Source organism: Equus caballus, chromosome 8 (assembly GCF_041296265.1).
Source record: "Equus caballus isolate H_3958 breed thoroughbred chromosome 8, TB-T2T, whole genome shotgun sequence".
In the NCBI taxonomy this organism is placed as follows: domain Eukaryota; kingdom Metazoa; phylum Chordata; class Mammalia; order Perissodactyla; family Equidae; genus Equus; species Equus caballus.
In genome coordinates, this window is record NC_091691.1 from 73,342,983 (window position 1) to 73,631,340 (window position 288,358).

Sequence of the window (288,358 nt, forward strand, 5' to 3'; positions counted from 1 at the left end):
TGAGGATGGGGAGGGGCAGATGAGGGACCAGGACTTCCACCAGAGAAGGGAAGACTTAGGCTTCCAGCATAGCCATGATGGTATCCTGGAAGGGCCATCACAGGGAGGGGACATGCATGCTCCAAAGAGCAGTGGTGGTCACGTGGGTGGTGGAAGACATGGGTTCTGTGCAGGAAGGATGTGCTGATCTATAGTTTATTCATAGATGGGATAGGCTCCCTGGAGAATGGTCTGCCCATTGTGGGCTGAGGGGATTCCTGCCCAACGCATGAGTTGGGCTACCCCAAAGAGCAAAGAGCCCTGGACTTGAAGTCAGCAAAGCTGGATTTCTCCCACCTTCTGCCTATGTGACTCTAGACCGTCATTCTCTCATCCATAACAGTATCTGCCCTGCTTGTCCCCACTGAGTGTTTTAAGGGTCATGTGACATGATATATGTGAAAGAACTGTGTAAACTGCAAAACCCTTTGGAAATATAAGGCTTGCTATATTATTTCCTCTAAACATCCCTTTTGCGAACTGCACGCAGGGCACTCGCTGCTAAGCCTGCCTTCTCCCTGTGGGGAGGCACCACTCCTGCCTGATCCTCCCAGGCCCAGCACAGACCCCCACCCACACACCCTGTTCCTTACTCTCTCAAAGCAGCACACACATATGCAACAACACAGGCAGTGGCTCACCAACCCTGTGTGAACTGGAGGCAGAGCCCAGCTTCCAGCCCTTAGCTCAACCATACTTCAGAGGCTCACAGTGTAGGAGGTGAGGAAACTGAGTCCAGAGGCACTTGCACAGAGCAGGCAGGCAGCTTAAAGCCCACCACTCTTGGTCTCTCAGCCCCCTGTCTGGGCACTAGCATCTTGGGAAGCCCACTTAGATTAACCTGGATTCTGGAGGAATCTCACCCACCAACCCAACACATTAGCTTCTGTGGGGGATCAAAATTTGCAACCCCAAAACATGTCTCTTTGGCTTGATTATTTTTAAGAATGAAACACCCAAAAAGAAACTTTGACCTTCCCCTTAAATGCCTAAACAAATTTAAGATAGAAGGCCTGTTTCAGGAAGGAACTAATACTATAGATAACTATAGTATAATATGAACTAGGTGTGTTAGACAGGGAGGAACCTAGCAAGGCCCATTTGATCAAAGTCCTCTCCACGTCTCATTGTGATTGCAAGGCAATGGCATACATTTGTTTACCAAACATTTGCTTTTCTGTCTCCATGTGAATTGCCTTCCTCCTCTCTGAAGTCCCAAACCACTACCCACAACATCCTCCTTTGTCTTTAGCTGAAGATGGTGTTTAAGGTGGTGGCTTCAGCCATTTTGGTGAGTTACTCAGTTTTCCTGGGTTTCTCCCATGTATACATGTTATTAAATTTGTTGGATTTTCTCCTGTTATTCTGTCTCACGTCAATTTAATTCTTAGACTAGCCAGAAGAACCTAGAGGGTAGAGGAATATTTCTTCCTCCCCTAAGGTTGGCGATAAGGATGGTATAAAATTTAACTGGCTGGACACTGCTTGCTCTGGGACTACTGCAGCTGAGAGATCCTGGACCTCTGAAAAGAGCTGGCAGGAGGTAAGAGTTCTTACCACGTCAGTCTCCCGGATCTCTGCCTGCAGGGTCCAGCGGAAGTGAGAGTGGTGAGTTTTTTTCCCTTTCTAAATTTAGATTAGCAGGAGAAAATATTTGTGAAGCTAGTTTCTTGGACTCAGAAACTCTGGGAAATTTGGTTTGAGTACTCTTTGGTTTATGGATCCTTCTCCTAGAGATGGTTACTGTTCTTCCTTGTCTCTGCATTTTGTGTCATTTGTCATAAAAAGGAAAAATCATAGGACAGGATGTAGGCATAGGTCCTATAAGCCTGTTGCCCAAGCCAGCCTAACAGTCTAGGGCTGGGTTAATCTGAAGATGATATAAAAGCTATTCCTAAGGAACATCTTGGAAGCCAAAAAGACCAGAAAATTGGTGGGCACAGGTCGAGCATTTAGAGCCATTAGGGCGCTTGAAAGAAGACTCCTGTGATAGGATAAGTTGGTCACAGAAGAGGGTAGATGACACAGGTCACCTGCCAACCTTGGAAATTTCCTTGCAACAAGGTACTCTGTAAAACAACACACAATCCCCAACCCTACGGCCCATCCTTCTTAGGTATTAGTTTGGCTCCAAGACACCCAAGGCTTAGCTAAAGCTGTTAATGTGCATGTAAGATGAGACTTTTTCCTTTGTCTTGTTCTGTGTCTTGAGAGCGTAGCTTTATGACCTCTCTGGTCTCCACCAAATGGAGGATGCACATACCCAAGTGCATCTTGGCAGCCAGTCAAATAGACTGAGGTTCTGAGATGGAATCTCTTTGTCCAGCTGTGTCAGCTCTCAGGGGAGTTTATCATAAAGGGTCCCAGACCACAAGGGGCCTTTGTCATCTCAACCTTCATTGCTTGTTAGTGTTGGAAAAATCCCATTCCAATAGCACCTGCCCAGTGTCACAGATTGGTGGGTTTGTGGCTGGAGGCATCCCACATTCCTATGGGGGATTGGAGATACCATTTTCACTACACCATCCTTACTGCCTGTGCAAAAAAGACCTTTGCTTTCTTAGACTATTTTGGGGAATGAACTTTCTGGATCTTGTGAGGGCTGCTTCTTTTGTACTCTCTTTTGAGGATGGCTCTTACGTCTGTGGTTAAGTCATAAAAGGTTTATTGGTTTGAATCACTATTAAGATCCTACTCATCAATGGCCAGACAATGGATCCTTTCAACTGGAAAAACTTCTAAAATGGAAAAATTTTTAGAGAGCTCTCATCATAAACAGCTATGTTATTGGTACCTATGGAGAGATGAAATTAGAAGAAATACAAAGAAATAACAACTAGCCTTAAGAACTTAATCTTATTTGGGGTCTTCCTCTCATGGTCTTAGAAATGCTAATAAAATCATTAAGTTAATTAACAAGTGAATAAAAAGAAACTAAGGGGAAGGTCAAGGGACTCTTCTCAACTAGGTGGAAATTTTTAAAAGGATTATTAGGAAATTAGGTAAAGATAACAAATATTGAAAGCAAAAACAAAGAGGAATCAGAAAGGGAAGATACAGGACTCATCCCATCAGGAGGGAAATCTTTAGCTGATTGTTTTTAAAAATGTGGTGAGTAAGACTGAACATTGATGGGGTTAAAACAAAGGTTTTAATACAGTGCTACTTAAGATTTGGCAAGCCACAGGGATCCCCTACTACCCTGCCTCCCCCTCCCCCCCCCCCCCCCCACCATTACAGGGCCCCAGAGAAGTCTGCTCTATTTACCCTCTGCCAGAAGGCAGAGATCACAATGAGAAACCTGACCAAACATTTCTTGGGGCAACAGTGAGACCAGTCAAACAAGTTAAAGATTGTCAAAAGGGCCAGGGTCCTGGGCTCCATCTCTTGCTGGGGACTCAAAGCCTTTTGCACAGGAATGGATGAAAGGACTGGGAGATGGAGAGGAAATTTTAGGGACTTCCTGATGCAGGAACCCCATGAACTATGGTACCAAAATTCATTGGTGGTACCCTGACTCAGGTACAATGAAACTGAGAAAATGCAAAGTGCAAGGGTTGATAGGATTATAAAGGTTGGAATGTTTGAGCTAATATTATATGAAGAGGTTATGTTCTGCCAACTTTGCCCGAGTGTTTTACGGGAATGGATGTTATGTCTGGCCAGGAATGCTTCCTAGTATTATACCTAGTATTGTAAGACCAAGACTTGGTGATGAAGTCCTATTAGAAGCTATGGTTGGAGGTATAAGAGTTGATGGAATTAAGATGAAGTTCTGTAGGAGAATTGTTGTATTTAAATGTGGTTTATGTAATGTGATTGCATCCCTTTTTGCCTGATTGTATTATGGGTTGTATTATGAGGGTGGACATTATGTCTCACTGGGGAATGTTTCCCTTGTCTGAGAAACAGAGAGCATATAAATCTGCCCTTCAGGCATCGTTAATTAAACATGCTAAAAGGAGTCGGTAGAGTTGCCTGAGCACACACAATGTGAGATGAAACCTGGAGGCTGATCTGTGGAGCTAATAGAAGAGCTAATGGGGGCTGGCCCCATGGCTGAGTGGTTAAGGTCGTGCGCTCTGCTGCAGGCGGCCCAGTGTTTCGTTGGTTCGAGTCCTGGGCGCGGACATGGCACAGCTCATCAAACCACGCTGAGGCAGCGTCACACATGCCACAACTAGAAGGACCCACAATGAAGAATATACAACTATGTACCGGGGGGCTTTGGGGAGAAAAAGGAAAAAAATAAAATCTTTAAAAAAAAAAAAAGAAAGAAAGAAAAGGTAATGGAAGTCCCTCCCCAGGGTAAATTAGTCTAGGGTTGAATTGTGCACTCAGAAAGAGGGTTTTTGTTAAAGACTTTCTGGAGAATTTTTAAAGATGTGGTACATTTTCCCTGAAGTTTTAGAACATAAAAATCTTTTGATTTACGTCTTAGTTAAAAATCTCCCCGATATAAAGAAGCAAATTAAAGAGAATGTAGTTGGATGAGCAGGTCAGCCTTTTGACATCACACAGGTGACAAGCAAAGTGTTTGAGAAATTAAAAGCAACTATCTTTGTCTTGCAAATCTCTTCAGAATCATAAATGTAAACACAGTCCACAATCACCTGAGACTGGTTCTGGTTAGCTCAATTGATACAACCTAAAAAAAAGAGGAAATATTTGGAAATTTGGAAAATAAAAAAATTGTGAAATGTCCTCTTCACAAATATTAATTAAAAGATTTAGCAGATGAACTTAATTCTTTCCAACTGCTAAAATAAAATTTGGATCCTTCTATTCCTTTGCAAACTAGTGAGTTTTTTATTGTACCTGATTCATAGCAAAAACTTAATGGAAGCCATAGGGTCTCTGTGTCTGTGTGTTTATGTATGTATATGTATATATACATATATACACACACACACACATATATACAACATATATATATATATATGTTGTAAATATGAGATATTTTTCTACCTCCAGATGGTATGGCCAAAATTAAGAACTCCATTTAATTGGATTAAAGTAAGCATTTGTATAAATTATTTCTAAATGTAATAGGAACTAACCCAATGTTTTTCAAGTTAATATGATATAAAATAATCATTGGTAAATAAAAGCTTATTTAAATTTGTTGGTTTGATTGAAATAGGCATGCCCCCAGAGGTATCAGCATTGGATATGATGCAGACATACAGCCTTTATTCTACTTGAGTTTATTAGTCAAATAAGCTCATGTTATCTCTGCTATAAATTTGTCAGCAAAGATAACTTAGAATGGTAGCTGGTTTTGTCTAATGTCTCATAAAGTTTTAGTAGGTAATCTAAACATAATTGTTGGTAGCAAATGTTTTAGATAGATGTAAGTGAGATAAGAGTTTATAGGTAAAGTTTTAGCAGCAATTATATTTTATGGCATGTGTACTTAAAATGGCTTCCAAAATTTCTTTGGTAACTTGAAACTTTGAAGTTTTACTAGGTTAAATTAAATAATGGAAAACTCAGTGAATATCTAGATCATTTTCAATTAGGATAAAATACTGAAACATTAATTGCTAAACAAGTCTGAGTTTACCTACTTTTGTCTTGTTATTACAAAGAAACTAAAGATGTTCAGGTCTATTAGTAAACATGTCTAGTGCTTTATTGAAAGATTATACTATGAAGTAGCATATGTTTCCAGAAATTATGAAAATATTTGTAAATTTGTCAAGCCACAGAATCTAATGTAAAAGACTTCATAATTGCTCACTTCTTAGTTTTCACTAAAAATTAAGGTTTCTAAGGGTTAAGATTATAATTAATATATGTGATTAAAGCTACTAAAAATTAATAAGGGAAATATCTTTGGATACCAGAAAAGTAAAATGTATGTTTTCAGTAAAGAAAGCATAAGGAATGGAGATATTTTTGATGGTTTGTTTTGTTAAGAAAATAAATTTGTCCTAAAGTAAAACTGGATATGGGAAAGAGAAAAGTAATTTTTGTCCTAAGGAGAAGCTAAGAAGGAGAAAAGGCATGGGGCAAATTCTGAATGTAAAAAAGAAAGTCATAAAAAGTTTCTGGAAGAGAAACTCTTAGAAGAGTTTTGTGCACACTCAAGTTGGCTAAGATTGAAATGAGTTTAATTAGGTAAATGACCTTTAATATCAAAAGTAAAGTAGTGCAAAATAAGAATTTGATTTTCTCTCTCTTAAAAGGTTAATTTTCTTGGACTTTTAGTGTGCTTTTGATAAAGAGATTATAAAAGGTTTTTCTTTATTTTTGAGTAAGTCTACCTAAAAGGCAGAAATTCTGTTTTGTCAAAATAATTTCCTATGTTCAGAAAGTTGAGGTCTCTCTATTAAGAGAGCTAAAGTTTTTTTTAAGATTGGCACCTGAGCTAACATCTGTTGCCAATCTTCTTTCCTTCTTCTTCTTCTCCCCAAAGCCCCCCAATACATAGTCATACATTCTAGCTGTAGGTCCTTCTGGTTCTGCTATGTGGGATGCTGCCTCTGCATGGCTTGATGAGTGGTGCTAGGTCCATGCCAGGATCCAAACTGGCAAAACCCCGGGCTGCCAAAGTAGAGCACATGAATTTAACCACTTGGCCATGGGGCCAGCCCCTGAAGTTTCTTTTAAAACTGTTTCTCTCTCTGTGTTTGCCTTTAACACCTTCTGATGTCACATGGTTAAATTGATAACTAAGCATTGTCTCACAGTGACCTATGATCTTATTTGACCAAGTGTTTTCAAACCTTTTGATATCTTTAAGAAGCTTCCCCAAAATTCAAATCCTGAATGAAGTCTTTTATTTTTCTAACCTGAAATAACTTTTAGAATTTCCAGTGGGTCCCTGGGCCTTCTCAAAGAATTTGTTCTCTCTTCCTATAAAGAGGGGCATATTAAACTAACTAGGTTTGTTTGGTATATTAAAATGCATGGGAAGCATTGTCAAATAAGTGATGCTAAACCTCCCTTATGGATATCCTTGTATGCATATGTTATTAATATAAATGTTCTAGAAATTGTATGAAATTTTTTCTGATGTCCTGGTATAGTGTTATCAGCCTAATTACTATCTTAAAATGTGCGTTACAGAAATAACCAAATTTCCTTACCAATTGCACTGTCACCATGTCTTTAACCTCACCATTTTAAGTCTTTTGTCACATACAGACAGTTATGATTTTACTCTGATGCTTTTGCAGATATGTTTCCTCTTCAGAGAGATTCATTGAAAGAACTCTGATGCTTACTCTAGAATACAGGTTTCTGATAAACTTTCAGATCATAAAAGTGAACTGGTAAGAAATCACAGAACTCTAATGGAGAAACTGATGGCTTCATAAAACTGCTAACAAAAGATAAAAGATTGCGAATTGATTACATGGGACTGAATGAACTGATGAGGATGATTATAATTTTATGACTTTTTGTTTGAAATATTGCTGATTTTTTTAATGTATTGTTTTTCCAGATTTAAGGAAAGATTTTTCTCTTAAGCTAACTATGACTTATAGCAGTTTGGTAAATTATAACTTTATAAGCAGAACTAAAACATTTATCTTTTTTCTCTACTTGATCCCTCCAGAATTTGGAAACTCTTGATGAGTGAGTATTTTTATTTTCATGGCTATATAGTTATTTGCATAAGTTTAATAAGAATCTCTTCTCCTTATAACAGGACACAATTAGAAACATTAGTTATATTACCCAGGCTTTGGCTGGAATGTCATATTTGAGAGAGACATACATAGACTCAGATATGACTAGACAGCTATAAGGAACAAAGGCTGACTTTATGGAACAAATAAAGCCCCTTGGAAATATTGGCCTGGTACCTTGTTTACAGAGTTCCCAGCAATCTTACCAGGTGAATAAAAAAGGCCACTTCCTGGCATATGCAAGAACCTCAGGATATTTGTGGTAACTTGAGAAGGAAGGAATCCACCCAAATCTATAGGTATTGCAGACAGAGTCTGATAACAAGTCCTTGGCTTGGTTTTCCTGGCCTCGGAGAGGCCTTTAAAAGTTCAGTCTGAGGGGTCAGCCTGGTGGCATAGCGGTTAAGTTCACACACTCTGCTTTGGCAGCCAGGGTTTGCAGGTTCAGATGCCAGGCACAGACCTACACACTGCTCATCAAGCCATGCTGTGGTGGCATCTCACATGCAAAATAGAGGAAGATTGGCCCAGATGTTAGCTCAGGGACAATCTTCATCAAGCAAAAAAACAGCAAAAAGAGGAAGATTGGCAACAGATGTTAGCTCAGGCCCAATCTTCCTTACCAAAAAAAAAATGTTCAATCTGAGATTCTTTATGAAAATTTCCAGCAAAGCAGATTTTTAAAAGCCTGTATGGGAACAGCCCAGTAGTGTTATGGCTAACTTCACTCACTCCACTTCGGTGGTCTGGGGTTTGCAGGTCTGGATCCTGGGTATGAACCTATGCACCACTCATCAAGGCTTGCTGTGGCAGTGTCCCACATACAAAATAGAGGAATATTGGCACAGATGTTAGCTCAGAGCCAATCTTCCTCACCAAAAAGAAAAAAGAAAAAAAGCTTATATGATCAATCACTGTTCTTGTTGTACTTATGTAAATAAGGCCAAGTTTATTGAAACTAGACTTATTTTGCATACCAATTAGTTTTAATTTGGCTCTGTTTGGTAAAAATGACGGGGATTATAAGGAGAAAAATTATGTATCAATAGAAACTATAATACATACTTGCAGATAGTAGATTCCAGTTCTGTTAATTGTCTTTGAGGTTTTTGTTTTCTACCTGTAAACTGGACTGGATGCTGAATTCTTCTAGTTTCCTCAAATATTTGGCTATACATCTCCAAATTAAAGTTTTCCATTTTTTCCATCCTTTTCAACTGGAATCATTGAGGCCTAAACCACTCTTTTTCCTGAAGCCCTGCAAACTGAAGCTTAACAACCTGATATAAACTTATGAGAGACTGCCACCAACAGCCTATGTTTAGACAATTTGCATGCCTGTTGCTGTATAAGCTACTCAGAAAGATACCTGAACATCCAACAACATCATCAGAGACATTTCAAACATTGCAAAAGATGCTTTGACCCTGACATCTAGAGACCTTCTTGACAGGCTCTCCCCTGAGCTCAGAAATTAGTTTATAATAAGTTCCAACCACTAACCTTGTTTTTCTTTTTGTTTCCATAGAAATGCTTCTTGTTAAATACGTGATTGCTTGCTTACACAACATAGGCCTAACTTTGAGAACCCACCTGCATCACTGCCTCCTAAAGGGAATTGAACTGGACTGACCTATGTCAGGACTAAGGGACTGGTTCAATGAGATGGAACAATCTACCAGCAGCTTCTGGATTGTGAAACTTCTTGAAGTTTCAAAGGAAGGAATGCGGGGGATCAGAATTTGCCACCCCAAAACGTGTCTCTTTGACTTGATTATTTTTAAGAATGAAAGACTCAGAAAGAAACTTTGACTTTCCGCCTAACCGCCTAAATAAATTTAAGATAGAAGGCCTGTTTCAGGAAAGAGCTAATACCACAGATAATTATAGTATAATATAAACCAGGTGTGGTATACAGGGAGGCACCCATTTGATCAAAGTCCTCTCCGTGTCTCATTGTGATTGCAAGGCAATGGCATACATTTGTTTACCAAACATTTGCTTTTCTGTCTCCATGTGAATTGCCTTCCTCCCCTTTGAAGTCCCAAACCACTACTTGCAACATCCTCCTTTGTCTTTAGCTGAAAATGGTGTTTAAGGCGGTGGCTTCAGCCATTTTGGTGAGTTACTCAGTTTTCCTGGGTTTCTCCCATGAATACATGTTATTAAACTTCTTGGAGATTTTTCTCCTGTTATTCTGTCTCACATCAATTTAATTCTTAGACCAGCCAGAGGAACCTAGAGGGTAGAGGAATAGTTCTTCCTTCCTCCCTTACACTTCAAAACATACCATCCTTCGGTTTCAGTTTTCCCTCTGTAAATGGGAGCATTGGTCTACTTGGATGTCCCCCAGGGTTCCATGCCCTTAGTGTACTAGAGTGCTGGCTGTGGAGTCCGGCAGTCCTGGGTTTGAATGCTGGCTTTGCTGCTTCATCCCAGCTGTGCAACCCCTGTGCCTCCGTTTATTATATGTAACCGCAGGATAACTATGCTTACCTCTAGGATCATTGGTGAGAACTAAAAGAGATACTACCGTGAACTTGCCCAACACAGATGTGCACAGTAAGTGCTTTGATTTATCATCACCATGGGGGCGGCGGGGTGGGACGGGGAAGGTTGGGACTCTATTGTAACCACAGGATCCCAGGGCTTTCCTGCAGCAGGGCGGGTTTTGATGGGGAAGAGGACTGGGTCACTGGGTCAGTACGTGAAGCAGAACCGTCTGAGTGAGGCTCATAGTCCCAGGGAAGTGGAGGGAGGGTCCAGGCATCTGGCAAGTCATGGGAGTCAAGGTCCCGGGAGACGACTCTCAAGTCACGGGGTGGGTTTCCAGGCCCTCAGGAGGGGGGTGCTTCCTGAGTCCTAGGGTTTCCAGGCCCTCCAGGGGGACCCTCCGGAGTCCCGGGGGTGGGGGCCCGCGGCTCGGGCTCGGCGCGGGCAGGGCTGACGCGTCCCCGCCCTGCCGCCCGCCCGCAGGTGCCCCGACGCAGCGCTGGTCCATGCAGGTGCCGGCCGAGGTGAGCGCGGCGCTGGGCGAGGCGGCCGTGCTGCCCTGCACCTTCACGCACCCGCACCGCCACTACGACGGGCCGCTCACGGCCATCTGGCGCGCGCGCGAGCCCTACGCGGGCCCGCAGGTGTTCCGGTGCGCGGCGGCGCGGGGCAGCGAGCTCTGCCAGACGGCGCTGAGCCCGCAGGGCCGCTTCCGGCTGCTGGGCAACCCGCGCCGCAACGACCTCTCGCTGCGCATCGAGCGCCTCGCCCTGGCCGACGACGGCCGCTACTTCTGCCGCGTGGAGTTCGCCGGCGACATCCACGACCGCTACGAGAGCCGCCACGGCATCCGGCTCCGCGTGACCGGTGAGCGGGGCGCGGCTGCCGGAGCGCCCTCTGCCGGCTGGGGCGGCCGAGGCGGGCGCAGCTCCTTTCCTCGCTCCCTACCCTCCAGCTCCTCTCGCTACGGGCCACCTGGGAACTTGTTAAACATGCAGAATAGTGGCCTCAGGAAGGGCAGGGTGGGGCCCGGGAACGAGCATTGTAATGGAGCTCCTATAGAGCGAATATCCCCCAATAGTTCGCAGACTAGGAGGAGAGAAAAACGCGTGAACAATAATCCTCATTACGGCACGCGCTGCATTGGAGTGTGTGCTGGGTGCATGAAGGGCACCCGCAGCTCCCTGGGGGGTGCACGGGGAGCCCCACCAAGCGCCCAGCACTTTGCTAGACCCTGAACTATTAAGATGTGGGAACCCAGGGCCCGGTCCCTAGCACAGTGATGCTCAACCCTGCGCACTGGAATTACGTAGGGAGAGTCTAAACATCCAGGACCCCCTGCTGGGGGGTACCCAGGAGTTCTGGGTTCGAGTCTGGCTCTACCAAGAACTTCGCATGTGCTCTTGCGCTGGCTGGGCCGCCTCTCTGAGTGCATTTCCGTTTCTTCCCAGGGTGGGTGCCTCCCTGCCACAGTCCCATGGATTCAGTGAATCAGTCTCAACTCTAGATCTTGGTGAGGTGGTCTGATTGTGGGAGGTGCCCTTGAAATCACACCAGCAGCCTGCCCCCAACCCTGTCCTACCACAGTAATAACGACCGGTTAGTGAGTAATTACTATGGGCCAAGACCTAGTCCAAGCACCCGACACGTATTAATTTGCCAAATCTTCTCAACAGCCCCAAAAGGTAAGTGATCCCCATTTTACACATGGAGAAATTGAGGCATACAACGGCGGAATAGCTTACCCAAGGCCACACGTGTATTGGGACCCAGGCAGCCTGGCGCCCGAGTGCCCACTCCCTCCTCTCTGCGCCCCTCGCCTGTCTTGGCGACCAAAGGGGACTGGGAAGGGTTCGCCCCTGCCGGCTGCGCGCGCGCTCTGACCGCAGTTGGCTTTCTCTCTGTCTCGCCGCTCGGCCGCCGCTCGCAGCCGCCCCACGGATCGTCAACATCTCGGTGCTGCCCGGCCCGGCGCACGCCTTCCGCGCGCTCTGCACCGCCGAAGGGGAGCCGCCGCCCGCGCTCGCCTGGTCCGGCCCGGCCCTGGGCAACGGTTCGGTCAAGGTGCCGGGCCCGGGTCAGGATCACAGCCACCAGGTGACCGCCGAGCTGCCCGCGCTGGACCACGACGGCCGCTACACGTGCACAGCCACCAACAGCCTGGGCCGCGCCGAGGCCAGCGTCTACTTGTTCCGTTTCCGCGGCGCCTCCGGGGCCTCGGCGATCGCCCTCCCGCTCGGCGTGCTCGGCCTCAAGGCGCTGCTGCTGCTCGGCCTGCTGGCCGCCCGCGCCACCGCCCGCCGCTGCCTAGGTGGGTGCGCCCCAGGCTAGGGTGGGTGCTCGGGGCGAGGCAGGGCCTCTCCTCTTAGGGTAAGACCCTCTGGCTGACCACCTGGCATGGCACAACCGAAACATCATTTTTGCGCCTGTGATCGTCTCGCTTTCCTCTCCCTGCCGCACGCCCAGGAGGTGGGAACCAGCGAGAGCCCATTTTACACAAAGGAAGCTGAGGCCAGAGAGATTAGAGAACTAGCCCCTAGCCTGGAGTCACAGAGATAGAGGTCCAACAGTACAGCTCTGGAGCCCGCCCCTTTACCAGCATCCCATAAAGTACTCCTCCCTGTGGGCCCTGACCATTGGACTTTCCCAAATAGCACCATTCCATTATGTTACAACAAGCATCTTCAGGACCTGCTATGTGCTGTGTAGATGCTAGGAATACAGAGAGGAGTGAGACCTGGCTCCCTGCCCTTGAATGGGATGCTGAGGAGTAAGCACATTGCGATGTGGGGCGAGAAGTGCTGTCCTGGAACCCAGCATTGCAGAAGCCCAGAGTATGTAGGCCACAATCTGGTAGGGTGTCTGCTCAGGGGTGAGGGGAGAAGGCTTTACGCAAGTAAGGTGAGAGCTACACCAAAAGCAGTAAGTAGGCATGAGCTAGGAAGACAAGGAGCTGGTGGGATTCCTGGCAGAGGGAATGGCCTGTGCAGAAGTGTGGAAGTGTGAACTAGCAGAAGTCTTCGGAGAGCTGCAGTTGGCCCCACACTACTCTCCCAGAGCTGCATGGGAAATGGGCTCTGTGCCCCAGAGAGGAGGCTTCCCAGGGCCGCTCAGACCACCCCGGTCAGTAGCACCAGCCTCAAACTCTCCTGGGGTGAAATGTGTCCAAAATGTGTCACAGGTGTCCTGGCTGCCGTCTTTGCTGTGGCCACGCTGGCTCTCCTGCTGGTTCTTTAGTCACTAAGCATTCTGTGCTTCAGTTTCCTCAAAAAGGCGGGGTTTTCCGTTGGATGACTCCTCACCCCACTCTTCTCCTTGCAGACTCCTGGTCATCTTTCAGGTCACTTCAGGTCACTGCTAGCTTGCTGCTTGTTGCATGTTCCCTTCAGGCCACTTTCCACAGTGGGGTGGGGTGGACAACAGGGCTTGTAGCCCAGAGGCTGCCATAGGGATTCAGCCCCCTCTCTCTCTCTCTGTCCCTCACACAGAGCACCCAGTCACCCAGGACACGCCACCACGGTAAGTGAGCTACCCCACCGCCACCCACCCCACCCCACCCTAGTCCCCACTGGCCAACAGGTGCAGGCTTCTCCAGGCTGGTGTCATGAGGAGGGAAAACAGGCAAAGGACCAGCACTGGGGTGCCAGCCTTGACCAGGGTCTAGGCCCTCTCAGCAGCCTTCCAAAGCCCCCCACCTTCAGCCCACCAAGCCCAGGCCAGACCAGGCCACGCTGACCGGCCCCTTTGCCCCCACCCCACCCACTCCCAGCATTTACTGCGGGCCTCACACTGGCATCTCTCCCAGACCTGCCTGGTGTCCAGTGCCAAAGAGTCATCTGTCTGTCTTATCTCCACAACTATATGTGATTCCTCGAGGCTGTGTTTCCTTGTGTAGTGCTCAGCATTCCAGAACAGGCAGACCCACAAAAAAGCCACCTCAGGGCACTCATTGTCCCAGACACTCTGCTGAAGCCTTTCCCAACAAAATGTCAGAAAAGGTTCTGAGTGCTTGGCGGGGTGGGGGGGGTGGGGGGTGGCCAGGGACCCGGCTAAGAGGTGTTGGCCCTCCTGTCCATGCTCCCCTCCTCTGGGTGTCTGCCCAAATGAAGGCCCACGTTGAAGAAGAAAGGCTCCAATGCAGAGTCCCGGGGTGGTCTGACCGGGATGCTGGGTGGGGGTGGGGGAACACAGTTTTTCAGGGCCCACTGGACATGCCGGGGCAGTCCTATAACTCCGCTCCAACCTGTGCCCCGAGGGCTGGAAAAGCCACGTTGGCAGCCCAGACCCCTCTCTCCAGCTGCCTGCTCAACTGTCCCCCATCTTCTCGAAATCGTGTGCAATGTCCCTTTTCTTTGCTGATTTACGACCACACGAAGGTGCCTAAATCAGAAAGCTGACTGGGGTTCAAATATTTACTGAGTACCTACTGTGTACCAGGCACTGTTTGGGATGCTAAAGATGAAGTAAATATCCCCACTCTCAGAGAACTCACACTTTAACGTGCAGAATTTTAATAAACACGTAAACAAGGTCGTCCTGGACTCTAAAGTAAGAACTATGAAAGACGTGGACAAAGCGATGAAGTACAGCCCCGGGGGGGGTGGGGTAGGCGGCCACGGGGCTGTGGCTACTTTAGATCAGGACGTCCTCTCGGAGGACACGACATTGAGGACAGCTGAGGCCAGAGCCCCAAGGAGCAAGCAGGGATGACGGGGGCAATCCAGGAGGAAAGGACAAGTCGAAAGGCTCAGGAGACACCCAGGAAGGAGGCAGGAGGGCAGGCAGTCTGTGGGGTTTATTCTGAGTGCAATGGGAAGTCACTGAATCGTTGTAAGCAGACAAATGGCCCCATCTGAACAAGAATGGGGCCAGACTTGTGAGGGGCTGCTGACCACAGCTGAGGCTGGCCTGGCTGCTCTGATGAAGGCAGCAGTGGTGGAGGCAGGGAGATGGGGGCAGACAGAAGGCAGGCTGGCCAGAGGACCAAGTGGGCAGCATGAGCAAGGGAAGGAGCCAGGATGCCCATTTGGAGCTGGAACCCCGGGTGTCACTAAGATGAAGACAAGGAGAGATGAGGGGGTGGCGGTGAGGATCAGGTGAGCACTATGGACATTTAGGTTTGAGATGCCTGTTAAGACGTCCCAGAAGTCAGGAAAGCAGTTGGAGCTCGGGAGGCCAGGCCTGGGGATACGGGTCTGGAGATCAGGAACACAGAGGTGGTTTTTGGAGCTACAGACGAGATCCCTTCAAGACGATAGAGACTCTGTGGTCTGAGATGCTGTCACCCGCAGTCGCCCCCTCCCTGTTCCACAAGTTTTGCGGCTGCTCTGCCTCCAACCTTCAGTTAGTCTTGAGGCCCCGTTGGATGTAGGCCCCCAGTGCCCATCTCATCTCTCCTTCCTGCCCGTTGCTGGGCTGTGGTTTGGGTAGTCGGGGACCACTCTCCTGTACTGGGTGGTAAGCCAACTTTCTCCTGTCCACAGGCTCCAGGCTCACGAGTCCAATTATGAAAACTTGAACCAGAGGAGCCCCCAGGGGCCACGGGCAGCTGTGTGTTCACCATGAGGAGGCCCTCAGCCATCGGCATCCACTTCTGCACCATAAGGAGCGAAGCCCAACGTGAGGCTTGGCTGGGACGGCCCTTTCTGACTCCCAGGCACCTTGGCAGCCCCCAGCCAAGTGGCCCCCCAAGGGGCTAAGGCCTCCACTCACAGAGGCTCAGTGGTCTCCTACATGGACATCTCTTTCAGAACTCCCGTGATATTTATGTCACTGGGGCCTGCATTTTGAAAGAATGTGTGTGTGCGCGCGCACGCGCAGTGTGAGCTTCAGAGCGAAACTTGCAGAAAAGCTCCTCTCACCCTTTCTTATCTAGAACACCATAGTAAAGCAGGCAGGACACTGGTCATGGGATTGCAGGGCCCAGGCTCCATCCTGGCTCTGTCACTGACTTGCCGTGTGGACCGGGGAACTTTCTTCCCCTCTCTTGGTCTCAGTTCACCCACTGTTGAACATGGACAATAATATTTTTCCCTCCTGGCTGGTAGGACTGTCGAGACCTGAGGAAATAGTGGACATGAAGGGTTGAGGGGTATAAAGCTGTCTATGGATGTGAAGGGCATTACAAGCTCCTCCTTGCGAGCAACCTTGGGACATGCAAAATTCTTGGACAAGTGTGCACCCATACCTGCATCTCTGAGAACAAGGGTTCCAGAGAGCGAGGCTGGGGCTGCGGCTTTGGCGGCTGGGGCTGTGCAAACCTGTGGTCCAAGGACCATCAAATTGGCAGCGAAGAGAAGGCTGGTGTCCTGCCCCCCAGGGCCTCCTCTGTGATTGCAACATCTTTGCCCACCTCTTACCCCATCAGCTGCTCTGCACTGCTCTGAGGTGGAACCCCTGGGAAAAGGAAATGAGAGACACAGCATCTCAAAGCTTCTGGAATCCACTTTCCTCAAGGGCTGAAAGCTGGGAGGCCTGGGGGGAAGTGTGGGCTGCAGGGTCCCGGTGGATACAGCAGCTACGGCTCTGACTCTATGACCTGCATCCTCCCAGGACGTGCAGGGTCCAAACACACCTGGAGTGTCACCGCGTGGCCCGAATCCCGGTGGGCTGACTGTGCGGGATGCTGCCTTCCATAATCACACTTCAGTGTGCATCTGTTAATCATTTTAGTTCCTGCAGTCCTTGGGGTCAGGGAGAGGGGGAGGAGGTGTGCTTGGGACCTGGGCCAGGTGGCAAGAAGAAAGGGCCACAGGGACTGGGGACTGAAGAGGCCACGAAGACAAACTTTCTTTCCTTCAGAACTTTTCCAAACATTGGAGTGGTAACCTAGAGTGAGCACAGAGTCCTCTCTGATGCTTTCTTGGGGAGTTGGCCTGAAGGTTAGGGGATCTTCACAAGTTAATAAGTGGGGCAGTGGGTTATAAGCTTCCCCTCCTCTCCAGAGCATTCACCAGGGCAAGTGGGTGATGGCTCATGGTTAACTTGGGATCCATCCAGGAGCCTGTCTGAGCTGTGAAAAGGTCTGAGGAGCTGGCATTTGTACCTCCGTGTATGGGGATACTTTGGGAAACCTCCACACAGAGTCCTGTATCACCAGGGAAGAAGTGAAGGACGGGGGGTGGCATGTCTGGGAACGTCTGCCTAGTCTTTGAGACCAGTTTTGCAGCCAAGAAAAACAGTGATAGGAATTATCTCGTATGTATCTGTTTTGAGCTACGAATTGGGCCAGGTTTGGGGGATACAGAAATGAATAAGGCATGTGTATCCATCCGCCGGTGCTAGGGTGTGCTGCAGTAACAAACCAACCCCAAAATCACAGTGGCTAAAAACAATTAGGGTTTACTCTCACCAAAGCTACATGCCCATTACAGATTGCTAGGGAGTTTTTTGTTCATTGCACTTACTCAGGGACCCAGGCTCCCAGGGATCCACCAGCTCTAATGTAGAGCGTTGCTGGACAGGAGATAAAAAGGAAGCGCTAGAGGGTCTCCCACTTGTGATCATTGTTCATTGGCCAGAACTAGCCACATGCCCCACTCACCCTCAAGGGGCTGGGCAGTGCAACCCTACATTGTACCTGGAAGGAGGAAAGCCAGAAGCATTTGGGATCAGCCTTGATCACTCCACAGTAAGACTCTCCAGGAGTTCTCATGCTAGTGAGTGACAGAGACCAGTTAGTGGAAAATCACATAAGGGCAACAGTATGCTGGAGGTGCCATGGGAGCACATGAAAAGGGGTGACTGACTCAGTCTTGAGAAGGCTTCCTGGAGGAAGGAACATGGAGATGGTACATGTTGGCCATGCAAATGGGGGAGAATGGAGATTAGGAGGAAGAAAAAAGGTCACTCGAAGCAGAAGGGACTGTCTGAACAAAGGTCAGGAGGTGGGACACAGCATGATATTTAAACAGGTGCAAGTTGCTGGAGCATGGGCCTAGAGGCAGCGTGTGGCCAGAGCTGAGGCTGCAGCAGTAGGAGGCTCCTACGTGGCGGAGAGTGCTGCCCCCAGGAGGGCAGAGAGTAGCGGAAGGGAGTCAGGTGCCCAAGGGGCCAAGCACGGCACTGGCTCCCTGTACTCTTAGCATGGCTACTTTCACCCATCTGACCGCTGCACCTGCTCCAGACCATGATGCTCTGGGGCTGGGGTTTTCACCTTGGGACCCTGGGCTCCCAGAGCAGCATTTCCTCAGTGGGTTCCAAGGGTCACCTGCATCAGGAACACCTGGAGAGCTTGCTCAAGTCCCCATTCTGAGCACCACCTGGACCACCTGAATCACTGGCTCTGAGGGTGGGGGCTGGAATTTTAAACAAATTCTCCAAGTGATTTTGCCCCAAACTTTGTATTATGATCATTTTCAAACACGCACACACACAAAGCTGAAACAGTAAGATGATCCCCCAGAGACCCACTATCTACATTCAACAGTTGCTAACATTTTGCCATATTTGCTTAATGCGTGTGTGTGTGTATTTGGCTGAACCATTTGAGAGTAAACTGCACATGTCACAGTACTTCATCTCTAATCACCTCAGCTGTACCTCCTGAGAACTAGAGAATTCTCCTCCACAACCTCAATACCATTATCACATTTGAGAAAACTAACAATAATGCAATAATATCTTATAGCCCACGTTCATATTTCCCCAATTGTCCTCAAAATGTCTTTTTTAGCTTGTTGTTTCTAACCAGGGCCCAGTTGATGCCAGGTGATTCTTAAGCTAAAGTTTAAGACTCCCTCTGGGTGCCCCCAACATGTGAGCGTGCTAGCTAACCACCCGTGGTCCCTCCTGTGGTATCCGCACTTTAAAGTAGGGCTTCCTGGGAACCCAAGCAGTGGCATGCCTCAAAGGAATTCGCCTCTGACGGATGGCTTCAGCCATAGGGATGGCTGTGGGGAGCACGCTGAGGAGGGACAGCAGAGGGTCCCTCTCACCTCCCTCTAACAATTTGCTCACAGTGCACAGGCAGCCTCCTGCTTGGTCTCCAGATAAAACTCTAGGGGCAGAGAGGGAGAGTGGTGAGAGGACTGCACCTGACCATCACCAGACCCTGTACGCTGGCCTCCGAGCCTGGCACTCTCACTGAGAGGTCTCAGAGGAGCAGAGCTGCGTGTCCTCCCCAGTCTGACCCTCTCGGAGCACTCAGACTCTGTCGGTAGCAAGCAAGGACCAGAGCCATGGGCAACAGGCTCTGTCAGCACAGCGTCCTTGGGCCACGGAGTCATGGAAAGAAGTGACCCAAGGAGGCTTAGTGTTTCCAAGACAGGACTTCTCAGTGTGGCGCAGGCCGCAGAGCTAGAGCCCTCCCTTCCTCGCACAGCGCTCTGTGAACGTGAGCTCAATTGTTCCAAGAAGGGCTTCTAACAACCGCAGGGTGCCCTCACTCTCAGCCGCCCGCAGACTGCTCCTGGAGATGGGCAGCAGGCAGAAGAGGCGACGGTTGCCCAGGTGCCCACCCAGACCCACCAAGAGCCACACACTTTCCTTGCCCTCAAGGAGCTAGTAATCTAAATTTTAAATCAGGATGCAGCTACGTGAGAAGACACCGTCCAAGAGACCATCTACAATGAAGGTAGGCCCTGCCTTGGGATGGAAATGGCACTCAGTGGGACTGAGTTTTCACCCACGTCCCCCTCACCAGACTGGACGAGAGAGCCGGGGTCAGGGTGAGCGCTCAGGCCCCACCAGTCGCAGAGCCTTCAGGCCAGAGGGACCTTGGAGACCAAGAGTTAGGGGTCCTGGGCTTTGTCCCACCTCCAGCCCTGGCTACTTAGGTCCAGCCCCATCCCCTCCACAATAACAGCCCCTCAAGTCTCTGGGGCCCCTTGTGATCCTCAGAGCTCCTTCACCTCCATGATCTCAGGTAGTTCTCACCAAAAAAACAGATTATCCTTGTTTCAAAATGAGGGAAAACTCCAAGGGAGGCAAGTGAGCTGGCCAGCGTCACACACTTAGTGACAAGACAGCTCTGGTCCCAGCTCCTTCCACACCCACAGGTTGCTTCTCCTTGTCAGGTTTTCTCTCACACGTCTTTCCTCCTCTCCTGGGTTCCTTCCTTCTCATCATATTATATGAACTAAAGGGAAAAAAACATGATCCACCAATACAAGGATATAAAATTACTTGAGGTGGTTGAGACTCTGGATTTTCCAGGGTTTGGGCCCCCAGACCTTAGTCTTCCAGTATGTCCCCAAGTCCTGTGTGCCAGTGACCTCAAAGGGTCCCCAGGGCTGAAGATTGCACAGGAGAGCCCCTGTGGAGACACTCACCTCCATGCCTCCACCAGAGGCTGCTGTGACCTTGGGTGGGGGCGGAGGAAGATGGGGTGGAGAGCAGAGAAGGGGGAAGGGAAGATAAGGAAGGTAGAGGGAAGGACCTTAAGGAAGATTAAGGAGGATGTGGCAGGGAGCAGGTCAACCAGGGAAGGCTGAGAGATTCCAAGGTAAATCTGCTCTAAGCCACAAATCTAGGCTATATTAAGATATGGTGTCCAGGCAAGAGGCCATATTGGTCACTCTGACCAATAGACCAGGAATGCCAGTCTGTTTCCTAAGAGGGTTTAGGCCGCAACGGAAGACTGAGGGAAGAGGGCCATCTTCAGAAGAGGAGCGTTTTTGGAGGAAGATGGCTCCAAAAGGATGGCTCCTTCATCCTTAGATGAAGACCTTTTCCAATTCTCAGAGTTGCCCCATGGTGATATGGACCACTTCCAGCTGCATTTCTTTGGGCCTGTCCCAGGAAAAGCCCACTGGTCTAGAGACGGGTAACTGATTGCTACACTAGAAGGAGGTGGGACAACTTGCCTCTAAGCCACTTTCCAATCCATAACCCTGTGGTTCTATCGGGAAAGGGAAGCCAAACCCTGACAAGCGTACTAGGGTTGGGGAGACACACCACACACACAGGGCCCTGTCCAGGAGAAATCCCAAACTGATGTTAATCCCAAATCAAATCTGCAGACCCTCCCACCATACTTTGGCCCATTCAAGATGTGTCTTACAACTGTTAATGAAAATGAGCGCTAAGGAAGACTCCCTGGCATTGCAAGGCTGAAGTGATTTCAGAGGACGTGACCAAGCTCAGGTTACACTGCCCTCTCCTGGCAGCTCGGCCCTCCCAGAGTCACCCACACCCCCACCCAGGAACTGGGGTGGTGGGAACCTTTGTGCAGCTTCATGTCCTTCCTGCTATCAAGGTCACAACCTCATTACAGACCCTCAGGGCTCTCCTGAGCTCTCTGGGATCACCAGGTGGCCTCTTGTCTATGCCAATTCTTAAACCCTCAAGTTTTAAATTCTCTTTGAAAATAGAGGCCTCGTCCATTATGGTGAAATGCCACAGAATATAGATTCTACCCGTTACAACCTTTCTAATTTCACACTTTTCTTAGTATGATTTCTGGATGAAAAGACCTGCCAACCAACTTGCCAAAAACGAGACACATCCACCGCATGGAAATTAAAGTTGAATCTAGTTTATTTGTAGAGTTTTACTTAACCAATTCTCATTTCTTCCTGTTTCTCATCATTATATAAAAATTCACCCTTCGTACAAGCATGTAGAATGCTCAACAATGAAGAAGTAGTGAATATTGCACATTTAACGAACAAAATAATTTGTGGGATTTTTTTTTTGTGTGTGTGTGTGTGTTTTTGAGGAAGACTAGCCCTGAGCTAACATCTGCCGCCAATCCTCCTCTTTTTGCTGAGGAAGACCGGCCCTGAGCTAACATCCATGCCCATCATCCTCTACTTTACATGTAGGACGGCTGCCACAGCATAGCTTGCCAAGCGGTGGCATGTCCGCACCCGGGATCCGAACCAGCGAACCCTGGGCCGAGAAGTGGAACGTGCGAACTTAACCACTGCGCCACCAGGCTGGCCCTAAGTTGTGATTTTTAAAAAGGCCACTTCCCACATGTGGGAAGGAAAAAGAGTTGAACACACTTAAGAAGTATCTGTTCCCATATAAATGATTTTTAAGCCATCGAAAGAAAAATAAATTCTAACCCTCAGTGCTCAATGAGAGATATTACATCTGTACATTAAAAAATAAAAGAATCAACACCATTCCTTGGTGATTTCGTTATCCAAAAGTAGGGTGAGTAGTTTATTTTTTTCAAGTTACTGTTATCAGAAATCAGAACCTATCCAGACTGAAGGAAACTTCGACGATGCTTCTACAGGACACACGATGCCTCTAGAACGTGTGAGGACCAACACCGACCAGAACAAGGTCGGGATTAGCACCTGGCTGTAAGCCAAGAACATGACCCAGCACGACCCAGATGAAAACGGATCATCACAGCAGGACACTCTTTTTTTTTTAAAAGCAACATGCTTATTTCTAACATCAGACACTCCATTTGGCTTAGTAAGACAAAGTTAACTGAGCAAAAACATTTCAGCTACTACCTCAAAATAAGCTGTAAAGTTTGGCTCAAAGCCAAGAGTGGACAGTTTTGGAGGATCAGTGCAAAGGGCCTTATGGTTGGCCTAGCGTGCAGGTGGGTGATGAGACTAGTCGTTAGCAGCAACTGAGTTTGAACTCGCCACTAGCGGAATGTGCCAACCACAGGGCACAGCTGGGAAGAGCCGATGCCACCCGAGTGTCCAGGGGAATGAACTTTGCTGCCCGGCCCACACTAGTGTGACCAACCCCCGGAGGTGGGGCCGGGCTGAGAGAACAAAACATAAGGAGGCACACTCTCTTGGCGCCTGCAGGCAAGTGCCACCTTAAATTTGTGCCCTTGGTGCCTCGTTTGTCTCACTTGAGTCCTGGTCCTGCTAATCCTGGGCACGGCCCTTTTAGAGTAACATGGGCTAATTTGGGCACTTTTCCCAAAGTGCAGCCCTGTTAGACATCGTGGGGAAAGAGGACTAACTAAAGGCACTGGGCATGTAGCCTGAAGACTAACAGGTGGGCTGGCAGGCAGAGTCAGAGAAGTGACGAGGTCTGAAAATGTCCACAGGTCTGTCGTGGTGGGTAGGAGAGCGGCCCCAGCCTGGCCTGCTCCAGCAGAACCGTGACCGATGTCACCAGGAGGCCAGTTTCAGCTCACCATAGAGAGCTACAAACAGCTCACCAGTGGCCACCTGGGCTGCCTACGAGGAGCAGGAGTACTAACCACAGGAAAGGGTGGAGGACAGGCTGGCGGGTGAGGGCTGGGGATCCCTGCTGAGTGACAGGTGGGACCAGATGAGCTTCAGTGCCCCTGTGAACTTCAAAAGTCATGATTCTACAACATTTACTTCCTGCTCCAGAAAAAATCATTAAGATTAAAAATCCAACAGAAAACTGTGCATCACCTTCATTGAAAAGGAAGAAAGGGTATGAACGCTCTAACTTGTACAACGTGGAGACACCGATTTTGGTGACTGATTGGGAGGAATGAGGTTGGCGCTGGGTTAATGTGAAGTTAGGCTGCTTTGGAGGTTTTTGTCTTCTGGCCTAAGCTTCCCTCACCTCAGAGAACCGAGAGATGCAGACAGCCCCTGGGAAGGCAGACATGACAGAGCCAGCAAATTGATCACGAAACTCTGAAAAGACTCGTGCCTCAGGGCTGAGGTCCTCTGCATGCCCAGGAGCTCTAGGAACACACAGGGGTGGGTCCCAGCCCCTCTGTCAGGATGAGCAGGCACAGCAGGACCTCCCTCCCTTAGTGTCTGTGCCTTCCAGCCCCTGCCGGCGTCCTCCTGTTGCAGCGTTAGGTGGTGGAGCCAGGAGATCGGGGGAACAAGTGTGCCTGTCTGACCCGTCCTCTGAATACAGGAAGCTGTTAGACATCCCTGTCTGAACTGGAAGCCACTGATGGCCACGTGTGGCGAGAGTCTGTGGTACATGCGCATTCACTCGTTCACCTTCAACACTGCTCGGCACAGAGGGGGCCTTGGTCTTGCTTGATCCAGGTATCTACATGCAGCACCCATAACTGGCTTTGAAACTGTGGCCCTCTGCTGTTTGGTGGCCAAGTATTTTCACAGCAAAGGCTCATTATTCTGGAAAGCCAATGGGCAGGCTGCTGCTGCCCAGGTCTATTATTTCCCAGGAGGCTACAGCAGCACTGCCACCTTCCGAACGATCTGTCTTTCAAGGACTTTCTTAGCCCAGAGCCTCTCAAAGGAAGCTATGCGGTGAGTACGCCTTCCCCTGTTAAGCATGAAGGGGTCAGAGGGGAAGCACTTTTACTGATCATCTCTGTTACAGGGTCAGATTAGATGACATCAGGCATAAAAATCTGCATCAATTTTAACAACTGCAATAGTTTACAAGATAGTGTGATATCCCTAAAAATCAAATTCTTACCAACTACAACCAAAAATTGATTTTATTTTATGATTTTTACAGACCAAATACATTATAAATATTATAAACCTTCAAAAATTAATAGATTAATCATGATTTTCTTTAAAATGTACATATTGTCACTCAAATATTTCACATTCTAGGATATCAGTTATTACATCCTCCTCAAAACAGCACAGAAAATACTTCCTGTCGTAAAATCTCTGTTGCCAAATTACCCATTAAACTGTCCACAGCTTCGAAAATTTCATATACACAGCATGGGGAAGATGACTGATTCTGAAAATGGAGAGAAGCAAAAACAAGAGAAGCTCTGAGATGCAGTCCTTTGCAGTGACACTTCGTGCCCTGCAAAACTTGGAGGCTGAACAGGGAGGCTCTTTATCAGGGCACGTCTGTGAGGCCGAACTGTTCTGTCCAACTCAAGGCGTTTGAAATGAAGGACAGCTCCTATACACCTCCATACGCTGGGGGAGGTACTCCAAGAGGATATTTGAAAAGAGATTATGAGTCCGGTAACCTACATCCCTGTCCCCCTGCTCAAAGCTTAGGTAAGCATCCTTAGGCTATAGATAACCCATAAAGAAAAGACACATGATACAAGCGGGACAGACAAAACCAATTTTGAGCCAAGAGAATTATGAATATGATGTCAGAAGTCAAACTGTTAATTCGTAGGGGAAAGATTGGAGAGGAAGATGGCAACAGGACAAGGGAACCTTACAGACAGGCTTCAGTAATGGATGAACTGGTAACAACAGAAGGCACATGGCTACTGAAAAAAAGCCAAATTTCAGTTAAGTCTCCTGACCTGACCCAGTTTCCATGGACGAGTGTTTCAGCAGGTTCGCTAGCTTCATGTTTAAATATGGAGTGAAGAAAACAAGCATGGAACAGAGAATCAAGTTCTCAGTCTCAGTCTCTGTCTCTCGACAGTAGGGCCTCCAGATACCAAACTTGGTGTCTATCAAGAGTTGCAAACTTAGACATCTACAAGGGCCAAGTCATTGATGTGAGTGAAGGAATGCGCTGGGGTAGGACCAAAGGGAATGTATGTCTATAGTGAACTGGAGAGAGTAAGCCCTGTCTACACTGTCCACCCATGTGGCTCAAACAAAACGCCTGTGCACAGTATGCTCATCACAGACCACCAGCGTGCCGCTCCCAATCTACAGAGATGGCTCCTTCTCCAGGAGGACACACAGCGGGACGGAAATGGGCTTGTCACCATCTCTGCTGTCCACGATAATCAGGATCCAGGGGTCACATTTTAGACAACGACTCACTTTAATTCAGCATTCTTATCTCCCTTCTAAGAGAAATAATTCTTTTAAGCTGGTGTATTTCCCCACATTTGAGGAGCGTGGAAATTTTCAAAGCTTGTTTTACTTTGAAGAAACACAAATAGGGTTCAAAGGTGAGTGTTCTAAATGATCCCCAAAGAAGTTAGATCTGGCACAGGAAGCTTGACATCTAAACAAAACAGGAGAAGGCAGAAGTGCAGACATATAAAAGACCCCCATCCTGGGGTCCTGTGAGATGACTGGGATATCTGGCAACTGGGAGTGGTTCTGTACCCAAGTGGAACTTAGTAGTAAGTTTCCCTTGTTGGATAAACATAAAAACTAAAAAGTCCCCAGGAAGTTTTAGAACCTAAGAAAATACAAACACACACACACACGTGCACATGCACAACAGAATTATCTACTGCCTCCCAATTTGCATCTCAGTCAACTAACTCATTGGCCAAAGTGAGCTCTGCAGTGAGACTGAGCAAAGTTACTTGTGCAACAGCAAAGTCAAATGTAAACATAAATAGCAACGGGGTTTGTCGAGAGCCGCAGTGTTACTATCGTATGTTGTCCAAATAATGCACTTCCGGATAGAGACAGTTAACAAGAAGAGCCAGGAAGCTTTTCCCGTCTTGGAAGCAATGGCCAGGATGCTTTATAAATTGTGCAGCTTGCGATATCTGATCCTGGTATTCACCATACTGTTTACTCGATGTCAAGGATTCAAGAGCACTCAGAGCCTAAAAGACATGGAAGACAAGAGGGTTAACCACACAGGTGTGTAGCACATCTACTGTTACCAGCTGGTACCACCATGAACCTCCAGGGAAGCCTATGGAACTGGACTTTGAAGGCCCAAAGGCAGGCACTGGTTAACCACGAGCAGAAGGGGCCAGCAACCCAAGCTTCTGGCACTTTTGCTGCCTTCCACATCCAGCCTTCCCTCTTCCTGGCCTGTACTGTTTCCCAACCTTTCCCCACAGAGAGCCACCACTGCGGCCAGGCTGGTCTTACCGCCTTGTCCTCCTCCCCGCAATGCCAACAGTGGCCCCTCCCCACCAGGTCATCTGCTGCCTCTCTTCCTGGAGCCCCAACCGGAAATCACAGGCACCTGTTTAATTTGCTATTGGGTTTGTTCTTAGGTCACAAAATAATGTCGTATTAAACTGTCTAACTGGATGAAATGCAAAAGAAACCAGCGGCTAAGCGCTGCTGCGGGTAAGCATTAAGGTCGCCCTCTCAGCCAGCAAGAATAAAGCATACAGAAACGATGATGTTCCCATGACTCGCTTCAGGAATAAATAAAGATAAACATTCTCTAATTTCATAACTTTAACTTTTCCTTCCTTTATAGTGGGAGAAGAGCAGGGAAAAACACTGTATTTGGAGAAAACAAAAAACCAGAACAATGTTCTTGGGGGTGGCCAGTTCTGTTTTCCAACTGTGCAACCTCAACCCCCACTCCCCTCCAGGATTCCGAATGTGAACCATGAAGTCCCTCACTCTTTCCCCTCTCATTCATGGGGGCCACTGTCCTAGAGAATACAGAATATGGAATTTGCTTGGTTCAGTAAACAAGGAGGGAGAAGATTTTTCTGAGGTTGGTAAATGAACTGGCAGCTCAGAAATAAATCACCAGGGAGCTGAACACAGAATTCTTAGGGTTGAAAACAAACAGCTGAAGGGATTTTGGTACCAAGCTGACCGCTGTGTGAAGAGTTCAATCTAAGAGCAGGACTCAATGGGGACAGGCACTTCCAGTAACCACAGTGTCCGTATCTCTCTCTCTCCTTTCTTTTCTTAAATTTAGCCCCCAAAATGGTCTACTTTGACAGTTTGCCTAAGAGTAATCATTTTATAAAAAGGTGACTTGTTTCAAGTCTGAAAATCCTGATGACAAGTACACATGGGTACGTGCAGGGAGTCACCACTTTAAGTCTAAAGGAACACAGGCAAGGAGAGGCGAGGTCTGGGAGGCCGGGTGGCCACAGCTAAAGGAAAACCCATGCTCCAGAACTGGTGGACACGGGAGAGCAGAGGACTTTCCAAATGCACCCTCAAATGCATCGCACTGACTTCACGACCAGCCTCAGGAGAGTCTCCTGCCCACCTGTGGCGGTTCACATATGGCTCATACACGAGCTTAGGGATGCCAATAGTCATCTAGTCAGTTCGTGACAGGTACTGGGTACTGCAGAAACCCAGATGCCTGTGAAGACCTGCTGTTTGTATCGCTTGATCTTTGCTCTTAGTAACAAGATATCACACTGCACATGGCTGGCTTAGATGTCACAAAGCTGCAAAAGAAGAAGAGCTAAGGGTCCAGGCAATTACCACTGAGACAGGACCACACAGTGGCAAGAGCGTGAAGCCCAGCCCCAGCACTCATTAGCTGTGTGACTGGGGCCACATGACTTAGCTACTTTCTGTCTCCATTTCTTCATCCACAAAACCAGGATAATAAAAGTTCCTGTGTTCTGAGGTTCTTATGAGGATTAAATGAAACCTTAACTGACTAACACCAAGTGAGTTAAAACTTAGAACAGAACCTGGCATGTAGTAAGTGCTCAAGAATGCTGGCCCTCATTTTATATTACACAACTTTGTACCTGGCCAGGCTGTTCATAAGTGAAAATAGTTACAGGAATGGGACCACTGCCATGTGGCCTTCCACGTTTTTAAAACAAACTACAATTTCTCACAGCTACCATTTTGTCTGTGTTAGGTTATTCCAACAGCCAACAGTGGTCAACCTCCAGACTCACAAAACAGGAGCCACTTCTTTGGTTGCAGGTTAAAGCTCAGCTAATCTCCAACAGTGTGAACTGTGGCCACAGCTGCTGTGTCAGTCCCCGGGCCCCAGCAAGCGGCAGGCCAGTGGGTAGTCACGTTCATCAGAACCAAATTCAATCCTAGACTGGCTGGCCCCTCGCCTTGCTTCTTCTACAATGGCAGTAACAGTGCTTTAGGCAAACGCCTACAACAAAAATTGGTTTAAAATCTGAGGCAGGCATGTGCGGTAACCATTTTCCAGTAAGTGGAGCCCCCTGAAGGGCATGCTATGCTACTGCAGGTCATCATCTATCATGTGTGAAGACTACAGCTGCCACCGCTCACCTCCTGGAGAAGGCCAAGTAGAAAATTTCTCTTAACTGTAAGTGTTCTTACTGACCTGCTGAGCTTTCAGGGTCAGATGTAATTCAGAGCCAGGCTTCAAACGGATCTGATCCTCAGTAGGAACTTGAACTGAAAGGAAGGCGGCCATGCCTCGGGCAACCACTCGGAACCTTAGGTGCAGGGAGAGGTCAGAAGAAATAAAGGACTAGTAAAGCAAGGAGTTTAAAATAAACACCACATTTTCTATTGAGAAACAAGATAAACACATTTCCAGACCTACCGTTACTGTTAGCCTCTTCAGGAAAATCTTAAATATGATCAAGAAGGAGCCTTAATCTTCCCTTTCATTATCACTGCCCAAACAATGTAAGTATAACTCAGACTCAAGAATGAAAGTGTGGCAAAGATGCAGATAATTGGAACTTGCAGACATTGCTGGTGGGAATGTAAGAAATGGTGCAGACCTTGCAGAAAACAGTTTGGCACTTCCTCAGTAAGTTAAACACAGAGTAACCATATGACCCAGCAATTCCACTCCTGGGTATATATCCAAAAGAGCTGAAAACAGGTGTTCTAATAAAAGCTTGTGACCGAATTTCCTAGCAACACTATTCACAATAGCAACAAAAGTGGAAACAACCCAAATGTCTATCAACTGAAATGGATAAACAAAATGTGGTATATCCATATGATAGAATATTATTCAGTCATGCATCAGACAATGCTCCACTGCTATTCATGGGGTTTTCACGGCCTATTTTTTTGGAAGTGGGTGGCCAGGTCCTTCTTCCTAGTCTGTCTTAGTCTGGAAGCTCCACTGAAATCTGTCCACCATGGGTGACCTTACTGGTATTTGAAATACCAGTGGCATGGCTTTTAGCACCACAGCAACATGCAGCCACCAGAGTATGACAACTGACAGATGGTGATGTGGTTCCCGGACCGGGAAATGAACCCAGGCTGTGGCAATGAATGCTGAACCTTAATCACTACACCCTCAGGGCTGGCTCCATAAAGCCAGAAAGTCAAGTAGTGGTTGCCAGAGACTTAGGGAAGCAGGGAATAGAGAGCGACTGCTTAATGGATTTCCTTTTGGGGTGAGGAACAGGTTCTGGAACTAGATAGTGGTGATGCTTGCCACAACATTGTGAGTGTATTAAATGCCACTGAAGTGTACATTTTAAAATGGTTTCCATGATAAATTTTATGTTATGTGTATTTTACACAGTTTAAGTGAATCAAAATCACATAGTCCTGCTAAATTCTACCGTAAACAAGAAACATGAAGTGAACTGCTTTGAACTGGGTGGTTCCCAAAGTCGCAACAACAGGATGGGCTATTCCACAAGAGTGCTGACACCAGAATGGTACCAGAGCTCTTTCCAACACTGATGAGGGCTTTAAAAGAAAACCACGATGCAAATAAATACTATGAGATAAAATAAGTGGCTAGTGGCACATTCTCATTACTTGTCTTTCTCATCAGTTAACTCTAATTCACCTTGACTTAACAGTTCCACTACACTGAGTCCCTCACGGGATCTGGACTGCCCTCATTCAGTGCTCTCAGCGAAGCAGCTGACTCGGGTTTTAACCTAACACTGCACACCACTGCCGGCTCAAAGCCAAAAAGAAATCAGTGTGGTCAGGTTATAAAGCCAAAGTACAACAAATAATACTACTAAAAAATTTCTTTGAACATAAAACTTGTTTTAAAATGGGAAAAAATAAACATGCTTTCTAAAATATAAAGATGCTGTCAGGCTCTGACCTTTTTTGCTTGATCTTTGGGGAGAACCTAGCTCCTAAATTGGAAACACTCCTAAAGTATCACGTCCCCTAGGTAGGTGGAGACGTCTGAGGTCTGTACAGAAGAGCACTGGCAGGTGCTCCCTTACCTGTTAGACAAGGGTGACTTCCGGCCCAGGCCAATGGCCCCGAGAATGCCGGAGCTGAGCCTCTCCTCGGCCAGCAGGTTCTGCCTGCTCTGAAGCATGAGCAGAATTCGCACGACGGATTCCGTCAAGACCGAGTCGCCCTGCTCCGTCTGGGTCAGGGATAGCTGCAGGGCCTGGTGCCACCACAGAAACAGCTTTGCTTCTTCGTGCACAGAGCTGGGGGGAGGCCCAGGAGGAAAATGAAGTCAGGAATGGGTTCTTTCCACTCCCACGTGACCAAAAGTCCGCATTTGAGTTTTCAGTATAAGGGACATTCAGTACTTTAAAAGCCTACGCTGTTGGTTAATAACGTTAATCAAGTAATGGGACTGTAACAGCTATGATTTCTTGAACACGTACTGCATGCCAGACACTGTATATGAGCATTATGTTCCTTCACTTAACCCACATAACAACCCAATGAGTCAACGCTGTTATCCCTACTTAGCTGATAAGGAAGCTAAAGGTGGTGCCTCAAAGTGCCTGTTTTAGGAAATAAAAAAACCCGCCCAGAAAATTCACCCAAACAAGAAAAAATTTTTCTAAAACTAGTGTCAATGTACCTTATAGCCTTGTTTGTTTCTTAGGTATCACTTGGTTCTGTGCACTTAAAGGAACGCTTACTTAAACCCTAAATCCCAAGTTAACCGTCTGACACAGCAGCCAGAGAGCCACCATACCTTGGATAGACCTGTTCCAACCACTTGCTTAAGGTGAGCAGCACTTTCATCTCATTCCTCAGAGTCTGTTCGCTATTCAAACACTGAAGCAAGTAGACATAAAGAGTCAAGTAACTGCCAAGGGACAGGCACTCCTGCAGAAATTCTTCTATGGTGAGCTCAGGAACTTGAAGGGACACCAGAATGGGGCCCCATCCTACATTCTGATTGAGAGAGCCTAAGAACACCAAGAGGAGACACAGGATTAAAAGCAAGAATCAAACTATTTAACTACTCTAATGAGCCTTTCACTTTAAGTTTCACGTCAAGAAAACATGGCTCACCTTAGCCCAGGGGCCACAAAGTGAACTGTGCCTCGAGGCTTAGACTGCAAAGCCCTCATGCGAAATGCCTGCGCCCTGGCTAGCCACTGTAGAGGGTTAAGAAATCAGAATTCAGGGCTGCAATTTTATAAGTCACCTTTCTCACTGTATTACGATCTTCAATCATATAATAGATTCTGCCTGTCCCAGTTACCTAAGAATTTTAACTTTACCTAGTGCCATTTTTAAGTATGTTATACTTATGCTTTTCCAAGGGAAATTATTATTCTTCTAGCCATAAGCATTTTTACTTATCAAAGCTTGGTTTGACTCATATGTCTACAGAAATTCTTGAAAATGTTTCATAAATTGAAAAAAGCAATTTTGATTTTAGTTACAAATAACAAACAAATTTGGAGCAAGAGTGTTATCCTAATGGTTCTCAATTCTTTAAGGGGAATGAGTGTGGGGTGACATGGTGACACGCACAGCACCTTCCATGGGGGGACTCGGGGACACAGACTGCTCATGGGTTGTCGAGAAAGGGCAGGAGGCAGGTTACAGGCACTTCTTGGCCTTCTCGCTCCAACCCCCTTCTTTCTCTCCTACTGTGTGCACAGAGTGGAGTATCTGGCATCAGAGTGGAGAAGCGCTGTTCTGGGCAAGTCTTACCCAGACTGGGCTGTTTCCAGAATCTGAGAGTTTAGAGGTAGGGAATAAGAAAAACAAGAGGAAAGGGGAAGGAGGCAAGGATACTTCTTCATAATAGTTTAAAAGATGTGACCAAAAGCAATACAAAGACTTCTATGAAATTCATTTTAACAAGTGATAAAATAGGGAAAATTAATATAGTGGGTCATTATTATATAGATTCTGGCTTATAGAATTTGTTTTGAGGACTATGCCTAGGCCTGTGGCTTGCCTATCATAAAAGGGTTGGTGTGACACTCTAAAACCAATGTAAAATGAATGAGAGGTGCCCTCCTTTGAAACATGATTGTACCAACAGACATGGGCCGTAGGTTCTCATGCTAACTGCAGATCTCTACAAAAAAGAAAACACAGATTCCAAAACATCAATAACATACACAGAGAAATTAGAGTGGTACAATTCCCCACTGGGAAGGCTCTGGAAAGGTGTCTCCTTCAGACATAGCTTTGATCTTCCCTGGAAGACACCGACCTAATGAGAGCCTGAGATGACCGTTCTCTTACCTTCTTTGAAGTAGGCAGTGATGCAGGCTTCCGTGGTCTCAGCCATGTGGCGGACGGAAGCCAGGCTCTGGCAGGCTGCTGTTAAAAGGGGCAGCACCACCAGCCCGTGCACTTTCTGCCCAATCCAGGTCCGGATACTGCCCCGGAGGAACTCTGCGGTTGGAATAGTCGCATTGTTCATCATCATTAGGACTTCCATAAAGAGGCTGCTGAGGGCCATGTGGCGGGTCTGGCTGTCCATGTCTGAAGGGGAACATAGACACACACCCGTGAAAGGCTGCTGGGAGGCAATACGAACGTGATCAAGGGAATGACAGTGCTTCAGTCGAGCTGCTCTCCAGACGGATTTTACAATTCTAGAGGCTGATTTCAAGGGAGCAGGAGAACTAGATGGTGTTTAGCTTTTAAGGATAGGATGTGGCACATAAGTACTTTGTAAGAGCAAAGGAGGAACTACTGCAAGATCCTTGGTTACAGAGTGTGGCTGAGGAATACTTTAAAAATAGACATATCAAGCTGGTGTGTGAGAGTAACTTTTCACCAGAATATGCTTAATTAGTCCTGATTTTCCAAACTTTGCTATTTGGAAAACCAAATACATAGATCTATCAGTCTTAGAAACAGTACCTCCACTCCTACCACAGCCAAAGTTGCTGATAATTCTAGAGTGATTTACAAGGAATAAAGGCTATTACTTAAAACTAAATAGAAAAGTAAGGAAAGGAAAAACCTTACTAAAGGCTCTTACCAGCAGCTCTTTCTTTGTTTTTTAAATAAGAAAAATGGACAGACTGGTAATATAAATGTGTCTTTCAAAGAAATTAAGAGGTAAGGGGCCAGCCCCATGGCACAACGGTTAAATCTGCACGGTCTGCTTCAGTGCCTGAGGTTCACCGGTTCGGATCCCGGGTGCGGACTACACACCGCATATCAAGCCATGCTGTGGCAGGCATCTCACATATAAAACAGAGGAAGATGGGGACGGATGTTAGCTCAGGGCCAACCTTCCTCAGCAAAAAAGAGGAGGACTGGCGGCAGATGTTAGCTCAGAGCTAATCTTCCTCAAAAATAAATAAATAAAAAACAAAAAAAATTAAGAGGCGAAAAGAGAATAAATAGAACAAAAAAAGAGCAAATTCATTTTATAAGAGAACTGCAAATGAGGAGGTTACTGAGGTAGATTCCTTCGTCACATCCAAAAATAGAAAATACATTTCACTGAGAAAGTATGGAAAAAACTAATCAGCAGGCATAACTCTTGCCAACTGTTTCCAGCTTCCCTTGAGTTGGGTACATTTTCTTTAATGGAACAGAATTGTGGCTTTTTCACCACGAGTCTTCACTATTTATGTAGGGAAGTCTTACTCATCACAACCATCAAACCAAATTCACCCACTTGCACAGTGTTGTATAAACCTTAACCTAACGTTACTTACTACAAGACCTACTAATTATCAAATAAGGACTTCAAAAAAAAGTTTGAGAAAGACAATAACAGTATATGTGTGTGAATATATATTTTTTCCTCATATTTCTATGGGTATAAATATTCTTGGTAATAAAGGCTTTATCTCTGAATTTCAGCTGCTTAGCAATTTTTATTTTAAAATTTCTATTTTAATTATGACTCATAGGAACAAAAAAGTGACTGCAGTCACCCTTCTAATAGATCCAAGCCTCTCCCCTCCCTATTCATCACCCACACAGCCAACAAATGTTTTCTTAAAAACCAGATCTGTTCCCATCACTCTTCTGATTAAGATCGTTCTAGAACACCCTTATCTCCTTTGCCTGGCCAGCTATTATTATCCAACCTTCATGGCCCAATCATATATGACCAACTCTAAAACAGTTTCTCCAGTATTGCTTGCTAACTTTTCTTTCTGTTTTTCCTTTAACATTCACTAGGTGTTGCTGACTTGCAAAGCCAATACTAAAACTCTAGGTGCATTATCTCATTCCATACTTACAATATCCATATGAAACAGGTACGATTATCATCTCCACATTACAGATGAGGTTATACAACTTGTTCAAGGTCATACAGCTAGCAAATGTGAAGCCAGGCAGTTTGGTTCAAGAATCTTTTTTTTAATTACCATATTATATGCCCTCTATGATAAATCTATGTCGCAGAAATGTTTGAGAAATTTCTACTGATTTCCTGTTCACCAATTCCAACCAACTCAAAAAGCCACATGAGCTTTCATTACTATACTTCCATAAATATTACGGTTGTCTATTTTCAAACAGTATTTAAATAAACACAAAAATGTTTGTGAATTCATCCATGTTGTTGCAGATTTTCACTGCTTTAGAGCATTCCATTATATGAATATACAACGATATATATTATCATCCCTTCTACTGAACATATGGGCTGTTTCTGTTTTGCACCCCCTCAGATGCACAGCTACAGACATTGTTCATGTTTCCCAGGGCACAGTGCATACATTTCTTTTGGTATATACCAAGGAGTAGAATTCTGGGTCACGGGATATGTAAACTAATAGACGACACCAAACTTTTAAAACTAGTTGTAGGAGTTTACTCTATGATCAGCACTAAATGAAAGTTACACTGATCCACATCCTTGCCAACACTTGGTATTGAAACCTTTTTAATTTTAGCCATTCTGATGGATGTGTCAGAGTATATCACTAAGGTTGTAATTTGCATTTCTCTGATTATTAACAAGGCTTAGCATGTTTTCATATGTATATTGGCCATTTAGATATTCTTTTTTGTAGAATGTCAAATCAAGGGTCTTGTTTGTTTTCTTCTACAGCGTTTTTTTCTTCCTTATGTTATCCAATGTGATAATTTCAGTCATTCATATTTAATGTAATTACTGATGTAATTGGGTCTAAATCTACTATCTTGAAATATGCTTTCTGTTTATTCCTCCTACTCTACATTCTTTTTTCTCTGTTTTATCTCTTTTGGATTATTTCTTATTATTCTACTTTTTCTCTTTTTTAGTTTGGAGGTTAAACACTCTTTTAATATTCTTATAGTGGCTGTCTTACAAATTACAGCATGCATTCCTGACTTTTCAGTCTGATGTTAGCTGGCTCGCAGACAATGCAAAGGCTGTGAAACATTCTCACCCCTGGTGCCCTCCCTACTGTTGCCACAACCCAGTAAGACCTTACTCCTACTGCTGTTTCATTTAGTCGTTTTCACTGTGAATCTAAACTCACAAAGATTCATTATGAATCTAAATTCATCAAGATTTCACTTAGATTTACCTACACATTTACCAGTGTCACTGTTTTTCATCCTTAGTCTCTTCCTATTTATCTTCTATTATTATTTCCTTCCTTCTACAGTCTTTGGTTGTATTTTGTTGTTCTTTTTATAACTTCTTAAGGTGGATTCTTACTTTATTAACTTTCTGTTTTATAAAATTTTAACATAAGCATTTAAGGCCATGAAATTAAGTCCCAATTTAGCTGCATCCCACAAGTTTAGATGCATTCTGTTTTTTATCCAGTTCTAAATATTTCAAATTTCTGTCATGATTGTTCCTTTGGTCGTCAGTTATTTAAAGGTTTGCTTCTTAATTTTCAATGCATAGTTCCCCCCTTCCTCCATTATATTTTGTTGCTGATTTCTAAGTTCTGTGGTTAGAATATGTGGTCTGTTTGATACCAGTCCTCTGGGATTAGTTGAGACTTACTTTAAGTCTAATAAGGGGTCACGTTTCTTGACTAATACAGTGAGACTAATACAGTACGCATTCTGCATTTGCAGGGCACATCATTCTCTACATCCCCATCACACCAGCTGTGCTATTCAGACTTCCTATAGCCTTACTGATTTTCTGTCTATTTGATCAAATACTGTGAGACAGACGTGTGTCAAAATCTCTCATTTTGAGTGAATTTGACATTTCTCTTCCTAGTTTTGTCAAGTTCCACTTAACACATTTGCTACTGTTATTAGGTACAAATAAGTTTAGAATTATTATATATTCCTAGTGAACTGAAGCTTTTATCAATTTTCAATGACTCTCTTTATCTCTACTAATGCTTCTTTCTTTTTTGTTCTTTTTTCTCATGCTACTTCAAGGCAGGAAAACACACTAGAGATCATGTGGCTCTGTAACTCTTTCTGCCTTATGGTCTTATCTGTCTAATGTTAATAATACATCTACGCCAGCTTTCTATTTAATATTTTCCTAAGGATTGCCTTACTGAATGCTATCTATACCCCACGCTTTAGACGTACTTCTTTTACAAGAGCGTAAAGCTGGATGTTGTTGATTATTAGTCCAGTCTGACAATTTTTGTGTTTTAACTGGAGTATCAGTCCTTTTACATTTACTGATATATTTAAAATTTACCATTTTATTTTGGTTGTTTTTCTCACCTTCTCCATGCTTCTTTTCTTGCCTTCTTTGGATTAAATACATTTTGGCCATTGCTTTTGCTTTTGATCTCCCTCTAATAATTTGGAAATTATACATTTTATTTCTATGCTTTTGGTGAATTTCTTAGAATTTTTAACATTCATATTTTATCAAAGTAGAAATTTAATAAATTTCTTGACCCTTCAAACACTACAACCTTAGAATGCCTTTAATTCAACCTCCTTCCTAACTTATATATACTGTGGTCACATAATTTAATTTTGGCTTTTGCTTTTTACACCCCTAAATGCACGACCATTGTAGTTTCATATAGCCAGTTTTTGTTTCTATTTACACCACCTTCCCTGCTTATTTTTCCTTCTTGTAATTCAAACCTTTTACCTGTGATCACCCTACTTCTACCTAAAGAACGTGCTTTAGTATTTCCTTTAGAGATGTCTACTAAATCAGACACTCTCAGCATTCAATGAAAATATCTTTATTTCACCCTCATCCTTAAAGAATTTTTGCCAGTTTACAATTCCAAGTTATAAGTCATGTCCTCACAGCAAACAGAAGTTGTCCCGCTGTCTTACCACTTCCTTTGTTGTTACTGAGAAGTTGGCTATCAGGGTAAACGTTGTTCCTTTGTAGGTAATGTCTTTCCTTCCTGTATATAAAGTTCTTTTCTTTGTCACCAGACAGCCTCACTCTCTCTTCAGCTATTGCCTCTCCCGTGTTCTATATCTCCTGCCCTTCTGCAACTTACCTATTAAACTTTAATTACAATTTTTATATTTTTCACTTCTAGAATATCTGATTCTCTCTCAAATCTGCATATTTCTATAATCCCTTGCTCCTCTCTTATTCCATCAAATATATTAAAAATATTTTTTTGTTTACTGTGCTAATTATTTCACTATCTGAAGTCTTTACATGTCTGACTGCTGACTGTTGTTCTCTGCTGACTTGACTGTGGTGCCCTGTTTCCCTGTGTTTGTTTGTGTTTTTTTGAGGAAGATTAGCCCTGAGCTAACATCTACCACCAATCCTCCTCATTTTGCTGAGGAAGACTGGCCCTGAGCTAACATCTGTGCTCATCTTCCTCTACTTTATATGTAGGACTCCTGTCACAGCATCGCTTGACAAGCGGTGTGTAGGTGTGCACCCAGGATCCAAACCGACAAACCCCGGGCTGCTGAAGCGGAACGTGCAAACCTAACCTCTGCACCACCAGGCCAGCCCCTTTCCCTGTGTGTTTTACGACTTTTTTTTTTTCTTTTTTACTGTGAATTCATATTCCTTGGAACTCTGAGGCCTCAGTTGAAGACGAGTTCCTCCAAAGGGGCTCTGTGGTTGCTTTCTGCCAGGCATCTGGTGGCACTGGCAACTGAAAATTACTTTAAACTCTCAGGTTGAAGGGCCAGCCCAGTGGCATAGTGGTTAAGTTCACACACTCCATTTCAGCAGCCCAGGGTTCATGGGTTCAGATCCCAGATGCGGACCTACACACTGCTCATCAGGCCACACTGTGGCAGTGTCCCACATACAAAATAGAGGAAGACTGGCATAGAGGTTACATCAGCGACAATCTTCCTCAAGCAAAAAGAGGAAGATAGGCAATAGATGTTAGCTCAGGGACAATCTTCCTCACCAAAAAAATTAATTAATTAAATGAAAAATAAACTCTCAGGTTGAGGGGTTTTTTTTTAGACAATTTAGGTAGTATGAATTCTTGCTTTAAACTCACATTTTCAAAAGAGGTATCTTTTCTCCCCATCACATAGACATTTGACCCAAGAGCAAGGTCAAACAGATACTGTCTTTGCTTTCCTCTCCCAGGGCCGGGTTTATTTCTAGCTTGCGTTACACTGAAGATGCCATCCTGTGGGGTTACACATGGGATCTCCTTTTAGGCTCCCACCTTAGGCAGGCCTGGGCTTTACTGCCTCCCCCTAACCTAAGAAGGTTCAGTAAAACCCTTCAAGGTGAAAGCCAGCCTCAATAGTCCATCTGCCTTCATGGGTTCCTCTTTCACTTAGTTCTGACCTCTGAGCTCTTCTGCCACCTTGTTGATAAAGTTTAATTTTTGGTTTCTTAGAAACATTTTATCCAGCATTCTTGTTTTCAGCAGGAGAGGCAGTCAGGATGTTCAGTCCACCAAACTGCTGGGAGCAGGAGCTCTCCACACAAAGTTTTCTACGAGCCTACACAAGGTGATTATGAAGAGACCTCCCAGTGAAAGCCAAACACCTAGGAATGCTGCTTCCTGGGTCTCCAGTGACGTCTAATCATCACAGCCAGTCACCTAACTTATCCCCCCGTCCAGTTACCCTCACACCAGCAAGTGACAGTGTCCACCCCTACTCAAGTTCTTAATGTCCATGCTTCCCCCAGTGCTGAGATGACACAGTGTCCCTAGGATCCAGTCACCTCTCTGACCACTGCTTCTCTAGAAACAGGAATGAGAGCGTCCTGACCATCCTCCTGGTCTCACAAGGCCTTACACAGCAGGGATTCATTTACTGAACGAACACGTGACTTCCCCGTGGTCACTTACCAGGCGGGTCAAAGACAATGATATCATCCAAGAGCTTAGACATTTCCTGTTCCAGGACTGCTAAGGTGATTTTTCCATTTTGTTCCAGGGAGCTGAGGAATTGAACCATCTGATGAGTGAAGGCTCGGCATTTTGGAACTGCATCCTGACAATAAAAAAAGGATCCTTCAAATGAATCCGTGCAAGCAGTGTTAACTGAGCATTCCCTGAGAGCATGGCTCCACATTGACCGCTCCAGTTGGGAGTGGAGAGGACAGAGGAGGAAGCCACACAAAGACAGGTGTGTCTAACTAAGGGCCTGTGTCTAGGGATATGCAAATCTGTGGTAACACAGACTAGAACCCACATACTCCCAAATGCCAGTACAACACTCTTCCTTCTTAACTATATTAATAAGAACATTAACTACAGATTAATTACTTGCCAGGAACTTTCCCCAAAACTTTTATGTTCTTTACCTAATTTAATCCCCACAATAACACTTTGAGGCCAACTCATCCTCATCATCATCATCATCATTTCCAACTCAGACGAGAAAACTGAGGTCAGAATGGCAGTAGCTGGGGAGATGAGTTTGTCAGATCGCAAACTCATCCTCATAATTTCCCTGCCACTCTGCTGCCAATGACATTGAGACGCTAAACCAACTGCCCCCTGCCAGCCCTCGATCCTGTTGCCCTCTTGTTAGTTAGCATGTGATACTACTAGTAAGAAATGGTTTACCAAAAGACATACATAAAACTAAAAGATTTGAGAGGCCAAAATATGAGTACACATGATATGCATCCTCCAACTTTTTCTACTGAGCTGTCACAGAGTTCGAGACTGTCCTCAGTAGCACTTATGCTACTACCAGTCCTGGAGTTACTCTCTGCCTTTTAAAGCTTCCACTCAACTTACAAGATGTTTCTGGCTGTCAGTAGGAATGCAAAGTCCTGCAGACACTTTCAGGAGCTTCACAACTAATTCAGCAGAAGGTTCCTTTGCCAGGATGATGGATGGCTGGTAATGGCTGCTGAAATAACCTAGCACACTCTGGTATGAGACAGTATCCACAAGATGCCATGAAAGTGAGCTTGTCTGTCCAAGGAGACTAAGTAGAGGTGAATCCTAAAAATGAAATACATATTCCTTTAGTTCCAGAGATCCCATTTCCCCAGAAATACATGTCTCTACCTAGTCTATGGAGTGACCATTAAGATGACCTATGATAAGCATAGAACAGTTAAGATGGCAAGGAAGTATCTACTCTACTAGGACTTGTGTACTAATGTACTAGCACTGAGTATTAGTGAAAGTAATAAGCAAAGTCTTGGCAAAAACACATTAACGTTAAGATTCCTAAGTATTCAGAACTCAATTTTCAAAGCAACTGTCTGATCTAGCAATTAATGAGATGTAAAATAAAATTTGATTTTTATATTCTAACTCAGTATGGTTTCCATAATCTAGGTTTGATTAAGAACTATCCAAGAAAATTGGGGGCCCAGGTGAAGGCACGTCTCATACGCCAAGCATATGTTCACACTGATAGAGGTATTAAGGAAACAACTGAAAAACTACAACTTCATGGAGCGTGAGGATTAGGGGGCCTTGCCAAGTCTCCACCCCAGGCTCTCCAAACTTACTGTTTGATCTACCAGTTGATCTTCCTTTGCCAATAAAATCATCATGAAAAGGAGGCAGACAATCATGCTCCGAGTCTCCGGGTGGGGACTGGGACTCCAGGCATCAGAGAGCACACTGACCCAGTTGACTTCACAGAGCACAGACCCCAAAAACAAGAAGCAGCTCTTGGGGCTTCCTCGTTCCACCTCAAAGGAAACAAATTAAAATGAGTGCTTTGCTTTAAGCTGTCTATATATCTTGAAAATGTATATAAAACCATGTTTACAAAATTATATTTTAAAAAACAATACTTCTTTCCCAAATTATAAAAATCACCCATAATCCTACCGCCTAGAGATTTAGACTTAACATTTCTAGTATCTTTCCTTCCATACTCAGTGTATGTGCACATTTTTCAGCTTGTTTGGAATTAATTATTTATTCCACTAATTCTTAACAGGAGGGGAACGACCTTCCCTAGTTCCCCCAGGGTGGCGAATCCCTGCCACGGTTAGTCACCAGTACTCAACTCTACTCCATTTATAAAATCACAAATGGAACTTGGTCATGATTCACGTCCTCCCATTACTACCATCATTATATCATGCTTACTACTTATTTCTTACCCTTGTGGAAAATGATTCTTCAACCTCCTTCATAATCTGTTCTCTATGCTCACTCTCAATCCTTTCAAAAAATATACCTTATTATGCTAACGAGACACAAAGAACTGAAAGGTTCCCAGCTTCTGGGCAGGTCAGGGTCATCTATCGTTAGACTAAAACTCCTAGAGACACAGAGAGTCGACAGCATCCCTTTAAAGACCATTCTACTATTGAATCGATAGATCGCTAAGGCTGCCCTCTCACTTAAATGCTCTCTCACTGCTCTTTAAACAGACCTTTGCTTCCATGTTCATAATGGTGATGAACTTCTACTTAGTGTCTGTCTCAGATACTAAACCCAGCTATAAAATCATTCTTAATCTTGTATTTCTGCAAGACACCTGTCTTCAGTTTTCCTTACATCTCAGCTACAGGGAAGTGGAGGACAAGAGCAGCACTGGGTGGGGTCTCCATTTGCACTGAAAGACCACAGTAAACTTTACTAATTGTCATAAATAACTGTGCAGTTGCAGTAATTAAAGTACTTAAAGTGTCTCAATAATAAATGTGGCATGAAGTTAAGAGTAAACACTAATGAACTGGTAACTATGAACAAATAAACTGAAATAATTGTAAAAAGCTAAGACAAGATCATGAAGGGATTTTTAAAATAGGAACTTAATAGGAACAAAAATGCCTGACTGGTATGTAAGTGACACAGCTGTGCCTGTTTTTTGCAACAATTGTTTCTATGGCAAAGACCCGCACACACTTACTGGCACTTAATCCAGGTCATTTCAGGTCTTTATGATGATGATGCATCATTGGTTGTTACAATGCACTTCTACCTCCTACAATGTAATTACTCCCTTGCATAACTGGTTAAAGAAAGTAACAGCTTGAGTACCAATTTACATTTTGCTTTAAAAGAATGTTTAACAATAAGCATTTCTAATGATACTGTCCTAGAAAAACTTGCATATACAGAAATACCAAGATTGAACATGATGGTCATTAAACATGAACTCACCTGGCAGTATTACTAAAGTCTAGGGGACAACTGCCACATTACAGATAAAATCTTTCTCTGGGTTTTAAAAATGATCCTGTAAATGTTTTCCAGCTATCTACTAACACAACGAAACGATTTCCATGGAATGCTGCTTTACACAAGCTCCATTTGGGCAATCCAGAATGCAGGCACAGTCCACTTTGGCACACACAGCAACTGTGCCTAAAAACCACAGTGAACAGGCTGCTCCTCAGAAGCCCAGCTGTGACATGGAGAGGGAAGGACTCACTTTGAAGAAGGCCTCCATGAGCTTCTGGTCAGGGTGCAGGTCCCTCCATGGGAGTTTCCGATAGGCACTATGAAAAGCGTACAGAATGAACTCTGGCATTTTGGGTGCTGTACATGCTTCAGAATAATGCATCAGGTGTAACCGAAGGGCTCCTTCATCACCTGGCAACAGCTTATCTAAAATCGAAAAAGAAAATACAGCCAAAGACCTTTTGGTTTATCTTAATAAAAACAGAGAAAGTGACATCAGCATCATGGCAGAATGAGCCATTCCCTTAGTCTCTCTCCAGTAAGCTACAACCAATCAGACATCCATTAACCAAGAGACAATTCCCTACAAAGCACAACAGGACTTCTGAGAGATCTATGCAGCCATACATCTGAAGGTGGAGGTACTGGATACCTGGGAAACAGTGGAAGGAGGTGAGCAGATCTCCACTACCTCCCCAGCAGCAGTAGTCTACGTCACGGATCCTCACAGCAGCCAGTGTGCAACTATGCAAAGTGGAAGATCAGGCAGGCCTGCACACGAATAGCTTCACTTATGGAGTTGCAGCCCAGCCTGCAGAAATGCTGCATACCGAGTGGCGGAGCTCAGACACTGTGTGAGCACCCCCACCAGGTGCAGCAGCCTGTGAGCGGAGAGTGGACCCACCTGTGCATGAAAGAAAAGTGCCCCTCCCCACGCCATAGTGTACCTACTGCACCAGTCCCCAGTCAAGGCATCAGATCTGCAGCAAAGCACCTACGTGAGCGTGTGTGACCACCTAAGCGTCTGTGGCCAGTGGGCAAACACAGACAAGCCCTATCAGCACAACTTCCAGCAGACGCAGTGGCTTCAGAAAACACAGCTCCTGCCACCACCCCCTGAGTGGTGGCAGGTGGAATCTACAACCTGATACTACCGCTATGCGCTGGCAAAGGATCACTTCATCAAACACCACAAAGAACTACATTAACACTCCAGAGCAGGATGACAATGACAAATCTCAAGAAACAAACCCTGAAGTCACAGAAATTTACAATCTAATGACAGAGAATTCAAAATAGGTGTCATAAAGAAACTCAAGGAGTTACAAGAAAACCTAGAAAGACAGATCCATGAACTCACAAATATAATTAATAAGCAAAAGGAATTCTTCAAAAAAGAGATTAAAACTCTAAAAGAAAACCAAACAGAAACTCTGGAGATGAAGAAGACAATGAATGAGATAAAAAACAATCTAGAAACCATAAAGAACAAACTTGACATTATAGAGGACAGAATTAATCATTTAGAGGACAGAGATAGAGAAATGCTTCAGGTGGAGGAGGAGAGAGAATTAAGATTTTTTAAAAAAATGAAGAAATTCTTCAAGAAATATCTGACTCAATTAGGAAATGCAACATTAGGATTACAGGTATTCCAGAGGCAGAAAGGAGAGCTTGTTCAAAGAAATAACAGCTGAGAACTTCCCAAACCCAGGGAAGAAACTGGACTTACAAGGATATGAATCCAATAGAACTCCTAATTACATCAATGCAAAAAGACCTTCCCTAAGGCACATAATAGTAAAACTGGCAAAAGTCAATAACAAACAAAATATACTAAGGGGAGCAAAGCAGAAGAGAATAATCTACCAAGGAACCCCTATCAGGCTTTCAGTGGATTTCTCAGCAGAAATCTTACAGACTAGAAGAAATTGGAATGATATATGCAAAATACTGAAAGCCAAACACTTCCAGCCAAGAATACTCTATCCAGCAAAACTATCCTTCACAAACAATAGAGAAATAAAAACTTTCCCAGATAAATGAAAGCTGAGGGAGTTCCCAGCCACTAGACTTGCCTTATAAGAAATGATCAAGGATGCCCTCATACGTGAAATAAAAAGGCAAAGGTTTACAAAGCCTTGAGCAAGAAAATAAATAGACAAAATCAGAAAACTGCAGCTCTCTATCAGAACAGGTTAGCAAACATTTAATTATAACATAAAAGATAAAGGGAAGGAAAGCATCAAAAATAACTATAAACACTTCATTTTAACCACAAACTCACAACACAAAACAGAATAATTTGTGACAACAGTAACTTAGACAGGGAAAAGGAAAGGGATGGAACCTGCTTAGACTAAGGTTGACAAGAGCCTATCAGAAAATGGACTATCTCATCTACAAGATCTTTTATACAAACCTCATGGTAACTACTAAACAAAAAATCAGAGCAGAGACACAAATCATAAATAAAGAGAAAACTAAGAAAAACATCACAGAAAACCACCAAACTGAAACAGCAATCAGAAATACATAGGATGAGAAACAGGGAATACAGAACAACCAGAAAACAAGAGATAAAATGGCAGTATTAAGTGCTCATATATCAATAATCACTGTAAATGTTAAGTGGATTGATTTCTCCGATCAAAAGACACAGAGTGGCTGGATGGATTACAAAACAAGACTAATAATATGCTGCCTCCAGGAAACACATCTCAGCTCTAAAGACAAACACAGGCTCAGAGTGAAGGGATGGAAGATGATACTCCAAACTAATGGCAAACAAAAGAAAGCAGGTGTTGCCATACTTATATCAGACAAAGCAAACTTCAAGATAAAAAAGGCAGGGAAGACAAAGAGAGGCAGTATATAATGATAAAAGGGACACTCCACCAAGACGACAAAGCACTTATGAATATACATGCACCTAACACAGGAGCACCAAAGTATATAAAGCAACTATTAACAAATCTAAAGTGAGAAATTAACAGCAACACAATAATAGTAGGTGATCTCAACACCACACTTACATCAATGGACAGATCATCCAGATAGAAAGTCAGCAAGGAAATAGTGGACTTAAATGAAACACTAGGTCAGATGGACTTAATAGATGTATAGAGAACATTCCATGCAAAAACAGCAGAATACACATTCTTCTCAAGTGCACATGGAACATTCTCAAAGATAGACCATATGATGGGAAACAAAGTTAGCCTCCATAAATTTAAGGTGACTGAAATCATATTAAGCATCTTTTCCAACCACAATGCTACGAAACTAGAAATCAACTAGAAGAAAAAAGCTGGGAAAGTGACAAATAGGTGGACACTAAATAACATGCAACTGAACAACCATTGGATCAATGAAGAAATCAAAAAATACCTGGAGACCAATGAAAATGAAAACACATCATACCAACTCTTATAGGATGCAGGAAAAGTGGTTCTAGGAGAGAAATTCATAGCAATATGGGCCTAAATCAACAGACAAGAAAAATCTCAACTAAGTAATCTTAAACTAAACCTAACAGAACTAGAAAGAGAAGAATAAACCAAACCCAAAGTCAGGAAGAGGTGGGAAATAATAAAAATTAGAGCAGAAATAAATGAAATAGCAACTAAAAAAACAGTAGAGGGGCTGGCTTGGTGGTGTAGTGGTTAAGTTTGCATGCTCTGATTCAGTGGCCCTGGGTTCGCAGGTTCAGATCCTGGATGCAGATGTACACACTGCTCATCAAGCCATACTATGGCAGCATCCCACACAGAAAAACCAGAAGGACTTAACTAAGATATAAAACTATGTACTGGGGCTTTGGGGAGGAAAAAAAAGAGGAAGACTGACCACAGATGTTAGCTCAGAGTCAATCTTCCTCACCAAAAAGCATACCTTTAAAACAAAAAAGAAAACAAAACAAACGGGAGAAAGGATCAATGAAACTAAGAGCTGGTTCTTTGTGAAGGTAAGTAAAATTGGCAAACTCTTAGCCAGACTCACTAAAAAAAAGCAAGAAGGAACAACAAATAAAATTAGAAATGAAAGAGGAGAAATTACAACAGATACCACAGAAATACAAAGGATTATAAAAGAATACTATAAAAAACTACATGCCAACAAATTGGATAAACTAGAAGAAATGGATAAATTCTTAGACTCAAACAACATCCCAAAACTGAATCAAGGAGAAATAGAGAAGCTGAAAAGGCCAACTACAAGTAAAGAGATTGAAACAGTAACCAAAAACCTCCCAAAAAACAAAAGTCCAGGACCAGATGGCTCCTCTGGAGAATTCCGTCAAACATTCAAAGAAGATTTAATACCTATCCTTCTCAAACTATTCCAAAAACTTGAAGACAGAACGTTTCCTAACTCATTTTATGAGGCCCACATCATCCTGATACCAAAAACAGACAAGGACAATACAAACAAGGAAAATACTGCTGATGAACATAGATGCAAAAATCTTCAATAAATATATGACTCCACTCATAGGTGGAAGTTAGTATATTGACAAGGAGATCTGATCGGTGGTTACCAGGGAGAAGGGGGGATGGGGGGAGGGCACAAAGGGGGAAGTGGTGTACCCACAACATGACTAACAAAAATGTACAACTGAAATCTCACAAGGTTGTAATCTATCATAACATTAATAAAAAAAAAAAAAGAAACAAAGCTAAACTGCAAAGCTGTTTAAGATTATTACCTGTGAAATACAAAGTAAAACGTTAAAATAGAATAAAAAAAAAATGAAAATAGTCTAAGGATGAAAAGCATTGAAAACAAATTAATATAAATTCAAACTTTGGAATTTGTTTGTCCTAGAGTTTTTAAGAAGACAAAGATGATCTTAGAGGGCAGAACAAGTCCTCCTAATTCCTATTCCTGCAAATGCACTAGAATAAGTTATTCACAGGGAATAATAAACATTTGGAAGCACAAAAAAAAAAAATCTTCAATAAAATATTGGCAACACAACACAGCAATACATTAAAAGGATCATACACCATCATCAAATGGGATTTATACCAGGGACACAGGGATGCTTCAACATCCACAAATCAATCAACGTGATACACTACATTAACAAAATGAAGAATAAAAAATCACACGATCATCTCAATCAATGCAGAGAAGCATCTGACAAGATCCAACATCTATTTATGATAAAACTCCCAATAAAATGCATACAGAAGGAAAGTACCTCAACATGATAAAGGACAAATATGACAAACCCACAGCTAACATCATACTCAATGGTGAAGAAATGAAAGCCATCCCTCTCCGAACAAGTACAAGACAAGGTGCCCACTCTCACCACTCTTATTCAACATAGTACTGGACGTTTTGACCAGAGTAATTTGGTAAGAAAAAGAAATAAAAGGTATCCAAACTGGAAAGGAAGAAGTGAAATTGTTTGCAGATGACATGATCCCACATATAAAGAATCCACCAGAAAACTATTAGAAATAATCAACAACTACAGCAAAGTGGCAGGGTACAAAATCAACTTACAAAAATCAGTTGCATTTCTATACACTAATAAAGAACTACCAGAAAGAGAACTCAAGAATACAATCCCATTTATAATCGCAACAAAAAGAATAAAATATCTAGGATTTAATTTAACCAAGAAGGTAAAAGCCCTATACAACGAAAACTATAAGACATTATTGAAAGACATCAATGATAACATAAAGAAATGGAAAGATATTCCACGCAATGAATTGGAAGAATAAACATAGTTGAAATGTTCCTATTACCTAAAGCAATCTACAGATTCAATGCAATCTCAATCAGAATCCCAATGACATTCTTCACAGAAATAAAGCAAAGAATCCTAAAATTCATGTGGGGCAACAAAAGACCTCAAATAGTCAAGGCAATCCTGTGAAAAAAGAACATTGGAAGCATCACAATCCCTGACTTCAAAATATACTACAAAGCTATAGTAATCAAAACAGCATGGTAAGGGCACAAAAACAGACACACAAATCAATGGAACAGAACTGAAAGACCAGAAATAAAACCACATCATGGACAGCTAATCTTCAACAAGGGAGCCAAGAACATACAATGGAGATAGGAAAGTCTCTTCAATAAATGGTGATGGGAAAACTGGACAGCCACATGCAAAAAAAATGAAAGTAGACCATTATCTTATGCTACATACAAAAATTAACTCAAAATGGATTAAAGACTTGAAGGCAAGATGTGAAACCATAAAACTCCTAGAAGAAAATATAGGTAGTACATTCTTTGACATTGGTCCTAGAAGCATCTTTTCAAATACCATGTCTACTTAGCAAGGGAAACAAAAGAAAAAATAAACAAATGGGACTACATCTGACTAAAGAGCCTCTGCAAGGCAAAGGAAATCAGGAACAAACAAAAAGACAACTCACCAACTGGGAGAAAATATTCACAAATCATATATCCAACAAAGGGTTAATCTCCAAAATATATAAAGGACTCATACAACTCAATAAAAAAAAAAATCCAGGGGCCAGCCCCGTGGCCGAATGGTTAAGTTTGCGTGCTCTGCTGCAGCGGCCCAGGGTTTCACTGGTTCAGATCCTGGGCGCAGACATGGCACCACTCATCAGGCCATGCTGAGGCGGCGTCCCACATGCCACAACTGGAAGGACCCACAACTAAAAAAGACAAAATATGCAACTACATACTGGGGGGATTTGGGGAGAAAAAGCAGAAAGAAAAAAAAAACCATCCAATCAAAAAATGGGCAGACAATATTAATATTTTTCCAAAGAAGATATTCAGATGGCCAACAGGCACATGAAAAGATGTTCAACATCACTAATTATTAGTGAAATGCAAATCAAAACTACACTGAGCTATCACCTTACACCTGTTATAATGGCTATAATAACCAAGACAAAAAATAACAAATGTTGGAGAGGTTGTGGAGAAAAGGGAAGCCTCATACACTGATGGGAGGAATGCAAACTGGTGCAGCCACTATGGAAAACAGTATGGAGATGCCTCAAAAACTTAAAAAAAGAAATACCATATGACCCAGCTATCCCACTCCTGGGTATTTATCCAAAGAACTTGAAATCAACAATTCAAAGAGATTTATGCACCCCTATGTTCACTGTAGCATTATTCACAATAGCCAAGATGTAGAAGCAACCCAAGTGCCCATGGACTGACGAATAGATAAAGAAGATGTGGCATATGTATACAATGGAATACTACTCAGCCATAAAAGACAAAATTGTTCATTTGCAACAACATGGATGGACTTTGAGGGTATTATGTTTAGCGAAATAAGCCAGACAGGGAAAGATAAACACCACATGATTTCACTCATATGTGGAAGATAAACAAACACATGGACAAAGAGAACAGATTAGTGGTTACCAGAGGGGAAAGGGGGTGGATATAAGGGATAAAGGGGCACATTTATACAGTGACTGACAAATAATAATGTACAACTGAAATTTTGCAATGTTATAAACTATCATGACCCTAATAAAATAATTTTTAAAAAGATATAAAACATAAAGAAGAAATTAGAGTCATAGAAGATAGAATGAGATTCAACATGGGGGATAGATAATATTTGCAATATTAAAATATTTGAAATAACAATGGCTGCATATTTTCTATAACTGATGATATTTGGAGCTACCTCAAAAACAAGCTAAGAAGTTACAAACTTTACTGTAAATATAATGACATTAGAGATCTTTCTTTGGTCACAGATGACTGCCTACCAATTAAAATAAAATGAAATCAAGTAGGAGAGCAGAGGCAAAAGATTAACTGATGACTTAGAGAAAAAGTGAAAACTAACCAGAGACATAATGTAACCTCTTCCTACCTTTAAAACCCTTGTGCAAAGAGTCAATGCAGTCAGCGAATAGCTGTACAATGCTTGAGGCCACCACAGCATCACTCTCCAGCCAGGGGTAATGTCGCTGGCTGCTTGAAAGAAAAGACACATACACTTAGAAAAGAAAGTCCCATGATTAACTTACTCTAGGCCCCAGAATCTAGGGATTGCCTAAGTTCTAGAAGACTCTGTATTATGGAGCCCTAAGACATAGTTAGACCCCTTTAAAGGCTATAAATTCCTGGAGGTGAATTGTAGTTATAATATCAACCATATAATTTTATGTACTTTCCTTCCTAACCTTTATTCCAATGCAATTAAGTTTTAGAAGTGTGTTATTAAAGTAACTATCAAATTAACATGTTTTTACATCCAATTTACACCCTTGAACCCATCCCTTGTGTATCTTGGTTACACTTCAAATGACTTAGAAATACACTATAAGGTAGCTTCAACAATTTTCTGTACCTAAAGCATGAAAAAAAAAACAAAAAAAGACAAAAAATTCATGTAACAAAAAGACGGCCCAGGGGGCTGGTCCTGTGGACAAGTGGTTAAGTTCGCACGCTCCGCTTCCGCAGCCGAGGGTTTCACAGGTTCGGATCCTGGACACGGACATGGCACCGCTCATCAGGCCATACTGAGGTGGTGTCCCACATGCCACAACTAGAAGGACGCGCAACTAAAATATGCAACTATGTACTGGGGGGATTTGGGGAGAAAAAGCAGGGAGAAGAAAGATTGGCAACAGTTGTTATCTCAGGTGCCAATCTTTATGGGAAAAAAAAAGAAAAAAAAGATGGCCCAAAATGAACAGACAGAAAATAACCAAAAGAAAAATTCTTTATGTGAAAATTGTAGTTTCTGAATCTGTTTCAGAAAGTTCAATATCCATTAATATAAAGTTCCATTAACTCTTCCTGGAAATAAACAGGCAGCCTGTGTCACGGTCAGCAGTCTCATAGTCACTACCAAATCCTGAAGCTTGCAGATTATTTAAGGATAGCCCTCTACCAAAAGCGAAGATCCAGAATCTTTTCTGTTTTCCTCAATGGGTTCTTGAGGCACCATGGGTTAATGCAAAGAGTTTTGACACGTGAGTCAAAAGCCATGACCTCTGGTCCCAGTTCTGGCCTTCAGTGGCTGTGGGACTTGAGCAAGACATTCAAGTTTGCTGAGTCCTGGGATCAGATTAATTAATAGTATGAAAACACCTTAAATACTATGGTATCTACCACTGTTGTAATATTTATAAAACTCCTGACAAGTTCACCCAGCTTTTGTTTGAATGCTTTCAGGGGAAAAAAGACTTATAATGCAACTCACTGCATTTGGACAGCTCTACACCTGTTTCAAATGTTTATGAAATGATGCTTTCATTTAATTGCAGAGTTCACGTTAAAAGCGTAATTACCATCCAGTAATTTGAAAGCCAATTTAGCTCCAAAAAATAACTAAAGTACTAGATAAAATCAAGTTAGTCTCATATTTTATAGTGTTACATTATCAAAACCTGATTCAGGAGAGCAACATCCGTTTTTCTGAAATTCAGTATCAAAACTTATTCAACTTCTTTACTGTGAAAAACTGAAAACGAGTGTCCATTTTTGCTTCAAAATTAATATCAAGATAATAGCCCTGATCAACTAAATAATTCTACAAACAGAAAATATTTTAAGTTTCTTTCGTAAAGAAGTATTTTCTAAATTTAAATATGGCCCTACAATAAAAATTAAATATGTGAACACATCACTGGTACCAAAACACGACCAGAACTTATAAATTGCAAAAGAATTTGAATATGTGAAAAACTATTTACCTTTCATTGTCCTCTAAAACCAGGATCCATGGTTTAAAGAGCTGAATGATTACTGAATGCAGCGATCTCAGCACTAAAACAAAGCAAAATTCTCATAGAGACAAGAAACAAGCTCATCCTTTGTCAATTCATGGATAATACTAAATAAAAAACCTATTTATTATCTATGTACTCATAAACCTATGCTGATATATAAACAACATGCTTAGTGTAACTAAGTATATTTGTGTTTTCATTTGCTGCAATGGAATTTCTTGAATTGAAGAACTTTTATTACAACACAATGTCATGGATAATTTTACACTGTACATTTTTTTAAAAGATGAATGCTTAAATATTCAGAACCCTTTCCTTAGCAAGATATATAATAGGAAGAAAGAGTTGGAGATTGAAACCTATTTCTTTGTCCCCTGCCCTGTGAAGGAGGGGCAGAGAAAAGCTGAAGCAAGCACCCACTGTGTAAGTAAATATATATCACACATATATGGCTTCACATATATGTCCTACATATTTCCTACTTCCTCCTCTTGACACTCAGATACACAGTTTTCACACAGATTTAAATCTCTTAAAGTGCTTATTCAAGTCTCTTCTAACGGAAGGTCAGAACACCTAGCTCCATGTTGCACAAAAGGCATAAAGGCATATTACCTGTCTTGCTGCTGGCAGATGGGTCTTGGGCCAAGCAGGCCATTTCTGAATCAAGCAGCCTTTTTACAAGATAGCCCAAGAATGTCTTCATATCAGCCATGTAAGGACTCCATTTTGAAAATAAACCAAAGCTTTTAAAGTCCAATGTGGATAACCGAAGTTTATAAAAAAAGTTTGAGAGCCACTGGATAGTCTCCATTACCTGGAAGAGAATGACCAGTCAAAACACGCTGACTGACGAGACTCAGCAGAGTACTGCAGCAGACTGTGGTGGAGGGCTCTGACTTAGTCACAGAGCTGCAGGGGTATCAGCATACGCAAAGTGAATTGGCAGATTCCAAATTTTTTCCAAAGGAGAGGAACCATTCTTTCAAATACATTCTCATGTGGACCCATATTGTATAAAACTGATGAAACTGAGAGCTCTGTGAGACACGCGTGAAAACCTGACCACAGGAGCCAGTGGCGTAAGGTTAAGATGAGGTGGGTTAAGCTGGGGAGGGAAGGTATACACAGGGAGTATACACAGAGCCTGGGCTGCTCTTGAACAGATGAGCAAGAATCAGACGCTGAGGCTGAAAGAAAGGTGATCCAGGAAAAGGGGGCCTGGGGGAAGCAAGTGAGTGACAAAGAAGAACATACAGCTCTTAAAGATGATGCACACAAAAGCAGCTTTTAAAATATACATTTTGAATGTGTTCCAATTGTTTATAAAATAAACAGCAAGGAAATGAGAAAGAAGTGCACAGACAAAAACTTCAGACACCAAAAGCTACACACCTGCTTGTCTGACAAGAGAACATCCGGAGAGCTTTGAAGCACGGTGCTCTCGGCAGAAGCTGGCCCCTGCTGGGAGGGTGGGGCACAGCAGCCCAGGGCTCTCAGAGTGGCTTTCCAACACTCAGGGCTCAGCAGCTGCTCAGCAGAGCCTTAAGGGTCAGGGACAGAGGACAGCAAGTCAGCATCTTTCACAGATTAATTTTTTCAACTTGAATCAAAGAACACGTATACTTTACAAAGGAATAAAAATTAAATAAAAATCCAAAACAAATTCATAAAGATCTGTGGTGAGCAGACCAAAGTGAAGAGAACGTATTAAAAGAACTGTCCACCTGGACACTTGACTTTCCTTGTTCCTGGTAACCCTGCTGGGACTGTGCGCAGCCCTCTGAGCTGGAATCTGGAAAGCGAATCCACCTACCCGAACCTGACTGGAGAATGGGAAAGGTGCTGTTTTCCTGGCTGGATGATGTGAGAGAAACAACAGTGACAGGACAAAGAGACTAGGTGCAGAACACAACTGCAGAGTCTAAGCTCTGGTCAGGAGTCTCATACCTTCCCCTAAAACTCCACTCCTACAACACACAAAACCTAGAGCAACACAGAGATAGCACGCAAAAGTAGAGACTACCAGCCAGCACCCTGCTACTTGCAAAGCTCACATCCCAGAGGACAGGAATAATACCTCCTCAGGTCCTTCCCACCCAGAGATGATGAGGATGAAATAGGGCAACAGAAGCTCGTAGGAGCAGATCCGAGGGGAAGGATGATGAGGCTAGCTGCAATATGTTGGGGGTGAGGTGTCTACGGGACAGTGAAGGGTCTGTGTCCAATGGCTACTGTGGTCTGGATCTTAGGGCAGAGGCCTGCCATCAAGCTACAGGTGTGGGAATCAAGAACACCTAGAAGACAGCAGTAAAGCCAGGGAAGACAATGGGCTCACCCAGGACAAAGGAAGAGAGCAGAGGAACAAAGGATACAACCCTGGACCACTGACATGGTGGCAGGGAGGGATGGGAAGCCAGGAGTCTGGAGGTCATGGAATCTGACAGAGGTCATACTATTATCCTTAAGCCTTTAACTGAATTATTCTTCCTGGGAAGTGTAAATTTCTGCTAAATGCAAGTCAATGGTTGCCTATATAAACAGTTTATAATCTCTTTAAAAAGTTTCACAGGAAAAAACCACAATACATACTTGATAAAATTTTGAAAATTCAGAACAAAAGTTAGCTATGCAAATAGGCATCAAAATTTGTAAAAGTACATTTCCCTATCACCACTCTCCACCCACCCTACAACTTGCCTCTGTGGGAAACAATTAAAGCCTGAAGTGCTTTGAAAATGAGACCACACTTTGCATTATTCTTCAGCTAGTCCAATAGATAAGATCATTAACTTATTCACTGAATGATTTCTATTAAGTAACACAAAGATTTGGCGTAAAGTAAAATTTAGTTTTCCACTACATCTATAAAAACTATGAAAAAAGTAAATACCATTTCATTTATCAAATTTCAATACAATTCCTGCCTAGTGAAATTCCAAAAATAAAAAAGCCTACAACCCTTATTCCTCCTCTATTCACCAACAGTTCAACTGCAGCGGAGGGACAAATGGTGGGAATGTGGAAAACGTAATGCTGCTCTTTCTCTGAGCAAATATAAATACAGTCTATCACTATACAGGGATAAAATTCATTTGCAAAAAACAAGAGCCAAAAAATTAGGATGAAGAAAACTCCAAATTTATCCACTATTTAGAGCTACAGAGAAACCAACTGGCATATTAAACATATTATAAAAGAGCAATTTCCTTCTCTTACTAAATCTGTAGTTGGCCGAGCAGGCAGGCCCACTTCCATCCCACCCTAGTTCAAGACAGCAGCAAAGTCAACATAAGGAGGTGGGTGCGCAACTGTGGACTTCAATCCCAAATACTAAATGCCGACCTGCCCAATTAGGGCCCATTCTAATATTTAGGACAATAACTGACCATTTTTACAGAGAGTAATCTTTTGGGAATTGTTCATGGAGCACATTAGGGTGGAAATTGGGGATTCTAAACTCCTGCATACTTGTATTATCTTTACATTTTTGGAAGAATGTAAATGTAGAATGGTAAATGTCACATTAAATATTCACTGCAATCTAATCAGTCACAATGAAAAGACACTTACTTTGCATCAGCAGCCTGAGAATGTCACTGTACTGGTCAGGGAACTGGTAGAGAAGAAGAAAAGTCCAGTGCTTACAGAAAAGATTAAATGGCATCAAAATATCTTCTTCTGGTTCAAGGCCCCAGGCAGTAAGTGCCAAATGAATGGACTCCAGAAGCCTGGTACGATCAGACAGAGGAGGTTTAGTGGCGTTTAACCATTGCTTAAGATCGAACTAAAAAGAAAAAGAAACAAGAAGCAGTTTTATTTACACGAGAATATTAATTGAAGTAGAGCAAATTATTTGCAAATTTAGTTTAAAAGTCAAAGATTACCTAGGATGTAGCTTTTTATAAAGATTGCAACTTCACTTTATACATAAGTACCATTTAAAGAATCCCAGCAGTTCGACAGTTGACAGTGCCATATGCCTCCATCTCTACTCCCCTCTCTGGAACTGCAGAGGCAGTTTTCTCAGCTCTGTGTGCCTTTTTGTAATTAAAAATCTTATTAAGTTTTCCCCACAAGGATCAGAACTTTGTCGTTCTTCTTAACTTGTCACAGTGCCACAAACGAGCAGCCACTGTACTGAACTGTCTCCATCTAACAGCCATGTTTCTGGACCTGCATCAGTTACTTATCTCAGTTAATAAAAATTCAGGGTGTTGATATCACCTTCCAGAATCCCAAACTATAAAACACACTCTTCTCCATTACAGGCTGAGATCAGTCTCTGGGCCCTAAAAAACGCCCAGGTTTTACGATTCATAGATGTCAGAGAAATACAATTGAAAGCAGAAAAGGCTCTGAAATTCTGAGTTAATATTCTACTCGGAATGAAGACAAAGGCAATTTGGTTAGAGCTGGCCTATTCTAAATATAAGAGATTTTGACATATTACAACTCATTTATCAAACACAATTTAGGCATAAATTCAGGATACATTCCAAAGAAGGGTGTACTAAATTACTACTATGAATATTTCAAAACTATACTAAAATTTTTAAAGACGGTTTGGGAGCTGGGTCCATTTTATACCATGTGGAATAAGACTGTCCCATACAACACTCCCCAAGAAAAAGCTGTGGGACCAGCTTGCTTGAAGACGATGCAAAACCTGAAAAGGGCCTGTCAGCCTACCCTTCCTGGACACACAAGTCCAGAGGGCCTTTCATTTCTATCGAGTAGGAAACAACAATAGTTGCCACATTTCAATGCTAACATCAGGACTGAATCACATCTCACCTTGGTTAGCAGCATGAAAACCACATCACTGTTGTCCTCACTTAGAAACTTCACCACCTTCTCATAAAGCTGTATGAACTCCGCAGGCGCAGCATTGGGAGTGAAGAAAGGAGACAAAAGAGAGCAGAGCCTTCTATTCTTCAGAATGGTCTGAAGGACTTTTTTGCATTCTGATTTAGTGCCACTGATAAACACCTTGAAAGAATTAAAAAGGGAAAACGTCACCAAATTCTCCCCTCTCTAACTTTTACTTAAGTAACCAAGTTTTAAGGGATAGTATATAAGCAAATAGAATTTTTTCTAAATGAAAACATGAAACTATCAAAAAAAATCTAAAATCAATACAGATAAACCTATCACTTCCAATGTAGGTGATATTAAAAATTCTGGATAATACGCTAATTTGATTTGGACAAGCCATATTAGACTTTTAAAAGATTAAAATATTGAGATAATTTGGATCTCAAAATTTGCAACGTAGCTACCATGATTACTAAGTATTCAAAGTGATTCTGCAATATGTCAAGAAAACAAAACTTGTGGCTTATAGATCTTATTGAGATGTGCTTTTAACACTTTAAAAAGCTAACTTTCACAATTAATATATAATCAAGATAACTTCACCTTGTTTTAACTTGGTTGTATAATATAAGTGAATATTTAAATAATCTCAGGGTCAGGAAGGCTTTAATACACTTGACCACAGGCAATAAAGGCCAAGACTGATAGATTTGAATACATAAATATTTTAACTCCTTTAAGGCAAAAAGTATTATAAAATTAAAGAAAAATGAGAAAGTAGAAAAATTAATGTATAACACACTCCAGATACCAGGTTAATAGTCTGAGGAGGTCTTTCAAAATAATCAAAAAACAGGAAACTCTCCAATAGAAAATGTGCAAAGGACAATAACCAGCAAATCACCAAAAATAATTAAATGGCCAATAAACATACAAAGAGACATGCAACTTAATGAGTCCTTAAAGAAATACAACTTAAAAATCATAACAAAGTGCTACTTCCCCTACTAGATTAGCAAGACTCAAACAGAATGATGGTCTCTAATGTTGGTTATGATATGGAGAATAATAAACTCGAACCCTGTTATGATAGTGTAAACAGCTACAAACTTCCCAAGAGAGCCATGTGACAACACAGATCTGGATAGCAACCAGACTTCTGGTGGTGAACATGAGGTAGGCTATACAGAAGTCTAAATATAAGGATGTACGCCCAAAACTTACATAATGTTATAAACCATATATATCAAATGTTGGTTAGTCCCTTTGTCATAGCAATCATACTATGCTAGGAAATTATCCTAGAAAAACCAGTCCAGTAAGTTCACAAAGATGTGTAAGAATATTTATCTCAGGCTTCTTGTAGCGAAACAAACTATCTAAATATCCATCCAGAGGGCACTGGTTCAATACAATGTATCTATACCATGGAACACTATATATTAAATACCGTGATATAGGTCTGTATTTATTAACATAAGAATAATGTCTAAAAGATGTGTTTGAACGAAAAAGCAGATTACAAAATAGCATGTGCCAATTTTCAAGTGTGTATTTATATCTCTATTTTTCTATCATCTGTAGGAATGATATATCATTTTTACATATACACACACATACACTAATACACATACACACACCAGACGAACTATAATGAAATGTTAGCTATGTAACCAGTATCTCCAGGAGGTTAGGATTATGAGAAATTTTTCTTCTTTATACTTTTATACTGCCTGCATTGCTTATAATAAGGACATATCAATTTCATAATCAGGAAAAAAGCTATTTTATAAATATCCAATAAATAAGTACTTATTCAACTGAATTTGAGTGAGATACATTAGTGCTTACATATATTCCAACAAATGGCTCTCCTTTCTTTTATGACACATTTCATAAATCTGCATGGATACACTGCCCTGCCCTTGTTAAATATCCATATATTTAACAGTAAGTCAAATAAATAAATAAATGGTGACCAAGAATAGCAACTGGGAGGCAGCAGCGGGGAGGTGGGACGAGTACTGAATGTTGAATAGAAGACCTGGGATCCAGTCTCACCTCCAGCACTCGCCAGCTATATTCTTTAGGCAAGTTATTAATCTTTTAGAGACTAGTTTTCTCATCTTTAAGAGGGGAATGATATCAATCACCAGAGTCACTGTGAGGATGAAATAAAATAATGAATCAGAAAGTATTTTACAAATGATAAGGAGCTTCAGTAATGTTATTAACACCACCAACAGCATATGATAGAATCAGATGCGAAAGAAACTCCCCAGAGACTTTCAAATATGAGCAATATGTCTTGTATGACACACAGAATTCTATACCAACAATTCTAATATCTTGAGAAGTAAACAATTCTAATATCTTGAGAAGTCAACAATTCAAAGGGGCTTATGACTTAGGTGAGACTCTGAACCTACAATTTAAGTTTGAAGTCAACCCTGACTATAGCTAATGAGGACCCTGGAGGGACCTATTACATGTGACTAAGGCTAAAAATACAAAACAACCTTACCTGTCCCAAGATCTCAATGCACGAAGTAAAGAACTGCCTTGTGGGAGGGTGACGCTGTGTCTCATCACTGACGTAATCCACAACAGTAAAGAAGAGACTAATGCCAACCTTCTGGACCCCAGGGGTAGGCTGCAACTTGTAGGCATTCACCAAGGCCCTGTGAGAAAACGTAGGTAAGACTATTGGTCTACAGTAAGAGAATCTCGACTCACAAGCATTTCTTTGATACTCTACATTTCTCAGGCAAGATTCTCAAAAGTCCTCCTGAGAGCCCCATACATATGTCACATTAGAAATATTTCATGGACTAAGTATCTTCTAACTTGCCCCAACAACTTATTTCAATACACAGAATGAATTTTATGCTCTCCTGAGGCGGGTGGATCAGCTGTCTTAGAAGGGCTAATTAACATTCTTAACTTTGTTAAAATTTCTCATATTTTGTATGTAATTTATAATTTATCATTTAATTCCATGTATTCCTTATATGACACATATTTTTAAAAACAGGAACCCTGATTTCTCTGAATTTTAAAATCCAGAACACTGACTTAGGTTGAGGAGACTTTTGTATAGAATAAGATCCTAGAATAAAGATATCGCTTCTAACTTCCCACACTTTTTTGAGTCCTTTCCTAGTAAAAAAACATCAACCTCTTGTTCACTGCATCTCCTCCTCCTTCCCAGGCCCCCTAATCCAATCCACCATCCCTATCTACTGGGGGATTAGCTGCGGTACTACAATGTGTGGTCACCCTAAAGTGAACGGCAGAGTCAACCTGCCCTCTCCTAAGTCACATCCCGGAGGCTTTGGGAAGAACTCAGAAGGTGGTGAGAAGAAGCCAGGAGCTTCAAGAGAAAAACCACAGTGGCCAAATGCAAGCTGGCAACTACACTTGACAGCCCTAACTCCCCTGAGTTAGCTCCACTGCAAACATTGCTCAACAATCTGCGCTAACAATGTTGACTTCTTGGGTAAATGTGACTTTGATATAAAACTTAGACACTAAATCTCGCCATGATTGAATTTCAACGCGCTGTATCATCTCGTAATTCAGGGGTCAGCAAACTTATTCGATAAAGGGCCAGACAGTAAATATTTTATGCTTTATGGATCATAAATTGTCACAACTACTCAATTCTGCCATTGTGGCATGAAACCCATACACATTAAATAAATAAATGGGCATGGCTGTGTTCCAATAAAACTTTATTTATAAAACAGGTAGCAGGCCGGATTTGTCCCAAAGGCCATAGTTTGCCAATCCCTGTACTAATTTAATTAGTGGGTATCTAGGGGATGCAGCAGCATATATGATTACCATCAGTAATAACAAAATAGTACTTTAAATTCTACTGCCCTCACAACTTACGTAATCAAGTTTTCTGCATGCACAGCAGCTTCCACAATATTAAGTGATGGTGGTTTGGCAGCTTCTGCTTGCAACTGCTTCACTTCTTTTCGCAAAACATGAAGCTGTTGGCTTACTGCTTCATTCTTATGCATACCTTCAAACTAACAAAAATTAAAGTGGTCAACAGACTTTTCTGCCTCCTCAACATGTCTCTAGAGCAGATATTTTACTACAAATACACTGGGCATATGATGCAGAGAATATTATTACAATTAATATTATAACTCAAAACTCTCAGTTGAACCTGAGAGGGATGGGAAAAAACTGTCAAAGAACTACTCAAGAATCTCAGGTTTTTCATGAAGAATCAGACTTGAATTAGCTTAGCTTATCGTTGGTTCCAAGTCTTTTGTAGGATATGTTCAACATCACTTCTGTTTTAACTCCCCAATGCTCACCAAAAACAGACTCAATGTCTTCCAGCACTGGAGCCTTTCGTGAAGCACATCAAGCCTCTGTTCTGTTGATCATCCTTCCCCAGAGCCTTAACCCCTCTCTGTTCCCCCAACCCAACAGCGCATATCATTCAACTCAAAACACTCGGGCTGCACATCTCACGTGTGCCAAGCATAGAAAGAGGATGATACAGACGCTGTTAAGAAAACATTTGCTGTTCTGAAAGGAAGAAAAGATATATACTTATAAAACATCAAAATAAGATAAAATATGGGAAGGGCCCATTTCAGTTGCATGCCTAGGAAAGAGCAATTGACTAATTCAGTGGTTCCTGAAAGCTGGTATTTGATAAATTTTTTTTTTTTTTTGGAGGAAGATTAGCCCTGAGCTAACATCTGCTGCCAATCCTCCTCTTTTTGCTGAGGAAGACTGGGCCTGAGCTAACATCTGTGCCCATCTTCCTCTACTGTATATGTGGGATGCCTACCACAGCATGGCTTGCCAAGCGGTGCCACATCCACACCCAGGATCTGAACTGGCGAACCCCGGACCACCAAAGCAGAACATGCGCACTTAACCACTGCACCACCTGGCTGGCTCCCGATAAAATTTTTAACGGTCTTCAGTAAAGATGTGAAAATAAGGAGAATTTATTGAGCTTTTAAAACACATTTATTTCAATTTAAAAGACAATCATTTCTTTACGATTATCTTTCCTATTTGACGGGGTTGTTAATATCCCTTCCTCTAATTGATGGTGAGCTATATGATAACTGCTTTGTTTGTGCATTTATTTATTTTTTGAGAAAGATTAGTCCTGAGCTAACACCCACTGCCAATCCTCCTCTTTTTTTTTTATTGAGGAAGATTGGCCCTGAGCTAACATCTGCACTCATCTTCCTTTATTTTTTTATATGTGGGATGCCTGCCACAGCATGACTTGACAAGCAGTGTGTAGGTCCGTGCCCGGGAGGCAAACTGGCCAACCCAGGCCACCAAGGTGAGTGCATAAACCCAACGACTACACAACCAGGCAGGTTGTGTACTTTTAATGTCCTTTTCTGGATGTGGATAGATGCAGAGGCTATCCCAGGCCTAGGTTGCAATACAAAGACAGAACCCATGTGGCAGCTGTGGCAGACAAGAGGACAGAGGGACAGCAAGGAGGAGCCCGGCCAGGCTGATAAACGGGTCAGGGCTGAAGAACACAGTGCAATCAGACGGGGGAGTAGGGTGCTCTGTCTTGGAGAGGCCTTTTAAGCAGGCTAGGGAATTTGATCTTATCTCACAGGCATGGCAGAGAACGCTAAGAGACCAGAACAGGTAGAAGGCAGGAATTTTAAATCCTACTTTCTCCCCAAACGGTCCTCCCTGGTCACACGGGTGAGCAGTGGGTCTACGTTTCCCTTTGGAGGCACCTGCCCAAACCCAGTCTTCAGTCACCACTGCCACGATTACAGGTATTCTTTGTTTGTAAACAATGTAAATACTTAACTCACAAACTTAATTAACTGAGACCCTCATGTCCGAGTCAGGGTTAGCATCATAAATGTCAGATCAAAGCTCCTGAAGGGCAACGGTCCTGCCCAGTTTGCTTTACACAGCACGGCACAGCTCTGACAGGACACCGAGCACCGACTTTCTATGATCGCGCCAATGCTAACTTTCTGCTATAAAACTCACCAATGTTGTGTTAAAAATCTTTACAAAACTTCTTGTTTTAAAGAAAAAAATAAGCTGTTAGCATGAATCAAAAGGCATGAAAGTGAACATCCAAAAGCATACAACGTTAACAATAAGTGCTTCTATTTTTACAACTGGAGAAATGAAAGATAAAAAATTAAATTACTTCCATTAAACCACATAATAAATCAATACAAGTATTAAGTTTCAAATCTTTCAAATAACAGATCAATGCTTAATAGCCGAAAATGTGGTCAGGAGTATGTGCAGTCAGCTTTTTTGCCCAATACGCACCAACTACAATTAGACTGGGTCTTTGAGAGCCACAGCCCTTGGCTGACTGGAGAGAAAGCAGCCAGCCAGACAGGAAAAGAGAATCTGAGGGGAGGAAGGAAGACGGAGAGAATGAAAGGACGTGGAAAGACAATGGATAAAACAGAGCAGCAGTTCAACTTGACTGGGAAATGCAGAGAAACAAGACTAAAACCACTTTGTAACACAAACTTTAACACTGCCACCCCATGTTGTAGAAACTACTAATGCTGAAGAATAAAAGGAAACCAACTAGTTTAGGAAGGTTTAGACATTATAACAAAAAAATCCCCAAAATATCATTATTTCCTAGTCTACTTATTTTTGTTCATTGTTCCCACCACTGTTGAAAGCCTTCTTTTCTTCCTAGAACAGAGGTGAGAGAGATGAATGACTACAGGCTCATAATTACAAGAAGTTGTAGACAAGAGAACAAAGCTGCACGGTGGAAGCCCCACCACTTGAGTCACTCTAAGCAGACAAAGAAATTTAGAAGCTGGACTAAGCATGTCCTTCAGTAAGTTTTTACAATAACGGGAGGCCCTCAGTGGGTCTTTTTCATCTTTCATTTCTAGGAATGAGCAAATTTTCACATGATAATAAATCAACCCTGGGTCCAGCAAACATGCCCCACAATATCAAAGCACAATAAAAGGAACCCTATTATAAATCACCCCATTTCCTCAGGGAATATCACCGAATTACAGACATTTCTGTTAAGAGAGGCGACCACAGAAGAAGCACGTCTCGCTTCCCATAAAATATATCTGGCTTTTGTATACCCAAACAAGCTACACAGAGTTCAAACATTTGCAGATGCCTGGAAATTTCCAGGGCTTTCCTTCACAGAAAAACTCTATTGAGCAGTAAAATATGTTCAAGATATAATTTGAAATCTTTATAAATAAGCCATTAAAAATTATATTTAAAATACACTTACATATTTTAGTTTCAAAATTTAAGATATATACTTAAAATATAATCATGTCCCATGAAGCTGATTTTAAAAAATGATCCAAGCCATGAATTCTCTAATCACTGAAAAAGAAGGCAATCCTATCCCACCAACTCAGAGAGAAAATGGTACACATGTTAATTTAAATGAGATTTGACTGTCATGATCAGCTTACTCAGAATCATACTGCTAGTCTTCAGAAACCGGAGCTGAAATAGCTACAGCAAATGGCCTGGCCATTCCCAATATGGAATTGGAAAGCACGAGTACTGAATTCAAACAGATGCAGGCTTGAATTCCAACTGAGTCACTTACGAGCTGTGTGACTTTGGCAAGTCTCTGGGCTTCTCTGAACCTGTTTCCTTATCCTCATTCTGTGAAGATTAAGTGAGATAATATAAGCAAAGCTCCTAGCACATTACCTAGCATATGAGAGTGCCCAAGCAAGCGATAAGAAGTATTCTGAACAGGGCTGGCAAAGACAGTAGTGTACTATAGTATGACTGATCTTACCACTTTCCAAGATCCAATGCCTGGGAGACATTTGTACAAGAGTAAAAGGTAAGTGGAGCAGTGTGTGGTGTTTAAGTTGAGACTTTGTATGGAAAGCATTAAGCTGAAGTATTAAATTGGCCAAAGGTAAGCACAATCAAAGAATGACTGCTAATTTCTAGTAGGAAAAAGTTCCAATTTCCATGACGTCTTCCACAGCCAAATAATATCTACAAAGTTCCTGAAGGTAGTTAAAATCAGGAAGTTTACTTGTGAAGAGTATAAACCTACCATTGTTCATTCCTTCAAATACATCCATTCTCTGCCACTGACTGTGTGAGGCACTCAGGACAGTAACATGAATAAGACAAGGTGCTGGCCCTCATGTAACTCAAAATCTACTAACAGCAACAGAACTAATTATAATACAAAACAAGTTGGAACACAACCTAATGAGTGGTGTACTGGTGGCTTTAACTGATTCATTCAGGGGTGCAGAAGGGCACCTATTATGCGCCAGGAGCCATGCTAGATGGTACAGGTATACAGATGAACAAGGAGAGGAACTCCCAAAGAGTTCACAGTCTGGTAGGAAAAACAGCAGGTGACTACAAAAGGATTTATGCACAAGCTGTGATGAGAGGAGGGAATATCTCAAGCAAACTAGAGCAGTTAAGAAAGACCTCAAGAAGATGGGCTGTTTGAATCAAGAATTGAAGGATGAGCAGGAGCTCAGAAATGGGTCAGTGAGAATAACAGCATATGCCTTAAGAACGAAGGTATGAATGTGCATATCGTGTTTGGAGAATGGAAAAGTCCAAGTGCCTCAAAAATAGAATGTGTGGAGAGTGAGAGAGAGGGTAAAGGGATGCAAGAAAAGATCAAGAACAGATTATGGAGGGTCCTAAGAGTCATATTCCTTTTAGATACTGGAGAGCCTATGTGGGTTTTTAGCTTGGAAATGTGATCAGATTTGTGTTTCAAAAGATGAATGGTGGAAAATGGACTGGACAGGGAGAAAGGCTTTGGACAGGAAGAAGCGATGTGGGTCTACCACTGGTCAACAGCAATGGAAACAGAGAAAGGAACAAACTTAAAGCCATTTCAGAGACAGAACCAATATGACTTGGAAAGCAACTAGATGGGAAGTGTTGGGGTGGGGTATGTGGAAAATACCACACTGATGTCTAGGTCTCCATCTTGGGAGCCCAGTTAAGTGGAATTATAGGAAAAACAGGTTTGGACGGTAAGGATGAGATTAGTTTGGGGCCTATGGAGTTTGAGGTATGTATGAGACCTTCACAAACTGTTAGGTAGGCAGGTGGAAATCTAGAACTCAAGAGAGAATTTTGGACTAGAGAAACAGAAGAGGAGTCATTAATGTATAGATTAACCTTTTGGGGGTCATGGACTACTGAGGATCCACTGAAGCTATAAACTCTCCAGAAATAAATCTTCCATACACTTTCAGGGGCTTCACTGACCCACTAAAGACCATTCACACACCCTAGATTAAGAACTCCAGCGCAAACAGCAGGCAAAAGCAGCTGATGTCACAACGAAGGAAGGGATCAGGAGTAGAACTGAGCACAACCACTGATCTAAGGGTTGAGTTGATGAAGAGTAATCCTGGAGGGACACTGAGAAGTGGTTAGAGATTCAGGGGAACTAGAAGAGACCTCATGACATTCAGCATCACCAGATGATAGAACGATGTTAAACAGGATCAAAACTACTGGATATAGCAATGAGGCAGTCACTGGACACATGTATATAGAGGGGCTACAGTTCCATGTATACAAATAACACACCCTGCCTTCTGCAGGATATACTCTTTCCCACTGACAGCTTCTTGACGAGCTGTCAACACTAAGAATTCACCTTCCCTACTCCTGACAAACACTTCTTCCCAAAACTAAAGCCATCCACAATCAGTCTTCCATCTGTGTAATGGACAGCTTTAGACTCAAGTACAATCTTGGGCCAAAAATCAGAGCAAACTTAACTGACTTGCATAGATAATACCCAAACTTCATGGCAGCTGGAGTTTCCACTTTCCTCTACCTTGCTCTTAGCTATTAATGAGTAGCCAAAGAATAATAATTTTATCTTCAATTCCTGGAAGTATCAATCAGCAAGTACTACCTAGGACAGCCTTAGTTAGCAACTACTATACAACTTTCCAAAGAAATCCTCTTTAAATCTCAGACTACAAAAGTTGCTTACTGTCTTCACAGTTTTAGTCCCCCTGGCACTTTCTGCACCATCAGGCAAAATAATGGCTTAAGTGGATACTATTACGGATACTAATACTTCTAGGAGCCATCAGTGGGGATTCCCAAGCTCCTGGATCTTCCCAAATGGAACTCACAGTCAGGGCACTGGGCAAACGAGTAAGGCCAGGAAAAAATTAAAACATGCTTTAAGAAAACTTGGATATTTCTAATGAGGTTATGGCCACAAAACAGCTATTTTTCAAATTCTTCAGGCTCCTTTAAAATCTTCTTTTCTTCTCTTGTCTGTCCTTTCTTCTTTTCTTTCTTCAAGCAATATTAGCATCTACCAATTTTTCTTTTGAGAAAAGAAAGCAAACATTTTTCTGTTATCTGTAAAAACAAAATCTAAGCCACATTCATTTTAATCCTTATCATAAAGCATCTTCTTTCCGATCTTCCTCCAATCAAAATTACTGTGAAGATATTTTAGAGAAAGCGTACCTTTTTATTGCAGAATTAACAAAGTAAGAGCTTATAAAAGAAATTTCAATTCAAGGGTTCAGACAAACCAAGATTATGAGTCCTTTTTCTGAAGAGGATAGGAGACAAGTCACAGGAAGGCTGAGAGCTAAAGCTCCCAGGTCTGCCTCCTGGGATTTTCCACCAGACCCTGAGAGTTAAGAGGCCAGGCAAAGAGACCTGCTCTTTAGCTGGGCCAGCACATACAAGTCTTCACAGAGCAAGCTATTAACCAGAGTTGGAAAAACATTTCTTTGTACTTAACTCACTAATCACTTACAAAAACACATTTTAGGAGAATTCCCTTCTCTATATAGAATTAACAGCCTAGCAAAGACATGTAATTCCAAAATATGGAAAAACACCTTATTTATAAAACACCTACTGTTAGTAAGATATCTCCTTTTTATTATAACCGAATACATTTTCAGCTTTTTTCCCACCAACTCAAACTCTGCCCACAGTTGGCAAACTTCTCTGCCAGCATTACTACCTTAGTAAGTTATCCTTCTTAAATACCTCTACCTTTGTCTTATTAAAGCATTAGGAATTGGGGGGGAAAATACACTGAAAATTAACTTTATAAAGCACCTGGCCAAAGATATTATCTCCATGTTTAGGAGCCTCACATTCCAGGTCAAATCTCTTACTTTTAAAGGAATACAACTATCTTGAAAAAACCAGAAATAAAATTTGAAGGTAATGAAAAATACAAGCAAAGAGTTATTTCAGACAAGACATTTTAGAGGTAACTGTCTCCTAAAGAGATTGCTGTGGAACGTATTACAACTGTTAACATGTGGATCAGCACAAAAAGGAGGGAAATTTTTTAGGCAATCAAGAGTCAGTAAAATAAATTCTCCCCAATTTCTAAAAGCTAACAAAAAAGCAGCAGTATTTTTGTACAAATATGGTCAGGCAGCAGGTAGCACCCATCTGCAAGCATTTCTTTCCCAGCTCAGGGAATCCTGAATTCACTTGCAGAAAGAGTGAGGTGCAGTGATTCAGAAGCATGAGTTCTGCAGCCAGCCTGCCTGGGCCCTTCCTGTTTGCTCCTCACTGGTTGTGTCACCTTGGGTACGCAACCTCTCCATGCCTCTATTTCCTCATCTGGAAAATAAAGGTAATAAAAATACCCACCTCATAGGGTGGTGGTGAGGATAAAATAAGTTCTGTAAAGCCTTCAGACAGTGCCTTGGCATACAGTAAGTGCTACGATTCAACCTAAGCCTATTTTTCCAGCTCAAAAAGGTGACTCTGAGAGGCAGTTGACTTTTTAATCACATTGTTGCACATCTCTCCTTTTGCCTGTCGGTAAGCTTCGCCCAAGTGACCTGCTTCCCACACATCCCTTGATGTTTGTCTTCGGTGCCTCCCCATTGTCCAAAACCTACAGTTGGAGCTCTCAAGTGATCATCCTTTCCAATGTGAATTCCAACCTTTCCAATGTGAATTCCCACTGCAACTCCAAAAAACAACTTGAAATAGATGATCTAGCCACTGACCCCCAAATGATGTCATGATGACTCCATTCCCACATTTCTTCTAACTGAATCCAAACTATCACCATCAAAGTCCTTTAAGCATCAGTTTAAGCCCCTCTCTCTAGGAATCTTCTCAATGATTCTGCTTTTCTTTCAATTTCCAGCTGTCTCGTAGGACTGACTCTCAGCACTTATGGAAATACGTGATTAGCTATGTGTGTGTCTTCACTCCCACAGAAACTATCAAATGTTTTATCATGTGCCATATTCTTCTTTCAATCTTTCTCAATGATATGCCAATATTAGGGACTCAATTAAAATTCTCGAAATTATGAAGAAATTTAAACAATCTTACCTGAACTGTTACAACTGCTGCTCCTTGGCACTTCTTACCACTACTGCCTCTACACTCCAAATGTAGTGTGGTCTGTTCTTCTCGATTAATATACTGCTTGGGCATTGTATCCAACAGCTCACTATCCAAGGCAACCTGCTGAGACTCCCGAAGAGCCGCAGTTCTGAAAAACATTATCAGGAGGTAAAAGAAAGTCTCGGGAAAGGTTTCATGATAAGTGATAAAGGCTTCTAGTTACGCCCGGCCTACACTGGAAAACAGCACGATACACGTATTCCACAGTAACAAAAGACCAAAGGTATGTGTGCCAAGACTTACCCAAATCCTCTCCCTAGCAGTCAGGCTAATAAGAAAGATAAGAAAGGAAGGAAGAGGGGGACAACTTTTTAGCCAGAAACAAAGTTCCATTTAGAATCTGTGTTATATCAATAATGTTTTTTAAATGCACTCTTAAATATACAAGAACAAATGAGAATTCCATCCTAATTTAATAACCATCCTAAAGAGGTACTTTACTTGTAAGTACCAGTGATTTCTTAGGTATTGGCAACTCAAACGGAAATGTCAAAGATGGAGAAAGCTAATTGTTTACATGGGTGTCAATACTGGTCTAATTGTATTTATTAGGTTAATGTGCAGGTGTGTGTGTGTGCTGGTGCATGTGTGCGTGTGCACACACACACAACACATACACAACAGATGCCTGGACCAAAAACAGCCAAGGAAAAAAGGCAAGTAAGAGATTGATTCCTATGGGCTTTGCAAAGATAAGACTATTTTACTTTATAAAACAGACAACTCCACATCTGCCCCTTCTCATAAGATGGCGAGCTAGAATCAAAACATTAAGCAGTTGATCATTCTGAATCTACTGTGAATTCAGAACACTAAATGACTTTCCCACACTTTCACCAAGTTCCTATGCCAATTTTTAAAAGAATATGTAGAGTTAAAGAGAAAAGCAGTGACAAAAGAAAGTAAATCTCATTTACACCCTTTTAACACCACCAATCCAGTATCAGAAGGACTCCTCAGGAGAAGCATAAGAAACATTTAGCTGGTATGCCGCCACTAAGAAATGCCACCACAGGAAACATGTAAAATTTATGGTCCATGAAAGCACCACATAATTTCAATGTGAAATTAAAAGACTTGTCACAACTTGGTTAACTAAGGTAACCGCCTGGGCCAGTCTGGTCAAATTACCCTCATGGTGACAATGCTGATGAAGCCCTTCTAGGTACGAAATCATCCAGGCTCTCAAAGCAGCAGCATAGAAGCATGATCCTGGAGGTCTTGTGGTCTTACCTGGCCTGCTGTTGCAATAGATTCAGGTCTGTGCGCACCAGCTGGATGGCATCCTTCTGACTCAGGAGTGAGGCTGACGAAATAACTGGCACAGGAGGCCTCAGTGGGTGCAGAACAAGGGCGGGTTGGGGAGTCTCATGCTTCTGCAAGTTACTTAAAACCCTTTCTTTAGCTGAAAGAAAATCAAGTCATAGGTACTGAGTAATGGCTACCACTAGTTCTTAATGTACTAAGTGGCTGCAAAGCCCTGGCCTGTTACCTTCATAAAGAATGCTGGAGATGTGCAGAAAAGTTACTTAAACCACCAGAGGCCTAAATGAATAAAATCATCATCTTTTGTTACTTGCGAGTTTTGAGGGAGCACCCACAGACCTAGTAATATTCTCCCAGGAGCATGTGGTATGATTAAATAGAATTTCCATTCTCAGGAAGTCTTAATGATAGTTAAAGAGCTAAAGCTCATGATCTTAAATTATTACCCTAGACATCCTTACCTGATATGCTAAGGTGTTCAAACTTGTAACGTAAAGGGGATCTAGTGAACAGCTCTAAGCAAGCTGGAGAAGGATGGTAGCTAACACCAGGCAATGGATTGGGGGAATGAGGCAAGCAGTCCAGTTACGAGTTTAATGCAATCAACCAGATAAACTTCACAGGAATAGGCAAAAAATGAATGGGCATTATGGAATATGGCCGAGTGAAAAACCTTAAATTAGGCCAAAGTTTGAACAGGAGGGCTGAGAACAGCAGAGTTAAAAATGAATGAAGACATGGGTACAGACTCCTATCGAACTTACATTTATGTAGTCACACAGCCCTTCATCCATTCATTCATTCATTCACTCCACAAATAATTTATCAAGTCCAAATAAGAAATCAGGTGCCATGCAAGAAAAATAAAGGTAAACCTGTATACCATCCAACTTTGCACTAGATTGCTGGTCAATCCAATTTAAATGTTTATGTTTCTACACCTACTGCAGAGCTGAACACACAGTAGATATCCAATTAATTTCTATCTTCCCTCCCTCTCTCTTCACTGCATTATACACATATCACACAGTGGGTAGGAATTGAAGGACATGAAGGAAAATGCTGCCACATACCCGATTCTTTTCAATTGTAAGATAACAGAGAATGGGAGAGGTCAGGGGAATTTCAGGTCAATAAATCAAGTTAACAAGTATTTAAGGGACTGTTATGAATTTCCAGTTTCATTCCAGAAGTAGCATCCAATTTTCTATTCGTGCTAAGAAAACTTAAGAAAATTTAATAGCTGTGACTTTACTTGGCATAAGAAGACTTGTATTGTTTGCACCCAAACAGATGGAATTTAACATTTCAAACAGATTAAGCACAGGATTATCCTGTATAGCTGGGGTTTTTTCCACTACAACCACTTTTTGTACAGAATGTAACAAAGTTGGATATTCTGCTCTGGGTAAGACCCTTGACTATGTTTAAGATACTTCAAGCAACATTTAGGCCATGACTCCAAAGGAAAACATGACTTTTTTGCAAACCCAATATAACTTATCATGAAAGAAAAATCAAAGATAATATTTTAAATACAAAGTAAAAGACAAAAGAATTTAAATTCAGAGTATATTTAACTGTAATCACCACTCTGGTCTACAACCGACAAAAACTGTGAAGCCAACAAAACAAACGTAATTCAAGAAAAAGAAGTCGGCACACAAGAGCGGAGTAACCTAGAGACACTGCTGACATTTGGCTACAAGCACAACCACAAGCCTGACCATCTGATGCAATCATCGTCTAACGCGCTAGCATCTGAGAAAAACCTGAAACTTATTATTCAAAAATCTAGGCCTTAATTTTATTTAGAAATGAAACCTGTACTGATCACCAGAAACAAGAGACAGGATAATAAGCAGTGAAAAGCAGGGTCTCTGGAGCCAGATGGCTCTGCCACTAGCAGCTTTGTGACTTGGGCCAGTTACCAAACCACATTACACCTCAAGTGCCCTATTTGCTCAAGGGGGACGACCCTCTTGGGGTTGTTGGGAGGATTGAGTTAATGCATCTGAAGAACTGGGGCAGTGCCTGGAACAAACTAAGGGCCTAGTAAATCACTAGCTTAACTCCAGAGAAAACAATCAGCCATTTAGGGCAGTGTTAAGGCTATGTGAAAGCACTACAAGTGGGAGGACATGAACAGAGGAGCATCCAACAGCTTCCAGATCTATAAACATATCTCCTCTTCTCATTTAATAAACCTTCAAGAATAGAAAATGAGAATTGACGGGGGCCGGCCCCATGGCCAAGTGGTTAAGTTTCCATGCTCTGCTACGGCGGCCCAGCATTTCAGGTTCGGCTCCTGGGCACGGACATGGCACCACTCATCAGGCAGGCCATGCTGAGGCAGTGTCCCACATACTACAACTAGAAGGACACACAACTAAAATATACAACTATATACTGGGGTGGGGGGGGGAGTTGGGGAGAAAAAGCAGAAAAAAACAAAAAAAGAAGATTGGCAACAATTGTTAGCTCAGCTGCCAATCTTTAAAAAATATTTAAAAAATTAAAAAAAAAGAAAGTGAGAATTGATATGATTGGGTTGAGAACAACTTTTATACCTTCCCCTACATACCTTTCTATATTATTTTTTTTTTCAATGAGCACATATCAATTATAAATCAGGGGAAAAACTATTGTTTCATAGAAAAGAGTGAGGAAAAAGATGTTGGAGGGAAAAATTTTAGAGCCTTAGATGAGACTGTCTAGCACCTTCATTTTACAGATGAGTGAACTAAAGCCAGAAAGGTTCTTATTTTTCTCTGATCACACAGCTAATTAGTTGGTTAGCGGCAGAGCTAGAACAAGAAGGCATTTTTGCCTTTCTCTGAATTACTTCAGTGCTCTACTACACTACATATTACAATATTTTGTTCAACAATTTATAATTTTACTCTGTCTTACATTTTAAAAATATATTCAGTAATTAAAATTAGTAAGTGACCCCAAATATTGTCTTCTATTATTTTTGGTTGTAAAGTATGACATCAGCTTTGCAGGTTAAATGAGCTTTTGTGGCCTCACATAGAAAACTGATAGTTTATAAAATCTTTCTCTAGAAAAATGCACTGTGAGAAACAATCAACTTAGAAACTTTGGGGATACAATCCATTTGTATGGTAAGAACTTCAGATACAGAAAAAAAGAGTTTATAAAAGAAAAAGACAGATAATTTTAAAACTGCAAATCCAAAATAATTAAATTTAAAATAGCACTTTTCAGACTGTAAGTCAACTGAAATGTCTTTTTAAAGCATCAGAGAAAATGAACCACGAACATACTTAGTCACTTTCCAGCCTCCTTTTCAGCTAGGTAGAGCTATGTGTCTCAGGCTGAGCCAAGAGATATAACTAGAAAGTCTGTGAGCAGCTTCCTGAAAGAGTCCGTAAAAGAAAGAGACCCCCCGGGGCCAGCCCAGTGGCACAGTGGTTAAGCGAGCACGTTCCGCTTCAGCAACCCAGGGTTCACCGGTTCAGATCCCAGGTGCGGACATGGCACCGCTTGGCAAGCCATGCTGTGGTAGGCGTCCCACATACAAAAAGTAGAGGAAGATGGGCATGGATGTGAACTCAGGGCCAGTCTTCCTCAGCAAAAAGAGGAGGACTGGCAGCACATGTTAGCTCAGCGCTAATCTTCCTCAAAAAAAAAGAAGGAGTCTCCCCTTCCTGCTGAACAGAATGTGAATGTGACAGCCCAAGCTTAGGCAGCCGTCTGGAACCATAGGTGGATGTCATATGTGAGAACAGTGGGGTAGCAAGAGAGGAAGAGCAGGTGTCCTTGAAGATTTGCAGGTCAGGAAGCTACGGCTCTGAACTGCCTGCCTCCAGACTTCTTTTACGTGAGAAAAAATAAATCTCTATCTTATTTAAGCCATTACTGTTTGGGGGTATTTTGTCACTCAATGCCTAACCTAACCCTAAGTAGTAGACACGTTAACAATGAACTCCTAAAAAGGCTATTCGCACTGAAGGGATACACTGTGTACACCTTAACGCTCAATGGTTCTGATTCAGTCACTCACTTACTCACTCACTCACTCATTCATTCACTCATTCATTCAATCAAAGGGCCTAATGCTCATAAGACTCACCCAACAAAGGATCGGTGAAGTCCAGCTGTACTGACAAATTGCAGGGTGTAGAGTGGGACTCAAGCTTGGCCTGCGTCCACAAACCAACAGTTTCCTGAAACTCATAATGTATGCGCTCCATGTTCAAATACTCCATCCACAGATCCTGGAATGGAACCACAGGAGTTTAACTTTCAAAGATAAATCATATATTCACATATTAAACTATATATTTAACTATAAAGTGAACCAATGAGTTTCAACACGAGGTGGTCCACTGCAAGTTCTCCAGCATTCTGATGAATGGCATGTAAAATAAGGACTCTAACAATCTTAGCAGGAATCTCAAAACTTTTTTCATTGTGTACCACAATCAGAAAAAGAATTCTAAGAGCACCCTGAATGTATATTTATAAATTATATACATAAACTACTGAACTAATAAATTATAAGACACAAATAAAAAAATAAATTTTAAAGAGATAAAAAAATATATTGAAAATAACTGAATTGGATTAGATAAAGCCCTAGGTCCCAATACCAATTTATAGGAGACAGAAAAAGATATTAAACTACACCACAAAGATACAGTCAGCAAAATCCAGACTGTGGGGAAACTCGGACAAACTACCCAGTTTCTTCAACAAATACATTGGAATGGAAAAAAAAAAGGGATAAGGGGAGGACCTATAGATTAAAGAGATTTATAAAAGCTATCAACCAATCACAAAATGCAGATTCTGATTCCAACAAATTGTAAAAATAAATAGACAAAACTTTTATGACATTTATGAGACAACTGAAAATTTGAACACTGCCTAGACATTTGATATTAAGAAACTACTGTTAATATTTTCCAGATGCAAATGTTTTTGCATTACGTTCTTTTTTTTAATCCTCATCTTTTAAAATATGTATCAAATGCTCTCTAGGATTAGCTCAAATATGGTAGAGGGAGTGGACAGGCTATAGATGAAACTAGACACATGGTACAGGGGGCAAGTGGAGAAAGGCATGTCCCTTATACTATTCTATTTGTCATGACTGAATTTTTTCATTATAAAAAAAAAATAGATAAAATGACAAAAATAGAAGTTCTAGTATTCTCTTCCCACTCTCCAGTGAGTTATCTTGCATATTCTAAACTATTCACTCAGGTGATCACTACATGTTAGAATGGTGGACTGACTTTTTTTTTTTTTTTTGGTGAGGAAGACTGTCCCTGAGCTAACATTTGTGGCCAATATTCCTCTTTTTGTTTGAGGAAGATTGTCCCTGAGCTAACATCTGTGCCAATCGTCCTCCACGTTGTAAGTGGGACGCCACCACAGCACGGCTTGAAAAGCAGTATGTAGGTCTGCACCTGGGATCCAAACTTACGAGCCCCGGGCCACCACAGCAGAGCACACAAACCTAACTGTACGCCACCAGGCCGGCCCCAGAATGGTGGACTGCCTTTAATGAAAACAAATGTCAACTATCAACGAACACTAAAAACTACTTCAAATAGTAATGGCATGTGATCAGTTACGGACTATGCTTTTGTAAACCATCATTTTCTTTTTTTTCTAATTTTAAGTATTCTAAAGGATTCCTTTTAAACCAAAAAATGTCTCTGGCTTCTCAATTAGCACACTGTCATGAAGTCCTAAATCATTATTTCCAAACCAACCATGGCACAAAGCATTCCAGACTCAGAGGAGGAACTCCGAGGGCCTCCTGATTGCAAGCCTGAATCCTGGATGCACCAAACTGTTCAAGGTGCTGGACCAGACCCTCCTACTGTGCATACACAGCTCCTTTAAATCGAACCATGCTGTCACTTTCTCTGCCTCTGTGCTAAGTAACTGTTGACAGAGGCTAACAATTAAAGAATCCTGAGAAGTAACAATGGGTAAGCAAAGATATCTCAGAAATACAAAAAGACAGAACAACTCTGAACTTGAATTACAAATCAAAAATAAGAACTGTAAAATCAAATGGCAAGCAAAGACTTTAAAAAAAGAAAGCAATTAATTCTGAATATGCTGGTGAACCAAAATAAATATCAGAGAGCCCAGAAAGCTACGATTAATTTTTAAAAACATTGACCAAGTACCTACAATTTGCATGTAGCAAATTTAGGTAAGGCCTCAGGGTGTGGAGTATGAAGAAGAGATGAGTATGGAACTGCACTCAAAGGATTTCAGGACACCGTGATCACTTACTTATCTTTCCTATTTCTCTGGTCCTATATCCTCAGCCTGATTTCTCTGTGCCTTAAATATTATTTCTCAGGGTTCCATCTTCAGTTCTCTTCTTAATCTAAATACTCTTTGCCACTACACTCACATTTCCTACACTGCCCCGTTCCTGAATTCTAGACTTGTATACCCCTCCCCACCAACTCCTTGATAAGAGTTCTCCTTGAAGTCCCTCAGGTACTTCCTCTCCAGTATTCCCTATCTCTAGCTGCCCAAGCTATGAATTTGGGAGTCCTTATGTAGCTAATCAACCCTATCACTGTCTCAATCCTACTGTGTATCCAATCTAAAAATACTACTGACTCTACTAATTATTCTTTGAAGTATTTTTTTTTTTTTAAAGATTTTATTTTTTTCCTTTTTCTCCCCAAAGCCCCCCGGTACATAGTTGTATATTCTTCGTTGTGGGTCCTTCTAGTTGTGGCATGTGGGACGCCGCCTCAGCGTGGTTTGATGAGCAGCGCCATGTCCGCGCCCAGGATTCGAACCAACGAAACACTGGGCCGCCTGCAGCGGAGGGCGCAAACTTAACCACTCGGCCACGGGGCCAGCCCCTCTTCGATGTATTTTTAATTCATCCATTTATTTAATGACTCCCACTATATTTCAATAGCTCTCCAAACAAAGACTTCAGAACAAAACCAAATTCTTGAGAAAGGCATATATGCCCCTTACAGATGTGACCCCTATTCACCTCTCTGGCTTCATCTGCTCTCTTCAGCAGCTATGCCCCAACCTGTACCTTTCTGAACACGCCACACTCTCCCACCTGCCACGTCTTTGCATGTTCTGGTCTTCCTGCTGGTAACATCCTTTCTGCCACTCCCTCATCACCATGCCTTCCTTTCAATCTGACAAACTCCCATTTGCCCTTCAAGGCTCAGTTCAAGATCCCACTCCAGCCCCAGGCTGAATCAGGTGCTAGTCCTCTACGTTCCCACAGTACCCTATGCATTCCACTCCCACAGACTTGATCACCAGACATAATAATTTTTTGTTTAGCCCCCATTTGACAGTAAGCTCCTTGAAAGCAGGGACTGTGTCAGGTCTCTTTTTGTATCTTTAGTATTAGGTACCTGACATCTTAAAGGCACTCAATAAATACTCATGGAAGGAAAGAAGAAAGAAGGAAAGACAGAAAACAGAAGAAGGTCAAAGACACCTACTGGAGATAAAATACTACATATAACGTGGAAGCGGGTAGGTTTACAGATCCAAATTAAAGTCTCTCAAGTCTTAGAGGTTCCCAAATCCCATCCCAGTGGTGGGGTCAATGCCCAGTAGAGTTCAGCTCTTAGAAAGAAGGACGTGGAATAGGAGAGTTATATCTACACACACACACATACATACACACACACACACACACACACACACACACACACACGATGGCTACAGAAGCTTAGAGAAAATTTAGAAGTTTTGGTCTAAAAAAAGGACCACAGACATCTTTGTTTGGGTGCCAGGGAGAGACGAGCTCAAAATACATAAAGACTAGAATTGAGTGTCTCCAGAAGGGCAACTGAAAGTATGACACCTACAAGTAAGTCATCTCTAAAGCCAAACAAAGGTGAGCTCCTTATCTCCTCCATGCAATTAACTTCCCATATAATATATGGATCTTAACAAATTCTTTCACTGTACTTTTTATGGGAGTAGAGATGATTGCTTAAAAGTGTTCAGCTGCTCGGTTGGCCTGGTAGTATAGTGGTTAAGTTTGCACACTCTGCTTCAGTGGCCCAGAGTTCACCGGTTCGGATCCCAGGCACAGACCTACACACTGCTTATCAAGCCACGCTGTGGCAGGCAACCCACATATAAAGTAGAGGACGATGGGCATGGATGTTCTCAGGGCCAATCTTCTTCAGCAAAACGAGGACGCTTGGTGGTGGATGTTAGCTCAGGGCTAATCTTCCTCAAAAAAAAAAAGTGTTCAGCTACTAACAATTTAAAATAAGAAAAAATACAGTCAGAGGAAGGCTACATTTATGAGGTTGTAGAAAGCCCTAGAATAAGCTACAAGCCTACAGATAAGGCCATAGTGGGGCTGGAGATTCAAATGGGAATATGCCTTCAACACAATCACTTATACACTGACAAAACCCACAAAAATATGACCATTCGAGTACCTCCATTTTCATATCAATAAGTGGTTTTACCATTAGATTATGAATGTGACCAACTCAAATTACAGTCAGATATGCTAAAAGAGATATCACCATGATTTCACCTGCTGATTCTGCATCACTTTTGCTAGCCTGTGAATATCGTAATGCTTTGGTAGAGAAGGGATATAGGTATCTCCTTTTTGAAAATTCTCATCTTCCAGCCATAATATGTATACATTGAAGAGCCTAAAAGAAAAAAGCATAATTATATAAAATATAAAAAGATGTGCAGGCAAATGAAGTTTCTTACATCTCTAGGAACACTGGCACCAGTAGATATAAATAAAGAAAACACATAATACAGAAAACGTTTCCAACAACCACCACACTCCCAAGAAGCTCACGGGCCAGCAGGAGAGAAAGGTCACAAAGCATTAAAATACGATGTAATCATTGCTAAAACAAAAGGTATGAAGAAAGGACTGTGAACTCTATTACTACAGTAGGATTAAACAAACAGAAAAAATAGCTGGAAAAGGTGATTTTAACACAGACCTAGGATCTGAATTTGGAGCTTTTCCTTCCTGGGCAAAGCAGTCACAGTGAGCCTTAGTGCTTGGAAAAGTTAAAATAACATCCAAATAAACACATTTTATGTCTTCCAGAGAAAACATTAAAAGCCATTTTAAATTTATGCATCAGAAGAACCTGCCAGCTTCAGGTTCAATGATGAACGACCTCCTGCCTCACAGAGGCACAAAGAGAACTCACAGCATGTGTGCACGCTGTTCCCATTAAGAAGGACTAGAACCAAGCCAGGCTAAAAAAAGAAAGAAAGAAAAAATCTCAATTTTCCAGTAAAAACTTTTTAAAAAGTTTAATGATGTTTCCTTTGTTTTTATTTTGTTTTTACAAGGAACATAGTCTATTTAGTTAATATCAGTGATATGTTAAGCAGCTGTTTACAGCACACAAATTACTAGGTCAGGGACCAGGAGGTGGCGTGGCTTGGCTTTGTCCAATACAGTGGAAAATATCTCCTTTACCTCTGGGGCAGTCTGTGCAGGGGACAGGGCTCTGAGGGTCTTAAAGGGAAGAGGCTGGTTCAGAGCTCTCTTCTAGCTTCTGATTTGGTTGGCCACTTTATCAACCCACCAAAGGAAGGAGAATTTTGGAGAGGCAGAAAAGAACATCAAATACTTTCTTGGCTGATCTAAAAGTTCAAAGATAAAGCCTTCCCACTGGTTAAGCCTAGTTAAAAATAAGTTTTCCTTCAAGCAAGCAAAATCAAGGGAGAAAACATTCTGGAGGCTGAGAGACAGCCCTAAGGGCTTTGAGGTCAAGCAAGCCTGAAGTCTCAGAGCTGGATCAAAACACTGGGCTTCCTCACCAAGACATTTTGTTTTCAAGGTTAATTTAATATATTAAGAGCCATTTTTATTATGTCATTTATAAAAATAATATCTGGTTTATATTAAGCTTATAAATGAAAGGTGAAGAACTGTGAAAGGGACCCAAACACTTCAGAATTCTTAACTTTTAGGGGGTGCCAATATGGTACCTGATTTTAGAAGTGGTTTTGGGAGATTACTAGATCCTGCCCCACCCCAGGAAGCCCCTCAAGGGTCTATGAACCCCACTTAAAGACCCCTGCCTTAGTCATTTATTTCCTTTACAGAACTATCCTGGCAGGCTTTATTAGTTGTTTACCTGCTTGGATCAACTGTTTTGCTTTGTTTCTATCACATAAAGAAGGAGAAGAGGACATCTGCCCTCTGGTTTAAGATCTTTCACTCAGACCCCAGGCACTTGGCAGAGGTACATCCAAATTGCTGATTCACTTCTCATGAGGAACATAAAAGAGAAACAAGATGCAAACCTCTAGTCAAAACTCCTTCCATATTCCATCTAACAGGGTTAAGAGAAAAACATCTGGCAGTCTGTAACACAAACAACCACTCCAGCACAGTACCTGTGCTGCAAACACCACCACAAACCATGCCTCACCTCACGAGCTCCGTGTGCAGTTCTGGGGAAGTCAGGTAACCAGGGGTGCCAGCCTGGCTCGCTGGCAGCCCTTCACTGCCCTCTGCTGGAATGCGAAGGGCCTTGCTTGCAGCGTGGTGGAAGTCGGCCACCTCAGTCAGGCGCCTCTTCATTTCTTTCAACAAATTGATATGAGCAGGGCTTTGAAAAAACCTTCTTCCAATACAACCATCTATGGGTAACCTTAAAAAATACAAGCACAGATCACAAGATTAACATAAGATGCTCTTTCCATGTGACACAAAATTGCAGTCAATTAACAAGTCAATTTACTATGGCTGTGCATATACCACATTAAATTAATGCATATTATTTCTACCTCTATGGTTATTATGAGGATCCAGCAAGAGGGTGTATATGAAAGCAGCTGCAAAGAATGAAACACTAGGCAAATTGAAGATATTATCACCACCCAGAGGTACAGAACAGATTAATGATAGTCTCTGTACTTGAAGAACTTGCAATGTGGTAGAAAATGGACGTGACAAAGAATCAACAGGTGTATGTTTCAAAGGAGTGAGTTAAGGGAGCGAGGGTGAGCTGGGAAGTGAGCTGGGCAGCAATGGCAGGAAACAGTGGACAGTTCCAGCTGGCCAGAGTCCCTTCACATCCAGTGGAAATGGTGGACACCCCCAGGCACAGCCCAAGGCCTGCCAGGCACAGCCTGGCCTTTGTCCACACCTACACTACCCATCACAAGTTCCCTCAAATGAGCCCCATGATGGTCACACAAACAGCTTCAGTTTGGGGCAGTTTCTCACCCTTTGCATCTCCAGAGGTTTTATATTGAACTTTGCCAGGTTCCAGGGTGTTCTCTTCACCGCATTGGGTATGGGGCATGGTACAGAGAGAGTTGCTCAAAGATAGCCTGAACTCCAAAAAGGTCTAGTCCAATAAATATGAAACAGGAAGGGAGGGAGACTCCTCGCCAGAGGTCAAAGAACGATTCTAACTCAGCTGCCACAGTGCGAGAACACAGAGCAGCAGAGCAGCGCCAAGGCAGGAACAGATTCAACAGAAACTTACTACGACACTGGGTACCATACCCATATTGTGGTCCTGGGCGGTGAAGATACAGGAGGAAGAACTTCTGCCAAATGAGCGGGAGAAGAGGGTGATCGGAAGGCGTGACGAGAGCCTGGTGGGCCCAACGATAAATCAGCAGCCTCTGGAGGGAAGGGACGATGGGGAGCTTCAGCTGGGCCTGGGCTTTCTACAAAAGAGGGGATTTCAGCAGCCGTGAAATGAACACAACTGCAAACAGTTTGCTCTAAGGGATCCAATGAAATGTTGAACATTTTGTTTTCAATTTGGTAAGAAAAAAGTCAGGTAAAACTTACTTCTCCAACCCATTAGCTAACACTTTAACCTCCTTGGTAGCAAGACATGTGGGACAGCTTTTTCCGCCAAAACATTTCACAGACCCCTAAACTGGAATGGGTCCTGAGAGTCACCTAGTCTAATCTCATTTCCATTCCTTGACAGGCCTTTACATTCTCGAGCATGAAAAACACTACAGCGCAAGGGAGCAAAATGACGTGAACACCAAAAGTAAATTTTACTGTCAAACTTGATCAATCTCTTGAAAATTTAGATTTTAAAAGGACTTTCAAGAATGACAAATTCCTTGACAGGCTATGAAATTTAAAAGCAAAGTCCATATCATGAGACCCTAAAATAAAAGGTCTTTAATTCTAAAATCTTATTCCAGTCATTCTTACACTTTAGTGAGCCTAAGGATTAGCTAGGGAGTTTTTAAAAATAAATTCCTGGTCCTACTTCAGACTCAGAAACTCAGAATCTCAGAAGTTGGGGTCCAAGAATCTGATTTTTAACAAGCTTTCCAGGGGATTCTGACACCCGTGAGACACACTGGAAATTGCTTTAAAACAACTGCAATCCCCTTCGCACAGGCAATGAACACAGCCTTCCCTGACTAGGTTGTGACTCCCAGTGTTAAATGAACCTTGAGAAGGAAGTATACACTTCAATTACACAGTTGTCAACACTGGTTTGGTTATGGTGCTTTTCAAACATTCACAACAAAAGAAAACACAGAAGTTCAAAAGCTATACGTGAGTCATCAGCATCAAAGTATAAACCACCTTCTCCCACTCAAATGCAGAACTGCTATTTGCACCTTCAGAGCTTGGTCAGGGGTGAACGCCGAGTTTATAACCAACTCCCCTTCAACGACTCTTCGGAGCTGAGAGTCTTCTTCAAAGATGGATTCCATGTTCAGGACTGTCCACGCAAACCAGACCTACAACGACACCAGGGAAAGGCGAGGGGAACGAGCAGCTCACTCAGACAGACAAAATACACCCTGATGGTCCACAAATGAACACCTTTCCTACCACAGATCTCACGCAACAAGTATTCACAATTTCTACAATTAACACATAGCTTCTATACCCATCTCTACTCTTGTCACAGATATAAATTTAGATAAAATAGATCATTGAAAAATGTTAAATTCCTTTGGAAAGGATACTTTAGTTAAAGAAGGATGTTCTTCACTCAACAGTATTTACTAGGCAGGTTCTGTATCCATGAGGGGCAGGAAAGAGGGCCAGGCATGAGCTCTGCCCGTAAGAGTTTTCCATCTACTAGAGGACACAAACTAATACATAAGTAACCAAAATGTGAAGGGAGGAGTGGTGAGAACTGAATGAGGAGTCAAGTGCTACCAGAAGCAGAGGAGGGAGGGCAGGATCAGAGAGAGTAAGTATATTAGAGAAGGTTCTACATAGAGATAGGAGGGGAAGGCATGCCTGGTAAGAGAATCAGCTAGGCAAAGGCAAAGATGTGTACAGGTAACAGCAAGGAGTTGGTTTCAGCTGGATCACAGGAGGTAAGACTGTGATAGATGGCTGAAGGATGTTACTACTAGTTTAAGTGACGAAACAAAAATATCATGTGACAGAGAAAGTCTGAGAGGCGGTATTAATGATGAAAATAATGCTGCTGCTGATGACAACAATAATAACAGCCAACACCTAGTGAGCATTGACTACATGCTAAGCACTGTTCTAATGCTTTACATGTTGGTGCAATCATTATTCCCACTTGACAGGTGAGGAGACTGAGGACAGAGAGGTAAACAAGCTGCCCAAGGCACAATGCTGGCAAATGGCAGAACCAAGATTGAACCCTGGCCCGCATGGCTCCAGCATCCACTCTTAATCACTCTGCCATGCTCCTGGGCAGGTTGTGCAGTCAGGCAGACGGAGTCTGATCATGAGCCATCTGATCCCGAGCCAGCCACTTAACTCCATGAAACCTCAGTTCATTCCTCTGTGAAACAGGAATAGCAATGCAGCAACCTCAGCAGAGGGCTATTGTGAGGATTAAATGAAAAAGTACTCTTATAGATAGTGAGTGCTAAATAAACATTAGTTATTTCAGGCTATTAGTAATGTATTAGTAAGGATGCTAACAATATTACAGTTCACAAGGATAACAAATGGTCCTCAGTGGGTTTCCTACCTGAGTGGGCGTGGCCAAACCCTCCACGAAGGAAGGAGTGATGTTGCCCGCCACGATCCAGCTCACCAAAGAAGAGAGCAGACTCCGGTCACAGTGGTAACCCAAAGCATTCTACACAGGAAAGATGTGGAGCAGAGAGAGGAGGAGGCTTTAAAAAAAACCTTATCAATGACCTTTTCAAGAATATCAGCAATTATCTCACCACTATGGAAGATTCTGCTGAGACCAGCAACGATAGTCCCAGGCAGTGCACTACAGCCAAATATAATGAGCAGCTCCTCTTGGGGAGCCCCTTCCTTGGGCTCTACGAGGATCTGTGCTAGCAGACCACGGTTATTGAGAGAAGACACTGTTAACGCAAAGTTTAAAAAAGGCAGTGGCCACAGTGTAGTCCTGAGGACTATGCATTTGGGGGAACCTTTTTAGAAGGCTATCTAGCCAATGACCATAAGATAAACTCTCTAACAGGCTTACCTTATGTTGCTGGTAGAGTAATTTCTGCACACAGTCTTCCTGCATCAGCTGAAAAGCTGTTTTACACAAGTGATCCATGAGGAAGAGGATGGGTTGTTCTCGGTACCAAAGATGTTGGCTGATAAGAGCCTGAACCCAGAACTCCAATATGGCAACGGGGCCCACTTCATTGGGCTGAGTGCTGACAGATATGTGGGCCTGTGGAGAAAGGGCTCAGGTGATGGGAAAGTTATAACCTGCCTCCCATTTTTAAAACGCCAATAAAATAATACCTCCCTCCACTACAAAATTCAAATCTATTGACTTTCTTGGCCAAAAGCAGTGTGACAAGCACTTTGAAATGACCAAACACACAGATGTGCTAGCACTAGGGGTGTCTGGGAAGATGAGCAAGCAGCTGACTAGGGCCCTGACCTGGATCATGCTGTTGAGAAGCTTCACGTTGTCCCCATGGCTGGCTCCCGTCAGGTGTTGTGCCACCTTGTGGGTGACCTGCTGTGTGACACCCTGAGGGACACCGCTGTCCAAGTGTAGGAACAGGAGGAGGTGTGACAGAAACCTGCCAAGCACACAGGACAACACAACTTTACCTTCCAATCAGAAGTCAACAGAATTTCCAGTGGCTAATTACTTATGAGGAAACAAAAATATTAAAGTAGTCACATTTTTAGACCAAAGCTCTATTTAGGGATTCTGATAAATCTTCAGGAATTTCAGAAGAATAACTTTTCTAATTAAGTGTGGGTTAGAAGAAATTCTATCTACCTGCAGAAGTGTAGTGAACAGATCTAGGGCACAAAAACACATGCAAGTTAAAGAGAATGAGAGGAAAAACACCCAAAAGCACCCTTTATCCCCGCCACACTCCCCACTCCCACTAGGAAAGCAGACATGTTTATAGAATCATTCCACAATCTCATACTGGGAGTCAACTTCACACAAGGTGGCATACGGGACACTAGGGGGATAAGACCACAATTAAGTCATGGGCGTTCCATGGGTACACTGGGCTCCCTGCTCTCTCAGGGCCTTTGCTTCTGCTGTGTTTTCTGCCTAAAACATTCCCCTACCCCTAACCTGGCAGACTCCTACTCAACTCACATCCCATCTGCAACGTCCCTTCCTCACAGAACACGTCCTGACCCCTCCCCACCACCTAAAATACGTCTAACCCATTAACCTCTCTCATAGCACCCTGCCGCTTCCTTCATGGTCCTTAAACCTGGTAACTACACTGAGAGTGGTATAACTTCCTGTGTGCCTGAGGGCAAAGCCTGGTTGGCTCTGCTCCCCACCATACACAGACGGTGGCAGCATACAGCAGGAATCAATAAGCAGTTGTTAGTGGTGGATGAAGGTGCTTCCTATTTCACAGGAGACACAACACAGGCCCAAACCAGGCCCAACTCCCACTCTGGTATAAAGGAAGATATGACAGGAAAAGTACCAATAAAGTGCTGTAAGAGTTCAAGGACAGAGCTAGTGCAGGCATTAGTGGGCTGTGTGGAGATACTGAGGAGGAAGAATTTGAAATAGAGCCTAGAAAGAGTCACCATTACTCAAACTTTAACAATTAGAGAAAAAGAATATAGAAACCATTCAATCTTATCTTTTAAAAACAACAAAATCTAAAGACAATTTATTAAAACTGTGCCAGACATTTGTACTCTATACATGGTACTTAATCCTTACACCCAGCCTGTGTGGGAGGGGGTATTATCCCATTATACAAATGAAAGAACAGAGGCTCTGAAAAGTTAAGGAACTCACCTGTATTCACACATTAGTAAAAAAAAAAGCTTCCCAGGCCCTGGCCCATTCCTACTAAAGTACAATCTCCAGGGGAGGAGCCTGGGAATCGGGATGCCGTCACTCATGCTCTTTCCAAGCCCAGCCCCCTCCAGAACTTCCTCTCACCCCCCTACAATACTGAAAAAGCCCTGCCTTCCCCAGTCCTCTCCACTGGCCCAACGCCTACATGCACTTGGAAGCTCAATTAGAAACCCAGCGCTTCCACAGTCATATTCTTGGGCCATTTGTAGCTTCTGTTTACCATGCATCCTCTCTCTCCCTTCTGGTCACTGCACACCCTTTCACTAAGGGAACTGTCCTTCCCTCAAGCCACAGTTTTGGGAGTGAAGGGCTCTCAATACAGAGTCCTTGTACACCCTCTTCTCAGGACTGGAAATCCCACTGGACATAGTGATAGGCTCAGGGAGAGCCTATGACTAAGTCAGACCAATCAGGAATCATTATAAGGAATAATGAGAAAGAAAAACATTTGCCTTTTCCATAGGAAACTAGGATGGTGCCTAGTTCTCTCTGTAACCATGCACTTTTATTCCCCTGGAAAAAGTAAACGTACAGAGAAGGTCTGAAAGAGAGAGGGGCAGGGTCAAGGGAACTGGGAGGGAGAAGAAACAGAGCGAAGGAGAAACACTAATCCAGGGTCTCTCCACTTTGGCACTACTGACACTTTGGGCTGGCTAATTCTTTATTGTGAGGGGCTCTCCGGTGCATTGTAGGATGTTTAGCACTGTCCCTGGCCTCTACCCACTAAACAGCAGTAGCAACCTCCCCCAACCCTCCCTCGAATCATCCCACTCCCCTCACCAGGATGTGACAACCAACATCATCTCTAGACATCACCAAATGCCCCCTGAAAAGGATCGAGTCACCCCTGTTGAGAACCACTTTAGAGTGACCTAACGTTCTCAGGAGCCTTCTTCCCAATCACATGAGCCAATACATTCCCTTCTTGGTGAAACTAGTGCATGCTGGGTTTTCATCACGCGCAGTTAATTCCCTCCCTCCCCAAGCAGCTACTTCTTTTACCATAAATTCTATAAATTTTTACCATACAATGCAAATGCAATCTATACACCATAGCATGGCCTTGCCAATATTTTGCTTCATAACTTTGTTGTTACCTCAAAAGTCCTATTTTCTCAAAATTATAAATGTCTCATGTGATGAGCACCTTCCTATCTATCTCACCTGTTTGTAACACTGCACTATGTACACTGCAGGCAATTAAAAGCAATGTGTTTTGCTACTGTTACAATGGCAAACCATTTGCTGCTCAATGTCAGAAGCACTATTCCCAGACTTTCGTGGAAACACACTGGTCTTCTAATACTACCAAGCTATAAGCAATCCAAAATTAAATGAGAAAGGGAAATATCTTTCATGATAATAAAACTAGAATCATTAGAATCATTGCTCAACAACCTGCATTCTAAACTGGGCAGCAAGTTTTCAGCCTCATAAAAAATACACTATTGCAATATCATTCCCTATTTTACTTGAGAAACCAGAAGATTTGCACTCGCTGGGCTGTTTTCTACTTACTGCTCATTCTTCAGAAGGTAATACTGGCAAGGGTAGAACAAGGGCAGAATCTTATCGAGGACATGCACCACTGTTCTCAAATGCCTCGACTGGACCAGAATTCCCAACAGTGGGATGCCTTCTGCACAGAACTTCTCGACGCTATGGGAAAAGAAAAAGGCAATGACCATACATGGTAGCTGCTTCATAAAATGATGTTCTTCCAGTGAGCTATCAGCCTATATGCTGCCAGGATTATCTCAGGTCTCCAACACATTTTTGCATATCCAAACTTCACACAGAAATACTAGAATCAGAACTCTGGAAGTACAAAGGAACTTAATAATTCATCTATATTTTCATTCTATAGATGAGAAAAGTATTGTGCCCAAATTCATATAATTTTCTAGCGTAGCGTCAAAGTGAGAATGCAGGTTTGCAAATTTCTAGACCAGAGTGCTTGCCACCACCCCATTTTGTTTCTCAAACGTTATTTCTTCTAACAGTCATGGGGCTCTCATCGTCTGCATATTCCCACAAGGTATTACAGCAAAGAGAAGACTCAAAAGTGAGCTCGATCACCAGTACAAATGGCAAATTCTTCTGAAACCAATGTGACATAAGAACTTACTTATTCTTTGACTCACTTCAGAGAATCTATCCTTAAGAAATAATCTCAAATATGTGAAAAAAAAAAAAACACAACAGATGATCCATGTAAAGATGCACTTTTCAGGGGCCAGCCCCGTGGCCGAGTGGTTAAGTTCATGCGCTCTGCTTTGGCGGCCCAGGGTTTCACCAGTTCGAATCCTGGGCGAGGACATGGCACCGCTCATCAAGCTATGCTGACGTGGCATCCCACATGCCACAACTGGAAGGACCCACAACTAAAAATACACAACTATGTACCGGGTGCTCTGGGGAGAAAAAGAAAAAAAATCTTTAAAAAAAAATGCACTTTGCAGAATTATTTATAATTGCAAACTCAGAGGCAAAAATGATTAATGTAAATTTTGGAAAATTCCATTCAATGGGAATATTATTGCATCATTTTAAAATGATGCATATGATAGCCAAGGACAACATGGAAAAATACTTCTGCTTTAATGATACTGGAAAAAAAGAAACCATAAAATTTTACACTTCTGATTACAACTACTAGTAAGAGTTATATACAGGAAAAAACATAGGGACGATGTCATGCCAAAATGCTCCTTGTGTTGGGGTGGCACAAGTAAGCGACTTTTTCTCCCATTTTGCTAATTCTACAGTTTGGTTATGTTACTTTAATTCCAGGGTAAAAAATCATTTCAAAAAATAAAAGTAATAGCGCAAAGATTATGCCATAGAGAAATGTTTACAATATTAGAGGTGAAAAACAAAGGAATTATAAAATTATACATACATTATAGCTCTACAAAAGATCAAAGGAAAAAATATACAGGAAAAAAAAGCAATGTTTCATTAGGGTGAGGAAGATCCTGGGTGATTTTTTGACTACTGCTCTCTGCACTGTCTGCGATGTTACATTCAGGTACAACTTATGCCCCTGCATACTCTGTCCCGCACCCCAAGCCCACTCATGAGATTGTTTTTAGTTAGTTCTAGTATAGAGACATCCCCGACGACCACAGTGGAGTTCAGTCCCTTAGAGAAACACTTACTCTCACCCTCACTCCCATTCAGGACTCAGCAATCAGCAGCAAATATTTATGTTTAAGGAAGCCCAAGAGCAGTATGAGAGAATAAGGAGCTACAGTCCCAGAATGAAAACAAGAAATCAGAGAAATCATGAAACAAGTTCTCAACACTACACTCAAAGAATCCACATGTCCAGACGCTGTTTTAAACATGTTAAATGTATTACAACCTAAGCCTCATAAAGTAAAATCCGATACAACTATTATTCCCATTTTAGAGATGAAGAACCTGTGGTAGGGGAAACTGAATGACACTAGAGCTACTGGAAACAATGTAACAAGTCCCTTCCAAAGGGCCCATATAACATCTCTCCTCTTCCTTGCAGGTCAGTTCTACCCTCTGCCACCTGGCTTTCAAATTTGTCCATAATCTGGCCCTACCGACCTACCTGATCACCTCCATTCACCAACACAAATCACGGGCTTCAGTCAGGAGTATTTCCTCATCTCTTCCCCTCCCCCCTCAGACACCTGGTGCTCCTTCCCACATTCAAGCAATGAAATACCTAAGTACAAGTTCTGGAGATTAGATGACAAGACAATGCCCCTACCTTCAAGAAACATGCAGTCCACAAGGAGAAGGAGTGATAAACTGTCACACTACAATACAGTAAGCACGCGGCTCAGAACACACAGGTGCTGTAGTCGGGCAGTGGACGGCCCTTGGCTGAATCTTCAACACTGTGGGCACTAATCGCACAGAGAAGGTGAGCGTCCTTAACCTAGGATGTCTTCTCTAATTAAGACTCCTCTCCAAAGCTCAGTGCCTCCATGAAGGGATCCAGCTCTAGTGATCTCTCCTTCCTTGAAATTCCTTCTGCTCATACTCTTGAATGGCTCTCAATCTAGGCTGTACATCAGAATAATGTGGAGAACCGGCCACCAGACCTATTAGATCAGGATTCTCACCACCTTCCCTGCACAGGTGTCTTTAGAATTACTCCAAAAGTGACTCTAAAAAGCAGCCAGGGTCGAGAACCACTGCTCTACTCATATCACCCAGCCCATGATGATATCTTTAGTACTGCTAATTGCTGTATGTCTACCATCTCCACTAAACTGTCAACAACCTGATGGCAGCTATCTAACAATTCCATCTCTCCAACTTGACAGCATAAGGCTGAACTCTAACAGCTGACAGGACAACTGGCATCCCACCGAAAATGTACTTAATGTGGAATAAGATGTTGAAATGAGGATGCTAAAAGGGTGTTTCAGTGAGTCTAAAATGCAAGAACCAGAAAGCATAGGTCAAAGAGGTTTTAGAAAAATGGATAGGCTAATAATACATTGTAGGAAAATGATCTTTAAAGAAAAGGATTTTTAACCAACTAAGAATTCATTCATTCATTCGTTTACTTAGTGCACCAGATACAGTCTTCAGCACTAGGGATAAAATGGTAACACAAGACAAACATGGTTCCTGAGTCCTAACTTCAGAAATTCCTGATAAGATTAAACAGACAACTACAATACAGTGTAATAAATGCTCCAGTGGAAGAAAGAGAGACAGCTATGGGCACATACCAGAGAGGCATGTGACCTGATCAGGCACTGCATTCCCCTGGTCAGATTTAGTCCTTAAGCTGAAAAGCCTGAATTAGGTGTCATCACTTTAAACAAAATTCAGTACAGGTGACCATTTATTTTTATCTGATCATTATTCTAAGGAAGAACATACATCTACTGCCGACATGAAAATTCTACTCTGGGTAACTCTCTTCACAATATAACAAGGTGATTTTCTGTTATAAATGTGTCTTATATGAATTTGGGCAGCATTTCCTCTTGATAAGCTATTCAAGGCTTATGATTTGGCCCTGATTACCTCCAGGTTGAGGGAGGCCTCAGACTTTGGGCTGTGAAAGATGAGCTTCTAGAATCACTGACTACAAGGATCAGCAACCCTAGAGGTTCAGCCCAAACACCATACCTGTGTCCTACGACCGTCATAGCTAAAGCCAGATAACAGCCAATGGGCATGCCCGCCTTAACAGCCTTCAAGAGAGGATGAAACGTGGGTGACTCTGTCATGTCAGGCACAGTGCTGGAGAATGGAACAGCTGGGCAATTCTGCTGTGTTCCATAATCATTTTTGTGCAGTTTTAACCTCAAGATCAAGTTCCAGGCCCATTGGTTAAATGAGGTCTCAGGTGTCTCTCCGTAACGAACAATACTGGCCAAATATGAAACCTAAAACAATTATTTATTTTAAACCACATTAGTCACATACAAATTAAATCAGTAAGCTCACCCACCCATTTCCTTTTGTGATCAACCACGCCCTCAAAAGAGAGGACCTGCTGCTTACTGGTACTCAGTGTTTGTAGGACTAAACTAAAGCAATTTCTCACTCATAACTGGCCACTGCTGCTTACTTGCTAGTCACTGTGCAAACACGAACTGAGTCAGCTCAAGCAAAAGACTAACAATGTAAAAGCTGGTACACGACAAATGGTGTGCTGGTAAATAAGTCTACCAGCCAGTTGGGGTGTGGAGGCTCACTTACAGCATCTGCCAATTTTGGTGGTGTAAAAACTCCCACCATGGTCAATATCAAGCTACCAACAGGTTAACAACCTGATATGGAGCCAGTACAAGCCTGCTCCAGCACACAACTGCAGCTCAACTCAAATTGCACAATTATTAAAATGGTCATATGCGGACCACTTCTTAAATAAAAATCTTTATCCAACCACAGAACTCAAGTTCAATATCCTAAATTGCCAGTAATGCTCTTAGGAAATCTAAGGGTAAATACTGAAACTTTATCCACCCCAGCCATTTATAATAAAGATTTATGTTCTCAATACAAAAGAGAAGGAAATACCTGCTTCATACTTTCAGAAAGAAGTCCAGCATACGGCTTCTGTGCAAGGTATTTCTGATATGCTTCAAGAATCATTAAAGCCACTTCAGCATGGACTGCTTGATCCAGATGCAGGGTACCCTTTTAAGAAGAAAAATAATCTCTAACATGCCATCTTGATTTTTTTTTACCTTTGAACTCAAAGACCAAGTAGAATAGTAAAAAAAAAAAAAACAAAAAGGATCGTGGATGCAGAAGCTAAATTTTCCAAAAATCACATCCCTTAACAATGAAGTTATAAAATGACAACAGGAAAAAAAAATTGAAATCTTAAAGAACCATTACACTGCATCTAGACAGGTCTGAACCTGAGTCATCCAGGACCCCAGCCACAAAAGGTATCTTTGAATGTAAAACCCCCACCCTAGTAGCTCTATAAATACTTTGAGTTATAAGTTTAAAGGCATTGCTACAAACTAGGAAGATGATTAATTACTATTAATTAAACAGGAAGATACTGAATAATTTAAGTGTACATTCCCTTTTCTTATTCTATCAGTGAAAATATATAAGATTCTCAACAATACAAGTAAAATATTCCTTCAGGAGCTTGAAGTTGCCTATCGAATTTCCCAGCAAATCTTCCTCTGGAACCCAAAGAAATACATTCCTTAACCCTCTCACAGAAGGTGACTTTCCTAACTCTAATAAAAGATCAAGGAGACTCTCAGAGAGAAGTCTTCATGCATCTCTCCGGGCGGAGGGGACTGGGAAGTTCTGTTCATAAGTCAGAGAATACGAAGGCGGAGAACAGCCCCCCACAGCGCTCACCCACCAGCGCTCGAGTAAGAGAAGACCCAGATGAACCCGTGGGGAGACACAGGTGGTAAGGGACACCCTGGGACAAAAGCTCCCTGGGTTCAGTTTTATCTTTACAACCAGGGGTCATGGTCATGCAAACCTCACAAGAGGGCTGTGAGGACGAAATGATTTGCTCAGAACAAAAGCTAGCAGAAAGCTGGAGGGGGCCAAGTATTCTCCCATTTTCCCTTTAAAATGTTTAAATATTTTGATCAAGGGGCTAACTAATAAGGCCTAGGGTACAGAGGCAAGAAAGGTTTACCAGTCAAAATCACAAACATGGCATCTTTGGAGACACATCATAGGCAGCAAACTCTTAATAATAAACTATTATTAATAAAAACTACCACCAAGTACTTCACGTGTGCCAAGAACTGTTCTACATGTTTTATATGTCCTAACTTGCTGAATCTTTGCAACAACCCTATGAAGTAAGCCTATTAATATCAATGCTTACAGATGAGCAACTGAGGCCCAGAGAGTTCAGGAAGCTTGCTCAGGGTGACCTAACCAGGAGGCGGCAAAGCTGGGATCAGAACCCAGGCAGGCCGGCTCCAAGCTCAGGCTCTTAAGCAATGCACAGTGTTTCAGAGTCAAATTTGGCAGTGACATGCAAGATAAAATGCAGGAGGAAGAGGAACCAGAGGCAGGAGAGGCAATCAGGAGGAAGTGCAGTCAACAGCCAGAGAGGAAACAACAGATACAAACAGCCTACGGACAAACGGAGGAATTTTCAATGTGTGACAAGTTATCTTCATTTAGAGGATGCTCACTGGCAAAACAGAATTAAAGAGAAGATCCTAACCTCCGACACAGGTAAAAGAATTTGCAAACTTTGCAAACAATACTCGGAAGCGTTAATGCTTTAAGGAAAGTTTCTTTAAAACTGATGGATGTAGTTTGTCTTTTCATTTGTTCACTGTTTCCTTGGACCTTGAGGGTATGATGTTAAGCGAAATAAGCCAGAGAAAGACAAATATTGCATGATTTCACTCATATGTGGAAGATAACAAATACATGGACAAAGAGAACAGATTAGTGGTTACCAGAGGGGAAAAGGGCTGGGGGATGGGCAAAAGGGGTAAGGGGCACATATGTATGGTGACAGACAAAAATTAGACTACTTGTGGTGTGCATGATGAAATCTATTCAGAAACTGATAAATAATAATGTACACCCAAAATTACACAATGTCATAAACGATTATGACCTCAATAAAATTACTGGGGAAAAAAAACAACTGATGTATGTAGAACCTCCAGTCTCTAGGGAATAGTTTTAACACATACCTGTTCACCAAATCCCCAATTTAGTCCTTCTAGAATCACACAGGCTAATTTATTCTTCACAGTTGTCAGGTTATAATTCAATAACCAATCCCGAATCACAGCTATCTCAGAAGCAGATGGTCGCCAAAGATATAAAGGCAGTTCTTTAAACAAGTATAAAGAAACCTTATTTAAAAGAAAATGATAATAATTAAAATCAAAACTTAAAAGACAATCCTAAATTACTACAATATTACATTATTAAACTGCTTGCAAACATTTTTCTCCAAAAGGAAGTAGGGTTTGTTAGATTTTTAGACAAAAATAGACACCATGGACAGCCAAATGAAATGAATATTAGAACTGAAGGTACAACAAAAGCACATTTTGCTATTCTTTGTAAAGCTCAATCTTTTCTTACATGTCAGTTGGTATACTTCCACTTAAGGAAACCACCATATCAAGACCCAACACCACACCAAGACCCAAATTTAAAGTCATGATGAATGAGGAGACAGTCATTTACTTTACAAATCATTACAAAAGGATTTACCACTTTAAACAGTTCTTTCTTCTATTTAAGAAGATATTTTTAAGATATTTTTCTTCTATTTAAGAAGATTTAATTAAGATATTTAAGAAATATCTATTAGTTTCCAAGCAATCAGGGGAGGAGGGACAAGGAGTGGATAGAGGTAAAGATGAAACAAGATCAACCAAGAGTTGGTTACTATTGAAACCGGATGGTGGATACCAAGGGATTCATTATTATATGTATTTGGAAGACTCTGTAATAAAGTTTTTTAAAATCCTGTTTACAAAAAGTCTATAGCATCACTTCTTAAATAACATCTATGTGTGCAAATTAAGATAAATTTGGGTTCACTTAATACAGTTTACTTTAAAGGAGACTGATCAGAAGACAATTTATTTTATAATGTCTAGAACAGTGGTGTCCAATGGAAATACAATGCACCACATATGTAATTTTAATTTTTTATAGTTGCATTTTTTAAGTCAAACTAAACAAGTAAAATTAATATTAATAATATATTTCATTTAATCCAATAAGTCCAAAATATTATCAACAGGTAATCACTACAAAAAATTATTGAGATGTTGCATTATTTTGTTCATACTAACTCTCTGAAACCCAGTGAGTACTGTACACTTACGGTGCATCTCAATTTGGACTAGCCACATTTCAAAGGCTCTACAGACAACACAGGTCTAGAATATACATACTAGCATTTTTCAGTTTCCTGCACTGCTCCAAATTGGAGGCAAAACAAAATATGAAAGAACAGTAGAAAGAAGAAATTTTAAAAAGAATTTTCCATTCTTTTGGGCGTGTGTGCATTTAGTTAAATTTTCATGAGGATTTGTTAATAAACTTCTTGAATATCCTGAATAAAATGGTAAAATAGTAATTTTAAAAATAGAAAAATCCTGGGGCTGGCCCCGTGGCCGAGTGGTTAAGTTCGCGCGCTCCGCTGCAGGCGGCCCAGTGTTTCGTTGGTTCGAATCCTGGGCGCGGACATGGCACTGCTCATCAAACCACGCTGAGGCAGCGTCCCACATGCCACAACTAGAAGGACCCACAACAAAGAATATACAACTATGTACCGGGGGGCTTTGGGGAGAAAAAGGAAAAAAATAAAATCTTTAAAAAAAAAAGAAAAATCCTACTTTACCCTGTATCAGAAAAAAAGAGCAAAATAATGGTACTAGAACAATAAGTATAGCAATGAGATCTATCCAGAAAAGCATCTATCCCAGCTACATAAATAATGGTCTAGCATACAACTGCCCACCAAGAATGAAAGTGGGGCTATCATGAAAGACCCCAGGGACATTAAAATGCTAACATGGGAATATTACCAACAACTCTATGCCAATAAATTCAATTCATTAGATGAAACGAAAAAAATCCCTTTAAAAACAAAATAAAAATACAAATCTGAACAGTCCTATATCTGTTTAACAAATTCAATTTGTTATCAAAAGCCTTCCCACAAAGAATACTCTAGGCTCAGATGATTTCACTGGTAAACTCTATCAAACATTCAAGGAAGAATTAATAGCAATCTTACAAAAACTCTTTCATAAAACAGAAGAGGAGGGAATGCTACCCAACTAATATTATGAGGCCAACATAACTCTAAAACCAAAACTTAACAAAGACATAACAAGAAAATAAAATTATAGATCAATATCCTTCATATATATATATGCAAAAATCCTCAACAAAAAATATTATCAAATTGAATCTATCATTACATACAAAGATGATCAATTGGTTTCTATTCCAGGAAACAATGATGGTTCAACACTGGAAAACCAGATAATTATAATTCACTACACTAACAGAAAAAAAGATAAAAATCATAAGATCATCTCAATGGATGCAAAAAAACTACTGAATACCCATTCAGAAAAAAAATCAGCAAACTGGAAATAGAAACTTCCTCAGCCTAATATAAAGCATCAATGAAAAACCTACAGCTAACATTATACTTAATGGTGAACTTCTGAACTCTTTCCACTACGATAAGGAACAAAGAAGTGTCTACTCTCTCTACTTCTATTCAATATTGTAATGAAGGACCCAGTCAATGCAATAAGGCAAGAAAAAGAAATGACTAGAAAGGAAGAATCCTAATAAGAATGCTCAACAAAACAGGACTTAAAAGAGTGTATTTTTAAATATATGTATGCTTTTACTGAAAGTCAAAAGAACAATAATTTTACCTGACAAGGATATTAGGAAGATACATGGATTTCACTAACAAAAGTAGAATGTGTCCTCTGAATGAGCCCATCTTTGAAATTATAAAATAGGCCAAGAGAAACATATGATATCAATTTGCAGGTTGTCATCCAAACATATCTCTTAAGTTCTACACTTTGGGATCTCCTAAAAGGCTCGGTCTTTATCAAGAACTATTCCTAACCCAGAGGAATCCCCACACATTTAAAGCACATAGGATGTGCCCTCTCAAGACAGGCCTCTAGAACAGGAAGTTATCTTCAGACACACCCCAAATGTATCAGTGAATGTTTTGGGCCCTAGGGCACAACTCATTTCAAGGCTCTGGGGCTAGGGTCTGACTCCAAACCAGCCCAAGGTCACAGTAAAAATATTCAAAGCATCTGAAGGCCACTATGGAAAACAGTATAGTGGTTCCACAAAACATTAAAAATAAAATTACCATACAATCCAGGAATTCCACTGCTGGGTACAGACCCAAAAGAACCGAAAGCAAAGTCTCAAAGAGATATTTGTACACTCACGTTCACAGCAGCACTATTCACAACAGCCAAAATCCAAGCAATCCAAGTGTCCATCAACGGATGAATGGATAAACAAAAGTAAATACATACAGTAGAATATTATTAAGGCTTAAAAAGGAAGGAAATTCTGACATATGCTACAATACGCAAGAACACTGAGGACATTATGTTCAGTGAAATAAGCCAGTCACAAAAGTATAATACTGTATGATTTCACTTATGTGAGGTAACTAGAGTTGTCCAACTCACAGAGACAGAAAGTAGAAGTTTGGCTGCCAGGGGCTGGAGGGTGCGCAATGGAGGGAATGAGGAATTATTGTTTAACAGGTACAGAGTTTCAGTTCTGTAAGACGAGAAGAGTTCTGTGGATGAATGACAGTGATGGTAGGTCTCAAAACAATCTGAATGTACTTAATGCCAATGAACTATATACTTAAAATTGGTTAAGATAGTATATTTTACATTGTGTATAATTTACCAAAATTACATTTTTTAATGTTAAAAAAGTACCATGTACTTTTCCAAGGAAAGCAGGATATACCATTTATTCATTTAGGAAAAAGTATGTCTCATAAACCAATCTTTCATTGGAATCTGCCCCCTTATGAATGTGACGAAGCAATGATAGTTACCAGTTATCTATCCTACAGGGATGATACAGTGACCATAAAACCTAAGGGCCCTTTACAAATATAGGCCCACAAAAAAATACTATCACTTTAAACATTCCTCTTGAAGTTATAACACGTGACTATCTGCCATCAGAAAAACTCACACACTGCAGCCTTATTATAGGTGATGAAGAAAATCTTCATTAAGTATACATTTTTTTAAATAGCACATCCATACAATGGAATACTATTTGGCCATAAAAAGGAATGAAGTAGTGATACATGGTACAACATGGATGAACCTTGAAAACATTACACTAAGTAAAAGAAGCCAGTCACAAAAGGCCAAATATTGTATGATTCCATTTATATTAAATGTCCAGAACAGTCAACTCTGTAGAGACAGAAAAGAGAGTATAGGTTGCTTAGGGCTGGAGGGCATGGAGGGACAGAGGGTGATAGCTAAAGGGTCTGTGGTTTCTTTTTGAGATGATATAAGTGTTCTAAAATTGACTGTGGGGATAGTTGTACATATCCATGAATATACTAAAAAGCATTGACTTGAACACTTTAAATAGATGAACCGTATGGTATGTGCATCATATCTCAATAAAGCTGTTTTTAAAATCTACATAAAGACTACAAAAGAGTGTGACAAACGACAAAAATAAATGTACGTGTCTTGCTCAACTTAAATCACTACTTTTAATTTTGCTTTTGGTTGATTTAAATAGGGCCTTCTTTCTTAATCAGAGTTGTTTCTTCCAAGCATAAAATATAAGAATTATGAAAGCCAAACAAAATTATGAAATAAAAACTGTCAATTAACTATAGGCTATAATTAAAGTAAATACCTATTATTGAAAGAGGTAGGAAAGTCAGTTTGAGGAGATTAAAGCGACACGGTCACAGCTTTGTTAAGCAGCAGCTAACCCCAAGGAGGCATGGAGAAGAGCACAGAGCCTGGGACACAATAAATGTTCTCTTCACCCTGTTGAGCCCGTGACTCCACTCCCAACAACCTTACTATTTTTCTCATTGCTCCATTAACTCCAGGATTTAGAAGGAAAAAAAAAGCAAAACAAATAAACAAAATCAGTGCTCTTACCATTCCAACCTGGTCAATGGTGTCTTGAACTCTATCCAGTAGGACAGAAATTATCTCAGGGTGAACAGCTGTGATGGCCCCTAAAAGCTCTCGACCAACCTTTGAAAAAGTCTCTCTGGTCGACAGGGTGACGTAAGATACCTAAAAGTGGGAGGAGGTAGAGATGGCACTTTCAATACTAATTAGCAGTCAAAACACATTTCCATAATTTATTTAGGATATTTTCAAGTTAAGTAGAAAGAATCTCACATTAAGCCTTGGTTCACACTATGTTCAAAAAGATGTCAGAACTTCAGAGAGCTAACTGCCCACCCTGAGGCTGGAAGGTGGGAGGAGAAGGAATGGAGGGAAAAGGCAACTATGTAACAACAACTTCAAGTGCTGGATTCAGGCAGTATATCCCAAAGTCTGTTAGTAGCAATAATATACAGTCGTGTGACACATAATGACATTTCGGTCAAGGATGGATCGCATATACAACGGTGGTCCCATACGATTAGTACCACATAGCCTAGGTATATAATAGGCTAGACCATCTAGATTTGCATAAGTACATTCTATGATGTCCATATAACAACGAAATAATTGCTAACAATGCACTTCTCAGAAGGTGTCCCTGCCATTAAGTGATATGTGACTGTAGTCCCTTTGGTGTAAAAACTTTTCTAAATTTGAAGAAATAACTGAAATGATGAAAGTCAGAATGTATTTCAGGAAAATATTTATTTTCTCCCACAAAATAAGATTCCCAACTATAAGAGCTTCTAAAATATCAATGTTTACAAACTCCTCTTGAACAATGTCTTCCAAAATCCACTGATGCCCATGGCTAACATTTTTCTTAAAAAAATACAGAGGAGGGGCTGGCCCTGTGGCCGAGTGGTTAAGTTCGCGCGCTCCGCTGCAGGCGGCCCAGTGTTTTGTCAGTTCGAATCCTGGGCGCGGAAATGGCACTGCTCATCAAACCACGCTGAGGCAGCGTCCCACATACCACAACTAGAAGGACCCACAACGAAGAATATACAGCTATGTACCGAGGGGCTTTGGGGAGAAAAAGGAAAAGATAAAATTTAAAAAAAAAAAAAAAAATACAGAGGAACAGCACAGAAAAATAACTGAATAAAATAGAATAGAAAAATGTGTGAGTGCATCCCAGTAAGATTAAGTATTGCTTTAATTTCACGTGTGTGTGCATGCACACACGCACGCACACACACATGCACACACACACACACACAGGATCAGAATGCAGTAAAGAATGCAATTTTTTTTTTCAGGGAGGAAGACTGGCCCTGAGCTAACATCCATTGCCAATCCTCCTCTTTTTGTTTGAGGAAGATTGTCACTGAGCTAACATCTGTGCCAATCATTCTCTATTTTGTACGTGGGACGCCATCAAGCATGGTTTGATGAGCCGTGTGTATGTCCACGCCTGGGACCTGAAGCAGTGAACCCTGGGCCACCGACATGGAGTGCGTGAACTTAACTACTACACCACCAGGCCAGCCCCCAGAATGCAATTTTTACTGTGAGTGCTGATTAAAACACTTGAAACATTATTCAAGAGCATAAATATTACTTTAGCAACAGATCTTGAGATGCCACTTAATGTTAAATGTATGTTAAATGTAAATGTATGTTAAAATATATATTCTCCCCTTAATATTTTCAGACCATGAAGATAGTCTGGAATCCTAGATCCACCTAGGCCTTAACCTCACACATGGTTACAAAGTACAAGTATAGGAACGGCTTAATAGAGTATGTGATCTTGGAAAAGCACTTTAGATGATACAGTTCTGTCATGCTCAAACTGGAGTACTGGGAGAAGGATGATAAACTCAGGGAATCTTCTTTGAACATAATTTTACTTGAGTTTACTTGAATAGTTTGGAGGAAACATTTCTATGAAGATAAACAGATAAATGACAGCCTAAATTGAAAATGTGCATAGTTTTTAAAATATACAAAAACTGCAAGAGAGTTTTGATAACCGCTTTAGGTCATATCCCTAGATGCTGAGGGGTCCAAAGTTCACTCTCCTTCACCATTAAGGTTGGCGCAGTGAAAAAAGCAAGGACCTCATTCTAGCTTGTCATTTTATAGACAAAGAAACTGAAGCCCAAAGTGGCAAAGGATCTCTTCTGATGTGAGATGGGCAATTCACAGCAGAGTTCAAACAAACCCAGGTCTTCCAGTTCGAGGTTCAGTATTCTTTCCAGCATCTCATTTAGACTGGCTTTGAAGCAAGGTTTGCACGGTACTGGCAAGGTCTGAGGAGGGGAGGGAGAGTTAGGGGACGGGATGTGGGAAACGAAGGACAGTATAAAAACCATGAATGTCAGGAGGCCGTGCCACATTGTCTATTCCTTACCAAAACTCATGCATCAAACGTCAAGACATATTAGGGGAAATGGAACGGGGATGATTCATATTTTCAAGATTCCTTATAGCAAAATGACATTCCTCTGATTCTCCATCTCCTTCCATGAGCGCAAACAGTATAATGTAGTCACATTTTTTTAAAAGCAATCCCAAAAGAATCAACGGATGGACAATCTAAAAGAAAATATTTTTTAGTTGATTTCTAAAATGTAATATTCTAACCTCATATATCTCCAGAAGAATAATTTTTATGAAGTCTTCATCCACATTGGTTCTTCTGGCTTGAGCCATCTGAGCAAATGTAGTCAGAAGGCAAATCTCTTCCGAGCTATTCATGGAAGAAAGACACTTCTCAAAGTTCACAAAATGTTCTGGGTCTGCAAGTTCACATCAAGAACGTTAAAATGGGGAAAAAATAAATATATATCACTTTAATTACTCTTCCAGAGATAAAGAAGATATACAATTAAAAGACATGTAGAAATATTTAAAGATATAAAAGGTCTTTCTTTGTTCCAGAATGGATTCCTACAGGCATCAGGAAGAAGGTTGGGCCAGATGAAATTCCAACTCTAAATATAATACAGACTCAGGTGACATGTAATATCTCCAAGCCTCACTTTCCTCATCTGTCTCAAAAGGTTTTGTTTTTTTTTTTTAAAGATTGGCACCTTAGCTAACATCTGTTGCCAATCTTTTTTCTTCTTCTTCTTCTTCTTCTTCTTCTTCTTCTTCGTCTTCTCCCCAAAGCCCCCCAGTACGTAGTTGTATGTTCTAGTTTTAGGTCCTTCTGGCTCTGCTATGTGGGATGCTGCATCAGCATGGCTTGACGAGCAGTGCTATGTCTGCACCCAGGATCTGAACCAGCAAAATCCTAGGCTGCCAAAGTGGAGCGTGCAAACTCAACCACTCGGCCATGGGGCCGGCCCCTCAAAAGGTTATTTAAGATTAAACGACATGTCATCAGTGAAGCGTTTTGTCAACTGCAAAGCACTACTACTTTTACTAGATGAGAAGTCGTCAAAGGTACACTTGAAGCTACTTGGTAATTGTCAGCCAAATGAATGACAATCTTCCAAATGAAAACTGCTAAGACTGCAAACTACTCAGCACAAACACAGCATTCCAAACAAAAGAGATCTGCATATAAATGAAATTCTGGCACAAGAAATTAGTGATAACCATGACTGAAATTCTGATAGAGGTATATAATATGTTTTGCCTATTTCTCAGAGGATGCTGTGTGAGCAATATTACATTTTGGCACGTGGGGGCAGGACTGACAAATAGCTTTGCCGTACATGACGGAAAACTAAACGTTGCAAAGGCAAAGTTACAGAAAGTGGATAACAAAGAGTCTCTTTAAAAACTATATTCCCCTGATGGAACTTCTCACAGTAAGAAGGCAACAAGCCAACACTTCTTTCCATGTGTTTACACATTTGAGAAATCAAAAGTAGTCCATCAAACTTCCTGTACTTTCAAAGTAGCTCCAGGGGGCATTTACCAACACAATTTTCATTTCCCATCCCCAAATTGGGTTTGTAATAGAAATTACTATCCAGAGTAATTCAAGAATAATGAAAATTAGAATTATCATTCTAAGAAGTCAAAACAAAGTAATCTCTCGAATTTCAAAATTATTACACGTGAGTAGAGAGTCAAAGATTCTCTCTTAGTCCTTCTAAAAGAAAAAAGAATAAAGCCGGGAAGAGAAGAGGGCACACAAGAGCGGAAACACGGATGAGCACAGCGTGGCGGGGCCGTACCTTGGAGCTGCCTCTTGCACTCGGCAGGCGGGAGGCTGGTGCAGAGCTTCTCCAGACTCCCGCTCTCCGCCTGGTGCATGAGGTAGAAGAGCTTCCAGAGCATCTGGACCGACAGCGTCCCGAAGGGCATTTCCGACATAAACAGCCAAATGCCAAGTCTGCATGTTTTAAAAAGAGCAGGAAGAATTTCATGTATCAGTCAACTTCACTACCCTGAGAAAGCAGACAAACCTTCAGCTATGACAGAAAAAAAATTCTGACGTCATACTACAGCAATTTTCCTAACATGCTTTAGTCATAAACGTGTCAACGATGGAAAACAATAAGAGCAAATACTCACAACGCACTTAGTCTGTGCCAGGCACTGTTCTAAATCGCCTGTCATATATATCATCTCATTCCATCCTCACTAAATCCAAGGCAAGTACTATTACTGATATTATCCCCACCTGATACATGAGGCTGCTAAGGCACAGAAAGGGTAGTAAGAGGCAGAGCTGGGTTTTGAACTGAAGATCCTTTTAAGACCGGGGTGACAGAGAGGTCACTTAGATGTGGATGTACATGTCTACACATGTGTACAGGTACATGTGTGCACACAGAGACATGTGCGGTGGGTGGGAAGGGAATCAAAACCCTCCAGCGATTCCTCCTCCATCACCGAATGAAGTTCAAACCCCTCAGCCCTGCATTCAAAGGCTTCCGCAATACGGCTCAGACCCGCATTTCCAATTAGGGCCCTCTCCACATTCAAAATATTAGACCATTCCTGGAGAAGCCTGGAGAGAACCCCCTCCCTCCAAGCTGCCATCCCTCCACTTGTGAAGCCCTCCCCAATGTCCTCCTCAGCACTATCACAAAATCCATCCCTACCTGACTTGGGCATGATGGTACCCTTTCCCTTTATCAGTGATTCTCACACTCTAATAGGCAGAAAAATCACCTGGAGACCTTATGAAAAACGCAGAGTCCCAAAGCCCACCCACAGAGATTCTGATTTTGTAGGTGACACCTGGGGTCCACAAACTTGCACTTTTTACCGTCACCCCAGATGATTCAGACTCAAGTGGTCCTTACACCACACAGTGAGAAACCCCTCAAGTTACTGTTATTTATGTACACAGACTCGCCACAGCAATATGAAAGCAGAAACCAGTTTTATTTATTTTTGTATAAACCATCATGTAACCTGGAGTCTTATATTTTAATTATCCAGTACCTAAACCAGTATCTTGAAAATAATCAACACTCAATAAATGCTTATTAAAATTTTGTTATATAAATTTTATCTCAAAAAAATCTAAAAAAAGCCAAGGTGGCACTCAAAACTGTTGCTGTATTTTGGGCAAAACTACAAAGTGAACAATTACAAATAAACAAGGCTTAAGAGAAAAAGGGAAATTAAGCAGTACACGCCTAACTCACGTCTATGGGCCACCAGGCCACTAGTGGCCCAGACCACCACCAACCTAGACTCTGAAAAACAACAGCCAGACTCCTAACTCCTGAGCAAGACTCTGGCTTCAGTGGGCAGAGCTACTGCACTGACTTCCTGCAGGGTTCTGTACAGGATCTGGTGCACCTCATGAGAATACCAAATTTATGGACACTATGGAGTGCGTAATAAGAGTAGTTGAAAGATAAATTTCTAAGCTCATGTTCTATTTATCTTAGACCCATGCCTTCTGAGTGCCTAAAAGTAGTTAAGACTTAGTCGAGTAGTCCTGATCTTTGTCTAAGTGAGCGGTTAGACTTCAAATGTAAGTGGTAGTTGTTCTTTTGCGGTTTCAGGACCTGAAGTCTTTTATGATTTAAAAAGCATTTCCACATATTACTACATTTCATCCTCGGAACATATCCAAGAGGTCGATGGAAAGGTAGTATCATTAACATCATCTCCATTTTATAAATGAAGAGAGTGAGACCACAAGTATTAAGCAACTTGCCCAAGGTAACAGACCAAGACTCAAACCCACTACACAACACACAATAAATAATGGGCTGTGGCCAAGGAGCCCATGGCAGACGGAATGTAGACCGCTCAGAAGGAGGCAAAGGTGAGGGAGAGCTGGCAGTTCATGAGCGCAGCTGGGTGGGGTTGGAGGCTGGCAAACGTCTGCTAGCAGAGAGCACAATGCTGTCGCAGCAGAACTCACTCCTACAGTTGGCCAGAAGCTTGGGAAAGACAGTACATGGTGCACTGCTGGGCACCTGCCTATGCCTCAAACGTATCATAGTGCTGTTAGCAGCAGCAAAGACAGAGTGATAAGAAGACAGTGTTTACACAGCCAAGACAGGGGACCAGGACCCATGACAGTCCTAGACCTTAAACCCTCAAAGTAAGACAACTTGAACAATAAAATCGGCAAATCAGTTGTATTGCGTACTGAGTGCCTACTCTGCCTCTCTGTAGGCACCAGAGATGGGTATGAAACAGAATTCCTCTCCTGCTTAAGGCTATCCTAAAAGTTCAGGGGTGGCAAAACTGAGATATCAGAATTGGATTATTTCAAGACTGAAAGAAACCTGAAAGAGAGATCATTTCAGTTAATACTACAGATAAGGAAACTAAAGCCCAAGAAATAGATGAAATAGACTAAGACATTGATATGAGATCTACTTTAGTCAATGACTTTTACACCAATCCTTCTCACTAGTCAGGGGGCCATTTCCCAACAACTATCATGCTTCTTACCGTTTGGCTTTCAGCACATGTAGGACAGCTCTCAAAAACAGCTCATCAAATTCAACCTGTAGTTTCTCCACGGAGTAGGGCTGCAGGGCCAATCCCAAGCCTTGATTGTGGCTCACGTACTGTGCCCAATGGTCACTCACATAACCAAGGGTCATCCTGAGCATGAGGAAAGACAATATAGCACCTTTCGTTAATGTACTCAATATGGGCACCTTTATATTACATTTGAAGCATCAATTTATTCAATACGTATTTACTGAACACCTACTATCTTCTACGTTCTGAAGGGAATTCAATGGGGAAAAACCCTACCCTCATGGAGCTTCTATTTAGTGGAGGGCAAAGAGACAATAAACAAAATAAAGTACAATATATAGTCTGTCACACAAAATATATAAGTGACATTGAGAAAAACAAGAGAAGGGAATAAAGTTTCTCTGGAGTTGGTGAGAGGAGAGGCCATTGTAAGGGGTTTGGCTGGAGTAGGAAAAGCCCACTGAGGAGGGTCATGTGAGCGAAGACCAGAAGTCGTCAGACCGGTATCTAAGAGAAGGGCATCCAGGTAGAAGAAACAGCCAGTGGGAAGGCTCCAAGGTGTTCAGTATGTTGGAGGAAAAGCAAGGCAGCCAGGGTGCTAAAGCAAGGTAAGTGAGGGGGAGATCAGCTGGAGAAGAAATCACAAGTGACAGGGAACCAGAACATGCAGGCCCTTAGGCCACTGTGCAGACTGTGGCTTCCACTCTGAATGTGACGGAGCAGTAGGGTCAGGAGCAGGAAGAGACATGAAGTGACTTGCTATTTACAGGAAACACTGGCTGATGTGAGAATAAGCTAGGGGGCAGGGAGCAAGAGCAAAAGCAGGAAGATAACTCAGGAGGCTACTGTGATAATTAGGGAGAAAGAACAAAGAATGAACTAGGATGGCAGCAGTGAAGGTGGCGAGAAGAAGCGGATTCTGGAAACGGCATGTTTCACTGATTCAAAAGAATGCACCTCTTTCACACTTTAATCTCTGCAATTGGAATATATGTTAAAATTGACAACGTGCCATAACATGGCAGCATTTTTTATTCTTTGTGGCACACAAAATACATCTTCAGAATAGGTGGTATCTTAGATTTGATGAAAGATGGTGTTTCAAAGGTAGAGATGACAGAATTGGCTGTTAGATTGGATGTGGGGTATAAGAGAGAAAAGTCAGGAATGACACAAGGTGTTCTGGCCCGAGCAACCAGAAGAATAAAGCTGCCACTTACTGACATTGGGAGGAGCAGTTTGGGAGGCAGGAAGAGTGAGTTCACTTTGGGAACATTAAATTGCAATGTTCATGAGTCATCCAAGTGGAGGTGCTGAGTTGGTAGCTTATGAGAGAGGTATGGGCTGGAAATATAACTCTGAGAATTGTAATGGTTATTTAGATGATATTTAAAGACATGAGAATGGGGGAGATGCAAAGAAGCAACTTCAGATAAAGTGAAGAGGTCCAGGCACTGAGCCCTGAGGCACTCCAACACTAAGAAGTTTGGGAGGTGAGAACGAAACAACCAAGGAGGCAGAAAATGAATAACCAGGGAAATAGAGGAGAAACCAGGCAAATGTGGTATCCTGGAAACCAAGTAAAGGAAAAATTTTTTGAGGAGAAAGTGATGAAGTATGAGAAAGGCTGCTATGTGAACTATGTGAAAGATGTAAAGCAGGATGAAGACTTAGAATTGGCCACTGAATTAGTAGCACAAAGTTCATTAGCAACTTTCATTCTTAAGAGCTGTCTGGATAGTGCTGGGGGGAAAATCTGATTGTGGAGAGCTCAAGTGCAAATGGAGAGAAAAAACCAGAACCAAAAGATGACCCAAGGAGAGTGAACTTGCGGAAAACTGTTCTACAAGCGGAAAGTATGAGAAGAATCTGTGATAGATACAAAGAGAAGTAAGCAGATGGAAAACAAAGAAAGAATAATCAGGGGCCAGCCCTGCGGCTGAGTGGTTAAGTTCACGCGCACCACTTTGGCGGCCCAGGACTTCACTGCTTCAGATCCTGGGCACGGACATGGCACTGCTCATCAGGCCATGCTGAGGCGGTGTCCCACATAGCACAACCAGAAGGACCTACAACTAGAATACACAACTATGTACTGGGGGGCTTTGGGGAGAAGAAGGAGAAAAAAAAGACTGGCAGCAGATGTTAGCTCAGGTGCTAATCTTTAAAAGAAAAGAACTATATTTACCAAGCAGAATCAGAAAATGAATGTCTGAACTTCTGATAATAGATAGGCTTTTAGCTTCTAAGAAATTACTCTCCAAGTTACCAGCCATCCCTCCTCTCATCATCTCATTTTCATTACCTTCTACCGAAGGCTTTCTCTAGACCTCAAAAGTAACCCCCAGACTTTCAGGGCATCCTGTAATCATTTACCTGGCTTTATAAAGCTGATGAATATACATCTAAAATAAGTTAATAAAAATCAATTCTGTTTTGGAAACAACAGTGAGGAGGAGGAGAAGTTTTGTAGTTTTTTGGAGGAAAGGGACGTTGGAAGAAATAACAACATATTTATATTCTGTAGGGAATGACCAGTAAAGACACAAAAATCGATGATGCAGAAAAGAGAATATAAAATTAATTCAACAAAAAGCAGCACAAATTCTCAAAATGTATTCATACCTGATAATAAAAACATAAACCCACTTCTCACTCAAATAAATGATAATGCTTTCTCAGCTCAAATACAGTAGCCACTGAAGTCTTCGCAGCTTTCTTTAAACGGTATTTAACAGAAATTAGAATAAGAATAAATAAGACAGAAAACAAGGAAACAATGATACAAAGAGCTATTGCCAATTTGCCATAACTAAGAGACAATTTCCAGGCAAACGCTATGAGAAAGAAGAAAAGAGAGAGCTAAGGAAGGGGAAAGAGCCTGGTTTTTCCTTGACCAAGTCCAGTTTCTCTGGCCAAGTTCAACCCAGCAGCTGCTCTGAGGATCCCGACTCCAAGAACAATTACCATCTAGCAAATGAGTTAAATTTGAGATAATTAGCCAAATACTCTGACTGGAAGCATTTACAGAATTCCCATCTGTTAGATGGTGAAAAACAAAATTTTTACTTTTACGATAAATAAGAACTGAAATATACACTAAAATGTCCATCATCCCAGTCATGCAGTATCTGTGTCCGACCAGGGTGAAAACAAGTAGAAATAGATGTACCAACAGCTGTATTACCTGATCATGTAACCAATTCGCTTCACAAACTGCCTATAGCGTGCTCTATTAAAGGTTTCTAACCCCACAGCCAGAAGTTCCACTAATGAGTTAGCAAAGGCAAAAATTTTCATCATCTCCTGAGGTCTTGTTGTTTCAGGTAAATAATCGCCTAGAAGTTAATCAGAAAAAAGGAAACAATTACAATTACAACAGGAAAACACTGAAGGATACAGGTGGCAATACCTCAATGAGGAACAAAGCCAAGGTGAAGAACTAACAATCCCCATGGCTCTGGCTCCTATGTCAACGTGAAACGGGAAACCTGAGACAGAGCACAAAATTAAAACAATTTATGAAAGCTGGGCAATGTCAAGCTAGTGAGCCTTTTTGCATTTAAGCACTCAGGAGGAAATTACAAGCACAAGAAAAAGGAAGGAAGCTTCATCAAGGTGTGATGCAATCATCTCTCTAGAATGCCAGGTACAGGGGAACCTGAATCAGCAGCCTGCACTAGTTGTCTTTTTTATTTTTCACTTGAGGAAAATTAGCCCTTAGCTAACATCTGTGCCAGTCTTTCTCTATTTTGTATGTGGGTCACTGCCACAGCATGGCTGACAAGTGGTGTAGGTCCGTACCTGGGATCCAAACCTGCAAACCCTGGCCACCAAAGCAGGGCACGCCAAAGTCAATCCCTATGCCATGGGGCGAGCCCCACAAGTCATAAGTCTTCATGCTGAGATCCCTGTGTTTGGGCTTGCCACCAACCATTTTACATAAGACAAAAGAAATTAGTCTAGGGGCCAGCCCTGTGGTGTAGTAGTTAAATTCACACGCTCCACTTCAGTGGTCCAGGGTTTGCAGGTCTGGATCCTGGGTGCAGACCTACACAATGTTCATTAAGCCATGCTGTGGCAGTGTCCCACATGCAAAAAGTAGAGGAAGATTGGTACAGACATTAGCTCAGTGACAATCTTCCTCAAGCAAAAAGAGGAAGATTGGCAAAGATGCTAGCTCAGGGCCAATCTTCCTCACCAAAAAAAGAAAAGAAAAGAAAAAGAAATTAGTCTACCTTTTGCTTTAAACCCAAGAAGATATTGAAAGAGTTCATGAAATGGAAACTGTGATAAAAGGACAACCAAGTCATCTTCATCAAGGAGAATCCAACTGGTCTCAGGGTCTTCATCCTAAGGGAAAAGATGCAAAATCATGTCAGCTGATTTGACCAGATCACACTATGGTCTACAGTTACAGGAAGTAAATTATCACAGGTCTCAGTGGTACATATGTGGTATTCTCATGAGTCTTCATGGACTTCTCTTCCAGGACAGAGATTTATAGCATCAGTTCCATAGATGGACTGTAAATCCCCTGAAAATACAAGCACAATTTTATGTGTATCTGGGTTATGTCCATTCTTCGGTGGCTGAAACTGTTATCATTAAATTTCCACCTCAAAAAAGCTTAAAAAAAAATGCCTATGGAGTGCGTATCCTACTATAAAGCTCAGTGGTTTGACAACAACAATTAAAGAACCACATACTAGAGTCCAAGTTATTTTAGCTACTAGTCTCTTGTCCCCAAGTCAAGGTCTACCGTAGCACTCAACTGACTTATCAAGAAGCAATTAGCAAATATACTTCAATAAAAAAGTAAATTAAAAATTTTAAGAAGCAATTAGCATTTGCTATGGATAACAGAAGTTGTGCTATCAATTAGTGCTGCTGAAAGCAGGATAAAAATAACAATGGTCATACACAGGGATTATAGAGGGGAAATCTTCGCATTTTTTGGTTTGATACAGAGCACTGAAGTCATCTTAGAAACCAAATTGATTTGTGTCCTAACATATGCTACATTCAGAAGGGAAGGCCTTCTAAAAACGTAAAACTACCCAGAGATCTTGAAGAATATATCACCTCAATTTCAACAAGGGATTAATGTAATTCATTCACGATTTCCTTAACACACTCATTTTTACCCTCTAACATTCCTAAATGGCTAACAAGAGCCTCAGAAACTCTACTTAGAGGAGTAGTTCTCAACTCTGGCTGTACATGGGAATCACCAGGGAGGGTTTTAAACATGTGGATGTCTGAGTGTGGGCCTGGGCAAGGTTTTTAAATTGCCCAGGTGGTTCTAACACACATCTAGAGTCAAGCAACCACTCACGTGGCTAATGGAGAGAGCCTTCCTCCTCGTGGCCTTTTCTGAGTCAACAGCACTCTCAATATTCTCATCCACTCCCCAAGTTCTTGAAATCACTCAACATTTAATGAGTGCTACCCAGGAGACAGGCACCACTGCAGAGTCCTTAATCATTACCTGTCTCCAGGATTAAATGCAGAAAACATACCAGAAAAAAGACCTCTCTCTCAGGAAAGATCACTCTTGGAAAAAAAAAAAAACAAAAAAAACCCTGCTCTACTACAATCTTTAAAAGCGCAAATAGCACCAGCTCCCAAGAAGCTCTCCCTAGTATGACTGTTCAGTCTCTAGCAAAGATGTCTGCGTGTCCCCATCACTGACCACCATCTCACCACCTCTTGCAAATCCAGGAAGAGTAAAGTAAGTGTGATGGGGCTCCCCATTCCTGAATGAGCATGTGGTTAAACACACAGACATGATCCCCACGGCTGACCCGGCTGTCATTCTGACAACTGTCCACGGCAAACTTTCAACTTCTTTTAAAGAGAAGGAGTTTTAGTAAATCCGGTCCCTGGCCATCCTGGACAAGAATATCAAATCCGAACTTGGACCATAAAAAAGCATTAGGACTGATAACTAGCCAGAGGAAAAATTCTTTACAAACACACTAACCATGTGTACAGCAGAAAGAAAAATCAACAAGTGTTATCTCGAGAAATTGGACTTTGATCATTAAATTCTCACCAAAGGCAGAGAACCATCTTCTACCTTTCAAATGAGAAGATCTGGATAAGGAGTTTGTATGAGCCAAGGGAGAACCCTGGAAAGCTCCCGCTCTTTATGACACAGACTCAGAGGAGAGCTCAAGCCCAGGACAGTTACTACATAAAAGAAAATCCTGAAATAAATTTTACACAATATGAAAATGTTCCCAGGTTCAAATTCTCCCAGCTGAACAGGAAGATATTCTGGGGAAGGGCAGCAGCACAGCACACTGGCCCAGAGCACAGGCTCCAGAGGCTCCTTCACTCCCCTGCACCTCAGATTCCTCAACTGTAAAATGGAGATCACATCAGTATTTGACTCATGGGGTTGTTGAGAGAATTAAATGAGATAATATGCGAAAAGTACTTAGAACAATACTTGGCACAAAAATATGAATCAAATAATGCAGACACGACAAGTTACCTCTTCTCCTCCCTCATCCACTAGTGTCCACGTCCCAGACGCAGGTCCCGAGGAGGACGGCTTCCGCTCACTGGGCTTCATGTGGCACAGGAACTCTGCTCGATTTCTAAAGGACAAGGGAAATCACTCCAATCACCTAACCAGAGGAAGCCGGCATGGGTGCATTCTGGATCATCTACTCACCCTGAGGAAGAGTCAGGCATCGATCCAATCTTCAAACGGTTTAAATTAGTAAACAAGAAACAAGAACTGGCTAAAATCCAAGGAGACTAAAACCTCACTCATTTTGCTGTAGACACCTCGACTATTCTGAATTAGTCATGTGAGTAACTGCAGAAAAGCAGTTACACTAGCACAGCTCTGCGCACAGCGGGACATCAACATGCACGCAGGGATTGCTGTAGCGCCTTCACTCCAACCAGGCTTACAAAGTGCTGCCAGGCAGACGACTTTAGGAAACATACTTCAGTGAATAAAAAAGGATAATCCACACGTAATGCAGAAGCTTGTTTAGGACAAAAAAGTACATCCAAATGCAAAAACATTAAGTCAAATCATATCTACCACGTGTAGGCGCAGCCCCTGTATCCAGGCAGTAAGAGAGAGGAATTGGGGAATTCTGCCAGCCAGGATTCACAAAGTGGTAGCTGGATCTGATGAGCAGGCGTAACCAGAGAAGTTTCCCCTCTTAGACCACAGGCCGGTTCTCAGGCCCCTTTTGCGTCCTCTCTGGCCTGACCCTGAAAATTCACCCATTCCTTCCTTTAACCAGGAACTTTCTTCCAGGACTTCCAGCTCTGTGGCTCTAGTGCTGCCCTTTCAGCTCCAATCCTGAAGCTGCAAATGTCCACTGGTATCTGTCACTTGTACATGTCCACTTGTATGCCTCAGTGACCTCAAACTCTCCTCCTTACAAAACAGCTCTCCTTTCTGTCTTTTCGGTCTGTTAGGGCTGCCAATACTCCAGTCACTCAGACTCAGGCATCTACAGAGTTACGTCCAAACCACTCCTTTCCCACACTTGCCTTACTTAGTCAGCACTTAATCCTTTCCTCGGAGGATGACCTTCAGGTTCCCCTCTCTCTCTTTCCCACCACCATTACCCCAATTCAGGCTTGGAGGCAGACAAGCTTTCCAGGACGGAGAGCAGGTGGTAGTAATACTGTTCAAGGTCACCTAGACACAGACTCTGCCTTCTCCCCCACTTAATGATGCACCCTCTTGACAATGAGTTGGGTTTCAGAGCCAGGAGAGCGAGATGTCTATAACCGTAATTCAATTAAGCAGAAGCATATCTTCTTCTGCCTCCAGTCCGTCCTAGTCTTCCTTAAAAACAACTTTACCCTTAGAAAAAGGAACCCTCATACACTGCTGGTGGGAATGCAAACTTGTGCAGCCACTATGGAAAACAGTATGGAGATTCCTCAAAAAATTAAAAATAGAACTACCATACGATCCAGCCATGCCACTACTGGGTATTTATCCAAAGAGCTTGAAGTCAGCAATCCCGAAAGTCCTATGCACCCCAATGTTTATTGCAGCACTGTTTACAACAGCCAAGACGTGGAAGCAACCTAAGTGTCCAGCAACAGACGAATGGATAAAGAAGTTGTGGTATATATATACAATGGAATACTACTCAGCTGCAAAACAGAACAAAATCATCCCATTTGCAACAACATGGATGGACCTTGAGGGAATTATGTTAAGTGAAATAAGCCAGTTAGAGAAGGTTAATCTCTGTATGACTCCACTCATATGAGGAATTTAAAAATGTGGACAAAGAGAACAGATTAGTGGCTACCAGGGGAAAGGTGGGGTGGGGGGTGGGCACAAAGGGTGAAGTGGTGCACCTACAACATGACTGACAAACATTAATGTACAATTGAAATTTCACAAGATTGTAACCTATCAATAACTCAATAAAAAAAAAAAGTAAAGAAAAAAAAAAAAAAAAAAAAACTTTACCCTTATTCAAAAACCTCAAGTGCTACAAAGGCCAGACCATATCAAATCTAGAGCCCTCTGTCTTAACGTCAAGGCCTTGTATAATTGAACTCACCTTGGTTATTCATCTTCATTACTATCTCCCACACACCCTTTCACTCCAGCCAAGTTGCTCTCCTACCTGTCCTCTACACAGCTATCCTTACTGTACTTTGGGCCACTGCTCACTCCACTCCCCCCCCCACCTACATGTCCCTCCCTACTCCTTCTCTCCTACAGAAATCCTATCCTTTCTTCAAATCCAGCTCATCCACTTGGAACCCTGACTACTGCACCCTACTCTCTTTAATCTCTTCATTTCTAGTGCATCAATCATAGTTCACAGTATAGCACTTAAATCTCTGGGGTTTTTTCCCTCTGCCACTAAATCTCTTCTTCTAAAGAACAGATGACCTTTTTCGTCTCCCCATGACCTCTCACAGTAACATATATGACAGGAGAGGCAAACCCACTAAAAAGGAGGACCCAAAAAACATTAGTGGTTTACACATAAGCAGTTAATAGGGTCACTCTGGGATAAAGGGTATCAAACCCAAAGAAAATGTGCAATGTTAAACTCTGGAATGCTCACACCTCCCTCAGCAGTTCTTCGGATGTGGGCAGTTTAGGAAGCCAATCCTTCTGTAGAAAGAAGCATTTCAGTTTATATTTCACAAAGCCATTCCACACTTACTTGACAGGAGACATTAGCAGGGCAAGGGACTGCATAAAATGAAAGACCCCCGAGGGGTTGTTCAACACTTTGATCTGAAATCAGAAAAGGAAAAGGCATACTGTAGAAAACCAACAACCCAAGTATCCATAATCTTAGTCTACCAGCATTCTGACAAAGAGAGCTGCTATGAAAACGAAGATGGAACTGGCACCTAATCCACAAGAATGAGAACACAGCTCATGGGTTACCTGCTTGACTCAGCCGTACTCAAAGAGCAGAAGTAGCTGAGCATGTTACATCAATTACCTGTAACAATACGGGACGAGGGACAATACCACTATTTTAACCCAAAGATTAAAAAAACTTTCTTCTACCTAAAAAGATTCAAACTTCTTCCCACCAAAAATACTAAAGAAAAGGTAAGGTAGAGAAGTTGAACTTGGCATACACTTGGCTTCTAGCCATCTGACTGGTTGCTATGAGTAACAAACAACCCAAAGGCAAGCAGCAGAGAAGAGAATCTATAACTTGGATGTTGATTATGAGGGTTGATCACAGACCCAGATCTCTGCCAGAATTAAAGAACTCTGAGATGCTGGTGGTTTCTGTTTTACCTGTACCAACTGTGGTGTGAGGTGGACGAATTTAGGAAGCTGTGTTGAGTATTACAGAAAAAAGTCCTAGCAAGCCTTCCTGCACAGAAATTTTATAGAATTAAATACTACTGAACCTACCAAGCCAGACTACAACTGAACTTCTGCAATTCTATCTTAATTTCATCAATTACGGGTGGCCCAAGAAGTTTCAGCTTAAAAACTCCTACAGTATATACTAGATATATTTTAAGAATTTTATTTTATTTTATTGTGAGGAGTTTGGCCTTGAGCTAACATCTGTTGCCAATCTTCCTCTTTTTTTTTTTCCTCTCCCCAAAGTCCCAGTACATAGTTGTATATGCTAATTGTAGGTCACTCTAGTTCCTCTATATGGGATGCCGCCACACCACAGCCTGATGAGCGGTGGGTAGGTCCGTGCCCAGGATCCAAACCGGTGAACTCTGGGCTGCCAAAGCAGAGCACGCGAATTTAACCACTCGGCCACAGGGCCAGCCCCAAGAATTTTCTTTTAAATATCAATATTTTCTAAGTAGTCTATTTTTTTTCCAAAAGCAATTTCTTCAGGAAAAGTGTTTAACAAAATCTCTCTCATCCCCCTCAAAATCAGAAGGCAATTAATCATACCTGGATGAAAGGAACAGCCCATTTACTAACGCCAGCTGGGCATCGGAGAATATGGTTTAGAAGGAAGAGGTGATCTCCGGGACAGCCAACTCTTTGTAACACTGATACCTGAATGGCAAAGGACATATGGTTTCACTATTTAAAAAGAAGAAAAATGTATCTAGGGGTCTAGTAAAGTCACTTAGCCAATGTTTAAATACATGAATCTTTCAAAAGAATAACCAGACATAAGATATACTATTGACAGGCTGAGTGTCCACCACAGCAGCACACAGAGGCCTATGAATCTATGAGTACTATGATAAAAATAGAATAAGTAGTTTCTCTGCAAAGCCTATTTTTATTATCTGACAAATCACAAATCACTAACATTCCAAGCCATATGTGAATAGATATAAGTCAAGTAGTTTAATCTAGTCTCGGTCTGTAACAGTTTCTCAAATCCAAATAAGTATGTTTGGAACCTCACCCCATAGTTAAGAACTCCAGTAGGAACCTAAAAAAGCACCCAAGTCAGCCCCAGTGAGAAACCACCAAGAAACAGAAAACTCTCCCTCTGTAACACATCCAACATCTTTCCTAAGTTTCCCAAGTCCTGATATCTTTCTTTTTCCCTAACATTCTTTTTAAAAGCACAACTAAATGGAACATTAAACATAAGATGATAAAAAGAAATGATATGGAAAATTTTCAGACCAGATACCTATATTCTGAATACACATCTAGTCTTAAATTTAGCATGCTTCCCACATTTCCATTTCTTCCTAAACTGAAGGCCTGACATTATTTAGCTTAAAGTTTATCAAAGAGAAAAATACTTTGCGCTTAATAGTGCACTAGGTAAGTGTAACTTATTTCCATGTGTCATGATCAAAGAAAATGTCACCAATTAACACATTAAATGAAATAGCTGATGAAGCTGTTAAAAAAACAAACTATAATGAAACAAGAGATAACTCTTAAATTAACAGGGAAATAAAAGAAAGACTACTGTGTCTATTTCTGTTCCCTTACCAATTTCTGTAGCCAGAGCAGAATGTCATCGTGGAACTGAGTATCTTCATTAACTCTCCTGGTGAACATGAACAAGACACTAACACACTCCTTCAGCTGACAAAGGTCAGAGGGAATGCTTTCAGTCTGTTTAGAAGCTACAAATTAAAGAGAGGATTAAATGAGTCCCACATAAATGGTGTTTTGGGGAGAATTTTTAGTGTCTCCACTTAAAACAAACAATCTCTTCAAACTTTAAGTTCAGATAAAAATCCAAGGAGAAAAGTTACATCAAAATATCTGAATTTCTACTATATGTAAACCAAAAAAGTATTTAATTTTGTGAAGTATTTCAAAGCAAGAGAAAATTAACCTCATGAAAATTTATTTTTTACTTAGAAATATGCAGATCTCTAGGCTAGCCCCAGCTCTTTGATTAGTTATGAAAACAATGAGCGGGGAAGGATTTTTGACTTTAAATGATGAAAATATCTCTCTCAGAAATAAAAATTGCATAGTTCCATTAGCATAATTAATACTTAACACATCATACAGTAAAGACTAATTTCTTAAAACCCCAAATAAGATGAAATATTCAGAACATTATAGATTCTCTGATGAAAATTAAGTAAAACAGCCCAACAAACTGGACAAGCAAAAATAAAGTACAAGAGACAGAGGATGAAAAAGAATTCTGAGTATTTTGTATCTGAGTACTTTGATTTACAATCAAAAACTGTATTTGGGGGCCAGCCCGGTGGCACAGTGGTTAAGTTTGCATGTTCTGCTTTGGCAGCCCGGGATTTGCCAGTTCGGATCCTGGGTGCAGACCTATGCACTGCTTGTCAAGCCATGCTGTGGCAGGCGTCCCACATATAAAGTAGAGGAAGATGGGCATGAATATTAGCTCAGGGCCAGTCTTCCTCAGCAAAAAGAGGAAGATTGGGCAGCAGATGATAGCTCAGGGCTAATCTTCCTCAAAAAAAAAAAAACACAACTGTATGTGGACTCAACTTGGTAACAAGCACATTAGGACAGTAATTAGGACAGTAAGGGACATTAATGATAAAAAGCAAGCTCTTTGGCTTCCTAGAGAAGCAGAGAATGAATGGCAGCCTTGGGAAACGGAGACTTGGCACAGCTCCCAAGAAATGTTATTAACGCAGATCTCAATCCTGTATTAGAGGAGGCAAGGTAACAGAGTAACACAAACAGTCCCTTATAATACCAATCAGTACACAGTCATTCGACTAGATTGTACCACTCATCCTTTGCTCATTTCAGAACAGAAGAGTGAGACTCTCATTACTTACATACCTTGACCTTGCTGATGAATTGCTAAAGATCTCAGAACAGCCGAACTATTGAGTAATGCATAGATGTAAGACTCCACTTGCAACCTCGAGAGCACAGAAGTGTAAGAATGCAGAGCCAGGGTCTGGTGGAGGTGCTCCAATTTGGCATCAAATAGCTTCTTTAGCTCCCCCAGTGCATTTTCATTCATCTCTACTCTTTGGTAGCGATGATAGCCTGAAACTTTCACTTGATCTGCACAGATACCCTAGTGTTGGACAAAAGCGTAAAATTTGAAAGCAGTTACTCTTTGCACCTGGAATAATCAGGCAGCAGGTATACGAGGTGTAGGCTTCAGTACCATCTTCAGAGTCTATGAATGACAGTGAGGGGACAATACTACCACACAGAGAACAATAAAGGAATATATAATCAGGCGCCAAGGAGTATAAAGGCAATCACTAATGCACCACAAGTTCAGAGAAGAGAAATTATGAGAAGTAGGTGGGGAAAGGCGTAAAAAAAATAGAACTCATCCCTAAGACTCTCATGATTGGATGATCTTACCTTCTACTTTATAAACATGGAAATCAATGGGATATCCCCACAACTTCAAGAGACCTCAAAAGATCTCCATACCTGCCCTCATCATTCTTTGTGATTCTGCTCAAACAAAAGAAACCTCTCTCCTTTCCAATACTAACACATCCAGCTGTGTTCTTGATTCTATCCTCTCTTTTTCAGTATTTTCAAATGTTTCCCTCTCCACAGACTCCTTTCTATCTACAAAGAGAAATACACAGATCTCCCAATGAATGAGGATGAGGAGTGAGGGAAATCACGTGTTTCTCCTTGATATCTCCTCCAGCTTCCCTTCACTGCCAAACTTGTCAAGAATGGCAACCCTCCCACATCACTATGAAATGACTTTCCTGATGCTCACCTTGGCCCTCACAGGGTCACATCTTATTGCCTTCCCTAGTACATGACCTCTTGACCTTGTTCCATGGATCATCCTCTCCTTGACCCTTTCTATCCATTGGATGTTCCTGGCACTATGCCCAAGGTCACAAGCTAAATGGTCCATGGGCTGAATTTGACCTGGAGACATGACTTGTTTGGCCTCTATTGTGTGTGCGTGTTTGTGTGTGCATTTAGTTGCCAACATTTACAAATCAAGATCCCCCACACAAAAATCCAGATTTCCAGCTTCTCCCGGAAAATTATAAGACGTGGCAATGCTGAATCAACACAACCTCACAGCAACAATCAGCCAGAATGCAGGAACAGCTGCCCCCACTGGAGCAGGCATGAGTTTACCCAATAACCATCATCCCCCTCGGCCTGCTTCTGCTTGGCCCCGTAGGCACCTGACTTTGTGATTCCTGTACTGTAGCACCCTGGGCTAAGACAGGGTCAGTGTGGGTATAAGAAGCAGACTCCAGACCTCAATGGCATCACAGAAACAGCAGCTCCACTGCAAATTCCCCAGGTTCCGGAACGCTTTACAGAACACTGGTCAATATACCTGTACAGACAACTGTTCCTCCTTAAAGTGCCAAAGGCGACTTTTAGCATTTTGGCAATCAGACGTTAGAGCAAGTAGCTCAGCTTCAGCCAACAGCAACTGCTTCCTACACCGTGAGTAGTTCAAAAGCAACTCATAGAATTCATGCCTGTCCTGATGAGCCATGCTGTCAAATTCTTCCAAATATGACTCAACGTTTTCTAGCCATGAACCAGGCTCAAAGGTTTTTAGCTGTTCTTTAGTAAATGGTACCAGTTCTGGTTGAGAGGGGAGCTCCGGATAGAGTCGCTCATTACGAAGCAAGGGTTTCACGGCCACCAAAGCTGGTACTTCTCCAGCAATTTCAGCTGGCAACTGGGGATACAGTTTTTTCACTCTAGGTGGCTGAAAAATGTCTTTGGCTTCACAAGAACTCTGCAAGCCAACACTCTGTAGCACCTCTGAAGAAAGACTCAAGGCTTGTTTGCCTTCTTTCCTACTCTGAGTTTCTATGACTTGTACATTTTCTATTTCCTGCTGAGTATAAGAAAAACTAGATTGCAGTGTGCTTTCAGAAGATCCACATTGTACCAATTTATTTTTCTCTAATTCTGTAAAGTTCTTGGGGGTTTCTACTTTGCTTCCAACACTGTCTCCAGGATCGACCTTCAGCTTGACAGCATTGTCCTCAACACAGGCTCTGGTCTCCTCCTCTTCCTTTAGGGTCTCTGTGTTACAAGTCAGGGACCCTTCATTGCTTATAGTTAAGGAGGTGAGTGGTATATCAAACATTTCACTCTCATTTTGTCCACTGGCATCATGTGGGAGCTGGGAATCAGTTAACACCTCCAGATTGTCTCCTTTGAATTCACAAGCTGGAGTGGGGATTTCCAGCTCTCTGGAGGGTTTTGGAAGCGAGACTTCATCAGACTCTTCCCTCCGAAGGGCTTCATATTTCTTCTTTTCCTAAAAACAAGATTTATAACGTGAAATAACTTATAATAATAACTGATGCTTTCAATGTGAGGAAATTTTTAAATTGCATACAAAATCTAAATTTTATCATTTAATAAATGGAATCTAAATTCATTTCATAAGCAATGTGTTTCATATTTTGTATTGAATTTTCAGTAAGTTGAATTTGGAAGATTCACTAGTCTAAGTCCAACCAAAAAACACATCAAAGTAAGCAGCAAACTATGATTAAAGAATGGAGGAGGAGAGCGGGCCCCGGTGGCCCAGCAGTTAAGTGCGCACGTTCCACTTCGGCAGCCCAGGGTTCGCTGGTTCGGATCCTGGGTGCAGACATGGCACCGCTTGGCAAGCCATGCTGTGGTAGGCGTCCCACATATAAAGTAAAGGAAGATGGGCACAGATGTTAACTCAGGGCCAGCCTTCCTCAGAAAAAAAGAGGATTGGCAGCAGAGGTTAGCTCAAGGCTAATCTTCCTCAAAAAAAAAGAATCACAACGAGATACCATGTCGCATCCACTAGGATGATATTTTTTTTATATACTGTAATTTTTATTTATTCATATTTTTTGGCTTTTTTTCTCTTTTTTTTATTGAGGTAGGATGACTATTTATAGTCAGATAATAAGTGATTATAAGGATGTAGGAAAATCAGAACCCTCATAATTGCTGGTGGGAATGTAATATGATGCAGCCACTACGAAAAACAGTTTGGCAGTTCCTAACTGTGGTGATGGTTGCATAACCCCGTGATCATACTAAAAACCACTGGATTATACACTTTAAATAGGTGGATTGTATAGTGTATGAATTATATCTCAATAAAGCTCTTAAAAACAAAGATGAGATACACTGCTGGTGGGAATGCAAACTGGTATAGCCACTATGGAAAAGAGTATGGAGATTTCTCAAAATATTAAAAATAGAACTACCATATGACCCAGCTATCCCACTACCGGGTATTTATCCAAAGAACTTGAAATCAACAATTCAAAGAGACTTATGCACCCCTATGTTCAGTGCCGCATTATTCACAGGAGCCAAGATGTGGAAGGAACCTAAGTGCCCACTGCCTGATGGACAGATAAAGAAGAGGTGGTATATATATGCAATGGAATACTACTCAGCCATTAAAAAAGACAAAACTGTCCCATGTGCAACAACATGGATGGACTGTGAGGGTATGATGTTAAGTGAAATAAGCCAGACAAAGAAACACAAACACTGCATGATTTCACTCATATGTGGAAGAGAAACAAACACATGAACAAAGAGAACAGATCAGTTGTTGGGGGATGGGCATAAGGGGTAATGAGGCACATATATATGGTGACTGACAAATAATAATGTACACCTGAAACTTCATAATGTTATAAACTATTATGACCTCAATAAAATAGTTTTTAAAAATAATACAAATAAATTTAAAAAGATGAGAGATTTTTAAAATTTAGTGAGTTGAGAAATGAACGAAAAGTAAGCAAGTAAAGCCGGGACTGTGGAATAGAGGAAGATTTTCACTTCTTTTTCTGTGAGCTGTAAGGGACCTCGGGGGGTATTCCATGCTAACTGGAAGAGAAGACTGCCTGCTAGAAGCAGACACAGCAAACAGCCACGCCTCCTCCAGCCCACAGGCCGCCCCAAGCCTCCCTTTCCAGCCTGATCCCCAGACAGTGTTTACCCTCCTTTTGACCCGTCTCGCCCCACTGCAACCCCACCTCATCGCTTCCTTTCTCCTCACTCCAGGATTGCCCTTGTAATTTCAAATTCTTCCCAAAATGAAGTCGCCAGCTGCTACTCCCAAACTTCCCTGCCCACTTCCAACAGAACTACATTCCTGGGAATAATCATAACCATATTAATAGCAACAGATAACATGGTTAGATAATCAATTAACGAATTTTTTTAAACTTCCTAGCCCCTCCCAGAACACAGAAGCCTTTGTTATTTTCCCTGGGGGCAGAACTCAGTGCTTCTCTGGGTTTCAAAGGTGAAGCCAAAGAAAACTCTACCTGTGACCTGTGGCTGTTGGGAAGTTAGGTCCAAAGAGGATTAACCTAGGAGTTGCCCCAGGGAAGGAGGGAGGGAGGAGAGAGAAGCTAGTGCTTTGATCCAAATGGACTAGCCAGACCAGGGAAGGCAAGCTAGAGGGAAGGATGGACAATTGCGAGATGCACAACTGTTTGAGCAGGTGGCCTGACCCTGCCCCCTCAAAGATCCCGGGATAGGAGCAGGACTTCTGCGATGCATTTGTGGAGGGAAAGGTGATTTGCTGAGATCACCACCAACACCATGGCCTCAGGAGCAGGGGTGAGCTCCCCGCGGCTCACTTCACTTCCGCAGAGCATAGAACAGGGGAACAGGCCCTGAGTGGCATCCGAGCCTCCAGCCTCTGCCCCACCACCAATTCATCCCAAACACTGTTTTAAGATGTCTTCCTAAAACACTGCTCTAAACACCACAAAAACAGTCACAGCTCTCCACTTAATGCAAGACTGACTCTCAACTCTGGCATTCAGGTCCTTTAATGACTCAGTTCCAATCCTGTCCCCAGGCAAAATCTTCAATGACCACACCAACCCTTCCACACATGCTTTAGTCTAAACTCCTGCAATACGTCCTTGTGGCCCTGGTCACAGGCTACCACATATGGTTATTTATCTTTATGTTGTCTCCCCCTCAAATAGACCACAAGCATCTTAAGGCCAAGGATGGTAGCCTATGTCTTTGAATCTGATCTGCCTCTGATTTTTGACAGTGTTCAATGACTGTTTCTTAAGACAATACTGATAACCTATAATTCACAAGAATTTATTAAGTACCAACTGTGTGCTGAGCTCTGTGCTATGTACTAGAATTCTAACATGAAGAAATTATTGAATTATCCAACAATATTTATACTTACCATGTGCTCTAGCACATTCAGAAGTTTATTTTTATACGCCCCTCAGAAATCAGAGGGAATATCCAATGAATTCAGAGGAAACAAATTTTATGCCAAAATCTGAATCTATTCTTACACTTAAAATACAAAATTTTATTTAAAAATAAAAAGAAAACCAGCTGCCAATTACTTTGCCTACTTCAGTTAACTAGAGATAAAGCTATAGGAGAACATATTATCCATATAATGACAACAGCTCACAAAATAAAATTCAAACAGAACTCCATGCATATCAAGTTGTAACCGCGGGCCCTCCAGGACCAGTTCAACTGAGACCATCTCTTATTAATAGAGTGATTAAGAACTGTCTTTCAGAAAATGCGCAAAGTCACACAGCCAGAACATGTGCAGAAGAAGAAATCTTGACCTGAAATTGATGAGGATCAAGGCTGCCCCAGGAAGAGAAGCCCAAGGCGTCCTGGCCTACATACCGATCTATAGCGTCCTCTGGGAAGCACAGGACATCCTGACCTGATTCAACCTGACTTGTAACCAAAGTTATACGACCACCCGATAACCAGACCCCACATACAGTGATACCATTTTAATGATTTTTTTCATGATCTTTCCTTTGTCTTGTAAAGAAATAACTCACATACCTATGCCTTATAAATTTAGCCCTACCCTCAACCCATTGCAGCTCTTTACTGCCCATGGGTCCTGTCCCCATGCTGCAGCTCTTTACTGCTCATGGGTCCTGTCCCCATGCTACTCTATGCTAGTCTCTGAATAAAAGAGCACTACTACCAGACCTTGAGAGTCCAAGAAATCTTTCTTTCAACTCCTCGGCTCGCCGAGCCCGCATTAAAATGATCATGGAACCAAAGATCTGGAACCAAAAGACCAGGACACAAACAGTACTTGAAAGTCAGACTCCTATCAGAAACAAGGAGCCTCACATTCAGGAAGATCCAGTGTTAAAATTCCTTCCCCAGTGCATTATAAATGTTTAGAACCCTATCATAAAAGTTTAGAACCTCATCATGAACGTGTAGAACCCTGTCATAAACATTTAACACCTTACCATAAATGCCTGAAGCCCAACAATCAAAACCTGTGCCACCAGCGTTTCCACGTGCCAGCCTGTTCTCCCTAACCTCTTAAATTTCGCCCCAAATCCTGAATCGGGAAGACAGATCTGAGGGCACAGGCCCCCTATCTCCCTGCAGGTCAATCTCACAGAATAAAGCTGATCTCTCTTCCCAAAGGCTGATGCCATAACTAATCGGCCGTTTATGCACATTGGGCGAGAGAATCCCAATTTTGCGCAGTAACAATGTCATGTGTGCAAAAATTAGTACTTACATAATTTTATTTTAAGCAAAAGACATGTGTCTTACAGCTAAAAATGGCCAACAGATTAAGAAAAATCTCTATTTCTTTAATTTTGATCTCCATATGTTACATACAGGCAGAAAATCAATGTTAAAACAATTCCACAGGAGAAAAAATAATCAAGAAATTATACAGCAATGGAAGCGCTGTTACTAAACATGGAAAAACACACTTAACTATACATTGCAGTATAGTTACACATACTGGAGTATATATGCCCTGGAGTGTTGGTGCACACATGGGAAAAAACCTAAAGAACACACGACAAACTGTTACCAACAGTTATCTCCAGGAGACGGAATTCAGGGCATTTCATTTCTGGGTTGTACATTTCTGTGTGTATGTGTGTACAACCATACACACACACTTTTTTTAAAGCAATGAGCACTTTTGAAAGCAAAAAAAAATAAAGTTTTTTTAAGTTCTGGAAAACAAATGGAATGGACCTGGAGGGTATTATGCTAAGCAAAATAAGCCAGATGGAGAAAGACAAACACCAGATGATTTCATAACATGTGACAGATAAACATACACATGGACAAAGAGAACAGCTGAATGGTTACCGGGTGAAAAGGGCTGGGGGTGGACACAGCAGGTGAAGGGGAGCCCTTACATGGTGACAGACAAGTAATAACGTACAACTAAAATCTCACAATGTTGTAAACTATTATGAACTCAATTTTAAAAAATAGGAGAAAAAAAATAATGATGAGCTGCTTCTTCATGAATGATGAAGGTTCAGTTTTATACATTTTGTAGACTACTTTCATGAGATTACTTTAAAGGCAGGGTCTGTTTATCATTAACGTCTGAATCCACACCACTCTGCACAATGCCTGGCACAGAAGAGATAAAAAGGGCTTGGACACAGGAGTCCAATGATCAGACCAAGAGCTCTCAGGCCAATTTCATCAGCTCTCCTTGGGATATACAAGAACGCTATACAAGTAAAGGGGCTTTGAGGGAGGCATGGGGTTTATATATTTTGCTATGAACACATCTCCTCTTGGTTGTCACTTCTTTCATGTTGCTCTTAACAACCTTACTTCATATATCAGCAGCATTTGCATGCTTGATCTCTTCCTACTCCTTCATACACTTTTTTCATTCAGCTTCTAGGACCCTACACTCTCATTAAGGGCACTGGGAACACACGATTTTCACATATTGAGGTAAACGGGGTAACTATTCAAGTTCAAAACTGATTCGGCTTGAACCAACAAGCCTGACTTACAGCCTATCAAACATACCTTGTACATCTGCTGAACCAGTAAAGAATGCACTTGAATGCACACTTCCCCTCCTACGCCCTCTTGTTAACTCCCAGATAAGCCCCTTTCCTGACATCACAGTCATGTTGACCTGCTAATTTGCAACTAAACACCTCTTTGAAATTTTGATGAAATGTATCCTGGGTGTGTTTAATATATGCTCTTTGTTCTAAAAGGATATACAACTGTAGTGAAACCCATGCTTCTCCGGAAAGCCTTCTAAGGCCTTCCTGGGTTATAATCCTCACTCTGGCTCATAAAAAACTCACCCAATTCTGATTTATAGGTTAGTTGTGAATTATCTGCATTGACATACCGCACTGGTCGCTCCTCACACTCCTTTGCTGGTTACTCCCTTCTCCGCAAACTCACAGAATTAGAGTGCCCCTGGGTTCTGTTCTTGTGACCTTTTTATATTACACTCATTCCCAAAGTGACCTAATTCAGTCTCTGGCTTTAAATAACTATCTATATGCTAACTACTCCCAAATCTTAACCTCCAGCCTGAAGCTCTCTTCCAAACTCTAGATTCACACATTCAACCCTACTCGTCTTTTATTTCCAAATTAGCATATTCAAAACTGAACTCCTAATCTGCCCCCAAAACCTGTTCTACCTACCGCCTTCCCCATCTCAGTCATCCCTGACTGTTTTCTCTCACAGCCCACATCCACACCATCAGCGAACCTTAGCTCTACCTTCAGAAACTCCCCAGACTTAAGTGCTTCTCATCACCTTTGCTCTACAATTCTGATCCAAGCCACCACCAGCTCTTGCCTGGATTACTCCAACAGTCTTATGTGATCTCTCTGCTCCTACTCTTGGCTCATTACAGTCTGTTCTCAACAAAGCAAGCACATAACTCAGATCATACCTCTCCTCTGCGCAAACCTTGAGGGGACTCCATATTTCACCCAAAGTCCTTACAATGACCTACGACACCCTATGTGACCTGGCCCTGTCTGACCCTTTCCGATTTCATTCCAACTATTCCACCCTCACTCTACCCTCACCATACTGCCTCCCTGCAGTTCCTAGGACAAGACAGGCATGCCACTGCCTTAGGGCCTTTGTCCCAACTCCTCCCTCTGCCTGGAACACTTTCCTCCCAACATCCACATGGCTAACTCCCTCACCTCTTTCATGTCTTTACTTAAATGTCACTTTCAATAAGGACTACCCTGACCACCTATTTAAAATTGCAACCCATCCTAACCATTCACCAGTACTCCCCAAATCCTTACCCTGTTCTTTTTCTTTTTACCATAGCACTTATTATCTTTTAACATACTACATATTTTATTTATTTTTTATGGGTTTTGTTTGTTTGTTTGTCTGTCTTCTCCTCCTAGAACATAAGCTCCATTAAGGCCAGGTTCTTTGTTTTTTCCTGTTATTTCCCAAATGCCTACGTCAGTTTCTGGAACATTGTAGGTGATCAATGAGTATTTGCTCAACAAATGAATGGATCTTGGGAGGCACAAAAGGACCTAAATAATAATACACAGCATCCCCCAAATTCACTCCTATAACCACTCAAGGGAGGGAAAGATGAAGAGGTCGAAATCATCTAGGCCAAGCAGCAAGAGGGGATGGAGATTTAAAGGTCTTTCTGTTTCTGTCATCAGCTTTCTGGAACACATCTCAGTCTATCCTTAGCAATTACTATACGCTCTTACTACTAATGACGTGTTGGCATTTAGAATTTAATATTAACTATAAAAAAAACTTTCCATGACTATAACTACACTGCTTCTTCAGAGTAAGTCCAAATCTAAAAATCTACTGTCCTTAATACATCATCTACCAAGATCAACAAAGTCAGGGTCCTCCAATGCAGGGCATATTTTAGCAGAAAATGATACTAAAAGAATGAAAACAGGGGCTGGCCCCGTGGCCAAGTGGTTAAGTTTGCGCACTCTGCTGCAGGTGGCCCAGTGTTTCGTTGGTTCGAATCCTGGGCGCGGACATGGCACTGCTCAGCAAACCACGCTGAGGCAGCATCCCACATACCACAACTAGAAGAACCCACAACGAAGAATATACAACTATGTACTGGGGGGATTTGGGGAGAAAAAGGAAAAAATAAAATCTTTAAAAAAAAAAAAAAGAATGAAAACATTTTCACGACTAGCTCTTAGATATCATGCGATGAGCACCAGTTAATCACAAACTGGCACAATATGAGGTCATCTACCGTATAATTAACACTGAGGAACGTAGGTCAGCTGCTGGGCCACAAGCCACCTAAACTACCTAAAGACAACAGCACACAACACTACTCACTTCCAATACTCACTTCCTGAACTGGGCCTTGGAACTTCTTTACAGCTCCGTAAAGAGTTTCCAAATTATATCACAGATGATAAAGGTTTTGTTAAGGTAGGACTTCATAATCAACGCCAAACCAAAGCCAGCACTAAGAAATGCATCTATTTACTCTAAAAGAAGAATTAATTCTCTAGATTGACAAGTATGAGGGCCTCACTGGTATTCTGGACTTTTTCCGTTCATTTTCTCATACTACTCAGAGGAAATTTACTATAAACTTACTATACATTTTCTCTGAGTAACAAAGCTTGGAAATATTCTTCAATTGTGGTATTTATTCCTTCACCCAACAAACATTGCCAAGTGCCTCCAAAGGCTGTGAAGGGTCCTGGGAACAAGAGAGGTCCCTCCCTCACTGAGTTTAGAGTCTAAGGGTGAAGAGAGATGTTGACAAAGTAACTACATGTGAGATGAGTGACACAGGGGTGCAGAGGGCTACTGGCAGGTGGGCGGGGGAGTCTCATGAGAGTGATGAGGGAAAGCTTTTCTATGGAAGTGTTGTTTAAGCGGAGACCCTATGAATGAGCAGCAGTTAGCTACACGAAGAGGGACAGGAACAGGCGTCTAGGCAGAGAAAACAGCACATGCAAAGGCCCTGAAGCAGGAAGGAATATGGTTCCGAATCAAAAGAGATGGTAGAGATAGACCTGAGGCTGAGAAGAAAGACAAACCAGATCACTTAAGGCCCTGAGTCCATGCTAAGGACTTTGGACTCCATCCTCTGGGCAACAGGAAGCCTTTGAAAGGTTTTAAGAAGGATAGCAATCAGTTTTGTTTCTGTTTATAAAAACATCAATCCATCTTTACTTTAAAGAATGGACAGCAAGAATGAATTTGGAGAGGGCAGTTTAGCAGAAATCCAAGAAATCGTTCTTGGAGGATGGTGGTAATTAGGATGAAGAGAAATGGGCAGAACCAAAAGAATATTTAGGAAATACAAATGGCAAGACTTAGTGACTGAACAGATTTGGAGGGTGAGAAAAAGTATGTGTCAAGGACTTCTGGTTTGACCAAATACCTCTAGAATGAAGACCTCTTCAAAAATTTTAACAGATAAAAAAAATAAATCAATGTATGTTTGTGTAGGACAGTTGCCTGAAATGTGTCAATAAAATGAGCAATTGGTTTTTCATTATAAATTTAAAAGTTTGATTTTTTTATTTTAGAAACCTCTTCTAAACAAAGTAACTTGACAGAGAATCCTCTAAACTGACCATATTAAGTATTTATAACATTCTATCCATAAACAGGTACATATAGATATATGGAACAGCTATTAAAATTACTGGATTGAGAATAAAGATTTTTGGCTTTAACTTGATTCCTCTACCAACTGCATGACTTTCAGCTTATCACTTCATTTCTCTAGGCTTTAGTTTCATCATTCATTTGAAAACAAAAAACTCGAGATTAAGAATTAAGATTCTGCTCTCTACAGACTGACATTTACATGTTATACACTACTGTAGTCCCCGTTCAGGGCCCCTAGGCGTGGCTGATCAATGGCTTTTTTCCTCTTCCTCTGCCTAGACAGTTCTTCACCAGCCCAACAGAATGCAAAATTACTTCTCTTAAAAATGTTTCTGAAATTAGGTAGCAAAATGGCTTTCTCTCCAAAGAAGAACCCCTCACAGACCTGGGTACACTGAAGTGCATGACTCCACTACAGCCTTTTAAAAAGGTATCATAATGAAAGGAATCCACATGAGTCATTTACAGCTTATTAAATATGGTAACTTTGAACACTCACTTCCTGTTAAAACCTTGTCTCCATGAAACTATCAGATTTTGGTATCATTTTTAAGCTACAACTGCTCTGGAACATCACCCACTTGTAGGAAAAGAAATCTCCTGTACTTGTAATCCCATCCTCCTTACTTCTTTAATGTAAATTCAGTTTCAGAAAAGCCAAAATTATGCAGGTCCAGCCATCCAGGGGTAGCATTTAATCTATTCACTGTAAAATAAATGTCATTTCAGAGAATATACAGGAACAAAATGAAAACCCAGACTGCACCTAAAAACAAAACAAACCAACAAAGGAAACCCAGAAAATTTAAATCCGTCTCTACTGTGTGAGTCCCGCCCTGGTTTGATTTCTGGACACTCGCACCCCATGATAAACGATCAGGACGATGAGAAATAAACAGCAGCAGCACTAATATCACCTTGAATTTTAAAGTGAAGAGGCACTTCACTACAGTCTACCTTCTAACTATCGCTATCTACGAAGCTCTGCCAAAAGATACATTCTCCGCGTGGAGGAGAGGTCCCTTCCCTCTTTCTGCATGAGAGGGACTGGGAGAAAAGAAACAAGAGTCAAAGATGAAGCTGGGAAGAGGAAATCTGCTCCACGGCAGGAATGCAAACCCAGGTGAGGAAAGTCAAGAAGGGAGGAGAAAAGGAAGAGCCCAGTGAGGTCAGAGGAGAAAAAAGAACAAGATGGGCTCCTGACAAAGTCTGTCGGGGGAACGTGGAGGAGGAATAGAGGAACAGAACTGGTGTCACTGCGCGGTGGGATCAAAGAACTGGGAAGCGGGGGGCAGAGGACAAGAAGGGTCAGGGGATGGGTAGAGCTGGCTGGAGGGGCCAACGAGAGAAAAAGGGAGACAGAGCGCACCCGGCCCGGCCTCGGGAGGGGTTGGGGTGGGGTACCCTTACCTTGGTTTTAGTCCGGCTGGCCTTGGCCTTGGCCCGGCGCGGGGGCTTCACCGCCTCGGCCATAGACCCTGCGGCGGAACAGTCGCCGTTTGTTTTTGTCAGAATCCTGAGCGTCCCAAAACCTGCCCAGTTCCGGCCTCCGGAGTGTCACATGATCGGGTCTCCACCACTCCTGGAGAAGGGGAGGCAACTCGGGGCCTCTACGGGCCGCAACGTAGGACAAACCACTCAGGGAGGCCATCTCCCTGGAGGATGGTGGCCCCGCCCACTTACGCCAGGCCCCACCCCCTGGCCGGGGCGCGCGGGGCCTCCAGGCTCCGCCCGGCGCGCCGATTCCACCTGATCCGAGCAGTGACGCTCCGGTGACTGGTCCCGTCCGTCTCCCGGGCCCTATGAGCCGAGCTCAGTCTGGATCCCGGGTGAGCTCGCTCGCGTCACCCACCTTGGCTTGAAGGTCCGGGGAGAGGTGCTTGTCAATCTTGTTTTGACCTTTAGATAACCAGACTCAGGCAGTTAGCCTAAATCTGCTTTGGCTCAAGGAGAAAACCTTGATGTCCTTCGAGATGTGCGCTTCGGTTTCCTCTTTTGTAAAGGAGGATGATGATACTGGCCTTTTCGAGTGTAATGAAGATTAAATGGGCTATTCCTGAAAGGTGGCTGGTAGCGGCAGGCATGTCCATACTATCATTACTATACAGATTCCCAGGCAGGAAAGAGACAGCTGCCCCGAAAAGGGCAGACAACAAAGCAGTAAGACAAGTAAGACCCATAAAAGTATTCTTAGTATGGTTTACACACCTTGCTTCATTTAAAACTTCTAGATGTGAAAAAGTTACTCCCATCTCCCTTTCCCAGCTCTTCAGTTTCTTTTTCCCAAGGCACTGAGTTATGTCTTAAAATGCTGTGTAATTCACTTTTGTGTTTGTATCTTTCAACCCGCCTAGAATGTAAGATCGTCAAGGGCATCTTCTTTGTTTTATTACCTGAGGCCTCCCAAGGGCCTCTAGAACACCGGCAAGGACTTAGTAGCTACTCAATAAATATTTGATTAATCGAATGAACGAATGTGAGTTGTTTTGTCTGATGATGGGGTAAGATAGTTGAGACAACATGTATGAGAGGGAAAAAAAAGACTATCTACTCACTGGTAGCATAACTCAGCATGAAAAAATCAAGGAATATGGCATGAGAGATGGAAAGGGCTTCAGAGACACAGTCTGCACAGTGTATTACTTAGGGGCTAATTGATTGCATAAAATCATTTCATGTATTTTGATCCCAAATTCTCAACAACAAAAAAAAGTCATCAAGCTACTCAGAATGTACATACACTTTGTATACCCTGGGGTTAATCGCTGGTCAAATTGTCAGTGAAAAGTTTGCTACCACTGATCCCTAGGCAGTAATAGTCGCCATTTTCTGAGCTCTGACTATCAGCCAGGAGCTGTTCTAGTACTCCTCACATTATAACTCATTTAATTCTCCTAACAACCCTACAAAGTCAATAATTTTATTGTTCTCATTTTATAGACAGGAGACTATGGCTCGGAGAAGTTGAATTATTTGCCTAAGGTGACACAGCTAGTAAATGGTGGAGCTGGGATTTGAGCCAATACAGTTTTACAGTATAAATGGACTTTTTTTTTTTTTTTTGGAGGAAGATTAGCCCTCAGCTAACTACTGCCAGTCCTCCTCTTTTTGCTGAGGAAGCCTGGCTCCGAGCTAACATCCGTGCCCATCTTCCTCTAGTCTATACGTGGGACGCCTACCACAGCATGGCTGCCAAGCAGTGCCATGTCCACACCCGGGATCCGAACCGGCGAACCCCGGGCCGCCGAGGAGCGGAACGTGCGAACTTAACCGCTGCACCACCGGGCCGGCCCCATAAATGGACTTTTAAGATAGGCAGCCAGGCTTACTCTCCTCATGTTGACAACACTGTATATTTATACATTGGGGCCAAGATATAAATATCAGAAATATTTCATTTAAAAGATACTGGATTATTCACGATAGTCACAGTGTTGACTGTTGGGTATTAGATTTATATTTTTTTTTTCTCTCCTTCAAAAACTTCTATAATAGTATTAACTTATAATAGTCTTAAATATATCTGCAAACAACATAGACGTACATATAATAAAAAGTTAATACTCCTCTCGCTAGAGTTAACCGTTATGAACAGTTCAGTGTGCATCCTTTCAGACTTTTTCTACCTGTGTACAAATATCACACTCTTAAATACGCAGTGTCTATGTATGTATTGCCTGACCTTTTAATTCATAAATCTTGGAGATATTTCCTTCTAAGGACAGATAGCTCCACTTCATTTTCCCCTTAATTAAATATTCCATAACTTCATTTAAACAGACTTCTATTGGCCATTAAGTTGTTTCCAGTTTTTCACTATTAAATACAATGCTTACAAATGACCATACTTAAATATTTTTGTGCATGTGTACTTCTATAAGATAAATGCGGAATTGCTAATCAGAAAGACGTTCTCTTTTTTTTCTACTCCATTTTTATTTTATTATTTTTTTCATGTGGTAACATTGGTTTATAACATACAAATTTTAGGTGCACATCATTATATTTCGATTTCTGTGTAGATTACATGTTCACCACCCAAAGACTAATTACAATCCATCAGCATACACATGTGCCTAATCACCCCTTTTGTCTTCCTCTCTCCCCACTTCCCCTCTGATGACCACCAATCCAATCTCTGTCTCTCTGTGTTTGTTTGTTGTTGTTTTTATGTTTTATTTATGAGTGAGATCATACAGCATTTGACTTTCTCCCTCTGACTTATTTTGTTTAGCATAATACCCTCAAGTTCCATCCATGTTGTCACAAATGGCCAGATTTCATCCTTTGTTATGGCTGAGTAGTATTCCATTGTGTGTGTATACCACATCTTCTTTATCCATTCGTCCCTTGATGGACACCTAGGTTGCTTCCAAGTCTTGGCTATTGTGAATAATGCTATGATGAACATAGAGATGCATATATCTTTATGCATTCATGTTTTCATGTTCTTTGGATAAATACCCAGCAGTGGAATAGCTAGATTGCTATTCTTAATTTTTTGAGTTCTCTCCATACTATTTTCCATAGTGGCTGCACCAATTTGCACTCCCACCAGCAGTGTGTGAGGGTTCCCTTCTCTCCACATCCTCTCCAACACTTCTTGTTTCCTGTCTTGAGATGATATCTCATTGTAGTTTTGATTTGCATTTTGCTGATAATTAGTGATGTTGAATCTTTTCATGTGCCTGTTTGCCATCTATATATCTTCTTTGGAGAAATGTCTGTTCAGATCTTTTGCCCATTTTTTAATTAGGTTGTTAGTTTTCATGTTGTTGAGATGTATGAGTTCTTTACATATTTTGGATATTAACCCCGTATCAGATAGATGGTTTGCAAATATCTTCTCACAATTGTTAGCTTGTCTTTTCATTTTGTTTATGGTTTTCTTTGCTGTGCAGAGCTTTTTAGTTGGATGCAGTCCCATGTGTTTATTTTTTCTCTTGTTTCCCTTGCCCAATCAGACATGGCACTTGAAAATATGCTGCTAAGACCAAGACAGTCTCATTTTTAATTTTAAAAAATATTTGCCAAATTCCTCTCTAATGGGTTATATTAATTTTCACTGCAGCTTTCAGAATTTAAAATTATTTTTAATCTCATGAGAAAAATCCCAATCCATTAAAAACAAGAACCCAGCATCCATAACAGGAGTATAATTCACGTTTTATATTAGGGCATTGCAAAATTTAACATGACCATGATTCCTAAGTCAGCCAGCATCTGGAACAGTGCTCGTCATAACAGGGGTTCAGTGAAAGTTGCTGAACTCAGGAATGAGCCCTGGGTGGACCTTTCTTAAACGCCCTTACGAAATTAGATTCCAGAGTCTGTGTCGCCATCTGGTGGCACTTCCTCATTGGTGAAACCTCCTTTGACATGATTTAGAGAAGTCATTCATTCTACAGTTAATTACTTCCTGTACATCTCTCTGTATCAGGTATTAATTATTTCATCATTCATGATTACTAAATACACTTTTCTAATTATAAAGAAATTATGTTACTTCTAAATTATTTCAGTTTCTTGAGACAATTAGCAGGCAGTGCAAGTAAGTGCCAAAAATATCCAGCCTATATTTTTTAAAAAGACTCTTATATAGACAGGACTCTTCTATTAACAGACTTTTGCTTCCACAGGAAACAAGATATATAAAGCTTTTCTATCATTTCTCCTCTCATATTCTTCCCCACTATAAAAAAAAAGTTAAATGAGTCATAGGAACAGTTATTTACACCCCCAAAGCATCAGACAGTGCTGGTGTCCCACTCCTATCCCCTTGGCACTTATCATTTCTGAGTGTGCAGACCCAAATTCAAACTGTCACCTCTTTGCCTCAGGGCCCCTTTCGGCCCCATGTGTAACAGGCCGAAGGTGCCAGGGAAAGAGCACACTCCCCTAAACTGACAGCACCCCTCCACCAGTGACAGATGGGAGTCGGCATATAAATACAGTTAAGGGGTGAATTGTATCCCCAAAAATTGCTATGTTGAAGTCCTAACACCCAGTACTTCAGAATGTGTCCTTACTTGGAGATAGGGTCTCTAGAGAAGTAATCAAGTTAAAATGGGGTCATAAGGGTGGGCCCTTATCCAGTATAACTGATGTCTTTATAAAAAGACGATACACAGAGACACGCATAGAGGGAAGACGGCTATCTACAAGGCAAGCAGAAAGGCCTAGTTTGGATCCCTCCTTCACAGCCCTTAGAAGGAACCAACCCTGCTGACACCTTGATTTGGGGCTTCTGGCCTCTACGACTTGAGACAATACATTTCTGTTGTTTCAGCCCCCCAGTCTGTGATAGTTTATTACAGCAAGTTTCGTAAACTAATACAAATGTTCCGCTCCCTCACACCTGGGGTGGAATACCTCCGAGATATGTGTTCTCCGCTATTTCCCACTGTCCCCGGTGGGATTCAGCTCATTTCCCGCAGCGGCAACTTGCTTAATAGCACACTCTTCATTCGCTTCCTTCTCTTCCCTTTTTCACTTCCCATTTTACTGCTGATGTTCTCTGGGTTGACCTCCTAAAGAAACTGCTTGATCTCAAATCCTTGTCAGTCACTGGGCCTCTTTCTGGGAACCCAGACTAAGACAGTTAGGATCAGAAATGGTCCTCAGATGTCAGGATGGGATTCTGGATTACATCCCTTCCCAACCAGGTGGCAGTAAAGATCTCAGTGCTTATGGAAGTGGAATGGTGATAACCTCTGAGCTGAAGCATCACAATTGGAGGCCTCATCTGTGGTGATTCAGGGGGAAAGGCTCGTGCAGCATCACTAGCATTTGAGAGATATGCGGTCAAAGGTAGTTATAGGAGCCATAGAGTAGGTTGGTTGCTATTGACTGCTGTTGGCACACTGAAGAAAATTACCAGCTTAGGTCAGTAGAGACTATTAAGAAAGCCAGACGGGCCAGCCTGGTGGCGCAGTGGTTAAATCCACACGTTCCGCTTTGGTGGCTGGGGGTTCACCAGTTTGGATCCTGGGTGCAGAAATGGCACCGCTTATCAAGCCATGCTGTGGCAGGTGTCCCACATATAAAGTAGAGGAAGAGGGGCACAGATGTTAGCTCAGGGCCAATCTTCCTCACCAAAAAAAAGGAGGATTGGTAGCAGATGTTAGCTCAGGGCTAATCTTTCTCAAAAAAAAGAAAAAAAAGACAGTAAAATAGAAAGCCAGAAAGTGTCTATGCCAGCATTTAAAGACTTACATTTTGTAAAATTATAAGGGAACCATGAATATGAAACAATGTTACTACTAAACTATTTGAGCTTTCGTCAGACCCCCTGAGTCAGGCTGGCACATCAACAATCCATCATACGATGGAAATGGTACATTCTGGATCAGATGGGACACAACCGGAAAGCCAAATACGTCACACAAACAGACGATGCAGACACCATTATCGCCTTCCTCTGTGCACCTATGCTTCTCCTTCAGCTCATACCTGTGACCTCATAGGAGGTTTCCCTCAAGCCAACTGACGGAGAAGAGCAAAAAAACTCAGGCCTGCTTCAAGAATGGGTCAGCTCTATATGTTAATAGTTGTGAGTCTATATGTGGACTGCTGCCACACTACAGCCCCACTCAGGAGGGACTGTGAAAAATAGTGGTGAAGAGAAGTATTCCCAGTGGGCAGTGCGTCAAGTAACACAGCTGGTCACCAACTTGGTGGGAAGGGAGGAGGAGCCCAAGGTAAATATATACATAGACTCCCGGGCAGGGGTGGCTGACTTGATTGGTTGATCAGGGAATAAGATTAGAAGACTGAAGACAAAGGAATAGGCAACAAAATGTGCAAATCTTTATCATACATCAGTGCCCACAAGAGAGTATCCATCAGAGGATATGCAGGACAGCCAAGTGACTAGGATGTCTCATCCAGTGGAGTCCAGCCAGACTCTGTCCTTGGCCACCCCAGTGTTTCCTCAGCGGGCTCATGAACAGAGTGGCCATGGTGGCAGGGATGAAGACTCTACAGGGGCCCCAGCTTACCCAGCCTGATCTAGCAATTACTGCTCAATGTCTGACCAGTCAGCCCCCAGAGGCTGAAGCTGAGCCCCAAACATGTGACCATCCCTCAAGGAGACCCACCAGCCACTTGGTGGCAAATTGATTCCATCCAACTCTGTCTACTCTGGAAGGAGCAGAGATTCATCTCTACGAGGATTGATTCCAAGAATAGATTCTCCTTTTCTACCGGTAGCAACAGTATCCAAAGGCTAACAGAGTATCATGAAATTCCACATGACATTATGTTAGACCAGTGTTTATCAAATTGTTTTCATTACCACTCCCCTAAGGAGCCTTTTTAGGCATTTTTTTCCTAATTGCTACTCCCATGAAATTTTAATACCACAGATATACTGTTTCTCTGTTTATGCACTGTATGTATATCTGTGCTTTAGACACAAGAAGAGTAAGATTTGCTTTGCCCAACAAGAACAAATTTCACTGTCTTGGGAGCAATACTGCCCCCACTAAGAATGCATGCCTTATACCAAGAGATCCACTTTACAGTGAAGGTGGTATAACAATGGACAAATGTCCACGGGTCTACTTTGTCTACTATATACCACATCACCTAGAAGCTGCTGTCCTGATAGAATATTGGAATGGTCTCTTAAAGATGCAGCAGGTTGAGAATACTTTTCATGGCTGGGGTGCTGGTCTTAAAGATGAGATAGTAGATGGTGCTTACATGGCCACAATACGTTCTTACTCCAATAGATAGAAAACACAGGTTTGGGAGCCAAGAGGTAAAGGTGGCCTCTGTCTCCATAGCTTGCATTAACCCACTTGGGAAATTTGCATTCCCATTCCTCAACTTCAGGCTCTGCTGGACTAGAGTGCCTGTCTCAAGGTGGTTGGTAGGGGAAACATCAATCAGGGTACATAGAAAAGTTTCCACTAAAATTATGGCTGATGCCTGGTCTTTCAGGGGTTCCATGCCAGCAGACCAGCAAGGAAAGAAAAGAGTAACTATCCTGCAGGACTAGGTGATTACCATGAGGAAAAGGGGGCAAAGATTAGGGGAGGGAGGAATACATCTGGAACTCAGGAGTTTCACTGGGGTGCCTCTTGATGTTGTCTCGCCTGATGATAAACATAAATTGGCAATTTCAGCAAACAGGATCTGACAAGAGCCTGATAACCAAGGGCTAAGACCTCTTAGGGTTGAGGGTCTGCGTTACCCCACCCATCAAGCAACCTAGACAAGAAGAAGAACGAGCCAAGTGTGAAGGGTATCTAGAATGTGTGTGTATTGGTTTGCTAGGGCTGCCATAGCAAAATACCACAGACTTAAACACCCAGCTTAAACAACAGAAATTAATTTTCTTGCAGTTCTGGAGGCTGAAAGTCCAGGGTCAAGGTGCTGGCAGGGTTGGTTTCCTCTGGGCCTCTTTCCTCGTGTTAGATGGCTGCCCCATTGTTGCCTCTTTGCATGTCATCCCTTTATGCATGCCCACTCCTGGTATCTCTTCCTCTTCTTATAAGGACACCAGTTGGACTGGATTACGGCCCCATCTCAATGGCCTCACTTCAACTTAATCACCTCTTTAAAGGCCATATCTCTATGGGCCGGCCCTGTGGCCAAGTGGTTGGGTTCACGTGCTCTGCTTCGGTGGCCCGGGGTTTCGCCAGTTCGGATCCTGGGCGCAGACATGGCACCACTCGACAGGCCATGCTGAGGTGGCATCCCACATGCCACAGCTAGAAGGACCCACAACTAAAAATACACAACTATGTACCACGGGGCTTTGGGTAGAAAAAGGAAAAATAAAATCTTTTTTAAAGGCCCTATCTCTAAACACAGTCACATTCTGAGGTACTAAAGGTTGGGACTTCAACATATGAATTTGGGGGGACACAATTCAACCCATAACAGGGTGGTAGAGGAAGGAGATGATAAATATCAATTATGGACGCAGGACCATGTGTGTGTATGTGTGTTCTGGAACTTGGGACTTGAAGAAGTAGTGACAGGGTGGAGTACAATTCACGTGAAGCTCAGGCGGATCTGAGCTGTGCAGAGGTCAGCACTGTCAAGGCCCCATCTGCATCCTCTCAGTGCCTGCCATTTCCTCAACCACCAGTTCGGTTTCCAACGGCCAGGAACCGAATCCCTCCTGAGGACTCACTCAGGCTGCCGGAACCCACTCTGCCAATGTTCACGGCAGGCCAGAAATGCCAAGGAATTAATGCCTCCTAGGAGCAGCCTTCAACCCACGAGTGATGGGAATTGGTGAATGAACATCGGGGCACTCCCTCCCTTCAGGTGAGCCATCTCTGAGAGACGTGTCCCACGGTTTCCCAGGAGCCCCTACAGGCTTATGCTCCAGTTGACCACAGTGGTACTTGCTTAATAATACCTGCTTTTTTGCTTTTCTTCCCTTCTCCATCTCACTTCCCCACTTCCATACTGGCGCTTTCTGGGATCACCTCCCAGAAAAAGTACCTGCACTTAAATCCTTAACTCAGGGTCTGCTTCTGATTGAACCCAAATTAACATACCAACAGTTTGCAGAGTAGCTCATATTTACTAAATTTAACATGTATACTTATTTGACTGACTTTATTCCCTTTACACCTATTATTTCTCCTTCAACTGGCTGTTTCTCTAGCTATGTTCTCTTCCAGGCCACTAATTCTTTCATATTTACTACTGTGCGTCAGGTCCCGGGGATACAGCAGGGGAAGGAAGAGACAGGGTTCCTGCTCTCATGGAGGTTATGGTCTAGGATGGAAGCCAGACCTTGAACAATTAATTTTAAGAGTGAATCACATAATAACAAGGAAAATGTGGGAGGAGGGAAAGATACAGCAGTGGGATCCAACCTAGTGTGGAGACAGGGATGGTACCTCCCTGAGGAAGTGACCTTGCAGTTGACACTTGAAGGATAAGTAGGAAGTGGTGGTACTGCACCAGTTTCTGCTAGGCCTCCCTGACCAGCAGTTTGTCCTTCTGTAATCTAACAATAGCAAATGTGACAAGGGGTAAAATAGAGCTTGGAAAAGAGATGTGGTTAACACAAAAATGCAAAATAAATCCCAACTCACCAAGAACTTTTATTTTTGCTTCATATCAAACTGAAAGAGCAATAAAATACAAATATTTTCGGTTCAGAAAACACTTTTACATCAATCACACTGACCAATAGGGAGAAAAGTGAAATCCCTGAGGAAGTGCCAACAATAAATAAAATACTTAAAAACAGAATGTTCTGAGTTCGAAGGAAAATTTCCTGAGCCTGTTCAGTTTGGGGAAGTCAATGGCCCTTTGTAAACTTCACTTTCTCAAAAGGATATCCAACTGATGCAAGTTCTCTGTCATAACAAGAAGCTGCCACTTTTGGCAGCACCTTACATTAAAAGGAGGGAATAATCAATCTTCTTTCAATCAACTTGTCCGTAATTCTGGGTAAGCTATGCACAGAGCAGGTCAGGAAAATATTTGCTGTTTGTGGTAACAGCACTTTACAACATACCAAATAAGTGCCAGTGCTGGTTTAACTTGTCATTGACTAAAATGGACCATTTTCTCACTGTGTGTGAATGTTGCACAAAAAGTACACGGTCTCCTCACTGTTTGTGAGTGTCAAAAGGAAGACCCAAGTATTTGAGAAAGGGTAAGATTAACACTTTAAGATTCCAAGATCTAGGAAGGGAAAGATTCTCTGCAAAGACGCAGGATTGAGGACTGGCTTTTTAACTCTAAAATTCTCTTCAAGAATAGAGAAAACACCATATTTCATTGGTTCTAGGATGTACTTTTTTCCCCCTACACTTTAGCATCTCAAATTCAAATGGGCTTGGCCGTTAACTGTCACACGTTAATTGTCAACTCCCCCACCCAACTTTCTTAGGGGTACATAAAACAATGACATGTTTTACAATTAGTGGCTTCTTAGATTAGACTAAATATAGTGCTTGGTAGTTCAGTATACACAGTGAGCCATATAAAAATAAATCTGACATTTCAACCCTGGTAATTTTCCCAACTGAAAAGATGCTGGCAAAAACATTGGGCGTCTTAAATTTCAACATGAGCATCACAGCCTCGGGAAGGCTTAGAAGAATGGTGCTATGGGGATGAGCTGGCACTCTAGTTCTGGTTCTGTCCCTAATCAGCTGGAAGAACTGTAAGGAAATTGATTTCACACATCTGGGCCTCATTTTCTCATCTGTAAAATGAGAAAGTGCAATCAGATGGCTTCTAAGTCTTCCAGCCAAAAAGGAAGGTAATTTTAAATCTTGGACCACTGAGAATGTGTGGCGCCGTGGAAATTCCATAGTCATGCTGCCCTGAAGCCAGAGGAGCTTCTGCAGGTTGATGGCTCAGGGGCCTCTGACCCTGACCCCTGACCCTCAGAAGTCAAGGCTCTGAATCCAAAGACTTTCCTGGATCCAGTAGAAAACACGATTCATTCACAACTTTAGTAACTGAATGGGAAAGGATAATTCTTCAGTCGGGGGCAATTTGTCAACTTTAAAAAACTGCAGAACTCTACTAGCTTAAGTTGAACTAAACATCTACTATAAATTTAAAATATCAAAAAATTATAGCAAGGGTTCACTTGAAAGTCTTCATGATCATCGACATAATTTCTACAGATTCTGCTGCTCTGAGTGCCTCCTTCCATGCCATAGAAGCACCAGCTGGAAAAAGCTTTGTTTTCTGAAAGAAAACAACACAGAAATTTCATTTGAATGAACCATTCATGTTGAACCCACTCCTGCCTTGAGAGTGTATTCAAGGAGAAAGAGCAAGTGTGCTTGGCCCAGGAAAACAAATGATGAGGAATGGGTATTTCAAGCAATGAAAAACGGAATGTGATGATAATAGTATTGCTTTATGGTAAATAATACATGTATTTACATTTTTTGATACACATATTTTTAAATTCAACGTTGTAATCTCTATTTACTTAAACATGTTAGAATTAAAAATAGGAATAGCAGCTAAAAGCAACAACTCGGAACAAATTGCAAATTCCTAAACCTTCCTATTTAAATTTCAATTCCAAAGCTTCATTCGAATTATTTTAAATGTTGTGATAAGTTGCTTAACTAAGTTATTAACTCAGGTGACTCCCTTCTTTAAAATTCTCTTAAATTCAGTCAACTATACACATATATGTTGAGCCCCTCTTCATTGAGCTGGCACTGACACTAAGGAACGCCAGTGAAATGAGAGAAAAGTAAATGTGTTGGCATTAGCATCTTGCACTCAAACAGCAGATTCTTGGGCTCTGAGGAACTAGAGTCATTGAGTCAAATGCTATCATTCAGCAACTAGAATATGTGCTTTATGCAAACAGGTGAGGGCAGGAAAGAAAGAGGGGAAAACAAAAGGAAATTCTTGGAGCTGCCAACCCCTACCCATGATCCATCACGTCCATGGTGTTGTAGAGAGCGAGTTTCACCTATGAATCTCAAGTTACGGATTTCCCATGTTCCTGCTCTGCCTCTAACATGGGCCTTACCTCTTTCCACAAGAAAGAAGGAGGCTTATGAAATGAAGAAGAAATGATGACTGGTTGTAAAGACCACTACTTGTTTTTGTAGGTCAGAAAGTTACATGTAGTTAGAGGATGGGGTATTTTATGTCTTCAATTTCCATTATCTTTTATAGCAAAGTTGCTTAAATATTAAACACATTTCTTAAGCACTTGAAGGGTTTATGTTTAAATATAAATAAATACTAGCTGATTATTTCTATCTAATCAAGACAACATGGCTTCTGTCCTATCCAGCTAATTGGCTATACAACACAAAGTAGGTGTTTTTAGAGGACTGAAGACAAGCAATTTGGATGTGCTCACTTCCAAGTACTTTTCAGAGGTATAAAACACTGAAGGAAAACCACCACAGAGTCCTGTTAAAATCTTTTCTGTCACTTACTTTCATAAGTGACAGTAAATGTGACCAACACCAAACGAGGAAGGGTGGGAGAGAGTCTGTTCCACTTCCGTTATGACTTCCTGCATCTCATCCTCCCCTCTTGTCACTCTCAGGAACACACTCAGATCAGGAATATGCAAGAGGATCAACTCTTTAAGACAGTTTTTAATTAAAGTAATAAATTTTCATTGTAGACAAATTAGAACACATGGATAAACAAAAAGATAAACTATTATCTGTTTAGAAATATATCCTTTCAGACTTTTTCTTTGCTCATATATGCATATATCATCATAGCCCGAGATATACTCGTTTGGGTTAAAGAATCATACTTCATGAGGAGTTTCGCTTAATATTGCTATTTTGGCTGCGGAGGCATCCTTTCACATTTCTGAAGACTGATACAGACTTGGGGTACATTGCAAGCCCCTGAACACCAAGGATGAAGAGTTGTCCTTGCAGCCACAGTTAGCTTAGTTCTGCTCTAGACTTCCTGTGGTTTGCTAGTTCAGAGCAGTAATAATCTGGTGCAGGATGATCCCTATGATGCCCTTGTGTGTTTGGTGAGTGTGATATCATTTGCTTTGTTTTTATTAACTTCTTTTTACTTGACTTTTCCCCTTTTGAGAGAGGGGGGTACAATAGAGGCTAAATTACTTAAATAGTGAGGACCATGTGTGTTTTGTTTGTGAGCATTGCCTTAAATGTAGGTGTGTAATTGCCATGAAAGAGCTTAACAAGAGCACATAGAGAGTTACAGAATAATTAATGAAGTGAAAATATCGTCATTCAAATAGGTATGGAGTGGTCTCTAGTCCCCTTTCAGTTGTGGGATCCAGAGAGGCCATCCTGCAGAAACATCACACCCACCAGTGTGCCACCGTGGTGCGAGGCCTTCCTTGCTCGCAGTAGTGTTATAAAGAAGCTTCAAAGAGTTCAAAAACACAATCAACAGTCTAAATGCAACTTGATTATGTGAAAATGAAAGGTTCTTACCACTGATGTTACTGATAGATCAAGCTGTAGTCACCAATCAAAGAATAATCAGGGTCACCTGCAAAGGGCAGAATACAGAGCAACATTAAGCTAATATTTTTCCATGGTAAGCTCTTAGCCCTTTTCAAATCAAGACATTCCACTCAACGATTCTAGTGACTGCCTTTTTGCAAGAAGAAAATATACCTCGCAACAAAACCTACAAATGGTAGTCATGACTACAACCAGAGAACATTCTAGAAATCACTATTATGATTTCTTGGACCTTTTTCATCCATGCCCAGATATCAGCACCCACAGTAAATTCATCTATAAAAATAAGTCCCGCATTATCAAGTGGTAATTATGAGGCAACAATAAATAAAATAACTTAAGTCCCTATATTACTCAACGATATAGTTTCAGCCACTACATTTTTTTTCAGCCACTACATTTTTGCTATGCTGCTAAATGCAGCATCAGCTGTCTCTCCCCTCATTCCCTTGAACATAGAGAAGTATGTCTCTCTTTTATTCAAACAGTAGATATTTATTGACCACCTACTATGCACCCAGCACTATGTTAGGTGTTATGAGTGATACAGTAGAAAACAAAGTGTCTACCCTCCAGGATCTTACAATTATCCAGGGAAGACAACTAACGAAAAACAAGAAAGTGTGCGGTTCTCCCAGAGCTATCACAGGAGTTCAGAGAAAAAAAGAGACCAGTGTGATTAGTGAAAGATCCAATTACAGGCAGTGTACAAAATATATAACATTGGGTTCCATGTTTCTAGATATCTGTGCCTTCTATAAATTGTATTGCTATGTAACCCAAAGGAAACCTATTTCTAAGTTTTGCTGTTCTCATGGTCCAAGTCGAAATAATCTCTTAGATAAGACTGCCTTATAATAAGTTTCTTTCGGTGCTTCAGTAACTGAATTCTCTTGGATAAGCTATGAAATAGACCACCAATTACCAAATTCCACTCCGTGACAAAAAGTGTTATAGTGAGACTCTCCTATCAGCTTGTTCTTGTGGGAATTTGAATCCATTTACTCACTTCTCTCCCTTTATGTCAAAATTCTAGCTACTCAACCTTAAAGAAAACTTGACATAAGCACTTCCAAAGGGCTTTCTTGGTAGCATACCTGGTAAGCTTTTAGGAACTGGGAGAGGTCCTCTCCTGTAAGAAATGAAAACCAAAGTCTTTCAGATCAGTTCTCGTTACTTTCCTAATTTTCTACTTCACACTACAGACCTATCGCACTCTATTGAGATCTGGTTTCTGCTCTGGAGGGTCAAGAAAAATTCAGATGAAGCAAAAGGACGGCAGCACTGACCTCTGTGGATCTAAGTGGCAGGCATCCCACTATGCTGAGGGGCGTGCACAGTGGTCAAGAGCGCAGAGCCCTGCCCTGCAACCCTGGCAGATGGAAACCTCAGCCGCGTGGGCAAGATTTCCCGCTCTCCTTGTGCACCAGCGTCCTCTCATGTAAAATGGGAAATACAAATAGCTCCTACCTCACTGAGAGGATTAAATGAGCTAATTCATGTTAACTGTTTTGAACACACCTGGCATTCTTAAATATTGATGATAATCATGCAATTCTCCCTGAAACACTCCTTTATCTTTTTAAAAACTGGACTGAAAATTCAATGGCTTGGACTTCAAGGTGACTGTATGTAAAACAGAAGTTTCTCTCTTGTCTTATATCAGGGACAGCAAACTTTTTCTGTAAAGGGCCAGATAGCAAAGGATTTAGGCTTTGCTGGCCACATCAGGCAACTCTGTCACAACTCGACTGAACTCTAGCGTGAAAGCAGCCATGGACAGAATGTAAATGAATGAGCGTGGTCATGTTCCAATAAAACTTGACAGATGAACACTGAAATCTGAATTTCACATAATTTTCACATGTCACAAAATAGTATCCTTTTAATTTTTTTCAGCCCTTTAAACATGTAAAACCATTCTTTACTTTCAGGCCCTACCAAAATAGGCAGGTCAGACTTGATTCATGGAAGGGCCAGAGTTTGCTGACTTCTGTTCTCTATGGGCTATAAGAAAGGTGTAGGATTCCTGCATGCACATAATAATCACACTCAAGCATGATACAGTCCTCCTTGAATTACGACCAGTAAAATCCATCTAACATTTTTTCTAAAGGTGCTACTTCCAAAAATCTAGCAAATGCAGTGGCAAATATGTTCCAATTCTAATGTCTCAGAAACAAATGATAAAAACAGTTATTAAAAGTATTTTTCTTCACGTGAAAGGAAACTGGTTATTACCTTGCTACGTTAGGCCCTGTCGCCTTTCCTGGTGGGGCTGCATTCTTCTGGGGGCTGTAGAAATTCTCATACATGATGGGTGCTAGTGGAATCAAGAAACAAAACATTAAGAGGCAGATGTCTTCCATTCTCAACAACATGTGACAAGAAAGACTAAGAGAATTGCTTAAATAACACCCCACCCTCCACCCCACTGCGCCATTCACCTGGTGGTGTCTGTCCAGTTTTACGTTGATTCACAAAGTACTCAATGTCCTTCTCAATGCTGCACATTTCTAAACTCTTACGGACTTCTTCATACATCTAACAAGATGAAGATAAATCAAGGTAGGGGTATGTCCATAATAATTGTGACACGGCTTATTAAAACAGGTTTGATGAATAGCTCTTTTCCAAATTTTGTTTTGAAAAGAAAAAGAAGAAATTCCCAAGTTCCAGGCTCATATAAAGGCATTTCTCTGATGCATATCTGCTGGTAAAATTTTTTTTAAAGATAACAAGAAATGTATCCTTGTGGCAGCACAACAACCTTGGCGGAAAGATTTTTTTAAAATACTGACAGGACAAAGACAATAGATACCAAGTCCTATGGCACAGGACCAATGCCACATAGAAATGCAAAGATAATTACTTAACTTGAGAAAAATTCTTCCAGTCAATCCTACAGGTTTTCTGGGTGTTTAACTGTTCTTCTAAAGAGAATGTCCCATAGAAGTGAGGGTGGCTATTTCTTAGCAAAGAAGGTTGTGATAGCTTGATTCTGGTCCCTCTAAGATCTGGGCACCCCATGAGGACTGCTGTGCACAAGTTAAACCTGGATACTGACCCTGGGAACACGGGTCAAGTACATCCTGAGCCCTGGAGCGACGACTAGCCTGGCCATGGGTCAGTCTGCTTGTACTTGGTGCTGTCCTGGAGTGACCCTCTGGGACTCACATCCATGCTACGACATCTCTATCTTCCATAAATTAAACTGAATTTGGGTCTCCTTTCTCTACTCTCCTGCCCTAACTCTGAATTTCTTAAAGAGAAAGTCATGGAAGTAAAGTGGAACAGGAGTCAGGCAGGTTAGATATTTATCTGGGTCCTATTAACTCAGTGTGTGGCTTTGGGCAAGTCACTGTACCTCTCTGGGCCTCAGATGAGGGGGATGAACTAATGTCTACCATTGCTTCCACTCTAATAAATCCAATATGCACAGCCACAATCCTCTGTGGAAGCCTCTGACTTACGTTGTCACTTGTGACACATTGTTGTGACAGCTGATTCATGTGTAACCACAATGCATTCCGAAAGAAGTTTATTCGTTCACATTCTTGAGCCTCAAACACCTACAGAAACACAACAATATGTACATACATATGGAGAGAAAGGGGGCATTTGTCTAGACTGGCTCTCACTTAAGAAACAGTGTCAATCCTCAATTATCCGTAAGCTTATTGTCCCATTTAGGGTATTCCCCCCACCACCAAGAAAGCTCATAAACTCTTACCACAGGCAAAGAATGCAAATGGAGTCTAACATTGTGTTAATGCAAACAGGATTGGCTATAGTTCTGAAGGTAAGAGGTAATGAGGAACCCAGACACCGAGTTTCTAACCTGAATCCTAGCTCACATTTCCAACTGCCTTAGGGGCATCTCCACCTGGGCGGCCTGCCAGAACCTCAGATTCAAAACTTTGCCCCCCTTCTTGTGCTCCCTGCCCCCAGGAATGAACAAATTCAATTGGCAAGATGGTCACAATTATTGAAGCTAGTTGATGAGCACATAGGGGTCCTTGCACTTGTCTTCTCTTTGTGTATGTTTGAAACTTTCCTTAATAAAAAAGTTCTTTAAAAAGTCACTGCCTGGGGGCTGGCCCCGTGGCCGAGTGGTTAAGTTCGCACGCTCCGCTGCAGGCGGCCCAGTGTTTCGTTGGTTCGAATCCTGGGCGCGGACATGGCACTGCTCATCGGACCACACTGAGGCAGCGTCCCACATGCCACAACTAGAAGAACCCACAACGAAGAATACACAACTATGAACCGGGGGGCTTTGGGGAGAAAAAGGAAAAAATAAAATCTTTAAAAAAAAAAAAAAGTCACTGCCTGAACAATAGATTTTTGGATATAAAAAATAGAAACTTTTGGAAAATCAAGCTATTCTATAAAGTGGATGCATTCTACTCAAGAGTGGATGTTACATATTAATGTATTTTTTTAAATATTGAATACACTATTAGATTTTAAATCTTTTTATAATGTAAAACTTCAAACATATACAAGAGTAGAGTGAAAAATATAATGAATCCCCACATACCCATCACCAGCTTAAACATATATCAACTCACAACCAACTCTGTTTTACCCATATCCCTACCAATGCATCCCAACCCTGGAGTATTTTGAAACAAATACATTATTTCACCTGTAATATTTTAGTATTTATATATAATAGAGTATATAAATTTATTTATTTTATATATAATAGTGCTTATAAATAAAAATAAATACTAAAATGGAGAAAAACATCCCTTCTATCCTCAAGTTTCTGATTTCTAAGTGTTTATATATAAATACTAAAATATCACAGTATTTTTATTATAGAATATTTCACATAGACAGAATCATAGAGAGTGATATAATAAATACCCATGTACCAACCACCTAGCTTTGTCAAAAACTTTAGCCATATTTGTTTCAGATTCTGCTAAAGCCCCTGTGTGCTTTTCCCAATCTCTATCACCTTCCTCCTGCCCCAGAGATAACCGTCATCTTAAATTTTATCATTCCCATGCAGGTTTTTATAACATGTATGCAAATGCATGTGAAATTGCTTTGCATGTTTTTAAACCTTCTAAAAATGACCTTATTCCAGGCTTTTCCATGTGAGTGTGGAGTCAAGGAAGTAAAGCAGGAAAGAGTGTTTTAGGAGGGAGAGAGTGACCCACAGTATCACATGGTAAAGACAGGTCAAATAAGATTAGAAGCTGCAAAGACCCACGGGACCTCACACCAAGGGCATCACTGGTTCCTCCAAGGAGCAGCTGCAGAGCAGCAAAGCCCAGACTCAGCAGGCTGGGCCAGGCAGGAGCAATGAGGATGTGCAGACAACTCCTGCAAGAAGCCCGGCTATGAAGAGGGAGAGGGTAGCAGACGGGAAGCAACAGCTGCTAGGTTTTAAAGGCACTAATGAGCTGAGTCTGTGTAAATAATAATAGAAGTTCACAATAAAAGAGCTGTGCACAGGTGGTGGGGGAAGGCCAGCTGGACGGGATCCTGAGCCCAGATGGTGGGAGATCTTGGTAGGACGGGAGCAGCCCCTTTTCCACCATCACCGGAGAAAAGGAGCAGAATGGGGTGTGTAGATCAGTGGTTGTCATGCTTGAATGCACATCGGAATCACCTGAGGGCTTATTAATACAGAGGTTACTGAGCCCGCTCCCAGAGTTTCTGATTCAGTGGGTCTGGAGTTCATCTGAGAATTTGCATCTCTAACAAGTTCCCAGGGGATGCTGATGCTACTTCATTTTGAGAACCACCGGTGAGAAAATGTGTAGACAGGGTGACAGAATCTTGAGGAAGTTTCCACGTACATCTTCATTTTCTCTGGATAATTCTAAGTGAGGTCATGTGCAGAAAATGAAGGGGGTCAATGGTGAAATCAAAGATGTGAAGAGAGTAAAAGATTCTAAAGCCTGCTCACCTGCCATCTGCATCTTCCTTATCGCATGGCAAGTACAGGTGAGGGTCTCAAAAAGTAATTACTTAACCATTCAACTGTTTTATATCTGTGCTCACCAAACAGAGAAAGTAAAGAGTTGGACCGCATGATCAACATGGGGAGGAGGCAGGAAAATGAGGTTTGGAGTAAAACACTCCCTCCATCCTCCACTTAAGTTCCTGATTTCTAATTTGCCCTCAAGCAACTCTGTGAGAATCGGGGCGCTGTAATAACGTGGTGGAGCGTTTCTACAAAAGTAGACCCTCCAAGTTGTAGGAGGAAGATGCACCCCCTCCTGAGCAGCTTCCGGTTCCGGTTCCGCATACCTGGCAGGCCTTGATGTGCTCGCTCTGCCACTCTTCTCTGATCTTATCCAGCGTATTGACGTGCAGCATGTACGCCTTGTCTGCAATGGAGGGGAGGGGCCTGGGTTCAGAAACCGGAAAGGAGGGCAGCTCGCAGACCCACCACTCAGGCTCATATGTATCCCAGATGGTAAATGAAACTCGGGTTCGAGCTGCGTTGAGCTCACAAGGCCCCAGTGAGCTCTGAACGTTGAAAGGCCACACTTACATCTCTCACCCTTACAACATCTTTGGGTAATAAGCCAAGGTGGGTATCACTTTCTTTTTACGCATTGAACCAGGCAATTAGCAAGAAATGCTTCAAGGAAGGAGAAGCGAAATCTGATAGGGAACCTCAGCCTGCATTTTCTTCTTCTGATTCAGTTTCAATTGCTTCCACCCCTTTTCATTTTCAGGAAAATTATCCAATGAAGGATGCAGAAAAGAGAAATAACTTGAGCCCTTAAGGGGCACCCGGTTACTTAAGTTTGGGGTTTAGAGAATTCTTAAGTGACCACGGTCATGAAAGAGTTGTCTCCTGCAGGGTACGCTGGGAATGAGAAGACTTTGCAAACGCCTGGGTTGGATCTTAGATTTCAATGATGACAAGGCCTCGAAACTTGGCGATTTCTTTCGCAGCAAAGAGTTATCAGAGCTGAAATGGGCTTTAGCTAGATGTTCCCGAGAAATCAGTGAGCACCTGATTACAAACCAGCTCCCACATAACCCTCACCACCCCCATTCAATGATATATAAGGCAGCAAGACCTAAGCAGGCAGTAGCTAGAAGCTGGTGCCTCCTTTGCTTCTTCTCACTTTCCCAGGTTCTGATTATTCCCTCCCTCCCTCTTCTCCCTTCCTTTACTTCCTTCAGTTTCTCCTTTCTTCCCTTCTGATATCTTCTTAATCCTCGTGTAGATCCATATATTCTTTATTGTAAGGTATATAAAACTACCTTTCTCAGACAGATTTAGGATGATGTAAACCTCCCCACAATCTTCCCCCATCCGTGGGAGCGGCCCCCTCACCTGAGTCTTCGACTGCAGTCTTTGAAGTTGCCAGTTTCACAAAAAGCTGTGAGGACAGAAAAGAACAAGAGATCGGAAATGCTGGGCCAGACTTCCATAGGCAAAACCGATCTAAAAGCTGTGACTGTGAAGAGACAACTTCTAGTCCATGTCTTACCTATGTTTCTCTCATGAGCAAATCATTCAACTTGCCCTCTAATCTTATCATCACTGGAAAATACCCATCAAGCATCTTGCCCTATGTCTTCCTAAAGATGTACCTCTTCCCTCTGGTTGCTGACAATCTTATATCCAGATTTTATAAAATTAAATTTATAATACACCCAAGCAAGGGGCAGCCTGGCTACAAAGAATACTTGAGTTGAATTTTAAAGAAAGATGAAAAAATCAGAACCCCTTCCAACTTCTTCTCATCCTCTTCCCTCCCACCTAGGCATGCTTCTCTAGCTCTTTCCCAACCCCCAAAATGTGACCCAAAAGGGTTTTTCTGGTTCAGAGGACCCTAATGGCCCAAAGGAAGATTCTTGCCAGGACTTAAAGTGTAAGCCATTTTTTATTAAGATTATTAGTTGGTTTTAGCTTGATATATGTAAGGCTCAGATTTTTCAAACTGTCAGCTCTCCTACGTACCTTTTCTTGTTGCTTCGGGTTTACCAAGTTGGCACTCCGATGGACAGCCTGCTCTGCTTCATCTTTGTCCCGGCATTTCTGCTCATAGTTCTTCTTTGCCTTTATTGTAAAGAAGACCGAAACGGGTGAACAGAAGGTAACTGTGAAGCAGCTGCCCTAGCCCACCAAGCCCAGCAAAGAACAGGGCACCCTGATTAGGGCTGTGATCACCACTAGACCATGGGTTCTCAGAGGGCAGATGCTCTTTCTTAGCTATCTTTGGAAGGTCTCTAGTCCTTTTCCAAATTCTGTATGTAGTGGCAACTTGATCAAGGAAGTAATCACTCCTATTTGGCAAACACAAAGTACACGAGCTTTAAAAATTGACTGAAGCAAAAGAATTTGAAATAGGCGAAATCAAAATACTTACGTAACTATAAGATGTGTAATCCAACATTTATGTAACATTCATAACCCTCAGAGTTTAGATGCAATCACTTGGTCATGGTAATTATAATTATGCTTCAATATTCTAATGTGCCTCACCATAGCACGTGGACAGTGGGGAGGCCATTAATCCCATCATTTCTGTCACTTAAGGACAGTCATGTTCCTTTTTGATTTAAAGGGTTCTGTTTTAGCTAATATAAAAGTAGGTCATGATCCATCCTGTGCTACCATTACTACCAGCAGTATGGAAACTTCACAAACTATAGTTAGTGAATCAGATAATTTTCTGTTTCAACTATTGAAGCAAGGACTTGTTCAAACAGAGCAAAGCTGTGAATCAGACAGCTAATAAATAAAAATGGTGACCCCTCCAAAAATGCTTGACTAAGAATGAAGACTCCTTTGTAGAGATGGTTTGTGCTGATGAAATATTTCATGCTTCCCTACATTTCTCAGCATCCCCTGCAATTCAGTTCGGGTTAACCTTTAGTTAACAACCTTTCAGTTCCCCCTCTAGGCTATATACACAGAAACAAAAGTTCATATCTTTTTGTAATTGCACGTAGGATATTTATGCAACAATTCTTATACAACATCTTATAGACATTTCTCTGTATCATGCATGATCCCTGTAGGTGAACGCTTTTAATGGTTGTAAATACACACACATATATATATGTATATATTTGCTATAATTTTCTTAACCAAGTCTCTGTTGGTGCACATTGATCTTATTTCCGTTTTTTATAACATAAAAATACTCTGATTTTATTTTGGGTAGTGTGAATTTAATATACAGGTCAAATTCCTAGAAATATAATTGTTTGGTAGAAGAGTATACATACATTCAACTTCCTTCCAAAATGGCTGCACCAATTTATACTCCCCCACTACTGTATGGGAGTACTTGTCCTCACAATGACCAACACCGAGCTTAAACAGTATTTTTAACCTTTTACAATACTAGAGGTGAAAATGTTAGCATATTGTTGTTTTATTCATATTTATTTCATTACTACTGAGGTGGTATATCTTTTCTACTTCATATCTTTTACCAGCTTTTCTAGTGGAGCATTCTTTAATTGGTTTTTAAGAACTGGGTCTGTATTAGGAACACTGACTGGTTATAAGTTATATTAGTTACAAATATTTTTCCTTATTTGCCATCTTTCTTGAAACTGTGTATAAGAATTTTTTTATCAAGAAGTTTTCAATTTTAATGTTGTCAGTTATTAATCTTTCTTTATCTTTATTTTTTAATGATGTGTTAAGCATTCTTCTCTCTGTTGCTACGTAGTCTTCATAATTGTATTTTAAAAGGCTACATAATTTATTTGCTCTTTCTCCATTTTTTGGTCACTAAATCATTTACACTTTTCATTACTATAAGCAATGAACAAGTTCATGCCTTTGTTTTTTTTTATTTTGGATGATTTTCTGAAGGAATCTTAATTAATGTGGAATGATCACATTTATGGTTCTAAAGGCATATCACAAAATACTACTTTAAAACATTAGATGGGCTTCTGGGATGATGGAACAGATATACTTTTCCCTCTTCCTCCACACAAGTACAACTAAAACCCCTGGATATTTTATATAAAACAAATATAAGACTCTGAAAGGTGGAAAGAAGAAGGCAGATTAGCTAGTGACTTTGGTCTCAGAAAACTGACCTAGAAGTGAATTCCCTGAGTTTTCTTTTTGCCTCATACATTACAGACTGGCTGCCAAAGAAGCAGGCAACCAGGAAACAACAGTGGGCACTGACACACACACACACACACACACACACACACAAAGTCCCAACAAAAACCTGCTCTCTCTAAACAACAGACCAGAAAAAAGGCAGCCTAGCAGGACAGGAACCCTTAGGAAATAACCATTCTACTGCAGCCAAACACCACATAAAATACTGTGGCCCCACCCCCCACACATTGAGCAAATGCCAAGTGGAGAGTCTAGATTTCCACCCTCACCAGGTGGCAATGAAGCATCCAGCTCTCTGCCAATGTGGTGTCAGAGAAGGACAAATAGGGAATTGGAATTTTCATTCCCACCAGAGGTAACAAAGACCCACACACGGTGCCAGTGGAAACCACGTGGGGAACCTGGAATTCTACCATCCCACCTGGCAGTAAAGATGTGCACCTCCTCCCTGCTGGGGTAATGTCAGAGGAGGTCTAGTGGAGAGTCAGAACTGTGACCACCTCCCACCAGTAACAAGGCTACACCCACCCTGTGGGGTCAGTGGAGATCAAGGAGGGGAACCTGGACTTTTATCTTCATATTGCAGTAATGAAGTGGTACCTCACCTCATTCTGCTAGAGTGGTGTCAAAGGAAGCCAGCTAAAACATAAGATTTAAATAAGATCCAGTCTTGTAACATTATACCTCAAATGTCCAAAATCAATTGAATATCACTTATCATTCCAAGAACCAGGAAGATCTCAAACTGAATGAATAAGAACCATCAACAGATACCAACATCAAGATGGCAGAGATGTTAGAATTATCTGACAATGATTTTAAACCAGCCATCATAAAATAATATTCAACAGGCAATTACAAACACACTTGAAACAAATGAAAAAAATAGATAGTCTTGGCAAAGAAATAGAAAAGCTCGGCAAAGAAATAGAAAAGCTCAGCAAAAAAATAGAAAGTATACAGAAGAAACCAAACGGAAATTTTAGAACTGAAAAATAAACTAACTGAAATTTAAAAAACTCAATGGATAGGCTTAAGAAAAGAATGGAAGAGAAAGAAGAAAGAATTGGCAAACTGGATGATAGAACAAGGGAAATTACCTTATCTGAACAACAGAGAGAAAATAGGCTGAAAAAAATGAACAGAGCCTCATGGACCTTTGGCACAATAACAAAGTATCTAACATTCATGTCCTTGGAATCCTAGGAGAGGAGAGTGAGCTGAAAAAGTACTTAAAGAAATAATGGCTGAAAACTTTCCAAATTTGGCAAGAGATATAAACCTACAGATTCAAGAAGTTGATCAAACCCTAAACAAGATAAACCCAAAGAAATCTGTGGCATGACACATGGGTGACTTTCCGAAAACATAAAACAAAGAAAATATCCTAAAACAGAAATGACACCGTACCCATAAGGGAAAATTAACTTGAATTACAGCAGATTTCTTATCAGAAACTATGGAGGCCACGAGGAAGTGGCACAACACATTTCAAGTACTGAAAGAAAAAAACTGTCAACACACAATCCTATATCCAGTGAAAGTATCCTTTAAGAATGAAGTGGAAATCAGGACATTCTCAGATGATGGAAAAACTAAGATATTTGTCACTAGTGGACCTATCCTGAAGAATGGCTAAAGGAAGTTCTTGCAACAAAAAGAAACTAAAAGAAGAAACCTTGGAACACCAGAAGGAGAAAAGAATGGGTAAATACAATAATCTTTCTTTCTCCTCTTGAGTTTTCCAAATTATTTTTGACAGTTGAAGCGAAAATTATAAGACTGACATGGCTCTAAATTTAGGTAGAGGAAATAGTTAAGAAAATTATATTTCAGTAAGGCTTTCTCTTTAATTGTGAGAAAGGTTGCCCCAGATATAAAAGGTCTGGGAACAATCATATATCAACCAACACTATTTCTGCATTACCCTGACATCATTCCCTATTTATCAACTGCTTTTGAGGTGATCTGCATCAAAGAAAGAAAGAATGCAGAACAGACTGCATATGCCATCAACATTGGTGGCACTTTCTTTTTTGACAGGGTTACCAGATATCATGTCATAGTCATAGTCATGATGATACTTCTGTACAAAGATGGAGTCATAGATATTCCAATAGCAGAGTTCATTGTATCCCAAGTTAAAAGATTCATAAAAAGCTACAGTGAGGTCCCCAGCAACTTGTCTTAGCTCTGTCTTGTTAAGCACTTTTTTATAAATTACTTAAAGGAAAGAAGGTTTTTACAGTTTGCAGATATCTTAAAACAGGAAGAGGTCACTCAATAAAATAGGTAAGAAATCAAGATTCTAAATAGTCACAGGGAAAAACCTCAAATCCAACAAGATAAACAGTATATGCTTTTGTGTCTTGGCCTGAAATATTTAAATTGACTTGCTGTACGCTCCCAGGTTACCAGAAAGATAACATCACTGTGTTTCCTGTATCTGGTTTCATCCTCAATGTTTCCAACACCTTAAAAAGAAGAAGAGTCAAACCACCGAAGGTTGTTTTCTCTAAAACACTAATAAATAATGACATTATTGAAATGTTATTTTCAGGAATATACTCATACACAGCACAGGATTTCAGAAAATGTCAGCTTTACAAAGAAAGGCAATAGAGCGTGACTCACATCCATGGTTTTCTTGAATTGTAAGCTCTTTTGTTTATGAGCAGCATCCATAATAAGCTCTGTCTGTGAAGAGAGCAGAAGCACTATTAATAATAAAAACAGAAATTATTGTGAATATCAGCTTGAGAGCTAAGGGTTCAGTAAGGCCTATCTCATTTTGTCCTCACAAAACCCAGCAGGTACATGTGGTATTTATTGCTCCCATTTCACAAACAAGGAAACTGCAGCACAGAGAAGTTGAACAATCTGTCCAAGGTCTTATGGCTGGTTAATGGTGGGGTCCTTCTTTGAACTTGGGCAGCTACCATTGAGAATCATTGATCACTTTAGAGCAGTCTTGTCAATAAATCTGGAATCGAGGAACTTTGGTTTAGGGGCCGGCCCCATGGCTGAGTGGTTAAGTTTGCACACTCCACTTTGGTGGCCCAGGGTTTCATTGGTTCAGATCCTGGGCGTGAACACGGCACTGCTCGTCAGGCCACACTGAGATGGCGTCCCACATGCCACAACTAGAAGGACCCATAGCTAAAATATACTACTGTGTACTAGGGGGACTTGGGGAGGAAAAAAAAAAGGGAACTTTGGTTTCAAAAAGGGAATTTAAAACTTTTGTTAAGGTGCCATTTATATTTTAAGAGAGGTCTTTATTCTGTAAGCTTATGTCAGCAATTAAATTAGGGACTCACAAACATTCACTACTGTGGCGTCCATCAATGACACACCCGTAACCAGCAAGGAGCCAAGGCAGTATGAAGGGAAGAATGGTTTGAGAACAGCTAAAAGAAGTTGTTCTACTCTTCTCTGTCTAAGCCAGGAAAGGGAAGCTACTCTGTCAAGTTCACGTGGGAGCAATTTCTTTGTTGTGGCTGTGACATTAATACTTTCATTAGTAAAAATAATGGAACTAGTAATAAAAATGTTCATCTCAGATATAATAATAGTAGCTCCCATTTATCAGGCATTATGTGCTAAGCAGTTTTCATGTATCACAACAACTGTGAGTACTCATATCCCCATTTTCTGGACAGTAAACTGAGATAGATTAATTTACCCAAGGTGACCGTCTCAGCATGCAGGAGACTTGGGATTCAGGCACAGCCTGACTCCTGTGCCCTCGTTCCTAGTCATTACCCTAAACTACCATTATCCTTATGATAGCTTTATAAAACCAAATCAATACATAAAAGACCAAGAGATGCAATACTTCAAAATGAACTATGACATTGCTCTTGCATAAAATGATAAAATGCGAAATAATAATATTGAAAATTAAATTAAAATGTGGTTTCTTTTTCTTCTGGAAAATTACGTTTCTGTCTGTTAACATAACACACAAACATGGTTGGATAGATTTTCAAGATATCTGGACGGAATATTTGGGATGGTCTCACTTCAAATATGAGCATGCTGGCACTGGCCCTGTGGCATAGTGGTTAAGTTCAGCACACTCCACTTTGGTGGCCCAGGTTCATGGGTTCAGATCCCGGGTACGGACCTACACCGCTTGTCAGCCATGCTTTGATGGCAACCCACATATAAAGTGGAGGAAGATTAGCACAGATGTTAGCTCAGGGATAATCTTCCTCAGCAAATATATATATATGAGCGTTGTGGGAATACATGAAATTCCTTTGGGGGAGCCCCAAGGGGCCCTCAGAGAACCAAGCAGTCATCTTCCAGCCCAGCTGAAAGTGAGGGACCAGGAGGTGGTCATACACCTGCTAATGGTGAAGACACCATAGTCAAAGAGAACAGACAGGGCTGCAACATGAGCCCCACGTGGAAAGACTCATGGGCAGATCCTTGTCATCATAGACAGGTGCGGTGTGGTGCATGTGTCCCTCTGCTAGGAGGAGAAACTGGGTTTACTTATTTAGTTAAGAGTTGCTGATTTTCCCAGGCTCCACAGAGCAGACTGGTTAGCAATGTGTCTATTCTGTGGTCCTTTCTAGTCTGAAGAGACACACTGCCATTCTTCTAGTTTGGAAGATGCTACTCTTTTATATTTATGGCCCAAGTCACGCCTCCTATCACCAAGTCCTACAGATGTTAACCTGCTTCAACACCTCTCAGGTGGTCATAAAGTTCTATAAGCCAAAGCTTTTCACTTCATACCAGTCCTCTCTCTGCCTTCAAGGATTCCTGGCATCTGTATGTCAGCAGGATCTTAGAGAGCAGCAGTCCAACCCTCTAACCTGACAAGTATGACCCTGGGTGCCGAGAGGTGATATCCTTTGCTCATGCTGCTGACACCAAGTCCAGCCCTGTCTGCCACACCACCTTGCTTTAAGTCTTCTCATGCCCAGGTTCACTGATAGGGTGACCTCCTCGTGGTGACCCCAGTAAGTCAAGGGTTCTCATTCAGGTCCCCTTGAAGAAGTGTTTCTTTTAGGACTTGAGACTTTCTGCTCAGACCATAGCCAATGGAAATTTGATATTGTTTGATAACACAAAGTGTAAAAACACAATCACCTCTGCTATAAGATGGGGAGAAAAAAGCGGGGATGGGCAAAGGAAGAAGAAATTTATAAATGACCCTGCAGAAAATTATTGAAATAGCTGCTTAGTGGTCTGTCTACCCACACTCAGACTGTATTCTGAAAACTGGACGTATCACTATGTTACCAAGGAGGTTCCTTTCTTTGGAGATTGCTCTCTACACGGGCAGACCAAGCTATGATCATCTCAATCTTACTTGAGATGGTAAAACAGAAAGTGGACCAGAGGAGAGCGTGACTGACCATGTGCTGTCTTTGTCACGCTTGGGACATTCTGGGCTGAGGAAGGAACCTCAGTACCCTACAACGTCAAGACTCCTGAGAATGGCTCCTAAGACCCCTCCCTACCACGCCAGCCCCCAGGGATGAGAGCCTTATCTCACCTATACTGCCTTTCACTCTGCCGTTTTAGCTTCAACATCGCTTCCTCCAGGAGTCCTCCCCAGCCCCATAGATTAGGTTAGGTGTCCCCACTGTATATGCAGGTGGAACCTTCACTTCCCCTACCATTTAAGGCTCATCACACTTTATCATGATTACTAAGTCAGGTCAGTCCCTCTGGCCAGGCTCAGTGAGGGAAGGATGACCATGTCTGTATTGCTGACCACCCTCGGAAAACATTAGTTGTGTAAGTGAGTGCACCATCAACTTCTGAGCAGTCATTCCACCTGCACTTCCCCTACCCCAGTTTATCAGCATGGCTTTCCTTAATAAGTGGAAATGACTTAATTTCCAAGAAGTGAAAGACCAAAGCATGTAGAGTTTGACCAGTGAAAATGAGAAGTTGGCATTGACACATTTTCTCCCAAAGTCTGATTTTTTTTAAAGTATCTAAATACGGAAGTGGTACAACCCAGAGTTTATTGTGACATGAGTAATTACAAACTTATTTAAAAACTTTGGACTTTTCAAAGAAAGCTTGGAAGATATTTTCCTGCTGCAGAGAGCACATGCAATTTAGGGAGCTTGGGTGAGGTGGTGGATTGAGCACAGGGTCCACTCTTGCTTAAGAGAATTCAGAGGACGTTCTTCTAGCTGTGAGAATTTGGTCTTTGTAACTTGTTAGGAGGGGAAGTTTCAGAAGCCTTGCAAAATTAACAAAACTCTCCCTGAAATAACTAGGGCAACAGAGGGCACTTGAAAATGTGAGGAAATGACCTTCCTCTCCTCTTAGTGGAAATCATGTGTGCATAGACTCTGGTTGTCTAAGGCATTTGGCTTCTGAAAAATTGGATTCCTCTAGATAGGTGGACAGGGTTGGCAATGTCAGCCAAAAAGAGTTTGGCCATCCAATGGGTGGGTGTAACATACATATTATTTGTGCTCTGAAAAATACTTTGGGCCAGGTGCACCCCTCAAACCTGATAGATGAAGCTTGAGTGTGTGTGAAAGCACTTGCTATGGTGTTCCTTAAATGTTAGTTTCTGCACTTCTTTCTTGGTAGGAAGCACAGCGGTAAGAGCAGCTCATGAAATGACAATAGAGGTAAGACAGTCAGGATCTTAAGATGCTGCCACCCACTCCAAATGTCAAGTGGCCACCAAGGAAGATGGAATAGACTCTGACTTGGAACCACAGGCAAAGGTGCTGAGACTGAGGTATGGGTAGAATCAGCCTTAACAACTGGATGTTTACTGAATACACACATGGCAGACAATGACCTTGGGACAGTAAAGGATGAGGAAAGGTGTCCAAAAAACCCATGCAGAGCTGTCCATGGAGACCTGGGTGGAAATCTTTGAATGCTAAATAGGGAAGAGCTTGTCCCCTACATGAAGCTGGGTTCCAGCCTTGGAGACCAGACATAAAAAAGAAATTCTGAAAGGGACCTACTGGGCTGCCAGGCCAACCTAAGGTTTTTAGGAACAAAATAGAAGGGAGACAAAATAGTTGCTGGTCTAGTCTAAGGAACACTTTAATATAAATCTAGACTTCTTTTCTTGATCCTTATAACTTCGGAAATGTTTGCCAGTTTTATTGACACTTGTTCACGTCCATCTCCTTCCATGTAGTTGGCCAGAGTAAACGCCACCAATGAAAAAGAGCCTATGCACATCTGCTTTGAGAACAAAAAGGACTTGGAATTCCCAGGGCCTCAGCTTCCCTATTTGTAAAATAGGGTGTTGGGACATTATGGTCTCCAAGGAGAATGTGAGTCTCCTCCACTTCTTACCCTTCCCTACTGCCTTGTCCAGGAGGAGGAGTGTGGTCTGGGAGTCCCCCAGCTCGGATGTGCTAGACTCTACTGAAGACAGAGGGGTTTCCCTTTCTACTCATAGTTTGAATGGTAGCAGCAGATATGAAAAGAAGAGGAAGGCAGACTGGACCCCTGAATCCTGCAAGAATTGAAAAAGAACTGGTCTGGGGTGCAAATGCACGCAGAGGCATAACCATCTAGATTGAGTCCCCACATGGTTCCCCAACAAATAATCTCATAGGTTAAAAGAAGAGCGTGGCTGCATGAGGGCAGGAGCAAGTCAAGGGGTTTAGTGAACAAACAAGCCTGGAGTTTTCTGCCAGAGGTAAAGCAACATCTTAACATGTATGCAAACCCGACCTTTTTCTGTTGTAGCTTTTGCTTTTCCCTGAATTCTTCCATCTTCCTGGCCTCTTCCCTTAAGGTCTGTGCAAGCTGAATGTGACATTGTGCCACATTGTCTACCTCTGTAAAAAGAATTTAAAAAATAAAATAAACAAGATCTACATACGTCTGAATTCAAGTATATAGAATCACACAAAATTTAAAAATATACTCAAAACACTGGAGCAAGTGGTAAATTAACCTACTTCATTCAGTCGCCAACATTTGTTGAGCCCCTCCATGTGCCCAGCATTGCCCTGGACACCAAGACCAAGGCTAGCAAATCTTTAGCTTAGCCTCCTACCAGTAATGGTTCCTAACCTAGTGTATGCCCAGGGCTGGGGAGAAAAACACTGCCAAGGCCCCAGCGCGTGGAGCTTACACGCTAGGAGACATTACTGAACCTGCTACAATGTCAAATTCGATCCTTATTTCTCATTAAATGACTCGGTCTTTTCATCTCTAACATCTCATGAGCCTGAGCATTTATAAGAAAGGTCATACACCAAAATTGTGGTCCCCAATAGTTATCTCTAGATAGAAAGATTATTGGTGATTTTTTCGCCTTATTTTCTAAGATCTTTGCAATGAGCATGGCTTACCATGCCCATTTATAGTAGGAAAACTAAAATTTTTATTTTACTTGTTCTAAGAAAACAAATTGAAACATAGCATTAAAGCTAGAAAGACTGACGGATCTGATCTAAGAAAAAACTTTAAACTTGTATGTGTCAAAATAACCTTGGTTAGAAGATACATGAAAAAACTGGAAAAACATTTTCAATTTATATTAACAGATTAAATAGCTATATTAAAAAAGCTTTCACAAATCGAAAGAAATAAATGTACTCCAATATAAAAAACTAAAGAATATGAACTTTTAAAAAGATTGTCTAAATGGCCAATAAACATTTGAAAATATATTCAGCTTTAAAACTACCGAAAAAATTGCAAAACTTTGAAACTCAGAAATATACAGTTTTTTACCTTTTAGTTTGGTAACATTTTAAAAGCGTGAAAACTCTTGGTATTGGCAAGTACGGGGAAAAACAACACTGCTGGTGGGGGGAAATCAGCACAACCTTTCTGGAGGAAATTTGGCATTTTGTAGAATCAAAAATTTTAAACGTAAAAGAATGAGGCAGATCTATGTGAACTGAGATGGAAAGATGTCTACATGCATTACCAAGTGAAAAGGCAAATAGTAGAGAGATGCGTATAGTATGATCTCATTTATATCAAAGCTCACTCTTGTTTATGTGTGTGTGTGTCTGTCTGCAATTAAAAGAGAGAAAGAAAGAGAATTGTAAATACACAGAAAAAAGTCTGGAAAGATACAGACCAAACTGCTAGCATGATTAAAATTTGATATTTTCATTTTAAAAACATATGCTCTGGCCCCACCCCATAGATTCTGAACCACTGCTATGGAATAATCCTATTTATTTATATGAATAGATACATATGTAGTATACATATATATATGTTTAATTGGATAAAAAAGTCTGGAGGCATATTCAACAATAACTGCTTATCACTAAGAAGTGGAAATTGGGGTGTTTTCTTTATAGTTAGTTATTTTACCTTCATTGTCTCATTTGAATTTTTAAGATAAATATATATTATTTTAATAAGAAGAAAATGAAACTATTTTTGGTGAAGGGAAAGAAAATAAGTAAAGTAACAGCAAATATGAATGCTTAGGAGACCCAGCCTATGCTGCAGTCCCCTCAGGCCACACCAAGGTTGGCCTTGCAGTGCATATAAGGCACATGGAAAGACACTATCCCCACCTTGAGAAATGTATTCATTGATTCATTAAAGAGGGAAGAGGACACCTTCTATGGGAAAGTTAAAATGAATATTTATTTAGCTCACCTTTACAAAGGTCTGGAACTACTCAACTGGCTACAGAAACACTTTGAACACAAACCATGCACACTATGTCTTGTTAAAATCATTAGTTTGGAAGCACCAAGTGTTCTGAAGAACAGAAAGCCCTTAAGGCAGTTTCTGAGTCACAGGCCCGGGGAATACTAGAACTGGGCAGGACTCCTTGAAGATCAAAGTGCCAGGGCCTCCCCCTGGGTTTCACGTGTGGGAACCACTGCTCTAAGTCAGTCAAATGCACATCATCACACGCAGGTGTGGGGGGTTCTCAGCTCATTTCAGTCCTGCAGGGCTACTTCTCAGTTTAGGAGTTGCTTTAATTTGTTTTTCACCCAATATGTGATCACCGTTCAAATTGAAACCCACCTTTGATGACAGACACTTGCCAAGGACAGCAAATACATTTTTAAAGAATCACTTACGCTGCTTGAAGACTTCAAGGGCCCGCTTCAGGGTGCTAAGAAAACAAGCACATATATAATTTCAGTTCTGGAAACTGGCTGTACAATCGTATTGTAATGCTCTGCTTGCTTCTCTCTGCCCACATCTTCACTTACAGCCCACAGACTAATCTTTGCCTGTGAGCTTAAGAAGACAGCAACAGATCAAAACCTCTTCAGTCCAGTCTCCTCTTTCTTACTCTCTCAACAGCAGGCACAAGTATCATAAATTCTTCACTGCCCACCTGGGTAGAGCAAGAAGCCAAAAGTCTTTATGCTTCATTTCTCCCAGTGATAATATAGGAGTTATGGTCCCTTTCTCATAAGAAAATCAGTCACTCTTTAAAGTATGGTAATTAGAAATATGGATACAAGCTAATACAGGAAGAATTCAGATTCTGGCTCCTGATCACCTCCTTTTCCATCCATTCCTCAGTCATCACATACTTATCGAGCATAAACTATGGGCCAGGCATTGTGTCAGATGTTGGTGATTCAATAGTATAAGACGGACATCATCCCAGACCTGAGTCTAATGGAGGAGACAGATGTTAAACACATTGTATTAGTATTCTATTGATGAATAGCAAGCTACCAGAAATTTAGCAGCTTAGAACAGTACACAGTTACTATCTCAGTTTTGGTGGAGATTGTGACTCATTTTTCATACCTTCTCTCAATTCCCCTTCCTCTCTCTTATAGCCCCTTGCTCCTCCTCCCTCACGGCTCCCCTGCCCAAGGTCTTAGTTCTCCCCCGTCCTACACATCCTTAAGTAAACCTCCTTCAGAGGTGACTTGGCCCCGGGAATTTTCTTGCTCATTGCCACCCTCATGGAAGCAGACCTCACTGGGTTTGCTCCAGCCACTCAAGTTGGAATGGGAGTCTGAATTCATGGTCCCCTAGCCACAAGAGCACAGGATGGTGGATCATTTTCTATATGTACGTATGTATGTAGCAAATTCTGCTATTTTGCAAAGTAAACATCCTTGTATTTTCCAGCTGGCCCCTTCTTTTAGCTACCTCACTTTTCCCACTCTGTTTATTAATCCCAAAACAAAGAGTTCTTATTTCTCCCTCCCTTTTCTCACACAAATATTTCTAATTATTACAAATACATCAAGCAGAAAAATATAACCGCATATTCTCTATACACTTTCCCAATCTTATGATACAACTTTTCGAGGAATGCAATGTGCTAGAAAAGTGTCTATATCCAAACAAATGCACCAATGGTCCAGAAGAACAAATGAGCATCGCTGAAGAGCAAACTTCTTTTGGAATTAGTGAGAAAGAAAGATGGATATGGCAGCAGATATAATTGCAAGTCTTTCCCTACAGTAAGTCGTAGAAGTGAAAAGCCAGCCTTACAGATAAATAGTCTGTTCAGGGTCTAGCATTTCTCTCCCACCCTAAATGACTACCAGAAGGTCCACGAAAAGAGCACCCCCAATCTCCCCTTGGATTGTCATTAGCTTTGTTGTCTCATGTCATCACTTCATTGCTATTCTTGTGTTCAGGACATGATGACAATCCAAGCATAGAATCAGAACCTTGGGGATGGTGCTCTGGCAGCGTTCATGCCCTCCTCTCCCTGGTGTTCTCCTTAATTGTAGGAAAAGCAAATATCCCACCACCATTTTCATATGCCATTTGGCCCTAAACCCTAACAGGGCCCATCAGAAGCCGGAGTCTCTCAATGTGGCCAATGAGGTAAAAAAAAATCCTGCCTAGTCCATGGATAAGCAATCATACCCTCTCATCTAGGGCACCTTCCTAAAGATCATCCTGGAGGTGACAAAAACAGAAGTCACCTAAATGGCCTTTCACTTCATCTTTGGAAACAAAGGCCCCAGGTCTCATATCCTGCTGCGTCTTCCTCTCTGAGTTATATTCTTAGAAGGAAAACTCATTGGCTTTTGTCACAGAACAGAAGAGAACGGTGCTAGAGTCTCTCTATGAATTTACTAAGTTATAAATTAAATGTGTAAGAGTATAAGAAATATCCTTTTGGATCAGACTCATCCTGTTAAATATTTTTCCAAGAAGCACCATGTGAGAGAATACGACTGTCTTCCATCACATCACCTCTAGAGTTCCTGGATATCTTCCCAAACCGCTTATGCTTTCTTCATAAATAAACAAGTTTTTTGGTCAAGTGACCCACTAATCTTCCTTGAAATTATCTAAACTCTCCTTGAATGACAATGAAACTTCTCTAAGTCTATGCAGCTTTGACCTTTGAACATGTAAATGTGTTTTATATATTCAAAAAATAAAACTAAATCAAACACGGAAAAGAAAACAATGCTTAAAATTTAAAACAAACTCAAATAAGTAAACTTAACCATGTATGAAATTGTTTACATAATCACACAGAGAAAATAAATTTTTCAAGTGACCTTAGAACACAGTATTCTTAGTGGGATATATTTCAATATCAAAAGGAACTACAAAGAAATGTTAAATTTCATTCAAAAGTTTTATTGTTAATAGCAATATTGATATTGTTATTTCAAAACATTTTAATATATATGGTCATATAAAGTAAATAACTGTGCTAATGTTGTCAGGAACCAAGATTTTCAGTGTGAGAAAATAAATATAATCAATACAATAAAATTAAAGAAGTTAAGTAAAACCCTGTAAAATTAAATTAGAATTGGAAATATCAATATGAACTCATGCTTTTAAAATCTGTCCCCTGAAAGGGCCTAGAAATAGTGACATCTCTGTGACAACGACCAAAGTGAGAACCCAGAGTTTCATCTCTAACTATGATTTATGATTAATCATTAAAAGGAATCAGATATACTTGCAGAAACAGTTGATTCCAGTTTTAAATTTTAAATGTTTAAGCATTTTCTCAAAAAATTATATTATGAAAATATGGCAAATGTGAATTTTTGTTAAATCTAAGTGATGAGTGTATAGCTATTCTTCATGTTTATCTTTTTACTTTCCAGTGTGTTTTAAATTTTTCACTTAAAACATCAAAAATAGAATATAATATGATCAATAAACAAATTCTCCTTGTACTAATGTCCTATGTCTAAGGGTAACAAATTTTTTAGGCTTAAGTGGGTTGGATAAAATTATTCTTCACCCTACTGGCCAACACTGTCTGCCGAAGTGGTGGGGGCTCCTAGGAAGTATTAGCCAACCTGCACACCAGAAAGAGACGTGGCACCTACTTGATCTCAGACTGTCCACATGGCTTCTTCCTGGAGAGGTTGAGCAGATCTTTGCCATATTTCTCTTCAATTGATGCCCTAGGGGGAACAGAAGAGAGGGTTATGAGTCCTGCTTAGGGCTGATTCTTACTTAATGCACACAGCACTGCCCTTGAAGGCAAAACTGCCCTTTTGACAGTAGAAGCTCAGACAGAATTGTAAAAGCTCAATGCCTTCATCTCTAAGGTGGTCTGCTCCAGCTAGAAGCCCCTAGCATGGACATTCAGCAAAACCAAGCACAGCCCCCTGACTAGCACAGGCTAGTACATTACAGACTTCATTTTCAAAACCATGATCCAAGAAGATATAGATATATTTTTTTAAACAGTGGAATACGAGATATTTCCATCAAATGCCCTCCTGAGGCCCAGCCCTTGTCCCATCCTTTCCAAAAGTATCCTTTCACCATCCTGCAGAGTGCCTCATTCACAGCCAATTCAAATGCACAGCTAACCTGCACTGAAGAGGGGAATTTCAGCATATAACCTCTGCAGCTGGCATGTCTCACAAAAGCAACTGATCTTTACTCAAGGCGGCATGGGTCTGTCTAAAGCACTGATCTTCCCCTAGATGCCCCTTCCTCTCCCCATTGTCCTTTGTCACCATCTCCACTTTGTGTCCCAGCCACAGCTTCATCTAAATCATACTATCCATTTATGGGGCTTTAGGCTTATCTACTCCACTTTCTTTCTTCAAATTTAAAAAAAGTATACAAGTCATAAATGAATACATTCTCACTGCAAAAGATTCAAATAACACAAAGTAATATGGAATAAAACAGGGGAGTCTCCCTTCAGGCTCCTCCCCAACTGTGCCTCTGTCCCCCAGGGGTAGCCACCATTAAGCTTGGTATGTATCTTTCCAGTCCTTTCTCTCTGCATTTACATACCTATATTTCATCTATACACATATACGTAACTTTTTATGGTTACATGATTGAGATCATACTATTGTTCGCTGATTTGTTTTCCACCTAGTAATACATTGTATAGAACTTTCCTTATCAGTACATACAGATCCACCATGTTCATAAACTGGAGTTTTCCATAGTTCAGAGTCCTCCTATTTGTTTTGTTTTTTACTACCACCAAAAAAAGCTAAATGAACATCCTTAGACAGATGTTCACGGGCATCTCTGAGAGTGTTTCTCTAGGATAGAACATCTAAGAAAGTGGATTTACTAGATCAGAGGGATATGTGTTTTAAATTTTGGAAAATAGTGCCAAATTTCCCTCCAAAAAAGCTTTCTCAATTTATACTCCACCAAAAGTATATAGCTCCCATTCCCAGAAATGATCCCCCACACTGGATATTAACAATATTTTTTAATTGTTACCACTCTGGGGAAAGAGGTAAAAAAAAAAAAAAAAAAAAAAAGAATCTCTCATTTTAATTTGCATTTTCCTGATTTCTAGTGTGTTTATTGGGCATTTGTATTTCTTCTATAAGTTACCTGTTCATTTCACCCCAACATTTTAACTGTCTTTGACCTTTTTCCTATTATTCATTAGTTCTTTATATAATACGAATATTAATATATATTCTTACATATGTTACAAAGTTTCTCCCATTCTGTCATTTGCCTTTTCTAAATAATGACTTTATCCATTTTATTAAAATGATACATGCTCATTCCTCAAAAAATAAGCAAAAAGAAAAACACAAAGAAGAAAGCAACAAACTGTCCAAAATTCCACTAACTAAAAATAATTAGTATTAACATTTGGTGATGATTGTAATGGATATTTGTTTATGCAGGTATGCTGATAGGATGGATGGACAGATAAATAAGGCATAACTAATTTTAAAAGAATGAGACCATACTCTACACGCTTTTTTAAAAATAGAGTATTAAGCCTGATTTTATTTGAATTTCACAGAAGAAAAGGAAACCGAAATGAAGCTGAAGGAATTGCTGAATTTCAAATAATTGTTTCTTTGCCACAGCCAAAATTAATTCCAAAAAGAGCCTTCTGAGATTAAAGAAACAGTTTGTGAAAATAATTAAGAGGATTGAGACATTAAAATATTTTAACTACTTGTTTCAGGGTTAGACAGTTTGCGATGTTTGACAGCACCCTGTGAAGGGGGAGACGATGAGCCCTACGCACGTCCACCGCCTTCTCGACATGGTTATTTTTACTTCATTTGCATTTATAACACACTCTGATCTCCAATCATAATTCCCCCAGTTGTTTAGTCTTAACTATTTAATAAAATGGATTAGATGCTCACTACCAGTCCTGTTACCATAGCTTCTCCATCCCCAAGATTTGATTTTGGTTCCTTTTTTGGTTGGCTGAATTTCATCATTTTGTGATCTTTTGCCAACATGGCTCTGGGTGTGTGTGTGTGGAGGGGGGGTAGTCAATATTTCCTGAGTTCTTTCATATTTGAGACCATTTATCTGTGGCCTTTATATTTGAGTAACAAGTTTGTTGGTATAATGAATGTTCTTAAACTTTCTCTCAGAACGCTGCTGAACTTGTTCCGTTGGCTTCTGTCTTTACAGAGAAGCCTGAGGCCATCCTGCTTCCCCCTAGCCCATTCCTGGATAGGCAACTTGTTTTTTTCCTTCCTGGATAGTTGAAGAATTCTTTCTCTAATTCAATAACTTAACCAGGATGTGGGTTTTGTTTTGTTTTGAGGAAGATTAGCCCTAAGCCAACATCTGCCACCAATCCTCCTCTTTTTGCTGAGGAAGACTGGCCCTGAGCTAACATCCATGCCCATCTTCCTCTACTTTATATGTGGGATGGCTGCCACAGCATGGGGTGCCAAGCAGTGCTATGTCCATACCCGGGATCTGAACTGGCGAACCCCAGGCTGCCAAAGCGGAATGTGTGAACTTAACTGCTGCACCAAAGGGCCGGCCCCAAGATGTATGTTAATGTTGATTCTTAAATAATCATAATCAATATTGATTACTGTGTATCAATGTTTCCTGGTTTATAGTGTGCCCTTCAGATCTATTTAGTTCATTTCATGAAATCTTCCTGGCTTATATCTCTGAATACTCATACTGTTCCCTTTGGTAAATTTTCTACTTGGGATCAGTTACCCAGATGTTGGATTGTCTTTGTCTATCTGTTTTTGACTTATGGGCACTTGTTCTTTTGCTGTTTTTGACTTCATACCTCTCTCCCTTCCTTTCTGCTTTCTTCCTTCCCTCCATCCCTCCTTGTTTGGCTGAGGTACTTTTGCATGGCTGTTGCATCACTGGGTTCATCTTGCTCCTGTTACTGTGGGCAGCCCTATCTATTTGCTCTGAGACCACATAAGTAAATTCTCTTTCAGGCCCTTCTGACCTTATATAGTACTTCCCCTCAGTACTACAATTTGAGCAAGAACCCTGTTTTTTCCTGGGCCACTATTCTTAGATTCTATTTCTAAAGTTTTGCCAGCTTCTGATAATTTAAAGTCAAACACAACTAAAACTGATTCTAGTTGTAAGAAAAGATACATCTTAACTTCCTAGAAACTATTTCTCCCTTTCTGAATCCCTGGTCACTATATCTATATAAAAATTTATGATACTCTATAATGAACATTTAATATTTTTACATGTAAAAAGATGTTAAGGCCATTTTCATTAAAAATATATATATACATATATATTTAAAACGTGCATGTATTTTATCCTTTCAGAATTATATCCATTAAGATTTCTTGATAATATTTTGTGGTTTCCAGGAAGAGAAGTTACTCAATCCCGTCCTTTATATCTATATTTTTTTTTTTTGGAGGAAGATTAGCCCTGAGCTAACATCTGCTGCTGCCAATCCTCCTCCTTTTGCTGAGGAAGACGGGCCCTGAGCTAACATCCATGCCCATCTTCCTCTACTTTATATGTGGGATGCCTGCCACAGCATGGCTTGCCATGTGGTGCCATGTCCACACCCGGGATCCGAACCTGCAAACCCCGGCCGACAAAGCTGAAAGTGCGAATTTAACCGCAGCGCCACTGGGCCAGCCCCGCAATCCCGTCCTTTAACATTAAGGCTTCGTGAATCTGAACACACCATAGGCAGCATCTGATCCCTGTGGAAAGTCCTAGTACCTGGTAAGTAGTGAGTTCCACAATCATGTGCTCTTTGGAGAAAAGAAGGAGCTTTAACGGATGTGAAACTACAGCCACATCCTCATGAAATCAGGGAAACAACCAAAAGATTGAGAAGGTGTTTCCCCAGCAAATGGGAAGCAGTGGAGTCCAGGGGTCTACAGCCAACGAAGGAATCACCAGAACTTTGCGAAAATCACCCTTGAGTGGGTAAGCCTTTACCTAGATCACCCGCCTACCATCTATCCAAATTTTCCCTCTCATCTGTTCATCAACTTGTCATTTATTGAACATCCCCTATGTGCCATGCCTCATACTAGGAGAACACAGAGAGGACTAAAATATGAGACCTGCCTGGAAGAGCTCATAACCTGGTGCGGAAGCCAGATATAAACCAATACTTTAGTTTACTACCACATAACAAGAACCATAATGGAAATGTACAACATCGTACAGTATAGAAACAGAAAAGGGAACACGACTCCTCTTAGCACTTAGCTGGCTATGCTTTCTTCACAAAGCCTTCCTTGAAACTCCAGCTCACTTTTACCTCTCCCCTACTCAAATTCCCAGACCAGGAATAACCTATGTGCCATTTCCCCCTCAATGACGCACAGCAACCATGGTCACATTTGGCCTTTCTATCAGGCCTGAAAGCAGCCTCGGGATGATTCTCAACATGGTGCTCCAGGCAGCCCCAAAGTCAGAGTGGGTGTATAAGATGAAATCTTTTGCTATAAAATCTGACACAAATATTGTCCTCCTTCTGCTGTATATGCCAACCACAGCACCTCAACTGAATTACAAATTCCTTCAGAAGAACCACGATGTTAGATCCAGAAGGGATCTTACAGAACATCTAATACAACCCTTTCATTTTAAAGAGAAGGAAACTGACACCAAGAAGGGTGTAGGCCCTTGATTAATATCACCACTGGCTACTGAGGAAAGAAGACCCAGGTGTCCGGACTCTCATCCCAGAACTCTACTTCCTTTGTAGGTCTCAGCTTCCAGCCCATTCCATTGGCTACATGTTATGGGTTGAATTGCGTGTCCCTCCCTCCCCACAGAAAGATATGTTGAAGTCCTAACCCCCAATATCTCAGAATACGAGGTTATTTGGAAATTGGGTCATTGCAGATTTCATTAGTTGAGGTTACCGCAGAGAAGGATGGGCCCTGAATCCAATGTGACTGGTGTCCTTAGAAGAAGATGATGTGAAGACACAGGAGAAGAATGCCGCGTGACAAGGGAAGAAGAGATTGGAGTCAGCCGCTGCAAACCAAGCAACGCCAAAGATTGCCAGCAACGCTGGAAGCTAAGAAAGACACGGAGCAGTCTCTCCTAGAGTCCTCATGAGAGCATGACCCCGCAGACATCCTGCTTTGGGACGTCTGACCTCCAGAACTGTGCAAGAATAAATTTCTGTTCTTTTAAGCCACCCCGTTTGTGGCAATTGGTTACAGCAGCCACAGGAAACTCACACAGTACACAACGGCTTGCAGGTAACTTCACCACAGGGTGCAAATGTCTAAGGGAATCTGTCATTCCCACCCTGGCAATCTGTCATTCTTAAGCCCATCCTGAGAGACAGCTGACCCACACAGTGAGGATCCCAGAATGAGAGCTGTAACAGGGCGGGTTGACCTCTCCCAAAAAAGGAGCAATAGGATGCATGGAGCTCATAGGAAGAGCACAAAGTCCCAAGAGGGGGCTGGGACTGTAGCCTCTAACCTACGTGTGGTACAGAATTCCAGCTGTAAAGGGGTTCCACAAACACAGTTCCCTCCTCTCTACTTAGGATCGTGTTGTAACACACTTAAGACAGCTGACGTGGCCACCAGGTTCCTGGTGAAAGCCCCTTTCAGAGAATATACCCAGCCTTCTTAGGAGACCATTAAGTAAAGTGCAAAAACCATTAGACATGGGGCTAACAAAAGTCCTGGCTCCATACTTACTGCTTTTGTAATCTTGGCCAAGCCATTTAAACCCCACTAAACCTCAGTTTTCTCATCTGTAAAAGGGAGTTAATGATATATTCCCTACCTACCTTCTAGGCTTAATATAACAATATCAGTAACAGGTACCATTTACCCACCACTTACCGTGTGTCAGGAACTGTACCAGGCATATCAAAGTGGTTAACAGCACAGATTCCAGAGGCCAACTTTCCTAGGTCTGAAATCAGATCTATCCCTTAGTACCTGTCTGACCTTAGGCAAGTTACATAACCTCTCTGTACCTCAGTTTGTTCAATTGTAGAATAAGGATGATAAAACTTGCCATATAAGGTTATTATGAGAAATAAATGAGAATATATACTTAAAATACATGGCAGCTTGTGTCTAGTAAGCCTTCAATAAATGGAAGTTATTGATATAATCTCATTTCATCACCCCTAGCTACCCTCTGCGGTATGATTATCCTCATTTTTATACTTCTCATTTCCTGCTTATATCAGGAGCTCAGTATGTAATGTCCGGCCCCACCTGGGGTCCTAGGGGTGGGGGAGTCCATGGGCTTGGGCTACCAGGAACAAGATGGGTTCATTTTAATTGTTAACCAATAGACAACCTCAGAATGGAGTGCTATGTAGTGCTTTAAATGCTTCCATTTAAAGAAAAAAAGGAGAGTGACGTCACCAAGGCAGCAACATAGGTTGCTCCTGAATTCACCACCCCTCACAAGAAGAACAACCAACACCTATTTAAGAACAAGACACCACAAGAGACTCCTAGAACACAGGGGTGAGGCTGAATCACCCCCCATACCACAGAGACCAAAACAGACTGCATTAGAAGGACGGATGTTAGCTGAACCCATTCTGGTAATCATTTCACAATATATGTAAATCAAACCATCATGCTGTATGCCTTAAACTTATACAGTGCTGTATGCCAATTATTTCTCAATAAAACAGGGGAAAAAACCATAAGTATACATAAACGTCGAAAAGTAAAGAACGAATAAAAAGATATATGATGAAAACAACAAAAGACAAAAAAGAAGAAGAGGAAAATTTGACCTGCACTACGAAGGATGAGGAGAATTCACTTAGGCATCAAGGAGAAAGGAGGGACATTCCAGGTGGGGAAAAGATGTGGAGGCAGAGACAGCCAACGCAGGCTCACTAATCAACCTGTCTGGCTGGAATAGAGAGAGCGGGTGTCATGCGTGTGAATGCATGAAACAGAAAGAAAAGGGAGGGAGAGACCGTCTCAGTGCTGGGAACAAGTCCATCCTCCCAGAAAGTCACCTGCCCTTATGCCCAGAGTTGATGAGTCATAAACACAGAGTCTGTGTGAGGCGCCCTGGAGCTGGTCTGGATTCTGTCACTTTGTAGATTCCCATGGAAAATTACTTACCCAACCTCATTTAAAAAGCTACACTTTCAAGCAAAGAAAATGGAAATAATACTAGCTCATGCAACTGATGTGTGTCATAGGAGAATATTTCCAAGGGGTGTGTCAACCTCAATGTTACAGTCATAGAGATCCTAAACTCCCAGCACTGCACATGGCACGTGCTCAATATGTGGTGATTATCATGTAGCTATTCAGACATTGCTTGTGGTATCATCATCTATCTCATCATTATGCCGTTCCAGCTGACAGAAGGGTAAACTAGGCACGTTTACAATTTACTGACGGATTGTTTGTTACTCTGTTTTGTTACCTACTTGCTGTGTTACAATAAGTCATCTAGGACTTACTGGGGACTAAGGAGCTACAGGGCACGCGCTGAGACACGGCCCAGGACTCAGCGATACAGATGCAGGAGGGCAGCATTCCACCCACTCCAGAGCAGCGCATGACACTACGCCGTGCATTTGGGTGATTGTTCCGTCCATCCCCCAGGGAGTGTAGATGGATTTACTGCAATCCATCTGGGTATGACCAATCAATTCAATGGGTTATGACCACAGGTTTTAATTAAATAGAATAGAATGAAATGAAACACTAGGGTAGTAAAATTTTATTAAACTTTTGTTTTATGCATGTGTGCACTGGGTAGCAGTGTAAAATGTATTTCTTACTGAGGGTTACATTCAAAAAGATGTGGACACCACTGCTCCAGTGTGTCAGGGGACCCTTGGACAGTCCTGCCTGGGCAGTGGAACCTTTGGCCATTAGCCAACACCTCCTTCATGGATGGAAATGGTAAGGCTATTTCTTTCCCAGGAGAAAATTTAAAAGCCCTAGGTGGGGGAGGAGCAGAAAAAGCAAGGGGTGTTCTGCGATCTCTACATCCTGCATAGTCGTGACACTCTCGTTTGCTCACTCCTTTGTCAGAGCTCTGCTGACGTAAGGGGGAGGGCCACCTCCAGTGCCCATCAAGGGAATGGAAAGTCGTCACTTGGTGTCACTGCTGTCAACCAGCTCGGGCAGATGGGGGAGGCTGTCCCCTCAAAGGGGGCACAGTGGCCAGCCCCATGGAGCCTGCCAGTGGGCAGACCTCTCTCTGTCCACCCCACCTGGCCACACAGTGTGGCAGTGCTCCAGCTCCCCCTGGAACTTTGACACAGTTCCAGAGGGAGCCCTCGCCATGTGAGAGTGGGCAACCAGGGTGAGCTTGACGTTACCTGATGTTCTCATGAGTCGAAAATACACACCTGATCGAAAACACTTTGATGTCTGTGTCTCCAAGTTATGAATCTCTCACTCGCTCACTTACAAACAGACCCTGTTAATTCATTTGGGTCCTGGCAATGTCTTCCATCTCTGGCCAAAAATCCCCCTGAAGTGCCCCTTCATCCAGAATCACTGGGAAATGGAATATTCCAGGCAAATAAGATTTTCCGCACAACTAACTTATCTCATTAAGCATAGAATTGAGAAAAAAAAATCTTATCCATGAAAAAAACAAAAGAGTGGCTGGCCCTGTGGCCTAGTGGTTAAGTTCTGTGCTTTGGCAGCCCAGGTTCGCAGGTTCAGTTCCAGGGCACAGACCTACACCACTCATCAGCCACACTGTGGCAGCAACCCACATATAAAATAGAGCAAGAGTGGCACAAATGTTAGCTCAGTGTGAATCTTCCTCACCAAAAAAAAGAAAAGAAAAAGATCCTCTAAACCCTGTCAGTCCCCCACTCCCCGAGGCCACGACGCCCACTGCCCTCTAGAGTGCCATGATCTGCCCCTCATCTTTCTCACTGCTTCCTCCCCACAGTGGTCTCTGAATCAGGCTCTGCCTCCCACCTACCACATGGGTCATGCTCATTCCCATCTCCAAGCTTGCTGTTCCCTCACACATACCTGGATACTCCTCCACCTATTAAATCCACCCCACCCTCCCAGGGCCTCCTGAAGGACCCCCTCCTGTATGTAGCTGGCCCCCCCCCCTTTTTTTTGCCAGCCCTCCACAATTTCCCCTCTCCCATGAGGTCTTTCAGTGTTATTCATATCATATAACTTAGTAATTTTTTTCTTTTTTTTTTTGAGGAAGATTAGCCCTGAGCTAACATCTGCTGCCAAACCTCCTCTTTTTTTTTGCTGAGGAAGGCTGGCCCTGAGCTAACATCTGTGCCCATCTTCCTCCACTTTATATGTGGGACACCTACCACAGCATGGCTTGACAAGTGGTGCCGTGTCCGCCCACGGGATCCAAACTGGCGAACCCCGGGCTGCCGAAGCGGAACGTGTGCACTTAACTGCTGCGCCACCAGGCCAGAACCTTAGCACAGAGATATCATTTACTTCTTGGTTATCATTCCATAACCTACAACAGAGGGTCTTGTGAACCGTTAAAAACAAACAAAAAGAACTAAATTGTTCTTTGCTCGTGTGGGAGCATTTTGTCCTCCCCGCTGTCTTCAGAGAAGAACAGCATGTACCTTTCTTTTAAAAAGTCTTCAAACTCTTTGCAGTTCTTGCGGCCGTTGTTCAGATGCTGGATGATGCTGTCGTAGCCAACGGTGCTGAGGATGTCTGAACACTGTTGAAAAAAACAACACTGTGTCAGACCAGGAACGGCAATGACAGCAGCCTCAAGGCCTGAAGAGTGGGCACGGGGGAAGCCAGCAATGGGAAGTTTCCGAAACACTTTACCTCCGAGACATGTGTGACCAAAAAGAGCAAAATAGAAGAAGTAAGGGTGTATGTAGCTGTGGGAGAGTTTTTCAAATTATGAAACTGAAGGGCCACAAAACAGGAAGGAAGTGACAGAGGATTGAGAGGCACATGGATGAGGGAGCCGGCCGGGCTCAGGTCCCTTTCTGGGCCCCCACCCATGCCCAAAAGAAGGCCAGGGCAGGGAGCAGGAAGTGGACACCCACCCCAGCCTTCGGCAGAGTGCTCCTTCATCCCGATGAGCTGAGCGGAGACTCACTCACGCCACAGGTCCATTTTAACCAGAGGCTATACAATTTTCCCTTTGTCCTTAGACTTGTCCCAGAGCTGACCTCCCTTCCCACAGGGTATGGCTGCAAAGGGCAAGCAGCTCTGAGCCATGAGCCAGGCCCAGGAGTGGGAGCGAAGGGCTGGCTTCACCCCTACTCCGCTGGGGACCAGGAAGGGGAGCCCAGCAGCCAGCATGCTCTGTATGGTCCCTGGCCCCAATTTGGGGAAAAGGAGTTTTTTAAAATTTTGTTTTTTCACATTTTATTCTACTGTGTGCTCTGAGGTTGGAGGAAGCTGGCTAAGTCTCCTAAAGCAGTAGCCCCCCTCACCCCCCAACCCCCCGCCAGGCAGTACATTTTAAAAGTCAAAGTCGCCACAGCAACCCAAACCAATAGATCAGGGGCTCTAAGGAATATCAAAGTGTCCCCTACTGAGGCTGGTTCCCCAGTTTCTACTCCCAAATGCGTACAGGAGATCGCCCGATTCAGGCGCCAGTCCCTTAGGGAGGTGGTAAGGCAGCCTCGGAGTGTGCCCTGGGGAGCTCTGAACTCCCCCACCCCCAGCCCAGCCAGTGGATTGTCCCTTCCCCGCACCCAGTCTGCAGAGGGAGGGTCGACTCTGCCATTGGCTGGGGGCGGGGGACTCCTGAAGACACCTCTCCACCCAGCGCTGGACACTGGAGAAGCAGAAGTCCTCTGTTCCACTTGCTGCCGCTCGATGACCTGGCAGAGCAGATCCAGCACGTCCAGGGCCTAAGGCTGATTTCAGCATGGGCTTTGGAAACTCAACCGGCCATAACTCACATGGCATTTTTTAAAAAGGGTTATTATAAGTGCAATAAATTTTACACATGGGCACATAAATAAATCTAAGTTAGAAACACGTTTAATTCTATGGTTCTGGCTGTTGTTTGAGCTTAGATGGAGGCCTTGGGATGCATAAAGAAACAGCCTCTGCCAAAGCTTCATTTCTCCACCCACTCCATCCATACACGCTCTTCCCTCTCAGCTAGGTGGGCTTCCTACTGCCCCCTGAAATGCAGCACTCAGGGCCAACTCTGAGACGATGCTCACATTATCTCCTCCTAAAGGCAAATCCAGCCTCTCCACCCCTAAGTTTTCTAGAAGCCTTCTCTCAGCTCCCCCTCCCCTGGCGTCTCAGAGCACACAGCTTCTGAGTGTGCTGTTGGGGACCCCCATGTGAGTAGCCTTGCTGGCTCAACTCTACTGCAAGTGCCCACAGCTTCTTCCAAGCCTTGGACCACACTTGCACACCGTCCCCCTCAAAAAACTCTACTTTATATTATGCGCACCAAAGGGCTACAGTAAAATTCTGTAGGATGAAATGCCTGTTGTGTTCTCAGCCAGGTGTAGAAGAGCACAAGGAAAACAAAGACTTCTGAGTGAATGAATGAATGAATGGGTAGAAAGGGTCAATGTCAAAGTTGGTTTGCACACAGAAGTGCTTTGCTCTTCCCAGAGAAAGACCCTTGGGTTCCATGTCTGATGACATTCATTCAGAAAAGGCAGTTTCCTTTTACTTAATTAAGGGTGTGAACAGAATTTGAGCCCGACAGGGAGGGTGAAGCTAGACCAGAGTTTACTGGAAACAAACCAGAACATCAGGCCTCCTGGTTGCCAGCCTTAAAAAAACAGAATTACTGCTTCAGGGGAGTGGCTGGTCTACAGAGAAACCAAGAAAGGAAATCCCCAAGAGAAAACAAAGAGTGTCCAAGGCCAAGTTCAAGCCTCCAGGTGGAGGATTTGGCCTAGAAACTCCTTCCTATGCTACTCAGAGAGCATGGGTGGGGAGCTCTGACAGGCAGAAATCAGAATAGGAGGGCCAAGCAGAAAAGAGGACTGCATGAGCACCAAGAGGGCAGCACAAATCTGCCAACAGAAGTGAGTGTGCCAAACCCATAACCCCAATATCCTCGGCTTGGTGATCAGAGCCCTCTACACAATATCCCAGACTTTTCTCCCTCTGCTTTTCCCACACTGGTCTCTTCCCTGTCCTCCAAATGGGCAGTGTACATTTCTACCCCAGGACCATTGCACAAGCTTTTCCCACAGTGGGAATGGCATCTCCTCCTCTTACCTCAAATCCTACTTCTGCTTCAGGGCTAGTTCATATCCCATTTCCTCTCTGAAGTCTTCCTCAAATAATTCACCCTATAGCCCCCTCTCCCACTTCTGGATGCCTGGAATATTAATGCCTATTCCTCTCATTTAGCTCTTATTGTATGTTATTTTGTATCATTATTTTGTATTTGTTATCAAAGTTAACACCTTTTAAAAAATTAGGTAACTTCTTAAAGGCTATCTGGATTATACCCAAACTTTTTTTTTTTTGAGGAAGGTTAGCTGCCAATCCTCTTCTTTTAGCTGAGGAAGACTGGCCCTGAGCTAACATCCATGCCCATCCTCCTCTACTCCGTAGGTGGGATGCCTACCACAGCATGGCTTGCCAAGCAGTGGCATGTCCGCACCCAGGATCCGAACCGGCAAACCCCGGGCTGCCAAAGTGGAATGTGAGCACTTAACCACTGCGCCACCAGGCTGGCCCTATACCCAACCTTTATCGCTCATATTGATGGTGCTTGAGAAATGTCTGTTAACTGTATACCAACTACAGACAAGGTAGTAAAAAGGTTACAAAGGCAGCAGAAGATAGAGTTCTTGCAACAGGGAGCCTGTCATTCATCTAGGGAGTCAGTAAAAGACACACCCATAAAACAAACATGTATGCATAGGGAAAATTAGACACTAAACCAGCACATAAGACCATATACAAGAAATATATAATGAATGAGGCAGAAAAGAGAGAACAGGCTAGGGTCATCAGAAAAGAGAAGAAATAAGATTTAAATCGAGCTTTCAAAATGACTGAAATTCATAAGAGAAATTAGAAATATTTCAAACTGTGAAGAAAACAACACATCAACATTTGTGAGATGCAGCAAAATGGTGCTTATAGGGGAATTTATAGCTCTAAAATGTTTACATTAGAAAAGAAAAAAAGGGGGCGGCCACGTGGCCAAGTGGTTCAGTTTGCGCGCTCTGCTTGAGCGGCCCAGGGTTTTGCCAGTTCGGATCCTGGGCGTGGACATGGCACCACTCATCAGGCCACGCTGAGGTGGCGTCCCACATGCGACAACTAGAAGGACTCACAACTAAAATATACAACTATCTACTCAGGAGATTTGGGGAGAAAAAGCAGAAAGAAAAGAAGATTGGCAACAGTTGTTAGCTCAGGTGCCAATCTTTAAAAAAAAAAAAGAAAAAAGTTTTAAAATTACTGATCTAAGTTTTTACTTTATGGAACTAAGAAAAGAAGAACTAATTAAATTCGTAGTAAGCAGAAGGAAGGAAATAAAAATAGTGGAACACAATGAAATAGAAATAGACAAACAATAGAGAAAATTAATGAAATCAAAAGTTAGTCCTTTGAAGATAAACAAACACACGAACAGAGAGAACAACTTAGTGGTTACCAGCGGGGAAGGGGGTTGGGGGTGAGCATAAGAGGTGAAGGGGTACATTTATACGGTGACTGACACATAATGAGGTACAACTGAAAGTTCACAATTTATAAACTGTTATGACCTCAATGAAAAAAAAGAGAAGATGAAAAAGAAAAACAAGTCCTTTGAAAAGTGTAATAAAAGCGGTAAACCCATAGCTAGGTTGATCAAAAAACAAGAGACAGAGAAAGAAACAGCACGAACTGCCAATGTCCTGCATCTGACAAAGGGCATCTACAAAAAACCTGCAGCCAACAATCCACTTAGTGGTGAAAGACTGAACTCTTTCCACCTGATAAAGAGGAAACAAAGCAAGAAATAAGGCAAGAAAAAGAAATTAAAGAGCATACATATTGGAAAGGAAAAAGTCAAACAGCCTTTATTTGCCGACAACATGATTGTGTGCATAGAAAATCCCAAGGAATTTACCAAAAAAATTACTAGAACTAATAAATAAATTTAACAAGGTTGCAGGATACAAGGTCAATATACGAAAATCAATTATATTTCTATATGCCAGCAGCAAAAAAATAAATAAGTAAACATCACTTACAGTGGTATAAAAGATACAAAATATTTAGGAATAAACACTTAAGAGGTTATACAAGATTTCTTCACTGAAAATCACAGTGCATTGCTGAAAGAAATGAAAGAATACCTCGATAAAGGCAGATTTCTACCATGTTTGTGGATTGAAAGAGTAAATATTGTTAAAATGTCAGTTTTCTCCAACGCAATCTCATCAAAACCCCAAAAGTCTTTTCTGTAGAAATTTGCAAGTTAGCCTAAAATGTATGTAGAACTACAAAGGACCTAGAACAGGTAAAAAAACAAAAATTTAAGAAGAACAAAGCTGGAGAATTCACATCACCTGACTTTAAAATTTTCTATGAAGTTTTAGTAATCAAAACAGTATGGTACTGATCTGAAGATAGACAAATAGATCAATGGAACAGAACAGAATCCAGAAAGACTCACTCGCCAATAGACTTTCAACAAAAGCATCAAAGCTATTCAATGGGGAAATGACAGTCTTTTCAACCAATGGTCCTGGAACAACAGCATAAACCTCTGGGAGAAAAGAGCCTCTATTCATTCCTCACATTAGACACAAAAATTAATTTCAGATGGATCACAGACTCAAATTTAAAACTTAAATATAAAGTTTTCAGAAGAAAACATAGGAAAATACCTTTGACACCTTGAGATAGGAAAAAATTTCTTAGAGAAGACAGAATAAACAGGAACTACAAAAGAAAAAACTGAAAAATTGGACCTCATCAGAATTAAAAACCTGTGCTCATCAAAAGAGATCGTTAAGAAAATTAAATGACAAGCCACAGGCTGGGAGAAAATATTCACAACACATATGTCTGTCAAAGGACTTGTATCCAGAATATATAAATAACTCCAACAAATTAATAGTCAAAATATAAGCAACCCAATAAAAATTGGGCATAATACTTGAACTTCATAAACATTTCATAAAAAGACACTTCATAAAAGATATTCCTTTGGCCAAAAAGTTCATGAAAAGTTGCTCAACGTCACAGGGAAATTCAAATTAAAGTCACAGTGATAGCTACTTCATGCCCACTAGAACAGCTAAAATAAAAACGTCAACATTGGACGTAGGCAAAGATGTTGAACTATCAGAGCTCTCACACATTGCTGACGGGAATGTAAAAATGGTACAATAGCTTGGAGAAACACTGATTTCTCAAAAAGCTAACCATACACATAGCTTATGACCCAAAGTTCTATTCCTAAGTATTTACCCAAGTGAAATGAAAACATACATCCACAAAAAGACTTGTACAAGAATGTTCACAGGAGCTTTATTCACAATCACGAAAAACTGGAAACAACCCAAATGTTTAACAATGGATGAATGATAAACAATTTGTGGTATATTTGTACAACGGAATACTACATAGCAATGAAAAGGGAGGAACTACCGATTAAGAAACAACACAGATGAATCTCAAACACATGCCAGTGAAAGATGCTAGACACAAAAAGTATTTACTGTATGATTCCATTTGTATGAAGTTCTAAGACAGGCAAGCAGTTCTAGGACTTGTTTCTATGGTAAAAGAAATAAGAATAGTGATTGCCTAAGTCAGAGGAAAGATTGAGGGTGGACCAGGAAGAGCCATGAGGGAAATTCCTGGACTATGGAAATGCGTATACCCATATGACTCACATTCCTATCAAAATCTTTCTACAGAGCTATGGGTTGTACAGGTATACGATACGCAGTTTTCAAAATTCATGGATCTGTGCATTTCATCTTATGTAAATTACACCTCAAAAAAATTAAAAGGCCAAAAATCTTTATTAGGATTCAGAGAAGTAATGGGAGGGAGGCAGTCAATAGAAGGAATAGAGCCTTGGAAATGGATCTGGTCTGGGAGTCCTGGGTGAGGCAGGGAGATGAAAAAGAAGGGACAGCAGATCCAAGTACCCAGAAGTTTTAATCAACAGATTAGTACTTTAACCTTAAAGTTACTTAAATTTTTTTTTTTAGATAAAACATTTGCCAAATCTAGCAGGGAGAACCTGTGTGCCACACCCAGCAGATGTGTTAACCAAAGAATAATAAAAACAGCCTTGTCGTGAGCACTCCAGCAGGCAGTCCAGACCGTGGTGGTGTGGGTTCAGAGAAGGAGGAAGTCTTTGTGGGCTGCATGGCGGAGGGCAACTTCACCACCTGCCCGCTCCCCTGGCCCAGCTCTAACGCTCGATCTGCTTTCACTCACTCAGTCCAAGAACATGTACCCCTCCTTCCTGCCCAGCCCCGAGCCTCACGCTGCAGGGGCCTCTGAGAACGTGTTTCCAGGCTCCTTTCCACCACATGGCCTCTGGGCAGAAGATCAAGAGGCAGAGGAGAAGGAAAGAGTACCTCCAGCCTCCAAAGCCACCATCGGGGTCACAGATGCTGCTGCCAGAGCATGCCCACATCTGGTTCTGTGCTGCCTCTCACGCCCATCCTATCAGGGTGTCTGCTACACAGTTTCTCTAAACGTGGGCTCCAAGGATGGCCTGTACCAGAATCACCCGACAGCTTGGTAAACATGCAGCTCATCCTGGCGTCCTGCCCCAGACCTGCTGATTCTGACCCTGGGGTGGGGGATTCTCCGGTTTTACATTCCTTCCAAGTGTCTGTAATGCCATTTGAGAACTGCTGCCGTAGAAATTATAACAGACAAAAGCACAGGCTTGTTTCCTGCCTGGTGGAGTTGACTACACAAGGAAAGCAGGATATATGCACATGAAACTAGAGAACACAGCAGAACAGAGCGGTGACAGAACGACCATCAGGACAGGACAAAGGAGAAGAGTGCAGAGAAGACTCTCCTTGGTTTGCATTTCATTTTAAAACCTCCCATTTTGAGTAAAAAATGCAAAGTGGCATGGATGCCTTTTGGAAGCCCAGAGAGCCCCACTAGAATGGGGAGGAGGCCCCTGACTTTGCATTCCATACAAAGGCTGCATTTGTTTGTGCCCAGGCAGATGATGAATAAGTGTGTTGCACTTTGCATTAAAGGACCACAACACGTTCCATAAACACGGTGAGACAGCAACTATTTCCATTTTCCACAGCTGGAGGAAACAAGACACTAGGAAGAGAAGTTCTCCATATCACCGCCTCCAACCACAATGGAAGATTTTAACTCTCAACCAACAACATCCAAATCTCTGTTATTTATTAAGAGCTATACGGCAACAGTAGATCTGGGGTCAAGACCAAGGAGTTCACTTTCCCTCCCTGGGCTCGACCTTGATCTTTCTTTCCTCCTTTACTTTCCCACCTCTTTCACCCAAAGAGGTAAAACCAAATGGATCAAATTCACTTTATCTGCAAACATGGATTAATTATTATTAATTAATATTAATAATTAGATATAATGTACATTGAATACTTGTATTCCAAAGAGTATATCAAGTACTCTGCACGGAATATCTTGATTAATTCTTATAACGATCCTATGACATAGATATGATTATTATCTTCATTTTGTAGGACAGGAAAGTGAGGATCAAAGTGTGTACTTTTAAACCCCTCGACCACACAGCCTCTCTTATTGGAGGGCAAGGACCCTATCTAACTTGTTGTCAGTTAGTCCATTTCCCCACAGTTCAAAATGGGACACACTCAGGTTTTAACACCAGACTTGGGTATGAGTCCCAGTTCCACCAAGCACAAGCTAGGTGACCTTGAGCTAACACCTCAATCTCTCTTAGTGTTAATTTACTAGACTCTAAAATGGGGATTATTAGATAATGGGCTTTGAGTTTGTCAAATGCTTCCCATACTCAAGGAATTAAGGGAGACACATTTGAATTTCTCAAGACCGGGCCACATGAGCGAAAAAGCATATGTGTTTGGACCATGGGAATTTTTTCATTGAAAGCAGACAACAGTGAAATAAGTGTAGCCTATCAGCTATTCAAAAATAAGTATGTTGTCAACTGAAGAAGCAGCTGGAAAGGTGTCAGAGGTACCTCAGCGAGGGATATGGAAAGCACCGTTCTCAGCCGTGTTTTTCTAAGCCTAAAGTCAAAATCGCCACCATGGCTGTGTCCGTAACCTGCTCTTAAGCAATAACAGTGGGTCATAGAGGCAGGAATGGAACTCACCCTGGGTGCTGCTCCAGCCTTGTTCTACATGCCCATTCTAGAAGCCCACAGTGTGCCCCTCACCTCCTACACCCTCACTCAGACATCCCCCGCTCTGTCCAGCCTGGATCCACACTTGACATTTTCACGTGTCTAAATGGCCCTCCGGTCAAGTCAGCAGGTCCATTAAAAAGGCAACGCCGCTCATTTGAAAATACGCTAAGTGAAAGTAAAACCTGGGGAAGCAATTGTGCAATGCAAAAACTCTGCATTCGAAAAAGAAAGACTAGGAGGATGTACATGAGGATGTTGAAAGCAATTCTCTTCTTGGCACATTTCTGTATTTCCTAAATTTTCTACAATATACTCATATGACTTTTATAACCTCAAGTCTTTCTCCCTAACCTCCATCCCTGAAGGATGGCCAACTGAAGTCTCTCATCTCTCTCCTCTGTTCCCAGGCCCCACTAAAATAACAAACGATCCACAGCAACCACAGAAAATAGGGCAGGAGCCAGTGAGGAAGCTGGAGATTTGTAGGAATTTCTGTAATAAGAAAAGCAGATGGGACTAGATGCACAGAGCTCAGAAGCCAGTATTCCAACCCACACAAACTGTCCCAGCAAAGCACTAGAAAACCCCACGTTCAAATCAGCAGGGGCTGAAATTGGAGCAGCCACGGGGAAGTGAGCAGGGTGTTTGCAGGACACCAGGAACCCGGCCAGGGCCCTGCCCGACTCGGGGTGGAAACAGAACAGCTGATGCTGACATTTGCGCCAACGTCGCAGCTGGTGAGGACTCCACCCTGCAGCAGGCTCCTAGCAAGGACGTGGAGACCAGAACGACAAGCGGGTACTGGCCTAGGCGCTGTCAAAGCGTCCACAGTAAAAATCGAGAGAATAAAGGTTCTGCATAGTTCTAGAGTCCTGGAAATGCCCTTCACTTCCAAGGTAACACCTTTACCACTTTCTCACTCAAGAGAGAGGCAAAAACGTCAGAAGTTGTCATTATTTCCAGATGATATAAGTATCTACTTAGAAAACCAGAGATTATCAAGCGAAAAGCTAGGAACTGAACGAAACATTTTTTAAAAAAGCAATAGCTTTCCTTTTTTTTGAGGAAGATTAGCCCTGAGCTAACATCTGCCACCAATCCTCCTTTTTTTGCCGAGGAAGATTGGCCCTGAGTTAACACCCGTGCCCATCTTCTTCTACTTTATATGTGGGACATCTGCCACAGAATGGCTTGACAAGCTGCGCATAGGTCCGGACCTGGGATTCAAACCAGTGAACCCCGGGCCACCAAAGCAGAAGGAGTGAACTTAAATGCTGCACCACTGGGCCAGTTCCAGCAATAGCTTTCTTTTTTTTTTAAAGATATTATTTTTCTTTTTTCTCTCCAAAGCCCCCGGGGTATACATTTTTAGTTGTGGGTCCTTCATAGTTGTGGCATGTGGGACGCCACCTCAGCATGGCCTGATGAGCGCTGCCATGTCCGGGCCCAGGATCCGAACTGCTGAAATCCTGGGCTGTCAAAGCAGAGCGCGTGAACTTAACCACTCGGCCATGGGGCCGGCCCCCCAGCAATAGCTTTCTTATATGTCAACGATAACCATTTACAAATGTAATTTAAAATACAAGATCCTATTCACCATGCTAACAAAACCTATAAAATACCTGGGAATAAGCCTTTTTGAATGAAAACTACAAAATATTACCCAAAAATACAGACAAAGAGCTCAATACATCTAGAAATAAATCCTAGTACAAGATGGGAAAATCCAATATTGGAGAGATTCAATTCTCCTCAAGTAAATTTATAAAGTTAAAATAATTTCAATCAAAATCAAAGTCCTAATGGGGTTTCTTTTTAAATTTCATTCCATTCTAAAGCCCACCTCAAAAGAGTAGGTGAACTAAAATAGCTCATAAAATGTTGAAAAGATAAATAATGAGTGAGGACTTACCCTGGCATATAAAAACAGTATAAAGTAACCAAAATTTTTAAACGTATGTTACTGATATTGAGAATTGATAATCAGGTAAATAAAATACCAACAATAGTCCAGAAATGGCCTTATGTACATATGGGGATTTAATATATGATAAAGGAAGCATTCGAAAACAGAACACAAAGGATGGCTTATTCAATAAACGTTATTGTGACGATGACTATCTATTGCCAAAAATTAAATATAGAGAGTCCTTTCTAACATCATAGTCTAAAATAAATATCGGAAGAATGAAACGCCTAAATGTGGAAGTCATAAACATCTAAGAAGAAGATATAGAATGTAGATATTCTTTAAATATTGAGGAAAGAGATTTTTCTAAGTATGACTCCAAACAGGGAAGTCATAAAAGGAAAGACTAATGTATTAGCTTATTTGAAAAAGCTGTTTACCACAACTGACCTCTTTTGAGATAGAAAGCTTAAACAGATCAATTTCCATAGAAGAAAAAGAGAAAGTAGTCAAGGAGAAGAAAAAGCAACAGAACTGGGTGCTTTCACGAGAGAATGGAATTCTACCAAACCTTCAGGAAAAAAAAGATATTCCTAAGGTCAACAAACTGATTGGAAAGGAAAGAACATGTCCTAATTCATTTTATAAAGCAAGTATAATACAGTACTTCAACCCGATAGAGTACAAAGAAGAAAGCTACAGACCAATACCACTTGTAAATATTAATCAAAAAGTGCCGATAAAATATTAGCAAAAATAATCCAATACCACATTAAGAAAAGACTATATCATGACTAAGTTGCATTTATTCCAGGAATGCAAAATTGGTTCAATATTAGGAAATTTATTAACCTAATAAACCACTTTAACAAACCTAAGGAGAAAAGTCATGATTTTCTCCATAGTTGCCTATGGTAGGCTGAATAATGGACCCCAAACATATCCATGGACTCCATGAACTTTATCTTATATGGAAAAAGAGTCTTTACAGACATGATTAAGTTAAGGATATTGAATTGAGGAGAGTACCCTGGATTATCCGGGTGGGCTCTAAGTGCAATCATAAATGTTCTCATAAGAAGGAAGCAAAGGGAAATTTGACACAGAAGAGGAAAAGGCATGTGACCACGGAGGCAAGATTGGAGTGATGTGGCCACAAACCTAGAAATGCTGGCAGCCACCAGAAGCTGGAAAAGACAAGGGATGGATTCTCCCCTAGAGCCTCCAGATGGAGCGTGGCCCTGCCGACATCTTGGTTTTATCCCCATGAGACTGATTTTGGACTTTCGGCCTCCAGAACTGTGAGAGAATAAACATCTGCTGTTTTGGGCCACCAAGTTCGTAGTACTTTGTTATGGCAGCTACAGGAAAGGCCAAAGGCCAAAAACGTTTCGACAGTATTCAACTCCCACTCCTGATTTTAAAAGAAATTGAAGAAAAGAGGAACTGATGGCACTTTCTTAAGATGATAAAATACATATATATACCTTGTGCCTAAAGCCGGTATCTTACTGCAAGGAAAAACACTAGAGGAATTTGCGTTAGGATAGGGAACGAGGCAAATATGCCCATATCTCCACTCCTTGCTACTGGCGGTATTAGCCACTGCAGTTTGAGAAGATAAATCGATTAGAGGCATACGAGTTGGAAAAGAAGTAAAACTCTCTCGACTTGCAGATGATAGAATACAAATGGAAAGATACTCTTCGGTTTGGGGTAGGGCGACGCACTATCATTAAAATGTCAACTCGGTTAATTTATAAATGTACTGCCCTCCCAACAAAAATACCAACAAGTTATTTTTTTATGTAGCTAAACAAAGTTCATATGGAAAACATAAAAATGTAAAAATAGCCAGGAAAATACCGAGAAAGAAAAGTTATGAGGGGAAGCCAGCCTTCCCAGACATTTGAACATACTATAAAGCCTCCATAATGAAAATAATGCTGTACTGTTGCATAAATAGTCAAACAGACCAGTGGAATGGAACATAAAGTCCAGAAATAGACCCAAGTACACACGGAAATTTAATATATGCTAAAGGGAGCGTCTCACATCAGTGGGGCAACAATGGACTTTTTCATAAGTGGGGCTGGGACAACTGTTAGCCGCTTAGAAAATGATAAAAATAGATCTAACCCCCATACCGGACACAAGAACAAATTCAAACTGGATCAGAGATTTAAATGTAAAATCACGAAACCATACAAGTACTAGAAGTAAACATTCCAAAATGTTTTCTAACTATGACTTAAAATACAAATGCAATAAAAAGAAAAGATTCATAAATTTGACCACCTAAAAATAAAAACTTTTTCGTGGCAAAGATAATAATAAATCACGTAAAAAGACAACCGACAAAGTAAGAAAAATATTGGCAACAAAATGACAGCTAAACAGCTAATATCCCTAATATATAAATAACTTTAAAATTGATGGAAAAGGACCCAAAAAATTGGCAAGAGATATAAACAGATGATTTACTCTCTGTGTATGTGTTCCTTAAATATATAGACAAATAAACAATATTACACAAAAAACACAAATGTAAATGAAAAATTAACTGAGATGCCGCTTCTCACCCATCAGAAGGGCAAAATGAACAAGCCTGGCAACACATTCTGTTGACAAGACTGTGGGAAACAGCCACTCTCATATATTGCTGGTGAGAATGAAAATTGGTTCAAACTGTAGGAGAGTGAATTCAACAATATCTAACCAAAGCACACGTGATTTTACCTTTGAACCAGCCATCCAACTTCTAATTTACCCTAAGATATACCTCCAAAAAGCCAAAATACACATGCACAGGTTATTCATTGCAGTACTGTCTGTAAACGCTCATACATAGGAGAGTGGTTGATAAACTATGGTGCATCCACACAAAGGAGTCCTATGCACCTAAAAGAAATAATGAGGTATGATATAGAGAGATTTTCAGTCAATATTTTAAAGTGAAAAAAGCAAAGGGCTGCAGTTTGGCCATGAGGTCTGGAAACATAGACATATATAATATTGATTTATTGCTACTACATTACAAAGTGTGTTCAATGATATCATATGATGTGTTCAGCCTGTTGTCCTAGATTAGCACAGCAGTGACTAAAGTATTATGCAAAACTGCTATGGGCACGGCTCATTAATGCAGCATTTCTGTCATCCGCTGCACGTGCATCTGTGATACATTACTTCCAGGGATTCAAGTTTCTGATTTTCATTGAATAAACCTATGCCATCAGCATAGCCCAAAAGTAATCAAGGAGGTTCAGGTCTGAAAAATGAAACAATAACACTCACATGTTTCCAGACTTGGTGGTTATTCTGTATAGGATACCACCTTTTGTAGACGAAAAGAAAATGAGAATATATATATGTATCTGCTCGTTTGTGCAAAAAAGAAACACAGGAAGCATAAACCAGAAATTAGTGAAATTAATCACAAGAGGTAAATGGGATCAGAGTGGACAAGACGGGGAATGCAACTGGGATCGAAGGAGTGGGGGAAGCTGTGCTTCTCTGGGCACACCTTTTTGAGTGGCTCTAACTTTTGAAATCACGTTAATATTTTACATAGTGGAAAATACTGGAAACAAATATGCAAGGATGGTGGAAACCTCTAAAATGAATAAAATAACCTTATTTCAAATGAATAAAATAACCACACTGAAGAAGTGGAAGGAAGAACTAACTCAACCAACTTTTTGATACAGTATCTTGATTATATACTCTCAGCCTAAGACAAAAAGGTACACATATTAAACTGTAGTTTATTTTTCACAATGGTATGGGTTAGCAATTCCGAAACTACTTTCTATGTATCCTGGGACTGAATAAATGAGTAAATATGTGGTGGATAATGTGAGTCAGGAGTTTCTAGAAAACGGCGCAGTGGCATGCTAGAGCTGACTCACAACAATAAGTAAAGACCAATAAGGCACATCTCTTCCTAACTCCTCGCTCAGTGATGTCACATTGGTGGCTTGAAACTGGCCACGGAGGGAGTTTTTACATCATGGAAATTGGCAAATGCTGCAAATCAGAGTTTTCATCCACTGGAGAGCTGGTTGTTCAACATTTACCAGCACACCACTGGAAGGGAATGGAAAATACAGCAAGCGAGGGAAGGCTAGAAGAACCCGGTCATGTTGGAAGGAAACTGAAGGTATCATTATACATACTGATATTTCCTCATTCTGTCTGTTGAGAGGGCCTAGAAACAATGAATTCCAAGCAACAACAACACACCTAGAGCACAAATATTGCATTCTAAATACTATCCTCTACTAAAAGGAACCAGGGCTCTTTGAAGAAATGGCAGATTTCAGGGCTGAGGCAGAGAAATTAGCTACTAAGCCTGTAACATCTTGTGCCAGAAAGTAAAGAGTGCTCAAAGAATAATGGGAATATATCAAAAGGTCACAGGATGTAGGACACAGGATCCAGTTTACAGAGGATACTAACCAAATCTAGGACATTTAGAGCATCAAGATAAATAATGACGGTAACATATTATAATCCATTGAATAAAATAAGAATCCTCGTATCCATACTAACAGAGAGAGAGAGAGGGAGGGAAAGCTCTGCCTTACAGTGGAATGCCAAAACGATCAAAATGTCACACACACACACACACACAAACCCTCAGGAACATGAGAAATTTGATTTACAGATCCACTGGAAGAGGAAATCAGAACTGAAGATGAGTGTTTTAATTCATAAGGAACATTAGACCACCCTGAGAGCACTTGCTACTGTTAGTGCTAAGACTTTTCCAGTTAATAAAAACAAGTTGAAGGTGTACAGGTTACGCCTGAGAGGCGCATGAACATACATATCACAGGGGAAAATCAATGAAATGTCAGTGCCCAGAAATACAGACCCAACAGTCCTCCTCCTGGCCCATGGCGTTCCCTGGAGAATCCCACACACGTGCACAAGACACTGCCCACGACTGGAGAGGCAAGAAAGTGCCAGAAAGAGCTGTACCTGAAACTGGAAGTAGGTCCTTAAATATGGGACCAAGGGAACAATAGAGTGAGACTCCAAACCACAGCAGTCCAGCCAGCAAAACCAAGAAAGCAAGCCAAATGTACCACCACTACTGTCAAAAGCAGGCATAGAACCGAGAGCCAGGGATCCTAAGTAGGTCAAACCCAAGGAAATGTCCAAAGTTATTGCACCAGCTGACTTCCATTCCCTCTCACTCCAGGTGGAAGGTTTGAGCCTAATCCACGAAAATTCCCAACAGCCTGTGACACCCTCCATGTCACATTCCCAGTACAACACAATTTTGAAGGCCTTTAATCTCTATCAACTATTCTTCTCACTAACCTATCAAGCGAACCAGATGAGCAAAGGGGAATCCAGACAATATACAACGGCAAAGACCTCAGCAGCCACATCCCTGCAAAAGTAATGGCTGGGATGCCTTTCACAGCTGCTAACTGGGAAACCTCACTTTCACGCCCATATTCAAGTAACCTAGATGTGTGATTGCCTGGATTTTTTTTTACATGATGATTTATCAGAAGTAAAGAAATTGCAAGTTAATAGAAAATATTTAATAGTAATGAAAATAACTTTTTCTAAGGTAACACCTGGCCTCAGTGCATTCATTCCTATTCAATTTCTTACATCTTATCCATCTCCATTTCTGAAATCCTAATGCATAATCGGAAGAATCCTCAAAAAAAATTCCCTTACATTCTCTGGATTTGGATTCTCCATAGCAAAAGTGGACTTTCTAACAAAATTTCTAACAAATTTTGAACCAAAAATGAATCAGAGTTAATTATCAGTTGATCAGAAAGTATAATTAATCAGAATATCCCATTTTCTAAACATTCTAGGTAATCAAAGAGTCTACCTACTTTTCTACAGCATTCTAGCCTGGGAGTGCTAGTATATTAGAGAACATCTTAAAACTCAAACATATAATTCATTTCTATCCTTTTACAAATGAAGGAGCTGAGGCCCAGGTTGCAATTTGACCAGTCATTATATTCTTAAAGTGAATAAAAATACATAAATGTGAAAAAGTATTGCTCAACCACCAATATTCAGATAAACACAATAATCTCCAAATTTGCACATCAGGCTGATTAATTTTGGCTCTGAGGAATAACACCAAGTAATTCATTTTTTTATTCCAGAAATTACTCATCCTCCACATCTCAGTGATTCAGCCTTCTCTGACCCCTGAAATATGTGACTCTTGTTTCTACTTGTTCCTACTGATGCTATAAAATTGACAATTTGTGTTGTCTTAGAGGGTTTTTTTCAAAGTTTAAATTTAGTTAAGTTTTAGATTTCGTTTCTTTCTAGTTTCGCCACTTCCATTTCACTGAGGCCAGCCCAAGTCAGTATATTTTGGGTTTTCTGAACTCCAGTCCATGCCTTTTGGGAATATTTTTTTTATATACATATATTTTTTTTTCTGCTTTATCTCTCCAAACCCCCCCGTACACAGTTGTATATCTTACTTGCAGATCCTTCTAGTTGTGGGATGTGGAACGCCGCCTCAACGTGGCCTGATGAGCGGTGCCATGTCCGCACCCAGGATCCGAACCCGGGCCCGCCGCAGCGGACCGCGCGAACTTAACCACTCAGCCACAGAGCCGGCCCCTTGGGAATATTTTTATATTCAAATTTAAGACATATGCATGTCTTAAGTGTCAGGATTTTAGAAGCAAGTTTTAAAAGGAAATAGGAAGTATTTCTTCCAATACATGTTCATCTGAGTCCACTGCCTTTTCTCCGTCTCTAACTTGATGATTTCTCACCCAGGTCAATCTAATGAACATCTTGCATGAATTTTGAGCACAGAGGATAGTCAGGCATCTTACACGTAAAACACATGTTAAAATGACATTCAGCTGAGCTAGATCAATAAATTTGATTTTTGGAAACTAAATCTCAACTAAATTGAGTTGAAAACTTATGTGCACACACGCCTACACACTAAAGTTTATAGCAGATTTATTCACAATTGCCCCAAACTGGAAGCAACCAATATGTCCTTCAACAGGTGAATGGATAAACAAACTGTGGTACACACATCTATGGAATCTTATGCAGTGATAAGAAGAAATGAGCTATCCAGCCATGGAAAGATTTGCGAGAATCTTAAATGAAAGAAGTCAATCTAATGAAAGAAGTCGATCTAAAAAGGCCACCTATGGGGCCGGCCAGGTGGCACAGCGGTTAAGTGCACACGTTCCGCTTCGGCAGCCCGGGGTTCACCGCTTAGGATCCCGGGTGCAGACATGGCACCACTTGGCACGCCATGCTGTGGTAGGCGTCCCACATATAAAGTAGAGGAAGATGGGCACGATGTTAGCTCAGGGCCAGTCTTCCTCAGCAAAAAGAGGAGGATTGGCAGCAGTTAGCTCAGGGCTAATCTTCCTCAACAAATAAAATAAAATAAAAAGGCCACCTACTGTACAATTCCAATTATACGACACTCTGTAAAAAGGAAACCTATGGAGACAATCAAAAGGTCAGTCAGGGGCCAGCCCCATGGCGCAGCAGTTAAGTTCGCACGTTCTGCTTCGGAAGCCTGGGGTTCACCACTTTGGATCCTGGGTGCAGACCTAGCACCACTTGTCAAGCCATGCTGTGGCAGGCATCCCACATATAAAGTAGAGGAAGATGGGCACGACGTTAGCTCAGGGCCAGTCTTCCTCAGCAAAAAGAGGAGGATTGGCAGCAGATGTTAGCTCAGGGCTAATCTTCCTCAAAAAAAAAAAAGAAAAAGAAAAAAAAGGTCAGTGGTTGCCAGGGGTTCAGGGAGAGGGAAGGAAGGACAAATAGGTGATTTTTTAGGTCAGTGAAACTCTTCTGTATGATACTATAGTGGTGGATACATGCATTATGCATTTATCAAAACCCATAGAGAACAAAGAGCAAAACTTAATGTAAAGTATGGACTAGCTAATGATAACGTACCCATATTGGCACAGTAATTGTCACAAATGCTCCACACTAATGCAAGATAGTGCTAATGTGGAAAACCGGGTGGGGGACAAAGTAACATCAGGACTCTATACTTTTGTTCAATTTTTCTGTAAACCTAAAACTACTCTAAATAATAAAACCTATTAATTAAAAAACATTGTTGTAACTACCCTTGGTAACACAGCATGCTGTAGCTTTGTAGGTACAATAGTCCCCTCTCAACCATGGTTTTGCTTGCCATGGTTTCAGTCACCGGCAGTCAACCGCAGTCCAAAAATAGTAAATGGAAAATTCCAGAACTGAACAATTCATAACTTTTAAGTTGAGCACTCTTCTGAGTAGCGCGATGAAACCTCACACTCTCCTGCTCCATCCTGCCCAGGACGTGAATCATCCCGTTGTCCAGCGTTTCCATGCTGTATACGCTACCCGCCCATTAGTCACTATGGTAGCTGTCTGTGTTATTAGATTGACTGTCGGGTATCACAGTGCCTGTGTTCAACTAACTCTTATTTTACTTCATAATAGCCCCAAAGTGCAAGGGTAGTGGTGCCAGCAACTCAGATACGCCAAAGGGACGCAGTAAAGAGCTTCCTCTAAGTGTAAAGGGGAAAGTTCTTGACTTAATAAGGAAAGAAAAAAGTCATACGTGGAGGATGCTAAGATCTACGGTAACTTTTATTACAGTATATTCTTATAATTGGGTTTTTTTTGTGTCTCTCCTTTAAATTTTATGCCCAAAGTGGGAGCCTCACTCAAGTCCTGGCCCTGCCTTCTTCCCCCAGCAGAGCCCCCTCCGTCCACCGAGGACCCCCTCCGTCACATTAAGGAGCAAATGACTTCACCACCACATGGCTTGGAGGGAGCCCTTAAAACTTTCTTAATTTACAGAATATCTGATTATTCTACAATGAACACATTAGTAAAAAAGAAAATCAAAATCACCCATAATCTCAAAAACCAGAGATAATTTCCATTTATATGCTTTTGAAAAATACAAAAATGCTGAGCTGGGGGAAGGATGGCTTTACCCCCTGCTGTTCCTCACCAGGATCAAAAATATGCTTCTTCCACAGCTATGTGGACAAGCTGTCCTGGCATCCGTATACAGGATCAGGGACACCCGGAAAAGCCTCGAGAAAGTTACTCTATCATTTACCCCTGGAGGTTGGGATTTGAGGTGCTGAGGGAGCGACTTTGATGGATGATTTTTTGCTGTCTATGCTTCTGTATTGTTTTGCTATTTTACAACGAGCATGTGTTACATTCCTACTTTTTCAAAAATTAAAATTAAAAAAAATTAAATAAATCAAATTAAATTAAAAACAAATGACCCATTGTATCTCCAAGCTCTCTGCTTACAGGCCAGTCAGTGAGGAGAGGTCTGGATGGAGAGGTCACTGTGAGGGGGCTGGTCCTGTCCCCAGAGTACGTGGGAATGGGGGGGCGCCCCAGAACTTGAATGCCTCCCAGCCGGGTGGGGCCCTTGTGTGCCCTAACTGGAAAAACTTGGCCTTGGCACAGGCAGGTGGCGAGGCCCCTCCCCTGCAGGCTGGTCCATGTCCCTCTGGGTTTGGTAATTTTACTCTCCAGTCTGAACACAGCTACTTGCTCTTCTTTTAATAATTTTTTTTAACTTTTTAATTCTTTATTTAAAAAGTTACACTCATTTTCTTGTAGAAAAACTGAAAAGTGCAGATAAGCAAAAAGAAAATAATTATATTTTTTCTATCACATGAAGTCCCAGAGAAAACACTAGTTTACATTTTACTGTACACCCCTAGATATTTTCCTAATGACATACAACTATGTCTTCATATTTTTAAATAAAAATGAGGTCTTATTTTACAAACTGGTGTGTAACTTTTGTTAATTTAATATATTATAAATATCTTTCTTGGTAGTTGCTTTAAATTATAATTTTTATGGGTTAGTGACTATATTTCACATGTTCTACCAATTCCTTAGAATTTTTTGTGATTTCCACTCACCATTTTCATTCATTATCTCAATTTTAAAAATTAATTTAACTGCAAAAAACACTACAATATTGACATACTAACGCATTGCTGACAATTCCACCTCCTTACCACAACTATAATTTATATTATCAACTAGGATCACATTATGGTCCTAGGATTGGGCTGGCCAGATATTATTATCCTCATTGCACGACAGGAAGCTCAAGCCCAGAATGGTTAGCTCTGTGGCTTTGGGCAAGTCACTCACTTAGCCTGAGGTAGAGTAGGGTATAGACTCCAAAAGATGCATAGCCAGGGCCAGGAAAGCTGCGGCTGCCTGTGGCCCGTGGCCGCTCCCTCCCTACTTCCTGTTCCTTCTGAACCAGCCATAATTCCGTCTGAACAGTTGCAGTCTTGTACACTCAGCCTCTCTCAGCCCCCTGGTCTTTCCAGGCTTCCAGCTTCCCCATCTGAAACCCCACCCACAGGACTCATTTCTTTGCTTCCAGCTGGCTGAGCCCATGGGCCCTGGGGCCTTTCAGTTTAGTTTCCGCAGAAGGGGCCAGGTGGCTCACAGGCCGGTGCCTTGAATCTGCAGTGCGGCTGCTCCCTTTGACTCAAAGCTGAGCTCGCCTGGGAGGAAGACCAGTGTCCCTCCCAGACAGACTTCCCCGCCATGTTCCCCAGGAAATGGCAGTACCAGCCCAGTCAGCCAGGGAGACATCTACCCGCCAAGACAGTGGCCCTGGGCCATGGCTGGTCAGAAACAAGGCCGACCAGCCTTATGTGCAGGAATTAGATGGGAATCCTGATTAAATAGGTAGGTACCAACATAGGACAGGTACATGGGGAAGCCTGAGCTGGGGACAGGCAGCCCACAGGACTGGCCAACACTGTCCAGATCTGGCTATCAGCAGAAGTGCTGACGAAGGCCTGACGTAAATGCTTTTGAATCCAGAGAGCTTAGTCATTTGGGAGCCCTACTTCAGGACCTGGATCTCTCAGGATGGAAAAAACTTAGTGTCTGTGTTTGATAACCAAGGATGTACCCTCAGAGCAGATTCCAGGAGGCAGGGCGACCAAGGCCTGGAAGGGGGAAGGGACTTAGACACCTGTATTTCTAGGGTTTTCGGACATTTGTGGCCACTTATGAACCTGTGACTTCAAGCAACTATTCTTTAAATAGAAAAAGCAGTGTTCAAATAGGAGTAGAGACTCAGCACCAATGACAGGAGTGGAGAGGAAAGACTGTGGTGGCTTGTTTTCCTGACGTGTAGGCTTGCATCCATCTCTCGAAAAACCGAGCCCGAAAGTTAACCAGGCTGCGCCTCAGAGGGCAGCCAGAGACCGACTGTCTTTGCTCTGGCATGACCTTCAGGTAGGGCTGGGGTCTCAGCCCCCTGCTCTAAGCAGGATTATTCAAGTAATCCTCCCAGCCGCATGGCATGCCGGACCCTCCCTGTGAGGTGTCCTGGAAACACCAATTTCCCAGCTTATCACATGCCCAATGCTATTTTAGCACTTTTTAGGGACTGACGCCCCATCGCCTCCACCCAGCTGGGCCTGCCCCATAATCTCACCTTGCTACCCACTCCTTTTAGCATGAGGAGAGTAGGTCAGCCAGTTTCCAATTAGCCTCATACATGTGTGTTTGCCCCTTAACAAGACCACTGAGGCCAGGGGTCAACCTTTCTGACTTTAGCGGTCCACACAGACCTCCGGCTTCTGCAAACATTAGGACACCTAAGGGCTTATACACAAAGACAACTAAACACCGAGTAAAACTCTGACCACAGAAAAGCTCAAACAATAATAATTGAGTGTTTATCAAGCTTTCAGCATGAGGAGGAGTTTTGAAACCTTGATGTGTAATAGATGAAATCACAAAGATTAGCTCAACAAACTTGACTGTGTAAAGTGTTTTCAAAATACACATACATATTTGAAGTATAATTATCGTCTTACAGATGAGGATACCAAGCTTAGGAAGGTTGAGGAAATCAGACAAGAGCACATCCCTCAGCTGGAAAGGAGCAGAGTTGGGATTCCAACCCAGGAGTGTCGGGCTCCAAAGCTCCAGGGCCTAAGGACCGCCCCCCCACCCCCCACTGCACGCCGTATTTACGGGGTGCTGGAACATGTGAACTACTCACACAACTGTATACACGCACACGTACGTATACACAAGAATGTATCTTCAAATGTTGGTAGTCAATGACAAAGAACATCTTTATCATTTTTAAAAGCTTATGTAGATTTACAAGGAAAGCGTGAAGAAGGAAACAAAACCACCTTTAAAAGAGGAAATACAACAAGAAAATAAATCTTCACTCTCCCTGGTGATAAAAATGCAAATGAAAGTTTAATAAAGCACCCTCCTTTGCTTATTAAATGAGCAAGAAAAAAACCCACAATGGCCATGACTGATGTAGTAAAACTGGTATCTTCAAATATTATTGGGGACGCCGAGAATATGTCTGTCCATTAGGAAATCAGTTTGGTTCTGTGCATCAAAGGTTTTTAAATGTCCTGCTATTGATGAAGGTTACCTTCAGCCATTCAACTGATATTACCGTGAATGGATTTTGCACCGAGCATTGAACCAGGTTCTGCCAAAGTCCCAGAGTGTGGGTCCTAACACCATGGATGGCCATGCCAGCCCTGGAATGACCGTCTGGGGACTTCATGTATGTAAGAGAGAAATAAACATTGTCTGTGCCTAGGCTGCTGCTGTTTTGGGTTTTTTCTGTTACTCATGGCTGAACCTAACCCTATTTATACAGAAGGTGAGTGAGCATTCAGCAGCTGGTGTCTGTTTTCTTAACAGGGTAGGAGGCAAGATCACCAAAACAGAGTGAGGGGGGAGGGAAGTGGAGGCCTGAGGAGAGTGGAAAAGGTATGAAATTATCACTGTGGAAAGAGAGAGCGAACTTATTAAAGAAACACAGTAAAACAGCTGGGCAGTGACAAGTTCTCTCATGAGTTTCCAGAAATAGATACTGAAAGAATCCAGTTTTTAAATACTCTAAATGAAGGAAGATGTGCATCACAACATTATTCATTATAGAAAACTTCCGAAATTACATAAATGGCAAACAGCAAGAGAACAGTTACGTCACTTATTTTTTAAATGATTGTTAGGAAAGATGGCAATAGGTAAAATAAACTTATGGTATTTTATCATATTAGCATTTTATTTATTATATTGAAACAGTGGAATAAAAAATAGTAATACACTATGATTACAACTAGGTATGGAAGAAAAAATTGAGGAAAAGTACCAAATTAGTCATATGTCACATAACGACGTTTCAGTCAACGACAGACCTCACATACGAGAGTGGCGCCATGAGATTAGTACCACAAAGCCTAGGTGTGTAGTCCACTATATCACCCAGGTTTGTGTAAGTGCACTCTATGATGTTCACACAATGACAAAACTGCCTAACAATGCATTTCTCAGACTGTGTCCCCAGCATTAACGGACAGAGGAATGTACTAGTAATATATTTTTACTTTGCTTAATTTTGTTATGTTAATATTAAAAAATAGTATTTTAAAATGGCGTGTGAGATTCATCCCCTTGAGTAGGTAATAATCTCTAAAAGGTGGGATGTGTGTATCACAGGGCTGGTACTCAGTGCTTCATAGACAGTTGTGGAGTTGAACTGCCTGAGATGCCTGGGGAAGAGCCTTCCCCTCTTCGACGAGTGGTTGTGTTTCTCTGTTGGCTGCAGGGTCTCTCACCAGGTGGTCAGCACGAAGCGTGTGGGCTTTGCTCTTTATGTGAGTGCCGTGCCTCTCTCTGGGGATGGGGCTTCTCATGGAGCCAGAGCCCATCCTTGACCATATCATTCTCCCACACACAATACGAGCAGCCAGTCATAGCAGACAGGTTCTTTAAAAGTGTGGGATGACATTTCTGACTAAAGGGAGCACATTTACTTGGATGAGTAACCTACGTTCACTGCCACACGTCTCTCACTGTTCCTTCATTTGTTCATTCATTCACTCTGGTATTTGTTGAGGGGCTGCTACAAGCCAGCACCATGCTAAGTGTGGGGGATACGGGGCTGAACAAGTCAGGCACACCTCATGGAGCTTACAGTCTGATGCGACTCAGGCATTAAAGAGAGAATCACAATACCGTGGATTATGGGAACAGCAGCAGGGGCAAGCTAATTGGTTAGTTGGAGACGATCATTCATTATTTGGTAATTGACCTAGGAGTGTGCAGTAAAGTAAGTGAGCAGGAGATCGCTAGAGCTAAGTCCAGAGAGGCAGGCTAAGCTGGGTCAGGCAGCGCCTGCTGGGCCACAGCAAGACTTTGAGACTCCAAGTGCCACGGAGGCCACTGGAGGAATTTAAGCAGGGAAATGATATGACCTGATTTATGTTTTTATGTCTTTAATTGACATGAGACCTGGAAAACAGTGGCTCCAACTAGAGAGAGCACTGAAGGGAAGCCAAGCCAGCTGTGTGGCAGGCCTGGAAAATAGCCGGCTCAGACTGGAACAGGGGACAGAGGACTCCAAGAAGCGGATCTCTGGAGGAGGATGGAGATGCGGAGAGTTTTTTTTAAAAGCCTGATAGGTTGGGGGGCTGGCCCCGTGGCCGAGTGGTTAAGTTCGCGCGCTCCGCTGCAGGCGGCCCAGTGTTTCGTTGGTTCGAATCCTGGGTGCGGACATGGCACCGCTCATCAGACCACGCTGAGGCAGCGTCCCATATGCCACAACTAGAAGAACCCACAACGAAGAATACACAACTATGTACCGGGGGGCTTTGGGGAGAAAAAGGAAAAAATAAAATCTTTAAAAAAAAAAAAAAAAAAAAAAAAAAAGCCTGATAGGTTGGAGCATTAAAAAAAAAAGTCTCTGATAAGGGGAATAATTTGCAGAAATAGAAAAAGCTGTGTTTAATTTCATATGGACTCTCAAGCGACCCTGAAGAGCCAAAACAACCTTGAAAAAGAAGAACAAAACTGGAGGACTCACGCTTCCTGATTTCAAAACTTACTATAAAGTTACAGAAATCAAAACAGTGTGGTACTGGCATAAAGACAGACACAGAGACCAATGGACTAGAACAGAGAGCCCAGAAACAAATCCTCACGTACAGAGTTCAATGACTTTTGACAAGAGTGCCAAGACCATTCAATGGGGAAGGGACAGTCTTTTCAATAAATTGTGCTAGGAAAACTGGATATCCACATGCAAAAGAATGAAGGTGGACACTTACCTAATACCATATACAAAAATCAACTCAAAATGCATCAAGGACCCAAATGTAAGACCTAAAACAGTAAAACTCTTAGAAGACAACATAAGACAAAAACTTCACAACATTGGACTTGGCAATGATTTCTTGAACATGACACCAAAGACACAGGCAACAAAAGAAAAAGTAGACAAATTAGACTTCATGAAAATTTTAAAATTTTGTGCATCAAAAGACACTAACAACAGAGTAAAAAGGCAACCCACAGAATGGGAGAAAATATTTGCAAATCATATATCTGATAAAGGATTAGTATCCAGAATATATATAGAACTCTTAAGACTCAACAACAAAAAAACAAACATCCCAATTCAAAAATGCGCAAAGGACTTGAATAGACTTTTTTTTTTTTTGAGGAAGATTAGCCCTGTGCTAACATCTGCTGCCAATCCTCCTCTTGCTGAGGAAGACTGGCCTTGAGCTAACATCTGTGCCCATTTTCCTTGACTTTATATGTGGGACGCCTACCACAGCATGGCTTGCCAAGCGGTGCCATGTCCACACCCGGGATCCGAACCGGCAAACCCTGGGCCACCGAAGCAAAACATGTGAACTTAACCACTGCACCACTGGGCCAGCCACTTAAATAGACATTTCTTCAAAGAAGATACACGATGGCCAATTAAGCTTATCATTAATCATTAGGGAAATGCAAATCAAAACTACAGTGAGATACTACCTTACACCCATTAGGATAGCTACTATCAAAAAAAAAGAAAGCAACAAGGGTTGGTGTGGATATGGAGAAACTGGAACCCTTCTGCACTGTTGATGGGAATGTAAAATGGTACAGCTACTGTGGGAAACATATGGCAGTTCCTCGCAAAATTAAAAATAGAATTACAATATGATCCAGCAATTACACTTCTGGGTATATACCAAAAAGAACTGAAGGAAGGTCCTGAAGAAATATTTGAACACCCGTGTTCGCAACAGCATTATTCACAATAGCTAAAAGGTGAAAGTAACTCGTGTCCATCAACAGATAAATGGATAAGCAAAATGTAGTAAATACATACAATGGAATATTATTCAGCCTTAAAAAGTTAGGAAATTGCAGACAAATTTGGTGGAAATAGTGGGGGAAAATTTCACATATAAAACTGAATAACATATAATTTATCACTGTTTTAAATGAATAAAGTGTAAAGTTTCCTGGGAAGCAGGTTATTTTCCTGGTTAAAAAATGTTTTTTCAGAAAATATTTGATATTTGATCAAGTTTTATTTGTTAAAAGCCAAATATATTGATAAATAAAATTTGTATTACTTAAAAAAAAAAGGAAATTCTAACATGCTACAACGTGGATAAACCTAAGGACATTATGCTATGTGAAATAAGCCAGTCACAAAAAAGACAAATACTGTACCATTCCATTTGCATGAGGTACTCAGAGCAGCCAAAATCATGGTGGCAGAACTATAATGGTGGTTGCCAGGAGCCGGGGTAAAGAAGAATGGGAGTTATTGTTTAATGGGTTTAGATTTTCAGTTTTACAAGATGAAACAAGTTATGGGGATGGATGGCAGCGATGGTTGCACAACAATGTGAAGTATTTAATACCACTAAACTGTACCTTTAAAAAAGTTTAAGATGGTAGATTTTATGTTAGGTATATTTTACCACAATAACAGAATGTGGTAACAGACTAAAAAAAAAACGGCCACACATTCAGTTGCATGGCCCCTGAATATCACGTATATGTAAGTGTGAGTAGGAGGTGAAGGGCAATGGGTGCCTCTTTTTACTTCAAGTAGGTGAGACTTCAGTGCTCATTTATTGAGCACATACTCTGTTCTCAGAACTGTGTCAAGCTCTAGGGACACAGAGGCAAATACGAGGTAAGTTAACCCTAGTCTAGCAAGGAAGACAGGGATGGAAACAGATGATTAAATATAGAGGGAGAGGTGTACTGTGAGAAGTAGGCATCAGACTTTCAGAAAAACTCTCCTAACCAAGACCTGGAGGCAGGAGTAGAGGTCAGCGCAAAGGCTTGGGAATGGGGCCAAGAGAACATCTCCCCACCCGTTTCCCCTGTCCTCTGGAGGGGGAGCAAGTAGTTTCATGTGTGCACTTCACAGTGTGAACGTTGTGGGTGTGAGGCAGGGATCAGCCATGCTCTGTCAGTAAACTTCTCTTATTCTTTATTCTCTGAGTGTATGTTTCCCTCTCCTAAAATACAGTTGTAAAAACAATGATGTCATGGAGGTAGGTGGAACTTTTGGAACCATTCTTGGGGATTTACAAAAGCACTTGAAACTGGAATCTACCCCCATAAACAAGCAGTAAAATATTTAAAGAATGAACAGTCATCTGTGAAAAAATATTTAAGATCACTTCAGCCTTTTTTAAAAAAAAAAAAGAAGAATAGCAAGTAAATACAGCATTTAAATACCTAAGAATACTCTTTTGTTTTACTTTCAAAAATATTTAGCTGTGATAATTTCGTTTTTGTGTGTGTGCTGGGGGAAGATTAGCCCTGAGCTAACATCTGTTGCCAATGTTTCTCTTTTTTTCTCTTTATTTTTTTTTTTGCTTTAGGAAGATTAGCTCTGAGCTAACACCTGTGCCAATGTTCCTCCACTTTATATGTGGGTCACCACCACAGCATGGCTAACAAGTGGTATAGGTCCGCGCCTGGGATCCAAACCCGCGAACTGGGGCGGCCGAAGCAGAGCATGCTGAACTTAACCACTACGCCACAGGCCAGCCTCCCGTGATAATTTCTGTTAAAAAAGAACGTCTTTGGGGCTGGCCCCATGGCATAGAGGTTAAGTTCGCACGCTCCGCTTCCGTGGCCCGAGTTCACAGGTTTGAATCTCAAGTGTGGACCCACACCACTCGACAAGCCATGCTATGCCAGTGATGCACATACAAAATAGAGGAAGATTGGCGCAGATGTTAGCTCAGGGCTAATCTTCCTCAAGCAAAAAAAAGAAAGTCTTCAACTGGTGTCTAATTCACTAATGCAATCCAGTGTGACCTGGTCAATGCTAACGTAACAGCCATATTTGAAAGTGAGCTTTCAGGCTGTAATAATAGCTTCCAAAGATAATGACGAATGTCATGGATTTGTGCATTGGAGTTTAAAAATGCCCTGTGCTGCGCTGAGCCTCCTGACACATACAAATAGTGCAAAGAGTTAAAGACAGGAACATTAGGGCCAACTGGGGAAAAGCTTTCCTCTTCTTATGAAGAACAAACATCTACAGATGTGTGGAAATCTCCTACTTGACCCTTGTCTAATCTTCAGCCTAAAATGCACAAAGTAAGATAGAGCTAATCCCAGAAAGCAGGTTTAAACAAGCAAGCCAAAGTCTGCTGTGTCTTTGAGAAGTCTGACTTTCTTACTTTCTCACACACATACCATTTGGAAAACAAGAAGCCTACGACTCTGAGGTAGGCTCTGAAGCCGTTGGAGGTTGTAAGACTCACAGCAGCTATTTGAACACTGGGGTCCAAAATATCTGGACTCCCGCCGCCTGACTTTTCTGGGTTCTGCAATCTTCAAGGATTTTCATAATATACAGGAGTTTTTAAATTCCTGGCAACAATATCTTACTGAATGAGCTGAACGCATCCTCGTTTATTTAGTTAGAAACTTTTAATAGTTCGATATTTTTAAAAATTACAATGATATTTGAGGAAGCTAACCAACAGATCCTCTTATTTATTTAATTTTTTTTTTTTTTTTTTGCTGAGGAAGACTGGCCCTGAGCTGACATCTGTGCCCATCTTCCTCCATTTTATATGTGGGATGCCTGCCACAGCATGGCTTGATAAGTGATGAGTAGGTCAGCACCTGGGATCCAAATCAGCGAACCCCGGGGTGCTAAAGCGGAGTGTGTGAACTTAATCCCTGCACCACCGGGCCTGCCTCAGACGCTCTTATTTAAAGCTCTTTTTTGCTAAAGCTATAAATTTCTTGACTAGGTAAAGAAAGAAAAACGTCAGCTAATTCCTACTCAGGGTGAGCTTTTCGTTAATACTAAAATTTAGATGCTACTTATGCTGTAACAAAGTATGTACAAAAATGGATATTCTGATTGCATTTAAGAGATAGGAAACGAGAATTATAAAAGTTAATTGTAAAACTATCCATTACTTATATACCTAGAGGTACTCTGGATATTGTATATATTTAAATACACACTCACTCGGCCCTGTGTATCCACGGGCTCCTGCATCTGCAGATTCAACCAACTGCGGGTCCAAAGGCCGTGATGGTTGCCACCGTCCTGAACATCTACAGATACTTTTTTCTTGTCATTGTTCTCTAAACAATACCGTGTAACAACTACTTACATAGCATTTTCATTTTATTAAGTATAATAAGTAATATAAAGATGATTTAAAGTATATGGGAAGACATATGTAGGTTATATGCAAATACTATGCCATTTTATATAAGCTACTTGAGTGTCTGTGTATTTTGGTATCTGCTGAGGTCCTGGAACCAATCCTCTGGGGCAGATACCAAGGCATGAGTGTAACCAATATACAGCCTTGACTGGCTGCTGTAATCTATAGATGCTTTCACCAGAAAAACCATAAATTAACAGGCATCCACCGTACATACTTATACTATGTTTTGCAAATACCAAATCCTTTTGAATTCAGGATGAACTTTTCCTACTGTAGGTGTATTTATGTATGCATGTGTTGCATGTGTTTTTAGGCCTTGCAATAATGAGCCTCTGAGACACCAACCTCTGGACTCTGCATTCACTATATGAGTCCAATCTGTGATTCAACGCTCTTGTTCATGTTAAATAATTTATTTAAACAAACACCTGATATACTAGAGCATTTTAAAAAAAAATGCCTGTAACAAAGGTGAATAATGAAAAAAAAAGCAATTAGAAAGCGCAGAAAAAACAAGAATGGAGACATAATCATAGCATGCTACTTAGATTTGATGTAAACCATCTTCATGTGCTGTGACAGCATAAACAGCGATTACCGATTTCAGAACAGTGATATATATGCTCAATGGTTTAGGGAAAAGTATGTACATCTATCGAGAGAGAGACTAATAAAGCAAGTGGGATTCAACCCTGGGGAATCTGAGCGAAGGGTATACGTGAATTCTTTACACTCTTGAGATTTCTGTAACTTCGAAATTATCTCTATTTTTCTTTTACTTAATTTTTTTGAGGAAGACTGGCCCTGAGCTAACCTCCATGCCCATCTTCCTCTACTTTATATGTGGGACGCCTGCCACAGCATGGCGTGCCAGGTGGTGCCATGTCCTCACCCGGTATTCAAACCGGCGAACCCCGGGCCGCAGAGAAGAGGAACGCGCACACTTAACCGCTGCGCCACCGGGCCGGGCGCCTGAAATTATTTCTAAATAAAGGGTTATGACTAATGACATAATTACATAGGGAAGTAGAGGTGGTGATATAAAAGAGCTAAATCTCTATTACGGCAATAAGTTAATAGATAATGTTTAAAACTCCTCTATCAAGAAGCAGCAGGTATAATCACATTATTTTATAAAATGGTGGTAACTACCAGAAGGAAAAGCTAAGGAGTTTCTGCATAATGATGCTGAGAAAAGCTGGAATTTTTTTACTTCCCTTAAAAGATAGGTCCTACGCCTCTCTTAGTAAATTTTTAGGAAGATAAAACAAGAAAAAAGGATTTTGATAATTATTTTAAAGATAGATGCCACGTGCTGCTAGGAATGAACTGGAGAGGGGAATTGTCAATGACTTCACCTTGCCTTTTGCCATTAGGCAAGACAATACAAAATGGCCCTATTGCTGTGTTTTTAGGGACCAGTTTCCAAGAGAGAGTATTAAAAACTTAAAACAACGGCCTAGGCACTGTATAAAATAGTGTGTGGAGTCAGCATGAAGGGTCTGTGTGACAAACCATTTTCTTCTCCATTTATTTAAGGAAAAAAGGCAGCCTCCCGTACTGATCCAGGGCAGCGTATAGAGAAAAGTCATCGAGCAAAGCTGGATGCACAGCAGCTCAAGCTCTGGTAAGGCCCCAGAATGACAAGATTCCAAACTGGTCAAAGGTTTGGAGCAGAGGGACAGCCCTGGGTGGACAGGGGGGCAATGAGCAAGTTCAAACAGGCCCAAGACTTCCCCAGGCGGAGCAGAGAGGCCCCGCCCACTGCAGGTCGGGGAGGGGCGGGGCAGAGGGTTGGGACAGGCACTAGGAAGCTGGTCTAGACCAAAAGCCTTGAGAATCAGGAAGGCTGGGTCAAAATGAGGATCTAAAGGGCATACAGGGACAGGTCAGGCCTCACACCCAAGTCAGGAACGTGGGGTCTCCTGGAGTGGGAGGACATCTACCTTGTCTCAAACAGGTTCTACAGTCCTCTGTGCATGTCCTCATCTGGAAGACACTTGTGTCTGATCATGCCAAAGACTGGGATTTTTTCCTCTACGGTGGCCCGGCCACTTCCCTGGAGCTCTAGAAATCACATCCAGGGTCATCATCTTATTTTGACAAGATACCATCAACATTAACCAAGATAAATTACACAGCACTGTTTAACCATGATGCCACAAAGAAGGTACGTGTAGGAAAAGATGAAAGAGAAACGACACACGGGCGAGCATCATGTCAGGCAAACTCAGTTGGGGCTGATCCCAGCTTTAAAGAACAGAGTATTCTCTCTTCAAACAGGTCCACCGGGTTCCTTTAAATAAACTCCCCATGGGGCATTTGAATATAATTATGAAATATGTGCTGACTCATACCTTTTCCAGGAAGATCAACCTAACTTAACCATGGGCCTCTAAACTTCACGGAACATCGGGGTAAATTTAACTAAGGAAGTGAAGGACCTATATAATGAAAATTACAAGGCCTTTCTGAGAGAATTGGATGACGACATAAGGAGATGGAAAGACATTCCATGTACATGGATTGGAAGAATAAACATAGTTAAAATGTCTGTTCTACCTAAAGCAATCTACAGATTCAACGCTATCCCAATCAGAATCCCAATGACATTCTTTACAGAATTAGAACAAAGAATCCTAAAATTTATATGGGGCAACAAAAGACCCCGAATTGCTAAAACAATCCTGAGAAAAAAGAACAAAACGAGAGACATCACAATCCCTGACTTCAAAACTTACTACAAAGCTACAGTAATCAAAACAGCATGGTACTGGTACAAAAACAGGTGCACAGATCAATGGCACAGAATTGAAAGCCCAGAAATAAAACCACACATCTATGGACAGCTTATCTTCGACAAAGGAGCTGAGTGCATACAATGGAGAAAAGAAAGTCTTTTCAACAAATGGTGCTGGGAAAACTGGAAAGCAATATGCAAAAGAATGAAAATTGACCATTCTTTTTCACCATTCACCAAAATAAACTGAAAATGGATCAAAGACCTAAAGGTGAGACCTGAAACCATAAGCCTTCTAGAAGAAAACGTAGACAGTACACTCTTTGACATCAGTATTAAAAGGACCTTTTCAGACACCAAGTCTTCTCAGAGAAGGGAAACAATAGAAAGAATAAACAAACGGGACTTCACCAGACTAAAGAGATTCTCCAAGGCAAATGAAAACAGGATTGAAACAAAAAAACAACCCACTAACTGGGAAAAAATATTTGCAAGTCATATATCTGACAAAGGCTTAATATCCATAATATATAAAGAACTCTCACAACTCAACAACAAAAAATCAAACACCCCGATCAAAAAATGGGCTGGAGACATGAACAGACATTTCTCCAAAGAAGATATACGGATGGCCAATAGGCACATGAAAAGATGCTCATCATCGCCGATCATCAGGGAAATGCAAATCAAAACTACACTAAGATATCACCTTACCCATTAGAATGACAAAAATATATAAATCTAATAGTAACAAATGTTGGAGAGGTTGTGGAGAGAATGGAACCCTCATACACTGCTGGTGGGAATGCAAACTAGTGCAGCCACTATGGAAAACAGTATGGAGATTCCTCAAAAAATTAAAAATAGAACTACCATACGATCCAGCCATTCCACTACTGGGTATCTATCCAAAGAGCTTGAAGTCAGCAATTCCAAAAGTCCCATGCACCCCAATGTTCATTGCAGCATTATTTACAATAGCCAAGACATGGAAGCAACCTAAGTGCCCATCAACAGACGAATGGATAAAGAAGATGTGGTATATATATACAATGGAATACTACTCAGCTGCAAAACAGAACAAAATCATCCCATTTGCAACAACATGGATGGACCTTGAGGGAATTATGTTAAGTGAAATAAGCCAGTTAGAGAAGGTTAATCTCTGTATGACTCCACTCATATGAGGAATTTAAAAATGTGGACAAAGAGAACAGATTAATGGCTACCAGGGGAAAGGTGGGGTAGGGGGTGGGCACAAAGGGTGAAATGGTGCACCTACAACACGAATGACAAACATTAATATACAACTGAAATCACACAAGATTGTAACCTATCATTAACTCAATAAAAAAAAAAAACTTCACGGAACATTCCTCTCTTGGGCCTGTCTTTGATGGCTCTGTCCTGGTTGTATGGTACATCTCTGCCTCTCTTTCTCTGTCCCTTCTCTCCTCTGGCCTAAACACAGGCATTCACCAAGAGTGCTTCTTAACTCTTCATTCTTTCTCCTTGAATGACTGTCGCCTACTTCCCTTAATTGTCACCTCTCTGCTGATGATAATAATAGCTGACAATCACAAGTGCTTACTATGTGCCTGGCACTATATTAAACTCTGGTTTAATCCCCACAAAATCCTATGGAGTTGATACTGTTATTACTCCCATTTGTATACATGGAAAAACTGAGGCTTGAGAGGTTGAAATAACTTGCCCAAGATCACCTAGCTAGACAGGGGCAGACTGGGATTCAAACCGAGCCAGTCCACCTCAGAGCCTCTGTGGTCACTTCTGTACTTCATGCTGTTCCGTACACTCTTGCCTGGACACCTTTTCACGATGGCCATGTCCACCAGGCCGTCAAACCCGGCATGTTGACCACCAGACACCAGGAAGTACTCAATGACATGTTTGCACTGGTTGTTAAAACATTTAAATACTTCCAAACTCTGCCACCTGGCACCCTGTCCCCTCTCCAAGACATTCCTCTCCCGAGACCCCCCCCTCCCCCCGGAAGCCAGCAACCCTGGCGTGGTACTGGGGGCCGAAGGCTTTGGGGGAGCTGCAGGATGCTGCTGGCTTTGGTCCTCACCGGTGCTACTGCTGTGGTTAAATATTGTTAATATCGCTTCTGCCTCCTCCTCCTCCTTCTTTCCCCACAAACCAGTTCCTCCTCCTGACTTCCTCATTTCGGGGGCCTGCACCTTATTCTCCAGTTCGCCTTACATGGAGCCTCCTCCCAGCCCTCCTTTCCTCTCCCATTCTGCTCACCTTCAACCGGCGGCCTTGTCCTGTGGCTCTGACCTCTTCTACCCTCCTCCCGCCAGTCTCCTCTTCTCCCCCTCCCTATGGTCTCCACCCTGGAACAGACCCTTTCCACTCCTGGGCCCGATTCCTTGGCCCCTGCTGGACTCTCCCCACCCCCTGCCCCTTCCCCTTCCACATTCTTGAGGCCAAGCATCAAGGCCCTTGATGTGTGTCCAGGCAAGAGTATATGGAACAGCATGAAGTACAGAAGGGTCATCAGTGACCGCAGAGACTCTGAGGTGGACTGGCTGGCTTTGAATCGCGGTCTGCCCCTTTCTAGAGAGGTGATCTCAGGCAAGCTATTTCAACCTCTCAAAGCTTGTCCTCTCCGCTTCGCTTCCTCATGAGGAATCTAACCAAGATGGTGGTCTTACCCTTGCAAAGGCCACCTCCACTAGAGCTCCTTACAAGGAGAAAGTACGTTATAAATATTTATTAAATTCAGTCACCGGATTCCCACTTGTGTTTCCCAAGGTTTCTACCTTATCCGATCACAATCTTCTCATCCTTGAAACCTGAAAGTTACTGCCATCCCCCCACTGCTCACAACAGCCTTGCCCCCGCTACCCCCTGAGAGTGTGAAAGCCTTGCATTGCAGGCAGCCCCTGATGTCCCCAACAGTTTCTCCCAAGTCCTGACTGACTGTCTCATCTGCCTGATTCCTGAGCATCCATATGCAAGGCACTATGGCAGATGCTGGGGGCTCAGCCAATGACGACACCAGTGCCTACCCTCCAGGAGCTCACAGCTGGAGCTAAAGGAGAAAGATATACCCACATGAAGGTGCAATGGTGACCTGCCGTGACCTCTGGCAGTGCCAAAGGGACTATGCAGACCACTCTGCTGGGATGATCGCTAAGCACCAGCCTCCTTGAAGGCACCCACTGAGCATTTAGTTCCCGCAGAGTGCTGCTCAACCAGTGAACAGCTCTAGGACCTTGGGAATGTTGCTTCACCTCTCTGCCACTCAGTTTCCTCATCTGAAAATGTGATAGTAAGTAAGCTACCCCACAGGGTAGTTCTGAGGCTTAGATGAGCTGTGTGTGTAACGCATTTAGAATAGTGTATGCCACACACTCTCTGCACAGTAATGTTAGCTATTATTGTTTTTATTATTTGACATAAAGTGTCACGGGAAATTAGAGATGGAAGACAACCTTTTGACAAATGAAAATGGCAAGCAATAGGATATATTGGAGAATATGAGGAAGCCATTTGGTATAAACCTAATTCAGCCTGACCTTATCTTTCCAAAAGGGCCTGACCGTGGCTGTTGAGCATGCATTGTATATCTGCTTTAGATATTCCCTATGGCAAGAACAAAGGCCCTTGAGATAAAGGTGCGACTTCCCTCCCCCTCCCAACGTTGGGATCTCCTTAAGGATTAAGCATCTTTCCTTAGGCTAGGAATTGATTGCTGCGCTCACCTGTGACCACCCAGCTCGAGATGATAGACTTGCCTCCTGCTATGCCCTGTGAGAGAGCAGACCCACTACCTGCTGTGTCCATCAAGTGCTGTGCCGACAGGGCAATCTTGTGACTATTGTGGGAGGGACATTTCAATCATATGTGAAACGTCCTGTATGGGGGTATATAACCACTCTGTATACCTCACTTCTTTGGTGCCCTTTCTTCCTTCGGGAAGAGAGGCCCTGGGCCATGATCTTCAGATTACAGCTCAGAATAAACTCACCCAAATTTTCATTTATAGATTGGTTATGGATTATTTTCCTCGACACTTTGCAAACTACCTCTCAGGATCTCAGATACCTTCTCAAAGTATAAGCCCAGAAAGTTCTCTCCCCCAGAGTTTCACCCACCTTCTAAGTCTCAACCCAGGCCTCATTTCTGCCCCCTCCCCCAGGCTCTCCTGCAAGTATGCATCCGGAGCAGCTTCACTGGGGCCTGGGAGCCCTGGGGACTGGAGGCTGCAGCTCTCATCGGGTCACACGCCCTGCGGGCCTTACAGATCCACTTTACTCATCCAACAACTATTTGCTGAGTACCCAGTGTGCGTCAGCCCGTGCAAGCGGCAGTGGCACTGAAAGCCAGCACAGTACCTGTCCACAACGTGCTCTCGTGTTTGCAGGCCCCCAAATTCAAAACCATAAAGTAACAAATGCTATGAAGGAACTGAATGTGTGCCATGTAAGCAGGTGACAGGGCCTATTGGGCTCAATCAGGAAAGGCTTCCCTGAAGGGTCACATTTAGGCCAAGATCTGAAAACCGGGTGTAGCACTTTGAGGGAGGGAGAGTTAGATCTCTCTGCCCTGCTTTTTCCCACAACGCCAGTCATGGGTCCCAAAAGTCCTATAATCCACCTGACAAATTCCCAGGCCTCCTCACAGGGCCACTTGTGAGGTCGTTCATCCTCTCTGTGATGCTCCACAGCCCCGCACCCTAGAGTTGGGCAGTGCCCCAGAAGAACCTCAGAAACTCTAGAAGGGTCTACACTGTGTCCCTAAGGCCACCGAGCCAGGTTTCTCCACCCAGCAGCCCACCATGGGAGACAGGCACCTGCCAGGCAGCTGTGAAGCTAAACGGAGGCAAGCAGGGTCCCAAGTAAGAAGCTGGGGCCGCTTGGCAGCTGTAGGTCAACTTTGAGGTGTGTTGACTTCTTGTTCCTGCCTTAAAGAGATGAGGGTGGTTCCTCCTCCGAAGGAGGGGATACAGACTCCTGAGGGACACCTGGAGAGTGAGAGGACAGTGGGAAGAGGACCAGACAGAGGAAGAGGGGCAGGCAGATCCGCTGCCTCCTGGTTGGGCACGTCCCACATGGCCGTGATGCCCCCACCAGCTGGGAGGGTCTCACACAGGCATCGCCTCCTTCTGGGCTGAGCCAAGGCCTGGGGAGGGGGGCTCTGGAAACACTGCTGCCGGGTTGGGCGAAGCTTCTGCAAGAGAACCCCTCTAGGGTCTGCAAGGGAAGTCTGGCGCTAACCGGGCTCGGACAGACTGCGCAATTCCGCGGACCTGGAAAAGACGGTGCCCTCCGGGCGCCTGCCGCCGTCATCCCAGCGGAGCTCACCCCAAGTCCCCCTAAATGCGCTCCCGGCACAGCCTCCGCGGCCACCGGCGACTCGCCCGGACGGGTCGCTGCTCCCTCTGGGTCTCGGCTTGCTCATCTGTGCGGTGAGAGCTGGATGTCCCGACTCTCCGGGGCCCCGGCTACAGACGTCCGCTGGAGGACGCGCGCTGGTGGGGGCGCGGGCGCCAGGGGGCCCGGGACCCGAGGACGCGCTGCAGCTGGGGGCCGGCGGAGAGGGCCCGGCGGCGCTCCGTGCGCTCGGGCTGTGCCCCCGGGGGGGCGGACACGGGCCCCCAGCTCCGCACGCGGTCCTGGGTGGTCCCCCGCCGGGGGTCCCCAGCCGGCGATCTGCCGCCCGCCCCGCAGACTTACCCAGAAGTTCGCTTTGAACAGTGAGCCCGTCATGGTCGCGCGGAGCAGCCCCTGGAGCAGAGCCGGGCAGTGGGTCACAGCCGGACAGTCACGGCCCGCGGTCCTGCAGCCGCCACCTCGGAGTCCCACAGCCGGCCGGAGGCCCGCCCCGGGTCCTAAACCACGCCCGATTCCGGCCGCCCGACTCCGCGCTCCTCGCTCCCTCCCCGCGGGGATCTGAGACGCGACCTGCCGCCTTCGCATCCCGAGCCTGGACCCAGGCCAATTTCAAGCCTTGCGGCGTCAGGCTCAACTAGTGAGCCCTAAATTCACCCCTCCTCCAGGAACCTTTAAGGATTGGAAGGAACTTGCCCTGTGGTCTGCCCGAATTAGGCTCCGTTACTGCCGACAAGCTCCCTCTTCCCCCGACTGAATTCCTCGCAGAGAAATCCACGCTCAGCGGAGTGTGGAAGGAGCCCCCGCCTGATCAAAAGGTGGTTGCGTAGACTGGGTGTCAGCTCCGTAAAGCCTGGGGATCGATAATGCCAGCGATCACGTGAAGTGTAGACGCTTCAGCGAGTCGTGTGCACGACTCCAGGTGCGCGCGCTGCACGTTAGCCCTTGGGGCACGTTTCAGTCTAAAAGTCGTGGAAAAGTCAGTGATACTGTTTCCCCTTGAACACTAGGTCCATTAGTGGGGTCCTCACAGGGCGTCCAGGAGCTCAGCCCCTTCCTCATTCTCAGGACCTAAGACCCTTCCCCAGCAATCCCACCCCAGCAGTGGGAGCCCCAAGCTTCCTTCCTCTCTCCCCCCTCTTCCATCCTCAAAAACGTAACTCCAGGGCGAGGCAGACCCATCTCTGCTTTGTGGTAATATGTACTCTGGGACAAACTACCGCTGCATGTTACACACCCTGAGCCAAAGCTGAGGCCCAGAGAGGCTGAGTGACTTGCCCAAGATCACAGCATATTTAAGGGTTGGCAGCCTGGGTTAGAGCTCTGCCCTTCTAAAGGAGGCCGGGGCCAAAGACAGACATTACTCCCGGGGCAGATCCACCGGGAGCAGGGTAGGTGCTCAAGGAGGGGGGGATGAAGGTCCGGGGTACCAAAACTGAGTGTCGATGCCCAGCCCACAAGGCCAGGCCTGGAGAGACAAGCATTTGCTCCCTGAGCAGGTTCTAGCTGGGTCCAGACACAGGGAAAGGACAATTGCTTTTGAAAGAGATGATTTGAATGACAGCTAAAAGGTTCTGCCTGGTAATACCACCCCCAGTCCCACGGTGATGAAATCCCACCAGTAGAGTCATCCACATGCAAAGATGGAGAGGTGGCCTCCAGGCCTGGGTCACTCCAAGGGCATGCATCCATTCATCTGGTTGTTCATCTCTTCGGAGAGCAGCGGGGTTAGAAGGAAGGAAGGGAAGCCTGGCAGCACCATCAGCGGGCAGATGGACAGACTGAGCTGCTGGAGGGGTAAGAAATAGCAGCTAACTGGGGAGATGAAAGAAGCTGAAATGCCAAAGACAGGACCAAGATTTTTCCTGGAAGTTTTGAAGATTTGGAACAAATATTTTAGATACAATTCTAAATGTCTGTTTTAACTTTTAATACGTATTTTTAAAAATTTTTTTTAAAGATTGGCCCCTGAGCTAACAACTGTTGCCAATCTTCTTTTTTCTTTGCTTTTTTTTTTTTTCTGCTTTTCCTCCCCAAATGCCCCCAGTACATAGTTGTATATTTTGGTTTTGGATCCATCCAGTGGCAGGTGGGACGCCGCCTCAGCGTTGCCTAATGAGCGGGGCCATGTCCGCGCCCAGGACCGGAATCTGCGGAACCCTGGGCCGTGGAAGCGGAGCGCGCGAACTTAATTACTCAGCCGCGGGCTGGCCCAATACATATATATTTTTAAGTCTTGGAAAGCCTTACAAGCTCTCACGGTACAGTGCACTTCATTTTTGCTGCTCGGGCCTCAGCGATCCCTGAATTTTAACTCTCTTCCACCACCTGGTGGCAAAATTGCGAATTGCAGAAAGGTGTCCATCCTGCCTGAAAATATTACCCGTTCTCTCCTCATGTATTAAGCTCAACCCCTTACAGGTGTTATGAGTAAAAACACAAGGGAAATGTGCACTATATCCAAGGCTCTATAACAAATTTGTGAAATTTTTCTAACAAAGTTAAATGACACTACTACAGTGATTACGAAATAATGAAATTTAATGATCAATACACTTAAGATAATCACTGTTAATATTTTGGCATAATCTCTTCCGATAATATACATTTGCATGGTTAAAAGTTCTTACTCTACATAAAATCTGGGGTCTTCCTTTTTTAACTTAACAATACTTCAGAAGTATTTTCTGAAGTCCTGAAACACATTTTTCCCAGCAAAAAGTTTGATAGCACACAATGCTGGCCAAATGGACACTCTTGCATGTAAAAATTGAAAATCTCTGTGAAGAGAAATTTGGCCATGTCATCAAAATTTTAAATGCACCTATCCTTTTTTTTATTAAGGTCATATTGGCTTACAATATTGTGTAAATTTCAAGTGTACATCGTTGTATTTTATTTTCTGTATAGACTACATCGCGTTCACCACCAAGAATCTAGTTGCCATCCGTCACCAGACATATGTGCCCCTTTACCCACTTCACCCTTCCCCACCCCCTGCTCCTCTGGTAACCACCCATCCGTTCTCCTTATCTATGTGTTTATTTTCTACATATGAGTGAAATCATATAGTCTTTGTCTTTCTCTGACTTATTTCACTCAGCATAACACCCTCAAGGTCCCTACATGTTGTTGCAAATGGTATAATTTTGTGTTTTTTATGGCTGAGTAGTATTCCGTTGTATATATATATCACATCTTCTTTATCTATTCATCAGTTGATGGGCACTTGGGTGGCTTCCATGTCTTGGCTATTGTGACTAACGCTGCAGTGAACATAGGGGTGCATATATTTTTTTGAAGTATTGATTTCATTGTCTTTGGATAAATACCCAGTAGTGGAATAGCTGGATCATATGGTATTTCTATAAAATCTCTTTTGACCCAACAATTCCACATTGAAGAATTTACCCTCGAAATATATTCTCACATGTGCAAAGTGAAATACGTATACAGTCATTCATAGCAGCATAGTTATTCTAGAGAAAGATTTGAAACAACTAAAAGTCCATCGATGAAGAACTACTTGAATATGTTGTGATATATCTGCACAATGGAATCACACTCAAGCATAAAGAAAATGAGGAAGATCTTTGTGTGTTGATATGGAATAATCACCAGAAAAAAACAAGATGTAGAACAAGCCATTTGGGTGAGAAAAAAGAACAGACACACGCATTTTAAATGGTTCCCTCTGAGGAGGGGATTGGAGCTGAGAGACGTAGATGCGAACGAGACCTGCTTTTCACTTCTTGCCATTTTGCACCTCTGAATTAGTACTATCTGAGTTTATTACAAACCCTCCAAAATTAAAAAGAATACTCTTCAATACCATTTTTAATTTTTCCATAATTTCCCATCAAGTGAATATATTAATACTTTCTTAGCATTTCCCTAATGCTTTTAAAACTATTACTGTGATAAAGTATTTTATTATTGAGGTCATAGGTTTATAACATTGTGAAATTCAGGTGTACATTATTATTTATCAACTTCTGCATAGACTACATCTTATGCATCACCAGGATTCTAATTTTTATCTATTACCATATATATGTGCCCCTTTACCCCTTCTGTCCACCCCCAGCCGGCTTCCCCTGTGGTAACCCTTAATCTGTTCTCTTTGTCCATGTGTTTGTTTATTTTCCACATACGAGTGGAATCATGCGGTGTTTGTCTTTCTGTGTCTGGCTTATTTTACTTAACATAATACCCTCAAGGTCCATCCATGTTGTTGCAAATGGGACGATTTTGTCTTTTTTATGGCTGAGTAGTATTCTATTGTATATATACACTACATCTTTATCCATTCATGAGTTGAGTTGCTTCCATGTCTTGGCTATTGTGAATACTGCTGCAATGAACATAGGGCTGCATAAGTCTCTTTAGATTGTTGATTTCATGTTCTTTGGGTAAACACACAGTAGTGGGATGGCTGGGTCACACGGTTTTTCTATTTTTAATTTTTTGAGAAATCTCCATACTGTTTTCCATAGTGGCTATACCACTTTGCATTCCCACCAGTCGTGTGGGAGGATTCCCTTTTTTCCACGTTTGTTATTTTTTGTCTTCGTAATTAGAGCCATTCTAACAGGTGTAAGGTGATATCTCATTGTAGTTTTGATCTGCATTTTCCTGATGATTAGTGATATCAAACATCTTTTCCTGTGCATATTGGCCATCTGTATATCTTCTTTGGAAAAATGTCTGCTCATATCCTATACCCACTTTATGATCAGATTGTTTTTTTTGTTGTTGAGTTGTATGAGTTCTTTATATATTTTGGAGATTAACCCCTTGTCAGATATATGGTTTGCAAATATTTTCTCCCAGTTGGTGGATTCTCTTTTCATTTTGTTCCTGGTTTCCTTTGCCTTGCAGAAGCTTTTCAGTCTGATGTAGTCCCACTTGTTTGCTTTTTCTTTCGTTTCCCATGCCTAAGCAGACATGGTATTTGAAAAGATGCTGCTGAGACTGATGTCAAAGAGTGTACTGCCTGTATTTTCTTCTAGAAGTTTCATGGTTTCAGGTATTACCTTCAAGTCTTTAATCCATTTTGAGTTACTTTTTGTGTATGGCATAAGATAATGGTCTACTTTCATTCTTTTGCATGTGTCTGTCCAGTTTTCCCGATACCATTTATTGAAGAGGCTTTCCTTTCTCCATTGTATGTTCTTGGCTCTTTTGTCAAAGATTAGCTGTCCATAGATGCATGGTTTTATTTCTGGGCTTTCACTTCTCTTCCATTGATCTGTGTGTCTGTTTTTGTATCAATAACATGCTATTTTGATCGCTATAGCTTTGTACTATATTGTGAAGTCAGGGATCGTGATGCCTCCAGCTTTGTCCTTTTTTCTCAGGATTGCTTTGGCTATTTGGAGTCTTTTGTTTTTACTTATAAATATTGGGATTCTTTGTTCTATTTCTGTGAAGAATGTCATTGGGATTCTTATTGGGATTGCATTGAATCTGTAGATTGCTTTAGGTAATATGGACATATATTCTTCCAATCTGCGTGCATGGAATATCTTTCCATTTCTTCATGTCATCTTCAATTTCTTTCAATAACGTCTTATTAGTTTTCATTGATAGGTCTTTCACCTCCTTGGTTAAATTTTTTCCTAGATATCTTATTCCTTTTGTTGTGATTGTAAATGGGACTGTATTCTTGAGTTATCTTTCTGTTAGTTCATTATTAGAGTATAGAAATGCAACTGATTTTTCTAAGTTGATTTTGTACCCTGCACCTTTGCTGTAGTTGTTGATCATTTATAATAGTTTTCCGATGGAGTCTTTAGGGCTTTCTGTATATAGAATCATGTCATCTGCAAACAGTGAGTTTCACTTCTTCCTTTCCAATATGGATACCTTTTATTTCTTTTTCTTGCCTAATTTCTCTGGCCAAAACCTCGAGTACTATGTTGAATAAGAGTAGTGGGAGTGGGTGCCCTTGTCTTGTTCCTGTTCTCAGAGGGATGGCTTTCAGTTTTTCACTGTTGAGTCTGGTGTTGGCTGTGGGTTTGTCATATATGGCCGTTATCATGTTGAAGTACTTTCCTTCCATACCTATTCTATTGGGAGTTTTATCATAAATGGATGTTGGATCTTGTCAAATGCTTCCTCTGCATCAGTTGAGATGATCATGTGATTTTTATTCCTCATTTTGTCAATGTGGTCTATCACAGTGGTTGATTTGCAGATGCTGAACCATCTCTGTGTCCCTGGTATAAATCTCACTTGATCATGGTGTATGATCCTTTTCATGTATTGCTGTATTCAGTTTGCCAATATTTTGTTGAGGACTTTTGCATCCACATTCATTAGTGATATTGATCTGTAATTTTTCTTCTTTGTGTTGTCCTCATCTGGCTTTGGGATCAGAGTGATGTTTGCCTCATAGAATATTAGGAAGCATTCCATCTTCTTCAATTTTTGGAATAATTCAAGAAGGATAGGTATTAAATCTTCTTTGAATGTTTGGTAGAATTCTCCAGAGAAGCCATCTGGTCCTGGACTTTTGTTTTTTTGTTTTTTGTTTTTTTTGGAGGTTTTTGATTACTGTTTCAATCTCTTTACTTGTGATTGATCTATTCATATTCTCTATTTCTTCTTGATTCAGTTTTGGGAGGTTGTATGAGTCTAAGAATTTATCCATTTCTTTGAGGTTGTCCAGTTGGTTGGCATTAGGTTTTTCATAATATTCTCTTAAAGTCCTTTGTATTTCTGTGGTACCCATTGTAATTTCTCCCCTTTCATTTCTAATTTTATTTATTTGAGCCTCCTCTCCTTTTTCCTTAGTGAGTCTGGCTAAGAGTTTGTCAGTTATGTTTATCTTCTCAAAGAACTAGCTCTTAGTTTCAATGATCCTTTCTACTGTGTTTTTATTTTTATTTTTTGGTTTCTGTTTCATTTATTTATGTGCCAATTTTTATTATTTCCCTCCTTCTGCTGACTTTGGGCTTCATTTCTTCTTCTTTTTCTAGTTCTGTTAGGTGCAGTTTAAGATTACCTATTTGAGTTTTTTCTTGTTTGTTGAGGTTGGCCTGTATTGCTATGAATTTCCCTCTTAGGACCACTTTTGCTGCATCCCATAAGAGTTGGTATGATGTGTTTTCATTTTCATTTGTCTCCAGATTTTTTTGATTTCTCCTTTGATTTCTTCATTGATCCAATGGTTGTTCAGCAGCATATTGTTTACTCTCCACATATTCATGACTTTCCCAGTTTTTTTCTTGTAGTTGATTTCTAGTTTCATAGCATTGTGGTCAGAAAAGATGCTTGATATGATTTGAAGCTTCTCAAATTTATTGAGGCTTGCCTTGTTTCCCAACATATGGTCTATTTTTGAGAATGTTCCATGTGCACTTGAGAAGAATGTATATTCTGCTGTTTTGGGATAGTGTTCTATATATATCTATTAAGTTCATCTGGTCTAGTTTTTCATTGAATTCCATTTCCTTGCTGACTTTCTGTCTGGATGATCTATCCATTGATGTAAGTGTCGTGTTGAGGTCACCTACTATTATTGTGTTGCTGTTAATTTCCCCCTTTAGGTCTGTTAATAGTTGCTTTATGTACTTTGGTGCTCTTGTGTTAGGTGCCTATATATTCATAACTGTCTGTCCTCTTGGTGGAGTGTCCCTTTTATCATTATATACTGCCTCTCTTTGTCTCTTATTGCTTGTCTTATCTTGAAGTCTGCTTTGTCTGATATAAGTATGGCAACACCTGCTTTCTTTTGTTTGCTATTAGCTTGGAGTATCATCTTCAATCCGTTCACTCTGAGCCTGTGTTTGTCTTTAGAGCTGAGACGTATTTTCTGGAGGCAGGATATTGTTGGTCTTTTTTTTTTGATCCATCCAGCCACTCTGTGTCTTTCAGTTAGAGAATTCAACCCATTTACATTTAGAGTGATTATCAATATATGAAGGCTTAATACTGCCATTTGATCTCTTGTTTTCCGGTTGTTCTATATTTCCCTTGTTTCTCATTCCATGTATTTCTGACAGCCATTAAAGTTTGGTGATTTTCTATGATGGCTTTCTCAGTTTTCTCTTTATTTATGATTTGTATCTGTGCTCTGATTTTTTGTTTAGTGATTACCATGAGGTTTGTATAAAAGATCTCGTAGACGAGATAGTCCATTTTCTGACAGACTCCTATCTCCTTAGCCTAAGCAGGTTCCATCCTTTTCCTCTTCCCTAAGTTATTGTTGTCACTTATTCCATTTTGTGTTGTGGGTTTGTGATTAAAATTAAGGGTTTATAGTTATTTTTGATGCTTTCATTCCCTTTATCTTTTACGTTATAATTGTTTGCTAACCTGCTCTGAGAGAGAACTGCAATTTTCTGATTTTGTCTATTTATCCTCTTGCTCAAGGCTTTGCAAACCTTTTCTGTTTTGTTTCAGGTATGAGGGCCATCTTGATCATTTCTTGTGAGGGCAGGCAGGTCTTGTGGCAATGAACTCCCCCAGTTTTTGTTTACCTGGGAAAGTTTTTATTTCTCCATCATATCTGAAGGATAGTTTCACTGGATAGAGTATTCTTGGCTGAAAGTTTTTGTCTTTCAGTATTTTGAATGTATCAGTCCACTCTCTCCTAGCCTGTAAGGTTTCTGCTGAGAAATCCAGTGAAAGCCTGATAGGGGTTCCTTTGTAGCTTATTTTCTTTTGTCTTACTGCCCTTAATATTTTTTCTTTGCTATTGACTTTTGCCAGTTTTACTAATATATGCCTTTGAGAAGGTCTTTTTGCATTGATGAAATTAGGAGTTCTATTGGCTTCATTTACTTGTAATTCCAGTTCCTTCCGGTTCTCAACTGTCATTTCTTTGGACAAGCTCTCTGCTCCTTTCTCCCTTCCTTCTCCCTCTGGAATATCTATAATCCTTATATTGCATTTCCTAACTGAGTCTGATATTTCTTGGAGAATTTTTTCACTTCTTTTTAGTCTTAGTTCTCTCTTCTCCCCTACCTGAAGCAGAGGAAGATTGGCTCTGAGCTAAAATCTGTTCCCAATCTTCCTTTTTTTTTTTACCTCCCCAAAGCCCCGGTGCATAGTTGTATATCCTAGTTGTAAGTCCTTCTGGTTCTTCTATGTGGGATGCCACCACAGCATGGTTTGATGAGTGGTGTATAGGTCCACTCCCAGGATGTGAACGGCAAACCCTGGGCTGCCAAAGCAGAACACGTGAACTTAACCACTACACCACTGGGCCAGCCCCTAAATTACTAATTCTGTCCTCCATAATGTCAGCTCTGTTGTTTAAGGATTCTACATTGTTTTTTATTTCATTCATTGTGTTCTTCATCTCCAGCACTTGTTTGATTTTTTCTTAGAGTTTCAATCTCTTTTGTGAAGAACTCCTTCCACTCATTAATTTTACTCCTGGGCTCATTGAACTCTCTGAGTTTTCTTGTAACTCATTGAGTTTCCTTATGATAACTACTTTGAATTCTCTGTCATTTAGATTGTAAATTTCTATAACTGCAACATTGGTTTCTTGGGACTTGTCATTTACCTTCTGCTCTGGAGTGTTAATGTATTTCTTCATGGTGTTTGATAGAGTGGACCTTTGCTGGCACATAGTGATAGTATCTGGTTGCAGATTCCATCTGCCACAACTGGGTGTGGGGCAGGAGCTGTATTCTCTGAACCCACTGCATTGGGTGGAAGTTGGGGCAATAGGGCTCTATGCATTTGCCTTCTGGCTGCTGCTCCTTCACACACACACAGACGCAGTCACTCTGGTGTGGATTCACTGCCCTGGCTGACCCTGAGTTGGTGCACCAGATGTGTGTGTGTGGGGGGGGGGTGGCACTTTCTTTCATGCACACAATCGCACTCTTCATTCACAGGTGGTACCCCTGGGCTGCTCAGTTTTGTAGGGGCATCCACACAGTGTCTGAGCCACCTCAGTGTGGGGCATTCCCACAGGCTAGGAATCAACTCCGAGAGCAAAAGTGTTCTCACGGAGTGCTGCCTGTTCCTCCGTCTCCTCTCAAAGTCATGCACTGGCTACCACATGAGGTCTCGCACCCTAGATCACTGCTGCTGGTGTGGAGGAAGAGATTTATTTACCTCTTTCCACTGTTTCCCAGGGATCTAGTCCCCCCACCTTCAGATGTATGGCTGTGTGGATCTCTCAGATGTCCTTTTGTGCTGTGTGGATGTACTCTGTTGGTTAATAGATGTCCTTTTCATTGTATCTTAGGGGGGACAGATTAAGGGAACAGCTCACTCAGTCATGATGTTGATGTCACTCCCCCTGTGATAAACCTTTTGTAGATACCTTTTATATAAATCTTTGTTAAAAGTCCTCATAGTTTTGGTACAGGGAGTGATGTCAGCATCATGGCGGAGTGAACTTGCCCGGGACTCTCTCCCCTCCAACATACAACAAAAAGGAGGAACCATATTTCAACAGAAAATACCCTAAAAGAACAAAAATACTCAGAGAGTCATGGCAGCCACACAACAGAGGGCAGAGTGGCTTGAGCCCCCATCGGAGGAGCTGGAACAGGGTAGGAGAGATCTTCACTCCCTCCCCTAAAGACTGTGGTCGCTGCCACAGGAGGCTTCATGAGGGAAGGAGGAGGGGAGGGGTCACACGTCTGCAGGATCACCCAGGACTCCCTAGGGCCCTTTCAGCCTAGCGGAAAGCCCTCTAATGGGGCGAAAGCTTTCGTGTGGGGTGACCTCATCAAACCAAGACCCCGGGAGACCAGATAGTGAGAGCTGATTGGGAAACCTGGGACTGCACGCAGGAGAAATCACCCCTCCCCTGACCCGCTCAGCACAGTTCCAGCCCCTGGGGTTCCAGCTGAAGGCAGAGGGCTCAGAATATGTGGCTCTCGACCCCCACCCAGTGGCAATAGGCTGTAACTTCAACTGAACAATATCAGAATGAGGAAGACCCAACCTTCCAACATCAGACACTACATCAAATCTCCAGACCAGAGAGAAAATGACAAGCACCTAGAACTCACTCCTGAGGACACAGAAATAAGTAAACTAAACAACAATGAATTCAAAATAGTTATCATCAAAAAACTCAATGAGGTAAAAGAGAATATAGAGAAACAATTCAATGAGTTCTGGAGAAACTTCACAAAAGAGGATGAAACTATAAAGAAAGATCAATCAGAAATCTTAGAGATGAAAGACACAATGGAAGAGATAAAACAAAATACAGATTCCCTGAATGCTCATGTAGACACCATAGAGAAGCAAATCAGCATAATTGAAGATAGACATGTTGAAATGCTCCAGACAGAGGAGGAGAGAGAACTAAGACTAAAAAGAAATGAAGAAAGTCTCTATGAAATATCCAACTCAATTAGGAAATGCAACATAAGAATTATAGATATTCAAGAATGTGAAGAGAAGGAAAATGGAGCAGAAAATGTGTCCAAAGAAATAATAGCAGAGAGCTTCCCAAATCTAGGGAATGAGAGGGAAATATGTGTGAAGGAAGCTTTCAGATCTCCTAGATTTGTCAATGTAAAAAGACCTACTGTGAGGCATATAGTACTAAAACTGGCAAAAGTGAATGACAAAGAAAGAATACTCAGGGAAGCAAGGCAGAAGAAAATAACCTACAAAGGAAACCCTATCAAACTTTCAGCAGATTTCTCTACAGAAACTTTACAAGCTAGGAGAGAATGGAATGATATATTCAAAACTTTAAAAGATAAAAATCTTCAGCCAAGAATACTCTATCCAGCAAAAATATCCTTCAGATATGAGGGAGAAATTAAATCTTTCGCAGACAAACAAAAGCTGAGGGACTTAGTAGCCATGAGACACCCCCTACAAGAAATCCTCAAGAAGACTCTCATACCTGAAAAAATAAAAAAAGGGAGAAAGGGGTCACAAAACACAGAGTAAGGAGACAAATAGGTAGACAGAATAGGAATAAGATAGCAAATATTCAACTGTAGCATTAGGCTAAAGGGAGGGAAAACACCAAAAGCAAAGACAATCTTGTCACTTTAACCACAAACTCACAACACAAGTTGGAATAAGATATGCAAATAATAACTTAGAAAGGAAGGAGGAAAGGGACTGAATCAGTTTAGACTAAGGAAATAAGAGACCATCAGCAAATGGACTGTGTTATGCATGAGATTCTGAATACAAACTTCAGGATAGCCACTAAACTAAAAACCAGAACAGAGACACAAAAAACAAATAAGGAAAAAACAAAGAAACACATCATAAAAAACTGCATAATTCAATGGGTAGATGAAAACACACAGGACAAGAAACTAAGCAAATACAAGAAAACCAGAAAATGAGTGATATAATGACAGCATTAAGCCTTAATGCATCAATAATCACCCTCAATGTAAATGGATTGAACTCTCCAATAAAAAAACACAGAGTGGCAAGATGGATTGAAGAACAAGATCCAACAATTTTTTGCCTATAGGAAACACATCTCAGCTCCAATGACAAATACAGGCTCAGAGTGAAGGGGTGGAAGATGGTACTCCAAACTAATGGAGAACAAAAGAAAGCAGGTGTCACAATATTTATATAAGACAAAGCAGATTTCAAGATAAGGCAGGTAAAGAGAGACAAAGAGGGACAATATATAATGATCAAAGGGACACTCCATCAAGAAGAAATAACGCTTATAAATATCTACGCACCCAACACAGGAGGACCAAAGTTCATAAAGCAACTATTAACAAATCTAGAGGAAGATATGAAAAATAACACAATAATAGTAGGGGACCTCCACACCCCACTCACATCATTGGACAGATCATCCAGACAGAAAATCAACAAGGAAACAGTGGAATTAAATGAAAAGCTAAAACAGTTGGACTTAATAGACATATATAGAACACTCCATCCAAAAACAGCAGAATACACATTCTTCTCAAGTGCACATGGAACATTCTCAAAGATAGACCATATGTTGGGAAACAAGGCAAGCCTCTATAAATTTAGAAACATTGAAAATAATAACAAGTATCTTCTCTGATCATAATGCTATAAAGCTAGAGATTAATTACAAGAAAAAAGCTGAGAAAGGGACAAAGATGTGGAGACTAAACAATATGCTATTGAACAAGCAATTGATCATTGAAGAAATTAAAGAAGAAATCAAAAAATATCTGGAGACAAATGAAAATGATAATATGCTGTACCAGCTCATATGGGATGCAGCAAAAGCTGTATTAAGAGGGAAATTCATTGCAATACAGGCACACCTTAACAAAGAGAAAAATCCCAAATAAGTAAGCTCAAATTACACCTAACTGAATTAGCAAAAGAAGAACAAACAAAGCCCGAAGTCAGCAGAAACAGAGAAATAATAAAAATCAAAGCAGAAATAAATGCTATTGAAACAAAAAAGGCAGTAGAAAGGATCAATGAAACAAAGAGCTGGTTCTTTGAGAAGATAAAAAAAATTGACAAACCCCTAACCAGACTTACAAAGAAAAAAAGAGACAAAGCTCAAATAAACACAGTCAGAAATGAAAGAGGAGAAATAACAGACTCCAGAAATACAACAGATTATAAGAGAATACTGTGACAACTATATGGCAACAAAATGGATAACCTAGAGGAAATGGATAAATTCTTAGCCTCTTACAACCTTCCAAAGCTGAGTCAAGAAGAAACAGACAATCTGAATACACCAATCATAAGGAGATTGAAACAGCAATCAAAAGCATCCCAAAGAATAAAACCCCAGGACCAGACGGCTTCCCTGGGGAATTCTACCAAACTTCCAGAGAGGATTTAATACCTATCCTTTTCAAGCTATTCCAAAAAATTAGGGAAGAGGGAACACTTCCTAACACATTCTACAAAGCCAACATCAATCTGATACCAAAGCCTGACAATGACAACACAAAAAAGGAGAACTACAGGCCAATATCGCTGATGAACATAGATGCAAAAATTCTCAACAAAATTTTGGCAACTCGAATTCAGCAATACATCAAAAGGATCATACATCACAATCAAGTGGGATTCATGCCACAGACACAGGGATGGTTCAACATCCGCAAATCAATCAACATGATACACCACATCAACAAACTGAGGAATAAAAACCACATGATCATCTCAATAGATGCAGAGAAAGCATTTGACAAGATCCAACAGCTATTTATGATAAAAACTCTTAACAAAATGAGGAAAGAAGGAAATTACCTAAATATAATAAAGGCCATATATGATAAACCCACAGCCAACATTATACTCAATGGGTAAAAAGTTAGTGCCATCCCTCTGAGAACAGGAATGAGACAACGATGCCCACTATTACCACTCTTATTCAACACAGTACTGGAAGTTTTGGCCAGAGCAATTAGGCAAGAGAAAGGAATAAAAGGAATCCAAATAGGGAGTGAAGAACTGAAACTCTCTCTGTTTGCAGACAACATGATTTTATATATAGAAAACCCCAAAAAAAATCCATTGGAAAACTAATAGAAATAACTAATAGTAAAGTTGCAGGGTACAGAGTCAACTTAGAAAAATCAGTTGCTTTTCTATACTCCAGTAATGAAGTTACAGAAAGAGAACTCAAGAGTATAATTCCATTTGCAATCACAAGTAAAAAAATTAAGTACCTAGGAATAAATTTAACCAAGGAGGTGAAGGACTTATACAATGAAAACTACAAGACTTACTGAGAGAAATTGATAATGACTTAAAGAGATGGAAAGAGATTCCTTGCTCATGGATTGGAAGAATAAACATAGTTAAAATGTCCATACTACCCAAAGCAATCTACAGATTCAATGCAATCCCTATCAGAATCCAAATGACATTCTTCATGGAAATAGAGCAAAGAATCCTAAAATTCATATGGGGCAATCAAAGACCCCGAATTGCTAAGGCAATCCTGAGAAAAAAGAACAAAGCTGGAGGCATCACAATCCCTGACTTCAAAATGTACAACAAAGCCATAGTGACCAAAATGGCATGGAACTGGTACAAAAACAGGCACACAGATCAATGGAGCAGAACTGAAAGCCCAGAAATAAAATCACACATCTATGGACAGCTAATCTTTGACAAAGGTGTCAAGAACATACAGTGGAGAAACGACAGTCTCTTCAATAAATGGTGCTGGGAAAACTGGACAGCCACATGCAAAAGAATGAAGGTAGACCACTATCTCACACCACACAGAAAAATAAACTCAAAATGGATCAAAGACTTGAAGATACATCCTGAAACTATAAAACTCCTGGAAGATAATATTGGTAGTACACTCTTTGATTCGAACTAAAAAGGATCTTTTCAAATACCATGTCATCTCAGACAAGGGAAACAAAAGAAAAAATAAACAATTGGGAATTCATCAGACTAAACAGCTTCTGCAACACAAAAGAAACTAGGATCAAGACAAAGAGACAACCCACCAATTGGGAGAAAATATTTGCAAATCATATATCTGGCAAGGGGTTAATCTCTATAAGTAACTCACACAAATGAACAATAAGAAAGCAAACAACCCGATCAAAAAGTGGGCAGAGGAGATGAACAGACATTTTTCCAAAGAAGATATAGAGATGGCCAATAAACACATGAAAGGATGTTCAATATCACCAATCATCAGGAAAATGCAAATCAAAACTACACTAAGATACAACCTTACATCTATTAAAATGGCTATAATCACTAAGACTAAAAATAACAAATGTTGGGGAGGATGTGGAGAAAAAAGAACCCTCAGACATTGCTGATTGGAATGCAAACTGGTGCAACCACTATGGAAAACAGAATGGAGATTCCTCAAAAAACTAAAAATAGAACTACCACATGACCCAGCTATCCCACTACTGGGTATCTATCCAAACAATTTGAAATGAAAAATCCAAAATAACATATGCACCCCTATGTTCATTGCAGCACTATTCACAATAGACAAAATATGGAAGCTACCCAAGTGCCCAACGACCAAGGATTGGATAAAGAAGATGTGGTATATATATGCAATGCAATACTATTCAGCCAGAAAAAAAAGACAGGTTCAACCCATTTGCAATAAATGGAAGGACCTAGAGGGAATTATGCTAAGCGAAATAAGCCAGTCTGAGAAAGACAAATACGAGATGACTTCACTCCTATGTGGAATATAAACAAGCACTGGGACAAAGAAAACAGTTCAGTGGTTACCAGCGGAAGGGGAGTGGGTGGGGGGCACAGGAGGTGAAGGGGAGCACTTATGTGGTGACAGTCAAGAAATAATGTACAACTGAAATCTCACATTGATGTAAACTATTACAAACTCAATTAAAAAAAAGTCCTCATAGTTTTAAAGTTCTTGAGATATATCATCAAATTGTGTTCTAGAAAAGTTGCATTCGTCTATACTCTCAGCAATGGAAGAAGGGAGGGCTTCCCCAGAGCAAATTAGGGAGCTTTTCACTGAAATGGGATAAACTGTTGGTTGGTGGCAAAAATAACAAATACCCACCAAAATCACCTTTTCTTTCATACTTTTAAAAACCTGCTATCTACATCCCTCTTCCTCCTCCTCCTCCCCTCCGCCAATCCAACCTCATACTGATTACCAGGTTTCTCTTCTTAATCTTTCATCCTTGAACCACTGCTTTCTTCATGTCTCTCCTCTCCTTATAGAGCCACCAACTTTCTCTCTGGCCCCATCAGAATTAAGTCCCAAATGCCTCTGCCTGACCCGCAAGAGTCTGGCCCTACCCTGACCTTTCCATCTCATTCCCTAGCTTCCTACCCTCCCCCCACCCCAGCCCTAAGGCTCTCCTCTGTCCTGCCACGCTCTCTCTGCTCGCGCTTTGCAGGGTTTGCAGGCTGCCCGGGTTGCTCTTCCCCCTGCTCAAGTTCCGCCTCATCACCACTTTCCCACCTTCTCCAGCCCTCAGTGTCTTCTCACTTCTTGAATTTCTAGAACTTGTCATGCTTAACACACAAACTGACCATTAATAATATATGATTTACATCCCTATGTTCTTTTTCTCTGATTTCTGTTCCTCTTGGATATCTACCTAAGCTGCAAAGCACTCAAGACAAGGATGATATTTTCTCATGTACTGACAACGATGGAGCCAGCCAGGGAATTCAATAAACTCCCTCTGATCATCAACAGCAGTACCAATTTTTATTTCAGTTTCCATAGTCTGATCCCTCATGTCCAGGAAGCAGGGGCAAACCTGGCACAGGTACCAGCCAAGTAGCTAAAGCCAGACAGGATCCCAGGACCAGGACCTGGCCAAGCAGAGGCCATGGTCCAAAAGCACCAGAGGGCAGTTCTGTTATTGTCTGCCAAACCAATGTCAAAAGCCAAGAGGCTGGATTTTGTAACTGAAGTTAGAAGCTGAGTAGACTGAGGAATGGAGCAGAGGATCAGGACAGGACAGGAATGGAATACAAGGGACAAATATCCAGAAGGAGGCTTAAGTGCCCAAGGGCTAGCTGTGTGGAGGTCTGCCCCGGATCAAAGCAAAGGCTAGGGTGGATACCATCAAGATTGGAATTTTCATGTAAAGATACGTGCACTTCTATATTCATTGCAGCATTACTCACAATAGCCAAGACTTGGAAACAAGCTAAGTGCCCACTGCGGGGTGAATGGATAAAAATGTAGTATACATATGCAACAGAATACCACTCAGCCATAAAAAAAGATGAAGTCTTTTTGACAACACAGATGGACCTTGAGGGTATTATGATAAGCAAAATAAGCCAGCAAAAAATAAAGACTGTATGAATTCACTCATATGTGGAAGATAAACATAGAAACAGAGAACAGATTGGTGGTTACCAGAAGGGAGAGGGGATGGAGGGAGCACGAAAAAGCTATAGGGGCACATGTATACAGTGACAGATGGCAACTAGACTTTCAGTGGGGAACACGATGCAGTCTATATAGAAGTCAAAATATAATGATGCACACCTGAAATTTATATAATGTTATAAACTAATGCTACCTCAATTTAAAAAAAAGATTAGGGGCTGGTCCCATGGCCTAGTGGTTAAGTTTGGTGTGCTCCACTTTGGCAGCCTGTGGTTGGTTCCCAGGTGCAGACCTACACCACTCACCAGTGGCCATGTTGTGGTGGTGCCCCACATACAAAATAGTGGAAGACTGGCACAGATATTAGCTCAGGGCAAATCTTCCTCAAGCAAAAAGAGGAAAATTGACCACAGATGTTAGCTCAGGGTGGATCTTCCTCACCAAAAAAAAAAAAAAAAATTGGCATTTTCGTAAGTGAAAGTAGGTGAGGTAAGGACTCAAAGGATCTGTTCCTGGACAAAGTAGTTTAAAGATGGGGAAACTTTGACATGTACTGTCACAGAAGACAACCTACTATATGTCACGGCATTTTTTTCCATCAAAAGCCACCATTAAGAGAGTGAAAGGCAAGCCACAGAATAGGAGAAAAAAATTATGATATATTTGTCCTACAAAGGACTCATATCCAGTATATATATAAAGTACTTGTAAAACTAAAAAAACCCAAAAAATGCCAGGCAACATGATTAAACAAAAAACACAGCCATAAGGACCATTTCTAGAGCTGGGGGCAGGAAAGATACAAGCCTGGAGCCTCTTGTAGTGCCATAAAGCATACACACACACAACAATTGGGGGCATATCAAAGCGACACAGGAGCCAATTGAAAGAGTTCCCAATGGCCAAAGCTAGAAGAATCTGAACAACAAAAAAAGTATAATATTGGATTATAACCCAAAGTATAAACAACTGTGAGTCCATACTGATATAAACAGGTGGTTGAATACATAAACAAATGGAGAATATACAAGTCTCTTGTGCAGAAGAATTCCAAATAATTCCTGTAGATACTCTGCCTTCAAGGAGGTGGAGCATAATTCCCCACCCTTAAGTGGGAGTTATTAATAGTGAATTCCTTCCAGAGAACAAGGTGGAAGGGGGTGGGGGCGAGTAACCTTACAGCGGAGAAGCCTGACAAACACCGCCTCAGGCAGGTGATCAAGGTTAACGTCAACAGTGGTAATTCATGATGACAGTACTTACCCTTGATACCACATGATGAGAATGGCACTTTACCTCTGTGGTCTCCCACCCAAAAACCCCTAAGCCCAGTTTAATCTTGAGGAAAATAGAAGACAAACGCAAGTTGAAAGACAGCCTATAAAATACCAGATTAACACCCTCAAAACTGTCAAGGTCATCACAAACAGGAAAATCTAAGGAAGTGTCACAGCCCAGAGGAGCCTAAGAAGACATGATGACTAATGTGGGATCCTGGATGGCATCTTGGAACAGAAAAAAGATATTAGGTAAAAACTAAGGAAATTCATTCAGGAAAAACAAAACAAAACTAAACTAAGAAAATCTGAATAAAGTATGCACATTAGCCAACAATAACGTATCAATATTGGTTCATTAGTGGTGACATACCATACTGATGTACTATCATCATCTGCCTCAGCCCAGGAAGGCGAATATTCTGGTCACCTTGTTTACTGGCCAGAGTTGTGCTGGGTGTGAGTGGATACCTCGGCCAAATGAAAAACGTTCATACAGAGACTTGTGGAAGCCAGTTTTCTAGAACAGACCTTTACAGTTAATAGGATGTTTTAATTGGCTAAACCCAGGACTCCTGCAGAGCATGGCTGAGGTCAGTACTGTAGGCTGGTCTCACCCTGTCTCAAGACACCTGCTGATGATAATTTTGTTTTAAAGATGCCTGTGCAGAAGAGTTAATACAGCAGGCCTGGGACTGCTAGCTTGAGAACAGCCTCTAAGTTTAGCCCTTGACCAGCTAACCCAGTCTGGGAACTTAACTGGTAGAGTGCCCAACCTTGTTATAAAACTTTCCCTAAATGTGTTGCTGGAGGAATTGAGTCCTGGGTGATTCCACTGGGAGAGGACTCTTGAAAGCTTGTCTGGTTTCCTCCAGGCGTTACTCCCTGAGCACTTTCACATTACTGATTTTGCAGTCCATAGTCCATACTGATGAGAGGGCCAGCTTTCCTGGAGAGAACGCCAGCTAGTAAATGTAGAAGGGAATTATAAAATCACCATTTTACAACTCCCAATAACTATTTTAGGCAAGAATCGACAGATCCTAAAACCACTCAGTGCAAGTTTCTTGGTAAACAAAATATTCACCTAATTAAAAAAAAACAACTATTTGGGGCTGGCCTGGTGGCGCAGCGGTCAAGTGCGCATGTTTTCCTTCTGCGGCCCGGGGTTCACCACTTTGGATCCCAGGTGTGGACATGGCACCGCTTGGCAAGCCATGCTGTGGTAGGTGTCCCACATATAAAGTAGAGGAAGATGGGCATGGATGTTAGCTCAGGGCCAGTCTTCCTCAGCAAAAAGAGGAGGATTGGCAGTGGATGTTAGCTCAGGGCTAATCTTCCTCCAAAAGGAAAAATAAAAAAATTATAAAAGATGCTGGGGGGCCGGCCCAGTGCCGCAGCGGTTAGGTTTGCACATTCCGCTTCTCAGCGGCCCAGGGTTCGCCAGTTCAGATCCCGGGTGTGGACATGGCACCGCTTGGCAAGCCATGCTGTGTTAGGTGTCCCACATGTAGAGGAAATGGGCATGGATGTCAGCTCAGGGCCACTCTTCCTCAGCAAAAAGAGGATTGGCAGTACTTAGCTCAGGGAGAATCTTCCTCAAAAAAAAAAAAAATGCTGGGGAAACAACTAGGGAAGTTTTAATATGGACTGCAGATAATTGAATCAATGTTAGTTTTCTTAGGTATAATAATGGTGTTGTGGTTAGAGATGAACGCCTTTATTCTTAGGACACAGATGCTGAAGTTTTAGGTAAAATGTCAGAAGTATTGATGCGTGCAACTTACTCTCAAATGGTTCACCAGAAAAATGAATAAATCAAATGCATCAAAACCTTAACAAGTAGTATATGCTGATGAAGAGTCAATCTGGGTTAATTGTACTATTCATTCAACTTTTAGGTATTTTTGTTTGTTTGTTTGTTTTTGAGGAAGATTAGCCCTCAGCTAACATCTGCTGCCAGTCCTCCTCTTTTTGCTGAGGAAGCCTGGCTCTGAGCTAACATCCGTGCCCATCTTCCTCTAGTTTACACGTGGGACGCCTAGCACAGCATGGCTGCCAAGCAGTGCCATGTCCGCACCCGGAATCCAAACCAGCGAACCCCAGGCCGCCAAGAAGCGGAACGTGCGAACTTAACTGCTGCACCACCGGGCCGGCCCCCAACTTTTAGGTATTTTCATAATTAAAAACAAAAGTAGGAAGTCTGCCTCTTACCAGACCAATTCTTCCATGAATTCTTTTCCAGTTCTGCCAAAAGGCATATGTACTTTTTAATCCAAATGGCACTTCATATTGCTCACTTATTGCATCTTACTTGGATTTCTATATAGTAATTTCATAGTATTTACAATTATTACAATAAATTTGTCTTTTGTCCTCCCTCCTTAGCCCTAGGTAAGTGTCTGAGGGTCCTTCTGTCTTATTTTGTATCCTCTTTAGTGCTCGTCTCATAGTTGATGCTAGCTAAGTAGCTACACTAAGGACTATTTAAAATATGCCTATCTTAATGTTCTTACATAGATTATAAACTGAGCGGCCTTCTGCAGACCTAGGAAAGCAAGACTTCATAATCAACAAATAAGATTTAAAAAACAAATCTGAAAGCCATAAAACCTCAAATTTCAAAGGTCAAAATGCCTCACTTCTCAGATGTTCACCACTCTTCAATGATAAGCTGTATAAAAACATTTTGAGAGCCATTTGGCTGCCACAAAGGAGGGCCATTAGGCAGAGTATTCAAGCCTGCCTGCTGGCATCAGCCAGGTGCCTGCGAGATCTCCCATTAGTCTGAGTAATTAATAAAAAACAGCACTTGAATCTCAGAATTTTCTCTCTTGGGTCATTGCTGCAATAGCATGGGCTGGGCTCTGGCTCAGTAAAACCAGGGAAAGGGTTGCATAGCTTTAGGGGAACTCCTGACATCTTCCAGCACAATCCTTAACTTACACAAACACTTTAAAAGACTTACCGAATTCATAGCTTGTGGACAGCAGAAACTAAAATCCAGATGACCAAACACACAAAGTTCTTTTCATACGGCACATTTGCTTTTAGAATTGTTTGTCCTCTCTTAGTAGACAAATTAAAGCAGACCTGTTTTAAAATATTCTATACAAACATCCTAATAAAACTCAGAGGCAGGTAAAAGTAAGCGTTTCAGCTTTCATCAGCTCCTAAGTCAGTCATAAAAGCAGCATTTCTCTGTACTCCAAATCATTATCTAGTCATATTGTAATCATAAAGGAGAACTATGGTGGAGTATATGAGTGTGCACATGCAAAATTCTTATCATCCAGGGGCAGGTCCAGTGGCTCAGCTGTTAAGTGCACACCTTCTGCTTCTCGGCAGCCTGACGTCACCGGTTCGGATCCCGGGTGTGGACATGGCAGCACTTGGCAGGCCATGCTGTGGCAGGCATCCCACATATAAGGTAGAGGAAGATGGGCATGGATGTTAGCTCGGGGCCAGCCTTCCTCAGCAAAAAGAGGAGGATTGGCAGCAGTTAGCTCAGGGCTAATCTTCCTCAAAAAAAATAAAAATAAAAAAAAATTCTTATCATCCATCGGGTGAAATCAATAGATTACATATATAATGTAAAAAGTCAAGAAATAGTACAATAATTACAATATGGAGGTAACTGACAAAAGAAATAAATGCATAGAAATTAGCTGCTTTTGGAGACTAGGAGGTTAGGGGTACGAAAGCAAGGGACTGCCATTTTTCATAAATAGCATTTTCTTGACTTTGATTCCTTAACATGCCTGTGTAACGACTTAAAAATAAAGAGCCCAGAAAGATCCAGGCATGGTTGAAACTTAAATACAGCACAGGTGTCATGCAGGTTAAGTGGGGAGGAGCGACCTAATGGAGCCAAAAAATTCGGATATGTATATGGAAAACAAAAACCAAGATGGATTTCTAATCTCTACACAAACATACAACTCCAGATGGATTACGATGGTCTGTCTTATATGTCAACTTGGCTAGGCTATGATATCCAGTTTTTGGTCAAACATCAGTCTAGATACTGCTGTGAAGGTATTTTTTTTTTGATGTGATTAACACTTAATAATCAATACTTTATAAGTAAATCAGATTACTCTCATTATGTGGGTGGGTCTCACCCAGCTGAAGGCCTTAAGAAAAAACCTGAGGTCCACTGAGGAAGGAATTCTGCCCCCAGAGGCAACTCTTCCCTGGAACTCCAACCTGCCCACCTACTCCTGCAACCGTGCAGCCCCCACAATCTCGCTACACACATCCTATTTGTTGTATTTCTTGGGAGAACTATAATACATGGATTAAGCTCTTAGATAGAAAAACAAACCTTGAGAACTATTAGAAAATATAGCTATCTTTGTGATTATAAAGATTTCCTAAATAAGACCAAAATACTAACCACAGAAACTTGACTGTTATAATTAAGAACTGCTGCTGCCTATGAAAGGTACACTAAACTACACAATGAGATACTGACAAGTGTTCATAATTCTATCTCCTTTCTCAATTTTTGGCCTAATCTTTCACACTTCATCTAGCATTTTTTTTTCATTTCCTAGAGAATTTTAGTTGTCTTATTCTTTTCTATAGTACTTCTTTATACAGATTAGTCTTCTGGGCAGAGAAGCCAGTCAGGCTCTTCAACATTATCAAATATAAACTTTGCCACATATATCCAACTAATTAATTTCTCTTTAATCAATCACAAAGTACTCTAGAATCTTACAAAGAGCTCAGCCTTGAATTATCTAGGTCTGCTGATTGTAGTATCCAAGTAAAATAAGCTAAGAAGCATGTTTACCAATTCCTCAAAGTAATCTCAGTTCCTTTAGAGAATCAAACTACAGAAAACCACCAAGCAATATGGAACTTTATTTTTAACGTGATTTCTGTACATCTGGAGCATACGAGTAATCCTTTCACCAATGGAACTGATTACTAGAACAAACGACGAGAGAACCAAACTGGTATTTGATGTGAATCCACAGGAGTTTAAGCTTCAAATCCGGCCAAGAAGTTTGTCACAATCTCTTTCAGCTTTGCATCTGACTGTTCTGAGATCTTTCCATCAGTCCTATTTTGAAAGAAAAGTAGATCATCAGCTGACTTGGACAAAATTCAATGACTAACCTAATTACAGAATTCAAGAGAATTTTAACAAAACTTTATACCTTAAAACTTACAAAAAAGAGGCTATCAATTGTGTTCATACCTGATAGTGCCCAACAGGGCTTGGTGTTGGCTGATAACATGAGCCAAGAAGGCACTCTCAAACTTTGTGATCTTGCTGGGCTCCAGTTTATCAAGATACCCCCTTACGCCAGCATAGATAACAGCCACTTGTTCCTCAATAGCCATGGGAGCTGAAAAGAAAAGAAAACCAAGTGAGTTGCTCAAATAAATACAGGCCATGTGTCAGAGAAACTTACTTTTCCCTCAAATTTTTAATGTGTCTTGACATATCACCCACTCTCACATAGTGAGAAATGCCACATTAACGCTCCTTCCTACCTCCCTCTCCAGGAAACAGATTTTTCTCCTTATATTCGCAAGGCCTTTAAGATTAACCTCTGGGAATATTCCATAAGCACTGCTTATCATCTGGTTTTGGGTATAAATAATCTGCTGAAATTTTATAGCAAGATGAATTCATCCCAACATTCCTTTAAATCTGCTGAATTCCACTCATACAGCCAAGAAGGCAGGAGATCTACTAGGTCTTAATTCCCGAAAAGAAAGATATTAAGTCTACTTAAGTTTTCCCTACTTTATAGCATTTATATTCAAATGATAAGGACTGTACTTTAAGTAAGTAAAATAGGCACTAATTGCATTCAAAAGGCAGTGGTGTTTTTTTTTTTGGTGAGGAAAGTTGGCCCTCAGCTAACATCCGTGCCAATCTTCCTCTGTTTCGTATGTGGGATGCTGCCACAGCATGGCTTGATGAGCGGTATGTAGGTCCGCACCTGGGATCCAAACCTGAGAACACGGGGGCTGCCAAAGAGGAGTGCATGAACCACTATGCCACTGGGCCAGCCCAAAAGGCAGTACTTTTGATGAAAGATAACAGCATGTATTTCAGCTTGAAGGGAGCTATGTGGTATTCCCAGGCCCTAAGATACAGTAGGAACCTGACCAAATGAAAAGAACTCACCATACTGTCCTTGCTTCAGCAACTCAGTCAGACGCACACCACGGCTTAAGAGTTGTTGCGTGGCAGCATCAAGGTCAGAACCGAACTGGGCAAAAGCAGCAACCTCACGATACTGAGCCAATTCCAGCTTCATGGTACCTGCCACCTGAAATACAGAAATGCTTAACTCATAAAATACTAAAATACTTAAAGACACAAAGCACTATACAAAATACACTTTGATTTTGCCTAGTGACACCCCTTCTCCCTGACAAAGTGATGCAAAAATTACCTGCTTCATGGCCCTGGTTTGGGCAGCAGATCCGACGCGAGACACAGACAAACCAACGTTAATGGCAGGGCGAATACCTTTGTAAAACAATTCTGTTTCCAAGAAGATCTACAATGTAAGGAGAATACACATGCTAGTAAGCTTAAAGAAATCAACTATTTTCAAGATTAAGTCACTGGGCTAAAAACTGAAGCCCACAATCTGAGGAAGAATGCTAAGTTTCTTTCTTAAAAGCTAGAGAGCCCTTAAATCTTTCACAACCCAAATCAACCTATATATTCTATTGCTGAGATTAAGACGTGCATGAGATGAGGAAAAACAACAGATAACATATTCATACTAAAATACACACAGGTGAAATGCTATGATCTCTGGGCTTTATTTCAAAATGATCTAGGGAGAAGAACAGTAGTGGGTACAAATCAGAATGACGTAGTCACACGTTGCTTAACGAAAGAGATATGTTCTGAGAAATGGGATACATTTTGAGAAATGCGTTGTCAGGCAATCCTGTCACTGTGTGAACATCACAGTGTACACAAACCTAGACAGTACAGCCTACTCTAGGCTCTATTGTGGCACTAATCTTATGGTCCCACCGTTATATACATGGTCCATTGTTGACCAAAATGTTATGTGGTGCATGACTATACACCATACCATGAATTGGTTAAGTGGGTGAGATACATGGGGTTTCATTATACTATTATCCTTACAAGTGAAATTTTCCATAATAAAAAGGCATCTAACAAAGCAGTTCATAACCACTAGTTTCAACCAATGCCTTGGAATCATCCAAAGTGTTTACACTTATTTTATAATCATAAAAATAATACCTGTCCATCAGTGATGGAGATGACATTTGTTGGAATGTAAGCAGACACATCACCAGCTTGTGTTTCTATGACTGGTAAAGCAGTCAAGGAGCCACCACCAAAAGCATCGTTCATTTTGGCTGCTCTCTCTAGCAGACGGGAGTGCAGGTAGAACACATCACCAGGATAGGCCTCACGACCAGGGGGTCGGCGGAGCAGCAGGGACATCTGACGGTAAGCAACAGCCTAGAGCATAGAAAAGAACTGTGAAGTTCACCTATCAGACAGAAGCTGCATCTGTCAACTTTCACTGTGCTGCAAACATACAAACAGATTCTAAAAATACATTTCCTTTGACCTGTTTGGATAAGTCGTCATAGATGATCAAAGCATGTTTGCCATTATCCCTGAAATATTCTCCCATAGAACAGCCAGAATAAGGAGCCAAGTACTGAAGTGGGGCAGCATCAGAAGCAGTAGCTGAAACCACAATGGTGTACTTCATGGCATCTGAGAAGAAAATAAATTTTAAGGTTTAACCAGGCTATCCATATTGTGATTTTAAATCAGAGGATACTATACTAAAAATTATCTAAGTGCTTTACTATGAAATGATTTACTGTTAAGATTAACCAGAATCAAATAGCTTCTACTCTAAAGAAACTGACAAAACCTTAGAATTTACTGTCATTTTATACTATCTTTTTTTATTTATTGCTTTCGTTTTCTTTTATTGATTTATATTAGTAGAAAGTTCAGTTCATTAGGGAGAAATTAAACTCAGCCTTCATTAAGAAGCCATCCCAAGACTAGCAGCAATAGGACTCCCCAATAACAGCAATGGGACTAAAGTTCATTAATACCTGCATCTGTAAGTCTCTTCACCAACTGGGCGACAGTGGATCTCTTTTGACCAATAGCAACATAAATACAGTACAGCTTCTTCTTTTCATCAGTTCCATCATTGAAACGCTTCTGGTTGATGATTGTGTCAATAGCAATTGATGTTTTGCTTTAAAAGACAGTAAAAATAAATCTTACTAAACATGAAAAGATTCCCCAACTTAAATTTCACTAATCTTCATATCACACTCTACTCTCCTCCCATTATATCCAAAGCATTTACCATTCCATGCCTAGAAAGTAATCTTACCATAGAGGAAATTTTAGTTAGAACTTTTAACAAGGTACTCAATCTTTACCCAGTCTGTCGGTCACCAATAATCAGCTCACGCTGACCACGACCAATTGGCACCAAGCTATCCACAGCCTTAATGCCAGTCTGCATGGGCTCCCGCACAGAGATTCGAGGAATGATCCCAGGGGCTTTCAGGCCAACTCGCCTTCGGGTCTTAGAACCAATTGGACCCTGTGAAACAATAAAAGAACCCCCAGGACAATCAGTTTTGATGTTTGTTAGAAGCTACAACCGCATCTAATAAATGTTAAACCTACCTTTCCATCAATGGCATTACCAAGGGCATCTACTACGCGACCTAACAGCTCCTCGCCAACTGGAACATCCACAATGGCTCCTGTTCTCTTCACAATATCTCCTTCCTTAATTAGTTTATCATTTCCAAACACGACAACACCAACATTGTCAGGTTCCAAGTTCAGAGACATACCCTATACAAAAGACACAATTGAACACCCATGAAACTTGAGTGGCACTTCGTCTCATATACCAACGCCACATGATACGAAAATAGCTAGGGGGGGAAAAACTGTGTTGTCCTTTAGATCTGGTTTACTCTTGAGTATTTTTCCAACACCAGTCAACCTTCTTTGGTTAAGACTTTTAAAACAGCAAGATGTTTCCTTGAATAATCTTAGGATAGCATTATGATAAGCCTAACATGTTCCTTACCATATCCTCAAAGAACTAAAAGAAACAAAAAAACTGAAACGGTTAAGCTTTTTTCACTGCATTTCCTTTGACTATGGCTTTTGAATTGGGTGGTCAGTATAAAACAAAGCGATCAAGGTCAAGTGGAAATTTTAAGACACACTTGACTCACATCTTTTTATCTGTGAGAAACTCCAGAAACAGTTTTAAAAATTATCTAATCAGAACCTGTACTCATCAGGTTAGTAGAAAGGGAAATGAAAAGCTACTCAATCAAGAACAAATTCTCAAAATATAACAGCATTGGATCATCTCTCATCATTACAACCTCATTTCAACATCCTAAGACGTTAGGTCCCTAAATCAAAAAGGCTATTGCAGGAACTGAGTCTGATCAGTAACGAAATCTTTAGAGAAGTTCTTAGAATAAACAGAGAAGATTGTCACGGAGTTATCATTGCAGGTGCAATATCTTTAGTCTAAATCTCTCATGTTTAACAGTCACTAACCAAAGATGGCTATTTAAAATTTAAATTAATCAATGTCATGTTACCAAAGTCTGAAACTTATGTTTGCCTCCAATTATCAACAAATCTCTACACATCACCCACTCTCACTTTCTCAGTGAGAAACTCCACATTCTACACACTCAGTAGCCTCATATGTATAGTAGTTACCATATTTAAACAGCACATAGAACATTCCCTCATTGCAGAAAGTTCTGGTTGGACAGTACTGGTCTAGACTCTTAGATCTTAAAAGCTAAAAGGAAACTCAGAGTTCATCTATTTCAGCTTCACCTTTCAAAGATATTTAAGATATATACACTGAAGAGAGGTTACATTTTTAGCCAGTCTTACAGCTACTGACAAAACTTTTGGCTCTGTAATTAGTCTTCCACATCAAGACTCTTTCCATACTGGACACCAGCAAGAGGACTATACTTTCTCCTATCTGTGTGCTCAGTAGATAATCCTACCGTCCTCTGTCCATCTGGATATCACACTCTGCTTTCCTCAGAGAACCTATGACTCCTACAACTTTTATTTCTCATTCCACTGGCCAACTGGCTCAACCTAATAGAAAGAAGTAGACTTGTATCATCAGAGAGCTTCTGATAACTACACCACTAACTCACTTCTCAACAATAACACATCTACTCTCACTAGAAATACACAGTCAATGACTTTCAACTTCTCACCATAAACAAATTTAGTTGAAGTTATCAAATGCTTTTGTATTAGATGATCTTAAGGACCACAAAGAACAGACTTAACTTCTTAGAATTTGGGTGAAGTTTACTCAGTTTTGTAACTTGGTGGTAGTGGCTACAACTTACGAGTAAACCAGCCCCTAGAGGAAAAACCTTGGTTAACCAGAACCCTTCAGTTTGTTTTCACAGTCTATGATAATGACAAAAACAAAATAAAAAAACACTGAAGTAGATTGAGAATTTAAAGTTAAAAAAATAACTGACACAATCTCTGAATTACCAAATGAATAACCAAAAAGACACCAATGCTAAAACATCAAAAAAAAATTATCATATTACCATTTACCTTTAAACCTGAAGAAAACTCTACCATTTCTTCTGCTTGAACATTTCTCAGCCCATGTACACGGGCAATACCATCTCCAATACTTAAGACACGCCCAGTCTCTTCAAGATCAACAGAGGTATCAGCTCCAAGAATACGCTCTTCAAGAATAGAGGACATCTCAGCAGTGCCTATTGAGAGAGGACAGCTACATTACAAAAATAACCTGGTCCCAAGATCTCTTCAAAATCCATTTCCCCAATAACATAAAACCCAGAGCTCTGTGATCAAAATTATCAAATTACATTCTAAAACATAACATACATGATTGTATTCAAAAAAGCTTGATACTTATCACTATGAAAAAGAATCCAAGCGACAGAGAAAAACTTCACAACACAAATGTAAATCAGATAAGAAGCTAATAAAATTAAGCAACACCCTCAAAATAAATGTTCTCTATCTTTGAATCCTTCAGTTTAATTTCTAAGGAATCTGTATCTATGTTGAAATCTGAAGTTTTAGCTAAATTCTATAAAAAGCATATTTTTAAAAGGCAGTCTACCTTAAAAAGCAATTGTTAAAGTGTTAAGCATCTTTCCCTTTAAAGGCATGTAGGTACAATTCTTGATTTTAGCATGTAGAAGATACTTATCTTTATTTCAAAAGCCCTAATACACATCTCAAAAGAAATTTCCCCAACCTCCGGCATCTTCTTGTGCTCATTTCCCCACTTCTTTATCGAATTTGCAATGTGCAAATTCAGACTCCAAGGTATAGATTAGCAACTGCTGGCATTGCAAAACACAGGGTAAAAGTTACTTCTAATTTTTTTAGGAGGGGGGGAAAAGAAATCTTTCATAAATCAGAAAGGGTGCCTACCACCTGATATGTGTACTTTGTTTCCATCCAAGGCACACTACTAGAAAAAAGAAACTACACTAACATTGAAAGAGAAATATATAACTATGGTTAATTTCACTAGAACAAGAGAACCTACCAAGACAAGGCTAAAGGGCACATTATGGGTTAAGAATCTGAGATTCCATAGCAACTAAAATTGAGAGAAAAAATTAACAAAGGGAAAAAAAGAACCCACAACAGTTATGTAACCTATGTAAGTTATTTTCTCATTTAACGACAAGGTAGTAAGTGTGACGTAGAGACAGAAATGACTTACCAGTCTTCTGAAGACGAGTATTAGAGGCATGGAGGTTCCTTGCAGCAATGAAGGATGATCCCAAAGCATTTCTGGAGACCTAGTCCAAGAATATTTTAAAAATCTGATTTTTAAGAAAGCCTTTATAAAAGTGGCAAGCTTAAATGCAGGTTTACTTTGATCACATTATCCGTGAAAAATATTAATCATATTCAAAATATTTTGCTTAAAATTAGAAGAGTTAATCACATGAGAAAGTACCTTTCGATATATGTGAAAATCTACTATGCAGTTCCCCGGACACTGTAAATACTCTATTTATAAACTGAGTTGTGGAAATTCTCAGTAAGATAAACTGCTTCCTAAAACGGACATATCTCAACAGATCTCATATTTTACTTTAAAAGCAAACAAAAACTGTCAATGTTACAGTTTGATTAAAACTAAGAGGTATGGCATATGCTTTTTTTTTTTTTTTGACTTTCTTAAACTGGAGGCAATCTGGACTCCTCCTTCAAGTCGTAACGGTGTGACTGGTCACTGTCAATTCCGAAGCTACTGTCTTCTACAGGATGTGGATGAAAGGCATTAAAAATGCTTTTTTTTGCTAACAGAAATCCACGAGGCTGCCAGCGGTTATGTTAGGGCAGTAAAATGGCCAGTATGTTTATTTCACCTTCCAAATTGGGATCACTTTTGAAAGAAAAAATAAATAAATATAAAAGCGTTTACATAAGACTTAAGAAGTATGTTCTTAACTTGAAGGGACATAGGTAAAGAAGGGCATTGACCTTTACTGGTACTCTCTGACCTATGTTCTTTTTGACTTGAGTTCTCACTGTCTTTAATGATTCCTCAAGGACGAAATCTTAAAACATGTCCAAGTATCACAGAGCAAAGTCTTCTTTCAGCCAGACTGAGACAACTGAGGAGCCAGCTTCACCGCTGTCACGGTATGGGCCCCACGAAATGCGTATGTGACAATCGTTTCCACGGTCGCTTCAGTACGCAGGCCTGCGAGACCGCCTACTGCAGGAGGCAGAAACCGCCTGCACTTACTGCTATCCTCTACCGACCTCCGGGCAGAGGTGCAATCCCGGGCCTGCTGACCTTCGCGCAATGTCAGGCTGCCCTAGCTCACTTCGACAGGAGCTGACAACAGGGCTTTGACCTTCAGCGAGGGAGTCCCGGAGAACCCGCGGGGCCGAGCCTCGCCGTTTCGAGCAAGCCTCGGACAGCAGGCGCCCAAGCGCTGACCTTCACCCAAGGCCCCTCTCGGGCCGCCCTCAGACCAAGAAGGGAATCCTCTCGGGGCCCCATCCCTGCACAGCACCGAGGTCACTGGCTCCCCTGCATCACTCTGCATCAGCCCGCACCGGGAGCGAGCAAAACCGCCCTTCCGCCGCCCGCCCTGCCCAGCGAGCAGCCAGGGGTGCAAGATGGCGGCACCCGCCACAGCCCCTCACCCTCCTTGCAGAAAGAGCTCCGGAGCCCGCCAGCCTCCCGCCGCCGCCACCGCCGCCCAGCCACCTCCCTCCCGCCGGGCCCCTGTGCTCACCAGCCCGGCCCGACGAGGGAGGGCGCGGGCCACGGCCGCGGCGACGCGCACAGACAGCATCTTTGCAGCTCCTCCTCGGGCGGTTCCCCTGCAGCCGCAGCCTCCGGACTGACTGGGACAAAATGGCCGAGCAGCGAGGAAGGTCAAGGCAGCCGGCCCACCTGACCCGGAAGTACCGCCCCTCGGTTTCACCTCCGGACGCGAATCGGCATTTTGCTAGGGGGAGGGGGTTGCTTTTTCTACGTATAGTTTTTAGATTTAAACCTCAAAATGAGTGATTAGACTTTTGCTAGCTTTGGCCGAGGCATCCGTTACATATTTATTTGGGTCTTTCGAGTCGACCTTGTGGTTGCCCGGGGTGACCACGTGGTTAGCGGAACCTGGTAACAAGCAGTTCCCAGGCCGCATCCGGGGTACCAGATGATGTTGGCGTCAGCCTGTCCCTGGTGCGGTTTGCCTGACGGTGTCCGGGGGATGGTAGCGTCGGGTTCAACACTACAGCTGTTAAAATTTGGTGCTGTAGCAACAGTAAACAGTTATCCCCCGGCCGGGTCGCACGCGGGAGGTTTCCTGCCGGCCGGCAGATCGCTGGCACACCCCAGACCCTCTGAGTCGAAAAATTGGGTCAATGTGAATCTTTCACAAGCATCCACACCATTCTAGGTGATCCGGTAGCACTCAAGTTGGAGAATCGCAGCTCTTTTTCGATTAGATTCAAAAGAATCTTGTCTGAGAATTAGAGCAAATTGTTTAAAAAGTGTTAAAAGTGTTAACAGGCTCAAGGAGTTCGAGTAGTGGTTGCCAATCCTACTGAGAATGGTCCCTAATCAGTAGTCTCACTCTAGACCAGACTAGGGCTCAAGTTTTTCTCTACCAGCAACTAGTTTCATGACAGTGGGGACTCTGATTTTTGTTTGGAGTAAAATAGAAATGATGAAAATAACTTTCTATACCTACCCACTAAGATTGGGACAGGACTTTTTTCCCCCACAGAATTTTTGTGGTACTGAGATTTTTGTGATATGTACTGAATTTTGGGGAGATGTTGGGTATTTTGTGATAGTGGAGACTAGCCTTCACTTGTAACTGTTCTGAGAAGCATCTTTCAGCTTCATCCACGAAATCCTAGTTTACACCCAAAACCTTAATTTGGGTGAACCATATCAATACCTGGTTAAAAGTGTCATCTCCTAAAACATAGCTTGCAAACCTATGGCCAACAATCCCTGTCTTTAATATTTTACTTCCTTTACAAGGTGAGCCATGGTAAAATATGACAGTCCTTCTTCTGGGAATCGGGTAGGAATAGGAAAAATTTTGGTTTGTAAAAACAACAAAGTTACAGGGATATTTTGTAAAATGTGTAGTGATGAAAGTAGACAAAGTGTATAAAGATAGCTTTTTCCCCCATACTCAAGGCCTCTACCAGCTTATCTGAAATTTGCTTACTGAGCAGAGATATATTTGACTGAAACAAAAAGCACAAGAAAGCCATACAATATAGTGTTGGCTAGTTAGTAAGATTCCTTTGAAAAGAAAGGTTTAATCATTTTCAATACGCATATGAGTTAGGAGAAAGACACTTGATGCTAAGTCTGATCCACAATTTGATATTAAACTACACATCACAGACAGTTGAGCACGTGGTCTGCCCTTCCTAACATAACACTGTACACTGCAGGAGGTTTGCAGCAGCAGTGTGATATAACCTAAGGAGACTGAAACACGCAATTGGAGCCAGAACACTGTGGTCAGGTTCCAGCTCTTCTGCCTAATCTTGGTCAAGGCATTTGATCCATGTGTGTCTGTTTTTAATATGAAAATAGCTAAAATAATATGGGTCTACCTATTTTACAGGATTCCTGTAAGAATGAAACAAAAACAGGAAAACATAGAAAACTATACATTGCTGTAGAAAACAAAGAACCTCTCACCATGTTAATTACAGAGTGATGGAGAGAGGAGAGAACTCAAGGGAAGGCAAGAAATGAATGGCTGAGTGGCAGAGACAGTGCCAGTAGTTGGATGCTGTCAAGTGTTTTATTTTTTTTAATTTTTTTTTTTTCAGGAAGATTAGCCCTGAGCTAACTGCTGCCAATCCTCCTCTTTTTGCTAAGGAAGACTGGCCCTGAGCTAACATCCACGCCCATCTTCCTCTACTTTGTATATGGGACGCCTACCACAGCATAGCTTTGTCAAGTGTTTTAAAACAGTTTCCAGCACATTTAGCTCTTTGGTAGTGGAAACTAACAGATACGATTGACTGCTGCAGCGCATATTGCCGGTAAAAATTTCAAGTTAATGCTCTCAGTGTGGAAGAAATGGAAACATCTGCGATCCAAAACACAAGTTTCAGCTATTTTTTTTTAAGACAAGCAATTCAAGTAAGAAATAAAAATATAAGAGGGAAAAAACAGCCTGGTTCTACGCGGCTTTACTTCCCGTTTTGGAGACTATACCACGGAGGGCGGAGAGAGCCGCAAGGCGGCAACCAAGAAGAGCCTTGCAGGGCTGCAGGCTTGGACCAGCCTTGTCCAAGAGCTTAGCGGCCCAGAGTCCTAGTAAAAACTACAACTCCCAGAAGTCCCGGGCCCGTGGGGGCGGGACCAACGGTGTGTGGGCGGGGCCTTCGGAGCCAGCAGGGAGCCTGTCCCGCGAGGATCCTCTCGAGAAGTGGCGGGAGCAGCGGCTATGGAGGCGCAAGAGGAGAAAGAGGCGCAGGTGATGGGGCGGGAGCGGAGATTTGCAGCCTTCTGGAAACGTTGTCTTTGACACAGTCGCCCAGCCGCCGGATCTCTAGGGCGCGGCACGTTCACTTTTTTCCTCCCCCTACTCAGCTGTCCATCTTTAGTGCCGCTTTCACCATCTGCGAGCCCCCTTCTGCTTAGACCCTCCTGGAAGGGGCGTTTCCCGGCCTTCCCTGGCTTGGACTTGGGCTTGCAGAGGGTTTGAGGAGGCCGCTGGTACGAAGCCCCTCCCAGCAGTCTGGAGTGGGACTTCTGAACCTAAACCCATCTTCCAGCGAAGCCTCCCAGTTCACCGCTGCTTCCTCCTAGAATTATCACACCTGACCTGCTTCCGTGTCCCGCATCCCAGCTCTAGGAACCTCCCGGCACTGCGAGGCTTATGGTGTGTTGAGGACAACTCTTTTGTTTCAGACTTTGCACGTATAATAATGCTCTAGGACCTGCATATTGAGCTTTAAAATTATTCGAGTGATGCAAATTATTAACCCGTACTGCTTTTATAGCTTCGAGAAAGGATGGTTTTCTGCTAATTTTGACTTGTACCGTTGTTCATTGTGCCTGCTCGCTTTTTAAGTGTTTCCTGACATCTAATATCTCCCTAACGACAAGGTAGGATGTGAAGTTAGTAGGACTCCAGAATATTCATGGAAAGCATTTAGTTTGCTTTTGATCACTTCTTTGTCATATTTGCTTCGTGCCATTACAGTAAACAAGGCTTTTAATATTTCATGGTTAGGTTGCTGCGTGGTTGAAAAAAATATTTGGAGATCATCCCATTCCACAATATGAGGTGAATCCACGGACCACAGAGATTTTGCATCACCTTGCGGAACGCAACAGGGTCCGGGACAGGGATGTCTACCTGGTAATAGAGGACTTGAAACAGAAGGCAAGCGAATATGAATCAGAAGGTGAGATTAATTAGAGAGTTTTGAATGAGATAATAACTAGAGGCAACCATATTTTATAACACTGAAGTATATGGGATTAATTTAGTGTAGACTGCTTACTAGTTTTGCTTCTTTATTTTATCCAGATTTGTCTTCCAATCTGTTGTTATAGTAACTTAATAAATCATAAATTTCACTCTAGTATATATTTTATTGGTACTCTGATAGCAAAATAGTAAGTCCTAAAAGATAAGAGTCTAAACTTACTAGCCTTACATACAAGATGCTTGTGGCTTTTCACTTACATATCTTTTTGATGTTTCCAGTCTCCATGCATTAGTCATAATGAGCCATCAGGACACCTGAGGTGGCAGCCATGAACTGTGAGACTTGAACAAATCACTCTCTTGTTCTGTATTCACAGGATTGCCTTAGTATTTTGTGCTGTGCATATGTAGATTGAAAAGTGTTTTCAACACACCTGTTGTTTTTATAATACAAACCACAAAAATAAAGATTGATACAAACTTTTTTTTTAAAGATTGGCCCTGAGCTAACATCTATTTTTGTTTTTTCTTCTCCCCGAAGCTGCCCAGTACCTAGTTGTATTTTCTAGTTGTAGGTCATTCCAGGTCTGCTGTGTGGGACACTGCCTCAGCATGGCTTGATGAGCGATGCTAGGTCCACACCCAGGGTCCAAACCCGTAAAACCCTGGGCCACTGAAGCAGAGTGGGTGACCTTAACCACTCGGCCATGGGGCCAGTCCCTGATAAAAACCTTTTAATGGCGGGAATATACAAAAGAGAAAGGACATGAGACCTATATTTGCCCTAAATTTAACCAAGTGTATGGCATGTGTTACATACAATGTTTTGAATGTAGTATAATTTATATTTTAATTCTATTGCATATGTGCTTTTTTCCCCCCATTTTCTTGTTAAAATTAACATACAGTAAATTTGACTTTTTGTTTTGCTGTACACATGGATTCTGGGAACCACCCCCACAATCAGGATACAGAACAGTTCTATCTTACTGAAGAACCTCCCCTGGGATGCTCCTTTACACTCCTACTCTCCAATATATGTGCTTGTGAACTCGTTTTTTTTTTTTTTTTGGCTGAGAAAGATTTGCCCTGAGTTAACATCTGTTGCCAGTCTGCCTCTTTTTTTTTTAACTTGTGGAAGATTCATCCTGAGCTAACGTCTGTGCCAATCTTCCTTTGTTTGGTATGTGGGTCACCGCCACAGCATGGCTGCCAACGAGTGGTGTAGGTCTGCGCCCGGGAATTGAGCTGGGGCAGAGCATGCCAAACTTAACCGCTAGGCCATGGGGCTGTTTGTAATTTTAAATTCTGAGTAGTGGTACCATATAGCTCTATGGACTTGAATGACTTTTGAGCTAAAAGTTGTTTTTTAGATGCAGTTTTCATTTCTGCACAGTGCAGTTCTTTGCAGCATGAGATTGAAACATTTTGGAAATATTTTTAGAAATTGTGAAAGGTTGTAAAGTTTTGTTTGAGGACTTTTTAATCGTGGTGATGAAACTACAGGTGAAACTGTTGAAACCATTCATTCTTCATGCTGCCAGTTCTTCATTTGAGGAGGAAAATGAAAAGAAATTTCCCTGGCTAGAACCTCCAATAAAATATTGAGAAGATGTGGCCAGAGCGGACATCTTATCTTCTTCCTGATCTTAGAGGGAAAACATCCAGTCTTCACCATTAAGTATAATGTTAGCTGTGGTTTTTGTAGATGCCCTTTATCAAGTTGGGGAAGTTCCCTTCTCTTCCTAGTTTGTTGAGTGCCTTTATCATGAAAGGGTGTTGGCTTTTGTCAAATGCTTTTTCTGTGTCTATTGAGATGATCATGTCACTTTTGTTTTTTATTCTATTGCTATGATGTGTTATATTAATTGACTTTCAGATGTTGAACCAACATTTATCCTTAAGATAAATCCACATCCTCATGGTATATAATTTTTTTATAGGTTGCTGGATTCCATTTGCTAGTATTTTGTGGAGGATTTTTGCATTCATATTTATAAGTAATAGGTCTTGTGATGTCTTTGTCTTTTTGTATTAGGATAATACTGGCCTCATAGAAAGAGCTGAGAAGTGTTCCCTCCTGTCTGTTTTTTGGAAGAGTTGGTGAAGAAGTGGTATTACTTCTTTATATATTTGATAGAATTCAGTGGTAAAACCATCTAGGTCTGAGATTTTCTTTGTGGGCAGCTTTTGATTACTAATTCAATCTCTTCACTTGTTATAGGTCTATTCAGATTATCTACGCTCTTGAGTTAGTTTCCATAGCTTGTGTCCTTTTTGGAGTTTGTCCATTTCATCTAAGTTATCTAAATTGTTGAGTACAGTTGTTCATAGTATTCCTTTATAGTCTTTTTTAGTAAGTAAGTAGGTCAATAAGATGTCCTCTCTTTCATTTCTGATTCTAGTCATATGACTCTTCTCTCTTCTTAGTCAATCTACGTGAAGGTTTTTCAATTTTGTTGATCTTTTCTAAGAACTAGTTTTTAGTTTTACTGATTTTTCTCTATTGTTTTTGCAGTTTTCAAGATTTTCTCATCTTTTACTTCAGTATTTTTACTCTGTCTGTCTGTGGATCTCTTTGCATTTATCCTACTTGGATTTGTTGAGTTATTTAAGTTATTCCTGGGTATGTGAGTTATTGTTTTTCAATAAATATGGTAAATTTTCAGGCATTATTTCTTTGACTGGTTTTTTTCCACTTCTTTCTCTCTTCTCTCCTTCTGGTACTCCCATTGTGCATATGTTGGTGTGCCTAATAGTGTTCCACATTTCTCTGAGGCTCTCTTTTCTTTCATTGTTTTTTCTCTCTGTTCTTTAGCTTCCATAATCTCTGTTGTTCTGTTTTCAAGTTCACTTATTCTTTCTTCTGCCACTTCAAATCTATTGTCAATCCTCTCTGGTGAATTTTTCATTTCAGTTATTGTACTCTTCAACTAGAATCTCCATTGAGTTCTTTGTTTATAATTTATCTCTTTATTAATATTCTCTATTTGATGCCGCATTGTCATCTTACCTTTTGTTGATTCTTGAATCATGGTTTCCTTTAGTACTGTGAACATGTTAATTATGGCTATTTCCAAGTCTTTTCTGACAAATCCAACATCTGATTATTCTCACAGGCAGTTTCTATTGCTTGCTTTTTAACGTAGGTCATGCTTTCTTGTTTTTTGCATTCCTCACATTTTTTTGTCAGTGAATGGACATTTTAGAGTACATTTTTAGAGTACATTTTAGGTACATTTTAGCAACTCTGGGTACTAGTTCCCACAGAGCTTGTTATTGTTATTTTCTTGTTTATTTGTTTAATGACTGACTGGATTGTTTTAGTGAAGTCTGTTTACCCCCGACAGTGTTAAGCCTCTGCTGTCGCTCCCCAGGGAGTTGCATACTTGAGTATGCCCTCAGTCACTCTGCAATGACAGTGGTTTTGGTAGGACTGGCTTCCTTTCTTTCACAGACCACACTCATCTGTAAAATCCCACTAACTGACAATTGATTATTGCTTTCAGCAATACCCTGGGGCATTAGTTGCCCTACAAGCTAATCTAATCAAATTCTGGCACTCTTAAGGGAATGTCTCTAAGGTCAGTATTTGATATTTGTTCTGACCCAAAGATGGCTCCTCCTAGATGTCTTATTTTCTGGTCCTTTCATGCAAATTAGCTGGCCTACCATTTAACCTGTATCTTGACTCTCCTCCCAATTGCCTTTTAGTACAGCTTCCACTATTCTTGAGAGTCTCCTTAGGCTTGAACTTCTCCAGGGTCTGTTGCAAATGAAGTCAGTTCCTTTTGGAAGATATTGGGACCTATCTGTGTTATAGCTTGCTTCTTCCTCAAGGCAAAATCTCTGAGCCAGGGCTCTGGAGCTGAGGGTAGAGACAATGGCATGCTTTTCTCTGAGTGACAGCCTAGTGTAGATGCTGAGTGCTTGGTGGAGGGGAGTGCAGCCATCTTAGGTCCTCTCAGCTTGCCTTTTCTGGTTTGGAGCCACTGCCTCATGAGCTGGTGCAAGGGCCATTGGGGCACCAGTATTCTCAGTGTGCCTCACCCCAAGGTAGAGCTTCTGTTCCAAGAGCAGTGGCTGCGTGGAGGAAGAGACCCCACACCTCTTGACTACGTTCACCTAGGACTTAGTCTCAGCCACCGATAACTGGTGGCAGAATGAGAAACATTGAAGCTCTGTCCCTCCTGGAAAGAAAGCCCTCTGACAGGGAGCTGGGGGCAGAGGGAGCCCTGCCTTCTTGACTGCAGCAGTCTGGATGGAGCCTCCACCTCCCTGAGCTGGGAGGGAAGAGGAGAGAGTGATCTTGGTTAAAAACAACAGACTCACCTTCCTTACTGAATTTTCATAGATTTTCTTGAATAGATGTTTGTTCATTTGCTGTTTGTCCTTAGGACCATTTCCAGAGGCTTTAAGTGGTTGTGTTTTGGTTTGGGGTGGCTTTTTTTTTACTTTTCTGTTTCTTTTTTTGAATTTTCATCAGTTTCACTGGAGAGCAGGTCAGCAGAGCTCCTTGTGCTATTTGGCTGAAAGTCGGACTCCTGGTCACTTGATTTTTGATAGGGGTGACAAAACAACTCAATGGAGGAAGGAATAGCCTTTTCAATGATTAGTGCTGGGATAACTGGATACACACATGTATGAGAATGAAGTTGGACCCTGCCTCATATCATATATAAGAATTAACTCAAAATTGAATGGAAAATCTAAATGTAAGAGCTAACCCTAAAATTCAAAAGACAACATAGGTGTATATCTTTGTAATGTTGGATTTGGCAATGATTTCTTAGCTATGATACCAAAAACACAAGCAACAGAATTAAAAATAAATTGATAAATTTACTAATTTGTAAATTGGGCACCATCAAAATTAAAAACTTTTGTTCTCAAAGGACATTGTCAAGTAGATGAAAGAACAACCCACAGAATGGGAGAAAATATTTGCAAATTATATATCTGATAAGGGATTTGTATCTACAACATATAAAGAATTTATATAACTCAATAATAAAAAGACAATCCAATTAAAAGTGGGTAAGGGATATGAATATACAGTTCTCCCAAGAAGATAGACAAATGGCCAGTGAGCACAGCATCATTTGTCATGAGGGAAATTTGAATCAAAACCACAATTCCACTTAACACCTACAAGGAGAGCTATAATCAAAAAGACAAATATTGGGGTCAGCCTGCTGGTGTAGTAGTTAAGTTCACATGTTCTGCTTTCGCAGCCTGGGGTTCGCAGATCTGGATCCCAGATGCAGACCTACACACTGCTCATCAAGCCATGCTGTGGTAGCATCCCACAGACAAAAAATAGAGGAACACTGGCACAGATGTTAGCTCAGGGCCGATCTTCCTCACCCCTCCCAAAAAATTGTTATTTAAGTCTCGAGTTGTCATTTCATTGATCATTATTCAGTTCTGTGAATGATCACTATGCAAAAAGAAATAAAAAATAAATAGTGACAACTGTTGGTGAAGATGTGGAGAGACTGGAGCCCTCATACACTTCTGTATGAATGTAAATTCATACAGTTGCTGTGGAAAACAGTCTGGCAATTCCTCAAATGGTTAAACAAAGTTAGCATATGACCAGCAATTCCACTCCTAAGTATATACCCAAGAAAAATGAAAACATATGTCTATTTAAAAACCCATACATGAATATTTATAGCAGCATTTATTCATCATAGCCAAAAAGTGGGAGTAACCCAAATGTCCGTCAATGGATGAATGGATAAATAAAATGTGGTAGAGCCATCCAATGGAATATTATTCAGCCATGAAATGGAGTGCAGTACTGACACCTGCTACAGCATGGATGAACCTTGAAACTGTTATGCTGAGTGAAAGAAGCCAGTGACAAAGGACCACATATTATATGATTCCATTTATGTGAAATGTCTGGAATAGGCAAATGAATAGAGACAGAATTGAGATTAGTGGTCTCTAGGGTTTTATAGGTTAGGGAATTGGAAAATGATGACTAAAGAATGTGGGGTTTCTTTTTGGGGTGATGAAAATGTTCTAAAATTGATCAATACTATGGGCACACAACTCTGTGAAGGTACTGAAAGCCACTGAATTATATACTTTAGGTGTGTGGGTTGTGTGATATGTGAAAGATTTCAATAAAGCTGTTAAAAATAAAATAAAACAAACATCTTAGTCACCATCGAACTCTTATATCTTTTCAGCCAAGCATCTTCAGGACCTTCTCATGGAGAGTGTGAATTTTTCCCCTGCCAATCTGTCTGGCACTGGTTCTAGGTACCTGAATGCTTTGGTTGACAGTGCAGTGGCCCTTGAAACAAAGGACACCTCACTAGCTAGGTAATTCTTGTGACAGTTTTAATTTCCTCAATCATGTATGCTATAAGGTCTTAAACTAAGGACTGTTTGTTTCTCAAGGTAATTTTATATAGGAAATTAACAGTAAATGCAAAAACACTGAATTTAGTTGACTCCTTATCATTCTAGTGAGTATGTATAATTAAATCAGATAAACTTGGTGTTGGTAAATTTTCGTGTTTTCTTCCAGGGTGAGGTTTGGTTCTCATGTGTATTGGGGAAGGGATTAGGTCTCACTTACATTTTTCCCTATAAACAGTAAGAACAGCAGCGGGCTAAGTTATTTGGTTGAGCATAGTGAACTTTGGTGCTGTCCATACTCTACTGAGTAGAGTAGGTTAAGGACCTTTATATGTGACAGGCATTTCACCTATATAATGATATTATTCTTCCAACAAGAGGAAACAAGCTCAGGAGGGATTTGTTAATAACTTCTCTGAGCTAATAAATGACAGAATTGGACTCCAAAGTCCATATGACTGTCTCTGGTGGGCTTATCTTAGCTAGATGACCACTACAACTTATAATCAGAGAACTGTAAAGCTATTCTACGTAATTGCCAATATACGGACTTGGAATGTATATAGATGCTCAGAGTAGCATATCAGGTATAAGAACATGTAGGCTGTATGGCAGCAGAAATCTAGACTTGAATTAAGTCAATTCAGCAGATACCAAATAGAGTTATATACTAGGCATATAACTATATGTAACTATATACATATAGAGGCAGTAGGGAAGCAGAGATGAAAAGATAACAACTGCCAGCAAGGACAGTCTCTGCTTCTGGTCAAATAAGGAAGATGGACATGTAAAACTACAACACAGAGTGACAGCTGCAACAGTACAAGAATGGACGAGCTGTAACTAAGTAGCACAGAGAAAGGGGTAGTGAATTACAGAATGGGAGTAAATCTTATTTGAGTTTTGAAGGACAAGTGGAACTTTGCCAGTTGAAGAAGGACTTCCTGGGTAATGGGAACAGCATGTAAAAAATGTGTAGAGGTACAAAATAGCGTGGTTATAGTGGAATCCATGCAGAGATAAGATCATTGCTAGAAATGAGGAATAATTGTAATTATTGTCCTTAATGTCCATTTATGTGACCAGATTCTTTTTTTAGTTTTATCCCTGCAGTGAATGATTTGACTTCTGATCTTTTTCGTACCAAATCCAAAAATGAAGAAATCAAGCTCGAATTGGCAAAACTTGAAAAAAATCTGACTGCAACTTTAGTGTTAGAAAAATGTCTACGAGAGTAAGTAATTGAGTTGGAAGTGGTGACAATTTTTATTATAAAGGCAGTAATGGGACACTGTTGGATTTCGTTCTGGCAATAGATGTGATTTATAACAACACATTAGGAGATGGGGTCCATAAAGTATCTTTTTAAGTTGAAAATGACTTGGGTAGAGGTAGGGGGTGGTTGGGTATAGACTTTCACCTTTTACTTCATACAATTTCTTACCTTTTTCTCTTTTTTACAAATAACTTTGGTTTTATAGTTATCAAAATGTATGTGAATTTTTTTTTTACTTTAAAGCTATGCTGCAACTTAAAGTCACATTATATTTTGTTGCCCTTTCTTACTGGAGTCCCAGTATCTCCCTTGAGGCTCTGGACCTTCCTTAGATCCCTGTTGCCCCAGAGATTAGATGCTGTGGGTCAGCAGTATGTATATGCACGAGTAATTTGGTGGTGTGTAAATTTATTCAACAAATATTGAATATGTATATGCAAGACACTGTGTCATTCACATTTAGGATAGAAGCTTTTGAGACTTCCATAATTCAGATTGGCTGTAGGATATGTTAAATCACTTTTTTGAGCAGCAGATTTACTTTCTCCAAGAATAATTGGCATAGATTAATTTTAAAATTATTTATTATTCTTTGAGAAAAATCTCAGATGGCAGCATGGAGGGGAATATGACCTGGAAGAACGCATGGTAGCTAATCTGGGATATAAAATTGATGGTAGGAAATCCAGCAAGTGTCTTACTCTTGGCTACTTCAGTGTTGAATCCAAAAAGCAATAGAGTTTCTTTTTTATAATAATTTTACTGAGGAGAATAAAATGTTTTCAACTTTACTTTTTAAAGGGATCTCAAGAAAGCAGAGTTGCATCTGTCTACGGAAAGGGCCAAAGTTGACAATCGTCTTCAGAACATGAACTTCCTAAAAGCGAAGTCAGAGGAGTTCCGATGTGGAATCAGAGCTGCCGAGGTTTGTGTGAAGGACTGAATGTATTTAGCTCTCTGCAGACTCCTTTTAGACCTTGATCCTCACAACTATGCAGTATTATTATTCCCTTTTTACAGGCAAGGGAACTACAGAGAAGACAGCTAACTTGCCCCAGGGTACATAGCTGCTTAGCGGAGGATCCAGATTCAAATGCAGGCAGCCAGGCCCCAAAGCTCAGGCTCTTCAGCGCTGCACCCATCCTGTCACAAATCTGTGACTGTTAGAAATGATTCACATGCACCAGTGAAGTGCTTAGATGCATGTATAGTTTTTCATTAAGATTTGTATCTTCTCTTTACTGTGTGTTATGTTGAAAATATTTCATGATGCTTTCAAAATAATTTTTTTAGCTGAACTCCCTTTTTTGTAATTGTAGGAGCAACTTTCAGCCAGAGGCTTGGATGCCTCTCTGTCTCATCAGTCACTAGTAGCCCTTTCAGAGGTGAGCTTATTTTAACCCAGTTTAACTTTCTTAGTGTGATGCTTTCTCACTTGATTCTTTTTTTAGAGCTTCATTCACTATTAACCTGATTTCTTTTCCTTTACGTCTGTACTTTGTGTTCACCAATATTTATTTCTTGATTACCTGTTTAGCTAGATATATCCTCACATTCGTTTGGTTTCCTTTATTACTCTATGCTAGAAACTCTTTGCTGGAGTCAGTTATGTATTATTGATTTATTTATTAAACAGTTATTGAAGGACTATGTGTTAACCACGTGGGTCCTCCTCTTTCTTCTCTTTCAGAGTAGAGTAGAAATGCAGGCCCCAAAACTGTAGAATGCAATTCTGGGTTTTTAGGTTATATAGGGTTTTATCTATTTTGGTGGGGAGAGGGAGAAATAGGGGGTTTTGTTCTGTTTTAATATTCTTAAGATCTTTTTGTATGTTGATTTTTGGAATCTGAAGTTGACAGTTCATAAATATGTATTTGAGACTCTCTTCCTTTACATTCTGATTCCTCTTCATCACATTATTCTATATTCCTAGAAAGCATACTTAAATCCTATTCTTAGTAAATGGGAGTATAACTTTTCCATTTTAAGCATCTTACAAGAATTGTTTCCAATGGAAATGAGTTTGTTATCCGTTTGTCTTTGAAGCTCTTTGATACATTATTTAAAATATTCTAATGTTAGTGCTTTATTTTTTTTTATTTCAGAAATGGGCAATGTTTAGTTGCGTTGTGAATATAGCTAATACTCTGTGATTCTGTTTTTTTCATTCCCAGAAATTGGCAGAACTAAAACAACAGACTATACCTTTGAAGAAAAAATTGGAGTCCTATTTAGATTTAATGCCGGTAATTATTTTTGTGAATTAAAAAAAAGTCATCTCCAACTTTCCCCAAGAGTACTAAATGACCGTGAAAATACCAGGTCCATGTTTAAGGACTTAAAGTCTGTGCTGAATTTCAGTATTATATGTACATTGGATATACTTTATGTAAGGGTTTTTGCCTTTTGAAAACAATTGTTGTGTTTTTTCCCCCTTGAGTCCTTGTTGAGACAATATAACCTTTCTTTTTTAATTTTTCTTTAAAAGAATCCATCTCTTGCTCAGGTGAAAATTGAAGAAGCAAAGCGAGAATTAGTAAGTAGTTCCATTTTTTTCCTTCAAATTTGTTTAAAAGAAATAAAATAGGGGCCAGCCCGGTGGTGCAGCACTTAAGTTCACACGTTCCACTTCAGTGGCCCAGGGTTCGTCGGTTTGGATCCCAGCTGCGGACATGGCATTGCTTGGCAAGCCATGCTGTGGTAGGCGTCCCACATATAAAGCGGAGGAAGATGGGCACGGATGTTAGCTCGGGGCCAGGCTTCCTCAGCAAAAAAAAAAGAGGAAGATTGGCAGCAGATGTTAGCTCAGGGCTAATCTTCCTAAAAAATAAAAAAAATTAAAAAAAAATAAAATAAATGCTGATATAGCTAAAGCTCCCTTCATCCTTCTTCTTTCCTTCCTCAGAGGTAAATCATAGTCCCAAAGTTGCTGTGTATCCTTCCTGTGCATCTTTTAATACTTTTTTGGCATATGTGTATATTTTTTTCCCATAAAAAGTACATAGTAGTTTTTTAAAATTTTGCATAGATTTTCCTGGGTGGAAAAGAGGGGTTGAGAGACAGGATGTTCTAGGCAAAAGGAATTAACAAAGGCATAAGAGCTGAAAAAAAATGGAGGACTTTTCCAAGCTTTGGCAAGTGATACAGTCCAGCTGCTTAGGAGTAACAGTGGAAGATGGGGCCGAAGAAGGTCAATTGGTTTATGATAGTTGAACTTGGAGGCTGTAGGGGATGACTGAAAGTTGCTGTGTGTTTCTTTCTTTTTTAAACTAAAGGGAAATGTGATCAAAGGTATGCTTTTTAATCAGGCCAGTTCTTTAGGAAGATTATTCTGGAATCAGTGTATAGAGTAGATTGGAAGAGGGAGAAAGAAAGTTGCAGAGACCAACTGGCCTATTTAGGCTAGGTGCAAAGTATTGAGAACAGTGGCAATGAGAAAGGAAAAGAGCTGATGTGAGAGACATTGCGAAAGGAGAAGAGGTCAGAAAAAATCTGTTTATGTGTCATTACACTGATTCATCTCTCTAAAGGGTTTTCTTACCCCTTTAGTTGTTTATTAGAATCAGGAGTCTGAAAACTTTTAGGGTGTGGGAAGTAGGGGGGAGATGTAAAAGCAAGGGGATGTCTAAAAGCATGTTTAGTATTCATTCATAATGGTATTTTTAAAGATTTCTGATTGAATGTTTTTCTTTTTTGGTTCCCTTATTTTAAATGACATTAGAAGTTAGAACATCTGTTTTCTGTCCTTATTTAAAGTATTTATGGTGTTTCTTTTTTCCTTTAGGATATCATTGAAGCTGAACTTACAAAGAAAGTAGACATGATGGAACTCTGACCAGAGACAAATAAACTTCGTCTTCCCTAACGAAGTAAATCGAATAGGACTTTAAAGAATTGTTTCCTGTTGGCATTCCTTAATAACTTAATTTTTGTGTTCTTAGATGAGTTAATGTCGTTATTGATAGAATAGTGGTTCCTGTGTATTGCATTTTTGTGTCCTGATCGTTTTCATATTAAAAAATGTTGTTGGTTTTCCATGTTGCTGGCAGTTAAGTGTCCTTCAGTAGTTCTCTTAGGTGGACATAATGACAGTTGTCATGCAGTTGCTTAGGTCAGCTGAGTGACCTGCATCTCCAGTTACGTTTCTCCCACCCTTCCCTCTCCAGCGGTTTGCTGTCGTTCTTTCTGATCAGCTCACCTGCCTACCTCCAAATGTTAATATATGCAGGAATTTAGTTTACGAAAAAGATGACCTTTTAGATCAATAGTAGGGAGATGGCTAATTCAACACATGGTGCTAGATCCATACTTCACAGCTTATGTCAAGATAATTCCAAAAGATCAAAGATTTAAATATTAAAAAAAAGATAGTAAAAGAAGTCTTGGAGGAGTTTTAATGTTTGGATTTTTACATAATCTTAGAGTCGGAAACATATAACTAAAATCCAGGAGCCATAAATTAAATGATTAAAATATTTGAAAATTTTAAAATACTAAAAATTCCTGCATGGCAAAATCTTTCATAAGTCAAATCAAAGGACATGACAAATGTGCTGTAGGGAAGAAGAAAGAGAGATTTTTCACTTTGCACCTTTCTGTACTTTTAAAAATTCTGTAGCATATGTTTAAGAAAGCAATCAGGTTTTTTAAAAATTATTTTGTTGAGGTCACGTTGGTTTATAACGTTGTGTAAATTTCAGGTGTACCTTGTTATATTCCAGCTTCTGTACAGACTGTATCATATTCATCACCAAAAGTCTGGTTTCCATTCGTCACCATGCATATGTACCCCTCTACCCTTTTTGCCCTCCCCCACCTCCTTCCCCTCTGGTAACCACCAGTCTGTTCTCTCTATCTGTGCATTTGTTTGTTTGTTTATCTTCCACATATGAGTGAAATCATATGGTATTTGTCTTTCTCTGTCTGACTTATTTCACTTAGCATAATACCCGCAAGGTCCATCCCTGTTGTTGCAAATGGGACAATTTTGTCTTTTTTTATGACTGAGTCGTACTGCTTTGTATATATATACCATATCTTCTTTATCCATTCATCTGTTGATGGGCACTTAGATTGAAGAAGCAACCAGGTTTTTATAAGATTATCTAAAAGACCTTAGAAATGTCCCTCCTCTCCTTTCCCATAAATATAATACAAAATACAGAAGACACTCGTATTTCCTTTTTTGGAAGCTGTCTATATCCTTTAGCCATATAGGTATTGTGGTTTGGTCTTTTTCTTAATAATTTATAGGAGCTCCTTATGTATTAGCTAAGTTAATCTTTTGTGATTTGAGTTGTAACTATTTCTCCAAGTTTGTCATTTGTCTTTTGATTTAATTGCAGCACTTTTGGTAAGGCAGCTTGGTAGATGGATTGTGGAAATGACCACAATAATTTCTCCCATCCCTGTGTGCTCACCCTTTGTATTGTGACTTTAACACTTCTCTCATCAAGAGGCAGAGTCGGTATCTCCACCTCTGGTATCTGGCTTGGCCCTGTGATTTGTTTTGACCATTGAGACAACAGCAAATGTCAGAAAAGCAAAGGATTAAAAACTGCTTGTGCTTTGGCACTTGCCCTCTTACTGCTCTGGAATTCTAAGACCGCCATGTAAATAAAACCAGACTACTGGAGGGTAAAAAAGTACATGGAGCCGAGATGAGTAATTCCAGCTGAGTTCTGCCCCCATGCCAAGATCATACAGGCTGCAAACTGTCAGATAGGTGAACAAGGCCCTCTTGGACTGTCCAGCCCCAATCGAACCACCAGCAGACCACAGAGATCAACCAAGCTGGCTCAGGCCAGAAGCCCACAGAGTCAACCCATAGAATCATGAGAAATGATAAATGATTGTTGTTTGAAGCTTATTTTAAGCTTTGGACCATTTGTTAGCTGTAGTAGCTAACTGATAAAAGTAGTTTTGGGGGCCAGCGTGTGGCACAGCAGTTAAGTTTGCACTTTCTGGGTCAGCAGCCCGGGGTTCGCTGGTTCAGATCCTGGGTGCGGACATGGCACCACTTGTCAAGCCATGCTGTGGCAGGCATCCCACATATAAAGTAGAGGAAGATGGGCATGGATGTTAGCTCAGGGCCAGTCTTCCTCAGTAAAAAGAGGAGAATTGGTGGCAGCTGTTAGCTCAGGGCTAATCTTCCTCAAAAAAAAAAAGTAGCTTTGAAATTAATGTTCAAAGGAAAAGGAGAGCAAAAAATGTACAATATAAGAATCAGAAGAGAAACGTGGGACCAGCATAATTTTATAAAACAATAATTATATTAAATGTGAGTGAGAAAATGTTTTAGTTAAAAAACAAAGATTGAAAATAGGTTTTTTTAAAAACCTCTGAGTATATACTGTACATGAGAGAAGTATCTTAAAAATAAGGATAAATGGATCCACAATCATGGTAGGTAGATTACATACTTCTCTCAGTAATTGATAGGCAGAAAAAAAATCAGCAAGGTTACAGAATATTTAAACAACAGAATTAACAAACTTGATCTAATGGACATATAAAGAATTCTATACCAAACTGCCACAGATACACGTTCTTTGCAAGTGCATCCAGAACATTTACAAAAATTGTCCAAATAGTGGGCAGTAAAAGAAATCTCAACTACTACAAAAAGACTGAAATCATACACAGCGTGTTCTCTCACCACAGTGCAATTCGGTAAAACTAAATAATTGAAAAATGGTATGTTTAGAATTTAAGAAATGCATTCTAAATAATTTGTGAGTCAAAGAAATTATAAATTAGAAAATATTTAGAGCTGAACGGTAATGAAAATTCGATGTATCAAAACTTGTGGATTTCTACTTTGGGCCATGATGGAGTAAGACTGATCCATTTGACTCTCTTGCTTTAAATAGCTAGAAAAACAAACAAAAAAATAGGAAACTACAGTCTTCAGATATTGAAAACAAAGAAGCAGAGGACATTCATCCATGCAAGAAGAGAAAGAAACAAGGTGAGCCCTATGATTGTCCCAGCTTACTGCCTGGAGAGAGTTTCTAGTCTGTAGCTCAGGGAGAGAGAAGTCCAACAGCCTGAAGGTCTTGCCTTGTTGAGGAGAGAGAGATGAGAATTTGAGGAATCCAAAGTAAAATTTGGGAGACAAAATAATAGAGAGCCCTGGAGATCTGCAGAGGTATTTCCTCAAGTCTTTGGCTGAACTACTGATTTTCATATACAGATGAGGAGACCACCTGAAGCCAGTGAAAGAACCACTGGAAAGGAGCAAACTGAAAAAATTGGAACACGCAAAAGGCTGGAAATAGTTCATGTTCCTATGAGCCAGAGTGGAACCACTTCCTGCTACATAGAATGTTGAGGAGCATCTTCAGAAGAGTGTTTGTCTTAGTAGGGATGCCAGCTTAGCTCTGAAGTCATGCTAACAGGAAGGCAACCATGGACTATACATAACAAATGAGTGTGGCTGCGTTGTAATAAAACTTTACTTATGAAAACAGCGAGCCAGATTTGGCCCACCAGCAGTAGTAGTTTGCCAACTCCTGCCCTACAATAGCTACAAAACTAAAACAGAGGTATAGCTAATAAGCCAATGGTGGAGATAAAATGGAATCATAAAAAATGCTCAGTCCAAAAGAAAGCAGGAAAAAAGAACTAAGGAGATGAGACAAATAGAAAACAAATAAGATGGTAGAATTAAACACAACCATATCAGTCACATTAAATGCAAATAGTTTAAACATTCAAATTAAAAGGCAGAGACTCAGTTTGAATAAGAAAATCAAAACTCAGTTAAATGCTGTCTACAAGCAACCCACTTTAAAGATACAGACAGGTTAAAAGTAAAATCATGGGAAAAGTATACAATGTAAACTAATCAAAATTTTGCAGTAATATCAAAATAGATGTCAGAACAGGATTACCAGCATAAAGATGGACATTTCTTATTTTTTTCTTCTTCTTCTCACCAAACCCCCTCCCCCCGCCCCGTACATAGTTGTATGTTCTAGTTGTGAGTAAGATGGACATTTCTTAATGATAAGATTTCCAAGACCATACAATGGAAAAAGAATAGTCTTTAACAAATGTTGCAGGGACAGCTGGATAGCCACGTGCAAAAGAGTAAAGTTGGACCCTTACCTCACACTATATATAGAAGTTCAGTCAAAATGAATCAAAGCCCTCAATATAAGAACAAAAGTTAGAAAACTCTTAGAAAAAAAGAGAGACGAATCTTTATGAACTTGGACTTGGCAAAGAATTCTTAGATCTGATGCCAAAAGCATAAGCAACAAAAGGAAAAATAGGTAAATTGGACTTCATGAAAATTAAAAACTTTTGTGTTTCAAAGGACAACGTTAAGAGAGTAAATAGACAATTCACAGGATGGGGGAAAGTATTTGCAAATCATGTATCTGAAAAGGGACTTGCATCCAGAATCTATAAAAATTCTTAGAACTCAATCATAAACGGCAAACAATCCTATTGAAAATATAGATAAGGGATTTGAATAGACATTTCTCCAATGAAGATATACAAATGCCCAATAAGCACATGAAAAGATACTTGACATCATTAGTTATCAGGGAAATGAAAATCAAAACCACCATGAGATACTACATCCAACCCACTAAAATGGCTAGAATAAAAGAGATATTAACAAGTGTTGGTGAGGATATGGACAAATCAGAACCCTCACACACTAATGGCAGAAATGTGAAATAGTGCGGTTGCTTTGGAAAACAGTTTGGCAGAATCTCATATAGTTAAACATAAAGGTAATGTAATGTATGACCTAGCAATTCAACTCCAAGCTATATACTCCAGAGAAATGAAAACAGATATCCACGCAAAAACTTGCACATTTGCAGCATCATTATTCATAATGCAAATGTCCATCAGCTGATGAATAGATAAACAAAATAGTATATGCATACAAGGGAATATTATTCAGCCACAAAAAGGAATAAAGTACTGATACATGCTCCAACATGGGTGAAACTTGAAGTCATTATACTAAGTGGAAGAAGCCAGTGACAAAAGAGCACATATTATAGGATTTAATCATTCATATGAAATGTCCAGAAACATATATTGATAGAAAAAAAATTGATGCTTGCTTAAGGCTGCGGGGATGATAGCAAAAGGGTACAGAGTTCTTTATGAGGTAATGGTTGCACATGCATGTGAATCTATTGAAAACCATTGAATTATACACTTTAAATGGGTGAATTGTATGGTATGTGAGTTATATCTCAATAAAGCTGTTGAAGAAAAGGTGTGCAGATTAACAAGGAAGAAGTAGAACTGTGTTTATTCTCACATGAAGTTAGTGAAGAGAACATCCATCCCAGGAAGTTAGGAAAAGAAGAACAAAATAACCCAAAGAAACTAGCAGGAAGAAATAATAAAAATAAGAGCAAAAGTTGTTGAAACAGAAAACAAATACAATGGAGAGGATCAACAAAGTCAAAAGTTGGTTCCTTGAAAAAAACTGGGAAACTTGCCATATCATCTAAAATTTTAAATGTATGGATATAGCATTGTTCATAATATTCTCATGTCTCCAGAATCTAAAGTGAATCTCCTTTGCATATTTGTTCCAACAAAATTTGGGGTTACAAAAAGGAGATGGTCAAGCCAGCCCTGATGGCCTAGCACTTATAGTTCGGCATGCTCCGCTTCGGCGGCCTGGGTTCAGTTGCATGGAACCATAGCACTTGTCTGTCAGTAGCCATGCTGTGGCAGTCGCTCACATAGAACTAGAAGGACTTACAACTAGAATATACAGCTATGTACTGGGGCTTTGGGGAGGGAAAAAAGAGAAGAAAAAAAGAGGCAGATTAACAACAGATGTTAGCTCAGGGCAAATCTTTCCCAGCAAAACAAATGAAGGACATAGTCTAGGAAAGCAGGAAACCTGGGTCCAGAGAGCAAAGAGAAGAAGCAGAACAATCATGGGGAGTCAGGGGCAGTGGCCCAGGCAGACCTTCTTTCTCTTTGCCTTGACGTGCCAGGAAGAGTGTGGGGTGTGGGCAAGCAGACATCCAAAGCAGCCAGAATTAAGCTTTTTCGCTATAATTCCATTTCGAGGTCTCTAATCTGCATATTTCCTGGAAGCATCGGACATACCCACATGTATGAGGGTGTGTGTTACAGGGAACCTGTTTTTCTTGTCTCTACTTCTGACCCCCGGACTGCGTGCCTCTGTAGAGAAACGCTGCTTGACCCCTAAATGCTTCTGCGTTTATAACCTAGGAACAGAGACATTCTTAGATAATCACAGTGAGATGATTAAATTCACAAAATTTAACAGTGATAAAATATTATCTAATATATAGTCCATACTCAGATTTCTCCAATTGTCTCAATGATGTGCTTTATAACAACTGTCTTTCCAATCCGGGATAATACACTGTGTGTGGTTGTGTCTGTCTTAAGCCAGCTTTTGATACCTAGTTTTGACCATTTTGCTTTTACTGCTTCATTAGAACCCCATTTCTAGGTATATGAAACTTTTTTTCCCCTTAAATTCAGCTATCGAATCTAGTCCAGCTGGGGGGGGGACTACTGGGGACCATTGCATATTGAGATCCAAGCCCTGAAGTGTTCCTATCCTCTGCCCAGCATTCTGCCGTGTGGGAGGGGCATTACTGTCAACGGATTTGCCTTTGTCTATACTAAAATAAGAACTCATGACTCAGGCAGGGGCTCAACTTACCAGCAGAATGGGGTTAGCTAATACAGCTTCTGCTCCTTGGGAAGCATGTGAAGGTGAATATTGGGTAAGAAGTGCAGAATGAGGGCCAGCCCTGGTGGCCTAGTGGTTAAGTTCAGCATGTTCCACTTCAGCGGCCCAGGTTCAATTCCTGGGTGTGAACCTACACCACTCTGTTGGTGGCCATGCTGTGCTGGCAGCCCACATACTAAAAAATAGAGGAAGATTGGCATAGATGTTAGCTCAGGGTGAATCTTCCTCAGCAAAAAAAATTTAAATAAATAAAAGGCAGAATGAATGAAAAGATGTTCCTCTTCAGAATGTGTCTGAAGCTATTTTAAGAGTAGACAGAGGATTGTGTGTGGATGTCCTTGGGGTCTGTTCGGTTGCCAGGGGAATTTTTTCTTGTGGGTTATCACAGGAGCACGTGACAGATAGCTGACCCTAGTCTGGCTATGAGCTGGTGCCTGGACTGCTGATGTGCTGGCTTTGATGAGACTCAACCTAAAGAGACCACTCTGCCAGGTTTATTTAGTACCTTCACGCACGGATGTCCTTCTGGTCTTAGCACAACTTCCTCTCATTGCGCAGGTCTATATTTTTAGGCTTATTTTTCAGTGCCCATCTCTCACATTTACAGTTCCCTTAAAGTCTGCAGCAGCCGTTGTGGGCTGACAGCCCGCCTCCTCTGCTTTCGGAGAGAGAATTGCTCCCTCTGCCTCTTCGGGATCCAGATTTTCCATAGCATGTTCAGACGCTGAGCGCGACACCTAGCTCTTATGCTTCCTGGCAACGTGACCCTAGAGACATGGTGTCAGCTCTCAGGTGTCGAATGGATATAATAGTTGCCCTACCTGCCTTATCCCATTCGTTCATTCACTTATTTATTAACAAGTTTTATTAAGTACTATGTGTCAGGTAGTGGGGCCACAAAGATAGATAAGAATATTCCCTCGTTCTCAGAGAGGCAGTTTATAAATTCACAGAGTATCAGACTGGAAGGGACTATCCAGTCCACGTTTTAGTCTCACAGACAAGGAAACTGAAGCCCAAAGAAGTAAACTGGCTGTCCAGATGTCACTCAGCCACTAACCAAGTCAAGATTGGAACCCAGCTCGCTTATTTCCCAACCCAAAGATCTTTCCTCTGCATCGCCTGCTTTTGGCTAAACTGTAATAAGCGTCAGTCTCCCTATTTAGCTTTTAACTTCTTTAGAAATCTAGACTGAGGTTGCCCAAGCTCCTCAAAGTAAAAAAAAAAAAAAACTTCTTTCAGAAAATGACAAAAAACTCCAAACTACTTTGAACCACAAAAGTAACACCTGTTTATTGTAAATAATTCCAATTCAAAAGTATATAAAATTAAAAACTCTAAGATCTTTCTTACTTGTATCCCCAATTCTACTTCCCAAGAGTAGCTAACTGCTAACCGCTATCATTAGAGTGAATCCTTCTAGATTTTTATCTATGCAAATCCAACATGTACACATATTTTTATATTCTTTTTTTTTTTAAAGATTTTATTTTTTTGTTTTTCTCCCCAAAGCCCCCCGGTACACAGCTGTTTATTCTTAGTTGTGGGTTCTTCTAGGTGTGGCATGTGGGATGCCACCTCAGCATGGCTTGATGAGCCGTGCCATGTCCACGCCCAGGATCTGAACCCGTGAAACCCTGGACCACTGAAGCGGAGCATGCGAACTTAACCACTTGGCCACAGGGTGGGCTCCTATATTCTTTTTGATACTGTGTAGTATTTCAACATACAGATATATTATACTTTATGACTTTTAGATGGTCTCCAATCCAAAAATTTTCTTTTCTTTCTTTTTTTGAGGGAGATTAACCCTGAGCTAACATCTGCTGCCAATCCTCCTCTTTTGCTGAGGAAGATTGGCCCTAAGCTAACAATCCATGCCCATCTTCCTCTACTTTATATGTGGGACGCCTGCCTTAGCATGCTTACTAACTGGTGCCATGTCCACACCCGGGATCTGAACCTGCGAACCCCAGGCCACCAAAGGAGAATGTGCAAACTTAACCACTGAGCCACTGGGCCAGACCCCAAAATACTTTTTAAACATCAAAAATTATCAGATACTCCCCCCACCCCATTAAGGCTGCAAAATTAATATCTAATGATTGAGAAAATATACAGTAACAGAAAGCTAATATGAATTCAGAAGTTAATACCGTTTTTATATCAATTTGAATTTATTCATCAAAACAGCATCTAGAGACATTTAAAAAATAGTTTTCATATATGTATGAGACATGGTATATATTCAGCTGATGGGTTTTCCTGTGTGCATATATAGATTCTGGATCCTTCCTGATGAGTCTGTTATCTGTCCCATCCTGTTTCTTTGTTGGGGACCACTGCTCTAGTGCTGCCAAGGATCATTAGCACAAGTGTATAATAGCAATGCTCTCTATTGGCCAACAGGTCCCTCTGAGTCATTGTATCAGTTTTGAATTGCATTTTGCTGCATATAACAGAAAACACAAAAACATGGCTTAAACAAAAGCAAGATTTATCCTTCTTTCATGTAAAATGCCAGAAGCAGGCAGTTCAGGATGGAGATGGGGACCTCTCTGTTCATCAGGGACTCCAGTTTCTTCTTTGTGGTCCACAGTGTTTTAGCACTAGTTTCCAACCTCAAGGTCACCTCATAGTCATATGATGGCTGCTGTAGCACCAACTTTCATATCCACATCGCTTTGGGTGACTCTAGCTGCAAGGGGGGCTGAAAAATATATTTGCATAGACACCTTGTTGCACAGAATAAATTTGAGGTTCTGTTAGTTAAGCAAGTGTAAGAAGGAGGATAGTCCCTATCACAGTAGAAATCCTTTTACCTTCCAGTCTTGTGTTGAATTTAGCTCCCATTCTGTTCTTCATAGAAAAAAGATTTCCGGGGCCAGCCCCGTGGACCGAGTGGTTAAGTTCGTGCGCTCCGCTTCAGCAGCCCAGGGTTTCGCTGGTTCGGATCCTGGGCGTGGACATGGCACCGCTCATTAGGCCATGCTGAGGCAGCATCCCACATGCCACATCTAGAAGAAGCCACAACTAAAATATGCAACTATGTACTGGGGGGATATGGGGAGAAAAAGCAGAAGAAAAAAAAAATATTGGCAACAGTTAGTTCAGGTGCCAATCTTTAAAAAAAAACAAAAAAAGAAAGAAGATTTCCTTTCTTTCTTTTTATTTGGCTTTGCCACTTCTCTTTCTGCCACTTTTTGTTCTAACAAAGCTCAGCTTTTCTTTCTCTTCCAATTTGAGATGTCGGACTCCCTTCTGTTCGTATTTTTAAAGTAACTCTTTAACATTGCTTTATATTTTAGAGTTGTATCTCTCTTCATCTCTAGGTTTACAAATATATATTCTTAAGTAACTTTTTTTTAAAAGCAGAGAATGTATAGCAAAATCAGAAGGGTATAACTTGATGAATTTTCAAAGTGAACACACCCATGTGAACATCACCCAGATTAGGCTATACATATACAAACTTACCAGGAGACCACCTTCCATATGCCCCCTCCCAGTCATTACTCTCCCAAAAGTAATGAAAATCGCAGCTTCTATCACATAGATTAATTTACCCTGTTTTAGAACTTTATTTAAATGAAATCATGCAACATGTACTCTTCTGTGTCTGGATGCTCTCACACAACATTATGTAACTGAGATTTGTCTATAATGTTGCACGTAGCAGAAGTTTGTTCTGATTGCTTTAGAGCAGTGATTCTCAACAGGAAAGGGGATAATTTAATCCCCCCAGGGCACACTTGGCAATGTCGTCTGGGGCTTGACTAGAGGATCTGCTTCCGTGTTCATTCAGTTTGTTGGCTGAATTCAGTTCCTGGAGGTTGTAGGACTAAGAGCTTCAGTTTCTTGCTATCAGCTGAGGCTGCCCTCAGCTCCTGGTAGCCATCTGAAGTCCTTTGCCAAGTGAGATTCTCCAACACAGCCACTTATTTCTCAACGCCAGCAAGGAAGGGTGAGACTCCAGTAAGATGGGCACCATGATCTTACCTAACATGGTCATATAATCATGTACATCTCGTCACCTTTGCCTTACTCTATTGATTAGAAGCAAGCCACAGGCCCTGCCCATCTCAGGAGTGGATTGCACAAAGGGCGTGAACACCAACAGGCAAGGATCAGGGGGGCCACCCTAAGAGTCTGTCCATACATCACTTCTGCTGAGAAGTCACCCGTCCATCTTAACACTGTTCTTTTGAAAGTAATGTGTGTTTTTTCTGTGGCTACTCTTAACATTTTCTCTTTATCTTTGGTTTTCAGCAATCCTGTGATGTTCTAGGTGTGCTTTTCTTTAAACTTCTCTTAATTAAGGATCATAGAACTTGTATTAGCGGCTGGATATTTTTCATCTATTTGGGAAAGTTCAGCCATTATGTCTTCAATTATTGCTTCTGCTGCATTCTCTCTTCCCTTTCTGGTACTCCCAATTACCTAGATGTTAGACTTTCTTACCGTATCTCATATATATCTTGCACTCTTTTCCGTGTTTTCCATCCTTTTTCTTTTTCAAAGTTTTTCCATCTTTTTTCTCTCTTTCAGTCTGGATATTTTTACTAACCTATCTTCCAGATCACTAATCTTATTCTCGTTTATTTGCTGTTAGAGACATCTATTGCATTATTAAGTTGTTGTATTTTTCAGTGTGTAATTTCCATTTTGTTTGTTTGTTTGTTTGTTTGTTTTGAGGAAGATTAACCCTGAGCTAAAAACATCTGCCACCAATCCTCCTCTTTTTTGCTGAGGAAGACTGGCCCTAAGCTGACATCCGTGCCCATCTTCCTCTACTTTATATGTGGGACGACTGCCACAGTATGGCTTGCCAAGTGGTGCGTAGGTCAGCACCAGGAGCCAAATGGGGGATCCCCAGGCTGCCAAAGCGGAAGATGCGAACTTAACCACTGTGCCACTGGGCAGCCCCCATTTTTTTTTTTTTTAATATATAACTTCCAGGTCTCTGGTGAGGTTCTCCATTTTATCTTTTCTTTTCTTGAACACATTAATCATTATTTATTTTAAAGCCCATATTTGACAACTCCAGTATCTTAATTTCCCTGGGTCTGCTGTATTTTCCTTGGTCCTGTCACTTGGCATGGTCATTTCTTGGTAATTTTTGACTAGGTACCAGACACTGAGAATGAAAAACTAGAGAGCTTTTAGATCGGTGGCTCTGAAAATGTGTCATCAGTGTCTCCTGGGAACCTGTTAAAAATGAAAATTCTGGGGCTGGCTCTGTGGCCGGGTGGTTAAGTTAGCGAGCTCCGCTGTGGCAGCCCAGGGTTCCGGTCCCGGGCGCCGACATGGCTCCGCTCGTCAGGCCATGTTGAGGCGGCGTCCCACATCCCACAACTAGAAGGACCTGCAACTAAGATATACAACTATGTACCCAGGGGGTTTGGGAAATAAAGCAGGAAAAAAACAAAAGGGAAGCTTGGCAACAGTTGTTAGCCCAGGTGCCAATCTTTAAAAAAAAAAAAAGAAAATTCTTGGTCCTACCCCAGACCAGCTGAATCAGAAACTCTGGGACACATCCCAGCGATCTGTGCTTTAGCAAGTGCTCCAGGTGATTCCGATGCACGCTCAACTTTGAAGAGCACTGTACTCTATGATATCATCTTCCTCCACGTGGGATAATTCTTTCACTTCTGGCAGTTTTAATAGGAGCAGAGATTGAGCTGAATCCAGGATGGGTTTCAGTGCCTGTGAGCCCTGTTTTCTTGCCCATTCACGCTTACTTCTAGAGTCTAGCCCTTCAAGGGTTCCTCCACACAACCACTCCGCTACGGCAGCCCCTGAACTCCCAGGGTTATCTCCCCAGCACTATGAGACTGCTGATTCCTCTGCTCAGCCCTCTACCTCTTGACTTGTGCTGCTTACAAATGGAAGAACGCCTTAAGGAGAAAAAAAAAACTGATTCAGACTGTTGACTTCGCTTCTCTGAGCTTCCTTTCTTTCTGGGATCTTGACATCTCAAGTTCTGTCTGCTTCGGTTGTCCAAAACTCCAGATTTTTTCTTCCCAGCCCATTGAGACCACCAAAAACTGTGCTCACACTCCCACCTCTTGGCAATCAATTTCTGCTCAGCTTTTCAGCATGTATATCCCACACCATCTATGACTCAGCACATTCCTCAAAGAGTAAAGATACTCAGCTCCTAGAGTTTCTCTTCTCTCTGGAATCTTGGCTCTTTGAGTCCTGGCTGCCTGGACAGCTCTCTGATGCCTTCAAACAGGATTTTCTGTTTTCATTTTTCTAGCCTTTCTACTTGTTCTCAGCAAAAGGATTAATCCACCCACATAGATCTGCATTTATACTGTAACATAGATTTTTCTATACCACCCCACCTGGTCTGAAGTTTACCACTTCAATTCACATCCTTTTATAGGAAGCAAAAAATCATCTCACAACCCTGATATCAATCAGACATATATTTATAACTGACTTCCAGACCTCAGCAACACTGTGGACATATGAAGTGCAAACACTGTAATTCATCTTTCATCTCCCCTTTTATTATTCACAGGGGATGCAAGTAACAACACATCATCAGTTCAGCACTGTGCAGATGAAAATCTAGTGGGAAAACCTCTAAGCCCTTGGTTCATCTAATAAAATCATTGCCCAAGGAAGAAATTCTGGAGGAGAGGTATCCAGGCTTGCTCTCTGAGTGACAGTTTCTATTTGGAATAAAATGGATTTCTTGGGAAAATTTATGAAGGGGGTTATGGCCAGGGCAACTCTAAGATGGTCCCCAATGACCCCGGCCTTCTGGTGTCCTCTTCTTTGTCTACACCCCTCACCTTGAGTGTAGGCTGAGCTTATTGACTTCCTTCTAACAAATAGAACTCATGGAACATAGTTATACTAAACCTTTCTTTGTTTTTTATCTGAAATTCAAATTTAACTGGGTGTCTTCTATTTTTTTTTTTTTTCCTAAACTGGCAACCAGTGTGTATTCTCCACTGGTGGTGTCTCTAAATTAGAATTCCCATTGTGAGTGGCCAATGTTATAGAACTCTTGACAATGGGAGTCATAACTTTGATTGGTCATTGATGCAAGTAAAAGATGGAAAGAAATTAGGTTTTGAACTCAGCTCCTTATTGAAATCTCTTATTATTCTAATACTTTTCAGTTGATTCTCTTGGCTTTTCCAGATATGTAATTATTTCATACATGCAAATAATGATAAATTTATTTCCTCTTTATCAATTTTTTGTTCTTATAATTTTTTTCTCAGGAGCTGCTGTCATGTTATGATAATACCAATGTGGTAATGATGGTAAATGTTTTCATCATTATTGCTATGTGACAAACTACCCCCAAACTGGCACAAAACAATCACAGTTTCTGTCGATGAGGAATCTGGACAGGGCACAGTGGGCATGGCTTATATTTGCTCCTTTCTGGTGCCTCAAGTTGGGAAGATTTAAAGGCTGGAGATGATTCAATAGCGAGGGGTAGAATCATCAGAGATGTCTTCACTCTCATGTCGGGCAGCTTTTGCTGGCCGTTAGCTGGGGGTCTCAGTTAGGCTGCCGGCCTCTGGCTAAAACCCTTGCACATGGCCTCTCTGAGTGGTCGCTCCATGATGACTGGTTTGGGCTTCTTCCCAACATGGTAGCCGGCTTTTAAGAGTGAACATCTCAACAGAGCAAGGCAGAAGTATATAGCATTTTTTATGATCTAACCTTGAAAGCCACAAAGCATCACTTCCACCATACTATATCAATCAAGGCAGACACAAAAGTTCACCCACAGAGTCAAGGGAAAGGGGGACATAGACTCCACTCCCAGTGGGTGGATTGTTAGGATTACATTCTAAGAACATGTGAGATGGAAGATATTGTTGTGGCCACTTTTGAAAAATACAGTCTGTCAAAAGGAACAGCCTTGTGTTCCTGAGTTGAGTGGAAATTCTTCCAATAAAGGGCCTTTACCTTTAAGCCTGGGTTCAGATTTATTTATTTATCATGTCAAGGAAGTCCCTCTATTCCAATTTTATTGAGTTTTCTAAAAATAAACAATAGATGGTAAATTTTTTCAAATGCCTTTCAGCATCTACGAAGAGTCAGTAAAATAAGGTAAAATGAATGAGGTTGTGGTTGCTCCCTTCGAGGTGTGCCTGCAGTTCTAAATGTAAATACTTCTGAGCACCTATTATGTGCCAGACACCATGCTGGGCACTGGGTGCCCACTCTTCCACTCTTTCACCCCTAACCCCAAACAAACGCAGTAACCTAATCCTGCAACTCTCTCATTCCTGTGACACCCATCACCTGTTTGGATCATGTTTGGATGACCTTGAGCATTTACACATACAATTTTAGCCACCAGAGGGCAGTCATATTTTAAAAATACTTTCAAAGGGGACAAAAAAGGACAAACCCATTTCTTGAAAGGCTATCCCTGGGGTCCTAAGGCCAGAGTCAAATCACATGAAGGGATTCACTCCAACGAGGACACAAGCCCAGGACCCAAACCACTCTCGCATTTCAGGCCTGGGGATTGCACCAGTTTATCACGAGGCTCTGGTCCCTTGAGTGGAGGATGATGTAACAAAACCTGACGGCCACAATGAAATAGATCAGAGGGCCTCCCTAACCAACACTTCAGAGGAAGTTAACTGCACAGGAGCCCCTAGAGGTGGGGCCTAGGACACCTCCTTTCAAGACCTCCAGTCGATGAGCATTTATGGAGTGCTACCTACTCTATTCAACAACCAGCTCTGTATTGGTCAGAAGAAACACAGACTTGTTCTGGCTACAAAGAGAGACCTCACTTGCACAACATTATGAGAAAGCTGTGAGGGCAGGCCCAAGCCAGTGTCCCATAAGGATACCCTTTTCCTCCATTTCAAGGCAAGCACACAGAGAGGCCACCCAAGACTCCAGCTTCTCTAGACGCAGCATGCAGCCCTGACCCTTGGGGTCCCGCCAGGGTAGGGATGCTCCAGGAGCCCCCAGCCCTTCTCTCTCCTCTCCCTAGCCTAGCATAAGGGATCTACTTCCAGTGTCTTGTTTTGTTTGTTTTGTTTTTGCTTGTCCAAAGTGTTTTATCCACGCCCCACACCCTCACCAATCTGAGGCTTGAGCAGCTTTGGGAACAAAAGCGAGAGAAAGGTTCTTTCACTACCCAGCCTCCCCCAACCCCCACATCAGTGAAGGCAGAGCCTGCTTGAATAGGAAGAAGGAAAGGGGAGGAAAATAGTTAGTATTTCAAAAACATTATCCTTCCACAGGGTTGCGAAATGCACAAGACTTAGCCCAAGTCTGGTGTAGGGAAAGAACTCAATGAGTGTCAGTTATTCTGTCTCCACAGTTCCTTACTGGAATTCCCAAAGTCCCAGAGTTGTAAAAACCCAAAGGTCTTTCATAACTCATTTGGCAAAACCTAATCGGACCTGAATTGATTTGGTGGCAAAATTTCGCCTGAACCACCACGTGGCTAATTTTGCTCTACACACACCACTTGGTGTGAAGACTCATATACTTCACCGCAGAAATCTAAAGTGTTTGATTTCAAGGTGCTGTCTCAAGACTCCACTGTGGATGTTGTGAGTCTATGGTGTAAAAACCTGATTGTCTTTCTAAAATCTGGAACATTCTGAATTCTGAAACATACCTCGCCCCTGGGACCTGTTTCAACAGGAAATCTAGGTTCCATAGCTTTTCTCAGCTATTACCTAGCTGTGTGACACGAGATGTGGTGATCAGACCCTAAAGTGGCCCTAAGATTCATGTCGCCTGCACTATTCGTGCCCCTTATGATCCTCTCCCTTTGAGTGTGGGCCGGACCTGTGACTTGCTTCTAATTTAGAAGAGTATGGCAAAGGTGAAGAGATTTTAAAGATGTAATTAAGATCTCAAATCAGTTGATTTTTATTTTTTCAAAGGGGAGATTATCCCGAGTCGGCCTGACTTAATGGGGTAATGGCCTTTAAAAGTGGAACTGGGCCCTCCCTCAGGTGGAAGACTCTCAGTTGTTGCTTTGAAGAAACCGCCATGCTGTGAGGGGGCCTATGGAGAGGGCCATTTGGCAAGGAACCGTAGGCAGCCTTTAGTCTCCAAGAGCATCTGGCTGACCACCAGCAAGAAAAAGGGGACCTCAGTCCTGCAACTGCAAGAAGATGAATTCTGCCAACAGCCTGAGGGAGCTTGAAAGCAGATCTTTCCCTACTTGGGACTCTGATGAGATGGCAGCCCCAGCTAAAACCTTGATTTCAGCCTGGAGAAACCCTGCAGCAGGGGACCCAGCTGAGCCAAGCTCAGACTCCACTAGATTGTGGTCATTGGTTATGCAGCATAAAGAACTGGCACATTAGAGACATCCCTTAGCCTCCCTGGGCTCCAGTTGCTCATCTGCAAATTGGGGAAATGGTTGGACTAGGTTGCACCTAGGAGTCTTTCCAGCTCCAGCTGTTGGAGACTTTATGTATGAGGCAGATGCTGGGTGCTTTGCTGTTGGCAGAAGAGAGAATTGTCCCCTAGTGGGTGAGGAGATGCAGGGCTCGGGGCTGTGGGTACAAAGGAGGTGTGCCGTTGAGGCAGCTGGTGCACAGGCAGAGAAAAATGCAGACAGCTGAGGACTCGCCCCGTGTCCCTGATGACCCATCTGCCAGGCTGGACACTGACCACAGCTGGCACCGCTCCTGGCTGCAGAGGTGATCATCTTTCAAAAGCAAGAAAAACAAGCATTCTTTTTTCCCTGCTCTGTAAGAGAAGCTCCGCCATGCTGGGCACCTGTCCAGTTTAAGAGGGGGCACAAAGCCTATTCTCAGCAATCTTCATCTGGAGACAGCTAAAGCTCTCAGGCTGGTGACCTCGGGAGCTGACCTGAGGAACTCGTGGGAAGCTGAGTCAGGGAGGGCATCGGGTTTCCTGTGAGCTCTTGGCAAACCTCTGAAGTGGGAGAGGTTGTGCTTCTGCGTTCACCCACCGGACTGATCTGCCACGTTTCCCTGCTTTCCGTAATTCTGCCTCCTGTATGGGGGTCTCAGACCACCGACACGCCCTAGAGGTGGAGCATCAACTCGCTGCCCTGCCTCCCCAAATACTCCCTCAGACACAGCTCACACTTTCATTTGACTGGCTGAAGCGATTGTCCCTTATTAAATTCCCTGGGGGATGATCTCATTAAGGCTTGTTATGGGTCACTTCTATTTCAGGGAGAATAAATTTGCTGGAATCTTTCTATGGGCAGCTAGTTAATTGAAACCTGAGGTAGAGGCTGGGGGGAGGAGTAGGCATGGGTGAGGTGGTAGAGAAAGCCCTAAAGGGTGGGTGTGTAACTGACTGAGTGAGGAGCTGGGAGCTGGTTGGCAGGAGGAGGCAGGGGGTACATGTGAGGGGAGCTGATAACGAAGAAAGCACAGGCCGTAGAGGGGGAAGGAAGACAAAACAAGTGTCCACTGCAGCCTGATCTGCTGAGATATCCTCCTAGCTGCCTCCCAGGCCTCTGTGCTCGACCCTGCCCTGACACATGAGTCCAGACCAGCATGAAGTGATAAGAGCCTAGGCCAGGATGTGGCAACAGAGATGGAAAAGAAGAAGATAAAACAGAACTTGGAAACAAAGTCGATATAGGGATGAAGGAGAGGAAAGAGCCCAAGATGACCTTGAAAGATCCCTGGAGAATGGAGAGGTGCCAGAATATAAGCCCAGCAAAGGACTCAGATCAATGCCAAGTTCGTGGAGCTATTGTTTGAAGAATCCCTCTTTACCCACTTCTGAAAAAAATGACATTTTCTGTCTTCTGGCTCTTCAACCATTCATTCGCTCATGCATGCATGCATGCATGCAGCTAACATGAACCGAGTACCTACTGTGGATCAGACCCCACGCTGAACACTGGGTAATGCAATACAGTCATGCGTTGCTCAATGACAGGGATACGTCTGTGAAATGCATCATTAGACAATTTCCTCATTGTGCGAACATAAGTGTGCGCTTACACGAACCTAGATGGTATAGCCTCCTACACACCTAGGCTCTATGGTACTAATCTTATGGGACCACCATCATATGCGGGGTCCATCCTTGACCAAAACGTCATTATGCGGCACATGACTATATAAACAAATACACATCTTAGGCCAAGTGACTTGAGTCCATTCAGAGCTGTTAGTCATTCTCAGAATCTCTTCTACTTCAATTCCCTTTTCAAACAGTTGTGCCAATCTTCAGCATAAGTGCAACAGAGAAGAAGATATGAAGATGGAAGAAAGTTTTGTGTTGGGGACCTTAACATCAAATGAACTTGTGAATGTGGTAGTGCTGGAAGACAAGTGACCACTAATTCATTGTGTGGTCTTGGCTGGTCTCTTGAACTTCTAGGCCTGGATTCCTTCACCTGTAAAAGGAGGCAGTAGGATTAGGTGATTCCCAAAAACTCTCCTACCATTCTTTCTATGCTTTGTTTTATGGATGTGAAAATGCTATGAAAAGTTTGATTTCTACATAAATGTGAGGTAGTCCTTTATTTCAGAAAACAGTAATAATGTGAGTACCCACAGAGTAGCTATGGGGTGTGACATGGAACTCCATGCTTTACTCCTGTGTTTGCAGGTTGGTGGGGGGGGGGGGGGTGCTCCATTTGAGCCACAATCCTGGAGTCTCTCTCTCTGGAAGAAAGACATCTGATTGGCAAGGTTGAGGGAATGAACTGCGCATGCTCCACTAAGACCCGCTGGATACTTGTTACGGACTGAATTGTGTTCTCCTCTAATTCCTATGTTGAAGGCCTAACCCCTAGTACCTCCAAATGTGACTGTATTTGGAGAAAGGCCTTTAAAGAGGTGATTAAGGTAAAATGGGGTTGTTAGGATGGGCCCTAATCCACCATGACCAGTATCCTTATAAAAAGAGATGAGGACACAGAAAACACAGGCTGAGGGGCAACCAGGTAAACGCACAGCGAGAGATGACTGTCTGCAAGCCAAGGAGAGAGGCCTCAGAAGAAACCAAACCTGCTGACACCTTGATCTTGGACTTCCAGTCCTCAGAGCTTGAGGAAATAAATTTCTGTTGTTTAAGTCACTCAGTCTGTGGTACTTTATTATGGCAGCCCTAGCGAAGTAATACAACACTCTCTTTAGGACGTGAGAAATAGTATCATACTTTCTTTAGGACTTGCCTGCCTACAGAGGGGCTATGTTCTGGGCTGCTCGTCATGCAGCAAATCTGCCACCTGGGGGAAGAGCTGAGGTCTTCCAGGCCTGTCTGCAGCTGGGTGAATGTCCATCTACAGTGGCCATGACATATTAGGAGGTCCATGGGGACTGCACATTCTCATCATGTCCTCCAGTCTAACTTTTATCTACCATAAAACTGACATTTCAATTTCACCTGTTTCCTGTGTGTTATTTGTCAACTGGTTCTGAACTTGAGGAGAAAAAGACAGTGGATGGTTTATTGTACCTCCACTGCCACCCCAGCAAGAAAAAAAGATCACAACCCATGTTACAAAATAAGAACTGACATTTCAATTTCACCTGTTTCCTGTGTGTTATTTGTCAATTGGTTCTGAACTTGAGGAGAAAAAGACAGTGGATGGTTTATTGTACCTCCACTGCCACCCCAGCAAGAAAAAAAGATCACAACCCATGTTACAAAATAAGTCTTCCTTGGAGATTTTATTCCTTTTTCCTAAACTCCTCTCTCACTGTTGCCCTTACCACTCCCAGATGAGCACTCTACCTCCAGGCCCACTCATTCCCACAATGGCCTGGCTCTTTGATTCCATTTTGACATCTGCCTAGAACGCCTTTCCTTTTCTTCTCTTTGTTGCAAAATTCTCTCCATTCTCAGAGTCTTGCTCAGAGGTCTCCTCCTAGCTGAGTCCTCCCTGGGGCCCAGGCCGAGTTTGCAGCCTCCTCCTCTCAGCTCCTATGACTCTGGGTGCATATTTCTATTATGTTGTCATATAGTCCCAAAGTTAGGTGACCTCATGTCTGTCTTCCCCACTAGGATAGACTAGGTTGAATGCTGCATCCAGAAAGACTTCCTTTGGTCGCATCTGGGTCCCCAGATGCGCATGGTACTTGGCTCCAATGTGGGTGTCCATAAAGTGCTGGGAAATGAATGAATGACAGAATGACATTTTGGCAAATTCATTTGTGTGTTTCTGTTAGTATTCTGCCAACCCCTTCCATTTCAAGTAGACTGCCAGGTTGGTACTTCCTTGCCTCAGGGATTTTGGCTTGGTGCAAAGCAGAAGGAGCCTGAGGTCAGTGCCTTTCCTGTCCTTTGAAAACAATCTAAACTCACTGAGTTTCATGTGTGTCGTGGGGGAAGAGAAGGGGAAAGGAGGGGAGATGACCTTTGAGAGAGAAGAAATCATGAGGGCCCAGAAGGGGAGAGAGGTGTGGGTACCCTCACCCCTGCACAGCCATCCATGATGGAGGTGGTCAGTCCACCTTCATGGGGTGGAAGCCGTTTGGGGATCCCAGCCTTGGCAAAGATTTCTGCTCCCCATACATGAGACGAAAATAGAGCCCAGCTATCACCTACCACTGGGTTTTGGCAAATGATGTATCTGCACGGATGAAAGACTAGACCCCAGCCTATTTTCTGAGGATCCTGGGTGGGGAAGGGAAATGAGGCTTAAGCAATGACTGACATGGACTTCCCTGCCAGATGGAGGCTTAGAGTATATATTAAATCAATTTGTAGGACATAAAGAAAGCGATGTTTCTTGTGTTCTTGAGTTGGAGGACTAGATTATCATGCACTAGAAATGAATTCTGAATCCTTTGTTTAGGTCCTGAAATGTTGCCCCTAACCCAGCCCAATTCTACCCCAGAAATTTTGCCAAGGCCTGAGCTGGCTCAGAATTTACTCCATCCTCCTCTCACCTGCTTCCTGGAATGTGGCAGTTTGGGGAGTGTCTTATCATTCTCAGACTGTAGGGTGACATGTCCTCACGGCAGCTCCACAAGGGAAATCCTTCAGCTGATGGGTGTTTCCTGCCAAAGACTGAAGGTCCCAGTAAGGAAAGTTCTACTGTTCCCTCAATGAAGATGGAGAGTGGAGGGGCTGCTTAAGGTCACGCCACACCCTGGGAGAGTGAGGCACCCTGGGGAGGCTGGAGAAGAAGATCCACGAGGAAGGAGCCCTGGTGGGGTTGGGGTGGGAATGAGGCTATGATGGACAGGAAGGATCCCTCCAGCCAGCAGGAGGCCTGCCTCCAGGGAACAGGTGCCCGGGAAGAACACGACATCAATAGATCTCTCTCTCTCAGGCCTGATTAGTCACCTCTACCCGAGTTAAGACATCTTGGAAACCCAAGCGTCTCTGTCTCTCTCTTCTATTTATCACCCCCTCTTGTCCTTGCTGCCCTCCTCTTTCTTTTTTTTTTTAAAGATTTTATTTTTTCCTTTTTCTCCCCAAAGCCCCCCAGTACATAGTTGTATATTCTTCGTTGTGG

At 41.7% G+C, this 288,358-nt stretch overlaps 5 protein-coding genes across 10 annotated transcripts; 2 read left to right on the top strand and 3 right to left on the bottom strand.

Moving 5' to 3' along the window:
- Window positions 1-10,187: 10,187 nt before the first annotated feature.
- SIGLEC15 (sialic acid binding Ig like lectin 15) lies at window positions 10,188-17,362 on the top strand. Its single transcript, XM_023647733.2, has 5 exons — window positions 10,188-10,241; window positions 10,656-11,039; window positions 12,103-12,483; window positions 13,661-13,691; window positions 15,656-17,362. The coding sequence occupies exons 2-5, from the start codon at window positions 10,679-10,681 to the stop codon at window positions 15,735-15,737; spliced, it is 855 nt and encodes a 284-aa protein (XP_023503501.2). The 5' UTR covers window positions 10,188-10,241; window positions 10,656-10,678; the 3' UTR covers window positions 15,738-17,362.
- Window positions 17,363-24,483: 7,121 nt separating this feature from the next.
- Window positions 24,484-133,631, bottom strand: EPG5 (ectopic P-granules 5 autophagy tethering factor). Of its 4 annotated transcripts, none has more exons than XM_014727678.3 (44): window positions 133,439-133,631; window positions 121,947-122,891; window positions 120,443-120,686; window positions 119,147-119,283; window positions 118,133-118,240; window positions 116,910-116,983; window positions 114,230-114,335; window positions 111,966-112,080; window positions 110,915-111,065; window positions 107,692-107,847; window positions 104,997-105,154; window positions 103,450-103,604; window positions 100,843-100,983; window positions 95,851-96,015; window positions 93,722-93,841; window positions 92,825-93,084; window positions 89,213-89,353; window positions 86,276-86,420; window positions 85,862-86,059; window positions 85,388-85,498; window positions 84,039-84,161; window positions 82,945-83,111; window positions 81,860-82,081; window positions 79,975-80,098; window positions 75,526-75,670; window positions 71,394-71,565; window positions 70,086-70,248; window positions 61,632-61,774; window positions 60,259-60,415; window positions 57,714-57,908; window positions 56,490-56,703; window positions 54,312-54,460; window positions 53,532-53,733; window positions 52,881-52,953; window positions 51,050-51,150; window positions 43,451-43,626; window positions 41,565-41,750; window positions 40,837-41,046; window positions 39,937-40,081; window positions 33,023-33,265; window positions 31,506-31,722; window positions 30,787-31,002; window positions 28,944-29,058; window positions 24,484-26,511 (listed from the first exon to the last, which is right to left on the bottom strand). In XM_014727678.3, the coding sequence occupies exons 1-44, from the start codon at window positions 133,499-133,501 to the stop codon at window positions 26,329-26,331; spliced, it is 7,734 nt and encodes a 2,577-aa protein (XP_014583164.3). In that variant the 5' UTR covers window positions 133,502-133,631; the 3' UTR covers window positions 24,484-26,328. The 4 variants fall into 4 exon arrangements, with proteins under 4 accessions (XP_014583164.3, XP_001498605.4, XP_070077101.1 ...); XM_001498555.6 differs by having other exon boundaries at window positions 51,050-51,153; XM_070221000.1 differs by lacking the exons at window positions 24,484-26,511; window positions 28,944-29,058; window positions 30,787-31,002; window positions 31,506-31,722 and adding an exon at window positions 31,742-31,914.
- A 9,452-nt stretch (window positions 133,632-143,083) lies between these two features.
- PSTPIP2 (proline-serine-threonine phosphatase interacting protein 2) lies at window positions 143,084-219,400 on the bottom strand. Its single transcript, XM_023647736.2, has 15 exons — window positions 218,840-219,400; window positions 180,219-180,319; window positions 170,287-170,364; window positions 167,077-167,111; window positions 164,741-164,847; window positions 159,686-159,748; window positions 154,913-155,011; window positions 154,283-154,328; window positions 153,238-153,317; window positions 150,441-150,539; window positions 149,415-149,511; window positions 149,209-149,290; window positions 148,065-148,099; window positions 146,935-146,992; window positions 143,084-144,712 (listed from the first exon to the last, which is right to left on the bottom strand). The coding sequence occupies exons 1-14, from the start codon at window positions 219,080-219,082 to the stop codon at window positions 146,943-146,945; spliced, it is 1,215 nt and encodes a 404-aa protein (XP_023503504.2). The 5' UTR covers window positions 219,083-219,400; the 3' UTR covers window positions 143,084-144,712; window positions 146,935-146,942.
- A 22,972-nt stretch (window positions 219,401-242,372) lies between these two features.
- On the bottom strand, window positions 242,373-250,996 carry ATP5F1A (ATP synthase F1 subunit alpha). Its single transcript, XM_005612872.4, has 12 exons — window positions 250,865-250,996; window positions 249,328-249,406; window positions 248,169-248,338; window positions 246,216-246,389; window positions 245,963-246,129; window positions 245,624-245,772; window positions 245,119-245,270; window positions 244,782-245,006; window positions 243,946-244,053; window positions 243,675-243,819; window positions 242,733-242,883; window positions 242,373-242,594 (listed from the first exon to the last, which is right to left on the bottom strand). Exons 1-12 carry the CDS (start codon window positions 250,922-250,924, stop codon window positions 242,513-242,515), a joined length of 1,662 nt encoding a protein of 553 aa, XP_005612929.1. The 5' UTR covers window positions 250,925-250,996; the 3' UTR covers window positions 242,373-242,512.
- A 260-nt stretch (window positions 250,997-251,256) lies between these two features.
- Window positions 251,257-266,652, top strand: HAUS1 (HAUS augmin like complex subunit 1). Of its 3 annotated transcripts, XM_070275062.1 has the most exons (10): window positions 251,257-251,310; window positions 252,933-253,585; window positions 254,348-254,522; window positions 260,752-260,887; window positions 262,029-262,163; window positions 263,007-263,130; window positions 263,525-263,590; window positions 264,380-264,451; window positions 264,694-264,741; window positions 265,990-266,242. In XM_070275062.1, exons 2-10 carry the CDS (start codon window positions 253,556-253,558, stop codon window positions 266,038-266,040), a joined length of 837 nt encoding a protein of 278 aa, XP_070131163.1. In that variant the 5' UTR covers window positions 251,257-251,310; window positions 252,933-253,555; the 3' UTR covers window positions 266,041-266,242.
- Window positions 266,653-288,358: the final 21,706 nt, after the last annotated feature.

Excerpts from the sequence above, each read along its gene's own strand:
- SIGLEC15 (XM_023647733.2), top strand. The coding sequence starts at position 10,679 with ATGCAGGTGCCGGCCGAGGTGAGCGCGGCGCTGGGCGAGGCGGCCGTG. Across the intron at positions 11,040-12,102 it reads CATCCGGCTCCGCGTGACCG|CCGCCCCACGGATCGTCAAC; the intron begins GTGAGCGGGGCG and ends CGCCGCTCGCAG. Across the intron at positions 12,484-13,660 it reads CACCGCCCGCCGCTGCCTAG|AGCACCCAGTCACCCAGGAC; the intron begins GTGGGTGCGCCC and ends TCCCTCACACAG.
- EPG5 (XM_001498555.6), bottom strand. The coding sequence starts at position 133,501 with ATGGCCGAGGCGGTGAAGCCCCCGCGCCGGGCCAAGGCCAAGGCCAGC. Across the intron at positions 93,085-93,721 it reads TTTCTGAAAGTATGAAGCAG|GTTTCATATTTGGCCAGTAT; the intron begins GTATTTCCTTCT and ends TAATTGTTTTAG. Across the intron at positions 29,059-30,786 it reads AAGTCACCCTTGTCTAACAG|GTTCCGAGTGGTTGCCCGAG; the intron begins GTAAGGGAGCAC and ends CCTGCACCTAAG.
- PSTPIP2 (XM_023647736.2), bottom strand. The coding sequence starts at position 219,082 with ATGCGAAGGCGGCAGGTCGCGTCTCAGATCCCCGCGGGGAGGGAGCGA. Across the intron at positions 159,749-164,740 it reads AAAAGCTACAACAGAAAAAG|ACAGAGCTTATTATGGATGC; the intron begins GTCGGGTTTGCA and ends CTCTCTTCACAG. Across the intron at positions 146,993-148,064 it reads AGTTCCTAAAAGCTTACCAG|GTGACCCTGATTATTCTTTG; the intron begins GTATGCTACCAA and ends TGCCCTTTGCAG.
- ATP5F1A (XM_005612872.4), bottom strand. The coding sequence starts at position 250,924 with ATGCTGTCTGTGCGCGTCGCCGCGGCCGTGGCCCGCGCCCTCCCTCGT. Across the intron at positions 245,773-245,962 it reads ATTGGTGACCGACAGACTGG|CAAAACATCAATTGCTATTG; the intron begins GTAAAGATTGAG and ends TGTCTTTTAAAG. Across the intron at positions 245,007-245,118 it reads ATGACGACTTATCCAAACAG|GCTGTTGCTTACCGTCAGAT; the intron begins GTCAAAGGAAAT and ends TCTATGCTCTAG.
- HAUS1 (XM_070275062.1), top strand. The coding sequence starts at position 253,556 with ATGGAGGCGCAAGAGGAGAAAGAGGCGCAG. Across the intron at positions 262,164-263,006 it reads TTAGAAAAATGTCTACGAGA|GGATCTCAAGAAAGCAGAGT; the intron begins GTAAGTAATTGA and ends TACTTTTTAAAG. Across the intron at positions 264,742-265,989 it reads AAGAAGCAAAGCGAGAATTA|GATATCATTGAAGCTGAACT; the intron begins GTAAGTAGTTCC and ends TTTTTCCTTTAG.